The 283,043-nt window shown below is 42.2% G+C and overlaps 16 protein-coding genes and 3 long non-coding RNA genes across 62 annotated transcripts in view; 10 read left to right on the forward strand and 9 right to left on the reverse strand.

The window, feature by feature from the left end:
• Positions 1–9,673: 9,673 nt before the first annotated feature.
• On the forward strand, positions 9,674–24,678 carry ppp2r3b (protein phosphatase 2, regulatory subunit B'', beta). Of its 2 annotated transcripts, XM_061287176.1 has the most exons (14): positions 9,674–9,873; positions 10,533–10,927; positions 18,512–18,697; positions 18,868–18,971; positions 19,840–19,942; positions 21,368–21,442; positions 21,511–21,597; positions 21,664–21,820; positions 21,900–21,948; positions 22,419–22,508; positions 22,585–22,760; positions 22,907–23,025; positions 23,088–23,194; positions 24,157–24,678. In XM_061287176.1, the coding sequence occupies exons 2-14, from the start codon at positions 10,568–10,570 to the stop codon at positions 24,293–24,295; spliced, it is 1,752 nt and encodes a 583-aa protein (XP_061143160.1). In that variant the 5' UTR covers positions 9,674–9,873; positions 10,533–10,567; the 3' UTR covers positions 24,296–24,678. The 2 variants fall into 2 exon arrangements, with proteins under 2 accessions (XP_061143160.1, XP_061143159.1); XM_061287175.1 differs by lacking the exons at positions 9,674–9,873; positions 10,533–10,927 and adding an exon at positions 16,079–16,514.
• A 1,258-nt stretch (positions 24,679–25,936) lies between these two features.
• On the reverse strand, positions 25,937–36,624 carry si:ch211-269e2.1 (cohesin subunit SA-2). The gene is made up of 32 exons (XM_061287336.1): positions 36,469–36,624; positions 36,122–36,223; positions 35,931–36,021; positions 35,361–35,525; positions 35,205–35,301; positions 35,036–35,124; positions 34,892–34,963; positions 34,303–34,507; positions 33,899–34,038; positions 33,754–33,827; positions 33,563–33,686; positions 33,369–33,467; positions 33,131–33,210; positions 32,944–33,051; positions 32,763–32,883; positions 32,569–32,680; positions 32,397–32,500; positions 32,178–32,270; positions 32,014–32,100; positions 31,326–31,526; positions 31,025–31,101; positions 30,874–30,961; positions 30,697–30,777; positions 30,392–30,484; positions 30,137–30,311; positions 28,681–28,817; positions 28,309–28,410; positions 28,077–28,234; positions 27,894–28,010; positions 27,237–27,397; positions 26,740–26,809; positions 25,937–26,652 (listed from the first exon to the last, which is right to left on the reverse strand). The coding sequence occupies exons 2-32, from the start codon at positions 36,169–36,171 to the stop codon at positions 26,523–26,525; spliced, it is 3,501 nt and encodes a 1,166-aa protein (XP_061143320.1). The 5' UTR covers positions 36,172–36,223; positions 36,469–36,624; the 3' UTR covers positions 25,937–26,522.
• Positions 36,625–37,212: 588 nt separating this feature from the next.
• Positions 37,213–39,791, reverse strand: si:ch211-218d20.15 (uncharacterized). The gene is made up of 8 exons (XM_061287174.1): positions 39,445–39,791; positions 39,221–39,339; positions 38,757–38,817; positions 38,614–38,681; positions 38,426–38,528; positions 37,973–38,091; positions 37,756–37,904; positions 37,213–37,500 (listed from the first exon to the last, which is right to left on the reverse strand). The coding sequence occupies exons 1-8, from the start codon at positions 39,503–39,505 to the stop codon at positions 37,392–37,394; spliced, it is 789 nt and encodes a 262-aa protein (XP_061143158.1). The 5' UTR covers positions 39,506–39,791; the 3' UTR covers positions 37,213–37,391.
• On the forward strand, positions 39,214–41,646 carry LOC133159804 (uncharacterized). Its single transcript, XR_009715750.1, has 2 exons — positions 39,214–39,301; positions 41,432–41,646. It is a non-coding gene; the product is annotated as an uncharacterized LOC133159804 (long non-coding RNA).
• med14 (mediator complex subunit 14) lies at positions 40,032–52,681 on the reverse strand. 3 transcript variants are annotated; one of them, XM_061287172.1, is made up of 29 exons: positions 52,264–52,681; positions 51,488–51,514; positions 51,296–51,401; positions 51,041–51,214; positions 50,610–50,739; positions 50,407–50,535; positions 50,230–50,337; positions 49,622–49,754; positions 48,836–48,986; positions 48,654–48,765; positions 48,320–48,445; positions 48,171–48,249; positions 47,852–48,011; positions 47,566–47,760; positions 47,275–47,409; positions 47,082–47,158; positions 46,629–46,789; positions 46,395–46,541; positions 45,997–46,241; positions 45,240–45,509; positions 44,901–45,144; positions 44,439–44,561; positions 44,074–44,250; positions 43,117–43,355; positions 42,862–43,041; positions 42,131–42,238; positions 41,721–41,846; positions 41,457–41,646; positions 40,032–41,048 (listed from the first exon to the last, which is right to left on the reverse strand). In XM_061287172.1, exons 1-29 carry the CDS (start codon positions 52,437–52,439, stop codon positions 40,975–40,977), a joined length of 4,302 nt encoding a protein of 1,433 aa, XP_061143156.1. In that variant the 5' UTR covers positions 52,440–52,681; the 3' UTR covers positions 40,032–40,974. The 3 variants fall into 3 exon arrangements, with proteins under 3 accessions (XP_061143156.1, XP_061143155.1, XP_061143157.1); XM_061287171.1 differs by having other exon boundaries at positions 44,047–44,250; XM_061287173.1 differs by lacking the exon at positions 44,439–44,561 and having other exon boundaries at positions 44,047–44,250.
• Positions 52,682–54,806: 2,125 nt separating this feature from the next.
• Positions 54,807–81,018, forward strand: usp9 (ubiquitin specific peptidase 9). 4 transcript variants are annotated; one of them, XM_061286232.1, is made up of 47 exons: positions 54,807–54,825; positions 58,349–58,612; positions 60,017–60,165; positions 60,883–60,962; positions 61,210–61,322; positions 61,636–61,854; positions 61,962–62,077; positions 62,156–62,407; positions 62,488–62,623; positions 62,694–62,846; positions 63,384–63,488; positions 63,728–63,934; positions 64,225–64,361; positions 66,992–67,125; positions 67,204–67,294; positions 67,395–67,508; positions 67,589–67,817; positions 68,127–68,222; positions 68,318–68,529; positions 68,601–68,841; positions 69,054–69,203; positions 69,304–69,424; positions 69,529–69,659; positions 69,918–70,196; positions 70,293–70,418; positions 71,185–71,322; positions 71,398–71,564; positions 71,663–71,771; positions 71,842–71,988; positions 72,091–72,237; positions 72,411–72,618; positions 72,843–73,063; positions 73,135–73,322; positions 73,393–73,566; positions 73,725–73,866; positions 73,984–74,740; positions 74,845–74,968; positions 75,044–75,269; positions 75,353–75,482; positions 75,613–75,798; positions 76,032–76,252; positions 76,337–76,425; positions 76,905–77,061; positions 77,219–77,431; positions 78,391–78,420; positions 78,697–78,795; positions 79,171–81,018. In XM_061286232.1, the coding sequence occupies exons 2-47, from the start codon at positions 58,517–58,519 to the stop codon at positions 79,420–79,422; spliced, it is 7,812 nt and encodes a 2,603-aa protein (XP_061142216.1). In that variant the 5' UTR covers positions 54,807–54,825; positions 58,349–58,516; the 3' UTR covers positions 79,423–81,018. The 4 variants fall into 4 exon arrangements, with proteins under 4 accessions (XP_061142216.1, XP_061142214.1, XP_061142217.1 ...); XM_061286230.1 differs by lacking the exon at positions 54,807–54,825 and adding an exon at positions 55,147–55,643; XM_061286231.1 differs by lacking the exon at positions 54,807–54,825 and adding an exon at positions 55,724–55,743.
• A 331-nt stretch (positions 81,019–81,349) lies between these two features.
• On the reverse strand, positions 81,350–83,047 carry rpl8 (ribosomal protein L8). 2 transcript variants are annotated; one of them, XM_061286235.1, is made up of 6 exons: positions 82,980–83,047; positions 82,391–82,534; positions 82,184–82,325; positions 81,818–82,036; positions 81,621–81,736; positions 81,350–81,545 (listed from the first exon to the last, which is right to left on the reverse strand). In XM_061286235.1, exons 2-6 carry the CDS (start codon positions 82,526–82,528, stop codon positions 81,387–81,389), a joined length of 774 nt encoding a protein of 257 aa, XP_061142219.1. In that variant the 5' UTR covers positions 82,529–82,534; positions 82,980–83,047; the 3' UTR covers positions 81,350–81,386. The 2 variants fall into 2 exon arrangements, with proteins under 2 accessions (XP_061142219.1, XP_061142218.1); XM_061286234.1 differs by lacking the exon at positions 82,980–83,047 and adding an exon at positions 82,813–82,837.
• Positions 83,048–84,424: 1,377 nt separating this feature from the next.
• ddx3xa (DEAD-box helicase 3 X-linked a) lies at positions 84,425–98,332 on the forward strand. Of its 9 annotated transcripts, none has more exons than XM_061286434.1 (20): positions 84,425–84,768; positions 85,457–85,508; positions 85,723–85,770; positions 86,169–86,228; positions 89,752–89,862; positions 90,063–90,198; positions 90,518–90,625; positions 90,711–90,810; positions 90,883–91,018; positions 91,114–91,211; positions 91,279–91,377; positions 91,492–91,652; positions 91,737–91,881; positions 92,229–92,373; positions 92,575–92,625; positions 93,312–93,493; positions 93,566–93,683; positions 94,176–94,332; positions 94,733–94,854; positions 95,430–98,332. In XM_061286434.1, the coding sequence occupies exons 1-20, from the start codon at positions 84,724–84,726 to the stop codon at positions 95,513–95,515; spliced, it is 2,160 nt and encodes a 719-aa protein (XP_061142418.1). In that variant the 5' UTR covers positions 84,425–84,723; the 3' UTR covers positions 95,516–98,332. The 9 variants fall into 9 exon arrangements, with proteins under 9 accessions (XP_061142418.1, XP_061142420.1, XP_061142417.1 ...); XM_061286433.1 differs by having other exon boundaries at positions 84,427–84,768; positions 94,730–94,854; XM_061286436.1 differs by lacking the exon at positions 92,575–92,625 and having other exon boundaries at positions 84,426–84,768.
• Positions 98,333–98,454: 122 nt separating this feature from the next.
• Positions 98,455–102,942, forward strand: nyx (nyctalopin). 2 transcript variants are annotated; one of them, XM_061286444.1, is made up of 6 exons: positions 98,455–99,946; positions 100,058–100,122; positions 100,553–100,839; positions 100,995–101,084; positions 101,178–101,299; positions 101,483–102,942. In XM_061286444.1, the coding sequence occupies exons 2-6, from the start codon at positions 100,101–100,103 to the stop codon at positions 102,300–102,302; spliced, it is 1,341 nt and encodes a 446-aa protein (XP_061142428.1). In that variant the 5' UTR covers positions 98,455–99,946; positions 100,058–100,100; the 3' UTR covers positions 102,303–102,942. The 2 variants fall into 2 exon arrangements, with proteins under 2 accessions (XP_061142428.1, XP_061142427.1); XM_061286443.1 differs by having other exon boundaries at positions 100,995–101,299.
• Positions 102,943–106,627: 3,685 nt separating this feature from the next.
• caska (calcium/calmodulin-dependent serine protein kinase a) lies at positions 106,628–174,713 on the reverse strand. Of its 25 annotated transcripts, none has more exons than XM_061287094.1 (29): positions 174,004–174,713; positions 135,083–135,195; positions 132,203–132,308; positions 130,359–130,436; positions 130,214–130,286; positions 122,825–122,927; positions 122,516–122,691; positions 122,160–122,282; positions 121,907–121,990; positions 121,126–121,225; positions 120,210–120,331; positions 118,202–118,279; positions 116,021–116,071; positions 115,546–115,626; positions 114,344–114,532; positions 113,908–113,986; positions 113,715–113,800; positions 113,563–113,631; positions 112,823–112,891; positions 112,356–112,391; positions 111,212–111,253; positions 110,744–110,940; positions 110,306–110,421; positions 108,867–108,947; positions 108,698–108,778; positions 108,417–108,619; positions 107,708–107,791; positions 107,523–107,549; positions 106,628–107,228 (listed from the first exon to the last, which is right to left on the reverse strand). In XM_061287094.1, the coding sequence occupies exons 1-29, from the start codon at positions 174,060–174,062 to the stop codon at positions 107,052–107,054; spliced, it is 2,883 nt and encodes a 960-aa protein (XP_061143078.1). In that variant the 5' UTR covers positions 174,063–174,713; the 3' UTR covers positions 106,628–107,051. The 25 variants fall into 25 exon arrangements, with proteins under 25 accessions (XP_061143078.1, XP_061143071.1, XP_061143068.1 ...); XM_061287087.1 differs by having other exon boundaries at positions 115,994–116,071; XM_061287084.1 differs by having other exon boundaries at positions 115,994–116,071; positions 122,160–122,303.
• On the forward strand, positions 124,253–128,245 carry LOC133160151 (probable G-protein coupled receptor 34). The gene is made up of 3 exons (XM_061287758.1): positions 124,253–124,611; positions 125,971–126,543; positions 126,887–128,245. Exons 1-3 carry the CDS (start codon positions 124,604–124,606, stop codon positions 127,428–127,430), a joined length of 1,125 nt encoding a protein of 374 aa, XP_061143742.1. The 5' UTR covers positions 124,253–124,603; the 3' UTR covers positions 127,431–128,245.
• A 6,022-nt stretch (positions 174,714–180,735) lies between the features above and the next one.
• Positions 180,736–191,257, forward strand: LOC133159391 (secretory phospholipase A2 receptor-like). Its single transcript, XM_061286346.1, has 33 exons — positions 180,736–180,934; positions 181,010–181,057; positions 181,123–181,290; positions 182,998–183,152; positions 183,430–183,433; positions 183,503–183,610; positions 183,677–183,703; positions 184,376–184,581; positions 184,642–184,745; positions 184,875–184,984; positions 185,049–185,111; positions 185,179–185,334; positions 185,416–185,495; positions 185,672–185,783; positions 185,865–185,912; positions 185,988–186,152; positions 186,487–186,612; positions 186,685–186,789; positions 186,856–186,894; positions 186,991–187,026; positions 187,339–187,541; positions 187,608–187,714; positions 187,870–187,982; positions 188,052–188,114; positions 188,182–188,337; positions 188,430–188,515; positions 188,740–188,851; positions 188,925–188,972; positions 189,043–189,210; positions 189,578–189,691; positions 189,755–189,871; positions 189,938–189,970; positions 190,291–191,257. The coding sequence occupies exons 1-33, from the start codon at positions 180,778–180,780 to the stop codon at positions 190,296–190,298; spliced, it is 3,345 nt and encodes a 1,114-aa protein (XP_061142330.1). The 5' UTR covers positions 180,736–180,777; the 3' UTR covers positions 190,299–191,257.
• A 6,523-nt stretch (positions 191,258–197,780) lies between these two features.
• On the reverse strand, positions 197,781–213,371 carry mao (monoamine oxidase). Its single transcript, XM_061287350.1, has 15 exons — positions 213,248–213,371; positions 208,205–208,299; positions 207,809–207,946; positions 204,212–204,316; positions 204,038–204,129; positions 203,753–203,894; positions 203,525–203,674; positions 202,793–202,952; positions 202,611–202,707; positions 202,367–202,420; positions 202,246–202,303; positions 201,999–202,096; positions 201,811–201,922; positions 200,865–200,927; positions 197,781–200,782 (listed from the first exon to the last, which is right to left on the reverse strand). Exons 1-15 carry the CDS (start codon positions 213,354–213,356, stop codon positions 200,627–200,629), a joined length of 1,629 nt encoding a protein of 542 aa, XP_061143334.1. The 5' UTR covers positions 213,357–213,371; the 3' UTR covers positions 197,781–200,626.
• Positions 213,372–215,233: 1,862 nt separating this feature from the next.
• On the reverse strand, positions 215,234–230,497 carry ndp (norrin cystine knot growth factor NDP). Its single transcript, XM_061287053.1, has 3 exons — positions 230,281–230,497; positions 219,732–220,191; positions 215,234–216,101 (listed from the first exon to the last, which is right to left on the reverse strand). Exons 2-3 carry the CDS (start codon positions 219,939–219,941, stop codon positions 215,877–215,879), a joined length of 435 nt encoding a protein of 144 aa, XP_061143037.1. The 5' UTR covers positions 219,942–220,191; positions 230,281–230,497; the 3' UTR covers positions 215,234–215,876.
• Positions 230,498–233,010: 2,513 nt separating this feature from the next.
• efhc2 (EF-hand domain (C-terminal) containing 2) lies at positions 233,011–243,637 on the reverse strand. Its single transcript, XM_061286322.1, has 15 exons — positions 243,516–243,637; positions 242,398–242,586; positions 242,170–242,320; positions 241,769–241,992; positions 241,414–241,665; positions 240,050–240,166; positions 239,819–239,957; positions 238,567–238,732; positions 237,967–238,109; positions 237,685–237,881; positions 237,473–237,606; positions 236,708–236,902; positions 234,468–234,560; positions 234,286–234,385; positions 233,011–233,863 (listed from the first exon to the last, which is right to left on the reverse strand). The coding sequence occupies exons 1-15, from the start codon at positions 243,555–243,557 to the stop codon at positions 233,741–233,743; spliced, it is 2,265 nt and encodes a 754-aa protein (XP_061142306.1). The 5' UTR covers positions 243,558–243,637; the 3' UTR covers positions 233,011–233,740.
• On the forward strand, positions 234,297–236,820 carry LOC133159374 (uncharacterized). Its single transcript, XR_009715688.1, has 4 exons — positions 234,297–234,938; positions 235,857–236,177; positions 236,529–236,599; positions 236,697–236,820. It is a non-coding gene; the product is annotated as an uncharacterized LOC133159374 (long non-coding RNA).
• A 195-nt stretch (positions 243,638–243,832) lies between the features above and the next one.
• fundc1 (FUN14 domain containing 1) lies at positions 243,833–248,408 on the reverse strand. 2 transcript variants are annotated; one of them, XM_061286323.1, is made up of 6 exons: positions 248,342–248,391; positions 246,817–246,878; positions 246,259–246,412; positions 245,444–245,519; positions 245,186–245,314; positions 243,833–244,529 (listed from the first exon to the last, which is right to left on the reverse strand). In XM_061286323.1, the coding sequence occupies exons 2-6, from the start codon at positions 246,833–246,835 to the stop codon at positions 244,452–244,454; spliced, it is 456 nt and encodes a 151-aa protein (XP_061142307.1). In that variant the 5' UTR covers positions 246,836–246,878; positions 248,342–248,391; the 3' UTR covers positions 243,833–244,451. The 2 variants fall into 2 exon arrangements, with proteins under 2 accessions (XP_061142307.1, XP_061142308.1); XM_061286324.1 differs by lacking the exon at positions 243,833–244,529 and adding an exon at positions 244,550–244,941 and having other exon boundaries at positions 248,342–248,408.
• kdm6a (lysine (K)-specific demethylase 6A) lies at positions 247,631–270,118 on the forward strand. 3 transcript variants are annotated; one of them, XM_061286321.1, is made up of 30 exons: positions 247,632–248,124; positions 248,286–248,349; positions 249,907–250,015; positions 250,121–250,170; positions 250,381–250,439; positions 252,818–252,938; positions 256,865–256,919; positions 257,343–257,377; positions 258,828–258,921; positions 260,525–260,651; positions 260,756–260,854; positions 261,027–261,246; positions 261,482–261,622; positions 262,276–262,368; positions 262,474–262,551; positions 262,966–263,073; positions 263,146–263,529; positions 263,810–264,639; positions 264,926–265,055; positions 265,166–265,271; positions 265,946–266,151; positions 266,272–266,324; positions 266,400–266,468; positions 266,830–266,978; positions 267,063–267,177; positions 267,258–267,445; positions 267,527–267,668; positions 268,321–268,447; positions 268,528–268,698; positions 269,302–270,118. In XM_061286321.1, the coding sequence occupies exons 1-30, from the start codon at positions 247,937–247,939 to the stop codon at positions 269,326–269,328; spliced, it is 4,338 nt and encodes a 1,445-aa protein (XP_061142305.1). In that variant the 5' UTR covers positions 247,632–247,936; the 3' UTR covers positions 269,329–270,118. The 3 variants fall into 3 exon arrangements, with proteins under 3 accessions (XP_061142303.1, XP_061142304.1, XP_061142305.1); XM_061286319.1 differs by having other exon boundaries at positions 247,631–248,124; positions 268,528–270,118; XM_061286320.1 differs by having other exon boundaries at positions 247,631–248,124; positions 263,005–263,073; positions 268,528–270,118.
• A 1,585-nt stretch (positions 270,119–271,703) lies between these two features.
• Positions 271,704–283,043, forward strand: part of LOC133159373 (uncharacterized) — a 12,612-nt gene continuing 1,272 nt past the window's right edge. Inside the window, exons 1-4 of the long non-coding RNA XR_009715687.1 lie at positions 271,704–271,857; positions 274,487–274,536; positions 278,639–278,780; positions 280,779–283,043. The exon at positions 280,779–283,043 is cut by the window's right edge and continues 1,272 nt beyond it. This is a non-coding gene — a long non-coding RNA (uncharacterized LOC133159373). The remainder of the gene's footprint in view (positions 271,858–274,486; positions 274,537–278,638; positions 278,781–280,778) is intronic.

The following is a 283,043-nucleotide window of genomic DNA, read 5'->3' on the forward strand; positions in this document are numbered from 1 at the left end:
ACCTTAAGTGGAAGTTCACTTGTTAGGCTTGGCCAAATTGAGAATATTCCAGACCTTTGCCTTCAAAAGGTTTCGAGATCTTTTTTGAATAGATGTTTTGGAGTCAATATCAAGTCTTTGCCTGTCTTCCATTGCAGAAATTATATGACCTCAAAAAGTCTTGAATTGCTTTCACAGTTTAGACTGATCATCCATCCATTGATTTGATAGCATTTGGCCGAATCTGAGAGTATCACATATTCGTTGTCAGGCCATCACTTGCTGCTTGTTCTTGCTCTTGCTCCCTTTACTTTGTCGGTTTTCAAAATTGTGCAATCCTTTGCCTTTACAAAGTCAAAGATTGCATTTCTTTTCCTCCAGAAAGTCTTGATTTGCTTTCAAAATATGTTTAAAGTCACACAAACTTTGCCAAGCCTCCAATGCAAACCACTTTACTCGCTCCTTGTGCCTGGATTATCCTGCCGCACCTTTGTCTTCAGTAGGTGAAGATAAATATCCTCAACTGCGTAGAAATGAGGCCACTGAGCAGGTCAATAAATAATATTCATTTGACCAAATATGAGCAATTGCTTTGCAAGGCCTTCACTTGCCGCTTGTTTGAAAGTCTTGCTGCCTACATGTTCCTTTCTTATTGTCATAGCAGCCAAGTGTGTTAATCTCATGTGTCCACGTGCAAACTAAAGTGCGTGGGTATTTGTGTGTTGTCTGCCAATGACGAGATCTCCAACTTCTCGCCGTGTTTGATCTGCGCGTACATAATCTCCCGCTCTTTGAATTTCATTTCCGCCGTCATGTAAACCCTTTTCATCCCAGCCGACTGTTGCTGCTCTAATAATAATATTAAGCTTTCAGGTCACCGCCAAATGCTAATTAGGTTGCTATTTTAATTAATACGTCCCTGCAGGTTTCCAAATCAAATCAGCTTTAACGCTGCAGCGTGCACAATAAATTACAGTCAAGCCCAAAATATAAGGAGGGTTTTTCAGTGAAACAGGATCAGCTCTCATTTGAACTGTGTTTACATAAATGGCTCATTGTTTCATAAAATTACCTTGCATACTGGGAAATGTTTGAAGGCACTGTTTATGTTTCACTTTATTACTCATAGAGGCGCAGATGAACCTGATTGTAAGTTTAAAGAATCAGTTTAACCCTCCTTTAAAATGTGCCTGAGTAGAAGATTTGTGTTTGATGTGTGAATGTGATATTTGGTGCACAAAGTTTAATATGTATAAATAGAAATAAGAAATTGTGTTAAATATGCAAGGATTACAGGAAGGGGGTTTTTATTCATAAAAAAAAGAGGTAGAGGTTCCCAACAGCTTAACTAAATTTTAAAACTATACATAAAACGGCGCCATTATTGCTCTCATATTGAGTGACAATTGACAACCATGTGTCAAGAAATATAAATGAACAAAAATATTAGACAGTTCATTTCCCGCCGCCGCATAGTTTGTGTTACGTATATGATGTAATGTGAAAATATTACTTTTAACGGTTTCAACTGGTAAATGTGCCAAAGTAAAACCTGCGCATTAAGCCAACCACAAACCAAGTGATACCGCTGAATGCCCCGAAAAATTTCAGCCAGCTTAACAGTTCTGAGGGTGAACGTTCGAACCCGGGTTACGGGTGGGAGTTTGTATATTCTACTTTTGCTTTTGCATCTATGTTGTGTGTGTGTGTGCATGCATACTGTATGTGTAGTGTACTCCAAAATGAAAAGATGGGTTAGTTAATGTTGTAGGGGGAATGTTGAATTAAAGATGTAAATCCTGACACTTTGGCATGAGGGACAGTGGTCTCCAAGGTCTGGATTATTCTTAGCATCTACCAATTAACACCATGTCTCTTCTTTTATGTTCACTTCAATTAGGAGCCTTTACCATTTTTAAATTCTTTTCTTCTCACTAGTTGGATAGTGTCAGTGAGACTGATCAAAGGCGGCCGCGCACCATAGGTAACGCTGCTTTGCATAAAGACATCTGCATATTTCCTTTTCGCATGAATTACACAGAGGAAGTGCGGGGGAAAGCAGCTGCACCAGGACACTCACGTCAAGAGGGAAACACTTAGAAGTGCACATGGAGTAGTGCCAGGATCCGGTTACAACCCAATGCTGACCCTGTTCAAGTGTTCAAGAATACGTGGGATGCATTAAAGGGGAAGTCAAGTCAAAGATTGTCTTTAATTTGTTCTCTGCGTCCCTACTATTCGAAATAGTGATTCAAATTGCATTTGTGGAAAATGAATTAAGCAGCAAAAGCCATCTGCTTTTATCCATCTCCAGCGGCTGCCATTTTACCACTTGCTGTCGACTGAAAATGACATCGCAGTGCTTATTTTACAGTTGCTCGATTATTTTTGCTCCAAGTATTGGAATGGATTTACAAATGAAGCTTGCCCCTCCGATGAACACAAGCTTTGTTTGTGCATCATCATTGCATTCCAATCTTTGCTCCTCCGATAAATCAATGGGTAAATGAAGTGAGTGGCGCTGAGCGTTAAGCAAGCGCTCTATTGATGTTCGCTCTTCCTGCACATATTGAACGCTCTTAAGGCCAAGTGCTGACATCGGAATAAAAAGGACGGTCGTGCGGTTCAGCAGCCTCGGGCAAAAAGGAGCCATGAAGAAGAAGAGGAAGAAAGCCCATCATCTGAGTCTGAAGTGCATCCAAAGTGCTCTTTGTGGTCACATTTACTGCTTAAAAAGACTCTTTAATGAGACATATGGCGGGTAATATAAGGAGGAACTCCACTCTAGTCATAATTACCACATAACTGTGATAAATGATGAATTATGTGTAACGGTTGGCACTCGTACAGCAGCTCGGGCTTGTTTTGAAATGTGTCACTTTAACTGAAGACTCTAAACAAAGCCAGATGTTGTATATATATCACGTTTGACATTGCATAGATTTAGAAAGGAGTATTTTTAAATGTGCTGCACTTTCACCCCCCGTGACGAACTGACAGTATATTTGATCCATTGTTCTTGACTTTGCGATAATAATAATGATAATAATAAAATGGAATTAAAGGTTGCCACATTCAGACATCAAAACTTGACGTCTGTGTGTTTTCATAACCTGAGTGTCACAAGGCATTAGGAGGAAATGATGCTGGGAGAACACAGCACAGACTGCCATCTAGCGGTCAAACAGATCACTGCTTGGACCAGCAAATATGAGACATACTCAAATCCTACATGCACATAATTTGTTTTTTGATCATGTTATAGGTTTAGAGAGTAAAAATGTATGTTTTCAAGAAAAACTGAAATTTAAGTCATAATTGTATATGTTATGTACTTATCAAGTCCCATTATAGTAATAATATGAGAACAAATTTACACATACAAGTGTATTTTTAGGTCAAAGTCACAATATGATATTAATTTTAATATATATTCACACTCACAATCACACTTACGGACAGTTTGATCGGAGTTTGAATCTTGCTTCCGGCTTGTTCACATGTTCTGCCTCCCACATTCCAAGAAACATCCTCGTTAGGTTTATTGAAGGCTCAAACTTGCTCATAGGTGTCAATATCAATATATTTCCCTGTGATTGACTGCTGGCCAGTCCAGGTTTCACCGAAGGTTGGCTGGGCTAGGCTCCAGCTCACCCACGGGGTCAAGTTATAGAAAATGGGATGGCTCCCTCGGCTGGACCTATTTTCCCATTGTCCCTGTTGGCCCTGATGCAAGTGAACTGTAATGTTAAAAAAATTCATCTTGGATCAAATCCTCACCCAAATTTTTCCACAAGTTTTATGGTAGTTCATTTTGATCCTACTAACAAACAACACTGCTATGTACACATCAGGACGACAATCATCACACAATGATACACAAAAGCGCAGTCTCACATTAGGTGCAAAATTATCCTGTCAGTCTCTGTGCATTAAAGCTCATGAGTGTGGGGATGTCCCACCCACTTTGCCGTCCTTCAATTGTTTTTTATTGATTCTGTCCTGTCAGGTAGTGGATGCTCATCCTTTTCTGCGACAGTACAGCAAACAACACATAAAATAGGTTATTCTGTTACTACTGTGCTTTTTCACATTTATTTATGTTTTAATATCAAATAACAGCCGAGCAGACCAAAAATAGGTTACAGGTTTTATCACAAAGCTTAACAAATTAGATCTTATTTTAATGAGATAAAGTACAATAGATTACCAAATGACTTGTTTCGTCTTTTGTTTTCATGCTGATTTGTGCGTCTGCCTGTCGCTATTGAGAGATTTTCTGGGTTGTTTTGTTTTAGTGATTAAATACATTTAATTAATTTATTAAAACAAACACTTATTTTTTTTCATGCTTCGTGTTGAGAGCCAACATTTGAGTTACGAGCAAGGAATTGAAAACCAAACAATTTAGCCAATATAAATGCCCTCGCATTTCCTGTGTGGCTAATGTTGCTAAATATTACTGAAGTCAAATTATTGATCTACTTTATTTTGGTGCATGTACATACAGTAACAATAAACAACTGGAAGATGGAAGATTTCATTGCAGTTATCTATGGCCTTGAATTTTGAATGACTATTTAGAAGTTTCCGCATCTATGTTGACGATGTTGCTCCTCTGCCCTCCTTTTTTAAAGAGAGGCGCTCGTCAGGGGAGGGATTGCAGCAGAGCTTTTTTGATATTGCGGTAAGGGGGCCGACATTAATGCTCATAATTCATAACACCAATCAAGCGGGCTATGACAGTAATTAGCTGCTGTTTATTGTTTGCTTATTGTTGTAGTCTCTTCCTATTTAGAGGTTGGCAAGCAGAGAGGCTCCTTTGAAGCATATTAGATGACGCTTTCAAGATGAAAAGGAGCATTGCAGGCGCTCATTGGTGAACTGTGCACAAATTGATCACCTTTGTGTACAAAAATGGGTTTCAAACACTGAGATCAAGATAAAGATTGCTAACGGAATAGCATTAACATGCCAAGTGAGGCTTTGATTGTCAATCTAAGATAGGTGTTCACTTCTTTCTCCTTGCTGCGATACACAATCACAACGTCGACGGCAGAGTTCAAATTTGTTATCACGGGGCCAGCGTAGTAGCTCTTGATGTCGGTATTTTCACATTCTCTGTTTGGTTGGTCAGATGGCATTATTTTAGTACCGTAATTTTCGGACTATAAGTCGCACCGGAGTATAAGTCGCACCAGCCATAAAATGCCCAAAAAAGTGAAAAAAAACATATATATGTATATAAGTCGCTCCTGAGTATAAGTCGCCCCCCCCCCACCCAAACTATGAAAAAAACCGCGACTTATAGTCCGAAAATTACGGTATATAATGTGTACATACTGCAACGTGATTACTGTAAAATGTTCGCCCAATAAAGGTAGATAAAGGACGCCGAATGAATACGTATAGAGGTCGTCGTGTACGTCGATTCTTGATTCTACTAACAATAGAGTATAAAAAAATGTTTCATGAATCTTAACATCCTGGCCGAGATTCACTGTAGTTGTCTATGACGTCGTGTGGACTAACGCTAATGGTCGTCCAGACCAACCTGCCTAGTTCTCCTTCTTCACAGCATGAAAGTAAGAAAAAGATGGAAATAAGCGAGGCCTTGGTGCTAGCAAGGTCATTAGTGCTTGCTTTTATCCTCCTCTGCACTTATTGAAGGTTAGGGAAGCCTTGTTCTCCATCACCCAAGGCCTCACCTTTGAACGTGCACCACACACACACACACACACACACACACATAGGCAGGTAACTCTTTCATTTGGCCTGCTTGAATTTCATCATTCGCTTTTACATCACATTAGCGGGATGGGGGCGTGTCGGCGCGTCACGGGGCCGCTGTTACTCCAGGAGAAGACGTGAATAATGTACGGGCCGAGACAGCGGCAACATGGCACACCGCAGAAACACAGCAGACGAGGGAGGGAAAAAAAAAATTTCAAGGACTTATCTGCATAAATGTGTGTCTAGATTTTATTTTATTACAACGTGGATTGGTTTCATGAAAGGGATGCGAGTCAGTCAGTGGATATCAAAGTATTACAACGAACTGCTTTAATGTGATTGACAAGCTAGCGTCTGGCTATTTTTTGACAACATGAGGACATATTTGATTTAAAAGAACATATTTTTTCCTTCAAATGACTTAAAGGCAATCAGTGCTTCCCTGTTATTATCACGTATAATTATTGCCACGGATAATTATTAGCGGTGGGCGGTGTAAATTGACTGAAATGTAATATTGATATAACTGCAGTGCTCAGTGACCAAGGCAGCATAAACATTTTGTTAAACCTCTGATGGGCAATAACGTCTTTGTAAAGGAAGAGTTTTTGTATTGAATCTCAGGCTAATTTTGCAGCAATTGTGCATAAATATGGCTCTCCATTGGCATTTTCAACACTAGTCATAGCCTTTCATGAATATGGGATTAGAGAAGGAAATCTCCAAAGGCCTCAATAGACAGAGGCAGTTTCTAGTCACATCGAAATGAAAGGAGCGCCCTCCATTTTTTTTTCTTTCACATGAAATCTAAATGTTGACTCAAGACAGTTTGATTGTGCGTCATGTGATCCTCTCAAGGAGTGGTTTTTTTTTTGAGAAAAAAAAAGCAGTGTAAGCCATGAAAGAGTCTCTGACTATCCATCGCCAGTTTTGGAGGTTCATAACCACCGCGGTTCATTTGAACAGCTTATCAAACAGGGGAAATGTTTGGGATCAAAGTCATTCCCGGTCCAAAATATCGCAAGAGCGGCAGCGGCGGCGTTTTTGTTAAATACTCACAAGCGCTTATTTCAACAGTGTGTGGCTATTATTGGAAAGCAGATCCATCCACTAATCTATCACATTGACTTTGAAGTGGTGCACACTTGAAGGCATTTCAAGAGCACAGTGAAGGCTCACATTACTGAAGGAGTACATGTTCAAATCAGACTGCATACCACCTGGAAAATCTTACCATTTTATTCGACTACTGTTTTTTTTAGGCAGTGAAGCGCAATATAAAAACTTTTACGTTGTAAAGCAGCCACAAAAATTATAATTTTGAGTGTAGTGTTAAATACTAATCGATCAAGATTTTTTTGGCTTCCGATTCAATCGAATTTCTTTTAAGGCGTGCTTTGTTTGTTACTGAAAATACGATGCTGGATGGATAGATACTAGATGACAGGTGTCAAACTCAAGGCCCGGGGGCCAGATACGGCCCGCCACATCATTTCATGTGGCCCGCGAAGACAAATTGTGCATCAAATTCGTGTGTCATTACTAGAATTGCAAATTGTCTTCACTTTTAATAATACCTTTTATGTTTTTAAATATTTGACGAGTTTTTACTTTTCTGATTTGAAAACGAGTGATTTGTCAGTTTGTTTTGTAGCGTTTACTGTATATAATATGAGGTGCTCATACATTTATTTGGGTTGACAGTCATAATGGCCCTCCGAAAGAAGCTATGACTACAATGTGGCCCGCAAAAAAAATGAGTTTGACACCCCTGTACTAGATGGACAAGTGGATGGGTAGATGATAAATAGACAGATAAATAGATGTGATCACATTATCCGACACAATCAGATATCAAGCTTTGTGAGCCTAACTCGCAGCAAATAAAACAAAGTTGTGGAAGAAAGTTAAATCCTAAGTGTTTAGATCTCTGCTTTATGCTGTGGCAATAAACAACAGCAAACAGCACAAATCCCTGGCCACTGCACAATACTTTCAAGTGTGTTTGCGGCGCTTATTAGAGCAGATTGCTGTTGGCCCACTTCACAGAGCAGCCCGTGCAGCATGGCTGACAGCAGCACTGCACACGTGAACTCCTCGCTTAGCACGGTGCTAGACTAAGCAGCAGTACCCCTGTGGTTTCAGCCTCGGCCAAATACTTTGAAATGTCCTTCAAGGCATGAAGAAAATAACATGCGCTGCAGTGCTTTTGGCTAAAACATCTTATTTGTACGCTGTAATTGCACTTTGAAAACTTGCAAAGTTTCAACTTTAAAAGACTTTTCACTTTTCATCCCTCCATTGGTGATATTGATTAGATTCTCGCAAACACATGAAGACAAGAAAAAGCTGAATTTTGTGAAGGAGAACAAAGTGTTCTTTTGCGCCCGCCGTCAACTTTGAATGTTTCACTTGATTTAATGGTTTTATCAAGGGAAGCAAAAGAATACAAAAAAAACCCAATAATCTTCACCACTCTTTGTTTCTTCTTGGCATTACAGGGACTGAGGCAAAAAAAAAAAATTAGAATAAACTCTATATAATTGGCCTTAATGTACTTATACATGAGCAGCGTGTCATCACATGCAGACTAATCATTTTTTTCCGGACCATTTTTCCTGTTTTCTTTGAGATGACTTTTAAGCCACTATCTTTGGATCCCTTTATTGTTTTCATCCTGATAAAGCACGTGAGGAAACATACAGCACTATTTATGACATTTGAGCTAAAGGTACATTTTTTGTCAGTTCAGTCTCTTCTATCGACAGTTTGAAGAACAACTTATCTACTTCAGTTTACAGTATTGACTGACGCTAACCAATGTATGAGGTTGGTGATTTGTTGCAAATCAAACGATTAAAACTGTGATGGGAAAAAAAAATACTACTCGGGTAGTATGACCCCAACTTCCAGTTTTAAGACATTTGGCGATTCCAGGGTAATTATTGTAAGTTAATTACACATTTAATGTTTGTGGCTGTTTAAACTGTTTGCGAATGTCTGGTCTTTTGCAACCTTGAATGACCCCTGCCGAAAAAAACAAACTTCTCGGCTCTGCGCAAACACTCAGCAATTTTGCCGTTCTGTGAGATAAGGGGTTAAGGATTATGTATGAGGGCTCCGAATTTGGTGCTATGCACGTTGCCAACAAAAGCCTTTGTGTCATCGCTTAAACAAACAGGCTATTTGTTAATACTTGTAAATGTTATTTTGTATTGTTGGTTTTGCTGGGGTTAAGATTGAGGGAGCCATGATGTCTGCGGCCCTCTACAGTAATCATTTTAAGGATGTGCATCTTGACACACCCCTACAACACACACAGGCGTGCACACACGCACCCACACACACGCACACACATTGCCTCTTACTTCGGAAAGTGAAATCAGGGACAGATGGAGAATTGTCATTCATACAATTGGTCCAAAATAATTTCAATTCCTGGAAATGGCCTGCTGATATGTCAGATTTGATATTATTAAGTTTTTACAATGAGTCTCTTACAAATGTGACTTCTACGTGTAACTGCATTTCCTTTGTTCCTTCTCATGATACATTACCAATATTTTTGTAATAGTTTCTTACTATATTCTAAATTTGTTGTAGAAGTGTTTAAGTCTTTAGTTTGCGGTTAGAATTTGTTGTTGTGTTTACATGAATGAGAAAATACATACTTTTTTTATTACCTCTCCTTTTCAGGCATAAATTGGAAACTAATAAATTATTGAACTTTTAAAATAATTGAAAAATCTGTAGCAATACAATCGTCCATCACTATTTTTTTTATTTTATTAGTTTATTTATTTCACATTGCATGAAGGTATATAAATACAGAAGTGACAGGATGCAAAGAAAAAACTCTGACAGAATTACGAGCCATTTCATTTGAGGGGTTCTAGTTGTGTAGAGTACGAACTCCCCTTCAGACATTGAAGGCATCAGACCAGATCTCGCGATGATATTGCGTGGTTACCAGGGGAACGCGATTTTGAAAAAGTTGGAGCCGAGTGTCATGCAGTGTGCGTTTAGGAGAAAATCAACGCCGGTTGCAAGTCTATATTCCCTTTTAAAATTTAATAAACGCTCAGCAACATTTCCAAATGAAGGGAAAAAGGTAACGTGGTGGTACCACCGTACTGGGACTTTACTTACTTCAAATACAAGGTTGGTCTTTTTCCTTAGCTTGCTAGAGCTAACTGTAATGCTAGCCCAGACTGTATTTTAAACTCTTTAGTTCCTTGTGTTATTGTTCTTGCATATTGTACTGCTTTTTATTGTTTTGACATTTGCCAGAGCCGTCCAGGGACTACAGATGAAAAATACCCTTTTGGCTCATTCTTGTGCATCTACAGAGATGTTCATTGATGTACACTGTCCCTGTCAAATAAACAAATATTAAAAAAGAAATAACTCTGCTAAACCGATCTATTCTTTTATTAACGTCTTCATGCATTATCATCGGTGTGCAGATAGTTTGCGTTATTTCCTACTGCGGTGTTTAAAATGGGTAATATTTGTGGTGTGCGAGCCTGAGGGCTCAAAGCATCGACGTGCTAAAATTCAATAATGTTTGTGTATTTGTGATCGTGTAACATTAGAAAACAAGGTCGACTGCTCGCCAACAAATGGTCCGCATGCGCTGTAGAACTACACTACATTGTCGTGGTAATGTTTGTCGTGTGTAACCACTACAATTAATCATTTAATTTGATAATAACTTAATAAGCAGTCAGGATATGATGTAGTAGAATGCAGTCCGGTTTTACAGCGTAATAGCGCTAACCACAATGAACATGAGTCATGCTGTTATTATTTCTGTGCAGGTACTAGAGCTGTGGAATCTTGGACTTCCTTCAAAATGCCATCCAGTCAGATTCTTCAGCCAGTCCTCAAGATGAAGGTGGATGAGCTCTTCCTCACTTGGTTGAGCGAGCCCAAAACCCAGGCGATGCTCAAGAACTACCTTGACCTCATGAAAAGCGGGCATCACGCTGATTTAAGCAATATGGGCATCAAGGAGAAGTGCACTTTGACCTTCAAGCAAAACAACAATGTGGCATTCGAAAAGAACTTGACAGAGAAGAAACCAGCCACTTTAACTTTCAACCTGTCCTTGAGTCCACCTTGTGCTTCTCCTCTACCCTCAGGATGCAGCTCCAGCACCAGAGTGACGGGACCGCACGGCAGGATCTTAAGGAGGTCCGTCAGCTCCAAAAAGGTTAGTAATTGAATAGTGTTTCTATACCTTTAATGGGCAAACACGTACACTACCGTTCAAAAGTTTGGGGTCACAAAATTGTTTGGGTCACCCCAAACTTTTGAACGGTAGTGTAAATATTATTATAATAAAATATTATGAATTAAATATTATAAACTGTATCTTATATTTGTATAAGATTATATATAATCTATGAATATAAGTATACATATATATTATAAGATTTTTTACACAGAAGATTATATATATAATCTATAAATAATTATCTAAATAAATATATACACTACCGTTCAAAGGTTTGGGGACACCCCAACAATTTTGTGACCCCAAACTTTTGAACGGTAGTGTATATTTAAATAAGACAAATTGCATGGCACACCGACCCACAGCCTAGACAATTAAGTCTAATGGCCGCTAGCAAGTTAACCTGGAAGTAAAAATGATGGCTCACCTCAAGTGCAACTAAGCAGGTACGCTAACATTAGCATAATGTACTTTATACCAAGCGAGCGTTTCTCAAAGCGACACAGAAAATGCTCGATTTGATGAGTAGTGTTCAAAGAGCTTGTGTAAATAAGAGGCTCATTTTTCGTCCGTGATCTTGGCAGTGTGGCCACAAGAGGAGGCTGAGTAGCGTCCGAATGGGTATGTGCGTCCACGCTACTATGTCCTAGACCTGCCTCCCCATAGTCATAATTATGCAGATGCTTTCCAAACGTTCCAGCCTTGCCTATGGCTTACTGTGTATGATGGTGGTAGTGATACTGACTTGGCGTGTTGACATTTTTTCTTTTTTCCTGGTTCAAGTTTACTTTCTGGAGGCGTGCAACAATTTCTGTTTGTCTTCTGTCAAAGTTTGTTTGACCTTGAAATGCTTGCTGTACTAACAAGACGAGGTGCAACTATGTCCAAGTGCTGGCTAGCGTTGCATACTGTGCATATGGTGCAGTGACAGTGAAGGAGGAAGACAGCTGGAGAAGGGCTGGGGGGTGCTCTCGCTCCTCCAGGCTTCACCTTCTGCATGTTGTTGGCACGCACAACACCTGAGAACATGTTTTTCCACATTAATGATCATATTACCGACATAACTAGCGTACATGCTCTATTAGTTGCTGTTGTGCGTAAACGCTTTACATACTAGACATGTTGAGAATCCATTTCCTGCAACAATATGGCTCTTTTAAATCTTGATGTTGCAACACTTGTCTAAAGCAAAAAACATGTGCTCCTGTTTCCGGTTGACTTCTTTTTACATCTTTATGTAAACTTATTTTTACACATGCACAACAGTGTTGGTAAAATGTTGTGTGCAGTTGAAGGATTTACGAAGGCGCTAGAACGTTTGTTTGTTTTTTCCTATGGGAAAAATCTTAGCTCTACCAGTTGCCTTTGGAATTTTGTGAATACGATCTAAAGCAACAGTTGGACAGTACGTAATGGGGCATTTCATGTGGCAGCCATGTGTCACTCAATATTGAAGTAGCTGTGTGGTTATGGGGGGCCCGGGGGCTTCTATTTTAAGACAACAAAATGGATTCCTACGCACTGATGCACATTCTTGGGCAGATTAGTGGAAAAAATTTGATTTATGCCCCTGTGATGCGGCCCGCAACAGCTGGTGTGACTTTGACACTGGACACCGCGTGGAGTCCCCTGTCGCCATTGAATACCCGGAATTCCCCTGCTGAGCAGAGGCGTGGCACTAGATCAGGTTCTCGTTGCTTTATGTTGTTTTTTTGACATTTTGGTCACGTTGTAAAGGTCTTCGCTCGTACTTGGACACTGCAGCTCATGTCTTCTTCAATCGCAGCTTATTTCTTCAAAATGTGCCTGGCTGGCTCAGTTATATCGCAGCTATTTTAAGCGGGGGTCGCTAATCTGTGCCCCGCAAGTGTCTTTATTTAAAGTGGCTTGTAAGTTAATGGAGGTTGTTATTTACATGATGTCGATGTAAGAAATATGAGCTTCACTTGGAAGATGACTTTAAGGTTTCCAAGTTGTTCTTGTGCCAAAGAGAAAGGAATGACAATTAGAGCAAATGAATCATTAGCATGCATATCCAGCCAATTTGGCATGACTCTTGTGTGGAAAGTCTGTGAATATAGTAAGACTTATTATTTATTACGCTGTATTCCAAGCTATTAGCTGAATGACACACTAATTGATAATGCACCAGAGTGAAGTTGAGTGCTGAAACAATGAGTCAGATGGTGAGACTCCAAAGGTATTAAAATAACCTTTACAAAATGTGTGACGTTTTTAACGGACCATTTACTGCCAGTGTCATTGAAAACATTATTTTTGACTTTGGATGTCTTACCATCCAGTCATTGCAATCTTGACAATGAAAAGTTTCCGTCGCTGTTGTCTCTAAGGATTAAATGCGGCGTAACTACGCTGTGTATTGTTCGTGCCACTGAGTGCAGCTGACATGACAGTTGCCGTAGGAACACCTATCCAAGGCAGCTGACAGCTCACATCCTTTTCTTGCTGTCGGCCTTCCCTGAAAGCCTCATTCTGACCGGGTGTCACACCTCATTTTGGCCCACTCACGTGTCTCAGCCCCTCCGCTGTGTATACTTGTATTGACAGATTCTTCAGCCTCCTTTGGTAATGGTGCCTGCAAGTTTTGTCTTGCATGTATTTTATAAGGAAAACCTGCTTGCACCGAACCTTTGGTAACCTCTAATTCCAGACTTTCTGGCTTTCATACGCTGTTATGCAATGTGCAGAGCATGACTGAAATCGGGTTTCTGTTCAAACTGCATTTAGCCGCGCCGTAACGGTCAGCTTGACTCGTGTGTCACAACAATTCTTTGGAGTATACGCATAACACTCCAGTGGACACAGTAGCTAGCCACTACCCATGTGTTTTACTGTTCGACTGTCGTTCAATAAACTGCTGAAATGAGCAACTCTAACTGTGGTTGACCTCAATATGTGTACCATGGAAACTCTGAAGTAGCACACTTTGGAAGCTTTTTGTTTAGAAAAAAAATGTGCTCCTAAAATGTCATGATTTGAATCACAGTTATCATTATGTTTGGGTTTCTGGATACATTTAAGCTATCATCAAAGTACTAAATCAGGCAGTAGATTTATTTTGATTGTTTTTTTTTTTAAAAATATTTTCTTTTAAATCCAGATGATTGTGGCAAAATACAGGTAAAGTCAAGTGGAGTTTCAATCCCTTTGAAACTTATGAACAGCTTTGAACTATAGCTATTGAATTTATTTGATTTTTAATTTCCATTGCTTCCTATGTAAAAAAAGAAAAATGTTTTCAATATGGACAAATCAACATTTAAGAGTTCTATAATGCTTAACTGATCCCCGCTTCCATTGGAGTTCATTATACGTACTGCGGATGTGTACATGATCAAGTATGTAGCGTTTATATCGCTTCATTCATTTTGTCTGCTCCATAGAGCAAAAAAACAGTTCAACGCGACATCATTATGTGCACTCGCAAACTGCATTCATGCTGCAGTCTTCACATTTGGTTGCTTCCAAGCAGACCGAGCCAAACCACATGCGAGATGACAGTTCCATGTGATCTTCTGGTTGTTTTGTTTCCACGTATGGCTTGAATTGATTAGCATTAAAAGAAGACATTATAACAAGGCGCCTACGAGTGGGAAAAAGCTATCATACAAACAGCTTATCAAGCTTGCGCAGTGTCCTGCGTGGGGGGAAAACTGTGGAAAAACTTTAGTCTTTGTCATCCTGTCATCTAAAAATAATGCGTGCGCGGGTGCAGGCGAGTTCGTAACGTAACGTTAACAAATATTGGTTTGTTTACGTGGCTGTGGTGAGCGTGTAGAAATCAAACAGGCTTTTTGGGGGACGTGTGGAAGGCGACGCCGTTAGATCAGCAACTTTGTGAGGAATTGATGTAATTGCCGTCACTTTTGGGACATTAGCGGGCTGAAGTGGACCGCGGCGCCGTCGCAAACTGTGTTCGCCCGGTGCTTTTAATAGGCACAGACTACTTCGGACATCATTCTTTGAATTTGACGTGTCCCGTCCCTCCGCTATCCCCCTCCTTCCCCCGCCGTCGCCCATCAACTATAATAAGATGTGGAATGGCTGGCAGCCCGAGCTCGCAGAGGGAAGGCAAAACAAAGAGCAGCATAATATACAGGAGAAGGCAGAGTAGTTAGATGTATGCCTGATGTGCGTCGAGGAAATGTGTCACACGCTAATTTGGAGGATTCTCTTAGGAAACTAAGTTTTGATACCTTCGCTGTCATACCGAGTCCATTTTCTGTCATTCGTGCCATTTACTGTACTTACACAAAGCAGATACTGGTTAGAATAATAATCCTCCTTAAAATTCAGTCACTGAAAGGATTTTTTTTTTCCTAGTCACAGAAGATACATGAAGAGATTTGGTGTTAAGGATACTTGGAATTCATTAAAAGGCAGGAACATATTTTTACAAGTCAAATAATTAGGATATTTTAGTGAAACAGAAGTTGACAATTTTTTCAAAGGTGTAGTCTCATATGAAAATGTTATAAATTTACAAAAGTTGTCATATTGTAAAAACTTTCTAAAAACTCACAGTCCTACAAAACATGGTAATGATGTCACGGAATAAAGTCCTACGTATTAAATTAAAAGCAAAAATCATCATCCATTTTTTTGTACTGGTTTTTCGGTACAATATGCATGTACATATTGAGATGCAGCTGGAGTGCTGATCAAACTTGAAACGGATTTAAATTTTGCGTGACATTGCTTGACATTGTCACATTTTAAATGCATTTAATCACTCTAAAACTTTAATGCAGCTTCACAAAGTAGAAAAACAGATTAATGCAATTAGGTTGCCTGAGCGGATCTTAACTGCGGATGCATTTGTGGAACTACTTAATTCACTTTTGCTGGACAAGCTAGTCATTGGAGAGATGTGATGTCCGCTGGCTATTTCTATCATTGTTGTTGCTGGATAGTTCAACTCGTGAACCCTTGTACCGTGTCACCATGCCGCTCAGGTGTGTCCCCCGATTTCCCGTAGTGGCCGAGCCGCAACAACAGGTCTTCATCTCTTTGCGTAACCTATCACGAGCGCACAGGAATGCAAACTGGAAAGGGCAGATCCAATGCGCAACACCCCTCCCATCCCCATCCGCAAAGAGAGCGAGTCCCACACACAGACGTCCTGTCACTCCTTATCTTCCCGGCAGTATTGAGGAGAGCGCTCCCTTTGCCCCCCGTGCACTGTACGTGCGTGTGTGTGTGTGTTGCGTGGCGGCAGGCAGAGTTGAGATTGTGCGACCCGATCTGGAATGGGAGAGGGAGTCGCAGTTGCAGCTGCTGCCTTGCATTAAGCTGCTCTCACTCTGACAGAGGACAAACGCAGGGATACGCACAACTTGTAGATAGAGTTGTCCGGAGCCCGGCTGGATTTGTTTATGTGTTCCCCGCGGTGTGCGTGGCGAGGATGAGGATGAAGGAGCTGTCTCTGCGTCAGGACCCTGACCTGAGGAAGGAACTAGCCCTGTTGGCGCGAGGCTGTGACTTTGTCTTGCCCTCTCGCTTCAAGAAGAGGCTTAAAGCCTTCCAGCAAGGACAGGCCGAGGTTCGTATGGGTGCGCTGGACTCGTGCCGAAGGACTTGAATTCTATGTTGTTATGCTACTACAACCAGTCATCCACTGACAAATGAAAGTTCCTATAACTATGGCGTTCTTTGTTAACCAATGGGAAAAGTGTTCCTTTTGGTTCAGTGACATCAAGTGTGTGGCATTCGTCTTGCACTGTTTGTCACCATGTCGATATGTGTTAGCCAACGCCACAGGTGTTGGCTTTGGCCCTGTTCCATCGCCTGATGGCCACATTTATTGTTCATCTTACTCAGTGTACCACAACTTACCTGCGCCACCACCCAGAGCCAATTCCCGTCACCACTATCATTCTTTTTTAGCCAGTGGCAAATGGTGTTCTAAAGGCCCTGTAAGTGTGTGCCACATTTAGTCGTGTGGGTACTACAGTAGTCCTGATTTCCAGCAAGTCCCACTAAACCACTGATTCCCGGATACCCAGAAAATTGAAGTTCCTTCAGTTCCAAACAACTTGCTATTCATTGTTAGCCGATGCCACAGGTGTTCCTTGGGAGATCCGATGTACGCCACATCAACTGCGCGTTAGTTTTCTCGCGCAGTGTGCCGCGTGTGGCCCCGCTCCTCTGCCCTTGCTTCAGGCCACATCAGTAGGAATGTGTAAAATGTTCTGAGGCTTAGCGAGTTGAGCTTCAGGCACTCAGCTAGTGGTTTGCATGGGAGAGGGGGGGGGGGTCCAAGTGGTGGCAGCAGAAGAAGTTTGAATGACCTTTTATAGCCATGGCGTACGGTGAAGCGCCGCAAGTAGCAGAGGATCAGGCGCATTTATCATCTACGGCGTCCATCAGTAGTGTTTGGAGTTTCGACCTCGTTGTTAGGTGTTACATGAGTTTATAGGCCAGAAACAGAAATATGCTGGAGCGGCACTCATAGACTCGCTTAATAGTTAATTAATAGTCGTGGTTTGTTGTCATATTGTAATAAAGTAATTTTTGTATGTTGAAGTTGTTTAATAAACTTTAGCATTTATTAACACTTCAGCAAAACTACATATTAGATTTTATTTCCTAACGGGAAACTAATGAGGGAGCGTTATCTACTGGTGCCACCTTAACGACAAAAAATTCGATGAGGCCCTTGGATTAATTTCAATGCCGAGTCAACAGTAGATGAAAGTTAACCGCGTTTTGAACAATATAACTATGGTGTTGAATTTAGTGGTCGGTTAAAGCTGCTTAATTATTGGTTAAAAGGAACAACCTGGCATCGGTGCGGATACTGTCCTCTGTGGTTACAAAAATTCCGATTCAGGAGGCCTTATGGAACGTAGCAGAGGGAAAATTGTACTCATGTAACTAAACAGACCAATCACGAGAGATGATATGCGGGGCTTCTACGCACAGTAACAATTTCTGACGTGTGTTGCAGACCGGTCGCAGAGATGCTGCGCGTCCCAATGCGTCGGTCACGTGATGCAACGCGGCAGTTGTCGCCCGTACGAGTATAAATAGGCCTTTTCGACGTATCAACATAACTCAGCCATGTGTTTATTTCCAAAACTGTACAAAAAATGCGCCTGTTCCATTTCAACTGTGGCTTCACAATCGTGTCGAGCTCCACTACATTATACTAAGGGAGGTTATCTTATTGAAATGATTAAACCTGAGATGGTACATGATATGAAATATTATTTCAGTCCCACAGATGATGTTAGTTTCCAAGTCGGGCCGATTGACTAATGCGGAGACATAGAGACATCAAAACAGCGAACCAGTTGGCTGTTTATTATCTCTAAATAGAGAACGTTAAGTGTGAGCGGATGAAAGTTATTGCAGAGTCGTTGAGCCAAATCAGCTGATGTTCTTGTTTGAATGTTTTTCAATCGTTCAGTCCATCACGCAGAACGGCACCGCATTTCCTCAAATAGTGGCCTACCTTCTTATAGTGCTTCGATTAATAGCATCAGGTGGTTAACAGTTCTTGTGTGTTCTTTTATTTTTTTTTATTTTTTGCATCAGGCGCAGGTGAGGACAGAGGAGCCCGTCAGCCGTGCCCTGAGCGAAAGCATTCCAAAGTTTCACTTCCCGCAAGGTCGGCCCCAAGCCAACGTTAACATCGACAGCCTCATTTCCAAAATTGAGGCGACGTTCTGCCAATTCCCCAATGAAAGGGCTACCATTGAGGACATGGGGCAGGTTGCCAAGGTAAGAAAATGATTTGCAGCGTGCCACCCAGTCAAATGATTTACCAAAAATACGAGCCCATCCTCCCTTGTGGTTTGAGGGCGACCAAAGTGTTTCCTCTGGGAAATGATCAAATAATGCAACTATGTAATTGCTCCTCAATGATAACAATCATCAATATTTTGCTCAAGGCCTGCGAGTGTCCCCTCTACTGGAAGGTCCCATTGTTCTGCGCGGCCGGGGGCGACAGGACGGGCTTCGTGTCCGTGCACAAGTTTGTGGCCATGTGGCGCAAGTAAGACAATGACCTCTTTTGTTGATGATTTCAGCTGGGCCACGCATGCACACAACGCGCGTACAACGCCGTCTGTTTGAACTGTTATTTCCTTGGCATCGGTAAACACAAATGAGGGGTGGCAGCGGCCTTACAAACATTTGCACTGTGAACAAAAACAGGAGAAGAAAAACAAGACTTTTATGAATGTATGGATGCACAGTTGTTAGCTTGTTGTTTTTTTGCAATTCTGTAACGACTCTATGTTTAGAATGACTCACAGCACAAAACACCCTGGAATTGCTCAACTGTTGGTTAAAGCTACAACATAACCAAATGTTTGTTATTGTTCATTCAATCCCAAGATAATCCATCCATGGAGAATAACTGTTGACAAGCTGAAATTCTGAGCAATTGGACAATTTTACATTTATTCGATCTTCAGGAATCATCATCGATTAATAATTAGTTCCCTTTATCCACATCCTCGCCAATGTGCATCCATGTACGAAATATAAATATGCAATACACATTTCAGCAAAGGTCATATAAAACGACGCTGTGTGTGATAGTGTTGTACACTCCAAGCATACCCTTGTGTTAAGAATTTGGAAAGCTGGACAGGCCGACCTTTGACTTAAGCTCATAATCAAGCTGTTCTTAGATGAAAGGCCACAACAGATGCCCCCCCCCCCCCCCCGCACACACGCACACACAAACTAGCACCGCTCTTAACAGTAATAATTACCCAGAAGCCATCCAGAATCCTAATTTCAGAATGTATTAGTGCTGTTATCCTTTCATAATAGGACACAACAAAAGAAGCAAAAAGTGGGAGTAACCTCACCGCCATCTGTTCTCTCTTTCTCAACCCCCCCCGACCGTGTAGAACGCTGCAGACCTGTCACGATGAGGCCGCCAAATTTGTCCACCTCCTGGCCAAGCCTGGCTGCAATTACCTGGAACAAGACGACTTTATTCCCTTTCTGCAGGTACTGGCAAGGCCGCACGCACGCTCACCACTTTGGCTCGCCTCGTCGCTCCTGTTGGACTAATTCATATGCACTCGCCGGCCACTTCTTTAGGAACACCTGCACGGTCTTACATTTTGATTGACAGTGTCAGCGATCTTTCTTAAACCAGAAGTGAAAGAGAAGAGAACTACAATTATCTACACAAGTAAATTATTCATGGTACCCAGAGTATAGGTGGCCCTTGCATCAAAATCTAAGCATGATTTATAAGAATTTCTTAGTTAGCTAACATAACAGATGGCCAGTGGCACTTTGCTCAAAATTACAATCATAGTCGCATGCCTATTTATCCCTGCACGTCAAACACTTTATTCTTGAACACTCTGTTGTGGTTATCGTGTCCAAAATGACCTTGTAAATATCATGGGAAATTTAACCCTCTGGCATTTTCATTCTACTAAATTCACTTTTGTCCTTCGTTTTATCTTTGCACCCATTCAAATACAGAATAAGTATTTCCCTTTAGCTCTTTCTCATATTTTTTTCTCTTATTTGTGTACATGTCTATATAATTCAAATTGTAAGGAGTGTCTAATTTTCATTGGCTATTTTCATTTACTTCTTTATTTTTCGCAAAATGTGGAGGCCCCTATTTTTGAAGAATATTCCATCGGGGGGGTAGGCGGTCTTCACGCTTGCGATTGATTCCAGTAACCCGCTCGCTTTAATTTGTGTGCTTGCACGAGGCGGGAATGCCTTTTGACTGTTGTGATGAATGAGAGGGCGATTGCAGCGGAGTAGATGCGACTGTCCCTGCCTGTTTCCCCCAGTTTGTGATTTATGTGTTTCGCTATGATTTAATTTCTCACAGTAGGAGTCAAAGAGGCAGAGAAATAAGGCCTTTTAATTCCTGCGCAGCGCGAACATTTATGTCAACACATGGGAGTGAGGGTATTGGAAAAGAAATGCTTATGATGTATTAAAAAAAAAAAAAAGCAGCACTTAGTGGTAGTGTGTGGAAGAAGGAGTACCTGCATTTTTCCTTTGCCTTGTCGCCACTGTCCAATTACAAGGTTCACTACTGTTCAAATTAATTAAATTAAATAAATAAATTGAATAAAAAAACATCACTACTTTAGCATGAAAGCGTACAAGCATAACATAATAAATAAAAAACATAATGTCATGTGCATTGGGTTTTTGTAAAAATACAAATTTAATAAATTATTATTAAAGAAACATACTGAACTTTAATGATAATGAAAAAAATGAAAATGTTTTTGGTTCAGATATAAATGATGGAAATTATTATTTTTTGGTGTATTAGGACTTTTGTCATATTTAGACCGAATAATATAATATTGAAAAAAAAAATTCAGACTTTCACTTTCATTACCTCACTTTCCTGAAAAGTCCAAAGTGAGCCGACTTGTCGTTTTTCAGGATGTGGTGAACTCTCACGCGGGCCTGGCTTTCCTGAAGGAGGCAGCGGACTTTCACTCCCGATACATCACCACGGTGCGGTGCCGATAATTATGACTTGCACGTTGCCTTCATGTCATAGTTGAGCGTTTCCATGCTTGCAGGTGATCCAAAGGATATTTTACACTGTCAACCGCTCGTGGAATGGAAAAATAACACGCCACGAACTCCGGAAAAGTAACTTCCTTCAGGTAGGTCGACATGAGGCTGTACAAATGCGCCGATTAAATACTAATTCCATTTTTTTTTCTTGACAGAACGTGGCGTTGCTGGAGCAAGAAGAAGACGTGAACCAGCTTACTGAGTTCTTCTCCTACGAGCACTTCTACGTCATCTACTGCAAGTTCTGGGAGCTGGACACTGACCACGACTTGTACATCGACCCCAAGGACCTAGCGCAGCATAACGACCAAGGTGATGATGCCACATACAAGATGGATGCTCTGCAATCATGTAGCAGGACTGACGCCTGCTAATTGTTTTTTCCCCCCAGCCATCTCCCAAAAGATGATTGAGAGGATATTCTCAGGAACAGTCACAAGGTAAGGAAAGAAAAATACATTATGGATTTCATTTATGTCCTTTAGACAATTATTGTTTGTTTTTTTGGTGTAACAATAATGCCATGTTATTCTTGTAATGTTTGTACTTTATTCTCATAAAAATATGCATTCTTTTGCTTACAAAGAAATCCTGAATCTTTGTCAAATGACATTTTCCCCCTTGTAATATTGCAACTCAACAAATATGAAATGAAAAGACCCCGATAGCATTTTGTTTTCAAGTTCATTCATGTCAAATGACTACATTTTCCTTTTATTATCATTGTCCTTTATTATTATCTTTATTTTTTTCTCATGAAAATATTTATATTGCCTTTATTTTTTATTTATACTTTTTTATTTTAGTTTTGTGAGAGTCAGACTATTTCTTGAAAGAAAATAGTTCTTGTTTTTTTAAGAAAATATATATATATTTTTTACTTGAGTTCTCTTGCTCTTTTGGTTTTGAGGGACCGGCGTGTCTTCAAGGAAGGCCGCTTGAGTTACGCGGACTTCGTGTGGTTCCTCATCTCCGAAGAGGACAAGAAGACGGACACCAGGTATGCGCGTCCCACACATCCTTTGTTGGTCTTCCAAACAGGCGTGATTGCCTTACCCGCATGTGCTCGCTCCCAGTATAGAGTACTGGTTCCGTTGCATGGACCTGGACGGCGACGGTGTGCTGAGCATGCATGAGATGGAGTACTTCTATGAGGAGCAGTGTCAGAAGCTGGAGAGCATGGCCATCGAACCGCTTCCCTTTGAGGACTGCCTCTGCCAGATGCTTGACCTCGTCAAGCCTCGCCTCGAAGGTCAGTCATCCCTTACTCTGCCCCGGGAAGTTCCACATTTTCGCCAGGCTTGACTGATAAATGGTCCACAGCTGCGTGTCTTGAATTGAGCTTTTTTGAACCCTGTTCTCCTCTGACTTTTCCGCTGATGTGGATGATGACTGCAGGCAAGATAACGCTGAGGGACCTGAAGAGGTGCAAGATGTCCCACATCTTCTTTGATACTTTCTTCAACATTGAGAAGTACTTGGACCACGAGCAGCGGGACCCCTTCTCCGTCATCAGGGTGAGTGTGCAGCACGCTGGTCACGCCACTCCCGAGTTTTGTTAACTCGCCGTGTCTGACAGGAAGTGGAGCCAGAGGGACAGGAAGTCTCCGACTGGGAGCGATACGCCGCGGAGGAGTACGACATTCTGGTGGCCGAAGAGGCTGCCGGGAATAACTGCGACGACGTGTAAGATCACCTTTATGCTCGCAGGTCACAAACACACAAGCTGGATCCAAATTAGTTAGACATGATTGAAATAGAATAGAATAAAAGTCACTTTATTATTACCACTAAATTGTTGCAAAATTGAAAAAAATATCCAGTTTAACTTTTTTTCTTTCAGTCATCGTATTTCACAGCACTGTAAAAATTGTATAATATACACTTTAGAACATTTTTAATGCAGTTCTTGCATTTGAGCATATCCATATTTATCATAAACTCAAAACATTTGAGTAGTCTTCAGTTTATTAAACGGAGCCTCGTCACACTCTGAGTCAGCGAATAGTTCATAAGTTTGTTGTGTGGAACTTTAGGACCACCACTAACCTCTGAAGGTGGACCACCTCCAGACAGGTAAGACCACCACGGTACCAGAAAAAAAACAAATGTTCTCCTTCCTTCTCTCTGGACCAGTCTGGTCCAAAAATTACCCTGACCTTGATGATGGGACCTGGATTTTATTTTTGAATATTCTCCTGCACATCCACACCTCTGTGTTCTTCTCCTTTTGTCTTCTCCAGTCACACACTCGTCTTCTTTTTAAAAAATAGTCAAGATTTTGCATGGCACAAGTGTGCTTCCTGAAAGGATGATGCCGATTTCTACTTTATATCTTCACGGGAACAGTCAACAATTTTGTTGAGGGTGATTGTAATTTTAGAAGAATGTTTTGAAATGGTATGATTAAAAAGTCATGACATTAATGTTGACATTTATGAGAATAAATTTTGTTTAAAGTAATGTAAAAGTAATATGTAATTTTACAAGATTAAATTCATAATAGAATAACATCATTTACCACCCAAAAACAAAAATAACGAAGGACAAAATATTTACAAAAATCTATGTGGACAAAGACTTGACTCCTGTGGCAGCAGAAGCATGAAATGTTTCCCTTAGGACATCTGTGGTCATTATGTGCTCAGGTACGAAACCCCGCTGAGTCCCGTGGAAGCGCACATCTCGGCCGACCTGGGTCTGACGAAAAGACACTTCTTCCAGATACCTTCACCCCACTGCAACCTGAACCTAGATGACTACGAGTATGAGGATGACTTTGAATGAGCGAGTGCCGTACCCCCAATACCCGAGTCTTTATGTTCACACAAAGCAAAATACTGACAGCCAACTGCAGCTTCTTCTTGGCACATTTGACTTTTTACACTTTAGACTCAATGAACAAGTTGCAATGTCATCACAAACTCCACCTCTGTCCCGTCCATTGGTTCACTATACATTCCAGTGATCATGCCGGAAGCTTCTGTACAACAAAATGTCGAGTCATCATATTGGACACGTGTGTATCAAAGTGTGTGTGAGATGGGCCTTGTAATTTATTAGATGAATTTATAAATATATTCAGGTGTAAATATTGTTTGCTGTGATGTAAATGATTTGGACAAGTTGAAAGACAGTGTTTTCTATGTAATAAAGTTAATAAAGCCTCAGTCATAGACTACACATGCTTGTTTTTTTTTTTTCATTTGAAATAAGATACAGGTATCATTAAATCAGTGCTTCTCAAATAGTGGAGGTCGACACCCCTGGTTTAAGTGAAAAGTGCCACACCCACCCTCACCCCCACTTCTTGATTGGCTATTTGGTCTGTGATGTCACTTGGACACCCCATTAGGTACACTGCCATTTTCAAGTGTACCTAATAACAGGTCACTTTATTAGGGAAATATCATGGTCAAAGGTGTCAAGCTCTAGTCCTCGGAGGGCCGCGTTCCAATATGTTTTCCAAGTGACCCTCGTTAAGTGCACCTGCGTGAAAAGTTTTAGCTTCTTTCACGTTCTCCGGGAGCTAAAACTTTTCACGCAGGTGCACTTAAGTGACTGATTCACAATTTGGTTTTGTCTGATATCAGAGATTAAATAAAGAAAACCAACTGGCTGATTGATTTGTTTTAATTGAGAGGAAAAAAAAACAGCAAAAGCATTTCACTAGCTGACCAGGAGATGGCGACAGCGCGGCATCTGAAGACCATGGATCGTTCTGCTATGCCGGTTTAAAAAAAAAAAAAAAAAACGTAATTAGCTAGGGGTCAAAGGTCAAAGTTTACGGTTCAAAGTTCACCCAGGGGTCAAAGGTCGGTTCAAAGTTCACGGGGTCATGTGCACATTTTTGATTTTTAACTAGAGTTGAAAGTTCAGGGTTCAAAGGTCACCCAGGGGTCACCACGGGGTCACCACGGGGTCACTGCGGGGTCACCGCGGGTCACCGCGGGTTCAAAGTTCAGGGTTCCCTTTTTTTTTTTTTTTTTTTTTTTTTTTTAGGTTAACCTTTATTTAACGGTCTTAACGAGAGAATCACACAGACACTCCATTAGGTACACTGCCATTTTCAGGTGTACCTAATTACAGGCCACTTCATTAGGGAAAAATCATGGTCAAAGTTTAAATGAAAGTGAAAAGTGCCCCACCCGCCCTCACCCCCACCTCGTGATTGGCTGGTTGATCTGTGACGTCACATTGGCACTCTATTAGGTACACCACCATTTTCAAGTGTACCTAATAACTTTGTGCATTTATTGTACGTGCCAAGAATGTGTATTTGACTAGTTGCTCTTTAATTTGGGGGACACCAACACATATTACACAACGTAAAACACATACATATTGTCATATGAAGCAGTCAATCAAATGTCAGATTTTTGTTTTCATGCTCAAAAAATAAAAACAAGAAATAAAACACCAGACAAGTTTTAACAGGTTTTAATGTTTATTAAAATAATAATAATAATAATAATTCACGACACGTTCGAGAAGGGGAAGTTACGTCATTTTCTTCGTTTGTTTTACGGCGAGGAGGCACCAGTTCACTCTCGTACCATGGAAAAATATTGAAGAGATATCATAATAATATAATATTATAATGTTGATAATATTATTTTTTTGTTTGTTTGTTTGTTTGTTTTCTCTAATGTTAATAACATGGGGGGGGGGGCGCAAAATGTTTTCTACTCCCTGGGGGGGGGGGCATGACAGAAAATAATTGAGAAGCACTGCATGAAATACATAAGCACAAAGAGAAATCGTGTAAGGGAAGGGCAATACAGTGGATCCCTGCAAATAGTGAGTGAGACTTGACTGGCCCACTAATAGTGAAAATCTCCACATACGTGCATTCGTAACGGACACCAGAAATTATTGAATACGTGTGGATACATTGGCCATATCCTGGCAAGTTTGCAGCTATAAATAAATACGAGAGAGTATGTGTACATGGTAAAACACAATACACAGTACATTAGAGAAAGAGAAAAGGAGTGAGAGCACCAAAACCTCGTTAGAGTTCAACTTCGACACCATCTAAATCATCATCGTCGTCGTCGTCATCATCACATGCCTCAGCGTTGAGTGTTCTTTGAGGTGGGGGTCTTTTCACGAGAGGTTCCAAGCTACGCGTCATCTTGTTACTGAGTATCATACAAGATGACAGATGAAGCTTCAATTGGTGAACAGGTAAGGACACAATAATCAACAGAAAAGTTTACGATCTGCACCTAGGACCCAATCTGTGAACTTTTCCAAAATGGGGCTCGGTGGGACTCTGTGGTCCTAAAGACTTGGTACCTGGGGGGGGAAACAAAAGAAACATGAAGGTTGGCTCCAGATAATAGGCTTTATGTTCTTTCTTTCACAGCTTGAGCTTTCATTGCAACTGTCACAGTCCCAAAAATCTTTATGTATACACACCGTCTGGTTAGCACTTGGATGTGTTAGACAAGGCTTTTTTAAGCAAAATAATTACCATGTAAAGGTTTTTATGCAGAAAAGATGGCCATCTAAAAAAATAGAAAAATTAACATGTAGGGTAAGTTTTTTTTTTTAGCAAAAAAATTATCCTTTTTAGTAAGGCTTTTTTTTTATATATAAAAGAGACCATGTAGGAAATTAAAAGCCCACGTATAGTAAGACTATAAGTATATAGTAAGGCTTTTATCGAGTAAAAAAAAATGACCATGTATCGTAATGATTATATTTCTTAATGAAAACTGACCATGCATAGAACGGCCAAGCTGCTTCAAGTCCAAGCTACCGTGAGAGATGGCGTCATCTCCTTCGGCCAATAGCGAGCTCCGGTAGTAGAGGAGCGGCTGCCAGCACTCCTCCCTGAGGTCCGCCACGTGATCAGAGGTGTGCTTCTGCAAGTAGGCTAGCCTGCATTGGCGCACATATTTCAGCACTGACAACCACTTGTATCCTTACAGAAGAGTCAACCCACGTTGGGAACACATTTGGGATAGGTTAGCAACTCTGGCTATTCTTTCCCACGTGCATCACAGTAAGGATTCCTGCTGCGAAAAGCAAATATTCGCGAGTGATTAATGGCCCACTCAAAAAGGTAAAGAATTGCCTATAGCTGTGACGACATGGTACCCTCATGTCATAATGACACTCATCAACTCCTTAATAATTGTTCCTTGGCACAAGATGACAGCAATGAGACAAGAAATCACTGCTTCTTTTGTAAATGAAAACTCCTCAACCTACTTCAACATACGTTCTTGGCACAAAATTGCGGCAAAGCGCTACTTATATCTTCATGAAACTCTTCAACTTACTTCAAAATAGTATCTTGCTATGTCATGGTGGCAAAGCACTGCTTGTGTCTAATACACCCAGATCTTTGAGGATATGGTGCGGGAACACTCACACTGTCCTCTTGTCGGGTTTGAGCAACTTGCAAGAAAATTCGGCAAGGATGCTCAAGTAAGACAGGTAAGTCGGTGTGGAACCTTCAAAATCCCGGAAGACAAAGTCGATGCCGCTCCTGAAAAACATAACGTGGACACTTCAGGCACAGAACATAACAGAGCAGACACGTCCACCGGCCGACCTGTGGATGAGGACCAGGCATTCGCGAAACTTGACGAGGTCACCGAAGGTGAGGGCGAAGCGTCTGGCCAGCTCTTTGATGCTGCTGAAGGTCTGGACTCCCTGCTGGATGTGCAGCGATCCTCCAGCCTCCTGCTCGTGTTTCAGACGCACAAACAGCTAGCCGGGACACAACAGAAATCAAGAAATGCCTCTACAGTTATTCATAGAAGAGTTTATGAACGTTCACTTACCTGCTGTAAGGAGAGCACCAACGTATGAGCGCTCTCGAGCTTATCAACGAGTCGACTCCTATGAATGGTCTCCTTGATGATGTCACCAAAGTTGCTCTGATACTGAAGGACAACAACAAAGTCACAACACTCCAACATAACGGGCAAAAATGAAGAAGAGTGAGAGCGAAAATGCTGTGACATGGGCGAGTGCTCAAGTGAGCAACATGCTTTAATTTGAACTTTGACTTGAGCTACCTCAGCCGTGTGAATGTTTTTCAACATCGATACTTGCTCTTGATGTGTTCATCTATGTTCTTGGCACTTCCATGTCTAAGGTCAAAGGGCTACTATAACTTTTCCACATGCAATTTAGATTTACTGACAACATACCTTCACATAGAAGCTAAAGATGTCAGCCGCCATGCTCATCTCCAACACGCCATGTAGGATGAGCTTGCAGTAGGCAGCCAGCGTGCGTCTTTCTGTATCAAGCGCCTCCATCTTGTCCTCCTCGGAATGCCGGCAGGCTGAGTGGAAATACGTAGAAGAGAAGAGACGTTATCAGTGGCCAGAGATGGCAAAACTTGACAGATATTTGTGTAAAAAAAAAAAAAGACTGCTAGAAATTGAAGCATTGATCCAAATCCTGACTTTGTAAGTACAAAAGAAAAACATATTCCAAAATCTTATGTTTGTTTAAACATCAAACATGCAACTATCATACCACCCAGCATGTGGATTACTTTACTTGAATGTTTAAAGTCAAGCACATCTGAGGGAGAAAGACACCATATGACGTTTCATGGCTGACGGCCGAATACGAAATTTATACTTCCATCTAACTGCGAGTGGTAGGCTGCAACAGCGGGCCTCAGTACAATGATTTTAGCAGGTGTAACGTTAAAGCTTACACGTGAAGGTCTTTGCGGTGACAGCATGTGGCTTCAATTGGCGGCGAGGTCAATAAAACAAGCGAGGTGGTGAGCCAGAGTTGCGTGAATTTTTCTCACGGAAAAAGAGATTGAAGCCAATTGATGCTTTCGCCTCGCCGTGATCTTTCACACAAGAACAAGTGTCCATAAAAGCCAAAGTGTTAGCAGGCTAATCCCATAAAACAGCAGCAATAATCCACTAGTCTAGTGTGTTGCTTTGAACATTGAAAAGCTTTCCACCAGACCACTCGCTGCTCTCTTAACCATATTTGGATGCAATAGTCCATTCAGAGTAGTACAGTTATTAAAAACCGCTGAAAGAATTTATCACCTCCTATTTTAATTTACAAAGATATTTTTGCCATCTTAAAATACACACCAAAACAAAATGCATCCTTTAGGTGCTTGGCCATATTGTTCTCACAAATGTAACATGAGACAAATTATTTTTTTTTGCAATTGCAGGTGAAAATGCCATGACAAGACAAACGCAGAGCGAGGGTGCCACCTGGTGTCCAAGTTGGGTTCTACAGCATTTAAAAGCAGATTGACTATTTTGCAGTCTGCAACAATTTTTATGATACGAATGTCACAAACTTGTTACACATGACAATGTTTTTAAAGGTTAGTAATTGTTTACTTTGAATATTTTATTATAGGAGTTGAATTAATTTATCTTTGTTTGGTCTCATTATAAAGTATATTATGAGCAAATAGAAGTTGCACAGATAAAATGATCTGTGTACTGTACTATGTATTATTCTCTTGTAACAGTTCATGTTCATATCACTTTAATTGTTTTTTACATTATTGTTATCAAACAAAAAAAAATGGCATGGGATCTTTAACGATTAACAAAATCAACACAAAAGTGTAGTCAGTATCTCTAAACGACTCAACAGCTAACCTCTCACCTTTGCGTTCGTGCTCACCCTCTGGCCCGACAAAGACGTTTTTACAGACAAAGTTCAACAGCGCCACCTGCAGTTTGGGTGTGGGAGTGTAGGGCAGGGGGCCCAAGGAGGTGGGCCGCCAAATTTGTTGCTGGTACGAGTGAGCGCTCAAGACGTCACAAACACCCAGGAATGCCTGAAATAAAAAAAATAAAAATAAAAAAACAAGTTGGGTGAGGGATGAGTGGATTATGCTAAATAACTGACACTTTATACCTGATGCCTGACGCTGTGGTCGGGGTGGGAGAGACAACGATGGCTTGCCTCACTGAACAAACGTACCTGGAGTCTCTGGGACACAGCTTTGTCCTAATAAAACACACAAGTATTATATCAACAATATTTAATAGCAACACATACCACAAATTCTACCTTTACTAAAACAACAAGGCTGTAATGTAACAGAATGTTCATTGTTGTGTATGCAATGGTGTAGATTGGCACTGTGAGTCGTTTTTGATAGCCAGATCACAATTGAGAATTAGTAATCATGTTGTGTGTGACATTTTGCAGTAACTCACCCTGGAGTTCAGAATTTCACTACTTGTGCTCAGTGACCAGAAAACACAGTAACACAAACATTGTAACACTTCCTTTAACACCTGTCAGAAAAAAAAAACATTGTTCTTTTTTGCAAAGGCATCAAAAGTCACATTCAATATTTTAAATCTTAAAATGTCAAAGGTAGCTTTAATCACCAGAGGTGGCGCCCCCTCCTGGCTACCCTCTACCGGCAAGAGAGGCAAGAGCAGGTCGAAGAGATTCCAACTGGACAGATCGTGACAGCTGTCGGAACACGTAAGCAATGTGAGCGGACGATCTTGACAAAAATTCAATTTGTTCACTTACTTGTGAAAAGTGCTGACTTTCTTCAGTGTGACTAAAAGGTCTCCGGTTTGCTTTTCACCCGTGGAGAAGATGCCTCCCTGAAGAAAAGAATTTTGCTGTTTGCATGGAAACTCTTCTTGTAGATCAAACATCTTGAATTGAGTATCATAAATAAATCAATAGGGTTCCCTTTCAATGAGACAAGATGGAGATAACTGAAGTTTGAGTGCTGCAAGGATGTTGAATAAATTTTATTTCTTGATCTGACATTGAAAAGCAATGTTCTAATTCATGAGTTTACTAGTCCTGGTGGAAGACTCACCATGAGAGAGTCGGTGAGCAGGTCTTTCAGGTGATCCACCCATCCCTGGACTATGGAATCTCTGACAGGCAAGGCCATGGAGCCCCAGGTGGTCTCTTCTGCACACAGACTAAGGAACGTGCGGGACGCCACCTCCAGAACGGCTGCGTCTGAGTGGACCTCCAGAACAGCTCGAATTTCCTCTAACAGCCTGGACACCAACTGAGAAGAATTTGGCATCCACAATTAATGAACAGTAGGGCTTTATGTTTTATTTTTGCACTATCTTCCACTCACACGCAATGACAAAAACTAACATTCTTTCAAATTTGCTCTCATCCTTCTGTCTGGTAGCAATTTGACAACGTGTAAAGGACCCCCAGGAATGGCCAGCATGCTCCAAAAACAACCACTTTAAATCAAAATGAACATTTTGGGTATGGGAACTTGTTTGTGACTCTCCTCATGATGGACACAGTTATCAAATTTCACCTTTGGGGGCTGAATTGACAAGAAAGCCTTGGCACTGCTTGAGTAAATATTAATTTAAATTTATTATTTAACCAATTTATTATTAATTAAAAAAAAAAAAAAATAGACATGCTCGATCTTGTTGACTGGCATACAAACTAACACAGGCGTAAACATCATTAAAAAAGTCCCATTTTAACTCCATGAGTTGAAGTGTAAAAGTTGCTGGAATGCTGACCTGTGTGTTTTGGGCCTCGGGGCTATCTGGCAAAAAGTACTGAGGAATCCTCATCAAGGAGGCAACAATATCCCAGCGACCTGAAAACTGAAGGTAGCGATAGGTGTCATTCAAACATAATGATGTGGTAAATTGATGACTGGCAGGGAGGCAAGTAGGCATACCTTGGCAAGTAAGCGTGGAAGCACTGTGAGGAAATGCTGCGTGAGCTTTGTGCAGTCGTCAACCTGAACTTTCTTCTCTTTGGAACTCATCATCTGGTAACAAAAACACACACAAATCAACATCCACTCATCAACTTTTCCTCATCTTTAATACCTTCATCCTAACAAAAAAAAAGATCTGAGTGTGCGTAATGAGTGTGACCATACAAAATAAGCAACCTTCTTTGCACCATTTCTCCCAGGCAGCACTGGTCCTTCTGATGCTTGACGAACGGAGGCGAGCATGATCTCCACGAGCACAGCTTCTTCCTCCCCAGTGAAGCCTACAAACAAGCAACATCAATTGTTTAAAAATAAAACGCGACAACAAGAACAAGTACGTTCTCCCAACCTGGATCTTGAGGGTCTTGCAGAAGTAAAGACGTAATGGTGGGCCAGTCCTTAAGCAGGGCTCCACTGCAGTCCCACAGGCTGTCCACAAGATAGACTACATGGTTGTGCAACTGTAAACATCCACTGACGTATTAGTAATGTCACATACATGTACATTATTTGCAAGCATTTGAATTAAATGAGCATTTCAACCTTAGCATTCTGGTGGAATTCCAGCAGTGCCTTGAGTTGTGTAAACGTTTGTTGTTCATGATCCTCCTCTTGACTTATTTTATGCTGACTCTTAGCAGCAGGGTCATCGGTGCTGATAATCCTGATTAAAATATAATTATAATAAATTGAGAATAAACTAAATATGAATATATTTTTCTACCTGAAGAAGAGCAGCTCCCCAGCTGTGGCTGCAAGGGGGCGCTGTGAGGAATAAACACACTCAAAGAGAGGCTTGTAGTCATCTGCAGTGAGCACATCATCATGTGTTCTGAAGGGTTAGTGACAGAGAGCACGATTACTATTATGAAAGAAGAAATATCATTATTGACACAGGAGTGGTGGCTAACTTGGAGATGAGCAGCAGCAATTTCATTGTCTGCAAAGCCACCTCGTTGTCTTTGTCCAGCGTCATAGAGATCATACGGTCCTGGAAAAGTTTTGGAAAAGTAAAAAGAAATGTCATGAACTGGTAAGCAAATTACACATAAGATGGACATTGATTAAATAGAAACCAAAAATATGTTCTCTAAAAACATTTTTTTCACATTTATGGTGTTTGAGGAGTTCATCTCATAGTATGGTAACCTTGAAGCGGCTGGTGAATAGGGTCAGTTGAGGCAGAACAACGGGATCGCCGTATAAATGCTGCAGGCCCAAGACACACTTGAGACGCACATCTGGAACCTACAACACAATACCCAAATCAATGCAAATGGAAAACAGGAGTCTTTAGAAATAGACAATTAACATTAGTCACGCGTGTTATATAACTTGTTCACCTTGTCATACGACATCCAGTCCATGTATTTGAGGTAAGTGTCATTGAGGAACACAGACCCATAGAGCCTCATCCACAGGCCCAACTCCTCCACGCAGATGGAACGGATTTCTGGAAGTACATCACTGTACCACCCACACACAAACATATGAGCTCTAAACAATGTGTTCCGAGCACCACGGAGTAGTTTACCGATATCTCTTGAGAAAAACGGTCTTGAAGAGGACGTCCATCATGCTTTCAATCTCGGCCCTCTTCTCCTGCAGCTTGAAGAGAAAAGACCAGATGTTTCGAATGTTATTTGTATGCTGGCAAAGGGGAAAGCACGGTCTCTTACCTCCTTCAATTTCTGTTGTGCTTGCTCCACTTGTGCCTTCTGTCGGCTTGGCCTCTGCGCCTGCTGCAGCTTTTGACTCTTTTCAGCAGCTTTGCTCAGATTGACAGCCACATCAATCAGAGAGCTAAGCAGTTTTATCGCTAAACAAAGCGATGGAAAACATATCAAAGGATCAATTCATCTACTGAATAATATAAATATATATATATTCATATAACAAAACGGACAGGGGATGATTTTATATTTAATCCATTTAAATTTAGCATAAAACTTACTTAAAAATACCTCATGGTACTTCACTAACCACTAGGTCTCATTATTTATATTTGGAGACAAGATGTTTAATTCAATACAAGGAAATTTTGGAAATTACTTTGTGTGTGTGTGTTGTGGGGGGGCATTACCTGCTAGCGTGCAGGTGTGTCGGAATGCTCGTATGTGGGAGTCGGACAGCTCGGAGAGCAGTGAGATCAGTGTGTTTATCAAATAGTTGTCGAAGAGGAGGCTGTGTTGACACTGGCACACGAAAACAGACACAAAATCGCACAGCTCCGAGTAGAACCAACGGCCGTATGGTGCAGGCTGGATTAGAGGGTACTCCATGCTGTCCTACAGAGGGCAAGAGAAGCATTAGTCATGTTTAAACATTTTTAGCATGAACAAATTTGCACTACTTTTCTTATGTTTCTTAGGTTATGTTTCACCGTGGAAATCGAACAAAATGAGAACGTTTGGCGATTGTCATCAATTGCAGATTAATAATTAGAGGAAATATTTTCGAGCTCTGGAAAAACATTCTTGGAGTCATTCAAAATAAATTAAAAATATATAGTTTTACACAGAGCAGTCTACCAAAATAGGGCCCAATATGCTCTTCCTCTCTCTTTAAAAAAAAAAAAAAAAAAAAAAAAAAGGAATATTTTTCTGATGCTGAAGTCATTGTTATTATTACTGATTGAGTGACTGACTGTGATCTGAGGAGAAAACACTTACAGTATCTGTGGGCCAAGTGACTGTGAGAATCCATGGAAAAACCATAAACCTTTTATACTGCAGACCGGCAACCTAAAACACAGGATTTTGCGCAATCTTATCCCAAGGTTGCGTTACAGATACAACAAATTGACATCTTCCGACCTCATCCAAGTCGTCCACCAGCTCATCCACCATCTTGTCCATGGCCTCACTGTCGCTTTTGATGTGACACATTTCAGCTGTGACCACCCCTGCAAAACAAAACCAAAACACATTCGGGAATTGTGCATGCTTGCTGAGCTAATATCACTATTGTATGATGGTTGCTTGCCTTTGCAACCACAGCACTGGATGAAGAAGCTAATGAGGTCGAGGAGGGATGCATCCCTGTTGGCCGCGTAGGCCTCCGCCCAGCCGTCGATCACCATCTGCTCAGATGTCAGTCAGACTCACCAAAGCACCCAAGTGTTTAAACGGTGGAGCTTACCCGTATGGCGTCCGGACCCATTGTGATGACGTCAAACAGAGTGACAGCCTCCGCGTGCGCGATTTTGCGATGGCAGACATTGTCCTTTCGAACGCTGCAACTGAGACTCTTGGTCTTTTTTCTTGTGACGTTCTCCGCTTCCTTGTGAGTTCTTTTCCTACGCTTCTGTGATTCATACAACGGACAAACACAGTTGGAAGATAAATGAATGAAGATCACTTACAAGTCTAATTTGTTTTGTGACCAAGCTCGTAATGCACTTTCCCTTTACTTTTAATTAATGCTCCCCATTGAAATGACTTTTTGAAATTACAGTATTATGTTTGGAAAACTACATCTTAAAGTTTTATCATTAGTGCAATGTGATTTAAAAAAAAAAATCTATACAAGTAAATTAGGATGCATGCTTTGTAACACAATCATTCTATAATCAATTAAGATGGATCAAATGTTAAGCAACTTTAGTACTTTGTGAATCAGACTTTCAGTGCATTCTAAGGCACTTTTCCTCACTGAGGCACTGAAATCTCAGATTTAACAGTTTTCTACAATGCACCATGAATACCTTACCCCTTTCTTGTGTCTGTTTTCATTGCCGGACTCATCCTCGGAATTGTTGACAACTCCTGAGGAGTTTGCTTCGTCCTGACGTGAGCATTTACTAACAAAAACAATGAGACATTATTGTCCATTGATATAAAATAAACGAGGTAGAAGAAAACATCCTATTTTATTATGTAAAAAAAAAAAAAAAAAGATACTTCAGCTCAGAGGGTCTGGATGTGCCTGCAGACGCGGGGTCTGGTATCATCTTCTTTCCACAGCACTCACGTGACTTGCTTCACTGGGAATGTTTCTCTGATCTAAAAGTCAGAGGACCATCATTTAAGTACGCCTACACTACCTCAAGACTACCATAATGCACTTTGCTCCATCTCCATGTGTTTACATTAACATTTAAACGTGCTGCTAACTTGTTGCAAGGGAATTCTAGTTCAAAATTCCCTTGCTAAAATGATACTTGATACTTGAAGAAGCTTGATAACGATCCTCATCATTTGAATCGGGTTTGTAGCAATTTGCCGTCAGGGACACATGGAAACCTTACCTTCATTGTCGTAGGTAATCCTTTGGCGAGCATTATTTTTATTATTTTAAAATGAAAACGTGTCAGAAACAAATTACTCATTGGATTGTTGCATGTTTTTCCTCATATTTTTACAGTGCCTCTCACAGTCAAGTTTACAGGAAGCCAGAAGGCTTTTCATTGGCTGAAATGCTGAACCGGAATTATGTGATTGGGTTTTCCCCATACGACAATCTATCTAGAGTTCCTCCCCCTTAACCGATTGGTCTATGCTGTGCTGCATTCAGGTACCGCTGGAAAGGGTGGTTTATCACTTCTCCCTTTCTTTACTTGAAGTCCGTGGGAATCTCCGATAGGAAAATTATTTTATTAAGTTGTTTAAAAAAACAAAACTAAAAAAACTTCCATTAATAGTATAGCAGATAGATAGATAGATAGATAGATAGATAGATAGATAGATAGATAGATAGATAGATAGATAGATAGATAGATAGATAGATAGATAGATAGATAGATAGATAGATAGATAGATAGATAGATAGATAGATAGATAGATAGATAGATAGATAGATAGATAGATAGATAGATAGATAGATAGATAGATAGATAGATAGATAGATAGATAGATAGATAGATAGATAGATAGATAGATAGATAGATAGATAGATAGATAGATAGATAGATAGATAGATAGATAGATAGATAGATAGATAGATAGATAGATAGATAGATAGATAGAATCCAATCCCACGCATGACAAGCTAATGAGTTCATTTAAATTTATTGTCACAGGTATAAAAAACATTCTTAACAAGGAGACAATTGGTGCAAGATTCAGACAAGTTTTATAATGGATTTCACAAACCCACCATCGAGTCTAATGGCGTAGCACCGTGTGAGTCTTTAAAAAAACTAAGTCCACTTGGGGTAGTGGTAACGCAACATCAAGACACAAACTGGGACATGAAGGTCATGGCCTGGTCAAGGTCATCAGTGAGCTCCTCCGGTAGCAACAACACTGCTGATGTCAGTTTGTGAGTAATGTCTAATACCCTAAACGGGGGGGAAAGGTCAATTGTATAATATCTTCATGTTATTTCATACAAATACTTTACTATAAGAAATACATAATAACATATAATGAAAATAAAAGTACCCCTACCAAAAAAAAAAACCCAACACATTATTAATGAAAATAATTAGTGGGGTAAAAAAATGTTGGATCCTATATTCTCATATACAGTATGACCCTCAGGGGACCTGTGTGACATTTTGCTCCTTTGTTTTACATGATACGCTTGAACTCACCAGTGGATAAAATGAGCAGCCAGCTGAGGCTCCTGCCTGGAGCCTTCTTTATCCACCACCAGAGACGCTTTCATCTCCTTAAAATTGGCCTCAATGTTCTTCTTTGTCTCGGAGAAGATGTCGATGCCGTGGAAGGAACTGACTACTTGCTGTGGGAAAAAAAAGTCGCTTTTTATAACCAAGCCACTCAGAAATAAAAGGAAGCACGTGATCTTACGTATATAACAGAGAGCTGGTGGGCGATATATTTGTGACTTCCCAGGTGCCTGATGTCCTCCTCCAGCTGCTGACTCAGCACAAGCAGCTGATTCAGTTTGACAATGTGGGGGAAATAATCTGCAAAGGAAGAATCTTCTTGCAGTGACTTTGTCCATTTTGATGGTGCTTTGAAGCATGCATACACGCTTGGAAAGCAGAGCAATTTGGTGATTTGCCACTGTATAACTTATTTAAGACAACTTGTGTTATTTTTGTATTTATAGTTTCCACAGTGTTTACATGCAACTGATCTACCGATGCAAATGAAAACTTGTCTTCAGTAAAGAATGAATGCACGTGTCGAAGCTCTCCGTCTTCATTTCGTTCATTCTGTGGGACTGCAATAATACAATTGCTAGTGGAAACCTTCATATATCTCACGCAATATGTATGTTAGAAAGCAAATCCTTACCGTCCATTGGTGGCCTCTCCAGCATGTCCACCGGGCTGCCTTGAATGAGGAACACCTCCACACGTGGAAACATTGCAGATAAACCCACCATGTCCAGGTAGTCCTATGAAGGGAATACATAGACTTTATTAAACACTTTTTTTATGTTTGCCCACCCCTGTTCTGCAGCCATGCGCAAGACATGATACCTCCAGTTGTGGCATAGGCTTTGGTAGATGTTCAAGGCACTGCAGCATCTGGTCGAGAATCTCCGATCCTGGAGGTTGTCACCAGAAATACATTGAAATACAACACAGTATTCACATACTGCACAATAGGGTGGCACATTGACCTTGGGTTTGGAAGGTGTCTGACTCCTCTGGGCTACAGCCTTGTCTCAACTGCTCCTGAAACTGTCACGGGAAAGGAAAAATAGCCTGTGTTCTTTAAACATGAATCCAACATGTGACTTGGACACTTAAGGTACACTTGGAGAAGAACATAAAAACTGTAGAAAATAATAATCCGTTACTTTTTCATTGACATAGTCAGATTAGTTTTGAATAAAAATACAGCCACACATGGAAAAAAATATGCTTAGAAATTTACATTAATAAAATCATTAATTCGGTGTGAATATGAATGGCTGCTCATATTTATGTTCGCCTGAGAAACAATTTCTAAATTTATTTTAGAAGGACTATGCCGATTTCTGATGTGTCTATTGCCCCCCCTAGACCCGGCGTAGCGCCGTCCCTGCCTCTGCTAACTACTACCAACAATGATGCGTTCATGAAAGCTCGGTTGCGCCTCTACCTCTTGCATCTGCGCCCTGATGAGGAGGTCCAGCTGCCCGCAGAGACACAGCATCTCCACAGCCACCTGCTCTGGACTCAGGTGGAACGGCATCAGGGGTCTCTTTACCTGGAGCTCCACTAAGCGCACACACACACACGAGCAACGCATAGTTAACTCACACGGGACAACATGATACAATAAAGTAAATGGAGGGCTTATTTTAAAAGCTAGCATTGACTCACCTTTAAACGTCTCATGGTAGACACTCGGTTGACAAAGAGGCTCAGATAAGCATCCTGCCATCTTAAAAATCACTTTGGTGACGGTAAATAAATACGCATAGAGTACAGGTGGAAGGAACTAAGAAGGAGCGACTAGTTTAAGCATGTTTGAAGCAGCGATAGCCCGTTCGTGTGGGTGTCGGTCAAAAGAGAGTCGCGATAACTATTTGGGCGAAATGTCTTAATTGTTGGGTTCACCGGTGATGTTTGGGGGTGCTATTTAAGCAATTGGTCGGATGGATGCATCGCAGCGACCACCCCCCCACAACACACGCCCTGCATCCAGTGCCAGCCGTGCAGCCGCAGTCAGTGGGGGCCGTGAACGCCCCTTCTCGCTTACAATGACGTAATCTTTAGCGAAAAGGCGTTGATTTGTATTTTATTCTCAGTATTTTATAGTATTACTTATTTAATTAATCTAGCTAGGTTATTTTTTCTTTCTTGAAGATGGTTAACACTTAATTTATCATTTTGATTCTATTTACTATATTCTCATAAGTTTGTCAGCGTTATTGTACATAGGAAAAGAATGCTAGTAAAATGGTCAATTTAAATATGTATAAAATTGCTTTATTTAAAATACTTAGCCTTCATAAAACATGAATTGTACAATTCAAAATGAAAAGTACTTAATGAAAATAAACCCACGGTTCCCACTCCTGTTGATTTATATACACTTGAGCTATAAATATATACATGTCTATATGTAGAAAAAAAGGATGGCATCGTGTTGTTCAACTCAGATTGTTATTAAGGCTCTTCTATGGAAGGCCCGCCCTAGTTTGGTTTATTAAATAGCAGAACGTCCATGAAAGGGAAAAATCCTTCAATCATTAGAAACAGATTCAAAAAAACAAAGCACGTTATTTAAGGACAGCTGCAGCAAAGTGGAAACCGAGGAGTCACAAGTTTCAATCCATACTTTGTACAATAGTACTAAAATAAAGGTGTTATTTTGGCTCTAGCAGTGGAAGACCCTCCTTGATTTGCTTTATTAAATAGCAAAATTATACAGAATGTATCAAATCCTTCCATCTTCATCAACTACAGCGGGCTTATAAAGCGTGTCACAATTGAAGGTGAAATGAAATGCAGACAGCCAGCGCTTTAAACAAAAGACTAAGAAATCTCATGATACTACATCAGAATGGAATAATACAAAACAACAAATGAGACTCACACTCAAATATACAGCAATATACATTTTTTTGTAAACAAACTTAGTTTCAATAGATAATACTCTGTTTACAAGTTCCCCCGCGAAGGCAAAAATATTAGTGATATTAAAAATATACCTCATCTGGTCATTTAAACCAGTAACAACCACCAGCACTTTGTGGCTCACTGTGGTTTAAACTGGGCTCCATGACAGCAACTGGACATCATGAGACACCACAGCCGTTCAATGCGGGCATTGTCTTTGAGAGGGTAGCAATTAATTTACTGTCAGGGTATCTCAAAACTGACGTCCTATTGTCTTTTTGTGGTTTTTCACTGTCGCGTGCCGGGCGGCAAGGTGAGGTTGGCCATCAGCTCATGGACAGACGCAAATATGGTGCACTCCCCTGGACAGGAAAGAAACATGTAAAAAAAAAAACATAAATAATAATAATTCATTATATTTGTATAGCGCTTTTCAAGAACCCAAAGACGCTTGAGTCTGATTTACCATGCAGGTCAAAATCAGGACCTACACTAGATACTGTATTAAAAAAACAGTATGAATTATATTGATTTCAGTATAAAATATCAATGTATCCTTTTGATCCTATTCAGAAATACCGTTTTACCTTATTACGCACAGCTCAGTCGTATCAGCTGTTCAAGACAGTTATATTCAAAAGTGCACATACGACAACATCCTTTGTTTATTGTGGTTTTAAAAAAAATGCATAAAATTCATTGTTATGGTGGGTTTTATGAAATAATTTGCTGTGAAATGCTACAGTTTTAGGACTGAGAGACGGTCTCACCCTGTCTGGCAGGGTGCATCTCATTGAACCGCTTCAGGATGTTTGAAACCATGAGAGCCGCCGCCCCGGACGAGCTGTGCTGCCTAGGGATGTCAGCCTGCTGGGTGAGCCCCGACGCCATGTCGTACACGATAGGGACAATGATGCTGACGGGCTCCTGCGGCACGGGCACACGCTGTGTCAGCTGCAACTGTGGAGGGTGCCAAAAAACAGCGTTAGAGTGTGAATGATGCATACTGAACGCTTGCAATGACTTGAACTTACAAAAAACAGCATCTTGGATTTGAGTACCACGGCGATGGTTCCAGGTGGAGCAATGGGGGGAGCGCTGGGAGGTATGGTCAGGCAGAATTGGACATTCCACTTCAGCTGGCCAGCTTGGTCTGGGAACTGCAAGAGAATTATCACGTTTACAAGATGCCGATTAATTGTCAAAAAGTAGTACATATACTAATATTGGTATACGGGCTTCCCTGGTCCATGGAAGAGTCACTAAATGAAATGTTCTGTTGCTGATCCACCTGTTGTCATCCATCTTAAAGAAGGGGCTGCTATTTTGCCACCTGCTCAGTTAACCTTCACGACTCACTTGTTTTCTGGGTTTGGTCATGTGATCTTCACAAGCTTTACACACTTCATGTTTACAATATCTTCAAATTGCAGGAACAACCAACCAGTTCGAGCTTCATGATGCGGACACAGTCTCTGAGGATGTGCGTGGGTGCCCCTAAAAGCTTCGTGAAGGCATTCAAAGTGTTGTACTTGAAAGGGGGGCCGGCAACCTTGAAAAGAGGACATGACATGAGGCATCATTAAAACGGCCTTTGCAGCACGCACTTTGGCCAGACACATTGTAGTCAGGACCACACATCTCCTTTGTTTGCATGCAACTTCATGACTGCGTTTTTTGTTAGCGCAACCAGGATTTCTTTGTAATGACTGGTATACATTATTCCAGGAGTGTTCCCTATTAAAATTCTGTCATAATTAAGGATGAAAGAATAAGGGGGAATCAGAACTTAACATATCGGTCACATAGCATAATTGCTGATAATATAATAACAATTTTATAATTATGGAAAACAAGAAAAAACATTTTTAGAACACGATATTTTTTTATTGGCGTTAAAGTTGCTGCTTCAATGTCAATTAAAAAATACTAATGTGTGTTCTAAATTATTTTTTCTTGTTTTTCGAAAGTTTTGAAAGATTAGAGGCAATTATGCAATGTGGTTGGTGATGGGACATCAGTCAAATCCTATAAGCACAGAGTGAAATTTTCTTTGTGCCTGTGTTTTTTAACAATTAATTAAATCATAGCTGGCAAGTGGTACCATTATCAGCTACAAATTTGCCTTTCCGCATTTGCAATTACATCGATAGAAGAACCACGAACAGTGCGTACCCGTGTCTCAAAGAACTTCTCCAGCACTTGAAGTTCCTCCTGGGACCAGGGACCTGCATTCTCCGGAGTGACCTTGAGTTGCAAGGTCTGGTAGTTCTTTGGATTAAGAGCCACACGACACTTGAGCACATCCGTTTTGAACATGATCACGCCAGGCTCGTTGGAGTTCACGATGGATAGCTGCGTAGGGCGCAAACAGTAAGTGCAGGCACAGAAAAAATATACTCCCAATTTGCTGATTTGTCAGTGACTCACATTGGCTTCCTGATGAATGATCCGCTGTAGGTGTCGTCTCATGATGACCGAACCTAGGAAGCGCTCTAGCGGTGAGCAGAGGTAGCTGCCCGCCAGGCCCGGCACTAGGCACGGGGTGGGCGAGGGGAGCAGAAGCACGTGCAGGGCATTGTGGGTGAGGATAGTTGGGATAGAGGCGGCCCAGGGACGCTGAGGTAGCTTGCGAGGCGGAAGCATACTGGTTGGCATGATTTGGGAGCCTACATGAGAGAATCCAAAGGTTTACACACAAGCTGGCAATATTGGCAACATTTTCACCTTTGAAATGATTATCAGTGAAACTACAGTGAAACTCCAAAGCTGAACACAAATCATAATATTTTCACATAATTATTATTATCATCATCATCATTATAAGACAGGTCACATTCCGTGGTGGCTTCACAAAAAAATGGCCAAAAAAGCTTTTAGATGCTCATGATTTGAAGTCTTGCGAAATTTACTGATGTTGCAAGTGTGTTTGACTTTTGAGTCATTATGTGTATTTTGGTGGAACTCTTAATTGTTTAACTTTTTGGCATTCCATTTTAAAAGCCTGCTGTACGAAAGAAAGATTTAACACATCTGTAAGCTGTCAAGCATGGACCAAAGTGGTCTTATAAAAAGCCCATTCGAGCTACTGAAACGCCTTTATTTCCATTTTTGAGGAATTTCCAAAAACCCCTCACTAAATAAGGAAATTAAAGGACAGGTTATTGAGACGTAAAGAGGGAACGAGAAATTGAGTAAATATTAATGTTGATAAAACAATTGTCCAACAAATGTTTCTGAGCTAAAACCCCATAGCATGACACAAAAATATTTAAAGCCCCCGCCCCCTTGTTTTCTGACACGATTTGGGGAAACAGTTTACTTTTTAGAAAAGCACAAATATATAGCAAGTTCATGTACATGTGGTGATTGGAGAGAGGTATTTACTAGTTCCAGCACGCGGAGAGTGAGGGTCAGGAATTGGCGAGTGTAGTGACGGGTTCCCAGGGGACATGCCATGGATCCTCGCCCCAGGTGATGGACCTGAGACCTGTGGAGAGCCTGGCCACTGGCCCCTGTGGCTTGGAGACACCATGGCGTAGGGAGAGCTGGGGTCCAGAGCACCTGGTGTGAGGGAGAGTGACAATTTTAATGCACACAGAAATAAACCAAGACAAAAGAGTAAATACACAACCCTGTGTGCCTGCTCTTTTGAAGTCATGTGTTATTGTCCCGCACGCAACCTAAACAGCTCGGCAAGGGAAGTTGGTGTTCAGGCAGCTTCGAGGCCCCTAGAGCCGTGCCCGTCTTACCGTGCGGGCTGGCAAAGCTTGTCTGACCCATGGCTATGCCCAGAGAAGATGGAGACGGGGTGGGGCCGAAAGGAGAGGGGGCCCTCAACGCTCCACTAGGGGAGCCAGAGGCATGGATGTTCCCTGCACATACATACACCACATCTCGTCAAGACTGAGCAGCTCGGTCACTCACTCATTCACACACACAGAGTCTCTTTCAACCTCAAGTGCACATGCTAAACCTGGGCAGCACGGTTGGCGGGCAGAGATGGCGCAACATGGAAGGGGCAGGACTTCAGGTGTGTGCGTATTTGAAAAATGTAGTTTAAAAAAAAGAGAGATGTAAATAAAATAACTGCTCCTTCTCCATGAAATGGACTTGCTCAAGGAAGTCAGCATGGCGAGGACACTACAAGGCAGGCCGAAGAAGCTGGCATGAAGCAAACAATATCCACTAGCGTATTTTTTCCCATATATTACCTGGTGATTGCGTGGGCATCATGGATGGGGAAGGAGTGACGTTGGCGTGGTAGTTTGGTGGCGGTGACGTCAGCGGCGGGTATACGCTGCCGCCAGCACCCCTCATAGTTTGCGGTTGAGTCTGCAGCTGGCTCACGAGCGTGTCCATCATGTCTACGCCCACTGGCGACGGCGGGTTGTCATCTTCATTAACCGAACGCCTGCGGGCGTCCTGGTTGCTGTCTACGAACATGCTCAAAAATGTCTGGAAAGAGAATATTTAGGAACACTGTGAGTGAGTTCTTAAAAGGGGTCAAAGTGGATAATGCAAATCAATCAGCGTAACTCCACGAGACTTACTTTGAGTCCAGGAGCCGGGGAAAAGCCCTCCACAATCTTGGTATTGTCAAAGAGACTGTATGCTCCGTCCCTGATGGCCACCACACCGCGACTCCGGCAGTAGATGTCGATGCAGTAAATGTTGCGAAAGGCCAGGCGGATATGCGTAGGCGACTGGGGCAATATAGAAAAGCACTGGTAGGCAGTGTTGGTGCGCTGGGTCAGACCCAGCATTGGCACGGTCGGTAGTTTGTTGATGGCATTCAGAGGGGCCTGCGTGTCGTAAAGCACCTGCAAGAGGAAAACAAGCACATCTACACTCTCGAAAGAAAATAAATGATCGGAATGGACCAATTTAATTTATTTATATCGGTATTTAAACCATTTTAACCGGTGTGTCTGGTATTTTCTTTTCATGGTGATGCAATCTCTTTGAGAATTTTGCTTGGCACAAGCCTTTGTCACAAAAATCTGCGACATCAGAGCCATAGCCGAAGATTGACCTAGATTTAAATGTTATACAGAAACATACAAAGCTGGATACACCTGTAATCAGGAGCTCATGCAGCCACACTGCAAAAATCAGATAATTTGCACATGACATTGATGTGACATAAAAATAAAATACTTGGGCGCACCATCACAGGGGAAGAGAAATGACTGCGGTTTTAGGATTAAAACAATGATTTTTGTCCCTCACCAAAGTTTATACAGAACAAACACGGAAAAGAACGAAGAAATGTCAGCTGGAGACTGCACATGCTGCCTGCGTGTTTACCTGTAACAGCTGAATGACATTGGGGTTCTTGTTGAACATCTCCTGCAGCTGGTGAAGGATGATGTTGTGGCAGTTTGAGCAGCCTGAGTTGGGCCCCACGGTGCCGAGGGCCAGGTGGAAGCGATGGCTGTTGGAATTCCACTGGATGGTGACGGAGCTCCCTTTGGTGGTTCCGTAGCACAGCACCAGCTTGCGGAAGTTGTACAGCCGCACTTCGGAAAACAGGCCGAGGTACGACGGCAACTCTGGAACATCACAACAAGGACATATTTGTTCGACAGTAGTCTAAAGAATTGCAGATGTGAACTAACACTTTATGAAACATACTGATTACAGATTGTGTAGGCCCTGTATAATCCAATTCAAAATGGTGGTCTGATCATAAAGGCCACTGGTACCTGGCAGTGCCCGAGAGAAGTGAAGCACACACTGGTACAGCTGACTGATGGCGCTCCAGTCATTGAGAAACATTTCAACCACTTTGCGACCACCCACAGGCTCTGACAAGGGGTTCTCATAGGTGAGGTACACGTGCCGTGTGGAGGCTGCCAAAGACAAAATTTGAGGTCAGTGTAAAGTGTTCAAATAACACAGTGGAGGGGGAAAAAAAAAAACCAGACTGTGCTGCGTACATTGCTCTTTGCTGTTAGTGCTGTTGAGGGGGCAGTTGGCCAGCACTAGCTCGGCCACCCATGTCCGGTTGTTCCTGCCTTGCAGACGGAAAGTGCAGTCCAGGAGGGAACGCTCCAAAGCTCTTCTGGTCTCCTCACCCACACCTTTGCAAGGAGGGATCCTACAAGAACATGGCATTTATGTTTGTGTGTGAGAACTCAAATCTACAGTATCCTAGATATGAGCTTAGACTCCATACAATACAACATAATTTATAGAGCCCATTTCAAAACAGCTGCAGCCGTGACAAAGCACATTACGTATTCTGTAACATAAAATATAGAATAATAATATAAGACATTCCTTTTACTTCATCTATGTGGAGTTTTTGGAGCCCAAAAATCAAATCTGTGAGTTTTCAAATATGCGTGGGATTATTCGATACATGCGTGCTTATAATGTGGGAGTATTACTTAAGTAGCCGGATGGCGTGACTGCTGCCGTCTCCTTCCACTTGCACACCCTGGTTAGGAATTTCCATGTTGGACAGCTACAACACAACGGACAAAATGGGCGGCGGCGGCGAGGACAAAAGTGAGTTTAATTGAGCAAGGCGCATAAATTGAATGGAGGAATAATTTGAGCTGTCAAGTTACTGTGACTCACTTCTGTTCTCAGGCCAACAAAAGGCATGTTGGTGTCACACATGGCCACTAGGTGTGCCAACTCCTTGTTGAAGGCACTCATCTCTCCTGACCGCTTGGGCTTCTTTGGCTCTGTTTCTGCCTGCTCTCCAGTCATCTACAGATACATTGAGAGGAAATCTAGTTTCAATTATCTGGAAATTATTTTTCAATTTCCATAATTTACTCACAATGGAAAATAGAGTACCTATTGGGATACAGCAAAACAAATAGGAAGTGGCTGAGCAGTGTGGAACAAAATGCCAATGCTGACCTTTCTCTTGGAGACAGCCCGGTGTGTTCGCGTCAATGTGGTGTCTTGGACGAGGTGCTCAAGGTTGGGCTTGAAATTCTGCAGGAGTTGTGCACACATGGGCCCGTCGTCACCTTCCAGCTGAGTCACGAACAGGAAGGAGTACTTGTACTGCAGCGCTGTCGGGTTGCTCGGTAAATCAACCATTTCCACCACCTAAGCACCAAGGCAGAAAGAATGAACCATGTAGAAAATGGGGTGAGATGTCCGACGCTTATTGCGACCGTGTGATAGAGGATTGACTAACAATGTAGTACTGCGGGAGACGTGTGAGCTTGATGAAGAGCTTGTTCTTGCTCAATTTTCCCACAGGGTGTGTAGCAGCGTTGGAAAGGTGAAGGACGTCAGTACACACGGTGGGAAGGTGCTTCACTGACTGCCTACAGCGTTGTTCACCCAGCCAGAATCTGTCCACAATGGCAGGGGGAAAAAAAAAAGGCTTCATCACATCCCTAACTATTCTGGCCATTTTAACAAGCCGGAATTATCAAAAAACATCAATGAAGTTTTGCTGTTCTCTTTCAGTTGCAGATATTCACTGCCTGCTCTTTGACAGGCAGACTTACCTGAGTTGTTGGAGCCACGAGAGAATGCGCTTTGTGTCGTCATTAATAGTCTTCTCAATGTCGTCCAGCATTGATTGATCTAAGGGAAGAAAGCACCGTCGTTTCAGAACCACAGATAAATGTGACGGATCCGAACGGCTTCCACTCACCTAATCCATACAGCATGGGTTGCAACATGCCAGAATGTAAATCGACAAAGATATGGAGGCACTCTGAGCGACCGCACGGCTCCAGTATGGGAATGACCAGAGTTGGTAGAGCGGTTTCAATGAATGCTGAGGTTGAGAGACAGAAGCACACAGGAATTCTTTACTGACAATAAGGGTATGAATTTAATAAATGTTGCAACAAACGAGCAATAGATGTGCAGCCATTTTGTTACATTTAATTTTAGATGGCTGCACTGTTAGAGGACACGCTTTTCACGAGAGGATGAGAAGTTTGCATGGTTGTCTTTATGAGAAATGGGAGTTAAATACATACAGCTGTCACAAGGATTGTTGCCTTTCAGAATGGCTTTCAGCTCAAGCAACTTCTGGTGGGAGCGTGCGTGAACACTGTCGATCAAAAGTTTCTCCACGGACAAATGGTCAATCTATAAAGTTGGAGGAAGGCAAAAGTTATTCATTTCTGACACGCACAAACTTTCAACTGGTGTAACTTACTTTCATTGCTCTCTCCATCAATTTGGAGTCACACGCAGGTAGAGGGGGCTCGTGGGAGATCTGCAGCGGCTTCGATCCATCTGATTCGTCAATCTTGATGGTGACTTTATGTACAGAGGCCGTACCTGTTTTCCTACCAAGCACCTGTTGGCTGCGGATAACCAAAGAACCCATGGTTAAGTTTGGGTTTGAGACGCTTTGTTGGTGCGACGCATATACAAACAGCGAGAATTCAGGGTGTTGAAATCAAGCCTATGATAGATAACAAAAATTAACAAAATAACCAAACTAACCCTGAAAAAAATGCTCACCCAGGAAACAAAATGACGGTTATAAAAAGGCATAAACATGTTTTGGAGGTGTGACTTTCGACTTAATCACATTTCCGGTTTCTTTTGATATATTCTCTATCATGGCATATTTTGATTTATATTTGACATGACTGTCATTTTTCCTTCACAAAAAAGTAACAAAAAACTGGCAGGTTTTGGAGGGAGCTTGAAGGTATTAGTGGTATTTCTTCAAAAGGGAAAGTTTATTTGTATGATTTGAGTTACTAGTGTGGTTCGTATGACAAATACAACTTAGCCAACTCACCGCTGCATTGTTCAGCCACTTATTCGTTGTTTATCTATTTGTTTGCGTGTTTATTTTCGGCTTTTTTTTTTTTTGGCAGTGGCAAGGTCCCGAGTAAAATACATGGAAGGCTGAGGTATTCAATCAAAGACTCTTTTAAGGTGCCAAGGTCACCCGAGTGTTCATGGCAAGGCTATTTAAAAGGCTTACTTCCAGACAGAGAGGGTGAGGTATTTTGCTGGCATGTATCTCTCCTCCTGCACCAGGTCCCCCCAGCGCTCCCTGATTAGCATTAAGGTCTGCGAGTGGAGAACCTCCAGCTGCAGCGAAAGACAGAAGGAGTCTGGAGGCAGAGCAGTTAAAGAAGACACGTGTGGGAAAGAACCAAGTATCACACTCATTCGCCCATCAGCATTCAACGTGCACTCGGCCACGTATCCTTCGTCACAGCGCCAGTAAAAAGAGGCGTTTGTCCGCCACACAGGCTGCTCTTTGAAGTGGTGGGATGCACTGCTCGCGCTGGTGCAGGAAAGCCAGAGCGGAGATGCACTGATTAGCATTATTTAGCACAGGCATGCAGTACACTAAAAGCAAAATAAAGGACCTCTATTTCTTCTACCGCATGTCACCCTCTTAAAACATGTTTGGCTAATTAATGCTGGCTGTATGTGACCAACAAACAAGCTGGCTCGGTTCTACTTTCCCTATCCTTGAGTAGAATTGGATGGAGACTGACGCCGAACATTTCCGCTGCAAAGCTAGCAAGTAGTGACGCACAAACACATGCAAGCACACGCACGCAAACAACAAAAGGATACGCAAACAGTTGTACATGTCCTGTAGGGGTTTCTCATCTGCACACAGGCGTGCTTGCACCAGCTCGTGAATATAGTTCACCTGCAGGCTGTGCACCAAGGCTCGGCCATCTGTTTTAAGAAGATGAAAAAAATATATGAACTTGCAAAAGCCAACACCTTTCATCACTTCACCCTTACCCCCGGTTTCCTTGTCCTCCACCAGAATCTCCAACTTTAGCAGCCTCCAGGGAATGTCTGGGTCATCGCCCATCACCGTCAACGTGGCCTCAAATTCTCCCTCCACTCGAAACTTCACACGGCCATTAGCTGCATGTGCAAACGTGCGTGTAAAAGAATAATCAAAAGGAGCTAAACACACTGACATGATTAAGGATGCTTACCAACTGTAAGGTTGGCTAACTGGGGGGGCAAGTCTGTGGTAACGAGGCGGTGTCGCAGGATCTGATTCAGCTGGTTCAGGGTGGTCACTTTCTCAACTTTAGTGATAGGGTCAGGCGGAATGATTTTATCCTATGCAAAAAAGACCAGAGTAGATGGTTAATGTCTTACCTTGTTGGAAGTTATACTATTGAATGCATGACTATAGCTGGACACTAGAAGACGGGATCAGACCTGGTCAAAGTCTGGCCTATGGGTAACATATGGCCCATCCGATTTCTGACTGGTCCTCACAAAGACCATAAAGTAAAATGTGGAGGATGCGGTGCTTTTATTTTCAAAGTTGTGCTTTTATTTTATGTGATTAGCAAAACACTCGTCGGAGGAAAAAAACTTACTTTGAGCCATGCTGAAAGCAGAATTGCTGACTTACTCGTATGCAGGTGGGCAAGCGTGGGTAGGAGCCCGTTGTGAGGACGTCAATGGCGAAGGGGATGGCGAAGCTGGGCAGGCGTGCATGCACCAGGGCATCTCGGGCGAGTGATGCTAGCCGGTCCGCTGTGTCGACAAACAAGATGGTCTGCTGATCCAAGAAGCTGGAGATCATCTGTCGCCATGGATATCGCAAGTTTTAAAGTGAAAATTGTGCAATATCAGGAATAGATTTTTATTCTTCACGTAAACTTACAGCACATTTCTCCACCTTGCCCGCGTTGCTTGCCCACTTTACCAGGGCCAAGAGGCGCACAAATAGCTGCCGGGTACGACTCGCAAATTGGACAATCTCGATTTTCCTTCAATTAAAGTGTCAATTATATGATTATATTAACATGAACACATGTGACACACTGAGTAAGTGAAATAAAAACACTTAACATACCTCTCCATGTCTGTTTTCCTTGGAAGCCTAAAGAACATTAGAACTGTATTAGATCCAATGTATATTATTTTGATAAGTATTCAATTTGCTTATTATCGAGAGAAACCTATGGAGAACAGAGTCATCTTCAGACACAACATTAGGTACACTTGTTTAATCTAAAGAAATCCAATGTAAGATTCTAAAATGTAAAATCAAATTACTGGCGCACAAAATGAGCCATGCATGAACATCACCAACACAATGCATGAACTTTACACAATAAATCAGGTGTGTTCGGACCGCCGCAGTGGAGGCTCTGCCGAACCCCTGAGACCGACTCACCGAACCCCTAGGGTTCGAACCCAGATTATGAACCACTGATTTAGAGAGATGGCAAAATTATTTTTGCAGACATAAAAGTCCCCACAGAGCCAGCGAGATGACAGGCATTGTGTTGGTGTGTGTTTTTTTAATTTGTGTATATTATATCGTATTTGTATGAATAAATGTTATGTATTTAGTTGTTGTTTTTTGCAGGTTCTACTTCAATTGAATATTATTCTTTCGAACCACATAAAGTGATCGATGAGTGTCCACCTCTCGTAATCATGACAGATGATGTTTGCAGGTTACCCCAGCCCCTTACCTTATTAAGTTAATTATTTTGGGGTTATAATTTACGATGAACACTTTTTTAGATGAAATCAATTGTGTGTATATGTGTGTGTGCGCAGGGCAAACATCCCGGCTATCCTAGCCTAGCTTTTGAGGCCTCCATTGCTTCATCTACTTACAGCTCCGCCAGCAGGGTGATTTCATGGTAGGTCCTCTGCAGAAGGAAGTCAATAAGCAGACTCAGCCGTATCCCATGTGTAGCCATGGCTCCCGGTGCTGGTGGCTGGGGCCCCGAGACGACCGGGCCCCCAAGTGGCACCAGCTGCCCGTCTGCGCCGATCTGCACTGGAGCCATTTTACAATGACGATAGCGACGAGTTAGCTAGCGACGAGGTTCGACCGGCGCTAAAACGCAGTACTGTCGGCTTGTGGTGGCCAATATCCAGCAGGAAAGTGTTAAGCCGCGGGCTAACTACATCTCTCTCGTTGGACGAGTTGAGTTATTTCAACGGAAGTGTCTCTAACAGGCACTTTAACCTGGGAACGCGGTTGAGGAATATATTCAATGCTGCTCGGCCGCCATCTTTGCTAAGGGAGCTCATTAGTAAGTAGGCTGGTGAAGTAGAAAACCCAAACAAGAGCCTCGGGGAATAGGAGTTCGAGTCCAGTGACAGTATTATTCTATGCTAGTTTGCGACCAATTTCGATGGTTGATTTTTATTTTGGGCACAATAATTTTTTGTAACGTGTGTTTTAATTTGATAAAATTCTGTAGCTTTTTGAATGAAAACAAAATGGTTAATTATTACACAGTTGACACAGACAAAAAGGATAAACTGGAGTAAAATTTCTTGTTTGGCATGCACAAACTTGGCCAATGAAGCTGATTCTAATTTTGGACACAATTTTTTTTTTTTTTTTAATTGATGTCTTGTTTTTTCAAAATTCGGTTATGTTTTCGATGAAAACAAAATGGTAAACTATTACACAACTGACACAAACAATCATAACCATTCACATCTGAGGACACTTCTTTAAGTAACCACATAATTTCAGAATGTGAGAGGAAACCAGAGTAGCCAGAGAAAAGCAATCCAAGCATGGGAGAACATCAATTATACATTTATTTGAACTGTGTGCTTCTAATTTTTTAGATGTCTTCTTACACATATTGTAAGTCAGCATTGTGAAACCCCTTTTTGCCATGGGCCACATAGTAGTTTTGGTGGCCCTCAGAGGGCCGTTATGACCAAACAATAGAAATGTATAATCTCCTCATATTATTACTAATATGCAACATATTGGTACAGTTTAAGAATCAAACTGACGAAAAGTGTTCAGATATTTTTGTTGCATTTCAAAGGGTAACTGGTAACAAAACACTTGCATTTCTCACTGTTATTAGAGGTGAAGGAAGACAAGCGGCAAATTTGGTATTTTAACAAAAAAGAAAAAACATGAAGCTGCAGCACGTGATTTGTTTTCACAGGCCAAATGATGTGGTGGGCAGGATCTGGCCCCCAGTTCTTGAGTTTGACACCTGGGTTGGAAGTGAAAGAACACAAAGCAACTATGTTACGGAGCAGCTTGTTTTAAATAAGAGCCTTGAAAATTGAGCAAGAAGACCAAAGCCACATTATGTATAGAATACCAACGATGTCACGCAGACAGAACATAGAACTTAAGCAAGAGGGGTCGGGACAAAATATTGGCTTTGCAATGTACTATATCATTGTTTCTTAAGACAGTAGCAATCACTGCCATCGATTTAGCTTCTGTTTGGTGAGAAACAATACGTACAATTGTGAAGCTCCATTTAGTCTCCATATGCCACCCATTTCACATGTGTTTACACGATTTTTTCCATTCCTTCCATCACATATTGACGTATTGTTGTATTCCAATGTTTCAATTACCACACAATGTTGTGATGCGACACAATAACATCACAATCCTACTGAAATTTCTCTGCTACTGCTCATATATGTACAATATCCGCGGATTGTTTTTGCTAAATTTGTATTTGTTAGCATACACAAACTATTTCTAAACAATACTTTTGTGTTTTTACTTTTTAGTACATAATATGGATATTTAAAATTGGCCTCGAGTTAGTTGACAATATGTAAATCTTTAAAATACTAACCGTACCAACACATACATTTATTTGACAGGAGGACATATTTATATAAAAGAGAAGGGTCAATAAAATATTTGGATTTTACCCTAATATTTTGTCTGCCTGTAGTTTGATTGCCTTGCAATGTTTTGGTTTGGCGACGTTCCTCTACCCTCGGATGACGGAAAGCCAAAACGGCTGCCCCCGTTAAAATATTATTTAGATTTAATTAAAAGTCACCGTTTATTATGAGTTAAAAAAAAGAAAAAAAAAACATACGGGGAAAGGCCACAACCACGTCCGTGTTCTCGCGCGAATGTATAAAGATGATACGCACATGAATATCACAGACTTGTAAGAAATTTGCAAGGCCCCTTTATAAATCGTTGTTGTATTAGTCTCTGAACCATACGTGATGAGTATGCCAACAAACGACATGTTCCTTAAGAGTTAACCGACATCAACACTAGCAGTTGGACAATAGTGCGATTACAGTAGTTTATTCGGGTTCTACACTTGAAGTTGAAGCATTAATAGCGCAGTAGTTTAATCAGGATCGGGAAGTTTGACTTTATAGTATTTTTTCCCAACGAGTACAACGCTGAATAGCGGCGACTAACGGGTAAGCAACGGCAATTAATAATTTCGCATTGACAGTACTTTACACAGAAATATGGCATGCAGGACTTAATTTAATGTGACTAAAAGCAACAATGCCAACAACAATCTGGCTAGTTTCACTTGCTCTTGACAGGCTACGTGGCCATTTTGAAAGTGGAGTTCACGGTTCCACCATTTTTCGAGTGCCATAATAGGTGCACCTGTTAAAAACACAAAATAGTCGACTTTTCGTGTTTCACTGGAACGCAACATTAGTAAATGGTGGGCGGCGATGGTCTTTCGGGCTGAGCTCATTGTCCAGTTTTAGCCAAACCCCGGAGCTGGATTTGAACGGATCCGGACTCTCTCAGGCGATCAGACTGGACCAGTTAAATGCACTTTCCGTTCAGCTGATGTGTTGACTGGGCTGCTCCACGGCTGCAGAGCAATCTCTCCTTACAGACGAGGGCCGACGCTTTTGGAGTTGGACTCCGCTGCTCTGGCCTATTTTAAAACGGAGCGCCGCTCGCACCCGACTGCGCTTCCGCCATGTTGTACTGATTCAAGTTGTGCGTGAGTGACTGCTGCTGGGACCGAAGTGACAAGCCCCAGAAATTGGTCGAGAGTCGGGGGGCTGTGACTGCGCCGGTGACGCAGGGAAAAACACCCAGAAGCAAGAGAGGGGAAACGTCGGAATTAGAGATCTTTCTAGCAGTGGGTCGGTGTCTCCTGCGAAAAGCCGTCACCAGTACCAGGCCACGCTTATATAATATACGACGACGCCGCCGCTCAAGGCTGGATGTAGCCGGTGAATAGAGGGGAAGTCATATCAAATTCCTGGTGAGTTGTTAGCTAACTAGCTCCGTAGGCTAACGCTTGAGGGGATTGTTAGCCGCACGGCTAGCAAGTTACTAGCGTCAGCTGCTGTGGTGCACGGCAGGTAACCAACTATTGCATTGGTGTCATTTGTGCTTCTCATGTGCTGAGATGCAGTCCATTCACGGCTATCGCTTTTTCATTGTGTAATCGTGTGACAAGATGGTTAAACTGCGATTCATTGTCCTAACATCACGTACGTTCCCACGAACTCACCCGGTTTTACTGGCTACTGCTAGCTACCCGTCAATTGTCGACACTGTCTACTAACTGAACACTTTCTATACATGTTTTGTCTAGCGGTGTTAACATGTATGATTTAGATAATAGGCATTCACAACCGTAATGAACATCATATGCGCTAAATGCTCTATTGTATTGAATGTTTATATTCCCATTTGGTATTACAGAAAGTGCATCGTTGTTATGAGTTAAAAACTTGGATGATAGAAGTCTAAACTCAGGAAATAGACGACCCCTGTGTTCAGTTATAGCTCTTGTTACTCACGAGCAGATCACCTTTTATCTTTTCACTAAACAATGGCCTTATGCTTGCTCTCAAAAGTTGATTTACATACAGGTTGGACAAAATGCTTAAATGTTGAGTCATATGAGCTCGGCGCTTGTCAAAATAGAACGGGGTTAGCTAACTGCACCGACTTGGGACGTTAGCACCAATGGCTACCATCGTTAGCGCGTCCCAAGCTAACTGCAAATGGCGTTTCGGAAACACAACTTGGTCTACGGGGAACGCCTCACAAGCCGACCCAGACTTTGTTGCTGGTAGTGTGGGACGCTAACAGAATTCACCCTCTTGTCATTCGCTTATTAATGCGTTTTCTACGGGAGCGGTTAACGTAATGCCAGGCCGGGCCGAGTGATGATGAGGCCTGCACGATTCAACGCAATTCGCTTTTGACGACAAGGCCTCCACGGAGGCTCGACTGTTTGGGTGGATCGCCTTGCACGTTCGCTAAGCTCTACCTCGAAAAGCAGACGTCAAATAATGCCAGCCATTCACCGCGAATAATTAAAAGGACTTGTTTTCCCCCCCTCTCCACAATTGTCATCCACTACTTCTTTCTACAATGGACGCCACATTCTTTCGTTATCGGTTCGTACTTGACGCTGTGTGAATGCTGCGCGAATGTTGTAAAGCCGGTTCTGTCCAAAAGGCCGGTCGACATGAAGTTTGTTCTAGAATGAGCTTTTAGTGTGTTAATTGTATTGTCAGGTGGGTTAGCAACACCGGTGGGATGGTTGGCTTGGGGGGGCTGGGGTTCGACCATCTTTTGGTTCGGTTCTTAAATGGCATTTAGTATTTGCAGAGCTAGGATAAAAACCTGGGTAAATAAATGATCGATAAATTACTGTTAGTTTCAAACGCCATCAAGTGAAAACCATCGGAGCACACTTTAATTGACTTTAATAAATGTAAATAAGGAGCCACCAACTATTGGTCAGAAGGGCAGGATTTTACCGGATAGTCATCTTGCTGGACAGACCCTCAAATAAAAAAAGATTTTGGCATAACATTGATAGTTGATGTTTATTGTTTGTGCATGGCATTCAATTTCATTACAAAACTTAATGCATTTTCAGCCTTTACAGTCTTAGTTTTTGCAGTTTCTGTTGCTTTATTGTGGGTCACATGATCTTTTCTCTCTGATCTTCGAAATGATGGAATACAGCCGCGAGCCTGATTGGACGGTTCGGCGAGCCGCCAGTTGATGATCACTGATGTCACAGCAATCATGACGAAAGGTCTATGCTCGTCTCGCTCAGTGTGCGTTTACAAAAATAAAAAAAACGAATAGGTACTTTTACCACTCTTGTTGATATTTTAGTTACCTTATTATTGAAATCGATGTGAAATGTAATAGCTATTTATAATACACATGATCACTATTGCAACTGGTACTCTTCAAATGCGTTCAGTCAAGCCAGTTTTAAGGCTGACTGAATCAGGCTTAAAAACTGGCTTCATTACACCAAGTATGCCTAAGAGTGTAACGAAAGTTTCTCCCTTGCAGGAAATTATGGCGGGTGCCACAGGTTTGACACTGATTGGATACCTCAGACAAATTTCTGACAAAAGATGTTGACGACCCACTCTTTAATGATGTGTTCCTTGACAGCGATGTTTAAAGAAATGCAAGTCTAAAAATCATCATTGATTACCACTTTGTGAAACGGTTGTTTCATTTTGCCCGTGGACACATTTGTTTACTTTGCCTCTTATGTTTGCTCATCATAGACTGAAATGTTGACGCTTAAATTAATTGTTAAGGGAATGAGCCTTTTTTAGAATGTTTGTCGACTTCAAAGTATGACAAATCCCACAAACTATCCGCATAAGGGCCATAACTTATTTGGGGTTTTACACAAAAGCTAATAAAGGTAGAAACACTGATGGCTCAGAACTCCGTCCGAAGTAGGGATAGTCATTTTTATGAACACATTTGTTGTTTATACATAGATTTTTCTGTGTTGGTCTACAATTTGATGTCATTGAAGTCATAATGTTTTTGTTTTATAAGATTGACGCAGTGAAAGTCCCTTATGCATATTTATTGCAAGTCGCTTCCCTTGGCCTACTGATTAATCCCAACCTTTAACCCTTTTCTCTTTCTGTCTCCCTCCCCTCTCACTGTCCTTCATCACTCTAGGTTATGCAATGGTCTCAGCAGCTCATCCAGATCTCCAGGTGCTTGTGTCCCTCTCTCGCGTGTTCGGCCTCTCTTCCCTCTCCTCCACGGCTGAGGCGGCTCTGATTTCCCTCCTGGTCAGCGCTGCATAAAGAGGCCAAGATTGCCAAGATCTGCCCCGTGGCGAGCATGACGGCCACCACGCGTGGCTCTCCGGTGGGGGGCAATGACAGCCAGGGCCAGGCGCCTGATGCTCAGAGCCAACCTCCGTTGCCACAGAATCAGGTAAGCAACAGATAAAATATGTAACTGTATGAGCTCCGGGTTCCAACTTTGGTCATTATAAAGACAGACGGCAATCAAATTGTTTTTATATCACTACACTGTGTCCGTGTCTGTTTTTCCTTCTTCTTTTTTTTTTTTTTATTTATTATGCCGCGTGTCTGCTTGTGCGGCGCGATTTTGTCGGTTCGACCATTGTTTTGTCTGCAAGGTCAAACGCTGTCTCTTAGACAACTTATTCAAATTGGACAATCTTGGGTTGCGTTTGTATTCTCTGACTCAGACGTCCTCTTTGAACATGATATCGTTTCATCTTACTCCCAAAAGGTAATGTGCGCTTTCAACGCGATGCCTTTGCCGTTAGTGCACGCTGATTCGCCGAATGAGGATTTCATCACTTCCTCCTACTTTGCAGCCATCAATGGACTTATTCGCCTCTCCTTTTTGAGGCAGTATTAATGCTCGATAATGTGAAAGCAATGTTGATGAATATCGCCCACCCCTAATGTCAATTAATGAGGGCTAGAATATAATATTTAGTTGGATAGTTTATTGGTCCTTGGGTCATGTTGCCATTTTTCCTCGTAATAATTCAGCAATGATACTATTGATAGTTTACGTTCTATACAATTCAGGATAATTTCAAATGCCCTTCCACAATTCCAGACATTGCAGTGCAGGTTTTAACAAATACATCTTGCACCCTGCTACACGCATGCACAGATGCCCAAGGGGATGAAAAGAGAGTGGTGCAGCGGGGAAGCGGAAAGAGGGGCAAAGTGAAGATGGGGCATCAATGAACAGAGCCTCCTGAGTGATGGATGTGAGGGTCTGTCTGTGTGTCTGTCTGTGCACGCGTGTGTGTGTGCATGCGCACAGCAAGAGTGTGTTGATGAGCTGTGGTGATACGTGAGAGGCAAACTGTATATGTAGGTCAGCCAAGCAGGAGGAGCCTTTGCCGCACACATCGCATTTCACATTTCTCACTTTTGCATTTGTCCGTCCGTCATGTTGACTCTCAATGTCGTGTCTGAGACCTGGTCTCGCACCTGCCTACCGCAACATTGATCATATAAAATCATGGGGAATGTAGACTTCATATAGTCTACAGTACACAGCCTATATTCAAATGAGAGCCAGGTCTCATAAACTTGCTGAATAGACATTAAAGCCAAGTATTTTTATTTGTCATTGTCGAGCTCAGACCCAGCAGCCAAAATCAGCATTTGCCAAGCATGTTTACATCCGCGAATGACATTCGGATCTTTCCTCTCCTCCAAAAAACGTGTTATAGTCACACAGATGAAAAATCAATTTGATTAAAAACGGTAAATGGCCTTCACTTTACAAAGCCTCAAATTCATGTATGACTGCATTTGTTTAAATGTATTTTGATTTATATTTCAGACTTCATCTCCTAACTCATCTAATGAGAATTCTCCAGTGAGCCCACCCAGCGAGCATGGACAAGGGGATGGACCTCCCCAGCTGGAGGAGGAGGAGGAGCCCGCCTTCCCCCACACTGACCTAGCCAAGCTAGATGACATGATCAACAGGTACACAAGAAGCCTGCACTCGCTATCACGTCACACCTTCTATGTGGTCCTAATATCTTAAGTCAATTTTGTGTCAAGTCAACTGATAATGCACTCAAGTATTAATATAAACCTTCTAAACATACACACAATATGTATACAAAGTGCATCTTAATGGCATGTGAGCGTATTGATGAAAGAATACGAAACAGAAAATTGCTCTGCCATACCGAAATTGAGTTGGTAAATAAATGTTGGTAGCACTAACACTAATGATCATGTAACACTAAGAATTCAGTATCCCTATTAATGTAGACCCTATAAACATACACCCCATTCCAAATCATGCAAGTTAATAATTGTCTATGCAAATGGGGTCTTTCAAGTACAATCATTTGTTTTTGGAATTACTTTCATAGTAATTCGGAACGCGGTGTGAAGTTTAGACAAATCTCAAGTGTGCAAATGAAAAAAGTAAAACATTCTATTAGCGCCATTTGGTTCCTGATAGTACAACGGCCACAAGAGGGCAACTTGGTACAGATGACGGGCATAGGCAGCCATCACGGATACCGATACATTGGGCCGGATAGTGATACTTCCCTATCCCAACTTCTCATGACTGTGAACTAGAATTGTATGACCTCACACAACACAGGAATGGTTTGATCAATTTTTGCACCGTTAAGTCGGCACCTGCTGGAGTTTCTTGACAATTGTTGCTCTCCTTCTTCCCAGGCCTCGTTGGGTGGTTCCAGTTTTGCCAAAAGGAGAGTTAGAAGTCCTTTTGGAGGCTGCAATAGACCTCAGTAAAAAAGGTAAGCGAGACTTTGACAGGGCCACTCCCAAAACCTTGAATATTTGTATTTTATTTTTTCTTCTGTAATAAAGCTATTCAGTAGTTTCTGCTGTGCTTTACATCATTGTCTTGCTGCAGAACACAAGTGCACTTGAGCTTAAATTGACAAACTGCCGGCCAACATTCTCCCTCAGGATTTGAAAGAGCAGAATTCATGGTTAACATTTTATGTGTGATACTTGAGAAATTGTGTTTTCTTTCTGCAGGACTGGATGTGAAGTGTGAGGCGTGTCAGAGGTTTTTCCGAGATGGTCTGACTATCTCGTTTACAAAGATTCTAACAGACGAGGCAGTCAGTGGCTGGAAGTTTGAGATTCACGTGAGTACTTTTGCAATGCTAAAGCGCTGAGCCGCGAGTGACTGCACACGTAGAAAATAATGGTATTTCATTAGGGCTCCTAAAAGGTCGCTAATTGTTGAAAATAGTTGATAACTGTTGGCGAATGTCTGGCAAACGTCTTTGCGACCGTTTGCTTATGACGCGGTTGTAACTGCTGTACACTACCATGTGGAGGGCATTGGAAATTGACTGAATCTATTCATAATATTGTTAACGCGTGAGGTTAGAATTTTTTTCATTTTTTAATGTGTTTTTCTGTCTTTTTTTATGTTATCCCAATCCATGTTTCCAGCGGTGTATCATCACTAACACACACCGCTTGGTGGAGCTGTGTGTGGCAAAGCTCTCTCAGGACTGGTTCCCACTACTAGAGCTTCTGGCTATGGCCACCAACCCTCATTGCAAATTCCACATCTATAATGGCACGCGGCCCTCTGAGACCGTCCCTGCCGTAGCGCAGTTGGCCGATGATGACCTTTTCGCCAGACCACCCGACCCACGTTCGCCTAAGGTACATCCACGCTAATCCTGAGTATCGCCTTAGTTGTGGAATCAAAGTGTCTTATTTTGGTTTCCACAGCACATTGCACAGTCTTGACTCTCTTTTGTCAATTGCAGGGCTGGTTGGTGGACTTAATAAATAAATTTGGCACATTAAACGGGTTTCAAATGTTGCACGATCGCTTCATGAGCGGCGAAGCACTGAACGTCCAGATCATCGCTGCACTTATCAAGTAAACTTGTTGACGCGCCCGTGTTTCTCTCCATGTTCTGTCTTGACTATTCATGGTTCTTCCTCATTTTCTTTGCAGGCCTTTTGGCCAGTGTTACGAGTTCCTCACCTTGCACACAGTGAAGAAATACTTCCTCCCTGTCATTGAAATGGTCCCCCAGTTCCTGGAGAACCTCACTGACGAGGAGCTTAAGAAAGAGGCCAAGAATGAAGCCAAAAACGACGCACTGTCCATGATCATCAAGTCTCTAAAGAGTCTTGCATCGCGCGTACCAGGGCAAGAGGAGACTGTGAAGAATTTAGAGATTTTTAGGTTAAAAATGATTCTTAGGTAAGGACCAATGCATCAGAATGGAAAAGCAACGCAATGTTGGAATTATCTGGTATAAACATTTGATTTTCTTTCACCAGGTTATTGCAAATTTCTTCTTTTAATGGCAAAATGAATGCACTAAATGAAGTCAACAAAGTGATCTCCAGTGTGTCCTACTACACTCATCGGCACAACCCTGAGGAGGATGAATGGCTCACTGCAGAGCGCATGGCGGTGAGCCCACTCGCCCGATACGTACTCCGTTTTCGTGTCTGTACTTGAGTTATTTATTGTGCTGCTTTAGGAGTGGATCCAGCAGAACCACATCCTTTCCATCGTCTTGAGGGACAGTTTGCACCAGCCTCAGTACGTCGAGAAACTGGAGAAGATCCTTCGCTTTGTTATCAAAGAGAAAGCTCTTACCATGCAGGATCTCGACAACATCTGGGCAGCACAGGTGGGCATCCCATTATTGTCCTGATGAGGTCTTCTATGGGAAAACTACTGCTTTAATATCCTGGAACCTCCAAGGTTCTGTTGTTCACAAAGTGGCTCCATCTTTGGTTGTGAACAAATGAGCCTTTTGGGAATATTCCTTTTCATACCCAGTCATGACAATCGCATTTTTCCAATTAATCTTTTCCACCTTTATGATATTCCAAACAGAAGTTTTTCTTTTCTTTCTTTTAAGGATTCATCAACTTTCCCCGTCTTTTGCGTTCAAGATTTTGTTGTTAGTTGTAGGTATCAAATTCAAAATGAGAGAATATTAAAAAATCAAATTAAGATTATTCAAATCAAGTAAAAAAATGCATCGTTAAGAAAAAAACCAAGTCACTCAGAAGTGTAACGGAAATTTGTTATAAAAGCCTAGACAAAGAACAGCAGAGAATTACCCACAAAATCCCTGCTTTCTAATCAAAACTCGCTACATCATTGATAAATCCTTCTATATTTAAGGGTAATTCTTCCCCCCCTCTCCTTCTGTGTGCAGGCTGGGAAACATGAGGCTATTGTGAAAAATGTCCATGACCTCCTGGCCAAGCTAGCATGGGATTTTTCCCCTGAGCAGCTTGATCATCTATTTGACTGTTTCAAGGTGAGTCAAAGTCTTCATTATTTGATGTGCAGAAGCCTGATGTAATTATTTACCTTTTTTAAATGTGTGAGCACATCTATTTTCAGCCAAGAATGTTTGGGGTTTTGTTTAGTAAATGTCCTGATGTAATTATTTACCTTTTTAAATGTGTGAGTGTTTGGGATTTTGTTTTCTAAATGTCCTGGTGGCAAAATTCACTGGATGCCATCAACCGACATCACTAACCGTTTGATGTGCAGGCAAGCTGGACGAACGCCAGCAAGAAACAGCGTGAGAAACTGCTGGAGCTCATCCGCCGCCTGGCCGAGGATGACAAGGACGGCGTGATGGCCCACAAGGTCCTTAATCTGCTGTGGAACCTGGCCCACAGCGATGATGTGCCTGTAGATATAATGGACCAAGCTCTGAGCGCTCACATCAAAATATTAGATTACAGCTGCTCACAGGCAAGTTTTTACGTTCTTTATCGGTGTGAAATGTTGTATAAAGAGATACAATTTTACAGCATTATTATCAACAGGAATGGTTCTGTATTTTTATGTTTTTATTAACAAGAGTCAAATTTGTACCAGAAACTAAATGGAAAAATTGGTTAAATACAGAAGTACGATGTGTCATTTTTGCCGACTCAAATTTATGGTACAATACTATTTTATAATGCATGGCGTTCTCATGACATTTACAGTGATAAGATTTGGAGACATACCCACTGACTGTGCTCTTTTTGTATTCATAGGACCGAGACACCCAGAAGATCCAGTGGATCGATCGCTTCATTGAGGAGCTGCGAACCAATGACAAATGGGTGATTCCCGCCTTGAAACAAATCAGAGAAATCTGTAGCCTTTTTGGAGAAGCGCCACAGAATTTAAGGTGAGCTCATGGTTGACATCCACTGCAGTTAACACACAACCGCAAACAAGCAAACTCCGCTTCCAATCGGTCGGACTTTTTGTAGCTGTAATGCTTGTGGTCTTTTTCCTTCCAAAAAATATGTAGTCTGCATGCCTGTTGTTTTTTCAGAAAGAAAATGCGAATTAACTTGCAAATGAATTTAGTGGGGTAAGTTGAATTGCAGCACTAGGGTTCCACCTGCTTCTCCACTGGCCAGCTTTTCTCTTTGACATGTTAATGACATCGATTTCTCTTGGGCTCCATCTCAAGTGATCATATTAACAATTCGATTTTTGAACCCCCAATTGCATCTTGAATGCTACAGGTACAGCGTAACCTCAAGTTACAGATGAGCCTTTTTATGAACTTTTCAACGTATGCACAAAACTTTTGCCGCGTACGTACGTTTCGTTATGAAAAATGTCTCAGCATGGATGAGCGGACAGCTCAGTGCCGCTTAAACCAGCATTGCCTCTGTGCATAACTCACTGCGAAGTTTTTTTTTTTTTTTTTTTACCATTATTCTTAATCAGACCTCAGGATGAATTAAAGGTTACTGTTGACTGTAAATCCCCAAACGCCACATAAAACTTGATGTCTCAGTAGAAGCAAATAGAAAGCCGTGTGTGTGTGCGTGTGTGTGAAGCCAGAATTTAAGCTTGCACACGCACGTGCTGCTTTCAATCAAGTTTAACAGCAACCGCCTAGATTTTGGATTAACATGGCAAAAAAGATTTGATATGTTGGCTAGAGTAATAGTTATTGTGTTGTATTCAAGCATCTCTGAAAATTTGGGTGGGTGGGGTGATAGTTTTAACATTAAAACTGTTTCTGTTCACTCTAGCAAGCTTGTATGCATAGCTGGACTGGACGTTCTGCCTACGCACACACAATCACAATTCAAACAGTGGCCATCTAGATTTCTGGTTCATGTGGCTAGACATACTTCCCTGAACCATTTACAAAATGTAGACTAAAGGGCGGGGGGAGTCTAAATCTGAATAAGATTTTTTTTTTCCAGTTCATGCAGGAGCTGTTGTCTTTCTCCCCTCATCACTTAGACTTAAAGCGCAATAAGCATTAACACTTCACTGTGTCTTCTTCATGAAGTATATTTTTATATTGTACTTTATATTTCAACCACATACTGATTCAAATTACAAAATATATTTCTCAGAACATTAAGTATAACATATTTCGGGGCTGGAACAGCTTTATTGCCTTTTCATTCATTTCAATGGGAAAAAAGTTACCACGATTTACGAGAGTTACCAATGAGGTCACGGTATGAATTAAGGTCGGAACCAGAGGCATCACTGTACTTGTGCTCCAATCGTCAAAGGTTTGTCCCCCCCCCAAAAAAATTAATAACATGAAAGGTGAACCTGTGACTTCAGTAATGTAATTAGTGACCCACCTTCACCGTTTGTACAGTATTGATCACATGCATCATACCAAACACCTGAAATCTAAAAATCAGACCGAATGACGCAAGATGATTTGAGATGGAGCTCCACAATCCTTGCAGCCAGCATTCATTTCTTCTTGCCTTGCCACCCATTTAATTTATTTGATGTCACGGACGTATAAAGATGACAGCAGAACACAGGTTGCAGTTTAATATGAAAAATTTTGAAACACTTTTTGTTTGTGACCTTGTTTAGGATCTCAACATCAGCTGTCTCTTTATTGAGTTCATTTTTTTCTTTGAGACAAGTGTAGACTGGCAGAACAAATGGCCTTTTTTGGTCACCCAGTGATTAAAAAAAAAAAAAAAGAAAGAAACGCTTTCCTTCCATAAGCAAGCGATCTAGCATATCACTTACAGTGGGGCCTTGCATTAAACGGAAGCTAGACACAAAAAGAGAAGAACATCAGCTATTTATCAATCTTCACAATATTGCTCCCTTTCGCTATCAAGACCTCCAAGTTGGATCTCCGGAGGGACAAGACAGTGTAGGGAACCTGTTTGCCACACTCCAGAGTTCAGTTAATCTGAGGGAGAACACCTTTTCCTCCATAGATGCTGCTGTTTTAATTAGCAACAGAATTCAAGTTGGTTGAAGGAGTTTGCATCTGAAACGTAGCATTTATGAACAGAGATTGCACTCAAGTCACCCTTTTTTCTAATGGGAAAATGGTCACTTTCAGGAGGTGTTTTTGTTTTAAGTGGTTGAAGCACACGGCCCCAGGTTGGACTGCAGTGTTTATTGGGGGTTCACACTGGTATTTGGGGCAATTGAGTATTTCCTGCATTTCGTAGTTCCGCTTGAGCCTAGCCAGTTCCGGTTAGGCGATAGTGAGCTAATAATGACGACAGATTGCTGTATTGTTCTCACATGGTTCTTGTTATTTCAAGGTTGCAAGTCTTGTTGTGACCTCTTTGACAGATTTGCTGTGTTGTTACACAGATATTCCAAAATCTTCCTGTTTTGAACATCTTATCTTTTGCGCTGCAGATTAAAACCAATACAAAATGAGCTGATTGCCGGCATTTTCCTTGCCCCTGTATTGCCAGTCCTTTTTGTTTCACTGCTCAATATTTTTGTCCTGCTTGTGCCGTCTTCTATATCCATTACTTTTTTTTTTTTTTTTCCTTGACTTTGTAGTCAAACCCAGAGGAATCCACATGTGTTTTACCGGCATGACCTTATCAACCAGCTGCAAAACAACCACGCTCTAGTTACGCTCGTGGCTGAGAACCTGTCGGCCTACATGGAGACAATGCGACAATTCTCCAAAGGTAGACATTGGAAAGATAAGATCGAAAAGTTTAATAATCAGATGGACCGATCATTTGTATGTTTTTAAATGATTGCAGAAGAACAGGCAGAGTTTGACCCTCAGATAGTCCGACCAGGAAGCCGCTACAGCCATGTCCAGGAAGTGCAAGAACGACTTAACTTCCTGAGGTACTGAATGATACTGAAATACAAAGGTAGTCAAAGGATTGCAAAGTTTGATGTTACTTCCAATCGCCACTGACTATCTTTTTTTTGTTTTTGGTGCCAGGTTCCTTCTTAAAGATGGCCAGCTGTGGCTCTGTGCCCCTCAGGCCAAGCAGATTTGGAAGTGTCTGGCTGAGACTGCAGTCTTCCTCTGTGACCGCGAGGCCTGCTTCAAATGGTACCGTTGACTTTGATCCTGCAGTTTTGTGTATTCCACACACAAATGTGTTGAGCACCATTCCAAATGGCACATTGCAGGTACTCCAAACTTATGGGCGATGAACCCGACCTGGACCCAGACATCAACAAGGACTTCTTTGAGAATAATGTCCTGCAACTTGACCCGTCCCTGTTGACGGAGAATGGCATGAAGTGCTTCGAGAGGTTCTTTAAGGCCGTCAACTGCAGGGAGGGCAAACTGGTAGCCAAACGTAGGGCCTACATGATGGACGACCTGGAACTCATTGGGCTAGACTACCTTTGGAGGGTGAGAATTGCACGTTCTTTTTCCTCCGAAATCTTTACTTGTGATAGTTTCAATGCATGCCTGTCCTTATTAGACCACTACTACCTCATATCTCTGAATCAGCTTGGGCTAATTGCATTTGATTTTGCTATGGTGCACAGCGGCGCACGCGTTTTTTTCCCCCACCTCTGCAATAATACTCGCGGAATATACAGTTGTCATACATTATGACGGTTCAATACAGTAGCGCTTGAATCGTGTTTGGGGACAGTATTGATCCCTCCTTTGAAGAAATGCAATATACTTATGATTTTATTTTTTTTGTTTTAGGTGGTAATTCAAGGAAGCGATGACATTGCGAGCAGAGCCATCGACTTGTTGAAGGAGATCTATACCAATCTTGGACCAAAATTACAAGTCAATCAGGTACACAATAGAACTCTGTCCAAACTTGTGATTTTCAGGTTACAGGTCATCTCGTCTTCTCTAATGACAAGGTACTTGACATGATGTCATCGCAGGTGGAAATTCATGAGGATTTTATCCAGTCATGTTTTGACCGTCTGAAGGCCTCTTACGACACCCTGTGTGTGTTGGATGGAGATAAAGATAGCATAAACTGTGCCCGCCAGGAGGCAATCCGCATGGTGCGTGTTCTTACTGTGCTCAAGGAGTACATCAATGAATGTGACAGTGATTACCATGAAGAGAGGACCATCCTGCCCATGTCCAGGTAGAATCACAAACCTCAGCTCTTGAACCATTTGGAGAGTCCATTCTTAAGTGTTTCCATTTCTCTTTCAGAGCGTTCCGGGGAAAACATATCACGTTGATCGTGCGCTTCCCTAACCAGGGGCGCCAAGTGGATGACCTGGATATCTGGTCACACACCAATGACACAATTGGCTCCGTGCGCCGCGGCATCTTAAATCGCATCAAAGCGAACGCCGCACATACCAAGATAGAGCTCTTCATTGGAGGGGAGGTGGTTGACCCTGCTGATGACAGGAAGCTTATTGGACAACTGAACTTGAAAGACAAAACGGTAACTTTCCACATTGTGATTTCGTTTTGTCTTCGGATGCCTTTCTTGGATGGACTGTGATGTAATCGACATTGCTTAGGACAGAGTTTCAAAGATTCAATTCACGGGAATTATAAAAGGGAGTTGTCGATGGGAAGGGCAGCTGCAATATGAGGAGATTCAGTGTTTTGTAATAAAACAGTGTTGTTAGTGATTTTGTCATCTTTCTTTAGCTGATCACAGCCAAGCTAACTCAGGTGAGCACCAACATGCCCTCCAGCCCGGAGAGCTCGTCCGACTCTTCCACCGGCTCACCAGGGAACCACGGCAACCACTATGGCGATGGGCCCAATCCTGAAGTGGAGAGCTGTCTTCCCGGCGTGGTGAGTTTGAACATGGTCACTTTTTAGAGTTGCATCACAGATTGAAGTTTGAATGTCGTATTTTAAGAGCATCTCTCGCAGTGACTTTTCTGTTTTGCAGATCATGTCGCTGCACACGCGGTACATCTCCTTCCTGTGGCAGGTGGCTGACCTGGGCTGCCAACTCAACATGCCCCTACTTAGAGATGGAGCCAGAATTCTCATGAAACTCATGCCTCCAGGTGCTTGTTCTCCTGTGCTTTCATTGTGGGGCTGCCTTTTCAGTTGAGGGAAGCTTAACTGCTGCACTGCTTGTGTGTGCTTTTTTTTTTTTTTCTAACTACAGATAACAAAACTGTGGAGAACCTGCGTGCTGTGTGTTTAGACCATGCCAAGCTCGGAGAGAACAGCCTCAGCCCTTCACTGGACTCCCGTTTCTTTGGCCCCTCACCCTCACAAGTGCTCTACCTCATTGAGGTACAACCAGGGCTACTCATTGACCTCAAGGATAACTAGCAAATAACCACAACAGATGCTCAACTCATTTTTTGAAATTGACAAACCAATCAGAAAATATTGAAATGTGACTCAATGCAATTATGTTACGTGGTTGACAATATATTATGAGCGTTTGGGTTTTAAATGTTTTTATGGCTTTTTAAAGTAGTTTGCCATTTTTGGATTTGCACTACACACCAGATCAACTTTTGTAATAGATTTCTGCCTGTCCTCCAGGTTGTGTATGCTTTGCTGATGCCAGCCAGCGCCGCTTTGGGCGAGGATGCTAGTGACTTTCAGTACAACTTCCTGAAGAGCGGTGGCTTGCCACTGGTGTTGAGCATGCTCACCCGGAATAATTTCCTGCCGTCAGCCGACATGGAGACACGGCGCGGGGCTTACCTCAATGCACTGAAAATCGCCAAGCTCCTCCTCACCGCTGTAGGATTTGGTCATGTGAAAGCTGTGGCAGAGGCCTGCCAGCCCACCGCTGAGGGAAATATCCCCGTTTCCCCGGTTAGCCTACAGATGGAAAAATCTGAAAAATGTTTCCCCACATGTTCTGATTGAAAGTTTACTGATAATCTTACTTCACTCTCCAATTCCTAACAGATTAATCAGGCCACTCACGATCAGGCTCTGGTGCTGCAGAGTGCCCTGCAAAACATTCCAAATCCCGCCTCAGAATGTATGCTGCGCAACGTAGCCATCCGCCTGGCACAGCAGATTTCCGATGAGGTAACTACAAATGTATTTTGTCTCAGGTTTGAAGATTGCTTTCTCCAGATGGTATGTTTCAGCTCCTTCCACAGATGTTCAATAAGATTTTCGATCAGGGCTCGCAGAAGGACACTTCGGACTGTCCAATTCTTTGCTCTTTGCAATTCTTGGGTGTTTTAGATGTGTTATGGGTCATTATCCTGTTGCAAAACCCCATCCCCTGCGACTGAGACCAAGCTGACACAGGGCAGCCATTTTCTCTCTAGCTGATTATCCGAGAAGCTTTGTGGGTTTTTATTCCGCTCCCTTAAATGTTGTGTTGCCTCCCATGAAGTCCACTTTGACTCAACTGGGACAATCTGATGTACCTTGACCTTGGAGATCACTTTTAATTTGTGTGGAGGTTTTCCTGGGCTCTATTTTTACCATTTGTTTTATGAGCTTGTGATCAGTTTTCCCCTTGCGGCCCACATGAAGGTTGGCAATAGTCCCGTAGATGAAATTTCTGAACAGGCGTATTTGAGATGGTCTTACAACCTTTAACTTCAGTGTGCGGTCTATGTGTGTCTTACTTCCTGAGCCAACACTTTCACAGTCTGTACTCTGTGTGTGGGTGTGGTACAAACCAACATTGCCTCAAAGTGATAACTTCTCATCCTTAAAAGGTTGACTGACTGTCAAGACAAATGGAATGCTAATTAGATGACGCTACATTTGGATTTATTTCTACTGTCGTGAATTGTCTTCCTGTGTATATTAATGGATGTTGTCATGTCACTTCCAGAATTTCTTTCAGACATCAAAGTCTATTCCAGACATTTGTGTCATCAGAGAGGTACAGAAAATAGTGTGGGCCTCAGGCTGTGGCACGGTGCAGCTTGTCTTTAGTTCTAATGAAGATATCAGCAAGATATATGAGAAGGTAAATATCTATGAATGGCTGAGAACTTATGATGGCAGTTGTTTTGTTTTTTTAAATTTTGTTTTTCCTTATCAGACGAACGCAGCTAAGGAGCCAGATGAAGAAGACGAGCAGGTGTGTTGCGAGGCCTTGGAAGTGATGACATTATGTTTTGCCTTGATGCCCACAGCCCTTGACACCCTCAGTAAGGAGAGGGCATGGCAAACCTTCATTATTGACTTGCTGCTACACTGCCACAGCAAGTAAGTGCGCTGCGCTACCGTGTTGGATATGTTAAGCGGCAGCAGCATAGGTTGACATTTGCAGATTTTTATAGCATGGTTTTCTCTACCTTTGACAGATCAGTGCGTCAGATGGCCCAGGAGCAGTTTTTCCTCATGGCAACCAGGTGTTGCATGGGCCACAGACCCCTCCTTTTCTTTATTACCCTCCTTTTCACTGTTCTGGGGGTGAGTAACACAAAACGACGTGCTCTTTTTTTCCAGCCGATTACATCTAACTTTCCTCGCCTGCGTACAGACTACCGCTAAGGAGCGAGCTAAACACGCCGGGGACTACTTCACTTTGCTCCGGCATCTCTTGAACTATGCCTACAACAGCAACATCAACCTGCCAAATGCCGAGGTGCTGCTCAACAATGAGATTGACTGGCTCAAAAGGATAAGGGTAAGCAATCCTTAGTTTTTTTTCCCCGCTTAGCATGGGATTCATTTTTGTAGTGTAGCCATTGTCAATGTGAGGTGATGTTACTGGTCTTGCATCTTCTAGGATGAAGTCAAGAGAACAGGCGAGACCGGTGTGGAAGAGACCATCTTGGAAGGCCACATTGGTGTCACCAAGGAGCTTCTTGCCTTCCAGACTCCCGAGAAGAAGTATTACATTGGCTGTGAGAAAGGAGGCGCTAACCTCATCAAGGTACACTTGATGCATGTCGTTCCATTTGCATTTTATGCCTGTGAGCTTAAGGGAAGGATTTTTACATCTGTCGATGTAAAACGCCACTGTTCTTCCATCCTGATGTGATAAAACAACGATTGCTGTCCAAGAATTATTATATAGTTGCTAAAATTCATTTTGTTCATCATCAGGAGCTGATTGACGACTTCATCTTCCCGGCGTCAAACGTTTACCTGCAGTACATGAAGAGTGGCGAGTTCCCCACGGAGCAGGCCATTCCAGTGTGCAGCGCCCCAGCCTCCATCAACGCTGGCTTTGAGCTCCTGGTCGCGCTTGCTGTCGGCTGTTTCCGCAACCTCAAGCAGATCGTCGACACCCTCACCGACATGTACTATTTGGGTAGGTCATTGGTTTAAAAGAGGCTTTTCCCTGCTTCTTTCTCCCCAAGATCTAAACCCTAATTACAGATATTGCAATATCTACAAACTAACGCAAAGGGCAGAACCCACAAGTATGTGCCTGCTTTTCAAACGACAATCAGTGACCTAATATAAACTGCTGTGACAACCAACCTTCAGTTTGGGATCCCTTGTCTTTTTGAGCTCTTCCACATCTCTCTCCAGGCAGTGAAACGTTAACAGAGTGGGAATACCTGCCTCCTGTGGGCCCACGGCCAAATAAAGGCTTTGTGGGTCTGAAGAACGCTGGGGCCACGTGTTACATGAACTCTGTAATTCAGCAGCTGTACATGATTCCTCCCATTCGCCACGGCATCCTGGCCATCGAGGGCACGGGAACCGACGTGGACGATGACATGTCAGGCGATGAGAAGCAGGAGAATGAGGTACTGACAGTACATTATAGTTTAATGGCCCAAAATGGCATTGTAGAATTGCTTAACTTTTGTTCCATCAGACGAACGTGGATCCTCGCGATGAAGTGTTTAGCTATCACCACCAGTTTGACGATAAGCCTGCCAGTAAAGCAGAAGACCGGAAGGAGTACAACATTGGAGTTTTGCGTCACCTGCAGGTCATTTTTGGCCACCTGGCTGCTTCCAGACTGCAGTACTATGTCCCAAGAGGCTTTTGGAAGCAATTCAGGTATGTCATTTGGTCATTTCCACTGGTTTGATTTGGAAAGGTGACGTACGTTCTATTTGTGCTCCTGCAGGTTATGGGGTGAACCTGTGAATCTAAGGGAACAGCATGACGCTTTAGAGTTTTTCAATTCTTTGGTGGATAGTTTGGATGAAGCACTGAAGGCCTTGGGTCATCCCGCTATGCTTAGCAAAGTGCTAGGAGGCTCTTTTGCCGATCAGAAGATCTGTCAGGGATGCCCTCACAGGTGAGGATTGTTTTTGTATCTCGAAGAATGACTTGTTGGCAAGGCATTAGGCAGAAACTGTTGCACTCTTGTTACATGTTGAATCATACAGTGTCATTCTATGGGATTGTGATGCAAACTAAAAAAAAACAAAAGAAATCTATTTGCTCTGTTTTCAGATATGAGTGTGAGGAGTCATTCACAACACTTAATGTAGACATCAGAAATCACCAGAACCTTTTGGACTCAATGGAGCAGTACGTCAAAGGAGATCTCCTTGAGGGAGCCAACGCATACCACTGTGAAAAGTGTAATAAGAAGGTAAGATAAGAAGGAGAGCACCTGTTTGTTTTTAATGTGTAAAATGGTTGTGATGTAATGGGCAGATTTGTAATGCATCAATTTGTTTTTTATTTTGGTGGGGGTCTTCTTGTTAAGGTGGACACAGTCAAGCGACTTCTGATCAAGAAGCTGCCGCCGGTCCTTGCGATCCAACTGAAGCGCTTTGACTACGATTGGGAGCGGGAATGTGCCATCAAGTTCAATGACTACTTTGAATTTCCGAGGGAGTTGGACATGGAGCCATACACGGTAGCGGGCGTGGCCAAGATTGAGGGCGATGACGTCAACCCGGAGAGCCAAGTGATCCAGCAGAACGAGCCCTCTGAACCCACTCCTGTGGGCAGCTCCAAGTACCGTTTGGTGGGGGTGCTGGTCCACTCGGGCCAGGCCAGCGGCGGACATTACTACTCGTACATCATCCAAAGGAATGGAGGCGATGGCGAAAAGAACCGCTGGTACAAGTTCGATGACGGCGACGTGACGGAATGCAAGATGGATGACGAGGAGGAGATGAAGAACCAGTGCTTTGGCGGCGAATACATGGGCGAGGTGTTTGATCACATGATCAAAAGGATGTCCTACCGAAGACAGAAACGATGGTGGAACGCCTACATCCTTTTCTATGAGCGTATGGACTCCCTAGACAAGGACAGTGAGCTTGTCAAGTACATCTCCGAGTTGACCATCTCCACTGCGAAGCCGCATCAGGTCAAGATGCCTGGTGTGATCGAGTGCAGCGTCCGCAAGCAGAACGTCCAATTTATGCACAACCGAATGCAATACAGCCTGGAATATTTCCAGTTCATTAAGAAACTTCTGACCTGTAACAGTGTCTATTTAAACCCTCCTCCAGGTATGTGTTTTGTCTGAGCACTGCTAAATCATCATCACAACACCAATGTGGCTTCATAAGGTTAACCACCATGTTAGCTCAAAAAGCGGCTTTCTTTCTGTCAGGGCAAGACCACCTTCTGCCAGAGGCTGAGGAGATTGCTATGATCAGTGCTCAGCTGGCTGCTCGGTTCCTCTTTAGCACAGGCTTCCACACCAAGAAAGTAGTCAGGGGTCCTGCCAGTGATTGGTAAGCAGCCTTTTCGGGGGGTTTTTTCTCCCTCCATTTTATCCTCCTTTAAACGTGCCTTCTCCATTATAAAAGGTATGACGCCCTTTGCATCCTGCTGAGACATAGTAAGAATGTACGCTACTGGTTTGCACACAACGTCTTGTTTGCCTACCCCAACCGCTTCTCCGAGTACCTCCTGGAGTGCCCGAGCGCTGAGGTGCGTGGCGCCTTTGCCAAGCTCGTGGTTTTCATCGCTCACTTCTCGCTGCAAGACGGCCCCTGCCCCTCCCCCACTGCCTCGCCCGGAACATCTGCTCAGGTTTAGCTTTTTGTTCACGGCTTTTAAGACGATTCCCCCACTTGATGCGCTTGAAGTAATTTGTTGGATTTTATGTTGATCAGGGCTGTGATAACCTCAGTCTAAGTGACCACCTGTTAAGAGCGGTCCTCAACTTGCTCAGACGAGAGGTTTCCGAACACGGCCGTCACCTGCAACAGTACTTCAACCTCTTTGTCATGTATGCCAATCTGGGTAAGGAGTGTACAGCCCACCGGTCATGCACATCTGCAGGAATTTACTGTATTAATTCCTGTTAATGCATTTCTTAATTTTTCCTCCCCCCCCCCCTCCCTTATCTGCTCTTTTCCTCCTCCGCACAAAGGCTTGGCAGAAAAGACCCAGCTGCTAAAGCTGAATGTGCCTGCCACGTTCATGCTCGTAGCGCTGGACGAAGGCCCCGGGCCCCCCATCAAGTACCAGTACGCTGAACTGGGCAAGCTCTACACGGTGGTCTCTCAACTGGTCCGCTGCTGTGACGTCTCATTGCGCATGCAGTCGTCAATCAATGGTGCGTTGTCCTCCACTTTCAGCTGCCTGAATTCAGATGCATACAAGTTGAACACTATGGTAGAGCTTCCCAATGAGGATCATCATCCTTGCTCAGGATCTAGTGACTGACAAACCAGGCACTCTGAGCTTCTGTGCTGTGTTGCCAGAGCTTTGAGCTGAGGGGCTACTTCCACGCACACAAACGCACACGTTCACAGACCCATTCTAATAATTGCACACCTTTCTATGCAGGTAACCCCCCTCTGCCTAACCCCTATGGGGACACCAACCTGACAGCCCCGGTAATGCTGGTGCAGCAGCTTGTGGCTGAGATCTTGTTTGTGAGGACCAGCTATGTGAAGAAGATCATTGAGGACTGCAGCAACTCTGAGGAGACGGTGAAGCTTCTCCGCTTCAGCTGTTGGGAAAACCCCCAGTTTTCCTCCACTGTACTCAGTGAGCTACTGTGGCAGGTAAAACTTAACAATCCTCACCACCACCAGAATTTCGCTATTGGTTGCATGTGGGCTTAAATGAAGTGTTTGATTTGTGCACAGGTGGCATATTCCTATAACTATGAGTTGAGGCCTCACTTGGACTTGCTACTACAAATCCTTCTCATTGAGGACTCCTGGCAGACTCACAGGTCAGACTTGATTGCTAAAATTGGAAACGGAAATGAATTATTTTTCATGTACAATTTTTACCTTTGACCAATTTGACTACTTACTGAAAATGAGATCACGTGCTCAGCAAGTCAAATGCATTTTAAAGATCTTATTTGTGCATAAAAAGTTATCAAATTATAGATGTAACTTTTTATCGCTGATAATGGCTAAATTAAGTAAATTGTCCCATGACGTTTCCAGTGTGTCCTGCGCTGGATTCCAGCGCCCTAACACTACAACTGTCTGGTGTTGACAATCAATCATCTGGCAAATAATTCATTGGTCAAATGCTGGAGCCGCGTACTGTGCTTATGTTACAATAACAATCTAAGAAAAGTGGTTGCTCCTCATGGCAAACAGTGCTCCTCTTCCACTGATTGGTCGAAAAATGGTTGGAGAAGCAACCAAAATAACAATGTTTGATACTAATGCTCTTCTCCGTGTTTTTGTGGTGTAGGATCCATAATGTTCTGAAGGGAATTCCCGACGACAGGGATGGTCTCTTTGACACCATCCAGCGTTCCAAAAACCACTATCAGAAACGGGCGTACCAGTGCATCAAGTGTATGGTGGCCCTCTTCAGTAATTGCTCTGTGGCTTACCAGATCCTCCAGGTATACCTGATCACATCATTCCTAAATGATGTAAATGAACTTGGGCAGCATGTTCAGAGTAGTGCTTGGCGCATTTGCCTCACATTGGGCTCACATTTTATTTGCATGTTTTCGTCTTGCTTTGCATTTTTTATTCACGTCTGCCGTGTTCATGCAGAGTAACGGTGATCTGAAACGAAAGTGGACGTGGGCTGTAGAGTGGCTCGGCGACGAGCTCGAGAGGCGGCCATACTCCGGCAACCCGCAGTACACGTACAACAACTGGTCCCCTCCGGTCCAGAGCAATGAAACGTCCAACGGTTACTTCCTGGAGCGCTCGCACAGCGCCCGCATGACTCTTGCCAAGGCCTGCGAACTTTGTCCTGAGGAGGTAATGACTCGGCACACCTAACACTTGTTCCAATATGCAGCGCGTTCATGCGTGTATGTCACGCGCTTTTAGCATTTTGTAGGTTGGGTACTACCGAAGCAGCAGATGCTGTTAGAATTGTATCCGGTCAGAAATCAATTAAAACAGCTCACCCTTTGAAGTCTTTTGATAGAGGCCTCAGGAGGTCCATGATAGATATTTTTGAGAAATCTATATTAAAATGTCAACACAAGCATGGACAATGTGAAAAGCATTTTGTCAACAATTGTAATGAATATTTATGGTTTACGTTTTTTTCAAAGGACTTTATTGCTCCAGCTTTTATTGGGGGTCAGGAGTTAGGGTTAGGGAGGGGTTAGGGTATTTAAATGTCCCAAAGCTAAGGTAGGGACTAGAAATTAATTTAGTATGTGAAATTTTTTTTTGTGGATTTGTCTGCACTTTTGAAAATAAGACATAATACAACAACAAAAAATCTTGTGGACCTTAGGAGATTTGAAGACCCACTGTAGTTGTTCACATTATAGTCAGCAGCTATATGCTGTTTTCGAGTGGAAGTACGGTTATTGTCAAACTTTCTCTCTTAATCCTCTGTGGTGAAAATACACTTCTGGATTCACAGCCACACCGGCTAAAATTAGAGGAAAATCACCACTCTTCTCCACAGTGATTGTGTGTCTGGTCAGATATCCCGCCGCCCAGCAAAGCGGTCCCGCACAACAGCGGTCCACAACCATTTTACTAACAAGTGTATTAGACATCACAGAAATCACGAAAAATCCATAGATACACCAGTTTTGACCAGTTTTGAGTAGCCATGCAAATGACCCCCCCCCCCCCCCATCTCAAACCCCCAACCCCTCATTACACTGAGCGTTGTGTGTGTGATTAGTTGTATTTGATAATGTTTAAAAGAATTTCAGTGGAGTGACATGCTTCTTGTAATATTTCATACACAGCTCAAGTGTACTCAGGGAAGCCCAGGGAAGGTCAGTATTCCAGGCACCACGGGATATGGAAAAGGTCAAATTACTGGTGTTAAGGGTTACTGTGGTTCTAAACTGACCTCCCACCCATCTTATTTTCTTTTCTTATAACTTGATTAGTCATCTGTGCCTTAAGAATGATGTGTCTGAATGAAAGAGGTATTTGTGTATGTCAGTGTTGAAATTGATTGACCAATCCCATAGTTTTAAATTAATCTCAAATATCATACGGGTGCATGCAGTCAATATATGCGTGTTGTTTTCCTGTCCTGTTTGCAGGAGCCGGATGAACAGGAAGCCCCTGACGATCAAGACTCTTCGCCGCCTGAGGACACTTCTTTGTACCCACACTCTCCTGGAACTACACAGTTTCAGCAGGTAGTCAGATGTACAATTTAGTTCATGATGCTGGTAACAATTTGAGGTCTGAAAATCCAATACACAAACAACACAACTTTAAGCGACTTTGGGTATCTAGAAAAGCGCTATATAAATCCCAGTTATTATTATTTGTCTGGATACCAATTACTGAGAACCACTTAACAGAATCCTGAGTTCTTTTCATAGCATGATTTTGTGGTTGTGGTTTTAGGTTCAGTTCAGTATACTGTACATTGTTAAAAAAAAAAAAAAAGTTGTCCTCTGTGTAGTCAGATTAAAAAATTTAAAAAAAAAAATGCAAATCTGAATAGGTCATCAATCCTTGAACATCTTCCTCTATATTATTATATTTTTGTATACGCTCTCCTCCAGAACAACCACCCACATGGGCAGCCATACACTGGCCCCGCCGCGCAGCACATGAACAACCCTCAGCGCCCCGGCCCTGCCTCAGCTCCACCCCCGGGCCCCACGCAGGCTCCGACTCCAGTTCCAGCCCCAGGCCCCGGCGGCCCCAGCCCAGGCCCGAGAGCACAAGAGAATTCGGAGAGCACGGAAGAGATAGCCCCTGGCCCGACCCCAGCCCCCGCCTCCACCCCGGCTCCCGCCCTGCCTAAGGAATAACGCCACCTTTCCTCGAAGCCTCCTTTACCGCCTCGTCCCTCCTCTGCTGTGCCTGGATCCTCTGTCCACCCGCTCTCCTTACTCCTCTGCTCTTGTCGGTTCTCAGAGCGTGGCCAGCGGGGGGGGGGGCGCAGGAGTGGAGAAAGTGAATTTGAAGAGTTCTAAATCAATAAATGAAAAAAAAGATGAGAAAAAAAACCCCGAACTGGCCATGATGGAAGGTGTACATAATGTTAATGTTTGGTGACTGTTGGGATTGCCCAATAGCATCACTCGCTGTGCTTCGCTGTTGGGATAGAGGTTGCAGATCATACTGATGACAACAATGGATACTATACAGAAAAACATCCCTGCCCAAAAACGAAACACTTTGTTTTCGTCACCCATGTTCCGCAGTCAAAGTTTGCTCCAGCCATGGGATGGTTTAACGGCCATTCAACTGTAGAAGATGCCGAAGAAGGATGCGTTTGTTTTTTCTCAACCAGTATGTTGTTGTTGTTCATTAGCTCCCCCTGGCGTCAAGTTTGTTTGACGGCTGGGTGGGCTTTTACGCTGTTGGACGTGAAAAAGCAGTTAATGCAACATTTGGTCGACGAATCATTGCCTTTTTTTGGGGTTTTTTTTTTGTTAATATTTTTTATGCTCAGTCAATATGCTGTAACATTTAGCATGGCTTCTCACCAGAATAGTGTAGCCCGAGCAAGGACGTTCATAACAACCTAAAGCTGTTCTTATTCCACATCTTCACAGGGGGTGCGTAACTCTGAGGATTTTTTTTGTTGTTGTTTTCTACTCATCTACAATGAGGGCAATATTTTTGAACCAATGTACGACTAAGTGGCTTTTCAATTGCACATTTAATCCTACACATTTGGCAGTGGAGTTTGGCCGGTGGGATAGACAGACGGCTTAGGGAGGAAAAAGATCCCCCATGTCCCAACCCCAGAAAAAAAAAAAAAAGAATGCAACAGAATTGCAGAACCGGCGACCATCTTTGTGGTGTATCATAGACAGCGTGGTTTAGCTTCCGTCACCTCTGTTGAGCCGGCACCACCCATGCCATGTTGAGATGAGACCTGCTTGGGGTTCACCCACCAGACACAACACAGGAGGTGGTGCTTAGGAATAGCAGCTGGTTAGTCACATTGCAACTAACTTGTGATTCTGTAGTAAAAAGGTAAACATAAGTAAATACTGTATTTAATTGGTAACTTGAATACGTGGGTTTTTTTTTCCTCTTTTTTTTGTCTAAAACATACCAAATACTCCTGCAAATGAAAATATTCTGCCCACCGTATTATATTTAAATATTTTGCTCTTATTTTATAGAATTTATTTTGTTGTATTTCACTAAAAAATAGAATTTGATTTAAAAGGAACATTTTTGTCCTTTGGTTATTTTTAAAGACAATATTGACTGTACAGAGTTCTAATCTGCGCCCTGTTTTTTGCCGACTTTTGTTTTGGCCATGGTGTGACATTGAATTCTGGAGCTACAGTCGCGATGTGGACTTTCACTTTGTGAGGTTTTTTTTGTGCACAGAAATATAACAAAAAAAGCATTGCGCCCTTAGCAAATAAAGAACATGGAATCTTTGTCTGTGTCATGATTGTGTCTCTACAAACCTAAAGTGGTGGTGCATTTTAAGACTAACATTGTCAGCGTCAATTTATTCAGCAATTGTAGCAGTCATTGAACGTTTTGACATTTTGTCCAAAAGCATTAGGCATTTTCTTCAAATGATTAGAACTTTGAACTGTTGCTTGGTTTTTTTAACCATTAATGAACAATTTCAATCTTCAAAAGCATCATTCAATCAGACTTTCACTTGCCCCAAGCATTTTATAGGACTTTTATAGGACTCTATTTGGCAACTACGTGTTTGAACACAAACTGGCAAAAAAAAAGAAAAACAAGAATCAACGATACTTTGGAACATTTTTTTGTTTTATTTTGAATAAACTCAGTTCTCCTTCTCCTGGACGGTCTTTGTTCCACGCAGCCTGCCAGTACGACGGGCAGCAATGAGACCGACCTTGCGACCGGCAGGGGCGTCTCTCCTGATGGTGGAGGGCTTGCCGATATGCTGATGGTTACCACCTCCGAAGGGATGCTCGACAGGCTGAGTGTAGAAGTGAAAAATGAGCGCATGTATGAAAGGAAGCATCACCGCGGGCGCCAGTGCGAGGACACTTACGTTCATGGCCACACCACGGACACGAGGCCAGCAATTCCTCTTGGCCTTGTACTTGTGGTAGGCGCGACCCGCCTTCAGGATGGGCTTGTCAATACGACCGCCACCAGCAACCACACCTGGACACATGAAAAATTTTAAATATAATTTCCTAACAAGTACAAAGATGGTCACGACGAGCCACGTCAGCCAATACTCACCGACGACGGCTCTGTTGGCCGAGGCGATGACCTTCTTTGAACCAGATGGCAGTTTAACTCTGGATTTCTTAGTCTCCGGGTTGTGCGAGATGACGGTGGCGTAGTTTCCGGAAGCACGCGCCAGCTTCCCTCTGTCGCCGGGCTTCTCCTCCACGCAGCAGATGATGGTGCCTTCGGGCATGGTGCCCACAGGAAGGACGTTGCCAATGTTCAGCTGGGCTGAAAGGCGGAACACAAAATAGTTTCAATGTAGACACTAGATTGCGTAACAATAAACATAGCTTCAAGTGTTGCTGTGTGGGTCACCTCAACAACTTCACCTGCCATATTTCTTTTTCAAATGTCAATGTGAAAAGTTCCTCTTACCCTTCTTCCCACAGTAGATGAACTGTCCCGTGTGAATGCCCTCAGCAGCGATGAAGAGCTCTGTCCTCTTCTTGAAGCGGTAAGGGTCACGGAATGCCACTTTGGCCAGGGGGGCACCACGGCCGGGATCGTGGATGATATCCTGGGAGGGACCGGCATCGTCAATTCAGAAATCGCCCACCCAAAAAAAAAGATTGACGGACGTACCTTGACGATTCCCTTAATGTAGCCATGACGTTCAGCGAAGTCAATGTGGCGGAGTTTGGCAGCGCCTTTCCTGTGCTTGACGTGGGCTTTAAATACGGAACCCGCTCCTTTTCTCTGTCCCCTGATCACACGTCCCATTGTGAACTGGAAAGAAAGTTAAGAAAAACATAAGAACACCACAAATTGGATCGTATTGATTTAATGCTAACGCGTTAGCAAGCTAGCTGCCGGTCTTTTCGTATACACCATGCCTTCGACTCATTACACTACTGAAGATCAATAGCTGGACAATTAATGTGCGACATGACAAGAAATGTGACATTTTCTAAATTATTATTAGGTAAATGCATCTGTTGACGCGGTGTCAAGCAACTTAGCTTGCTCATACTAAAATTACGCCATTGCGCCGCTTGGCCACTCACATCTCTTGAAAGTAACAATTTTCAGGGTTATATTTACAAAATAATCACTATATTCCGTACGCTAACGTATTTGGCATCTTCCTAAATGTCCATTTATAGTGGATGACTGAGTTAAATCGTGATTTGCAGCAGATTCGAGGATCACAATGGTGTAAAAGTTGTCCTACCTAAACTCCGTTGACGGAAAGAGGAAGCGGTAGGTACAAGTCAAGATTTTCTTCCGGAGAACTCGCCCATGAGGCTTGTGGGAAATGTAGTCATGTTGAGCAAAATTTTAGGGACGTTTAGAAACGAAATACTTATCTATTAAAATCAGTAATATGTTTAATAGGTGTGGAATAATCACGTGAATGCCTGTGCTGTGCGAATTTTAAATGTATTATGAAACGATCGATGGACAGCTTTACGGACGGATGGATGGACAACAAAAGTAACTTGCCAAAATCACTACAAGAATGCATATTGGCAAGTTAACCAAAATTTCTTCAAATCCCCCTGGAAGTCATTTTCCATGGCCTTACCAAACTCCTCCAATGCCTAACTTTTTACCTCATCAACCACCAGTTTTATTCTATTTGGGCTGCCGGTACCTGTCAGCTCCGTCCAGAAGTCAAATGGCTAAAAAGGCCCGCACTCCTTCTTCAGCTTGATGGTAACTTCTGTAATGATCAGTACTAACTCGTCAATATGGAAGCCCAATACCTCTATAATATCCTTGTGGTTTTATTTGTTTACAGAATTGAAATAACGGGCATTCTCTGTCTAGAATTGACCTTTGGCATAATAACCACTGCCTTATTGCATGAACTAATGGCCCTCCCCCTGCCATCGACGTGGCTAAACAAAGACACTGGATGCAAAAAGCTCCAGAGGAGAATGACGAGGAGAAGAATGAGGTGTCGGCGGGGTTCTTTTGGTTGTGCTAATGCACCACTCTTGCGCGAACCTTATTCAAAGGACATTTAAAAGGAAATAATTAAGAGTCAGTCAGTCACAGATGTCACATGATCGCCCTCGGAACAGATTTGGTGGACAGCTAATATTTGACTAATACTATATTAGTTACTAATACTATATTTGATGAGTGGATATTGCAAAAAAAAAAAGAGAAAAGCAACAACATTCATTAGTATGTCACGAGAGATATTTATTATTAAATGTATCATGGATATGTACTATATGTGTACCATACCACATGTGTTTGTAAAGGTTATTTGTATTTATAAGTTATTCTAAAAACATGAGCAACTTAATTTAATGTTTTATGTTGAATTGAAAACTGCTTACATATTCGTTGTTGATAAGGGCTACAGAAGAAATATTTTTTTTTCCTAACGTGATGAAAAGTTGTGACAAACAATTGTCTGTAAACTAATTTTAAAAATGTGATTGTAATTTTGGCCCAAACTATGCAGGCCTAGATTGTCATTAATAAAATAAGCGATCTGTTTTTAAATAACATGATTAATATTTTGCACACCTATTTTCCCCATGACACATAATGACACCGAAACGCCGATGATTCATTTTGATCCAATTACACAACCGTGCACTTCCACCCACGAGACGTCAAGAGAGTCTCACGATATTTCCGGTCCTCTCCAGGCAGTCAATAGTGGTGATATCTCGCGTTACCTGACCGACTAGCGTCTCATTCCACCACGGTCAATCCCGCCGGCAGCAGCAACAGCGACCGCTTATTTTCGAAACTTTAGAATAAACATAAGTGTCGGCGTTTTATTGATTTTTAAGTGAACGTCTTTTTTTTTTGTTTCGTCAGCCCTTTAAACTATCTCTGCTTTAACTTTGTCCAAACAGACGAGGAAACAAAGTTGCAGTGTAGCCCGGTCGCGCTAACAAAGAAAAAAAATCCTTTCTCCTCAGAAAAGAATCCCCTACTACTCTCTAGTTATGAGTCATGTGGTCGTTGATAATCCACACGGTCTAGATCAGCAGGTAAGTCTTTTTTCTGGTACCTACTTCCGACCCTCTTGTTAAAATGTCGCGGTTTGCCGTTAAGCGCGTTTGATGTCGAGCCTCGTTGATAGCTAAAGCTAACATGGCGACTAGCAAAATGGAGGCGATGATTTCGCTTGTTAGGAAAGGTTGTGATGGCGGATGCCTCGTAACAACCCGCCGAGGCCAATATTTCCCGTGACCACTATTTTTTTTAACCAACCACGTTGGCTTTTTAAACATGAACAGCATACGCTAACTGTCAAGCGTCTGCCTGCCGTTTCGGGTTATATAAAAACAATTTACCGGCCGGTACAGCAGGTTAGCTAACATTGGGCCTTCTCAATCTGAAACGTGGCGCAGAAGAAAAAAAAAAATAGAACCGTTCGCTACGGGTTTTAAAAGCACACACCGGCCAGACTTAAGACACTAACATTCACGCATCCTGGGTTGAATGGTCGCCGATACACTTTTTCGGATGAACGTAACGTTATTTTTAAAAGTTGATCGCGTTTCCTGATATCGATAGACGTCCTCGGATAACACTAGACGCACATGATATTGCAGCGTCTCAAGCGGAACGTAAAATTAAATAAATGCAAATTGTGTCTGCTATTCCATAAACAGTTTTACGTTCAGTAGTGTTAACGTAAAGTATTATGTAATCTCATACTTTTTTTTTTTGTAGCTTGCTGCCCTAGACTTGAACTCTGTTGAGGGACAAGGTGGAGGAACAGGCAGTAAGTATTTGATTAAATTGTAAGGTTTTAAGTGCAGCCGTAATGGTGATTCACATTTGAAGGAAGTGACTGGTGGGGTACACTGTGACCCCCTTTGTCTGAATTTGTACCCCTATTTACTTGATGCATCAGTCTAGTGGCATGGTGTCCTTTCTGTTAAATGCTAGTTACTTTTGAAATTCTGAAATAGGCTCTCTTACTCCTCTTTTTTCAGGACGTTACATTCCACCTCACTTGAGGAACAAAGAAGGTCCCAAAAATGGTGAGTTTTTTTTAATGTACCCGGGAAACCCCATCACCACCCCCCCATTTGGGTCCTTTTGTTTTAAGGACTGAGATCATGGTGGAGGGAGGCCAAATAACAGTCAAAACAATGAGGCTACATATTGCCCAGACAATCTGTTATTCTGCTATGGTAGTATATTTGGTTAACAAGTAACCACTCGATCATTTGATGTTGTTTATAGTTGGGCTAATGAGGCATCCAACTAATTGGCACCAGATTATTTTCGGGGCATAGATGCGCATTTGCACAAACGTCCCCAGTTGCAATGATAGCTTTAATGACAGATAATGTGCCAGGCAGTTTACACTTTAATACATCCTTGAAATGTCACACGCTTGGTTTTTATTTTTTTTTACTGTGCTTTTATTCCACAGCAGGAAATGCGTATTCCGCTGCTAGACAGTGTGGTTATTCAGTGGCACCATTAAATCTCTGTAAGTCCCTTCTGTCTGCTTTTGCTGAGGGCAAATCTGCATATCCACATGCATGAAGTAGTCGTAGCAAAGTCGGTGTGAAGAGGGGTGGGCCAAGGTTAGATTAAGATGGGTGCTCTTTACTTCATTATTTAACCATAGGTTCAAATGATGTCTTATGCTGCTGGCATGCTTGCAGGCAAATATGAAACACTTCAATCTTGACCAGGCAATCATGTAATCTGTGATGCTCAAAAAAAAAATGTAAATCATTACTTCTTATTACATTTCATGGTATTAAAGTAAAACCACTCCCCATTTTGAACTCTACAATAGTCAACTAGTCTTAATGGAATTTTATACCACCCCTGAACATTTTCATGCAAGTCTCTAGCCATTATGCTTTCAGAAATATGCAATGTGCATTAGCATCAACTTTGTAAAAGTGTGAATGCAGTTGCAATTGAATTGTAATGCTTATGTCAATCCAGTTAAAAATATAGCCAAAGATAACATCACCACTTAGTATGTTTAGAAAATTGTTCTACCATTGTTTACATTTGAGGCTGCGTTTTGTATGAATTGATACTGACGGCTCATCAGCTCAAACGTGTAGGTTGTCAAAATCTTCCCTCTTGAATTCCAAATTGTTGCTCACCATTGTAGCGAATGTACATTGTAACTTCCGGTAAGCCAAAGTAACGACACCCACAACACCTCAAGCTCTCTCGGCAGGTTCCAAAACAGTCGAAAATGCGGGTTTAAAAACCAAATTTTTAATCGGACTTTGGTTGAAAATCTACACAAAGTGAATTGCATGTATTACAAAACATTAATAATGAATTTAAAAAAAAAATTCAATTTGACCGATGTCACATGCAATGTTTCTGAGTTCCCCCGAAGCCACGGCAGGCAGAGAGTCAGGGGACCTAAAGAACTAACTCCTCAACATGAGAATGGAATGACCCCGAGGTTGGTAACTATTAGTGCTGAGTCGTGTCCTCACTCTCTCGTATCGCATGAGTCGGTTACTCCATGCAAGTCTTTTTATAGCCTGGTTCCCTACCTTTGCTCACGTTACCCAAGACTGGCCTTGGCCTCTCAAGGGGTTGCCCTTTACCATGCCTACAGCTGAGACTGGCGAAACGCTTGTGGTACACCCTGGCATGCCTTACTGACTCGAGTCAGTGTGTCTTGGCTTTTGGAGCTAAAATCACAAAAATGTGTTGATGATGCTTTTTAATACATGATTGCATTGCCACATCACTTGTGGCTGTTTTTTTTTTTTTTTTTACATTTATTTAACTCAGTGCTTCTCAAATAGTGGGGCGCGCCCCCCTTGGGGGGCGCGGTGCTATTCCTGGGGGGGCGCGTGTGACCCTGGGGAACAGGCTTTTTTTTTGGCAGTACTAGAATAAAGTGTAATTGCGCGTTTACTACAGCAGGGGGCAGTGGCGCTCTCATTGTTACTTCTGTCACGTTTGCGACAGTGCAACATTTTACGACTTACAAGACAAGTTAGGATAGTCACGGTGGGGAGGGGGGGCGCGAATAGTTTTCTTCTTGCTAAGGGGGGGCGTAACAGAAAATAATTGAGAAGCACTGATTTAACTAATACATCTAAAGCCTTATTTTTGTCCCTCCTTTGCCGCGATCAAGACTTGAACATAAAATGACTATTTTCACAAATGGTAGCCTTTGATATAAAATATTATGATAGTATATATTATACTATGTATTAATATTACTGTAGCCACTTGGTGAGGAGTTACGTCTTTATATGGTGACTAAACCGACTTGTCAAGTGAGGTTCCACTGAATACAATTTACTAGAGTACATAGGGCGTGGGGCGAAAGATGGTCTGGTTGGAAAAAAAATTGTAAAGCAAACACAGGTGACGTGACATTGTTAGGAATGGGCTGATATTACATGCTCACCCTATGATAACTGAGCAAAATATCATGGTGTCACAGTATTACCTACTCAAGTACACTTTAAAAATATAGAGTACTGTAATATGTTTTTTAAGGACAATGCAAAAGCACCTGTGTCTCTATCACATCTGACAGATTCTAGTAGCAACAACGATGGGTGTCCAGCATTTGGCGTTATATAATTGCGACAGCAGCAACACGAATTTTCTGCATCTGTCCAGGCTAAAGCTGCTGCTTTCTATTTATTTTTTACCACTTCAGACTTCGATTGTGTGCTGCTTAGGAATCCTCTCAAAAAAAAGAAAAGAACAGCCCGTAACCCCTAACAAACTGTTATAGTGGTAATGGAATCTTTCAAAACTGCTGTAAATTGTCAAACTGGTTATCGGCCTGTGCCCAGGCATAGTATGACTAAATACTGTAATTACATGTACTGCACTCATGAAAAGCAATTAGCGTCATTTGTTTTGTCTTGTGGAAATTTCCATGTTCTCTAGTTTGCATTTTGAAAATTCTGACTTACCATACCTGTATAAAGTATCATGATACGGGTACCGGAACGGTAAAAATCTAAAAAAGAAAAACTGCAAAAGCTGCAAAAATGAAACTGACAAAAGAATTTCAATTCTTACTTAGTCCTCCTTGATGGTTATCTATATGAAGACGTTCCTTAATATGGCGGCGTGAAAACATCTTCTGGGTCGCCTTCAATTTTTTGAGGAGCAAAGATTGTTGCAATTAAGAGACATGGCATGAACACTAGGGGTGGGATGATTAACGTAACACGTTAGGACTATATTTGGATCACAGTACAATAGCACTATACACCATATATACGGCATTCCCGATATAATGTCTGAAATAGTTTAACAATATATCCCGATAATGACTTAAAAAAAACTTAAAAGGAATGCCTAATTGTATATTGATTTAATGCCAAAATTGTACCAAGAAACATCTGCATTGTCACTCGATCTGAGCCCTGTAAATGTAAATACTGAAAAAATTGCTGACGTATGAAATATTCTGCATGGCTCTAAGCATCTGGGGGAAAAAAAACCTCTCCATGTGGTACCAGACTAACAAAGATTTCACTTCTCATAGCATTTGTATTGGTTGGATTATTTGTTGAGCAATTCAACACTTTTACGGGCTTTGTCCTTTAACCAGCACAACAAAACCTCCATCCTGGCTTTGCGGGAAATACTGTGCAGAGTTGAAATATTCCGTCTCAGTTACTGCTCTGACCGTGCCTCTAAAGAGGGAACAATGCCAAGTTGACTGTCCCTTCACACCACATCTGTGCTCTGTACACAAAACCAAGGAAGGGAGGGGGGTCTTAGTGTTTTCAGCTGGAATCAAAGGGGTGTCTGAAACACTCCATATTCAAGATTTGTCAGCACCTCAAGACACTGCTTGGCTCTTTGCTCTGCTCAAATCTAACTTCTGTGAAATTCTGCCAGCGTTTTGAGTACTTGCTGGTATCCTTCAGTCTTTGAATGTTAAAGGTATAAATAGCCTGAATGTTCTTTGCAACCTAAAAGCAATATGCAACATTCTAGTAGGTTCTTTGCGAGACCAATCCTTTTTAAAATTTGTTCTACCCGAGATTCCTCTGGATGGGATGGTGGGCGCAGCAATGGATTTGTGAACGGATACCACGACAACCGCTCAAACGGTGGTGGATTTGGAGGGCGTGGACCCCCTCGCCATGATCGAGGTGAATGACACTTGGCTTAACAAATGTCTCACTGTCATGCTGCTTATCGACTTGCGCAAAATCCGGTCTACATTGACCCTTTCACCCCCCCAAAATTTATGCAAAACTATTGAGATACATGAGTGAATGCCACCTACTGGTCGAAATCCGAATACTCAGGAAATGTTTTTGTTGATGGATTCTTTTCTGCTCCCTTCTAGGATTCGGTGGTTATGAGAACAAGGATGGCAACTGGAGTGGACAAGGCAGAGACAACTCCTTCAACAGCTTTGGGGGACGTAATGACAGGTCAAAGTCTGCCTTCTTTAATGACCGTGGAGCAGGCTCAAGGGGAAGGTGAGACTCTTACTTGCTTCTTACTCTTACTGTCCGTTGGGTCTTTTTATAGGGTAATTTATTCTTGAAACTAATTTTGCCCACTATGCAATTTTGGGGAACAGACAACTCAAATACACCTAATTTACCACTGAAACGGTAAAAATATTTTAAAATGCAATTTTTCTAAATGGAAGTGTTAGTTATCCAAGTAATCCTTAATGTGCCCTTCTAAGGGTAAGGGTGTAAGTGCCATATTTAAACAACCTTGCTCTATTTTCTTTGTATTTGATTGCAAAGTTGTTTGTGGCGTAGTATTGACGTGTTTGTGTGTGTTAAGGTATGAACGTGGCGGCTTTTCTGGCGGAGGAAACAGCCGTTGGGCAGAGGAATCTGGCAGAGAGGAGGATTGGTCCAAGCCGACTGCTCCGAATGAGCGCCTAGAACTGTAAGCCACTCATTTATTGAAATATCCAATGGCCTGCTGTCAGGTTTTTGTGCTTTTCTAAACACAACCTTCTGTCATTTTCTAGTGAGCTCTTCTCTAGCAGCAACACGGGGATTAACTTTGAGAAGTATGACGATATTCCCGTGGAGGCCACTGGAAGCGACTGCCCACCTCACATTGAAAGCGTGAGTTTTTCGCCAGCAGTTGTGTGGCTCTGCTAATGTTTTTGCCCAACTGACTTGATTGAATTGTTGTAGTTCCATGATGTGGACATGGGGGAGATCATCATGGGCAACGTCGCCCTGACTCGCTACGACCGTCCCACTCCAGTCCAGAAGTATGCCATTCCTATTATAAAGTCCAAGAGAGACCTCATGGCCTGTGCCCAGACTGGTAAGATTTGTTTAACTCACAAAGACAGAGAAGACTTGAGTCATTCAATTGTTTTTTTTTTTTTTTAATATATTTTGCTTTATGGTTTATTTTAGGATCTGGAAAGACTGCTGCTTTCCTCCTGCCCGTGTTAAGTCAGATCTACACACTAGGACCAGGAGATGCCCTGCAGGCTGCCAAGAATAATGGACAGGTAACCTGTGTAGAAAATGCTTTAAACAATGCATTCACCCTCATGACGTACGTATGACTCTTAATAGGAAAATGGAAGATATGGGCGTCGTAAGCAGTACCCGCTCTCCCTCGTCCTTGCTCCTACCAGAGAGCTGGCACTGCAAATCTATGATGAGGCCAGAAAGGTGAGCTTGTATGCACAGCCTTGTGTGTCTGCTGCCATCGTCAGCAATATAATACATTGTGCACAGTGCAGCTTTAAATAGTATTAATAATAATATGTTTGTGTCCCGCTCCAGTTTGCTTATCGCTCACGCGTGCGCCCATGTGTGGTATACGGTGGCGCCGACATTGGCCAGCAGATCAGAGAGTTGGAGAGAGGCTGCCACTTGCTGGTTGCCACACCGGGCCGCCTAGTGGACATGATGGAGAGGGGCAAGATCGGTCTTGACTACTGCAAGTCAGTATAACCCCATGGTGAACCTAAAGCTCGGAGAACTCCTGGGATAAGATTTGTTTAATGTTTATTTTTTTAAATGTATAGCTACTTGGTGCTGGATGAGGCTGACCGCATGTTGGACATGGGCTTTGAGCCACAGATAAGACGCATTGTGGAGCAAGACACCATGCCACCTAAAGGCGTCCGGCAGACCATGATGTTTAGCGCCACCTTCCCCAAGGAAATCCAGGTCTCTGTCTAAAGATACTATCTCATAGTGCCAGATGATTATTGGGAAAATCAGCGTTTACTTCCACATCATATTGAGCCATATTAGCTCTCCAGCTAACAATCGGTGTTGCTGCAAAACAAAATACTGATGAGCTGTAAGAACGCTCAAGGGAAGCAGAATATTATTTCATCTGTTTGCTGCGAACACGGGTGTGTTCAGGGGTCTTTGACAAACAGGAACTTTGTTCACACTGCAGTGTTGTGCAAAAATCGTTTTTCTTGGATGATGTTATAATTGTGAGACGCCAAAATCAAAACTCAAATATGATTGCCAGTCTTACTAATTGGGGGGTATGTTTTGTGTAGATCCTGGCGCGTGATTTCCTTGAAGACTACATTTTCCTTGCGGTGGGCCGCGTTGGGTCCACCTCAGAAAACATCACCCAGAAGGTGGTCTGGGTGGAGGACACCGACAAGAGGTCCTTCCTCTTGGACCTTCTCAATGCCACAGGTGAGGACCCATTCCCCCTTTTTTTTTTTTTTTTCTTTTTTTAACCCCCCACCCTCATGTAGCATTTTCCTTGTGGTGCCCCCATGCCAAGCTAAACAGCTTAAGTAGAATGCATTCTGTGTCTAGTAGGCAGTCTGCATAAAATGTGAATGCTATGTACCACACAGGCTTACACTCTGGCCTGGTTTATTTTTATCTTAGTTATTCCCAATGAGATTCAGGAAAATGGGACAGATGCCCCAGAAAAGCCAGGTGAGTGTGAAAACAAAAAAGAAACATCACATCCCACAGTCACCCCTTTGCCCCCGCCCCCCCTTTTTTTAAATTTGATTTGCCCCTTCACTCCCCAGTCAACATGCCGCTCAGTTTTCATCTCCACAGTGTGGATGTCAACCGTTTAAAATGGCTCGGTGTTTCCTGCCATTCGTTGTGGGTGACATGGTCCTGTTAATTAAAATGTGCTCATGTTTGAGGAATGACAAGGTTGAGCTCAGGTTTTTTGTCCTCGCATCTGGAGCAGTTGGGTGTAAATGTGATGTGGAATGGCCTTTCCTATCCATTAAAGACTCTCCATTATACTGGTATTTCAAGATTATGCCCATCTGCAGTACCTGTTTTTAACTCAATTAAATGAAAATTAAAGATAGTCCTGCGTGAAGCTACTTTAATCCCTTTTATAATTTTTAATTTATTTTGGTTACCTTTTGTCACGACCTAGAACAGTGGTGGGCAACACCGGTTCTCTGGCTGCTTTTCTGCATGTCTTTCCCGATACATCTGATTGAAATGATCAACTTTAGAAGCCTGATAATGATGCTGATGTGACTTTTGGACAGCAGTTGCTCACCCGTGATCAAGAACTAGTTCTACGTCCATTCTAGGCAGAAATGCACCAATTATGAATGCCCTACATCATTTTCTTTTTTCTGTTTTTACAGGCAAAGACTCACTGACTCTTGTGTTTGTGGAGACCAAGAAAGGTGCAGATGCTTTGGAGGACTTCCTGTATCATGAAGGCTATGCCTGCACCAGCATCCACGGTGACCGGTCTCAGAGAGACCGTGAGGAAGCTCTTCACCAATTCCGCTCAGGGCGCTGCCCAATCTTGGTGGCAACGGCTGTAAGTAATAAAAAAGAAAAGAGTTATGCTCAATGTGAGGTAGATTACATAATGTTGGTTTTGGTGTGCTAGGTGGCTGCGAGAGGTCTGGACATCTCTAACGTGAAGCACGTCATTAACTTTGACCTGCCCAGTGACATTGAAGAATACGTTCACCGCATTGGCCGTACGGGACGTGTGGGCAACCTTGGTATGAATTTTTTCCAATGATGTTTTATTTTTTTTAAAAAACCAAGAATAACAAAACAGGTTCTACCTATAGCTGTGGTATGGCAAGTGATCCTAGTTAAAGTAAGCCATTATAAATTAAACAGAACCACTTTTCTAGTGGTAAAAGTGGCAGTCACGTGCTAGCGTGTTCGCTGGTTCAACAGGTAACTTTCAAGTGATTCTGAATCTTAAAGTGCTGTATGACCATTTACCATTTTGATCGAATTGGATTATAAAATGTCTTTGCTTTGGAAAAAGTTGGCGTAGCCCTTTGATTCCATTTGAAAGCATGTTGATAACTCATTTCGACTCATTTCATCATGACGCATCAAATTGATAATGAAATTTCCATGTAACCATTTTTAATGAATGTTTTTTAGTTGTAACCATAGTATCCACGCACATTTGTCTCTTTATTTGCTAACTAATGTTGCAAGTTCCTTAATATTTGTGTTGGGTTGTTCACGCACAGGTCTGGCCACGTCGTTCTTTAACGACAAAAACAGCAACATAACCAAAGACTTGCTGGACATTTTAGTGGAGGCCAAACAGGAGGTCCCCACCTGGCTTGAAAGCCTGGCCTATGAGCACCAGCACAAGAGCAGCAGTCGTGGTGGTCGCTCCAAGAGGTAACTTGCACACATCTGACAGTAGCGCAATGGCAATCCCCACAAAGGCGATCACGTACTGTTATAAGCTGGAAATTATGTCCATTCGTGTGTGTTAGGGCTGGTCAATAAAATGTGTCCAAGCTGCATATTTGGCCATGAAAATGGTCATCACCTACTGCATGACAGTAAACAGGCATATTTTTGGTCTTCAGTAGTGTTTAACAGTGGTTGTTTGCTAATGTTATCAAGTGTAAGTTGTAAAATGTTAATTTTCTGATGGAGCATATTTTTGTTCAGTTTTGTTTTACTGATTTATTAGATTATGTTGTTCTGGGTCCAATATCGAGGTTCTTTACAAATATAGTATATAATCAAAGTCAAAATTTTGGTGTCGTGACAACCTCCCAATGTTTAGCAGGTTTTCCGGCGGCTTTGGTGCTCGGGACTATCGACAGACACCAGGGGGATCTGGAGGCTTTGGTGGCAATCGCACTGGCCGACCCTCTGGCGGACACGGAGGGAACCGCGGCTTCGGCGGAGGTTAGTCATGTGCCTGATCTGTACATTTTTTTTAGATGAGGCATTTTTGTTATATTCACGTTATGCACAGCAGAAAACCATATTTTGTTGCCCGAAAACATTTCTCCAGTGAGGAAATCTCCAAATAACAATAACGAAACAAATGAAATATATTTCAGTTTAAACTTAGTATCAATTCAAAAACTTGAGACATTAATTTACAAAAAGCAATCAACAATTCTACGGTAGTTTCACAGCTGTGCGTTTACAAATTTAAAACTTATGAGAAGCTGTGGAAGTGTTACAACAAAGACATTGTGGAAAGCCTGTCATTATACAAAAGCAGAATAAGAATAGAACTTATGAATATCCCATTGCAGTTTGTGAAAAACATGCACTAAATTTGCTGACACAGACAACGTTGTTAGTGTTAAAGGTCTCAAACCCGCAAATTAGCATCCTATTCTTGCAACAGTTGGGTACCATTTATACCAAAATGTACTACTTTAACAAAAAAACAAAATGGAGGCTACCTGATGGTCACCACCTGAGCTATACCAGCTGAAGCTGACCCAAATTTTGTGTTGCGTCCTCAGGTGGCTTCGGAGGCAACTTCTACGGCAACGACGGCTACGGAGGAAACTACAGCCACTCAGGAAGTGTGGACTGGTGGGGCAACTAGTCGCTAGAGGAGTAGGTTGCCATGCCACCCTGATGGAAAACCACATGTTTAAAAAGAAAAAACGCCAGACCCTAACCACCCTCCCTGTGTAGCTTCACTGACACACAGTACATTAGCCAGCCTGGTTCTCGGCCAGGCGCTCTTCTCAAAACGATCGCACGAGCGCAGCGTGACGCTAAGGAAAGTCGGCAGCAGCACGTGTACGCGTGCATGTGTACTGCAGTGGCGAGCGCACCTCTGAGTGTGAGCATGGACTCTGACTTAATGCACAGTCACTATTTGAAGAAGCATTTTGGGGGACAAGAAATCCCTCAACCCCCAAAATTGCCAAACCAACAACCGGAGGATCACTTGTGTATTCATGTTCTCTGCCTTTTGGAATTGAAACAGGATAAATCTGTTCATATTTCACCAGATGGAAAAAATGGCCAAGAGCCCAAATTTTAGTTTTGACTGTTTAGTTTGATGTTACATAGAAAGGTTAGAAATAAGAGAAAATAAGCTCATAAGAAATCAAACCTTGGCAAAAGTAGGGTTTTGTGGCTCTTTGAGTCACGATTCCATTTGAACCTCAAATTTTCTACCAAACAGCTGACGGGCCCACTGTGCCGCTCTGAATTATCTGCGTTTTAATATCTTTTTTTTGCTCACTCTATCCTGAACTGGCTCCTTTTGATGATAACGTCAAGGTGATGGTTGTTCTTGGAAACGAACCATGCCCCTGAAAATGCGCGTCATCCAGTTCAGTGCCAGCAATGGCTGATGTTTCAAAAAACTTATTACTCCATTTTGTTTTCCTTCTTATTTCAATTGACTTGACAGTGTTACGGCAGCTACCATGTTACCGAGCGCTAGCTACACAAAGTGGGCGGTGTTTTTGTTGTTCACTTTTTTTTTTTTTTTGATGTACAAAAATGTAGAGAGAAAAAAATCGGACTTGGTTATTTTATTTGCTTGCATCGAAACAAAAAACGCCTGCATAAATGATGAAAGTAGGCTGCATTAAAAGGACCACCGCATCGGGAGGGCATATATTGCAGCGTCGACCATCTCGCACTGCGACTGTCTGCATTTGCAAGTGTTATGTTTTTTGGTCAAGGTTAAAGGTCACATGAGTGGCAGGCTTAAAGATTTTCTCATTTTCAAGCTGCGATTTGCAAGGGCGGGTACCGCGTTAAAGCAGGGGTTGGCCATGCGATCAGGGCAACAGTGTAGAACTAGATTTTTCCTGCGTTCAGTGAGTACCCGATAGGAAAAAAGGTTCCCCACCCCTGTTATAAAAGATTATTTATCAATTCAACCAGGAAGTGAGGAGGTGAGGCTAAGAGTCCGAGGGTGCAGTTGTCATTGGTGTAACCACTGGATGAGGGAGGGTTTCATGTTCCTTTTGGGGGGGAGGGGGGTCCTTTAAAGTACTGTCTGCACGGTCACACATCAGCCAGTGTCCCGATGCTCGGATTCTCTCATCAGGTGTGTTGTGCCTTGAAAACGTTTTTTTTTTTTTTTTTTGATAAAACTAATGCGAATTGAAGCAGATGACCTGATCGCGTTGAGAAGCCGGCGTCGAATGGTGCTACTTGATTTCGCCACGTCGATAACCCTCGTGCGTGCGTGCGTGCATGCTTGTGCCCATAGTTTTACTAACATTCTTTTATTGCACATCCAGAGTTTTATAAAAATGTCTGGCTTATGTGTCCTTAGGCTTCCAAATACAGTGTGTGTGAAGATTGGTAATGTTTGGGGGAGTTTGAGAGGGGAAAAAAAAAAAAAAAACGCAGCTTGTTTACAAATGGGGCTGGGTTCAAAATGTTAAGAAACAGGATTTATTTGGGACCAGGGGGGATTAGCAGTTGGTGGGTTGGGAATTTAGCAATTTGCACAGATTTCTAGATTCTACTTTTGCTGCTAGTTTTTGTGTAATTTATTAAGCATTTTTGACAAATATTTATTTTTGTAAGCCTCAAAAGTGATTCTTTGAAAGTTTCAGAAAACTTGACCAAAAGACAGTACAAAAAAAACAAACGAAAAAAACACTGGCACTTGAATGTTGAATGTCACCTGTATGCGTGAAATTTCTATATTCCGGGTAGTGTGAGCTTTTTAATGTTCAAGATACATCGTACTCAATACCTACTTGATGATAAAATCCACATCTGTGTTCAGGGCCTCTGCGGGGCCAGTCATCTGATTTATTCAAATTCTCCCTATTGATCTGAGGTAAACAAAAATAATTGCAAATGGAATTGAAGAAAAAAAAAACATGCCAAGGTTTGGACTCAAGCTGTCAAAGAGCAAAATCTGTTTCCTAAGCGTAGCGTTGAAGTGTTCTGATTCTCCTACTGTGTGCGTAATAACTCTTGATTTGGTCCGACTTTTTCTCCAGTAAATGTCTGGCACATGGCAATCCTAAAAGAAACGAACATGTGGTTTATTGTCATTGTTGTATTTGCATATATATATTACTGCTCTCCAGTTCTTGTGGAGGTGGAACATGTCGAGCCCGGACGCTTCCGGTCCCGTATCTGCCGTCAAATTTAGAACTTCAGAGCTGTTTAGATGTAGACTTTGCTTTCTGTAGTAGCTTCCAGGCTAAAGTGCAGCTTGGGAAATAACTGCTGCACATTTGTATGATTTTAATCAGAATAAATATGTTTGAATGCAAAAGTTTCTGGAAAGCAAACTCCAGCATGTTTACTGTAGTAGTAAGAGGGTGGGAGAGTTGCCTGTAGCAATACTGCCCTCCCTCCCTTTCTAATTGGTATTGATTGGATGGGCTTTGTTTCTTTTGAGGAAATTCTATAAAGATCTCATTTGTAATTGCGTCTGTGTCTGTGGTCTTATTTCCGTAAAAGTTCATTTCACTTGGACCACTGATTTTTTAAACTCGTTTAAAATTTTAATTCCACAATTTGTTTTAAGACTCATTCATTCCCTATAGTGTTGGGCAATTAATTGACATTTAGTAATGATTCTAATTTTAACACATTTTCACAGTTTGTCTGTTTTTGATCAGGAAAGTAAAGATTTTTTCTATTCATTAATAAAACCATTCACCTTTCCATGGCTGATTAGAAAAAAAAAAAGCAAGAAATTAGCAGCCACCTTATAGTCAAAGTGCAGTTTCTGTCACATTTGTCTTGTTTTCCTTTCCCCAAGATACGGAAAGCTTCAGCAGGTCCAGAGAACAAATTGCTGATGACCACCTCACCGGCGTCATGGAGGGAGCTCTTTGGCGACTAATTGACGGCTGGTGAGAAACTGAAATAGTTAAGCTAATCTTGTCTTTAAGAATTTCACAGGTGGATGCAAATAAGCGTAGAAATATGCATCTGAATTTTGGTGGCAATCACAAATTTCAGACACAAGGTGACAACAGAATGTGACAAACCAAGCCAGGATTATCAGGAAAAAAAAGTCAACTAAATGGCTACTGCTCTGCCCTTGTCCCATTTACTGTCTTGTTTATTCCTGTAGGAAAGCACTCGAGCAAAGTGGGGCGCAAAGCTCCCCCCCCCCCCCTCCTCCGATGACCTCCATTTGCCTTGGCAATGTTGGACCTGCTCGAGCTTTTTAGGCAGCAAACGCATGCCACGTTAGACAGAGTACATCCACTTCTGTTACACCCTGCCTGCCCCAGTTTTGGCAGTTTTCATTGGTGTCACGGGGAGGGCGGAGTGGGAGGATAGAGGTCACATGGCATGTAATGCTCATCAGATATGCATTCATACCTGCATTGCCAGTAACACCCATTAAAATTGGGTTGGATAATATTTGGTGTCGTCAAACAAAAAATGGTTTCACACTTGGACCGAGCGTAACCGTCCCGCCAAGAGTCCTCACGAGAAAATTTGGCCCACAGATATCAAAGGATAAGTATACACACACACACAATCGTCATTTTGAACGATTGTCATCAGATCTCATAACTGCTACGCTTGGCTCATCCTTTAATCCACTTTTAACAGCTGCACTTTTTAGCTCTTCAACTTCAAGCCCCTTGTCTGTATGTGTTGGTGTCTTTTTAGCTTTGTGGGCACCATCCTTTCCATCCCATAATACGTTTTTGGGATATTTAGTTTGCTTGGTGCGTGTGTGTGTGTGTTTGCGCGCATGGGTTCCCAAGTTAACGCTCTGCCTCGCTCGCTTTACTTCGTTAATCCTGCTGCTCTATGGATCAGAACATCCACGGGGATTTGCCTGCCATTAAGCGATGGCTTTTTGCTCCGTGCGTGTGTGTGTGTTTGTGTGTGTGCAGACACACATTCCAGGAGTAGGAGGCTCAAGTGTTTTACTGGAAAACGGACATTGAGCAAGCTGAAGGCACACATGGGATGCACAGCACGGATGCAAGGACGAGTGCTTGGATGGCGACATTTTATTATTTTTGTTCTCATTCCGCACATGGATGCGACCATCACGAAAGATCTACAGGTAGCACTTCCTTTATGTCCTGATATCCCCCCTGATGTCAGACATTTTCTAGGAATTTATTTTTTGGGTGATCATTTCAGTTGTCTCTTCTTTTCTTCCATGTCATTTCAGAGCTGCGTTAATCCCGGCATCTCCCAGATGACAGTCGACAGTAATGACGTTCATCGCTTTCACTGGTCAGTTAAAAGAAAATGACCACATAATCATTGGTTGTAGATTTCCCAATTGTGTTGGAGTGTCAAGAGGACGATTAAGCTAAGAGGTGAAATTCCCGCAATGACAGTAGCGATTGTGGTGTGGCGAGGAAGTGCAGTGTAGACAATGTATGTTTCTCAAATTCTCATCTCGGACTACTAATTTCCCTCCAATACTTTCACAAATGTCCTTAAACTTTCTCATGTAGGTAATTACTGAAGATACTATTGATTCCAAACAGAAGATCTAGCTACTAGTTCCCTTGAAACACAAATTTCACAATTTCCCAATTTGACTAGTTTTGCTAAAACTCATTGTAATTTCCATTTACTGGTGCTAATTGTGGTGACCACAGTGTTGGGAATTGATTAATGCACTTAGTTAATATTTTGGATTTGGTATCACCCTCAGTCTCTGTGCTGTGCCTGCTGCCGCCGCCGGCGCTGGCCCGCTGGGCATGCGCTCGAGCTTGTCCGCAGTACTGTACCTGCACGCAGGAGAAGAGCTGCAGCGTGCTGTGTGACCGCTCCAGCCTGGCTGAGCTGCCCAGAGAGTTTCCCTGCGAAGCCTCGGCCATCAACCTGGACAAGAACAGACTCAAGTTCCTGTCAGAACGGGCCTTTGGTACCTTACCATCGCTCAAGTCTCTCTCGCTGGACCATAACAACATCTCCTTCATCACACCTGGAGCCTTCAAGGTCAGAAGGACCACTATTACTACCACTCTCGCTCTCACAAATACATACTTCTCCAGAACCTTTTGACTGTTCATTGCTCTTTGGGTCCTCCCCCAATTAAATGTTGTCTTCGGCCTACTTTCAATCAGCATAATACACTGTTGTTTGTTGCTCAGGGCCTCTCCAACTTGGTGGAATTGAAAATGGCGCACAACGATTACATCAGCTACCTTCACACCCGGACCTTCACAGGCCTCAAGAAGCTGGTGCGCCTCGACCTGTCCGACTGCAACCTTTTCAACATCCCGGACCGGATCTTCATCGAGCAGACGGCGCTCAAAGAGCTGCTCTGCTTCCAGAACAAATTCCGCAGGATCCCCGGCGCCATCCGGGGTATGGAAAACTTGACCCACATCTACCTGGAGAAGAGCAAGATTGAGGCGGTGGCTTACAACTCACTGCTGGGCCTTGGCAGCCTTAAGTAAGTTGCTGGGCCGTAATACGCCTGCGGTATGGTTGGGATCACTGCTTGTGGAACCACTTGACCAACTCTGTAGAGCTACGAGCTATAGTACAATTCGGAAATGCTACACCCATTCAAGCCCGTTTTGGTACTTGAAGTCTTTGACTGACATTCCCTTCAATTGTTCCCTTATCATTCCAGGTACCTGAACCTCCAAGAGAACCGCATCAATGTCATCCACGACGGGGCCTTCCAAGACCTCGTGCGACTGGAAAACTTCTACCTCAACGACAACCTGTTGTCTGACCTACCGCGACTTGCCTTTAAGGGCCTCAGTCGCCTCAAGATGCTCAACCTCGGTGGGAACCGGCTGACCAACATCTCTAAGACATGGTTCAGTGACCTGTTGGAGCTGGAGATCTTGTATCTGGACAGAAACCAGTTGGTGTACATTGAGGAAGGAACCTTTGAGAACCTAACCAGCCTAATCACCCTCCACCTGAACAGCAACAACCTCACCACTCTCCCCTTCCCGGTGTTCCAGCCGATCTTCTTCCTGGGTCGTCTCTACCTCTTTAAGAACCCCTGGGAGTGTGACTGCTCCTTGGAATGGCTGAAGGAGTGGATGGAGAACTATAATCTGGTGCGAGACATCCCGTGCTCGTCACCGACGTCGGTAGCAGGACTCGATCTGGGCGAGGTGGTCTTTGCCAAATTTAACGGTACATGCATTGACCCCGCCGAACTGAACCTGACCACGGTGTCCTCAGAGGTGGCCTCCACTACAGAGAACCGCTTCAACAGCCTAATTTCCAGGCTGCTGCAACAGGAACACCGGGAAGAGGCGCTCAATGGAACAGACGGCGCTCGCAACGGCACGCTGCCGGAATCTGAGGACAGACTGCTCGCTGCAGGGGTCAGAGGGCAACATAGTCAAACGCAGTTGCTGGCCGGCTCTTTCCTTGTGGCTTGGCTCGTCTTTGCCTTCTCCTGGATAAACAGTGGCTTTTCTTGCACATGAATGAATGGAATATTTTCTAACCGCAGATGCACTGATATACATGATGGACAATATTCAAGATGAACTCATAAGAGAAGTGATCTTAAAGATATGAGGTGTTGATTTTATTAATAGGATTAGGCGTTAGGGTTAGTTTTCTCCCACATGATTCACCAACATATGAAGGCTTTTCTAATGGCAGACATGCAGATTGAGACGATGACTTCATGTATCGCTACCAATATTGATAGTTGAACTCATTACATACGAGAAGCAAGCGTTCCAGTCTGGTGTTGAATCAAATGTACACATTTAGTTTGGTATTTTAATCAAGATGACCAATATTCATAGCACACGTGCTCTTTTTGTATGTTTCAAAGTTAAAGGTTGATGTAGTGAAACAGATGTCCTGTTCTAGCATTTTTTTTTTTCTCGCTGCATAAAAGCATTAATCTTCTTATCGCTTGTGAGTTGTTGACGTGCCTGTGCCTCCTATGGATGGACCCTCCCCCTTTCCCCATGCATGGTTGGGATCCTACTACACACAACCCGGCAGTGTCATTGACATATGTGTATGAATGAGGATGTGGGGTAATCGTGTGTAAAGATTAATGAACATTCCTTTGATGCTCTATGAATAAACTCAAATATGACCATTGTGTGAGCTGCTTTTGTTTATTCTCAGATATTCTTGTAAAAATTTCAATTCATATCACAAGTGGACATTTTAGAACAAACTACGAGTATGAATATTTCCCTTAATAACAGGGCTACTATTGTAGACACGATGCGGTACTGTCGTTGTGTGTGTTTTTTTTTAAGACTGTTATGCAAGGTGTTATAAAACACGCTTTTGATTTCATTTGAATTGAGCTTCCTCGGTTCTGCATTTCAATGAGCAGCTCTTCCAGTCACTATCATCTGTGTTTTGAGTGAGTCATGTAAACATTTTCAAAAGCTATATTTGCTGTGTATATTTAAATTAATGTATGTATACAATTTAGAAGCATAATTAAAACACATGCTCCTTGAGTATTCATGTTGTTACATCACTGAAAGCTTGCTTATACACGCGTGCCATTAGAAGTAAGTGACTGCATACCTGAGCACTGGGACAGCCGGGACACATGGAATATTTATATAAATTTCCAACAATGATGTAATCAAGGAAAAAAACATTTAACACTGAAGCTCAGAAAGCAAGTTATAACATCACTCAAAAGTCCTTTTGTCATATTTATCAGATGTCATGAATCTGGCCGACAAGATGACGAATAAATATAACCAACCTCCTTTGTGTCAGTGTTGTCTGAATGGTCCAGTGGTTAAAAGATTTGCCTTAAATTCAGAAGATCTGAGTTTGAGTCTCACTCTGTTAATTTTCTAAATAGAGCATAGAGCTGGATTTGAACCACAGTTGCTTGTCCTATATATACTGTTTGGTCACCTTGGTCTGGAGATGTCAGTTTTGTTGTGTATTTTAAGTATATGTCAACAGTGTTGTTAATAAATGTTTGTTGAGAACTTTGAGTCTTACATCATGCTAATCTTTAAAACCAATTCTCTCAAAAGATTCGTTCAAACGAATCGTTGAATGAATCAAAGGTCACAGATGTCAAGCTCTAGTCCTTGGGGCCGCATTCCAACATGTTTTCCAAGATTCCCTCGTTAAGTGCACCTGCGTGAAAAGTTTGAGCTTAGCAGAACGTGAAAATGAACAAAATCTTTTCACGCAGGTGTGTTTAACGAGGGTAACTTGAAAAACATATTGGAACGCGGCCCCGAAGACTAGAGCTTGATACCTGTGACCTTTGACCATGATATTTCCCTAATAAAGTGGCCTGTTATTAGGTACACTTGAAAATGGCGGTGTACCTAATGGAATGTCTGTGTGATTCCCTCGTTAAGTGCACCTGCGTGAAAAGTTTTAGCTCCTGCAGAACGTGAAAGTGGCTAAAACTTTTCACGCAGGTGCGCTTAACGAGGGTCACTTGGAAAACATGTTGGAACGCGGCCCTTCGAGGACTGGAGGTCGGCACCCCTGGTTTAAGTGAAAAGTGCCACACCCGCCCTCACCCCCACTTTCTGATTGGCTGTTTGATCTGTGACGTCATTCGGACACTCCATTAGGTACACCGCCATTTTCAAGTGTACCTAATAACAGGCCAGTTCATTAGGGAAAAATCATGGCCAATGCTTAACTGAAAGTGAAAAGTGCCACACCCGCCCTCACCCCCACTTTCTGATTGGCTGTTTGAGCTGTGACGTCATTTGGACACTCCATTAGGTACACCGCCATTTTCAGGTGTACCTAATAACAGGCCAGTTCATTAGGGAAAAATCATGGCCAAAGCTTAACTGAAAGTGAAAAGTGCCACACCCGCCCTCACCCCCACTTTCTGATTGGCTGTTTGATCTGTGACGTCATTCGGACACTCCATTAGGTACACCGCCATTTTCAAGTGTACCTAATAACAGGCCAGTTCATTAGGGAAAATTCATGGCCAAAGCTTAACTGAAAGTGAAAAGTGCCACACCCGCCCTCACCCCCACTTTCTGATTGGCTGTTTGATCTGTGACGTCATTTGGACACTCCATTAGGTACACCGCCATTTTCAGGTGTACCTAATAACAGGCCAGTTCATTAGGGAAAAATCATGGCCAAAGCTTAACTGAAAGTGAAAAGTGCCACACCCGCCCTCACCCCCACTTTCTGATTGGCTGTTTGATCTGTGACGTCATTCGGACACTCCATTAGGTACACCGCCATTTTCAAGTGTACCTAATAACAGGCCAGTTCATTAGGGAAATTTCATGGCCAAAGCTTAACTGAAAGTGAAAAGTGACACACCCGCCCTCACCCCCACTTTCTGATTGGCTGTTTGATCTGTGACGTCATTTTGACACTCCATTAGGTACACCGCCATTTTCAAGTGTACCTAATAACAGGCCAGTTCATTAGGGAAAAATCATGGCCAAAGCTAACTGAAAGTGAAAAGTGCCACACCCGCCCTCACCCCCACTTTCTGATTGGCTGTTTGATCTGTGACGTCACACAGACACTCTTTTAGGTACGCTGCCATTTTCATGTGTACCTAATAACAGGCCACTTTATTAGGGAAAGATCATGGCCAAAGCTGAACTGAAAAGTGCCACCCTCACCTCCTAATTAGCTGGTTGATCTGTGACGTCACACGGACACTCTATTAGGTACACCACCATTTTCAGGTGTACCTAATAACTTCATGCATTTTTTGTACGTGTCAAGAATGTGTATTTGACTACTGGCTCTTTATTTTGGGGGTCACCAACACATTACACAACGTAAAACACATTTACATAATGTCACATAAAGCAGTTAACCAAATGTCATATTTTTGTTTTCATGCCCCAAAAAATAAAAACAAGGAATAAAACACCAGACAAGTTTTAACAGGTTTTAATGTTTATTTAAAAAAAAATAAAAGTAAATTTCAAACCAGCAATCTAATGTGAAATTACAGTAGATATGTTGGAATAAATTTAGGCGTATATATGCATACACGTTATTTTAAGTGTTGAAAAATAAAGATGACCCAAAGAGAAGCATAATCTCCCCGTTGTTGCATAACGGCGCATCCCTTCATGCAATAAAGTTAGCCGTTAGCTTGGAGAAAACGCGCATAAAAGAAGTGGCGTTGAGTGGTTCTTTCTTTCCTTGGCAAATCGTAAATCTACATTCTGGTTTACGTAGTTCACGCCAGGAGACGCAACACGTTCACTGTGTGATCGCCTGATGCACGGGAAGGAAGCCAGTGGACCCATTGACTCGTTCGCGAACGGGAAAGTCAGGATTCGTTCCCTCACTGATCCGTTCTCGCGATGAACTGGAAATGCAAATCAATCACTAACTCGTTTACTCACAGATCCATTCGGTTATAAACAGGAAATGCAATTCACAACTAGTTTGTGAAGGGAAGTGACGTCATTTTCTTCTTCGTTTTGTTCTACGGCGAGGTGGCATCAGCTTCAATGTGCATTACCGACACCTACTGGTTGAAGTCATATGAACTGAAAAAAGAACGAATCTCTATATTCGTTCACTGAAAAGATTCGGTCTTTTGAACGAATCGTTTACTCACGAGCCAACACTAGCACACACAGCACAGACAGAGCAGGCGATAAAAAGTGCAGTGGGACACCATGGAAAAATATTGAACAGATATTATAATATATTATAATATTGATGGCGCAAAATGTTTTCTTCTCCCTAGGGGGGGCATCACAGAAAATAATTGAGAAGCACTGGCATAGGAGGACATCCAGCCAATCACCTTTCAGGATCTCAAACAGCTGGAATGCTACTATCATCTTTGACATTTTCTTTATTTTTTTAATCTCTTTACAGAGGGACACAAGGAACACTGACCAAAATTGTCCACATGCATGATTCGTCTTTTCTTTTCCCTAATAATAACAACACATGTAGGGATTTATTTAGAAAGTTCAAGACAGCGTCAGTGGAGTGAGAAGATTAAAAAAAAAAAAAGTAGGAGGAGGGATGAATAAATAACAAGGGCCGAAGCATGTTTGTGTGCTTTTTCTTTTTTCCAGTCAGATGGGTCCACCCACTTTGGCAATCGCTTGTCTCTTGAAAAGAAACACCTAGTAAAAAAGGTCCTAGCCGGCCAGTACAGACAGACAATATTCATTTTGTAGTACAACACCACGATGACGATGGTGAGGTGGTCGGGGCGACGATGGTGATGGCGTTGGGCGGGCGACTTGGCTTTAGTAGACCCAGGAGACGGGCACCCACTGGCTGCTGTTGCACACCAGCTCCACGGCCTCCTCCAGGTGGCCGATGGTGTCGTCGATCTCGTTGTTAATGATGGTCTGGTCAAAATAGTGCATGTACGTCTTCTGCAGGATCTCAGACTCCTTCTGAAGACGCTGCAAAGACTCGTCCTGAGAGGAGGGAGGGTCCAAAGGAAGTCAGACGACACCATGTTTGCTCAGGTCCTTAAGATGTACTGGTTTATGTATTCCTCCAAATGCAAAACTATGAGATCATTCTTGTGAACATTACAAATGTATTCTTTCTTCAAAAACTACATTTTTGTTTGATTAATTTAAAGGTTTTGTGTTGTTTTCTAAGCCGCTTGGTCAGACTTGGTAGCAGGCAAGGGTAAAAACATGCGTACGTGACTAGACAACACACGACAACAGTAATATAGCTAGCAGGTGTTAGGCGGTACTTACTGGAAGCGTGCGACACCACCTGGGCGTCTGCAGGGGGCGCCATAGAAACATGCATGCATTGTTTGCAAAGACAAAGCAGCAATCAGACACATGCAGACGCCAGCATGCATGCATGCAAACGGTAAGACATGCTCATACTTGCGCATGCAAATTCAAATAAGCGTGTGTGCATGCGTGTGACTTACCTCGTCGATGCCCGGCGTTATGGTTGGTGCTGCGATGAAGACCACGTATGGGGCAAATTCGGCTGTGCGTAGCACTTTCAGTGCCTATCAGAAAGCACACGTGATGTTTTTCTTGCAAAATGACTCATATTTACAGTTTTTACTGTATGACATTTTCCTTTTTATAAAAAGTCATTCTTGTAAAATTGGATATTTTCTTAAATTTGTGTCAAATTCAGTATTGTTCTCTTGGAATTACACTTCCACCCATAATCTTATGACCTATTTATTATAAAACCAATTCATATTTGAATTATAAACATTTTTTTTTGAGGTGATGGATAATGTAGCATTATTATAATAAAACTGAAATGCTTCATAAACATGGATTCTTGTTTGATACATTGTCGTAATATTAAATTTTATATATATATATATATTTAATCTAAAATTTGTAATTATATATTTTTTTCCCATGACTTAAAATACCCAATATTAAACCAGTTAAAATAAAGTATTTTTCTAATCAAATATATTTGGTCACTTTTGTCAATTCCCTAGTTTTCCATACTATATTTTCCTTGTAAAATGTCATCTTATTTCTCATAACTTAATACAAATTATTCTCATGGACAGGTTTTTGTAACATTCTCACATTTTTTGGGTCATATCACAATGACACTTAACCTTTGATTCTTTTTTTTGGGTCATATAACTTAGTTATACAGACCTGTGGCTCGACGTCCAGGATGGCGACCAGTCCCTGCTGGTGGATCTTGCGAATGGTCTCAAGGCGCGTGCCGTACATGGCGTCCTCGTGGCTGCCGTACTCCAAGTACTCGTTGTTGCTGATGTCCTGCATCATCTGGTCGTGCGACACAAAGTAGTAGTTCTTGCCGTTCTCCTCCTCCTTCTTGGGAGGTCTTGTCGTGTCTGTGGGAAGCATAGAGGGAGAGTTTAACATACCTGTCGCTTCCACCAAAGGATACAGTGTTTGTGTTTGTGTCTCACGTGGGATGGGATAAGCAAATCTGTCGGGGTGTTTGGTGATGAGTGTGTTCTTGATGTGTCTCCTGCCAACGCCGTGAGCACCTGGAAAACATGTCCGTTAACAATGGATAAAACGCACCAACATCTTCATCGTAGCCTTGATTGAAACGATAAGGTGAAAAGGTCTCACCTAACAAAACGAGTGTTTTCCTCTTGAAGGCGGGCAGTTTGACCACTTCCTCATAGGTGACTAGATCTAATTGGTCAAACACTGAAGAGGTGGGGCAAGAGAGAGCGACAGAAAAAGCGTTAGTGTGTGTAAGGGAAGAGGAAAAAAAACAGTGGGACAGTTTTCCCATAACAAATCGACTTACTACATCAAGGTCAAACAAACATCACATATTTATTTTATTTCAGTGGGAAATATTTTTAAATGCATTTGATGACGTCATGCAATGCTGGATTTTCCAAACCTGGCCAATGGAAAAGATCCGAATTCAAAAAAACTATCATTTCAAGCTCCAACTTTTACATGCAAAATATGATTAATATAATATGTAGAAATTCAAAATAAACTTTACATAGTATTTTAGTTCCATTGCAATGGTTGAAAGTGAAGTTTATAACTCCCCAGTTTACTGGAGAACACGTCTGCTGTTTTTAACATACTATGTGACTCGAGCGCTCCTTTATGAGTCAACGAGTGAAACAAAATACCCACAAGTCAATGCGGCCGACACAACACTTGTTTATTATCGAAGCCACGTCTGCCTCGTCTTAAAACTTGTTCCCATCAGTAAATACTTGGGGCACACAAACACACACACACACACACGTACAAAAGGCACACAAAGCGGCTTCAGTCTTCTGTTGTTTGGACGAAAACAACAACGCCGAAGTGAAAGGCCGCCAGCGACAGACAGGAAGTAACCCGCAGGGGGTGCTTTCAAAGTAAAAGCATGAAGGAGGAGGAGAGTGACGTCAGCGCGGTTACTTACATGCACAGAGGTCGTTCAGAAGGAGCAAGCAAGAGAGATGGACAGGAGGGTTACAAGAGTAGTTTAATACGCACACAAACGCAAGCACGCACAATGGTGATATGAGTGTGAATCAGCTACTTGGCAGACATGTTAAGGCAATCAGAACAAGCAAACCTCAAAAACACCACATTTGATGTGATGTCGTGAAAATAGCACCTAAATCTTCACAAGTTCATTGAATTCAACTTCTAAGTGCAATACTTAGTTTCAGTTCCAAGTACTTGTGATTTAAACTTTTCTACTTTTTTTATTTTTATTTTTACTAACAGCCCAATTAAGAGTGTTCCTATTAAGAATGCTTTGTCTTGTTGGATTTGTGAGAATTTAGTGGCTCATTGTTTCCCATGTCTCTTTAAAAATGTACTTAAAAACCTGCATTCATCTTTTTGGTTACACTATTATTCTGTACACCACTTTAACACACTCACTACTGTCGAAACACTTTCTACATGTACGTGCTTAAATATACTTTACATGTACTATCCAATACCATGCACATGTAGTCACAAAAAATCGTCAAAAATACTGACTATGTGCACAAACAGTAGGCTGCATGTTTGTAGACACGCATGTGATTTTTTTTGCATACCTGCGTTGTGCTTGGCCAAATACTTGTCTTTGTACTGCTTCTTCTTCTTGCCAAACCAAGTGCAACTGGCCTGTTGCTCCTGCTTGGTCTTCTCCATGGCCATGCATGCCACACGCCTGCCGCACACACATGCAACAGGTTTGCCTTTCAAAGTGAAATGCTTCAAATCCTAAAATTACTGCTAAAATTATTGTGAAGGTTAAATATAAAGACTGTAGATGCCTAAAAAAATAATAAGGGGAAAACCACAGCAAAAAAAGTTTAAATAAAATGACCACAACCTCCCAATCCCACAGGTAATAAATAATAATAATTAAAATAATAATAATAATAATAATAGTGTATCTTAAAACTGCAGTAAATCCTGAAAAAAAACTAATAAACAAAAATAAAGTACATCAGTTTGCATGACTTAGTGGCACGAGTGGTTAGTCTCACCACTCCTGCAGCTCGGGCGATGGGATGAGGCCGGCCGTGCCGTTCTTGGTGTTCTCCAGCTTGCCTTGCCACCAATTGTGGTCATCCTTGGAGATGATCTGGATGATGTCGCCCACGCGGAAGCGAATGCCGGCCTCCTTGCAGGGGATCAGCTCGTCCTTGGAGGGGTCGTACTCGAACTGAGCCCGCACGTAGATCTGTGGGAAGGAGGGTTGAGGGGTGTTGAAGCGAACAGTGTGCCGGTCGGGTGAGCTAAAAGGACGGGCAGGGTGGGAATTTGCTGTTGCTGGAAATTGGCGGACACGGAGAGAGGAGTGGGTAGGCGAGGCGAGGCTAGACTAGACTAGACTAAACTAGATGTCTGTGGTAATCACGGCACAGGCCTTGTTTGTTTGGTTTAAACCACTTTGTGCGGCGAGAGGGGCCTGGGTTGGGGTTCCAGAGGGGGAACGGAGGCCGATATCTTACCTTGACAGACATTATGTCCTTGATTGGAGGTCTGGGTACAATCTATGGATTTGAAAGCATCACAAACATCATGCAAACACACCTTTGAACACAACACGTGTGTCTGTGTGTGTGCCTTTGTTTGTGTTTCCTGAAGATTGATTTATTTAGCAATAATTGATTCAGTCGTTTTAAACCTAATTGTATTGTGTAATGATTATTACACATTAAAACAAGGTATACAATTCTACCGAAAGCTATTTACATAAAAAGTTAGTAGGGTGTTTTGTAAAATAAACAACTATGACAGGGATGATGAGATGACGTTTAGTGAAGGTTGCTTTGCTGATTTTAGGGAAAGGTCGAATTTTGCGGTGGGTGCTGTTAACAACGCCTGTGCCATAAATACCACAGAGTTCAAGCTGATGTAGTTGTCAGTGAAAAATGTTATTTTATTAGGCCAATGACTGGATGTCCGGAGTAGGGAAGAGGGGGCTGGTCTGGGTTGGGTTATGACCAATTAATCGTCACTTTTGTTATATTTTCAACATAAAAGCAGCAAGGACATCACACTGATGGCTGAAACTTGACTTTGGATTGTTGGATGAGCTTTGAAACACAGCAGTCCAAAGGGGGGGGGGGGGGGGCTCTCGCTTATGACAGAGAAATTGTATGGGCATGTTTCCACCAAGCAATAAACTTCAGTTCAGTTCATCACAATGGCATTTGGAGTAGCAAATGTTCTTATGTCACATCCAGTCCATTTTCTTTATCACGTGTCCTTAATAAGGTGGCGGGTGAGCTGAATCTTATCCCAGCTGACTTTTGGGGGGAGGAAGGGAAACACCCTGGACCGGTTGCCAGTCTCTGTCATAAAGGATCATATTAAACCAGCCATTTTTCGTTTTCCGGTAACATATAGATGCACCAACAGGGGGTTGCTGATTGGTCGTGCTGACATACTGCTTTTTTTTTTTTTACTGCTCCACTTTGCCGCAATCGCAAAAGGTGTCATCATTCTATCGTTTGGATTTTTGCAATTTTCCCGCAGTACTTTGCCCTAAAGCAATGACAGCCGAGCTTCGCAAACGGAAACCGGACCATACGGCTTGGTGGAAAACGAGGCCCTCGAGAAGCAAGCGGGAGTCAGCGAGTTTATATTCACCTGTCGACCTTTGGGCTGGATGGTGGACGGCAGGTCCTGAGGAGAATGGCGAAGTATTGAGGAGCAGAGAGAACACATGGCAGGTCAGTGAGCTTGGATACAAACATTAGCAAGGCATCGTGGCAGCCTATTGAGTAATATTAGAAGAACCGTCCTCCAGAAGAACAAAACACCTGTTGCAAGCGAAACGCGTGACCAAGCCGATGTGCGGTGTCAGCTAAGATGCACAGCACACAGCGGGCGTTAAAGAGGCACACCAATTTGTGAACTGAGATATCGGACACAATGAAAGGGGGACCCATTGGAGAACAACACAGGATCGATGTGGAATATCTGCCTTGCGAAGGGTTTCTCCATACAATTAAAACAAACATACATCTTGGCGGAAGGTTGAAAAATTTGTAAATAAGTGGGAAGGGCTGTTTTTATCTTGTTGTTTTTTTTTTCTCAGGTTCGGGCATCCTTACCAAGATAGAACTGTTAATGCTGGAGTGGCCATTGGCAGGGGATTGCCTGGACGTGGTAGGGGACTCTTTCTGAAATAAGACACACATGTCAAGAGAGCACACGCGCACACACACGCACACACACACACACTGGGGCTGAGATGCACCGCAGCATTGACGTGATTCACACTGTCGTGCCAAGGGAGTGATCCTGTGCTTGTTACAGGGATGGTTGCAAAAATGTACTTGAGGCGCGAAAGAAATCACATGGAATGTCTTCCTTGCTATATTGTGGTTCATAGTTCAGGCCGCTACAATATCAATGAATTCTAAAGCGATTTCTTAATTATTATTTTTTAACCAGTATGCAGGTACGGCCTGCAGCAGTCCCTAAACAGTGCCACTGACCTCTGCGTTTTTAATGACTTTTGGGGGGTTGTAACAAAATAAAAATAAAAATAATAAACGTTTGATCATCTAAAAGGAAGGCGTGCATATGATGGGACGGGGACAGGTGTTTGTGATTCCTGGAGGATAACAAAGGAGGACAGCAGGGTTATCGAACATGAAGTGGGGAAGTTCCGGTATCTTGGTTGTGAAATTGGTGTGCTGGATATCCAAGTCACCCAGCGGCAGCAGAACACACGCAGAAACGCACACAATCCACCTCACACAAACTTGGCATCCTCGCAAGCGGTTAGTGAGGAGATGGGCAAAGAAGAAGAAAAAGAACAGGAGGAGGAGGAAAAGGAAGACGTTACCTCACAGGAGGAGCCCTGTGTCCGGTAGCTTGGCACTATTTTAAATGTGATGCTGCCTCGCATCTCCTTCTGCAAACACACACATGATGTTAAAACACAACAGGTGCTGATCGCTTAGCATTTCTAGCACCCACACACACACACACGCTCACCAGCATCTTCTGCAGCTGCTCGACTGTCTGGTTGGCCACGCTGATGCCATTGATCTCCCTGATCTCATCTCCAACGTGCAACGTGCCTGATAAGACAAAATGGTTTGGATTCTTTAGACGCCATCACATGACTCCCTATGTCCAACAATGGGTTGTTGCTTGGTGATTTCATCCACGTTTTGGGTTGGGCTACCTTGTCTGTGGATCATGCCTCCATGCATGATGCGAGCCACGATGCAGTTGTTGGAGTCGTTCATTTTCAGTGTGATGCCCTACAGCCATCAAGAACATAGATGAGCTAAAGAAATTAAACCTGACGTGTATATGGCGCCCCCCTCCACATATTGCAAATTATTAAGTGATTATTTATTTTTTATAGTGTACTGTACAGGTAAGCCTGAATTTAGCTGTGCACCTTCAGTATAGCAAGCAACATGTGCTGAAACACGTCGGTGAGCTATGGAGCATTATTAACAGCAAGAAGAAGAGGAGAAACCTTCAGTGTCGTACAGTATCTTATTTAGACGTCATGATAAATATAAGTATATATCGGTGAGAGTTTGCGAATATAAAATATGTGCCTCAGTTCAATAAAGGTTATGAATCTCATCGGTCGAGTAGAGGCGCACCATGGGCTCGTCCGTGTTCTTCTGGAATTGCACCAGGCGCACCCTGGTGACGTTCTCCAAGTCCACGTCTCCGTTGGTGCTTTCGGGTGAGTCGCCATTCAGGTAAGGCGAGGTGGGCGGTGGCGTCACCCTCAGCGCCTCATCGCTGTAGACCTCATGCGCCACCACATCGTGGGCCTGCAGCAACGCCTTTGGCGAGAACAAAGCAGATACAGCTTTGAGAAGTTTTCTGCAACATTTCCTTGTGACAATACAAAGTATGGCAATAACAGCAAAAGTACCAAATCTACAGCCAGATATGCATGTCAAACATGATGTTGAATACTTCATCTTGGTAAGGAGCGTTGCCTTGTGGCAGGGCATTAATCAGTGACATGAAGGTGATGGGATTAGCAGCGGGGACATTGATGACAGCTTGAGTGGCTTTTCCACTGAACAGATTAATTTAGGCTGCTCACATGCTTGAAACCTTGCTGAAAGTTAGGTCTCACTGAGGCCTTTGAAACTAGAGCCATGCGAACGTAGACAAATTGTTGCTTCCCTTCAAAAACTAAATCGCATCTACAAACTCTTGTGGGTCAACGGCTGAGCCTTGTTTATTTGTTTTAATAGAACAAGTGAAAAATGAAAATCGAAATGCTTGTATCCGAACAAGCTTTTAAAAGTTGATTTTGTGTTCATTTTGGATTCACACAAAATATTTTTAATTCCAGTTTGGAAAAATGCGTTATTCAGTATTCATTTAATTATTTTTAGATTTTAATTTAGGGTTCGTTACATATTTGATATTTCTAGTGCGCAGTTGTAATACAGAATTTTTTAGTTACTGTAAAATCCCTTCACTTCCCCAAAATATCGCCAATTTTGCTGTAATATTTGTGTTTATTTTGAATTGAAATGACTTCATGATCCCTTCTTCCTTTCTGTAGATAGAGTAACTCTTTTTCTTCTAATATATCACGACGGCAATTGTCCAACTGTAGTATTATTGTCTCAAACAAAATCTCATGCTATCATATGGCAAGATTTTCACAGCTATTCGCCAAGCCCCTGGAGCAGATTGGATATAAATGTCTTGAGTCCACTGTCGTGGTTCTTGTACCTGTCAAGGATCTTTTACCACAACAAACATAACACCACCTCGAGAGAGAGAGAGAGACTTTCTATTAAGGAGGTAACGGCGCATGCGCTCTTGAACTCACCATGAAATGCGGCTGCGTCAGTATCCGTCTGAGTTCTTTCACGTCGTGGTTCTCTGGGTAGCAGGCGATCTCTTCCAGCACCTGAGCAGGGCGAGGACAAGACCCTTTTCAATGGCCGTACTCTGTTTTAGGTACTATCCCGTTCACCTCGTTGACCCTCACAAAAATGCCCGACCCCGCCCCCCGGAATGGCCATCGCCAAGTTTGGTGGACAAAACTCCCCCTCCTCCTGCCTGCTTAGTTGGCAGCGCCTGGCTGGAAGTCAGCTCCAGTTATGTTGCGCCTGACTGGTGAATGTGGCGTTGCAGAGGTGCGGCGAGGGGGGGGGAGAGGAGGGGCGTTGCGGGGGCACTTTGAATACAAGCCATTGTGAAGCAATCATGTGCTCATGTAGCTTGTCAAACAACAACCCATCTCGGTTGTCCGCCTCCGACAGATCTAAACGCACCGGCAGCACGTGTGATGTAGCGCTTACATATTCCAGATGTTTCAAAGCTTCACCGTCTTCCTGGTGTGAGGAGGATGTCTTGAGTGGAGGAAGACACAGGGAGACCAGGTTACTCAGGCGGTACTCACAATGTTGAAAAAGGTCTTCTTCACGCAAGGTTTTGGATTAGTGTGGCGAGCAAAAGCAGCCAATTTGAGTCATTAGTTGGAGAGCGACACCCATGTCTTTGGATTGGAATTAGTAGTTTTGAAGCACCTTATCGGTGAGAAATAAGAGCAAAGACGGAAAGTTGCAGAGCCTGGTTGGTTCGAAACACTTTGCCTCATTCAGAGTGAGCGGCAGGAAACGAAAGCTGAGTGGACTGGAGCTCTGTTAGGAAAGTATGACACCAGGGGTAACGGACATTTACCAGAGCAGGCTGTGACAAAGTTCCAGAGTGGGCTTGATATTTTCTGCTTTTGTAACCATGAAGAAAAAAGGCACAAGTGTGACGATAACGACAAAAAAATGGAGCTTTTTCGAGCAATGTAGTAATAAATGTTTCTCTGTCCAGGCTGCTCAGCACAATGCAAGGTGACTTATGTTTAGTCGTGCGAAAGATGTCACCCCCCCCACCCCCCCCCCCAATCAGAAACGCTAAGTCTCTTACTTTCTTAGCAACCAAAAGCGAACTTGACATTCTTTAGTGAGGAATACAATGTTACCTAGCCAGGTTTCCCTGGAATCCTTTTTCCTGTGTGTGGAATTCGGGATTGGACGCAAGTCACTTGCTCAAGTCTCAAAACTTTAGACTTCCTCTTTCAATAAAGCACAAAATAAACAATTACTGTTTGTGTGTCTGCTTGCACACAACACACAAAATTGACCCCTGCCCCCATGCTACTCACCCTCGTTAAGCAATGTAAACAAACGTCAATCAAATGAAATTTTACACAAGCGGGGTGCGACTGTGCCAACCATAATGCAACTCTGGGTAAGCGTGCTACAAGTGTGAGTCTCGCCGGTGGTGTGTGTGTGTGTGTGTGTGTGTGCATCAAGCAGCTAATGAGGGAAGTCAAAAGAGCTTTATGAGAAGAAGGCAGTGCAAACAGGCCAAAGGGCTGTGGTGTGCAGCTGCTCAGACAATGAGCGCGTCAGTGGCAGCGCACACAAAAGAGCATTCGGGAGGTCATTTCAGTTCATCACCGGGCAAAAATAATTAATTAAATACCGCGTGTATATGATTGAATGTATGAAAATGTATATACGAGCTGTGTTGGTGGCAAAGACCTCTTTGCAGCTGCAGTCAGAGGGACAACATCAAGAGCCTCTCGCAATTTTTTTTTTTTCTTCATAAAGAGGACAAACCCTGACAGTGTCACAACACGGGTGCTGAGGATTGAAGGTGTTAGTTAGTAAGGAAAAAGCCAGAAAGAGTAACAAAGCCTGGGCACTAGGAAGAAACACTTTAAGATCGATTTTCCACTGCACAGTGTCAGCTGGGCTGGTTGGTTAGCCACAACCTCGGGAAACGATGCACACCATGCGGCATGAATAGTATGGCTCAAACTGTGAGCACACAACAACCACGGAGAAAAAGAATGAGGAGCTTCTGGATGTTTGAAAAGTTTCCTCTAGGAGGAAACTGAAGGCAACAAAGAAAATGCACATTGCAGAAAAACGCACGTGCTGCTGCACTGAACGCTTAACAAAAAGATAAATGAAATTTTTTTAGGACAAATTTGAGCCGAAAGGAATCTAAGCATAGTAAGAAAATAGGACACTGCAGCAAAGTGAAGACTGTACTTCACACGTTATTCGGAAAAAGAAACCTAACAAAAGAAGAAAAGGGGAGTACATAACTGCTTCTATAAGTACGAGGGGTTTGAGTTGCAGAGTAACTCCAACAATAAAAAATATTTCCCCATAAAGCGTTTTTTTTTTTTTTCAAAAGCGTCATGAATTCATCATAACTTGTTGCATTCAGCAGATTAAACAAAAATTGTGGAATTTCCAGTGACAATTTTCTTTCAAATTCAGACACGTCCGCTATGAGGTAGAAAAAAAAAACGATTTGCTAATAGGAAAGTTTGATATTAACAAGTAACGGCCAAGTAGGCACAGTGCAGTGGAAAAGAAAGATTGTCAACAGGTTAGCCATTTCCATCACAAAAAAAAAAAGAAAAAAAAAAGCAATGTGAACAAAAAAACGATTGTATGTCGTCTTACCTCTTTGGCTCTCTGCACGCCGTCACTGGACGGGTTCCTGATCTGCGGGGACGACCTGGTGTTGATCTTATCGTAGAGCTGCAAAAGACAAAACACTCATCCGTTAATCAGGTCACGGAACAATACAATCACTACTTTTCTTTTGCCACTTCATCAACACCTTCTGTGACAAGGGCATCTGGGAATTTCCACTCGTGTGAAGAGCTCGCAATCAAACCGGCGACAGTTGATTCATCAATCCAGCTCAAAATAAAATGAAGGGTCATTTAAGCAAATTTCTTTCAGAAATGTATATCCAACCCTGCTTTAATATTACACAACACCTATTAAGCAACAATTTCCATAAAATGCCACCAGGTGACAGCATATCTCTGAGAAGACTGCTCCGTTCAGCTTTTTCGGGTCAATCCAGGCCAGCTGACAGATTTCACTCTGTCCAGCATGTCCTGGGTCTTCCCCAGAGATTCCTCCTACTCATATTCTTTTCATAGGATTTTTTTTCCCCCACATAGGATCAACACATAAGCCAGAACGGATGTGCTCAAATGTGCAAATCAGTACAATACTTCCTTGAAGGCACCATTTACCCTTCTCGAACTAACCAACCAGAAAGTTTAAGATTAAAAAAGCAACCTCAAGTCAGACATCAAAAGCACCAAAGACTAAGATTTTTTTTTTTTAACTTTCAATTACCTGGAGGCCAACACATGAAAGTCATCAAACACTCACCAGGTAGGTGCAGGAAAGCGGTTTCAACAAAGCTTTCTAAGGGCGGTAGACTCCATCTACGGCCGTCTTCAGCGTGTTGCATTGCATGTTACTTTCAGCTGTCCTTGCAACACAGCTGTGTTTCTTACTCATGTTCTCATAATGGATGCCATTGTTCTGACTCTCTCTGCTCCGAGCACGAACCAAGTGAAGACGTGCAAGGCGTTCATATTGATACTACATTACAATCTACTTCAGCCTACTAGATCAATAAATATGCCTGACTTTTTCTACTACACTAATGGATGTCCGAGTATCATCGTGAGTTTCTTTGAATTACACTTCCTACAGCAGAAGAGAAAGGCTTTATCAACAAATACCGTGACAGGAGCATAGACCATCATTATGCCCGGGGTGTCACTGCGATTGTTTATGTATCATAGACGTTGCTACGCAGGTAAATAGACTTAAACAATATTGTGAGTAAAATTAAAGGAGACTTATAGATCAGTGATTCTCAAAGTGTAGTACGAGTACCACTGTTGGTACTCTGTCTCCCTCTAGTGGTACTTAAAAGAACAACAATTGCACCGATTTTCCAATTTTTTTATGAACTAGTTGAATAACAATGAATGTATTCACGATTTATTTATTTTAATTCATGTAACTCATTAAATTGGGTCACCAGTTTATCTAAATAAACTAGTACATTTAAATCAAATGAATATGGAGCGACGATAAGTCCCTTAGGAGTTGTTTGTCGACTGTTCTTGCTGTTCCAATAATAAAATCATTTTAAATGAAAAGATTAAAGGCAGCAAACATGTGCGGATTATATGCCATCATCCACATAAGATGAAAGAAGAAAGCATAAATTCAATTTAAGAAAGAGCGAAGAGCCTCAATCAAATTAAATTATAGGGAAAGCTGCAGTCAAGATGACCTCATACAAAATACTACTGATGCAGTCTGTCTGGTTTTGCGACCCAATATGGTGCCAAAATGTTGATATGTGTGCAAATACGTTAACCTCCAGGTATTAGTGACACACGAAAACAATAAAAATCCTCGGCCTGAACTTCATTGCCAAAGGCAATTTCCTTAATAGTGAAACAATCGTGCATGACGGTGCGACGTTCGAGCCATATTTGACATAATTTGTCGGTGCGAAACTTCAAATTATACAACTTCATGGACATATTTTGCTGTGGTCTGTTGCAACTACTTCATTTTGGTATATATTGCAGCAAGTTAGTCACGTACACTCCGAAAGGCAGGGGATCACAAGTGACTGACTTACGTCGAGCAGTGTGTGTAAATGTTGGTCCTGGAAAACACTGTGCAGGAAGTCGAGATCCTTCTCACTGCAGTCAGTCAAGGCGTGGATCTCCTCTAAACTATCCAACACCTGAGAAACAGCTCCTGCAAAGCATAACAACACATATTGAAAGAAATAGCAACATACTGCCAAGTAGCTGGAAGGAGTCACCCACACGGCATAAAAATATAAAGATACATACTTTCTGCCGCGAGCAGCCCTGCAGGCGGGAAGCATTAACAGAAGCAGAAAAACAAAGGATTGTAAAAATAAAGAAATAATGAAGAAACCAAAGAAAGGTTTGATGAGGTCCCTTCAAATTGAGGTGTTTGTGATTTTGCTGTGGTATTCTTCATAGTCTTGCATTGACAGATCTTTGCAGGTTATATGGAGAGCAGAGAGGAGGAAGGCCAACTCTGTTGGCTCTTCTCGGCCACTGCTGTGGTTTAGGTTGAACCTTAGGTTTTTTGCCCTTTTTTAAATTTACCATCATTGTGTGTGGTTATGCATGTTTCTTCGAGTTCATTACAGGATAGCGCACACTACCAGTGGAGTATATGTAGACCACATTCGACATACTTGGAGTACTGCAGTTTGGATTGGGAATATTTATGTATGTATTGAGCATTGGTGGGCTATTTAAGTGTGCATATGTTATCCATCTGTGTTCTGCGTTGATTACGTAAATTTTTTTTTTTTTGAGAGGTGGAGTGAGCCAACTCTGGTAGGGCGTTGCAGGGGATACATGCCTTTGTAAGTGTGACATATACGTAGACCTATCGCTGAACACTTCACGTACTATACTTATTTGTCTTGCTTCAGTTGTAGTTTCGCTTTGTCATGGGTGATGTCTCTTAAATTGACTGCAAGTATGGTGCTCAAATCCCCAAACATTCACCTGAGGAGGTGGGGTCGTCCGAGAAGTCGTGGAGTTCCTCAGGGGGGTCTCCATAGTAGGAATTAAACTTGTGACTGGACACTGCTGCTAGTACCGCCCCCTAAAACCACACCAGTGGGTGAACATTCTCCATGGTGATGATCATATCATCACACAAACACATACAATTGAGGTCAACTTGAGCTTCTCTATAATAGGGTCCAATGTTTACACTATTCATCATACCAAAAAGCAAAAAGGTCAGTCTGGATCTTAAGCAGAAAATAAACGAGAAGGATACAAGTGACATACAAGTAGGTAAATTAATTTGTTCTGTGATGAAAATCATAGCACAATTTACTGATATTGCATATCAAATGAATGATAGTATTATAGTTCATCTATTACTGGCAGACGTAGAGCGCCTGAAAATATAACAAACTATTGACTAACTGTCAGACGATGAATCATTTGCATTTTGTCTGTGTTTTGTTTGCCTTATCAAATCAGTAAAATGCAAAACACGGTGACACTTTACGTCGTCTTTGTTCTCGTGAACGCAAACAAACTCGAAAGGGTTATGATCGGCTCGTGCAAGATCTCTGCAGAATTCTGATAAGGACCCTGACCATTTGAATCAGGTATGTTGGGGGAGGCAAACATCCAAAACATGCAGGCTTGGGGTCCTCGAGGACATGACTTGGTGAGCCTTGCTCTCGAGTGGCTCATGGGTATGTCATTTGACCAAATGGGCTTTATATGATTTGATGATCTTGATTCTAATTGTATCCATGGTGTATACCTTCAACTTTCTCCTGGCGTTGAACTTCCTCAGCTGCTCCACCGTCTCTGGCAGGTGGATCTTGTAGGCATAGCGGTCTCTCTCCTGCAAGACATCACCACACATTGCCCACTACTGCCTGCCGCATATAAGGCAAAAAAATGTACCACACTTTCTTGAATGAGTCCATCTGGAAAATCGGTTTCACGATGAAACGCAACAATGACGATCTCTGTTAAAAAGCCAAGCATCCTCATGACAAGGGGCAGGCTACCTTGAGCCAAGGATGGTTAAGGGCCTCATAAACTGTGATCCTCTCGGCGGGGTCCAGCATCAGCATGCGCCTCACCAGATCTTTAGCGCTCTCCGAGATTTGACTCCACTGCCGCGGGTTCATCTGTGTTGAAATGTTGTAGGACTGCACAATTTAATGACCTTACAGTACAGTACAGTACAGTACATACAGTATGAGTTACAGTAAACCCTTGTCAATCATATTGATTCAGAGCCATCCAAGATGTCTTAAGATGCAAGAATAATGAAGTTTAATTGCGCTTGTAATGAAAGGTAAACGCGTAAAAGACCCCGACGATGTCTTTTGTAGCCTACAAGACCGTGTCATGTCCTCACCTTGTATTTCCCTTTGCAGATTGCTTCAAAGAGACGCTCTTTGGTGCCGTAGAAGGGCAGACACCCTGACAGGAGGATGAAGAGAATGACGCCGCAGCCCCACACGTCCACAGGTTTTCCGTAAGGCTCCCTCTTCACCACCTCGGGTGCCATGAAGTGGGGTGTTCCTACCCGACCTGCACACACAACAATGTGGTCCTACATACAGCTTGTGTATTGTTTTATTGAAACACTCTAGATGGGCTTATTTCCCATAACACCCCCCCAGACGCTATTGAAGTGTCTGAGACAGGCAGGATAAAAATGTACCTCCGGCCACCAGCCCTGACTCTCCCAGCTGGATTGCCACTCCAAAGCCTCCTAACTTGACGGGAGCAGAATTCTCCTTAGATGCCAGCAGCACACAGTGAGGCTGGGTAAGAGGAGAGAAAGAGAGAGAGAGCATTTTGTGGTCAGTCTTCGCTAGCTACAAAGTGACACCCTCCTATGAATAACGTTAATGGCACGTCAGGAAATCTGCATCGGTGTACGCACAAAGTTGACGACGAAGGAAGATTTGACTGCAAAGAGGAACAAACATTTAGCTTTTTTACTTCTACTTCATAAATTAATAAATACCATACGGTAGACTGGTAACTATGGTCAAGACTGGATTTACGTTGCATGTGTACTCAAGTGATGCAATTCCTGTTTTTTTTTTGTTTTGTTGCCTGATATGTGAAATGACAGTGTTGAGGGGGGCGGAAATTGAATTGATAGGACTCAAGGCAAATTCGATAAGCATCTAATATCCACCAAAGTGAATCAAATACTTCAATATAAAAGTTGGATATAACCTATTAATGGGATTGACTTAGTCAAAACAAAGCAACTGGTCTGCCCAAACAACGCATACAAACAATATTAGAAAACCCCCACTGGAAATCGAATTCACAGTGACAGCATAAATAGACAATTAAAGTGTTACATTTGAATTAATTACGTCGATTGAACTCAAATTGGGATGAGTCATTCCATCTGCCATACAGTGTTTCATTTGTATCTTATTGTTTCTGTTTATGTGAACAGATGCTTATTTACATGCAATTTGTCATCTGTGCAGTGTCTCGTGTATTCCGTGATTGTAAATACAAATTGGACATACTAGAAACAGACAGACGAACAAAAACAATAAAAAAAAAAACAAGGAAGGATGTGCCTCGTGAATCCAGTTCAAAAGGAAGTCACCAAACAATGATGAGATATTTTTAAAAGGTTAAAGGTTTATGTGAATTGCACATAGGCCATTGATATAAAATACATCACGTTGTCTATACAATTTTACTCAAACCAGCAGAGTGTCAAAATTGTTTCACAGAAAACCCCAACATTCTCAAAAGGTGGCTTTTTTTTCATTCAACAATGAAATTACATACCAGAAAATCTAAAAACATGTATGGATGGATAAGATAAAAATAAATCAAAAGAAAAAACAGAAATATGTATGGTTGCCTTGGCCAGTGGCTATTGTTGAGGTATTGTATTTTCGGAACCTTATTATCCTCTTCTCAGAATGTCTACACTCAGCGCACACTAGCGGTTTTATAATAAGATGCAGAAATGGAAAGTATATTGTATTGTACAAGTTGTGCATGCTGCACGCTGACACCACTTGCACTCATGTGTGTAACCAGAACTTGTGAATCGAGTCCAGCCGTCCCGCTCCCTCTCTCCCTCTCCCTCCCTCCTTCGCTCTTGCTCTTGCATTGTGTATTGGGACTTGCAAGAGGCAAGAAAAAAAGTTAACCACAGCCCCACATTTTCTCTGTGCGACATCACCACACTTTACATGTCAGCATTTCTCTGTTTACTTTCAACGGCGCGTATGGGCAGGGTAACGTGGATATGAGCGGCAGCCTTGGGAATGGACAAGGAGAGACAAAAGATTTTCCTTCACTTCATTGGAACTGCTCTACTCTGAAGCTGACGGACTGAGTACAGGAAGCCCCATGGGATGCTGAGAAACGCATTTTTATAACCAGCTGTTCTGACAGAGGAAGTACAGTGAGCATAAATGAGCGGCTGACAGACCTTTGTGCATGGAATTCAATGACTGGGTGAGTACATCCTATTTGACGTGTGGATCCTGCTTTATTTAATTACTATATTAGAGGCTAATTAATTAAACATTGGGATTGGATGGCGACCAGTCCATGATGTACCCCCACCTCTTGCCGAAAGTCTATTGGGATCGGTTTCAGCTACCTGTGACTTCAATGAGGACAATGGACAGATGATAAAATAGGAGTATTACCATAGCATTGAAAGCTATTACTCCACTCCACCCAAAAATGGTGCAACCTTCAAATGATCACCAAAAAACATTTTAGTCCAACTCATAACAACTGACAAGTGGCCCATTTTGGGAACCCTTATTCAAATTCCTCAACTTATCAAGACATTTTGGACATTAATGTTATAACACAGTGGGATGAGTATTGTGCAAGAAACCGAGAGCGTTGTCAAACAGCCTTTGGAATGAACTGCAAAATATGTATAAAAAAAGAAAAGAAATCCCAAATACACAATGCTTTCCTACATTTTCACTTTGTGTGTGTGGAATGGCTCCAAATAGTTTCAATCATATAGTGCAGGGGTCACCAACAAGCTATTATTGGATACTCATAAATGCAAAGGACTACTGGTTTGATCGATGTAAACAACAAGCTTCACAAATCTTTGTGACGCTACTGATTATATTCATGATTTCTCACTATTATTAACAATGACACAACAAGGAAACAGGAAAATACCAATATGGGACATGTAGACATCTCCGGAGACATTTTCAAATGGTTTCTTTGAACAACCCTCCTAGGAGTCACAATGTCCCATCACTGGTCAAATATTTTTCGAAAAGGCCCGTGGGTGTAAATATCATTCCCAAATTTGCACCAGTAAAAGTTTAAAAAAAAAAGCAACAAAAATTATATTACGCAGCTTACTGATAAGTGAAGTCATTTTTATTTAGAACAATAAACTATTTTCAGAAGAGGCTCACAGGCTACTCAAGCGGCAATACTTTGGTGACCCTTGGTATACAGAAACAAACAGAATCTTGTAAACATTTACATTTTTAGTAGTACCTTACAGTTCCATGTCATTTTCTACCATCTGTGTTCGTATAAAAACAGAACAATGCATGGCTTCTGCTTTACGAAACATCGCACATGTACTGTACATGGGTGGTTCTCCAAAAGTGTGGTCAAATAGCATAGTCACAAGCTGATTCTTGCATGACGTCCCATTTTTCGGCTCTCCGGTCATACTACTTGAGAAAAAGGCTCACAGCGCTAGCAATGCCAAACTCCCGTCAGCACTGTAAACAAGCTAACATTAGGTAGCCACGGCTGCCACATTGGTAGCATGACATATTCGTGAAGATGCTAAACTGTTTGTGTCGTTTTCTTGGACAGGCTGGAAGATCGTCACTATCCCTACATCATGTCATCTGACCTCCAGACATCCACTTCCCCTTTTGCCAACGGGACGAACTTGACAATGGCGCCCGATTCTCAGCAGCCTTGTGTCGATTACAAGGCGCTGCACTGCCCGCTTGCGTTGCTTTACTCCGTCATTTTTGTTCTGGGTCTGCTTGGGAATGTGATGGCTCTGTGGGCTTTGTTCCACGTGCGCTCCAAACGGAACTCGGTGCGAGTTTTCCTCATCAATGTGGCATTCGCCGACCTTCTCCTGGTGGTCTGTCTGCCATTCAGGATTCTCTACCATGGCCGGGGGAACGTCTGGACCTTAGGCCCCACGCTGTGCAACGTGGTGGGCAACTTGTTCTACATGAACATGTACATCAGCATTACGCTGCTGGGGCTGATCAGCGTGGATCGCTACTTGAAGATCCACCGAGGAACCAAGGCACAGAGCAGGCTGCAGTCCACAAAGTGGAGCACTGCCATCTGTGCGGCTATCTGGATCATGGCCTTTGGTTTGGCTTCAGCCTTCTTCATGCGAAAGACTTCATCGCAGGTGAACAGGTTGGTGACATTTTTGGTGGTTAGTTGCTCGGCAGGTTTTAAGTTTTTAAGGGTTTTAGAAGAGCCATATTATATTCAAGGTTTAGACCATAGGTAGCCAACTCCGGCCCTCCTGCATGTTTCCTATGTTGCATCACACTTGAGTCAGATGGTCAGACGATTAGCAAGGCTTGCAGAAGCTGGATAACAATCCTGACCATGTGTTGCAACAGGGAGACATTGAAAACATGCAGGACCTCGAGTACCGGAGTGGCCTAACCATGGTTTAGACCGACACACACAAAAAACGTTCATCGTCTGCTGTGCGAGTGACACAAATTCTCCTTTTTTTGGAAACGTCTAGGTGTTTCCACTACAAACAGCTCAAAGATGCAAAGTGGAAAGCATACATCAACATTTGCATGGTGGTAGTCTTCTGGCTGGTGTTCATCTCCCTGGCAGTGTCCTATATGAAGATTGCCCTCAAGCTTCTGAAGATATCACAGAATAAACCTAACCTGCCCAATGCTCACCACTATTCAAGAACCGCGAGGAAATCCTTCTTCATCCTGTTCCTCTTCACCATTTGTTTCGTCCCATATCATGTGATCAGGGTGTTCTACATCAAAACCCAAATTACAGACACTTCCTGCTATTGGAGGGGTGTGGCCGACCAAGCCAATGAATTGGCCCTGCTTTTTTCGGCTCTTAATACCTGCCTGGATCCTATTCTTTTATTCCTCTTGTTGTCCTCTGTGAGGAAGGAGGTGCGGCGCTTGATGGGCAACGTGTTTCGTGTACGAGATACTTCGGTGGGAGTTAGCGGGAGCAGCTCCACGGTGGAAATGGAAGGGAGAAGTGGGAGGCCTGACAGAGGGCAAGCGAATGTCCCAGCTTCTTTGAAATGAAGCATTTGATTGGCTTGTTCGGAGTTCAACTGTAGGGTCTACCGAAAGGACTGCACAATAACATTTCAGGTGATATGCTAGATGAACCACTAAACTGCCACAGGCACAACTTTCAGATTTCGTATAAATTAAAACAATATGCAAAAATCAGCAGTGCAATACGAATCCCTTAACTTTGCCAGGTCCTTTTTCGGTTATTTTGGTAATTATGCCGTCAAAGACATTATTTCACGCTTCGTGCGGCCGACTTGAATCACTTTTTGTTCCAAGGGAGATATTTCCTTCTTCCCAGCAGTGATGAATGTAGCAGTAAAGTCAGACAAAAATGGTGTTAACTCCCTGTGAGGTGGCCATGGAAAGAACAACAATGGCGATCCAAAAGCAGACAGTGTTCTTCCATTAGTCACTGCAATGCAATCAGCGAGACGTCTCGTTGAAACGAAACCAAAGTCAAGACGCAGACATCAAAGCCCACGTTTGATGATCATAAGCTCCAGAACAACTTTTATAGACATGAAAGCGTGAGGTTCAACTCTTAAAACATAATGTCCGTGCATTTGTAGCTATAAAGTACATGCTTTTTTTTTCTCGCCTCTTGGCTTTACACAGTCTTGTTAGTTTCTCAGTATAAATTCCATGTATTGGGTGGAGTGACGCAAAACACTAAGTTAGAACAACTGTGCCATCTAGAGGCTCATCAACCTGTAGCACTTAACTAGAAGCTGAGCAGAAAGTCCTACACCCATGACTGCCTAACATTTTTTTTGTATGTTTTACTTGTGTGATGAAAGAAATAAAGATTTTTATACAGTGAACTCCTGCTATATGACTGCTTAGCCTTCTCTGTCAAGATTTTTTAAGCAAATGTTTTTATAGGCCATTTAGAGTTGTGCATCTTTTCTAACGTTGTGCCGCAACATGCCGGACAGCACTTTAGTCTACTGGAAGAGATTCAGGTGTTCAGCAATCCTTTAAAGTTCTGAGTGCGTAAAACGAAATGATAGATTTGCACCTCTGTTGTTCTCTTGTCTTTTGTTCCTGTGCCTCACAAAAACAAAACAAAAAGCCAACAAACACTGCATTCATCGGTCACGGACCCAGTCGGGGAAAAAAAGAACATTTAATGCGCATCCGATGGTCTTTTATTTTGAAAATCCTACGAGTTTGAAAGGAAGCAGTAGACATGCACACTCCAGGTCTGCAGGCTCACTGAGGTGAAATCTTGCAAGATTTGCCGAGATCTCACGAGGTTTAAGCAAGATTCGACACGGTCTCGAGCGTTGTCTCCATAAAAACTCTGGTGTTTCATGCGACTTTCTAGATGTATTCTCCCTGACAAGTGTAGAGGCATTCCTAATCGTACAACCTCAGGGCGTTTAAATTTCATGTTACCTGTGGCTAAACTGAAGCCGCCGGCGAACCAATTCAAACACTAAATGGGGTTGCTGTTGGCATCATTTTAACATCAGCTGCATCCGTCTGTGTGCTTCTATTTTGTTTTGTGATGCCAGATAAAAGTCTCCATAGAGGGGGCATTAGTTCCGCCTGTTTTGCCCGGCTGTCAAAAGAAGGTGAGCCGTTATTACTTTTCAAATTTTCCTCACATTCTGGCAAAACCTGGCAGGTTGCTATTACGTTCAGGAAACAAGAGTTTTGTGTGTTTTGTCCGTGTTGTTTTTCTCGACACTAAATGCTGCTGGTTATTGCTCTATCCGGATAAATAAATGTCTGGTCAGGCATGTGACGTACAATCATTCGATTTTTGAAACGTTTTGAAGTCTTATTTCACAAATTCATGCTGCTGGGAGATGTTTCCATGTCGTTGATGTATAGGCCCAGGATGATGTAATTTTGTCCTTCCTAAGAGCGTACACTAGCTGAGAGTGACTCAATAGTGCCTCTGATGGTTACAACCGGGTAGTGCGCACTATGTTAGCTTCAATGGCTTCAAGACGCAATTAATCAACCTTAATCGATGATAATGATCAAATAAACGAATGAATGAATAAATAAATAATGTTGTGCACGCGCGCACGCACACACACACAGACACAGCCACAAAAGAGGTGCTGGCAGCGATCACGAATGGAGGGAGATAAATACTGGGGCTTTAAATCAATTCAGTGACTTTCATGCATGGGAAGTTGCAACGCGCTTGAGCAGCTTTCTCGTAAATTTAAGCGTGCGTGCATGAGAGAGAGAGAGAGAGAGGGAGAGAGAGAGAGAGAGAGAGAGAGAGAGCGCGAGCGAGAGAGAGAGCGAGAGAAGGAAAGAAGGAAAGAAGGAAAGAAGGAAAGAAGGAAAGAAGGAAAGAAGGAAAGAAGGAAAGAAGGAAAGAAAGAAAGAAAGAAAGACAGAGACATAAATTGGGGGACGCAAATCTGATAAAGACAAGGCAGCAGCTTCTGTTATAGGGTGATAGTAGGAGCCTGCTGTATTTATAACCTGATTAAACACCCTCTATCCACACAAAGTAGGTGGTGGTGAGTAGGGATGGTGGAGCACTGATACCAGGTAATGTTATCAGATACTGACTGGCCTTATTTCAATGTATTGTGTTCCCACAAGGGCGGCCGATACCAGTTACTGATACCACGGCGGGCGATACAAGTCAAGTCATTGATATCAAGGCAGCAGTGTAATTTTATCATTCTAAGATTATGAAATTCTAAAAGTATTTGTTTATTTTGCAGTCTGGCCCTTATTCTCATTAGTAATTATTCGAGAGCTATAACACTACCACCCTGCCTCTTAAACGGCATATTTTTAAAAGGCAGAAATACCTTGACATCTCTGTGAATGACGTTGTTGTCATGGCAGTAACGTAGCGCCTCCAGGATCTGTCTCATGTAGTGACTAAGAAGAGCGACACAAGGGCTTGTCAAAATCCAGTTCCGAGCTGTGAAATAGAAGTCGAATTGACCTCACCTGGCCACCGCTTCGCTGTAGACAAAGCCGGCGTCTGCCCTCTTGACGATCTCAAAGCACAGGTCTGCTCCATCCATGCTGTGATACACACAAATGCAGACACATGCAAAGCGAAGATCAGCGTGATCAAGAAATATACTCTCCAAAAATTGTGATAATGCGCTAGTTCGTCGAAAAAGATCAATGTCTTCCATTTGAGAAAAAGTGTGAATTGTGAATAAGATATTGTGATGAAATGTTTTTTTGGGACATTTGCTTTCAGAATCACAATTCTGAAAACACGATGCAGACAAATGACAGCGTAGCGCTCGGAAATATACCTTACAAAATAAGATTCATAAACACATTCTTACTGATGGAAATGTGCGCATTGAGAGCTTCTCCCAGCCTTATTGGTACAACTGTATGCCACACACCGCACTGCAGCATTATCAACACAGAGACTGAAAATGATATGAAAATGCCACAAAGAAAATTCATTTATTCAAGTTCTGTGCACTTAATGAGGGGCAACGTAAGATATCCGTCGGTAGCTTCATTTGTCGCTATGCAGAGAGAGAAGTAACCGAGGAAAGCTGCATGTGACAAAACGATACAATCACGAGAAAGAATGCATGATGAATTCTACAATTCTGCTGCACGCGTGGCATGTGTTGCCGACGTGTCACACAGTACATGTCGATCAAGAACGCGGGAATATAAGGAGACCTCATTGTTTTTTTTTTCCCCCTCTAGGCAGTACGGAAATTCATGGTATGTTCAATGAGGATGTTAATTGTTCATAGATGTGAATGTAAACAGTTATTGTGCCTGTGACTGGCTGACGACTGACTACTCCAGGGTGTAGCCTGCCTTTCTCTCCAAAGTCAGTTGGAACAGGCTCGAGCATATCAGCGAGCCTGGTGAGCATAACCAGTTTCGAAAATACAGGTCCAACTTGTGCTGTTATTATGAAAGCCACTAGAGGTCGCCACTGGTAACGTAACTGCACATCAATAGGTCAAACTGGACTGCTTTGTTCAAATTGAAATTGCTGTTTCAATTTAAATGTAAAATTGTGATCAGTCTACCAAAAAAACACAATCACTGGACACAAATCCGAGTACACCTGAGATTCTCCTCCAGTCACAACCAGTTTCCTGTTGGTCCAACATCCCAATGGGAACAGACTTGATTATGGGATTCCTTTTTTCTCAACTGGCTCTTTAGTCTTTACTTACACAAACAGACTCATACTGCCGTGTTAAATGACATTCATAGTTGACCTAGTCAAGTTACAACTAATGCCTTCCCTCCTAATTGCTTGGCTTTATTTCTTCCCCAATTATTAAAACCCAATCTTAGCGTCCTTTCCAATTAGGCCAGGCTGCAGTGAGGCTCTTGTTCTCAGCACATCCACATTAGACAGTATTACGCAGTTTTCATATTTGAGCCTGCTTCAGGGAAAGATATATTAAGATGTCTGCAGTTATCTGATAATGCCTACTCTGTTATCTGCTCTCTGAGGGATGACGTGCTTAAATATCTCTTCCATCTACCTGTAGCCTCTTTTACACGGAAGTCCAACAAAGAAAAGCTGCGTCCATCACAGCCATAATGGAATCTCCAGAATGGATCTGTATGTACCCAGTGAGACATCATATTGGCACAATTGTCGGCATGCATAACTGACACAATTACGACATCATGTTCACGGAACAAATTGAACAAGAGTGTTTAAATTCACACCATTTTCCCAGCGTTGTGAAATACCCTTTATCACCAGCGTCATCTCACACGCCTGCCAGAAAACTGCTGAGGTGATTCACAATTGCGCTTCTTCTGTATCCAGATGTGTGACTTACAATTCGAAGACCATGAAGAGCATCCCGTCGGAGCTGTAGGTCTCCAGCAGCTCCACGATGTGTGGGTGTTTGAGCATGTGGCAGATGCTGGCCTCCCTCTTCAAGTCTAAGAAAAATATAGGCAATATATTATGAGCACAGTTTTCAGATATTTTCTATTGACAATCCCCGAATTAGTCATTGCTAGCAAAGAAATTCAGCGCTAACACATTCCGGACGCCCAGGCTTGTACATCAAAATGAAAAAAACCTCCAATAACACAGATGCTGTCCCCCGTAGGTGCAACGTATGTATAATCATGGTGCCATCAAATTAGCAATAACGTTCTTTGACATGCTGAAAGACACTTTAGTGCTCTGAAGACTCCCCCTGGAAGTAAGCCTCTACTCTAATTAGCTCCTAATGATGAGGAAGGTTAATGCAGGAATGAAAAGACAACTTGGCCACATTAGCAACAATCAAACGTTTAAAGTAAGTCTCACGCATGAAATGAATGAAGCGAGTTATGCCGTCCTCCCCGTTTGTCTTCATACACTAAAGCTGTGATGAAGACGGGGGTGAGAGTGTTGCACTCGGGGAGACAAATGCATGCGGACAAGAGGGATTCGAGCTTCTGAAACAAATCAATATGCCAACAATGGGCGCATTGCAAATGGAAAGCTGTAAAAGGAGATAAATGGCTGAGGTTACGATGTACGGTGCAGTAAATGAAGCGAGAGGAAGGATTTCCATGTCTGATTGAAGATAAAATGCCGCTGATTGATTAGATACTGTCGAATATGTTACAGTGTGAAAAATATTGGACTATCACTTGAATTGTTGTCTAAAATTTTTTTATTTTTTTTGCAGTTGCCAATTTCTATGAAGCATGACATAGGACAGAGCAAACATGTTGCCAAACTTTGTTGCAGGGAGTGAAATTTATTGTGAGACATTTGCACAGTATTGGCAAAAAAAAGAGTCAGGACAAACAGTTAACAAGGTTAAACAAAAAAAAATCAATGCCAGAAAAATATTTTTGTAAGGATCCAGGCAAAAGTGCAGGGATTTTATTTGCTTTAAGTAAGGACGTTCGATTAAATTTACAAATGAATATGCCAATCAATGCCGACACCATCCGTAGTTAGGCAAAAACAAAAAAGGTTTGGTGGGGTAGGTTCAAACAGATGCAAGACAAAAGTTCCCAGCCTGGCAATCCAGTTGAGTAAATACAATATTTCCGCTCCCTTTTTTCTGCTCTTTGGAGCATCCCAACAAACTACGCAAGCATACGTATGATCGTGCATCTTCACAACTTGAACAGACGGTGTTGACGAGATGTCACAATAAGAGCAGACACACTAACACACACAGTGTTGCATCTTCCGTGACTCTGGAGAATGAGGTGACAGGCGAGGGAGGTGAAGAGGACACAATGTGAGGGAAAATAAAAAAAAAAAGGTAAAAGAAAGACCTGGGGGAAGGCGGGTGGGGGGTGAGTAAAGGAGAGGAAGCGAGCGGGAAGCAACACATGATGGATTTGGCCCATTTGCTGGCTAGCTTTGCGCTCTCATCCCCTTGGAGAGTTGACCTATTCGTCAGTCAGACCTCTGGACACACTTGAGAGACACTGACTGGTGTGTACGTGTGTGAGCGTGTGTGTCTGTGTTGTCAATCCATTGCCAAGGCACAAACTATTTGACCCACTTCCCTCACTGGAAGGTCTGAACAGAGAGTGTGCTTGCAATGCAAAAGAAGTATCCCACATCATCGCAATATTTTGTCAGTGACAATGATCGTGTCATGATAATCTTGTCTATTTGGTGCGGCTTTTCCCCAAAGGAAACGTCGCTGGTCATGACACCAATCCAGCATTCAGTGAGAGACCTTAGATTACCTCCTTTGTACAGTGAGTATCAGAGGATTTAACTCGGCATGTGTTTTGCTTTTTTTACAGAATATTTTGCGCAACTCACAAGGATTAGAACCAATACATATTTATTAGGATGACAATTTATAAAAAACTGTATTGTACGTACATTAAATACATGAATGAGCACAAATGTCCACAGATTTTGCTTGCTAATCAAACTTGACTGCACAATATTGGAAAAACATGCAAAATGTGATATGGTTGTTGAATAACAATGATTAGGGGTGTAACGGTTCATCGATACACATCGATTAATCGATATAATGCTCTACGATTGATTGGCATCGATGCTAAACGTAAACATCGATTTATATCGCCGTGTTTGACCTCGGACATTAGACGCGACTTTATTTTGAAATCCAGTTCATTGTTGCTTGCTTCCTCTTTCCAGGAGCAGTGCGCGCAAATTTTACCAAGGGAACTTGAAAGGCTTTTTCTATTCCACAACCTACGAGGAAAGATTTTTTATTTTTTTTTACGGAGCGACGGAAGTCGCATTCATTGATGTATTCCCAAGATTGCTGTGCACCCTCCTCACTCAGTTTAGCTCAAGTCTTATCAGTCTTCACCATACCTTTCAACTATCTTTAATGCCATCGCTCCTCCTCTAGAATCATCACAGACCTAATCAGAGTGCTGGCAGATTGCTACAGAAGATTAACAATAGCCTCCAACACGACCCTAGAGAATATGTGGCTCGTTAGATCTTGTGAGACTTCAGCTCAGTGAGCATCTCAAGGGCTGACTCCACAAGTGTGTTTCTCTGTTTGCCGTTTTATGTTTTTTGTACAGTTAAAGGTTTTATGCTGGCACTTTTTTGTTATGCGTTCAGAACGCATAATAATAAATTCCTCGGTGAAGTGTAATTTAAATGGAAAGCAGCTCAATGTTTGGTTGATCAAACAAACAAACAAACAAACAAACAAACAAACAAACAAACAAACAAACAAACAAACAAACAAACTTACCCTCTGTGCTGAGTCCAGGACTGGAGGTGAACTGAGCAACATCCACAATTTTGACAGCAAACTGCTGCCCCGTCTCTCTGTTGATGCATCTTCTCACCACACTGAAGGGACCCCTGAAGAAGACATTGAGGAAACGCTTTACTTACTTTAAAAGGGGGGTGAGCCTGGGGGACATCTGTACATGTCAATAATGCAGCCAAATATCAGAATCCTGCTAATATGACAGACTTACTTTCATTTCTACTTTGCGTGTGAAAATAAAAGATGCACGGATAATTATTTTCTATTAAGAATATAATGTGGTTATTTTGCAGGATGTCTACTGACTACCACCGGGTTGTGAACGCCAGTTTACTCACTACACCAAGAGTCACAGTTTTACAATGTCATTCCTCTAAATGAGACCACGGTGTTTGTGCAGTGGAGCCGGCGTGGGGATATTTGTCCCGTTCGACAACGCCGTTGTTTCACGGCTCGTTAATGTGAGGTCGCTGACATTTTAGAAAGCTGAATGTCCACTCTGCTAGTTTGTGGCACAGCGACATCGAGACGATGACTCGTCCTCACTGAGGCTGCAACGGTCAATAGCATTTCCAATGGAGTAACATCCCATTCAGTCAATGAGGATAAACACTCAAGGACTGAAGAAGGTCCAAGACAGTGGATCGGGGTTACGGAACGATGAAGTTAATAAAAAAAAAAAAAAAGGGATTCAAATGGCTGGATGGTCCGATGGACAGTCCGTCAACTTCTAAATGACAAATAAGTGAAACAATGGCCCGGTGGACAAAAGAGCTGACAAGAACTGATAGCAAAAACTCACACATAATGCCATCCATCTCTTCCAGCTGTTAATTACCAGAGTTGGTCCCAACATGCATTGGGAGACAACACTGCAATGTGGGTACAACATATTTACATCTGCCGGAATTCTGCCATTAAGGTATTTGTGTAAGGATAAGGATGGGCTTTAAATTCTCGAATCTTCCGGTGTGGTCATATCAGCCTTGGGGAGCAAACTGGTCCACATTACGGAGTTTAAAAATTCAGTGTTGGATTCATCCAACAGAAGAAGTGGGTCGGAAATGTGCACGCCTTTTAATTGCCTGATCATCAATGTTAATGTACAATAAATGGGAATTTACCTGAGCCAGGCAACTACATGTGATTAGAAAGTAATTGGTGAAGCAGCATTGAGACTCATTACCCAAGGTTATTTCCGTACGACCCCGTTTCAAGTTCCTAAGTTTGTCTTTGTAAAACGCTCCATGTAAAGTATAAAACATCCTTAGAAACCAGCAATCGGTCAGACACAATTTTGAGTGGAGTTCTCCAGGGAAACATTTTAGACTCACTCATTTTCCAAAATGATTCATCAAATATCCGATCAATAGTTTTGAGTTGAACTCTAACATTTGTGAGATTAAGCAGAAAAAAAGCAGACTCAAAATGTCCTGTCAGTTCCAACGCCAGTGATTTCTCAACTCATATTTTGAGTGGAGTTCCCCAGGGAAATATTTTGGTCCATTAATTTTAAAAAGAGGCTGAACCCCAAAGTCCAACAAACAATTCTGTGATGAAATATAAGGGAGCTTGCTGGGCCTCTTACAGGTCCAATATTGGTTCCCCACAGACATGATGCATAATCTTTTGAAAAGCCATGCCGGGACAAACCATTATAGCTGCAAAGGGTCAAGAACATCTCATTTACCTTCATTTTTCTTTTCTTTTTTGAGCTCAGGAATAATGATGTCCACATATTCACATTTCTGACTAAGCCGTTTTTTGTACAAGCAGCGCACCGGTGTTTGTGTGTGATTTCGTGGCTGAGGAAAATAGGGGTTGTCGCACAAAAATACAGACTGGTGGAACAGATGGCAATCAAGCTAAAGCTGCTTAGCATCAGAAGGGTGAGGTGGGACGGCACGATGCCCAACCGAGACACATGCACACACACACAAACAGCAGACATACACTCACCGGCCAATAACTACGCCTGCACAAACAAGTGGGATCCAATAAAAACAACAAAAATCAATGGGTAGATGGCACAGCCATTAATTGCTCAGCCAATCAGGTCATCAATCCTTCAGCAACATAAAGCAAAGAACATGACTATTCATTCTTGTTATATTTATAACTTCAAATGCTGTAAAAGCTGAACATGTGGTGGAACTGATTGGTAATCGATCTGATTAACAAACTATTGGTGGTATTAAAGGGCACAATTGACATGTCTATGATATTATCTCGCCAGTCCAGTCTGATCGGCTTTGCAAAATGTCACACCTCCGTTTGCTTGCGGTTAAACCCAACACAACAACCACCTACACCACCTCTGGGATGAAGTGAGAAAATGAATAGCAAAACATGCAAGGGTGTTGAAATTTGGAGTCAACTATGCACTTTTTCTGACTTATGCACACAGTGATGGGAGAATATTGCCCTAGCTGGATGGGACAAAAGTCTGTCGTGGGTTAAATCCATTTCATAAAAATCTGTTTATTTATTTTGCTGTTATATTATAGTTACATTTATATCGGTGCTATTTTCTCTAAACAAAAAAAACCTGCCATTTTTATAATTTCTATAGATAATTTGATTTAATAAGAGTACAATTGAGTGAAGTTTACACTACGTAGTACCACATTATGTGGTAAAGGTCAGACGAAGGGTTTTATATTAAATAAAGGTTACATCCAGATTCTGTTTTCATTTTGTCCCTATTTCTGTGCATCCCCTGGACATTTATGGATAAGAACCAGACAGTGCCACGGCAAACTTATGTACACATGCAGTGTGACATTGAGAGAGAGAATGATTGTGGGTACCGATGATAAAAAAGAAAAGAAAAAAGTAGAGCTAAGATGCATTACATACGTAATATACGAACCCACATTTATGCCGATGAGAGGTTTTCAAAAGGGGTAGAAGCGGATGGTGTCCGTGTAGAGTGTGTCTTTATAAAGGCAAATTGTCCGCTAGTGGTCTGGCTGTAAGACTTTACAACACAAAGACATTTTAGGGTTTGTTTTTACTAGGTTGTTGCTATGTAAACCTTCCCTCAGACCTTATTTCTTCAGCTTAATAACAGGCTTCACAAGGCCCAGAGAGGCTGACTTCTCAATATCCCTTCCGCAGTATGGAATGAGGCAGCTGGAGAGTATGATGGGGGCGGGGGGCCTTGAGGGGGGCAGTGTCAGTGAAACGCAGTCGACTCAAGAGGCGGAAATGGGTGTCTTGGAAAAAAAAAAAAGTGGTTGTGCAGAGGAGCCTCTCTGGCTTTGACGAGGGCTCAGCTGCACACAGCATTAAGCCGTTGGAGCGCTGAATGGAAGTCAGCTGCACGGGGGCCCGTTCAGATGACGCTTGCATTTTTGTAGCTCCCCACACTAAAAGTGCAGGAAGTGAGCGTGAGAGCAAAAGGGAAAAGTGAGAGCAGAATGAAAGCAAGCAGAGGTCTTCTTCCAGTCTTATCCAACATTAACAGAAGCTTTATGGCAATATTAGTCAAGAGATGCAATATGTCTGCTGCTATTTCAAGGTTGACGGGTTAATAGCAAATCATAGAATGAAATACGCAGCAATGTCAAAGATTTGTCAATATTAATCACAATAATAATAATAAATCCAACTGTTGCCTCAAGCGAGGTTGTTGTTTATTTCTTTGCTCTTCATGGGACTTAAGAAGATAAACATTCCATTTTTGTGCCAATTTATATTTCCCCCACATTCGATTAAAAAAATGAATCATTTTTCATGGAACTTTGATTAAATAATGCATGAATCTTAATGACAAAATGTCCTCAACTTAATTAATCAAAACTGCGGTGGGGGAATTGGAATGGAGAAAAAAAAGGCCATCATTCATACATTTAATTTACCATTTTTATAGGCACACGTTCAACCCGTCCAAATTGAAATCAGTTCGGTAGCGTTTTCAGAATCTTGATATAATTATGGAATTCACGATCATTAAAAACCTTTTTAGAAAAATGTGGACGCAAGAATCTCAGACACGCAAACTGATTTTATTTCAAAAATATTTTTAAAGTGTTTGGGACATTTATCTCATTTGGTGTCTCTATATTGTGGGTGGGTTTGGAATTTATCCCACGCACTAAATGGGGTTTCACTGTACAGGCGAAAAATTGAAGACCACAGAGAGCGGACCACACCCGCAAGTGTGGGCTAGTGTAAATCAAAAGTGTGCAACGCATCACATTTAAGTTTTAAGTGAATGCATAGGCTAGCAGAGCATAAAATATCGACGACCTTTACTTGCTCACTTCATGATCATAAGCGCTTGAGGACCACCACTACTCCATGAACTGCAGCTGACCTGACAAGCGGGAGGAGTCGCTGCGGCCTACGACCTAGCAGTCAATCATGTGACAAGAGAATGTGGCCCAACACTCACTAAAGATTGCTTGCATTCCGTGCACGGTGCAAGTGTAACGTCGGGGAATTTACTAGCGTATCAAAAAGACGTGGTGCCCGGTACCGCGTCGTCGTGTGTATTGGTGTAGTAAAAGGCGATTTGCAGCTAAGCGCCTGTATTCCCCTTTCGCGTCGCATCAATCACGCTGCATCTCATTCGGTAAATGTCAGCGGTGTTTACGACACAGGCGCACACACATACATACATACAAGGGACAGCATGCCTCAGCACGCAAGGGACGAGGAAAAGAGGATGTTCCACCAAGCTGCTTCCTGTCAGCTTGTGTGCCCAATCAGAATAAACACAACTATTTAATACACATTGGCCACATCATTACGTGCAGCAGATGTTTACTCAATTGTTTTTAATGGTCTTTTACCAAACACAGGAAAGTTACACACTGCCAGTGTAGTCCTCATGTCCTGTGCAATAAACTCGACAATTGCATTCGTAATGTCATGTTTCTGTTTTTTTTTTTGTGATAGCATGCTCTGAGTGTAACTCGCTGAAGGATCCTGTCGTCAGTGGACCTACAATTAAGCATGATAATATCGTCACTGTACCAGGAATGAATATTTAATTCATAAAAAAAGAAATTGAGCAGCAAGGGGAGAACATGGTGGCAAAAAACAGATGACTCCAGGTACAGACAAGGAGAGAAAGACAGAGTCAGGGTGGTTGACGATGAACAGTTGCGACAGCAATTCCCACTGTGGTTTGTGAACACAGATTCATCCTTAACCTCATTTTCAACCTCCCTCTGCAACCTTTGCTCCATTAGCAAGTCTCAGACAATGCCTGAAGCGTGGGGGACCACCTACAGAGGAACTCCAACTTGCTTCATGTGCTCAGCACATACTGTAGTTTATCATGTGCGGTAGAGACAACAAACCATGATTTGCTCAAGTGCATTGAGCACCAAGGGTGTATGCTCTACTTGTAGGATTAATTGTAAAATAATAATCTTAATAATAATAATAATAATGTTTTTCAGGTTCTTCTATTGTCAATGTAAATATTCGTAGGAATTAGGCAAAGGAACTACTACAGTGTAGTAGTTAGTGGTGGTGTAGTGACTACGCCATGAATGACTTCAAGGAAACATAATGGCCTAAAAAGCTTGTTCTATTCTGGGTAAAGTGCTGCGGAGTGTGCATGCGTCCCATGCCAGGGACGTTTACTTGCTCGTCTGTTGACAGAGAGGGAGGGCATCAGGAGTGCATTTCCTGCCGCCGCCCACGGTGTGGTGCGGAGTGAGCGGCCCGGTGGCTGAGAGGACGGGACTTCATCTCCCATCTCTGCACTCATTCCCCTGACTCTGATGCTCAGTGGCACGTTTAAAAAGAAGCAATATTGTGAAGGATGCGTCAATTAACCCGGATTCAGTCACTCTGAATCATCCAAGAGAAAAGAGCTCATTGATCGATGTGGCCCCGAGTTTGTGTACAAGTCAATGTGTAAAGTGTTTCACTCTGGATTTCCAATGTATTGTGTGTGTCCTAACAAATCAATGAAAACACAATGTTTTATAACATTAAGGTTTTAAAATGTGATCAAACTGTACACCAGAAGTGTCCTTCAAATCAAACCTTTTCATAAGTGCAGACTAAAAAAGTCTATCATCAATACCTTATTATTATAAACAAGCACAAAAATAACTTGCCATAAACTTTAGATATTAAATGGAATGTTTTCAGATGATTATTGACAATAGTCACTGGCTGATAACTATTTCATGTGTCAGATTAGATGCTGGTGCTGACGTCATTGAATCCAGTGATTTACACATAATACAAATAATAACTCAAACTCATTTATTGTATGTGAGGTGTGATAGGAGCACCAATGGTGAAGTAAAAAGTGAGATGATGATAAGGCAGAAAAGAGCAATCAGGCAATGGCTGCTGCCAAAGCGGGAGGAGTGGTAGGAAGCAGGGGGGGAAAAAACCAGAGGAAGAAAAGAAAATCCTCTAGTCCAATCCCCTGAGTGTTTTTGGGTTTTGAGCCAAGCGTGAGATTTGCTGTCGGATGTTTTTTCAAGACAGTCTGCAGGCAGCAAGGAGGTCTACTCTGGATTAACTGGCTGATTTGTTGCCTTTAGACTAAGTACCCGATCAGGCTTCTGCTTAAATGTACACAGACTAATTAAAGAAAGATTCCTTCAGTTAATACTTTTGCAGTCCCAATACTTTATACATCATTTTGCACAACAATTCATTAGCTATCAGTCAACCAACAATTTGATGAGTGGAGTACCTCATGGAACTGTTTCAGGTCCATTCCATTTTAATAAAGTTTACATTGACGCCCCATTTTGGAATGTGCTTTGTGCCACCTTAATGTTAAAGGGAAATGTGCTTTTGGGAGTTTGCAAACATATTTTAAGGTTGTGTTAAACTTATAATCATATTAATATCTAGTATTGGAGTGCTCGTGTGGATTGGTGGGGCCGAGGAATGTGCAGGCAAACTGTATGAACTTGTTTTCTCGGAAGTGTTGTGTATAGTTCTAGACAGGGAGTACCGGACGAGATAATCTCAAGGTCGGTGAGCTACGAGAACAACGAGCAACTATATGAAACCAGACTTCGAGGGGAAAACCAAACCGTCTGACCTCAGCGACACCTGGACGGGGAGGAGATGGCCATCCACCAATCATCTCACAATATTTTGCATGCTTTAATATTCATATTGTGTTTCTTTAAAACTGGGCAACCCGGAAGAATGTGTCGTCTTTGGTGGTCACAAAAACGCACGAGTTTTAGTGTGAGGGACCCGGGACCCAGGCCTGTATTAGTGCGCTTTGTCAGGAATAAATAATTGGTAAATTTGGTCTAATTGATCTACTGGTCTTCTCTTTGACAGAACGAACTCGCAAAATTGTTAGGTGCGCCAGTGTGTGGATTAGGACATTGCAATTTATGTGTTAAGTGTTGATCCCAATTTGGAGTCAGATCAATAACTAGAATCCGTAACCTAACAATTTCTTGGTGACCCTGACGTGATGTCAAGAGAAGGGTAATTGACAACTCGTGGTCTTCATCCAGGACACCGGACAGTGTCTGGGACATTGTCTCCCGGTCGGCGAACCGTTGGAAATAAGCGCACAACGTTGAGCTGGTACGACGTCTCCTCAACCCTGAGCTCACCACCGATAAGGTAAGCAGAATACCTGTTACTATAAGTCGAAATTCTGCAAATTGAAAGAGGAAATTTAAGAGGAGACTGTCGTTCAGATCAAATAAGGTGTGCATGAAGTGAATATACATACGGTGAATAAGTTTGGAACTTACGTGTGTAACGTGTACGGTAAAGTCAGGGACTTACGCGTACTACGGATAGGTCAGGGACCTAGTGCTTCGTCGTGGCGGACAAGGGTACGGTGACGATCGTATTCAGATAGCTGGGGTTAATAAAGAGATCCCCGAGGGGAAGTGAGGCCTCCTCAAAAAATATCCGGTGGTAACAGTTCCTCCTGTGAGAGATCAGACCACTAAAATATCCAAAATGAACAACCAAATTGGGGGGAGTTTGTGTGATGAGGGGAGTTTGTGTGATGAGAGCAGTGTGTGTGCTGAGAGGAATGAGTGGAGTGAGATTGAAAGAATGTATGCTGATGTGGAAGCGCAAATTGTGAGTGGCATTGACCGAAAGAGAGTGGCGAAGGAGCGGATGAGACACCGAAAAGTCTTCGCGAAATTGGAAGGTGATAAATTGTTTAGGGGCTTCCCAACAGCTTGGGACATGGAACGCCTGGCACGGCAGTTGCAGCAAAAAGAGACTGGGGCGCTGAAAAGAAAGCTCGCCTTAGAGGACGAGAAAAAAGGTGCCGGCTGGCGTAAGCGAAAGGTGCTTGAGAAGCACATTAGGGAGAATGAGGAAGAGCGACGCTCTTTACACAATTTTGCGACAGCTGCAACAGCCATTTTTGCCACTCAGAAGAAACTGCCCGTAGAAAGTGTTGTTAATGTGAGAAAAGCAGAGGAGGTAGAGAAAGCGGTGAAAATAGACGAGGAAAGAAATGAATACAAGGGCATTTATCCATCTTTGCATGATGTGACACACCCGAGTGCCCCCACCCTCGGAGTGAGCTCTGTTGGACCGCCGCCGTACGGCGACCCCAGAGTAATGGCTCCGGTGGTGACGCTGGGTGGCAGGATGGTAGTGGATGTCGAGGGCGAAGGCGAAAGGGCGGATCAGAGTATTGTACAGTTGATTGAACAAGCAGTAAATAAAGAGAGGCGACGTGCCCGGGAGGGGGACACATCCCGCGTGGACACCTCCACCCCCGGTCCTAGCCCTCAACCGTCCAATGCGACGAAAGGAGAAAGCTGGCATAGACTTACGGCCGAGAATGAGGCGCTAAAAAAGAAAATTGATCAAGCCGATGAGCAGCGCAGACAGGAAACGCAGATGTTAAAATGGGCAACGGAGAAAGGGAGACGAGAAGACACGAAGAGCGCGCGAAGACAGCAAGAGCGTCCACAGTGGGAAAGCAGCGAGGGGGAGGAAGAAGATGATGTTGTGATGCAACAGAGAAAAATGTTGGAGTGCGCGAATCAGGACAGTAGAAAGAAGTGCAGCCAGGGAGAGAGAGAGACACGGAGAAAATATAATTTGCGGAGTGGTCAGGGACAGATGACACAGGCCGAGGTGCAGAAAAATGAATTGATGTGTCCGCTGGTGACCACATCGGGCGGTCAGCACTACGAGCCCATGGTGCTCCGTGATGTGACCGCGATGATGGAAAAGATGCCCCCACTTCACAGAGGAGGCAAGGTGTGGCTGAACAAATTTTTAGCTCTGATGAGTGGGCAGAGCTGTACACTCGGTGACATGCGCCAGATGTTGGCAGGAGCATGCTCTCTAGTGCAATTGCAGGCAATTGAGGAAGCAGCAGGCACAGCGAGGCTGGGGAGGGAGGTGCCCTTGCCACAAGTAGCAGCGCCCCTGTTTGAAAACATTAAATTGACTTTCCCACAACCCACCGATCTGGCCCCCACTATGTTTCCTTATGATGTGAAAATGTCACCTGCACAACATTATGTAACATGTGTGGAAAGTTGGATTGAAACCACAGGTCGACATCCAGCTCTCACGCACGAGGCAGAGGTGCTCTTCCGAACGGCGCTGCTGGATGGACTTCCGCCAGATGTGAAGAAGCAGCTAATGTCAGATCCTGACATTCTGGTTTGTGCCGAAGAACGATTTAAACGTCATCTTTTGCATCACTGCAGAATGTTCACTGAGTCACAAGCTAAAGTTGAAAACGAGACAGATGCATTATCTAAACAGTTGTTGAAATTACAGTTGGCAAAAATGCATGGTGAAGCTAAACAGTCTAAATCACAAAAAAAGGAAATGCAAATGTCACAGGCTCCTCAGGTGGTGGGGCGCGGAAGGGGCCAGTTCCGGGGCGGATACAGAGGCCGGGGAGGGAGTGCACCTGCTTACCCGGGGAGGGCAACATACAAGCCCCATTCAACAAATGCATGTTTCATCTGCGGCGAAACCGATCACTGGGCAAGAGGATGTCCACAGGATCGACCACGCGGAGCCACCCACCCAGCCGAAGGCCCGCCATACCAACCCGGAGCGCCGATGCAACAGGCAGGAACAGCTCCACCCGGTGGACGGCCCTGGCAACAGCCACAAACGCACGGAGGTCAGTACTACCAACATGATGATCTCTGGTGTGGACAATTTGAATAGGGCTGCCCGGGGAGCCAGGAAAGCAGTGGCCCGGCGGAGCCAATGCTTCATGTGACAGTGGAAGGAAAACCTGTGAAGATGCTGGTGGACACGGGAGCAACTTATTCATCAATAAACACTGCCCTTCCTGTATCCTCACTGTCAAAGAAAACAACGACTTTAGTCGGCTTCTCGGGACAACCACGTACTCTGCCTTTCACCAAACCACTTGAAACTGTGATCACCCGAACAGGGTGTAGACTGTGGCACAAATACATCCATTCCACAGACACTCCGATCAATTTGATGGGAAGGGACTTGCTGTCAGCCGTTCAAGCCAGAATTCTGTGTGGGCCAGAGGGAGTGATTATTCAATTTCCAGATGGCATCAGCATCCAGTGCTCACAGCAGCTACAACAACATGGTCAGTGGCTGATGGCGCCCCTACCGGCAGAAGCAGAAACTGCAACCATCTACTGGGCCAGGCTGGAGCCAGAGACCCCTGCTGGTGGCGGTGTGTTCTCGACCTACCTACTGTGGAAGCCCTGGATCTGCTCACTGGCGCCATACCACCCACCTGTTGATCCTTTGCATTGCACGCTATATTATGACCGAAAAAGTGATGATGTTTATCGGGATTTGTTTGAAGAAATTGAAGGGCACATGTGGGATTTAACTTCATCATGCATTTTGATTGGTAAAGAGGGAGTTGCAGCAGCTACTGAATTAACACCAGAACAAATGCAGTGGTTCAAAATGACAGAAAAAGGGGTACCACACATTTCACTAGCTCTTGCCCCAGGTCATGAAGCCAGAGAATTGGGCTCAATGGTCAAACATTTGTTGCTGCAAACCGACTGGCGGAAGACACACATCCCTAATTTGTACTGGTCAGAGTCTCAGAAAGCTTACCAAATTAAACAACCCATGGTAGACTCAGGGCTGCTGGAGATGATGTTGGTATCTCGCACACATGGCAGGGAATTAACTGATCATGAGGACGCTGAAGTAATGCTCGCGGCCTTGCCCGACACCTTGTGGTCCCAAGGTCCATTTGATGTCGGGTTTTGTCACTCGATGGCCCCTATTGATCTCCAAATGGATGAGACGCAGCCTATCAAACGACCCCAATATCGTTGGCCGAGTGAGGCGAACCAAGGCATGGAAGACACTCTCTGCGGCCTCTGGGACGCAGGGGTGTTGGAAGTGTCATGCTCCGAATGGAACACCCCGTTAAGGCCAGTCCAAAAAGCAGATGGGAAAACATGGCGCATGGCGCATGATTTGAGAGCAGTAAATGATGTCACTATAACTCCTGTTCTTCCTGTGCCAGACCCGCACCGAATCCTTGCATCATTGAACCCTGCCTATCAGTGGTTCACCGTGATTGATTTGGCTAACGCCTTCTTCTGCCTCCCGCTTTCCCCCTCAGTGCGGCACGTGTTCGCATTCACTTACAAAGGGATGAAATTACAATACACTCGCATGCCGCAGGGATTCAAAAATTCGCCAGGATTGTTCAATCAGGTCCTCAAAGAACTCCTCGAACCATGCCAAATGCCGGATGGCACATTGTTGTTGCAATATGTCGATGATTTGTTGATTGCAGCAAAGGACGAGCAGGCGTGTCTTGCAGGAACAAAGAAAGTGTTGTTGTGGTTAGGGGAGAAAGGGTTCAAGGTGTCAAGGAAGAAACTGCAATGCTGTCGCCAACAGGTCACTTTTCTAGGTCGAGTGTTGACCCCTAGTGGCCTCGCCATGTCGCCTGAACATAGAAACTCCATCCTCCGGCACCCACGGCCCGCCACCGTCCAGGAGATGCTATCATTCCTGGGGTTGTGTGGCTACAGCAGACATTACATACCCTGTTTTGCCGACAAAACTGGTGTCCTCCGAGCCCTGATCCGCGAACAGGGGGCCAGGAATCTCAAGGCTTGCCTGGTCTGGACACCGGAGGCTACCGAGGTCTTTGTGTCACTGGTGCAGGAGCTGGCCTCTGCTGCGACCTTGGCCACTCCTGACTACACTCTGCCCTTCCATCTAGATGTCTCTATTTCAGGGAAAGTTGTGAATGGAGCTCTGTACCAGAAAATGCAGCATGGACGTGCAGTGTTGATGTATTGCAGCGTCCCCTTGGACAACATTGAGCAACGACAACCCGATTGTTCCAGGTATGCGGCTGGCCTGGCGAAGGTCTTACTCAAAACAGCCCACACGGTCATGGGGCATCCAGTCTATGTGTTAACTGATCATGCGGTCTCCTCGTTTGTCGCATCGGCGGCATTCACGTTGACTCCGCTGCGACAAACACGATTGTTGAAAATATTGACTGCCCCAAATGTCAACTATGTCCATTCCGGTGTGAACATGGCCGATCAATTGTTGGTGGGACCCCATGAGTGTGCATCAAAGGTCCAGACGGTGACGAAAGTCCGACCTGACCTCTATTCCACTCCGCTCGGGCACGGTCGGGTGGCGTTTACAGATGGCTGCTGTTGGAGAGACAGGATGGGCTCCCTCCATGCGGCCGCGGCGGCGGTCGAGTGGAGGGATGGCTCCTTCCAGCCTCTTAAAGTGATGAAGCTCAACACCCACCCATCAGCCCAGGCGGCGGAAGTCTTTGCTCTGGTGTTAGCTTTGCGACAATGCAAGGGGGAGGCCGTGACCATCTATTCTGACTCCGCTTATGCGGTGTCGGCGGCTTTGATCGATCTGGTAGGGTGGCTACAGAATGGGTTCACGACGGCCAGAGGCTCGGAGATTGCGCACAAGGATTTGATGTTGCAGTTGTTTGAGGCGTTGAAGTACCCGAGCGAGGTGGCCATTGTCAAAGTGCCTGGTCACTCCAAAGCTGACACTTTAGTGGCTAGGGGGAATCGAGCGGCTGATGAATTGGCCAAGCAGACGGCCGGGTACGGCGGGGCAGAGGACATGATGGTGTCCCGCGGTCCACTAATTGTGGACGGGGAGCACCCCGACTCCTGTTTGCCTCTGTCACTCTCGCATGCCGATCTGTGTGCCGCCCAGGGTGCCACCTCCCCGGAACAAAAATCGGTTTGGCTGGCAGCAAAGGCTGTCAAACGATCAGATGGCTTGTGGGTAGGACCCAAAGGACAGCCAGCTCTTCCGGAGGGAAGGCTGATGTCGGAGATCCTGACACAGGCTCACACACCTTCCCATGTGGGTCCCCATGCCATGATGATCCATCTTCGAAGTTGGTGGCATCCCAAACTCTCGGATGTGGTCTGGAAATTCGTTGCAGATTGTGAGTCTTGCCAGACGTTCAATGCACGCCCCACGTTGAAACCAAAGCCCGGCCTGTTTCAGCCGGCCCCGTGGCCGGGGGCAGAGGTGATCATTGATTTTACCGACATGAGTACAAGAGTGAATGGGAAACGCTTTTTGCTTGTGATGGTTGACGCTTACTCAGGCTGGCCTGAGGCATATCCGTGCTCGAAAGAAGATTCTACTGCTGTGATCAAGGCTTTGATCACCCATTACATCCCCACGCATGGTTTCCCGGCCCTGATCCGCTCTGACAATGGTACACACTTTAACAACAAAGCCTTGGCCAAGGTAGAATCAATTTTGGGGTTGAAGCATCGATTCGGCTGTGTCTACCATCCTCAGAGTCAGGGCGGAGTTGAACGTATGAATCGAACACTGAAGGAGAAATTAGCCAAAATTATGGCTCAAACGACAATGAATTGGCTCCAAGCGCTCCCGCTTGCCTTGTTGTCTGTGCGGCAATCCGTTAACAGGCGCACTGGATTCGCACCATTTGAATTGATGACGGGTCGTCTAATGCCGGGACCAGCAACGACGCTCGTCCCACCAGAGGATGTTACGGTACCAAATTTGTCTCATGCAGCATACTGGTCCTATTTGTCTGCTTTGGTGTCCAGTGTTTCTGCACAGATTGGAGAGAAATCCGCTGCGGCTGCGGCGGAGGAAGGCGTGTCAGCGGAGAAACAGCTCACGCCGTACGTGTACGTCCGAGTCATCTCTAGAAAGTGGACGGACCCCCGGTGGAAGGGCCCCTTTCGTGTCTTGGCCAGGACGTCTCACGCGGCCCAGCTCGGCTTCAAAGGACGCCGGTGGTATCACTACTCACAACTCCGTCCGGCCCCAGAGTTTGTTCCGTCAGGATGAAGGTATTCCTGTTTGGCCGTGTCCCGGACCCGGCCAAAAGGGGGGGAACAGAAGGAACAATACGGAAAAGGAAAGGTTTTTGGGAATTTTCAGAATTATTTTTAGTAGGAGTGCTATGTGTGAGTTGTCTTTTTGTGTGGGCATTGATGACAATTGATGAGACCATCCAGCAGAAAACGTCCCAAATTCAAAATTCACCCACCAACAAACAATACCGATGCAGAGGAAAAGTAGTCTATGAAGCTGAGGTGAACACAACAGAAGAGCTCTCACGAGAGGAACAGGAAGGTTTGAGACAGAGATGTGACAGCAAAAATTGGCAAACGTATGTCACGTTGTCTAATTGGACAGAGACCAACCAAACCTTACACGACAAATTGGAAAAGTACCAGAGAAGGGTGTGGAGGAACCAAATTCAACAAGTAAAGAGAGTATTGGATTTAGCCCCACCCGATAGAGAAGGGACATGTATTTACCAATGTAAAGAAGATGGACAGTTTGTTGTTGCTTCGTGTCATGGACAAAAGAAGTTAACATATGGAGAAATGTGGTTGTTTTATTCTCAATGCTCAGAGAATGAGTTTGGTTTGTTCTCGGTTGAGAGGGCATTGGAGAGTCACGGCATACAATTATCCACTCAGATGACGCAGATGGCGGTGAAGGTAAGTAAAGGGAGGTTGAACGATAAATTGAAAAACCCCGCCCCAATCAAGGAACCATTGTGGTACTGTAATGGAACAGGGTGCCCCACAGCATATTACAATGTGTCTGAGTACCATTTAAACATCCGGTCCAAAAGACAAGTGGTGACTGGAGTCACTCAGACACACCGCGGGCTCTGCGAACCGGTTCAATCATTCAAATGGGGGATCCAGGTTTGCATCCCTAAAAATGTGACAGTACAAATTACCATACCGTTTGATAGTTTGGTCAACGGGCAGATTAGAGGACAAGATTATCGGGATTATGATTGGTATTTGACCAATGAGTTGGTAAACAGGGGTTGGAAAATTTGGTATGGGACACCAAAGATTGGTATAAATCATGGGGGACTAGTGTCCAAGCGAAACAGCATCAGCAAATGATAAGAGGGGACAAAACACAGACAGGCATCACCTTGTGGGTTAATACTTCGCACGATTTACATTTGGGAAGCCGCACAATTGGATGCTGGGGTTTCCAGTTAAACATATATATGTATGGATACCCGTATTGGCAGGTGTTCCTATGTCAAGGTGAGGATGCCGAACAAGAAATATCCTTGAGTCCCTCGACAAACCCTCGAATCCTCGCAAAAGCAGTCAGGAGCGTAGATGATTGGTTTAGGATCACCACGGGAGTCACTGCTATAAATAATAATTGGCTTTTGATGGCAGAACAAGCTGCTAATACTACTGGTGAAGATTGTGTGGTCTGTCTTAAGGCAAGAGTAGTGTTGAAAATTGTACCAGCGGCAGTAGAATCATCTTGCATCTTACAGGTGTTGACCCAGCCCAGTACTAGTGGTAATTGTTTTATTTATGAGGATATTTTCCCAGTCGTAGGCTCGGAAAAAAGAAAGCCCATTTTTGACAACCATGTGACTCAACAAAATATGACATGTTTAAAGTTAAACGGAACCGGCATAAGTATTGGGACAATAGATCCCACATGGTGCAAAGTCAATTTGTCACTGAATGTAACCTCTCCTCTCTCTCGTGCAGACATCTGGTTGTGGTGTGGTGATGACAAATTATATGATCGCTTGCCGAAGAACGCATCAGGTATCTGTGCCCTCGTGTCTTTGATAATGCCTGTGGTGGTTGTCCCCATTGAAATACAGAATCTCAATTGGGACCTGGAGTTCCCACTGGCGGAGCTCCTGAAGCGAGCCAAAAGAGACGTTTTGCCCCGTGGTTGAACGACGACGATCCAACATATATTGACGCTATAGGAGTGCCCCGGGGTGTACCAGATGAGTATAAACTCGCTAATCAAGTGGCTTCGGGATTCGAAAGTATCTTCCTATGGATCACCCCCAATAAAAATGTAGACCGCATTAATTACGTTCATTACAATGTCCAACGACTGGGTAATTATACAGCTGAATCATTCGCCGCAGTTCATGAACAATTGGCTGCAACGTCGTTAATGGCGTTCCAAAATAGAATTGCGTTGGACATGCTATTGGCTAAGGAACATGGTGTATGTGGAATGTTTGGTGACGCATGTTGTACTTTTATCCCAAACAACACGGCACCAGGGGGCCGACTGACCAGGGCGTTGGAAGGACTAAGGACACTGAACAAAAAGATGAAAGATCATTCAGGTGTACACACCGATATTTGGTATGATTGGATGAAAGCGTTTGGAAACTGGAAAGGGCTCATCATGTCTGTGCTTGTTGCTGTGGCTATTTTCACTACAATCATGATATTATGCGGTTGTTGTTGTATTCCATGTATTAGATCACTCACTGTCCGGTTGATCGAGAAAACCGTTGGCCCGTTGCCACCGATGGGGCAATATATCCTGTTGACTCAACATGAGCCGCAGGGGGAAGGAAGGATCGACACCACGCTGGTGGCTGTTTGCTAGGGTAACGGGTGATGACCTCATAAATGAGGTCATGAGAGGGAATAAAGGGAAATGTGCTTTTGGGAGTTTGCAAACATATTTTAAGGTTGTGTTAAACTTATAATCATATTAATATCTAGTATTGGAGTGCTCGTGTGGATTGGTGGGGCCGAGGAATGTGCAGGCAAACTGTATGAACTTGTTTTCTCGGAAGTGTTGTGTATAGTTCTAGACAGGGAGTACCGGACGAGATAATCTCAAGGTCGGTGAGCTACGAGAACAACGAGCAACTATATGAAACCAGACTTCGAGGGGAAAACCAAACCGTCTGACCTCAGCGACACCTGGACGGGGAGGAGATGGCCATCCACCAATCATCTCACAATATTTTGCATGCTTTAATATTCATATTGTGTTTCTTTAAAACTGGGCAACCCGGAAGAATGTGTCGTCTTTGGTGGTCACAAAAACGCACGAGTTTTAGTGTGAGGGACCCGGGACCCAGGCCTGTATTAGTGCGCTTTGTCAGGAATAAATAATTGGTAAATTTGGTCTAATTGATCTACTGGTCTTCTCTTTGACAGAACGAACTCGCAAAATTGTTAGGTGCGCCAGTGTGTGGATTAGGACATTGCAATTTATGTGTTAAGTGTTGATCCCAATTTGGAGTCAGATCAATAACTAGAATCCGTAACCTAACAATGTATACGATCAACAAACTAGAAGGGTTAGAAGGCAATGAGATAAATTCCAGCTCACTCACGACTCTAAAGAAGAAAAGTAGCTTAGAAGTATAAATATGAAGGTATGAATGAATCTTTAGGGCCATTAGGTGTGTGTAGAATTTGAACGCTCAGGTTATTTTCTTATTTAAATTCAAGAGTCCGGGTGCTAAATCCATCACAATAATAAACAAGTATATGTGGAGGGAAATGTTTAGGTTCCTTCCCTTTCAGGCCGTTGAACCTTCGAGAGGCAGCACACTGTATTATTTAATAGTGGTTTCGACATCTGCCTCCCAGTCAGGAGGTCAGAGTTCAGAACAGCTCTCTGCTTTCAAGTTCACTCGTTCAATTGAAGCCTCTAAATTGCCAGTTAGTGTGAATTTGAGTGCGGAAGGTTATTTGTCTATTAGTCTGTATGCAGAGATATACTGGCAACTAGTCCAGGTGGTACACTCTACCTCTCACCAGAAGTCATCTGGGATATGCTCTAATTACCTATTGCCTTAATGAGGACTAGCGCTACAGAAAACGGATGGATGAAACATCCAGCCCATCAAACGTTCTATCCCATATTAATTGCCTGCAGGTGGATTGGCCCGGTGCCTTCATACGTCGGTTCATATAATACATGCAGATTTGAATAGAACTTGCTGTTGAAATTGCACTGCTACACTCATATTAACAAATAATTTTGAATATGATGAAGGTCCCCAGAGACTCGGCATCTGCCTAATGTCAGCGTCTTCCATGATCCACTTCTAATGGCGCTGCAGCCCCATTAGTGCCATGGCATCATCCCACTGCTAAATCATTCATAAACTGTGGGGGCATTGCTGGATCAAAGTTTGCCTATTAAGAAAGCATTGAAATACAAGTGGAAACAAGGCCTTTATGGGCGTACAGCCTGAAGCTCCACTGTGATCCGGCAATCAGAAGAGGCGCTGAGGGCCTGCCAGCGAGCGAGTAACCACGTAGCGTATTCCACAGAGGGTGCTAAACAATTTGAGCTCTGTAATAATGTGACGAGATTACAAGTTGATAATTGTGGCGGATGGATTGTATATTAGCTGTGCAAGGTTGAGTGGAGCTGGAGCCTGTCCAAGGCTTTATGGATAACCGATGGATAGAGCACGTGCTATATTTACTGATTTATTATTATTCAGCTGGCATTAGCCAAGACTGGCTGTAGGAACAAAGATGCGTCAGACTGCCGTAGCGGTTCGTGGCGCAGCTTGATCAGCTATACATACATTAACGGCCAACTCAACTCAGCAGAGTTGGGCAGCGGGGAAATGAGGTCAAAATTTCCCGGACAAGGCAGCCAGTGGCCCAGGGCGAGAAGCCTGCCTTAGCCGCCAAGGAGTGGCTCTCCAGCTTTTGCGAAAGCGCACGCATCCAGAACCAGAGAGCTGATACTTAACAAAATGGCAAAGTGCAGAAGTTGATCCAGCTGAGGGTTTCTTTTAAAGGTTTTGATGGTCATGTTTATTTCTTCTGATGTTTCGGGTTTTCTGCATTAGTTTCTTCATTTTTGGCTTTCATTAAGAAGTTTCATCTGGGTGCATCCCTAATTCACAGTTTAATAAAGGTCACTTGAATGTTAAATTTTAGCAAAGTATATATTAGGTGTAATAATGATATTAATTATAAAAATTACATTTATATTTAATAGTTGGTTCATTATTTGCAAGATCTTGGGTTGTTTTACGGCAGTCAGTACACAATGCACTTCAGCAGATGAAACAACAAGGTCAAACTCCAGATCAGAAGGTCCGCAAGCAGGAATACGGAAGGGAAGAAAAGGGAGGGGAAAAGAAAGAAAAACATAATCCTCGTAAGGCAGACATTCGTTCTGTTATCACCTGAACGTCTTGTTATCTACTGGATGTTTTGTATCTATCTGTCGTGACGTTAATGAGCTGTGCCTTATGCGTGATGGAAAAGTTACCAAGCTGTGTGTGCTGTCCGTTTGTATAAACTATGTTTGTATAAATTAAGAAGAGTATTTAGAATTTCCTGTTGCTCCCTCTTCAACAATTAGGATGCTGTGAAAATATTTAAGGTTTTATTTGCACAGTTGTTTATGTGGCTGTGGCACAGGATTTTTTTTTTTCTAATTGGTGAAGTGATGTAATATGAAAAAAAAAAACCAGAGGCCTGATTATCAGCTCTGCATTCTTTACTCGCTCTAATTTGTTGGCTCTAGGCCTTTCTCATTTCCAGTCCAGCGATGCATCATGGCCCAAGAAGAGGGGAATCATTAAAAATGATGCCAGTAATAAAGAGCCTGAGAGGCCTACAATGCTGTCACTGTGATTCAGATCAAAATGATTCAGAAGAAGGGGGTAAAAAACCCGAAAACTGGTCATCTTATTTGCTTTGTGCAGGGACGTCCTGCTCTAGTGGACAACGCACATGTGGACTATGCATACGCACAGAGGCACAGATCACCCAGATGTACTGAAATGAACATACACCATCACGATGGCTCAAAAAGAGCTAAGAGAACTGAAACAAAGGCCATTCTGTGCTACTGGTGCTGCAGTGTATTTATTAGAGAGAAATCAATGACATACATACATTCAGAGTGTAATTATCACTACATGATGAAAGAGTGAGTGTGGGAATGGCTTTAACATTATGTGTGTAGGGTTTGCGTAATGGATGTGAGTGCGTGGTTGTGTACGGAGTGAATGTGTGTAGTAAGTGTGTAGTGGTGGTCAGCACATCATTTCGGTCATATCCTCCCGCTTCACACTGCAGTCTATAAAAGTTAATGAACACGCTGAGCCTGTAACGCACGCTCGGGCTTCACCTTGCACGCGTCACATCGCAGATGTGTGCACGTCGTCTTCCTCTCACAATCGCACACTCGCTGGGAAGCGTTCAGGTTCACATGAGTCAGAGAGGAAATACAAGTTTGCCCGTTGTCTCCTCATATTTCACACAAACTTCAATGGTTGGCCTTCTTATGTAACACTGCTCCCAAACTTGCGCTAAAAGCGCCAGGGATGTGAGTGTGCGCGTGATTCATTGGGCCACGAGGATCATTTCACTCATCAGTAATCACTGGCCGAGGAGACGTCCCGGCACTTTTAATTCTCAACACTGCCCGTAAAAAGAGGGCAAGGGGACATAAAACGACGTAATGAGAACGAGTGGGAGTGGATGGTCAAACGCTTCAATACTGTGGACACACGGGCTGCTGGTTAAATACACCTTTATGCATAACTAATCTTTATTAGCAACCTCCTTTATGGCAAGGGCTGCTGTTGATAACCAATACCATCCATAGAGAGATCATACGGAAAGTATTTTTAGATTGACTTTACCCCATCACACCTTTGAAACAGATTTCAACTCATTAAAACAGGAAACTATTTAGAAACATCTTTTAAAGTATGCCTTTCCGCCCGCTTATTTGGACAGTTGTCAAAATACTCACTCCGAGATAAAGCTTATTATAAAACTGACCCATCAATCGAAACATAAAAAAAACTGTATACATAATAGGGACCACCATTATAACTCAGAAGCAACTCGGGGACCACTGCTTTGGCAAAATATTATTTTATTTTGCACCGAAGGAGGATAGACCTATAAAGGCTATGTTTTTGCACCTGTGTGTCTATCTTGGGACTCTCAGCTACTCATTTGGATGAGTAAACGATTCACAAAATTAGCTGGGAAATAAATCAAGTCTAAATAACAAATCAATTTTATTTTTAAAAATGTTACAATTATTTTCTATTTCCTATTTCGTGGACCATCTGCAATACCGACAATCCCTATCACACTCTTGCTCCACCCATTTGAAAAACGGTGCTCAAAGGGGGCGTTGCCTTGAAGGACCACTGGGCTTAGGGGGGGGGGGGGGGGGGTTGCTGTGATTGACAGCAGCAGACAAGCTAAATAATATCTATACTATGACAAGCTTTGCTAAATAAACTAAACTGCTATGCTTATAAATCATTCATCTGAAAATCACTAAAGATGTTCGCAAACGCTGCCATTAAATTAAAATTTAATTTCATTTAATTCTCAACTCCAAAGAGTTCCGGCGGTGTGTACAAGACTGACCCGCTTGCATACACCACCATACAGACTAGATGGCTAATGCGCGCTGTGAGCTAATGTGAAGTGATGTCGTCGCATGGCGCGCATCTTGGGACAGGGCTGCCAGATTACTCATAACATTACAGTCAACATGGAATTTGAAATACCACGCAACTTGGCTCATGGTGGCCCGAAAGGTCAACCACCCTTTAAGGTTGCCAGGCCTTTCATACCCAGCTAAAAAGCAGATCAACTGAATTAATTTTTCTCTTTGTTCGAAAGTACTGATTGAGACCAAGGAACTGGAAGAGAATCTACAGATTGACTTTGAACAGCAGCCTTGACGCTGAGGCAGACAGGCAGACAGGTTAAATTGGAGAGAGTGGATCTAGTTATTCTAAGAAGTGTGCTTGGAGATGTTCCTCTGGAAATGCAGCAGCACTAACAGATGTCACATTACTGATGTGAAAAAAAGAAAAGCAAAACACTTTTTCTTAGTGCTCTATGCATGAATAAAAACACATTAAAAGACTTTCTTGAATGTTTCCTAATTAGACGCCTACTGTGTTGTATTTCCCCTTTTACGTTCCCTTTCGATCTATAGTCACTTTGTTTTGCAGTTATTCTGTTTGAAGGCTTCGGCAAATGTGAGATACATTGAGAGGGTATAAAAATGCTACAACTAAGAGAAGAAATTACATAAAAATGGGGGCCTGCCAGATAGCCTGTGGATTAGCAGTGAACATCTATGCACTTCCAAGATAATCCTGGGTGAAGCGCCCGGAAATGTTCACACAGCCAATGCACACCGTTGTCGCCAAATACAATTATAAGAATTTGTTACGATTGCTTGAAGCGAGTGTAGCTGAACATGAATAATAATATACTTTTTTCTCAGACTATAAATCACTTTTTTTTGATAGTTTGGCTTGTCCTGCTACTTATACTCTGATGTAAATTGGATACTGTCACTGTCTGGCGGAACACCCCCTGTCAAAATATGGTCAAATTCATATGGTCTATCACCACTGCTATTTTTACACAATTTTAACCCATCTAAAGTGGAAATCACTTGAAAAGAAATAAATTGACGCTGCTGAGTGTAACTTGGTCTGATCAATCAATCAATCTGAAAGTGATCTTTATTATTATTACTGATCATTATTATTACCACTAATACTCAGCATCATCTAGAGAAGTTGGTCCTGGAGATTCCCACTATCATGCGTGTCTGACAGATTGGGCAAAATGTAACAGCACTTCAAGCAGCCTCAGTGCCATTTGCTGCACATCAAGTACTTCAATGGCCTGCGGTCCAAACAGGGAAAGCACACCGTGGTACTCAGGAGGCAATGGATGGAAAAGAGCGGCTATATTTTGAGCATACGTGACATTGACATAAAAGGTAAATATCACTTGTATCTGCCTGCAGCAGTTCACAAAAAGTGCAAAAGTATTTCTTACATATCAATGATTATTGAGTTTGGTCGTGCAAACTTGGGTCAGAGAGCCAAGTGGGTATGCAATAATCAAATCATCAAGTTACTTTTTCTGAATTCTGTCGTTGGTGTGAAACTTATTGTTGCCGTATCTTGCAGCGACTGAGGCACAATGGAGATTCAGTTTTCTGTCTAAAGAAGGACACCCTGCTCCTACGCTAGCTCGGAGAAGTCGAGCAACAGCAACAAAGCCTTCCACTGCCGAGCAGCTCCTCAGGGCAGCATTGTCCTGCTCGATACGCAAAGCAATAAAGAATTGATTCAGTGATTCATGATTTTCCCTCGAGTCAATTCACCTAGTTTAGTAGCTAATGTAATGAACGGAGCAGGGGAAGGTTGAAGATGGCCGAATCGTTTGTTATACCGTCGAAAAGAAAGAACGAACAAAAATGTATTCAGTAGTGTTCTATTCCTTCAGGTGACGGTAATGGACGCCAGAGGGTGATTAACAACTGGAGAATAACTACGAAGAAGAAAACAGTTTGCAGAGTGTGAGCAAAAAAACATCCAGCATGTTTATAAGGCCATGAAACCTTGCCTTCTGCTTGGCGCAGGTCATAAAATCTACTCGCAATACCGAATGAGCTCCTGATCTTTGCCCGACAAATACCACTGCACAAAATAACCTTACAAGAGCCTTTACAGGAGGAGTCCATTTCTCCGCTTCCACTCTTGTATATGGGATTTCCTGTGCAAGTTGGCATTGATCCACGTGTCAGTGAAAATGTCTCGCCAGCCAATCAACTCAGCACATTGAATACACCAAATCTATGCCCCGCAGTCAACTGTCTGCCAGAGAAGCCTGACAATAACTCAATACTCAGCGGGTGACTCTGAGCGAAGCCGCCCTCCGCTTCACGATAAGCTGCTGCACTCGCAGAGCCGTACGATCCTAAAGTGCGATTGCAGAAGCCGTATTCCAGCCGTCATATGCATTGAAAAGTCAACTTGCGAGCCTTGGAGCCAAATGAGAGCGCTGACCTTTTTACCTGGCTATTATCCCGCTGATGTCCATCTGAGAACCGCATGTCTGCCCGACAACCCAATCAGCCAGGGTGAGGTTCAAGTTCAAGGAGGTAATGATGAGATGACTCTCTTGACGCCGACACTCACCCAAGAGGGACTTTGAATGTAATCCACACCACGCTACAAAGTCGGAGAGGCCCACAGCTACGTCTGTTACGGTCATCTGCTAACCAGACGGCCCAATGGGGTTGTTTAAGGAATGATTTGTCTTCCATTTGTCTGTTATGTCTAGCTTTGTCATGGTTACAAAGTCACATCACATGTGGTGGGCCAACATAAAAAGTGGAGATTTCAACATTTTCACATATTACCATTGCCCACATTGTCCTTTGTGTTGCGCAAACATGGTCACTAAATGATAAATGGAAAGTGAAAAAGTGCCAATGACAGAGCTGCCAACCGATTGAAATTTACTTTCAGAACAATTTGTCTGAATTTTTGGCAAGAAGGTTATTGCGGGACCCATTTATCGTACTATATTTCGTAATAGAATGTGGAGAAAACTGTTCAATTACACAACAATCATTATTCTATAATTACATTTTTTTATTTTGATGAATTTATTGCAGCAACCATTTAAAGATGAAAATGTAGTCTTAGAAAATTTGATTTTTTATTTTTAACTTCACATGGAATCTGTTTGCTCCAACAGCAATACATCTACTGGTTTTCTGAAACACTTCCTCCCTCTTCATTATATAGATTTTTTTTCCCCACATTCTTAACACTTCTTGTTTACCAGAGAAGGTGCAAAATATGGAAATGCATTCTATCGGTTATTCATTATTAGTAGTACATTAATAGCTATGACTGTGGACCAGGCTCTCTAAACTCAAGGCGTTGTATTGAACAAATTTAGATGAATGCTTCCAAGAATAAATCAATGAAAAGTTATTAGCATTAAAGTAAGCATTAAGGCTACACAGAATGTATAATTGTGGTTTTCTTTTATCAAACCACAAAAATGAAACAAGAAAGGGTGTAATCATTGTTTTCTCACAATCTCTTTGTTGGAACGCCTTTAAAAAAAAAAAAAGATTCGCTTTGTGAGAGAGAAGCCACCATCTGTCGTGTTTCTTTGCTTTGTCTCCTGAAACGTCGCTCACGTGGAACAAAAGATTAGCGGCTTTTTGTTGTCTGCATTGTCATTTGACGTTTGCATGTCAACTGTCGGATTCATATGGTTTTATCTTTTGTAGCGGAACAACAGTTGGCCAATAAGTATCCCAATTAGGGCCGGTCATGTGACTTTCTCACAACTTTTCTGTCTATCTCAGGGTGTCGTGTGTTGCGCCTCACGGCCAGAGTGCTTATATATCTTAATCCTCATTGTTGGCTGGGGCCAGTGCAAAAGCTAAGATTAGCCCACATACACACACATGCACACACACACACACACACACACACACACAGCCACGCCTGCTACAAACTCAGAGATCACGCACGCAGACACACACGGGCCTTAGACAAACGGGCGACTCGCAGCATCTTGGACACGCTGCGCTACACAAGCACGAGGAGAGCATTCATTCCACGTCCCGTAACAAGTGCTTATTACGTTTGAACTCCGCCAGGCCCGCTATTTCTCACCGTCACACTTGAGCTAAAAAAAGACTTAATCTTTTTTCCGCTTTTGGCCCTTTTTGTCACTCCTTTTAAAGCCAATAAATGGAGCCCCTTGCAAACTCCATGCAAAGTGTGAAAAAAAATGGTGCTTCAGGGAGACAAATATGTAGGGCAGCATGGTATAACATGACATTCATTATAGAATACTAGAAATAAAAAAATATTTTCTCATACATGGGCCAGAGCAGTTTATTTTTACAAAATACGGTGGGTTGTGGGCTCAAGTAGGCCAAAGTCCATTAATTGCATGCATAATTAGAATAATACTAATGGTAATTTCCTCCATGACTTAGCTCTTAACTCAATTTACTTGCACAGTACGTATATCAAATCAATACTCCCTTGTTTAAATGAATTGAAATGACATTACTCCAATCCAGCACACCCGCAAAATCTAGAATTATTTATGCAGACTTTATGAATAGATTGTTAAATAATATAGTTTCATAATATAAGTGACAAGTCACAACGTCAGTGTCTATGTGTGCCTGTAAGGGACACGGCATCGGTGACATTCGGAACAGCTTTTTTTTTTTCACTTCACATGAGCGGCCTATTTGATGCTTGCTCATAATTTTATTTTATTTTTTAAATATATATATGAGAAAATGGCCTGCAAGAAAAATTATGTGGTACTTTAAATTGCCATTATTTTAAGGATTGTTTTGGGGCAAAAGTAGTGCACTCTGGACAAAATAAATAAGTAAATAATAAATGTATGAATAAATAAATAAATTTACTCGATCGACACAAAATTCATTGATTATCATAAAATGACTCAAAAAAAAAAAGTCTCTAAGGCCCACACATAAAATTTAACCAGGAGTCTGCCATTTTAGTTTTGATGCAGCCATTTAGGTGAATTACAGGGCTTGGACTTTGAAAGAGTCAGACTGGAAAATTTGCTTAAATGAGTCCCACATGAAACTAGGTATACCATTCAAGTCCAATATTTATTTTTTGTGTGCACCATCTAATGTGAGTAGAATATGGTATCAGAATTTATGATCATTCTGGACATTCCTTATTACAAAATGGGTGCAAGGGCTGTTTGCTGCTACTTGCTATTTATATTGACAGGAAAAGTACTTTTTTGCAACCCTTACTTACAGTAAATGCTTTAGCCGTAATTAGTACACAGTCAGAGTCAGGAGGAACTGTTACTTATTTTGAATCAATATTTGTGTTCTCCCATAATCTTTATTAGTGGCTTCAGGCACAGTCCGAGACCAAAAAGACAGCTTTGCATAAAAATTAATGTTGGATGGCATCATATTGCTAGGGGCGCTGAAACATTAACATCTCATCCAGGCGAAGCAACAGATCCTTTCATTTCAAGGCCTATCGCACACACGCGCAGATTGAGAAACTCTGGGAAAAAAACGTTGTTAATTCTGTAATCATAAATATCTCATCCCAGGCTTGATTGCGGCCAAGTGACCACTGCAGTTCTCGGCCGATGATGTCATGCCGCAGTGCAAAAAGTTGAGCTTGGGCTTTCGCAACGCCACATCCGCTGCAAATTAATGAGGCTGCACTCGTGTAGCAAGGCTTCAATCAATTTGAACCCTGCCTGATATTGCCTGTAGGGATATGAATTATACATAGTGGCAGAAGGCGGGAAAGGAATCTCGGCCGAGCAACGGGCGATGGTGTGGCTTGGACATGTCCAATTTGACTAGCCTTTTACGTAGTAGCTTTGCTTATAATTCTGGCAATAGTTGCTTTCCAAAGTAAAAGCAAATGTTTTATTTTGCTTCAACGCAAACATAATCAGTGTTTCATAAAGGTTGACGGAGAATGAAGAATATTTCCTGATGGAAAGGATTTGGACAATTCTAAAATGAAAAAGGTATCCAAACAATGAATTATCAACAATTCATTTAATAATCGATTTGTTGTCGATTGATCGTTGCGACCCAAACAAACCCACTATTTCTTTATTCATTTAACACACACACAGATGGCAGCGAGGTCAGCTTTTTGGGCAGCCATGTGTTGTGTGTGTATATTGTGCGTTAGTGTCGCAGTGAGTTTGCAGCGTGCCGTTTGTTGGCCAAGCATGTTTAAATAGATCGTGTTTCTTGAAATTCAAGAACCAAACAATAAAAGCAAGGCGTGCTGGCTTAATGAGTCAGAGGAGTGTTACCGTGGTAATAAGATCTGGAGAGTTTTATCATTGCACGGCTCTGATTCTCATTTTCAAAAGGAAAAAAAAGTAGTTGACTTCACCCATCATTAGAATCTTTCCAAATTGGTGTCATTTACGCAGAACAGAGAAGTCGGAAAAAATACAAGCGGTTGTTAATTCTGAGCAGTCCTGATCAGCATCTTTTGAACAGATTCCAGAAAATGAGTCTAATCCAATAGTCACCCCTGTGTAGCTATATGAGAGAACTCGGCAAAATAGAATATAACCACAACTGTGCGTGCTGTTACACAGAGAGATGGCACTTCACAATCAGTGCCAGCCTCAGGCATTATATAAGATACTAGTACTAATATAAAATAGTATAAAATACTTTGATTTCCACACAACAGGTGGGGAGGAATGAGTAGTGCTGCAACTGACGATTCCTTTAATAATGGAGTCAATTGTTGATTATTCAAGGAATGGGATTTCTAAAAAGTTTCCATTTCTTTCTCTTTTCAAAAACAGGACCTGATTTCAAATTGACAGTGCTGAAAAAGCACAAAGAAATTATTTAAAAAGTTACTCGTTAGATCCGTAACACGTCAGGATGTTTTTATTTTTATTCAACACAAAGCTAATCTGCATTCATGAAGGAACACAGAAATCTGAGAAGACTTTCCATTGAGTGCTTGAAATTCTCCTCATCGCCATCCTCCCGACTACACAGCCCACAGTGGAACCACAATTCAGAGCAGCCTTTACCTTTCTGAAATGGACCGTGGTGATCTGAATTTAGTCACTTGCTGGAGATTACACATTTATGATTGCTACCAATGAGTCAACAGCCTTGACAACAACAGCCTAACAAATGTATGTACTATGTGAGACAGTTCTGTATGAGGACTAACGCACACAGCAGACTCTCTGACTCTTTTGTGTCACTCCCACTCGTGTCCTTGTACAGCGTATCTGCTCATTTGTTCCTCTCGCTGAGATGTCAGCAGCGCGTGCAGCTGCTGATTCTCTGACGTTTGCTCTGACAAAAGGGGAAGGAAGGAAGGAAGGAAGGAAGGAAGGAAGGAAGGAAGGAAGGAAGGAAGGAAGGAAGGAAGGAAGGAAGGATGGAAGCTAGGAAGGATGGAAGCTAGGAAGGAAGGAAGGAAGGAAGGAAGGAAGGAAGGAAGGAAGGAAGGAAGGAAGGAAGGAAGGAAGGAAGGAAGGAAGGAAGGAAGGAAGGAAGGAAGGAAGGAAGGAAGGAAGGAAGGAAGGAAGGAAGGAAGGAAGGAAGGAAGGAAGGAAGGAAGGAAGGAAGGAAAGTGTGTGTGTGTCTGTGTGTGTGTGTGTGTGCGCGTGTGTGTGCGTGTGTGTGTGTGTGCGTGCGTGTGCGTGTGTGTGTGTGTGTGTGTGTGTGTGTCTGTGAGTGTGTGCATGTGTGTGAAGCATAAATTGTGGGGAAAAAAATGGCCAACAAATAAGTCATTGTAACACATTGTTGTTGATAAGAAGTCTTTTGCTTATCTTACACTACGTGTGTGCATGAGCGTCTGTGCAACTTGCCAATTGCATGTTTTTGTGTGACATTTGAGGATCTTGATTTAGGACGCTTTTTTTTTTTTTTTTCTTCCCCCACACTGCTCACCTCCACAAGCCTTGTGGCCAGCCTTGTGCGCTTACCATGTGGGACATGTGTCAGCCATCTGTCTGACACTATGTCAACACAGCCATGATGCTGCCATGCTAAATGTGGCCGTGGTCCCAGCCATCTCCCTCATACACGCCCATCGACGCCTTCTTATCTTTCACCTGCTTTGTATTCATTCACATAACACACCTCTGCTGCTGCACATCACCAAACATCTTTTCGACAGACACACACAACTTGCACACACACGCACATACACACACGTACATATTGTTAAAATTAATGATTTACCGGCGATATTCTGTCGCTGTCCTTGTCACAGAGGCAACAACACAGCTGTAGCCTACTATAGCGCTGCTCGTTCCCCTTTCTCCTATGGTAAATTCAATAATATTGATTTTTTTTTTTTTATTATTCCTCTTCTCCTAAGGGTAAAATTAGTTTTAGTAGAATTTTCCTTTGTGGGCGTCAGCATTCAATTGAATGCAATTGTAATTTACAAATGTAAAAAAAAAAAAAAAATGTACCAAGATATTTCCATGCCTTGATTTACCACAGTAGGCTTTTGACTCCTTTCCCTCCAATACTAACATATAATTTTGCCGCAGTGATATCAATCCATAACCCGGCATTCTTGTCAATATGACAAGAGGTGAGTCTCAAATAAAGTTATCCAACACACAAATCAATAAGTTTGTTTTGCCGAGCGATCTGAAGATTATGTGATTAGTCATCATCATTGCGATGTGATCTGGTACATTATCCGTTTCCAATTATAGCACTGTTACGCAGCAATGTTCTTTACAATATAACAATTGTGATCATAGCGCACATGCTGCCGATACATTGCAGGCGTCGCCTCAAGATGACCAGGATTTAAATAGACGCCTCTTGCCATTCATGTCTAAATTGGTGTGAAAACCAGAAAAAGATCTTGAACATTTCTGAAAATCAGCTCGCTTCTGAGCTCGTTAGTATTCAAATAGCACAAGTCTTTGGGTTTTGATGTTGTCACAGGCATAAACAATACGACCAAAGTCATCTATCAGTGTTTTGGGGTCTGGGGAGGGGCAATAAAGCAATAATCTGCCCACATGATCACGTGGCGTGGAAAGGTTTACAAGCATAATCTCAAATCGGCCCAATTGGATTGGAGGCCTTTCGAACAATTCAATCGCAAGTGTTTTCCTCTCTCTTTACTCTGTCATGACACATATTTGAATTGTGCCACTTGAGAATTAAAAGGAAAAAAATGAATAGTGGGACTTGAACCATGCAGTGTTAATCCAGCATTAGATGGGTGTGTAAGCAACCGTGCAAAAATTCTGCCATTAACAAAAGGCGGGATTATGAAATAGAAGAAGAGTCGACAATGCGACATCTTAAATGGCTGCTGAGATCTCACGGCTAAATAAAAGTAGCTCTGCAGGAAGCGAGTTGAACAGAGCGAAAAAGTGTAATCTATTACAGCAATTTAGCAGCGGGCCTTCAAGCCAGCTGCCACTGGCGACTGTTGTGAAAATGCTTTCCACTCCCTTTAATCTCACACGAGGCTGCTTTTTATGCATTTGGGTGGGACTTACTTTACTTTTTAGCTTCACGCACCCTTTGCATGCATAGCACCAAATGTTAAACAGTAGTAAATCTTAAGGGTAGCAACATAATAAGATGCTTCTTTTACAGGGGTAACCTGGAGAAGAAAAAAAATGCATTATCAGCAATATAGCAGAGGACGTCGCATTTATCTGCCCTACCTTTTTAATAGCAAAATGAACAAAGAAGGATATCTCTGAAACTGTGCACACTTTCACCCAGCATGCCTTGGTCGGACAAATGCAGATTGTGTGATAATTACTTTTAGCACAAGGTATGAGAAGAGACCCTGTCCCACAATTCAGGCAATTGGCATCAGCTCTTGCGATCTCTGCAAAGGCGACTTGGACCCTCGAAGCCCTTATGTGATGAATAAAATACAAGATTAATTTGATTATCGGTTTGTTGTCAATTAATTGTGACACCTCTAGTCAAGACAGAGCATGCAACAAACAGAATCACATTCAAAGACTCCTTGCTTGTTATCAAAGATGGGTACAGTTATTTTCATATTTTATGAACCTTAAGAAATAACAAATGATGGTTTATTTTTTTGCACAAAAATAACAGTTTGAAAATAAACAGCATCTTCAAATGGATTGTTTGATCACCGCGATTCCTTTGTATCCTACGCTCTCAGACTCTCTCTCTCTTGTGGTTTTCAAGCCACTGACCTCACAAAACGATTTTTATGTCAAACCATCAACAGGCCACTAGGCTGTCAGGCCAGAAAGAAAGAGTGCTGACTTGCCCACACAGTACAGCTCATTGTGTGTGTGGGCTATGACCCAATAAAGCCTTCAGTGCATTATGCCACAATCACCCGCACGCACTCCAGGATCTCATGCTGCTGGTTACATTCCCCAGAATAATAACGTGCCCCATTCTTTTCTGACATTACAACTAGCGAGAGAGACATCAACCAATCGATCGGGGACTGAGGGAGTCTTTAGGGGTCTCTGAAAAATTAAAAACATTAAAAAAATGTTCCGTTTCAGAAACATGATCAGTAATAATCCGAGCAGTCAATTGGAAATCTTTTTGACGAGTTAACAGAAAATTTGCATTGAATGATATTTCTTCAAATAACCAGTATTCACGCAAAAGCCCAACACATACAGAAAGACAATACTAAAAGGCTAAGCTCGAGCTCAATCACATCCATCCATCCATCCATCCATCCATCCATCCATCCATCCATCCATCCATCCATCCATCCATCCATCCATCCATCCATCCATCTTCTATACCGCTTGTCCCCACGGGGGGGTCGCGGGCGTCCTGGAGCCTATCCCAGCAGTCATCGCAACTTTCTTTCCATCTTTTTTTTTTCTCAATATTTGTATTTATCTCCATTAGTGTATCACACTAACAGGACAAGGTGAGCACAGCAGGAAGAGCAGGTATTTAGATATTTGTATTTAGAAGAAAAGCGTGTCAAGTAACATTCAGAAATAGCCATAGCCTCCCCTTCAATATAAAAAAGTACTGTGAGTCTTCCAGAATGTGGAGCAGACACGAACGAGTAAGTCACTTCAGTCTCCCTGTGTGGCTTTCACTGTTTGCACACTGTTTCCAGAAGCCAGCTGGCATTTAAGAGTGCCACAAAGGAAATATCTTTTCCCTGTGTCCTATACTGGGTGTTCTTTTCCAGGCAGGGTGTGAGCTGTATCCCAGGTTATGGTGTGTGTTACTAGGCAGTTGGCAGGCAACTGCTTCGAACCCAAAAGGCCTCAATTGAATGATGGCGGCGGGAGGACAAATAAGGAGGAAAGCAACAGTGAGACACAAAACGGAAAAACTCCAGAGGCTTAATTCTTTCCACTCCAAATGCACCGCCGACGAAAAACAAAATTTTTCCACAAGGCATGTCTGTAGCCGTGCATATAAACAGTCAGATAAGAAACTGGAGGTTATTTACTACCAATACTTAAATGAAGGCATATCCTTGTCAATTAACACAGAAGTTGCTGTCACACACTCCCATTTGCAACACTAAATAAGCGTCTGTCAAAAAGCTATGTGAGGATATATAGCTCTCAGGCACTTGGGGAGAAAGATCTAGTGTCGAGATCGAAAGCATCCGGTTCTCGTAAATTCTTATGCTTACAAGTACATAACATAGTGACTGCAGACTCCTCACTACAAAGTCACTCGTCACACCGCTGTGCTTCCGTCACTCTCTCAGCTTTTAGGCCGTTTATATCTGAAAGAATCTCAGACAACGTGGAAATCCTCAGTTATGCAAGAGGAGCGCACTTTTGAGCTCACAAGCGAAAAAAGATTAAACTGGCCAATCTAACAAGAAACGGCGGCACTACCGGTTTAAATTTGTGGCAGAGCTCTTTCGATGAGTAATTTAAACAGTCAAATAATAGCTGTAGTTGACTTTCCAACACGCATGCATGACAGTAAATCACCATTCGTACAGCGTTTGAACCATGAATTACACTTACATTTTTTTCTACAAAAAAAAAAAAAAAAAAAAACTAGTTCAGGAAACAGATTGTGTCCAACTCTAGGGCTTCGACTGTAACATTGTGTGCCCGGACTGTGTATCTGTTTGTTTTACCGCTGAGAACAGCAAAGTTCTAGCAGGGGTTGTTTGTTCTGGCTTGATGGGAAAGCATAAATATTTTAAGGGGCTAAGTGTGAGATCTCGCTGCTATATCATCTATGTGTAATTGTGCGTGCCGGCAGCAGCCTTTCAGCACATTTTCTCCCACCCTGCAAACCCCAACAGAGTGGCTTAGATTCTATTACACAAGATGCTAGCGCATACACAGGTGCACACACATAAGCCCCCCTGCAGGCAACAACACAACATACATGTCCCCCCACAAGGCTCGGGACCCCATTCAGTCACAACGCACTAGCCCATTATTTTCTTTCCTTTTTTTTTTTTAGCATGCGTGTGTGTGTGTGTGTGTGTTTGGGGGGGGATTACAAAGTACTTCACTTTTCCAATCTATACATTTTAATAACTCACATCAGGGTTGTTCTCAAAATATATAAATAATGCTCATACTGTCGTTAGTCCTGGTGTCATCTGCATATTTTTTTTATTGTTGTTTTTTTACGGAGAGTACACAATCAAAATGAGATGACGAGGCCAGACCGCCTCAGCACTCGTCTACAGTCATCATGCAAATTTCCAGTCAGGCGTAGTAGCATTCAAAGCTGCACCAACATTTTGAGTGAATCATCCAAATTGCGCAAGCTTTGTTTACCTAATGGGGCCTAATGGGCCAAAAGCATTATGAGAAAAACTTGAATTTTCACAATTATATTTCAGCTCATTTGTTATTCCCACTTAATGTGGATCCATGATGACGAGGGCAACATCATTTACTCTGTCTTGAGATTTTATTTTAACGAATCTGCTCGTTTTGTTATTTTGTCAGTCCTACACAAAATACTTGTGCGGCAACTAATGATTATTTCAATAATTAACAGATGACTCGAATAAAAACAACTTTGGTTAAAAATGGAATATTACCTCAAACTGTCAGCGCAGAAAAGTGCACAAACGGGATGCTGCAGGAACATCCCGGAGCTCTTACATAAATTATGAGATGTACAGTTTATACTGTATCGTTTTTTTACACTGAATGGTGGTTCCCAAAACAGAAACGCACAACTCTGAAGAGCTTTACATTAAAACATGCAACAACTTTTCATGCTTGGCGTATTTGATAAGTGTATTTACTTGATTACCGCTGTTGAACAACAAAGACAGCAATGACATTTTGCATTAGCCAAACATTTAGCACGGCCACAGTTCACTTGATTGACTAGATGATAGATGAGAAGGAGGAGCCGCTGCCCTTCTCTGTTGTGGTGCAGCGGAAATGAAGCGACAATGTTTGTAGTACCCCCGATCAAATTCATGTGAGGTGCAGTGTCTAAAAACACATACGCTACAGAAAGTGGCTGGATCGTGATATGTTTACTACTCCTATGCCAGGAAGTATGCAAACGAAGGCAAATTCCTTGTCCTCTTTCTAAAGTAAATCATTTCTGCAGTAATACAGCGCATTAGAAGACAGCGTCTACTGCTAAATCTTCAGTGTGTCCATTGCGATGGCATTCTTGGCTTCATTAGTAGCATGCAGGGACATATGTCAGCTTCATAATCATTTGATGGATTTCTGACGAGTGACGTCAACGTTATGGCAACGGCATGCTAATTGAAGTTGGCTGGCTTGCGCGAGAATTAGTGTCACAATTTATCAATGTAAAAAGCCATCATTTGATAAGTGGAGATTTTAGAATCAAGGTGAAGCTTTCTCCCCTACACAATGCTTTTATTTGGGAGAAGGAGCCAGGAGACAGCATGGCCCAAAGGTATGGCCCGTTGCATCGTCCATAACGTCAATAAGGTGATATGTCAGAGCTGTAAGAACACGACAAACTTCAAAATCCATTTTTAAAGACAATCACCTCGCCCAGTTTCTTTAACTGGTAACAAGACACACTGTGGGACATGGAGTGTCATCCATTTCCAATTATAACGCCTCACAGATCGTGTTACTCTTGTTATAGTGAAAGAGATACAGCTAATCAACACTGTAGGGAAACCAGTGTTTAAAGAAATGTCTCAGATTTTTGATAGGCGGTACGAATTGCCTAAATTCAAACGTAAAAAAAAAATCCAAAACAATATAATAATAGCACTATCGTCTATTAATAGTTTACCATGTGAAAATACAATTGTAAAAAAAATATCAGCATGACAGTGCTACTATCCAACGATTTTTCAACACACACTGAAATGATTTGTGAAACAAAAAAATATGTCACATGAAATAAGAACTGCTCAGTTATCGGAACTGCTTCTCTTTGGACTGTTCATACTACTAGTGTTTTCTTTCCACATACAAATGTTCTGCAATTATGAGTTCACTACTTCATTAGCGTACAGTAGTGATGTCCAATGGTGCGGATATACAAAGCCAGGTAACCTTGCTGAAGTAGGAATGGAACATAATGGTAGCTAAGGCCCATCCTTATGCAAACGTACATCTGAACTGGTGCAGACCAAATACATTACCGATACATTTGATCCTTGGTGGAGGTAAGTAAATGTGGAATTTCCCCACTGGCCCCTAATATAAATATACTATATATGGTTAAAAAAAAAAATGGTGTTCACATTGACTGTGAAGTCTCACTGCTTCTCAAGGATAAATACAAGGTGGGGGAGCTGTGGCAGGAAATTGAGTGGTTGACTTGTATGGGAAGGGTACAGGCTATAATTCACTTAAATTAGCCAGAGAACTCTGACGTGTGTTTGTACAACTGGCTTGTATTTGAGTGTTTCTGCTGGCCCGTGTGTTCTGTGGCGGACACATCCAAAAGGATCTACACAATTGGCGCTGCTAAGATCCCTTTGGTTCATCACAGGTGTGTGTTTAGGACATTATCTTCAGACTTGCCTAAACATGCAGCGCGGGTCTCATCGGCCTGTCAAACATCTCCAGAAGACCCGCGTTGACTGACTGACTGACTGACTGACTGACTGTCAGGTTTGTGCACCCGAAGCAGGGCATCGTTCACATGACGCTCGTTTATCCATGTGTCGCTCAAAGCAGGAGCAGACTCAATTCCTGCGCTCATTCAAGCGCCTCTGTTGTGTACAAAAACAAAGCGAGCGTCTCCCTCGACAGTCTTTCATTCCTCGGCTGGTTTGTAAAACGCTGTGATATCAGCTGCTACTTCCCCCGGGTGTCGCGCAGGTACTGTACTGAAGCTTATTTTGCAAAACACAAAGGGTGAGCTCAACGGCTGTGAAAGGGAATGAATGCCTGGAGACGACGGACCGTCAAAAAATAAACACAGCCGTTTATAACCAGTTTGGATTATTAGTCATCCCGGTGGCATCAGCGCAGCAGCGAGGGAACGTTTCGAGTTAATTGCACACACAAGTCTAAAAACATGGCAGCGATGTAATTGGGAGCGATGGCTTAAGTATTAAAAGCAGGCCTGCTTTACTAACGCATGTACGATTTAAGAAGTGGTATTTTTACATTCGGACTGCAAAAGCTGCCAACCAAGTTACCTAACAGTAGGTGTCTACAACGTGGACAGTATACAGTACACAAACAATGGACAGTAGGGACATGGACATAGAAAATGCATGTAGAATTGAAGTAAGGATGCCTGCAACTAATGATAATTTTTGCTAATTGGTTTGTTGATATTTTGTCGATGAAAATCGATGAATCGTATTCAGAGGAAACATTTAATTTCTATGCTGTTATTGAAAAACATGTTTCAAATTGACATTCACTGGCATGGTCTGTGTTTTCCAAAGTAAAATGATTTTTTTACTTAACAGTATGTAACATCTTGTTTTATTATTTATTGATTATTGTTAACTGCGACGGAGTTACGGACGGTGTAGTGGTATACAGTAATCCCTAATTTATCGCGGATAATTGGTTCCAAAAACCACCCGCGATAAGTGAAATCCACGAAGTACGGTCACCAACAAGAAGTAATTGGCAGGCTAACGAGTTAGCGGAAAGACGCTTATTCGCGATCGTGCTAACACTGACTCCTACAGAAATGTAAACGAACATTTGGTGCAATACTACATTGTCCTAAAGATTAGACACGTTTCCTCAATTTACAAGTTTTATTTTGACTTTTAAATGTTATTTTTTTTTATTTTGAAAAAAAAAAAATCCGCGATGTAGTGAAGCCGCGATAAACGCAACGCGAAGTAGCGAGGGATCACTGTACTCGTCTGAATTGGTACAGGCAGCGTGGGTTCGGTTCCCACTCAGTTATAAGTGAGTGTAAATTAAGTGATAAGTGAGTGACGAGTGAAAATTGCGGTCTAGCTCTCTACGTGTGCCTTGCACTACACTCCTGATCACACTTCAGTGCAGTAAATCAGTGGGGAGATGCTCCAGCTCATCATGACCCGGAACATTTATATTTATTGATCTATGCCTGCGATATACAGGGATAGGCTGAACACCTTCTGGCTTAAGTCACATTTCTCAACTGTTTTGTGGTTTGTCGTGGAATCTCTTCCGATGGGAAATGATTTTGCTCAATAATGATTGGATTGGGTAACACTGCTGCGGGCATTCAATTGGAATTTGACCTACAGAGCAAATCAAGTCTCCAGATAGCGAACGTTGCCTTCAACACAACGGGGCGGCAGAAGTGAAACTTCATACTTGTGTCCCGCCTTTCCAGTATTCCCTTACATACATCCAAGCGCCATCCCGCCTCCGTACAGCTGTGACACCACCTCGGAAAGCTGAGAAAATGCCATTTTCTCGACTGTCGCTTGCACCGATCTCGAGCACTTGGGTCGGTTGCAGTGCTCGTGGAAGAGACGTGCAGGAGAATGAGTGTTGGTTGCGATGAACATGAAACGTCACCCCATAAGCATGACCAGATGTGTGCGGCGTGCATGACTCACGGTGGTGCCTGAGTGCAGAAAGTTACCAACTGCAATCACGTTGTGCACTGGAGCAAACGTAATGGATCCCTACGTTGGCAATAAAAGTGGGAATGCAACAACTGTTTCCCGTGAGATTTCTTATTGGCGTGTCTCACACATGTACTGCACTCTTACAAGCGAGTTCAGGGGTCGACACGGGAGGGATTAAGGGATCAAACACACCAGCGAGGCTTCAACCACAATGACGCCCATGCATGCACAATAATGTCGTGCATATTACAATATGAGCGTTGTATCGGCGCTCCCGCTAATCGGAAAAGCGAAATGCGGGGATATGAGCAGCGATGCAAGCACTTACTTCCCGATCACCTCGCAGAGCTCGTACACATCTTCGAAGAGAATGTCGTCGTCCGCCATAGTCCCAGTTCCACCGGGAAGGTGCAAATCCCAATGCTGGTTAAGACTCCAAACAGTCGGGGGGGAAAGGGCCACGACCACCAGGTGACCGTTGACAGGAATGACTGACAAACGTCGCCCGCGCCCAGATGCGGTGTAGTTGTTGGATAATTCCCGGTTAACGTCCGTGGAGGCTCCCCAGACCACCCCCGGCTCCCCCTCTAGAATTCCGCTGCGTCGTTGGGTACGAAGCGGCGCAGGGGGAGCTCGGTAATCCCGGTGTGGGAGACCACTAGTCCGGCCCCGCCTTTCCCAGTTTTCCCGATATGCACACTCCGAAGTGAGAAAGCAAACGACTCAAGCCTCAGCCTTAGAATAAGTCCAGCCGGCAGTTCGCGTCCACTTTAATTTGTGTCCAGGTGGGTTTACGCTGATCTTCACATCCCGAGAAGCCGCCGAATGACAACCTTCGTAACCACCGGGATATGTCTGCACACCGCCGATCACCTCTCCTGCAAAGCCTAAATTGTCCGGGAACAATCTCAAAGCGTCCGGTTGTCTCACATCGCCCTTTCCCTCACTCGACTTCACCGGGTTTGTGTTTTCTTCCCCACGTCAATGTCTTCCGTTCAGCTCTACGGAGCGTGAACCCAGAAAGCCAAGCCCCGCCCACCGCACCAATGCTTCTGAAACTGCTCCCCGTCGTCTTCCATGTTGGCTCAAAAAGGATTCCCAGAGTTCCTTGAGGCCGTGTGAAACAGTTAGAAGCTGAGCCAACATGGCGACGCGACGAACCGGCGTCGGCTAACGATCTGCAGTTTCCTCACGATTTTTTTCATTGGTTGGGGAGTCCTAGCGTCGTAGACTTGCAAATAACCTCGCCATTCAAATCAATAATAAATCCTTGTTTTGAGTCTTAGCCATGAGTTACTCTGAATGACAGTTTAATAGTTGCCTCTATATGTCACTGGCATATATAAATAAACAAATACATATTTGAAAAATATGCCATTTATAGATGAATTAAGTGAAATTGGACAACTTCATGCAGCACCCTGATGATCTTTCATGGCACTCTATATGTCATGACACCCTCAGTTGTTAAGGTGACAGTTGAGCAAGTGGTAAAACTGGTTTTCTGAATGAACCATTTATTTGGACCTTAACCAAGAAAGTTGCACAGCAACATTTAACTTCAAAGTCAGTCTATAGTCAGTCTGTCTTAAGTATGTTTCAATGCGAAGCTAAACAAGTTAATTCAAGAGATACGATTTTTGTAACAAAAGTAAGCCAGTTTAATTGACTGAGTTGCTAACACAGGCATATTTTATACGTGGCAGTTTCATATTTTATGGTCTTCAGTGGGTTCAATACATTGCCAGATGATTGCCTAATTAACGTGGGGTGAAGAATTGAACAGTTTGTAAACACAAGATGATGAATTTCTTATTTTATTCATGGAGTAAAACCGATTATTCTATATCGTATATTTATACAAGCCTCGTAGGAGCTATGGTTGGTGTTAATATATTGTAAAACACATTTTTGGATGATGGATGTCAAACTGTTTATATCACCCTCAGAATAAATGTCTCTCTAGGTAGCACTACGATGAGCAACACTAAAGTACATATAGTAGGCCCATATGTTCATGAAAAACAAGGAAGTTGTATTTAAAGTAAAAGGTACAATTCATATTTTTGTTAGCCACTGTAAACTGTGCACAATAACAATTTAAATTAATTGTGTTGCATGTAACACATACATAAAAAATTACATTAAAAAATGTCTAAATGACTAATTTTCTATTCCTAAACATTTAACATAACTGAAGTGTAACAACAGTACATCAGATTTACTAGAATGACTCCATGACTAAAGAGCAAGCCTCCATCATTTGTTTTGTGGAAGGCATTTTTTCCACAGGTATGTATAAAATATTAGTGTTGGGTTGTCTTTGAGTAATTGAGCAAAACATAATGGATAGTCTGCTGGTAAGACTGCAGCCCACTATTTGATGATCAAATGAGCTCGTCTGCCCGCCATTAATCTCTGCAGCAGAAGAGTCAAGCTGAAGCAATCATCATTGCCTTCTTAGTTAGATAACAGGGAAATTTGCCATCTATCATAGCCTAACAGGTTATAAGGCAAACAGCATCAGTCATTGGAATAACACCCATTGCTTGGCTGGGCTCATTTACAAATTATGCTAGTATGATAGCCAATAAATTAGCCGAACCCTTAATGATTATTTTAGCTCTGTCTGAAATTCCACCACTTTATAAAAAAACAAAACAAAAAACGTGTTGAAATTATGGTTGGCACTTCCTTTGAAATAATTCACTAATAGTGCCATTAGAGAAACATCAGACTTTTTCCTCCTGGAAGCACAGTCATGGTGAAATGTCCTATAGTGGAAGACTCTACTCGATAAAGTGTGTTTTTAGGATGCCAACCCCCTCTTGAGCTTTCCACAGAATCATACATGTCCAAACACCCCCTTTCGACGCACTCCCCAATAGAAGCCCATTTGGCTTAGGAATCACAACAATCAGGGCATCAGAGAAAATCTTATCTCTATCCGGCACACCATTTTCAACTCAGCCAGTGGGCCAATCTGCCCTGGGCGTGTGTGAGTGTGTGTGCAAGTGTGCAAGTGTGTGTGTGTGTGTGTGTGTGTGTGTGCGCGGCATCTTGATGTTAGCGAGGCCATTTTCTCGCAGGAAGTAACATAACCAACCCAACAACTGACCGATGAAATCAAACAAACTGAACCATATTCATTAACTAAAAAAACAACTCGCCACCCAAGCAACTGGCGAAAGAACAAAGTGACAGAGTGAGCAAAAAAAGCGAGACAATGCATAGATTCAACCAACACAACCCAGCTGATGAACATGCAAGCAAGATGATTCAGTGTGATTTTGTGTTGCACTGCTGTAATTTTGCAGCTTTTGAGGACGGTGTGAGTCAGTGGTGACAATGAATTACTCCTCATTTAATTCCCACTTTCACACTCTGATTTACTTTTTTTTTTTATTATTTACTGGAAAATGTGTTTATTGACTTTTGTTATTGACTATACAAAACAAGAACATTTACAAAGAAACAAAGAATGCTTTGTGACAACCCCCTTGAATAAGAACATTTACGAAAAAAAACCAAAACCTTTGTATCGATTGTGACGTGGGTGATGCAGGTAGCTGGCGCGCGCAGCCTGCCTCGGGCTTGTCGCAGGCGTACTGACCCGTCCTTCATCTTGTTTTCTCCTGCTGCAATTGCTGCGACCCTCAATGAGGCGATTTTGGTCAAACATGTGGATAGGACTCAATTGGTCTCTGCTCATGATTGGCTTATATGGGACATGCGGTTCAGGTAAGCATGTTACCCATCACAAAAAATACATACACAGCTAAACACGTTTTTGTCTATTTGCATCATCAATATTTGTTGGCAAAGACGTTAGCACAGAATTGCCTCTTTTAATTTCTTTCCAAAATTCAGGACTATTAAGAGACTGTGCGTTTTCATTTCTCCTAATGAATTGCAGGGCGTATTTGATTTTTTTTTGTCCAATAGGGGGCCGGGCTTCGGCTTACCTGATAGAGCCTATACAGTTTAAAAGCCCTTCACCATGAAACTCGTTTCAGTCCAGCCAGGCTTGGCTTTGTTCTTTTTCATTTTATATAAGGACAGCTGGCTTCTTGAGATAAGGGTGTAGTGGTCTAATTGTTACAATGTTAGAATTGAATCCAGTTGCATTTTGCTTGAGCCTCGAGTGGTGAAGTGTGTGATGAACATCAATTAGATTTGAGTTTACTGTCAATGAAATGCATGAAGAGATACAGAATTATACCAAGTTATTGAAGGTTAGAAAGTAAAGTTACATGTTTCAGTTTACATGCGTGCAGTGACGCTTCTAAATTGAATTACTACTAAATACTGAGTGCCCCCCCCCCCCCCCCCCCCAATACAAAAAATTGCACAGATGGTATACTAATCCCTCGTTTATCGCGGATAATTGGTTCCAAAATCACCCCGTGAAAAGTGAAATCCGCAACGTCGGGTCACCCTCTCATCTGTACATTTTTTGTGTCAATAAATGTATATGAAACCATTTGAGTGCATATGTTGTTATAAGAACATCATATAATAGTTTCAAACGTAAGTAATACATTAATATTATAACATACAGAAAATATTGTATAAATATTGAACATAGAAATATACGTGTTGGTGCGTGTGTAACATGTAGATGTGACGTTCTGTTGTTAACCTTGTTTAAATAGGGACCTCTAGTGGTCACGAGTTACCATAGCAGCGCTATGCGTATTTTGTAAATGAATATGTAGCTGTAGCTAAATTATACATAGTCTAAATATTATTTTAGGACCCTTTTATAGTTATTAAAACTTTTTATAACATGGTACAATAGTGTAAATGTTTTCACAAGTGTTTTATTATAACTACTTATTTAACAAAGTACAACACATCTAATATGTTTTTAGAACTCTTATTATAACAACTTTTTTTGGGCTGGAAAAAATCCACGATGCATTGAAGCCGCGAGGGATCACTGCTCAAAGTATTTATTCCAATTGAGCTTGAATACCACAATATAACTGTAAATATGTTTTCAAAAGTCTTTTATTATAACCACTTATTATTTAACAAAGTACAACACTGCAAATGTGTTTTTGGAACTCTTATTATAACAACTTTTTTTGGGGGCTGGAAAAAATCTGCGATACAGTGAAGCCGCGATAAACGAACCGCGAAGTGGCGAGGGATCACTATGCTCAAAATATTTATTGCAATTGAACTTGATATACCACAATATGTATAACTATTATACAGAAATCTCTCAATGCATACATTTAAATAAATATACCTTTAGACGCTGAATGTCGATGTATCATATTAATGTAAGAAATAATTTCATAAATATTAATCATAATAAGAATGAAGGGGCAGAAGGGGCCAAAGAAACAATGGTCGTCGTCTCCCCTGACAGAATTGTGCAGTTGGTTGCAATGCCCCCAATGAAGCGCATAAAGCGCAAAAACATGCATCAGTGTGCTCTGATCTGTTCTTCTAATCCCCAAATTGTTCCTTCAGCAGACAACTGTGGTCCAGACTGGGTCGAGTATGACACCAGCTGCTACAAGAAAGGGGACAGCCCCAACGGTTGGCTGGGGGCCCGGCACCACTGCATTTGGGAGGGCGGTGACCTGGTCTCCGTCCACTCCTTAGAAGAGGCGCATTTTGTAAAGACCACCATGGGCAAGGATACCCCGTTCTGGCTGGGCATCTCCAACCAGGTGAGACACAAGCGCAAACAGCCGTGGACTCTGTTGCGACAACTAGCATTTTTTTTTTTCCCCCAGGAATGCAACGTCGTCACGTGTAGCTTGCAAGGCGGATACATGGCGATGAGATGGTCCGATCAACACAGTCTAACATACACCAACTGGGAAATAAGGCCAAACGGATGGTAAGAAGTCCCACCTTTGCATGCTTTGTCAGATGGGCACATGTCCATTTTGAAGACAGCCATTCCAGGAAAAAAAACAAAAAAGCACAGTCTTCCAGTTTGGCGCGTCTTTTGTTGTTTGTCTCGCTTTACACATCTTCTCCCGACAGGTACTCTTATGAGTTATGTGGCTACGTCGTCCAAGGGGCTAGGAACCAGTATGACAAGTGGCGCTCTGGATCCTGCGGTTCCTCCTTGCCCTACCTGTGCAAACGTCCGCTGAGTAAGCCTGCATGTCCGTCGTTGAGAGGAGGAAAAAATGCATCTTTTTGTGTAGGATGCCCAGCTGGACAGGGGTGTTCCCCCAAAATCGATGGTTACGTTTTCGAAGCAGTGTTAAGTGAGTTGGCAGCAGGTTTTTTTTCCGCCTTGATCATCTGTCATAGTTTCCTACTCAATGTTTTGCTTTGTGTCCTCAGCTTCCCAGTGTGACGATGACAGCTTCTTGTATAATGATTATTGTTATCATTATGAAAAGGTGAAGAAAAGTTGGGAGGATGCCGAAACGTTCTGTCAAGCCCGCGGAGGCCACCTGGCCAGCATACACTCGAATATAGAAGGCCAATTCTTGTATGGTGAGCACCAAGAGGAACCACAGCAATCATCAGTCACACAAAGATGGCATCATTTGCCTGAAGCTCTTCTTGCCCTGAAGCTCTTGTTCGCTTTTCCTCAAGATCACAGCACTTCGGTTCATTGGTTGGGACACAAGAAAATGAAGAACAACAATGACTGGAGTTCCGGCATAAACAGTGACGGAACAATTTCTGTAAGTGATATGCTTAATGCCATTGAAAAAGTCATTTTGCATGAGCTGAGTTGGCAGGTTGCTGGATAAGTTCCAGGGCAGACTGCAGGCATCCGGCACACAATGTTTTAAGGCATCAAGCAGCCATTTACCAAGTATTGTCGCCCTGACCTCTCATCTTAGACAGTTTTTATCGTCAGGTGAGGTGGCAATTAGGACGTCCAGGAATATATCATGGATGGTGGCTCTGGTCTTTACGTCTTCAGGGTTAGTTGCATTGTGCAGGTTTTTTCCTAGTAGACACAATTGGGTTGAGAAAATGCCAGGAAGGACACAACATGCTTCATGTTTTTTGGAATGTACTTTGACAACATGAAACTGATACCAATATGAAACAAAAACGCCATCAATTGAGTGATGGCGGAGGAACCGCGGCGGGAACCCTAGCAGACCAAATGCAGTTCGATAATTCTCGTTCAAAATGCCACCCGCAGTATTACAACAATGAAATTGAGGACTACAAATTGGGTGAATGTACAGTTGTGCTACATAATGGAGCAACGGGTGTCAACCAGGACTGCTCCATTCAGCTGCCATTTTTCTGCAAGCAAGGTGCAAAAATCCCGAACTCTCCCTTCGGATGTGTCACACATTTGCTCATATTTGCTTCACTCCCTTTCCCTGCAGCCAAGTGCGGAGGGCCTCGACAGCTACCGTCATTAGTTGGCCTACCAAGTAGGTGGGCAGGCGTCTTCCACTGCCGCCGTTGACACACCTCTCAAGCACCGTCTCACTTGCAGGCTGGACTCACAAATGCGGCTGGTGGTTGGACAACCCCTACAGTGACTTCTGCTACCTGATAAGGCACCAGCCCATGAAGACCTGGAAGGAGGCGGAAAAGGCCTGCCAAAGCTTCGGAGGGAACCTGCTCAGTATCGCGGACTCGCACGAACAATCCTTTATACACGGTAGGCGGCCATGAATTTAACTATCGGCCACAACATGAGCGACATCAAATCAAACGACAAGCTAAAGTAAAATGAAAAGGCGTATGTAGTAGATATGGTAAGTACTCACAAAGGTGAAGAGGTCAGGGGTCAGGACAAAGACCTGATTGTAGCAGAAACAGCACACATCAAGGTCACACAGGCGGCAGCGGTGGTGAAGACACAAATGAGGCAAAAGGTTTGACGACTTCAACATAGCTTGGCAAAAGTATCTGGACGCATTGTTCAGTTTCGAACAGGATTAAAACGCGCCAGCTTGAGACAAAGGAGAGAGCATCACAACCCCTCTTAGCTGTGCAGGAATTGTCTCTGCTTATTCTTAACCAATTTTTATTGAACATGTCTTGTTCCATTTATAGAATAAAGGGTATATAAAGAAGCTAAAGGGAATTTTTAATGAAAATTTCAAAACAAGAACTTAAAGCAAATTGCCTGCAGAATTTGAGTCATGAGTCGGCCAACAGTCTAGATTGCTGTCCAAAATCATTAAAATCTATTTCCCTATTACAAAACCAGAAATTGGAAAATGAATTGCGAGATGTAAGATATGCTTTTGTTTTAACAATTTGAATAATACCCATAAACGTAGATAATTATGAGTAAGAGACACTGGCCTGATACAGAATATCAAACACTATAGTGGTTCAGATGATCGGGTTTGTAAGTAGAAACGTTTGAAAATAGAGAGGAATCACTAAGAGCAAAACATGCATGCCAGACCATCCCAAAAGGCACACTTTTTTGCCCAATTATTCTACAATTGGACAAGATGTATGCTTTATCCATAGATTATAGTTTAGGCTTGATCCATGGGCTGTGATATAATTAAAAGATGAAGCGGTTTGAACATAAACCGACTCCCATTTGGTACATTTCTGAATCAAATTGTCTTTTTGGTGACACTCCTACTAAAGATACAAAAGCACCTGCCGTATAGCGTATGTTTCTGTGAACAGCTGTACTTTCTTGTTTAGCGATGTTAGGATTCATGGGAAAAAGATTTTAACTGCTTAAAATAAACATGCCAAAGGGTTTTCTACTCAACCGGCAGGTAAGGCACACATGCTCGAGTGTTTCCTTGCTTGAGTTGGGCAAACAATTGTGGCAGGCTGCTGAAGGTACCGTATTTTCCGCACTATAAGGCGCACCTAAAAACCTCCAATTTTCTCAAAAGCCGACAGTGCGGCTTATAATCAGGTGCGCCTTATATGTGGACCAGTATTGAGCCACTACAGCAGGCGTTTCCAAAGTCCGGCCTGTGGGCCAAATGTATATATCTTATATATGGACAAAGTTTTAAAATGGACCATTCATTGAATGTGCGCCTTATAATCCGGGGCGCCTTATATATGGACAAAGTTTTAAAACGGGCTATTCATTGAATGTGCGCCTTATAATCCGATGCGCCTTATGTGTGCGGAAAATACGGTGCGTTTTGTTGGTCGTAAGTAGAGCAGACAAGAAAAGGAATACTTTGTCATCAATTTTATGTGATAACATTACATGACGGCTTAGCTTCTTGTTCCGAAGAACATTCAAATGTTAAAAGAAACTGGGCGTCACGGTTTTAAGAAATTGAATTGAATAACAATCTGGAACTGAAATTGAACATTAAATGGAATATTGGTCAACATCCCTCTTTATCCATGTTCTTCTTTGATCCAAAAGGTATCATCAAGACCCTGGCGGGCATTGACTACATGTGGTTGGGCGCTAAAACCCCAGTGCATGTACTCTCCAAATGGACTGATGGATCTCGGATCACTTACGTCCAGTTGAAGAGGAGAGGTTGGTCTGAAAGCATTTCTGACGTTTTGTTGGTCGTAAGTAGAGCAGACAAGAAAAGGAATACTTTGTCATCAATTTTATGTGATAACATTACATGACGGCTTAGCCTCTTCTTCCGAAGAACATTCAAATGTTAAAAGAAACTGGGCATCACGGTTTTAGGAAATTGAATCAAATAAAAATCTAAAACTAAAATTGAACACTAACTGGAATCTTGGTCAACACTTTGATCCAAAAGTTATCATCAAGATCCCATGGAAGAAATTACGGTGGGTTGATGGATCACCATTTACTTATTTCCATTTACCCAAGAAAGGTAAGTCTGAAATGTCTCATGTTTGTCGGCTGCTGTTTAGAGGACCGTTGAGGTCTTATCTCCCTCCAGAAACCATAGACAGCTGTGTTAGGTTTTCCACTCGCGGCGACTACTGGGGACTTGCCCATTGCGACAACAAGCTAGGCTACATCTGCAAGAGAATAGGACAAGGAAAAGGTAAGATGAGACACTCCAGCAACGGTAATCAAGCATTGACATCCATCTTTGCCTTTCCTCTTGCAGGAGTGAAACATTTGGCTTCTGACAGCGGTAAGTCGCCTGGAAATGAAATTTTGTGAGACAGAAATTATGACATGCGTCTCACAATACACCGTTTTGGCCCGAATATAAGATGATGATGTTTGCATTGAAATAAGACTGAAGTCGTCTTATATTCGGAGTCAAGCCATTATACCGATTTTCACTTGTGCGCAGCGGTAAATTAAATATTGCTGGTATCGGCTGAGTATGTTGCTGTGATCGTGTGTGTCCTTGACACAAAGTGAGTATACACATTTCATTGTTACTACTGTCCAATGTTGTGCCGTTTGTTCGATCGCGGTTTGCTTCGTGTGCGCGCCGTTGATTGAAGCTCCGGCGCCCTCCTTTGAATTTGCCTTGCATCGTACGAGTAGCCGTTACGCAGCAGCACGGCCAGCAAATGTATTTTGTGGTCTCGATCGATGACTTATGTTTGGTGTGTTGCCAAGAGTATTTCATTTATGGTTATTTATTGATATATTTTTATTGCCAATAATTCAGTAAAGCAATCAAAACTCAACCACGTTTTCCCTCCTGTGTTCTGACCGACACCCGGGGGTGAAAAGAGCATAACCACCCGAGCCAACCCTCTATACCAGTTGCTCGCCAAGCTACTACTGATTGATCGCATGAACCGTGTGTGCTCGGATCTATCCACCTGATCTCCAAATTGTCTTTCAGCCAACCAGTGTGCTCCTGGGTGGCTTATGTACCGCACCAGCTGCTACAAAAAGGTGGAGGCCCCCAATGGTTGGCTGGGGGCCCGGCATCACTGTTTGTGGGAGGGCGGCGACCTGATCGCCATCAACTCCTCAGACGAGGCGCAATTTGTGATAAAAACCATGGGCGAGGAGACCCCGTTCTTCTGGCTTGGACTCTCCAACCTGGTGAGGCGGAAGCGCAAGCGACTGTGGATAGCGACAACTGCCATTGTTTTTCTCCCCCAGAAATGCGATGTCTGGTGTCGCTTTGAAGGCGGCAAACGGCTCATAAGATGGTCCAATGGCCTGGGAGTAGATTACGAGAACATTGGAGAACCTCATGATTGGACGTAAGAAGTCCCAACTTTGCATACTTTGTCATGTGGGCACACATTAAGGTTCTGGAACCAATTCTGAAGACGGCCACTCAAGGAAAAACGACTGCAAAATCTTCAGTTTGGCCCGTTTTCTCCTGACAGATCCGATGTTCCATCCTGCGCCTACGTCAACAAAGGAATGGGTAATCCTGGCATGTGGAGGTTTGGTTCCTGCGGTTCCTCATTCCCCTACATGTGCAAACGGCCGCTGAGTAAGCCTGAACGTGTCTTCATGTTGCCGTTGAAAGGAGAAAAGAAACGCATCTTTTTGTGCAGAATGCCCGGCTGGACAGGCGTGTTCCCCCAAAAGCGATGGTTACATATTCAAAGCAGTGGCAAGTGAGTTTGCGGCATGCTTTTTTCCGCCGTCATGGTTTCCTCCTAAATGCATTTTTTATGGTTTCAGCTTCTGACTGCAACGATGGCAACTTCCTGTATGGCGATCATTGCTATAATTCCCAGAAGATGTACAAAAGTTGGGAGGAAGCCGAGAGGTTCTGTGTCGCGCGGGGAGGCCACCTGGTCAGTGTCCATTCCAAGGAAGAGACCAAATATGTGTTTGGTGAGCACCAAGAGGAACAGCCGTAGTCGTCAGTCCCACAAAGCTGCCCTCTCTTCAGAATCTCTTGTTCTTTTCCTCAAGATCACGCAAGGGGTTGGTATCCTTGGCTTGGACTAACAAAGAAAAACAATACATACGAGTGGAGTGACGGAACAGATTATGTAAGTGAACATTTCTCAAGAGCTGGCGCGGTAATCAATAGCAACTCGGAAAAAATGCCGCTTGAGGCTTCAACTTTTGGATTGTTTTAGGGGGTAAAGTAAAACATTTTGCGAGTGATTGCGGAAGAAGGGCGGTGGTAAGCAAAGCAAGCATAACATGTTCATGTCGTCCGCAGGACTACAAAGAGTGGCAACGCAAACAACCTGGGAAGTGCGCATGCCCAAATTCTTGGGGGGAGTTAGCTGCCTGCCCCTGCACGGGAGAGCGGCCATTTGTCTGCAAAACAGGTGTGAACATCCCAAGCGCTCCCTTTGGACGGACGTGTCACCCATTTGCTCATATTTGCTTCCATCTCCCCTTCCCTGCAGCCAAGCTCCTAAGCTCTCCACAGCTCCCACCATTAATTGGTCAAGCAGGTGGGTGGGTGGGCGTCCCACACTGCCGCCGCAGACATGCCGTCTGCACCGTTTCCAAGCGCTCTCTGCTCGCAGGCTGGACTGACAAATGCGGCTGGTGGCTGGACGGCCTCTCCGGCGATTTTTGCCACCTGGTTATCCGCTGGCCCAAGACCTGGCAGGAGGCGGAAGACAACTGCAATCGCCTCGGAGGGCACCTGCTCAGCATCACAGACTTGCCCAAGCAGAACTTCCTACACGGTAGGCCAGTCATTCATTCACTGTATGGCACTGTAGGAAGATAAGAAAATAGATGATGATAATAAAGTACAAGTAAAGCTGAGATATGAAATGCTAACTCTATAGACACCCTTTTTTTGTCGTGCCCACCATTAAAGCAAAACGAAGGCCGGCATGTGTAATGTGAATGGCAAGATTTTCTTGGTTGTTTTTTTGTGCGGCATCATTTTCATTATTTTTGTTGCAGTATTGTATCCAATGCGAAGCGTTTTGTCACAGCTGTGCCAAACCCATAAAGTTGTATTGCATTCTGTGAGACGTTTTGGAATCTTCCATGTTCTCCTTTGATCCAAAGGTTACACCAAGGCTCTGGCCATGGAGGGTAATGCCTCTCTGTGGTTGGGTGCCAGAACCCCATTGAACCAAGATGATAGCGTGTGGACTGACAAATCACCGTGGAAGGAAATCAAAACGGTTGGAGGTCAGTCTGAAAGCATGTCTGATGTAATTTGCAGAAAGGCTGGAGCGCTCAGGATCTCCTGTCTCCTTGCAGGTGACCTGAACTCAACTCAAAGATGTCTTTCCATGGTCACTGGCAGCGGCGACTGGAAGGTCGACAAGTGCGACAATAAGAAAGACTATATCTGCGAGAAAAAAGGTAAGACGTGACACTCCACCGACTGTCTTCACGTTTTGACGACAACCTTTGCCTTTCCTCTTGTAGGAGTGGCGAATATAATACCTTCATCGTCTCCTAAAGGTGGTAAGTCACCTGCAACTGAAAAGATGCGAGACAAAAAATCATGACGCATGTGTCTCTCTATGGACACTGTCATCACGTGTTTCTTTCCTCTTGCAGGAGTGGGGAAGAAAAAACCTTCGTCATCTAACCCTGGTAAGTCACCTGCGACTTGAAAAGATGCGAGACAAAAATCATGACACGTGTCTCATAATGTACAAGTGTGCCTTATAAGGTACGTTTTCGAGAATCATTCAAATATGAAAACCAAGTCAAGGCCTGGACCTTCCAATTTGGCTGAGACAAGACAAAATGTGCAAAACACGTTCTGACCGACACCCGGGGGTGAAAAGAGCATAACCACCCGAGCCAACCCTCTATACCAGTCGCTCGCCAAGCTACTACTGATTGATCGCATGAACCGTGTGTGCTCGGATCTATCCACCTGATCTCCAAATTGTCTTTCAGCCAACCAGTGCGCTCCTGGGTGGCTTATGTACCGCACCAGCTGCTACAAGAAGGTGGAGGCCCCCAATGGTTGGCTGGGGGCCCGGCATCACTGTGTCTGGGAGGGCGGCGACCTGGTCTCCATTACCTCCTCAGCCGAGGAACAATTTGTGAAGGACATCATGGGCGAGAAGACACCGTTCTGGCTGGGACTCTCCAACCAGGTGAGACGGAAGCGCAAGCGGCTGTAGACTCTTTTGTGAAAACTGGCAATGCCCCCCTCCCTCCAGATATGCGACAACGTTTGGTGTCGCTTCGAAGGCGGAAACCAGAATTTGAGCTGGTCCGATGGCCAGAGGAAGTCCCACACCAACTGGATTTTAAATCATACTGAAATGTAAGAAGTCTTTGCATGTTTTAATTGTCAGGAGGACACGCTTTAACGTCCTGGAACCGACTTCCAAAGAGGTTTCTGCTGCCGTTTTATTGGAAAGGAGGGAAAACCCTCCTGTTCGTCCCTTTTTTGACTGTGTGTCTCACTTTTCTCGACAGAACCAACATTACTTCCTGCGCCTATGTCAACCAAGGGGCTTGGAGTCAGCCTGGCAAGTGGCGCTCTGGATCCTGCGGTTCCTCCTTGGCCTACGTGTGCAAACGTCCGCTGAGTAGGCCTGCACGTCCGTTGTCACGTTGACCTTGAAAGAATAAAAGTGCAACCGCATATTTTTGTGCAGGGTGCCCGGGTAGAAAGACGTGTTCCCCCAAAGGCGACGGTTACATGTTCAAAGCAGTGGCAAGTGAGTTTGCAGCATGCTTTTTTCCGCAGTCATGGTTTCCTCCTAAATGCATTTTTTGTGGTTTCAGCTTCTGACTGCAACGATGGCAACTTCCTGTATGGCGATCATTGCTATAATTACCAGAAGATTTACAAAAGTTGGGAGGAAGCCGAGAGGTTCTGTGTCGCGCGGGGAGGCCACCTGGCCAGCCTCCACTCCAAAGAAGAGGCCCAATTTGTGTATGGTGAGCACGAAGAGGAACCGCCGCAGTCGTCAGTCCCACACAGCTGAAGCTCTTCTTGCCCTGAAGCTCTTGTTCTCCTTACTTTACTGAAGATCACTCGCAAAGTCAACATTCGTCTTTTGTGGGACTCAAGAATAAGACGAAGAATGAGTACAAATGGAGTGACGGAACAGCTTTCGTAAGTAAAATGCTTAACTGAACTAGAAAAGTCCAAATTTGGGCAGAACAACATTTTATTGAATTACCAGGAAAAAAAATCGTGCTGAATTGTCATAATATGGCAAGAACGGCAAGAACGCAAACATTTCATTGGAAGGTGGAGGGTAAACAACCTAGAACCTCGTTGCGAGCGATTACGGAGGAAGGGCGGTGGCAAGCATAACAAGTTCATGTCGTTCGCAGGACTACAAAGAGTGGGAAAAGAACACCACTGGGGACTGTGCATTCCCAAATTCTGTTGGGCAGATCAGTGCCTGCCCCTGCACAAAAGAGCGGCCATTCGTCTGCAAAACAGGTGCAACATCACGAGCGCCCCTTTTGGATTCTCAAGTACTTGCTTATATTCGCTACCCTCTCCTTCTCTGTAGCTAAACGCAGAGGGCCTCAACAGCTGCCACCATTAGTTGGCCAACTGGGTAGGTGGGCTGGTGTCTTCCACTGGCGCCGCCGTTGACACACCTCTCAAGCACCGTCTCTCTCACTCAGACTGGACTGACAAATGCGGCTGGTGGTTGGACAACCCCTACAGTGACTTCTGCTACCTGATCGACCACCAGGCCAGGAGGACCTGGGAGCAGGCTCGAACCAACTGCAAAGACTTTGGAGGGGACCTGCTCAGCATTGCCAACGCTTACGAGCAGGCCATTGTACATGGTAGGCAGCCTTCCGATGACTTTCCAATAAGTTTGTCGTATAAGTGTCCCATGGTTCATGTCACACGGTCCTTAGCGCTACTCAGTACCAACACAAGGGGCTGCTTTTTGCTTGCTTGCCTTAATTCTTTGTGATCAAAACCTCCAAGTTATGTGGTCAAAGAGTGCAGCTGCCATTTTTTTGGTTGGAACGAGAAACCTGCGTTCAATCGAGAGCTTTCCGTCTTGCCTCAGCTCCTTCTGCACCACGACAGACCTTTAGAGAATTTAGCTCCAGCACAAGGCTCATGGCGCAATGAGTGGTTTAGTAAAGTGTGCCTCTGGAGGATATTTCCAACTGTTGTTCCATGTTTGCCTCGGGTCCAAAGTTTACATCAAGGCTGTGGCAAGTGAGCCATCGCTGTGGTTGGGCGCCACTCCCACTAAAAATGACATCAAATGGATTGACGGAACCACGATCAATTACTCCAGATGGAGTGCAGGTCGGTCTGAACGCATGCTCGTTGGCCGCTGTAGAGGAGCGCTTAGATCTTGTCTCCCTCCAGGTAACGCCAAAGAGGGGAAATGTTTTTCCTTTCTCACTGGCAGCGGCCACTGGAAAGCTGAGACTTGCGACAACCAGCGAGGCTACATCTGCAAGAAAACAGGACGAAAATTTCAAGGTAAGATGAGACACTCCAGCGACGGTCATCACATGTTGACGTCCGTCTTTGCCTTTCCTTTTGCAGGAGGGCAACAACCTTTGACGTCTTCTAATGGCAGTAAGTCACCTGCAACTGAATTGTTTGGTTCAGACCAAATGCGTACTTAATTTTTTTCGTTTGATACGGTTCCCATTCATACATTTTGCAAGTGAAGTATATTTTGTTAACTAGGGTGACCAGACGTCTTTTCCCCGGACATGTCCTACTTTTGAGCCCTACAAGAAATGTCGGAGGGAAACTTGAAAATCGTCCGGCATTTTGTTGGGACTGCCTCAAACATAATACATGTTACATTGTCAATAGAATTGCCACTCCGTTCCATTTCACTCAATTCCAGATTTTTCTGTGTCACGTTCAAATTCCTGTGCTTTCGCTAGGGTCGTGATCCTTAGGAAGCTGAGTGCTTGACATGCAAGGCAAATAAAGGTGCCAATGCACCCTGCTAGAGGAGGACTGAAGAGGAGCCCTTTTTTTTTTTCTTCAAATGCAGCACCGATGGCCGTATTTCTTTTCTTTATTTTACCGAGTGTACCACTTAAAAAGTAAATGTCAGCGTACACATGTTTTTGTTAGTGGAAATATGTTTAGGTTATTGTATATTTGTTTTGTGTTGTTCGGGCCAATAAATAACGTGGGCCTTGAATCATAGTGATAGGTAAGAAGTCCCAACTTTCCATGCTTTAATTGTCAGAGGAAGTTCTGGAACTAACTTCCAAAAAGGCTTCTGCTGACGTTTTATTGGAAAGGAGTTTATATAGTCTAGTATTCATATTATTCCAATTTACCATGCATTATCATTCTGTTTGATTTACCATGCATTATTATCATTGATTGATTTACCATGCATTATGATTGTTTGATTTACCATGCATTATTATTGTTATTGTTTGATTTACCATGCGTTATTCTTTGATTTACTATGTATTATTATTATGTTGGATTTACCATGCATCATTATTCTGTTTGATTTACCATGCGATATTATCCTGTTATTTTCCATGCATTATTATTGTTCTTAATTACCATGTGTTATTATTATTCCGTTTAATATACCATGCATTATTATTTTGTTTGATTTACAATGCGTTATTATTATTCAGTTTATTTACCATGCATTATTCTGTTTTGATTTACCATGCGTGATTATTAGTCTAATTTACCATACCACCTTCCACCTGTTATTTTACCTTGTATATTCGTCCAAAAATATGCAAATAAAATAAAAGACATTTGATGTTACAGTTAACTCGTTGAGTAGTTTACTGATTATAACAAACAATTCTAAAGAGTCACATGTAGTTGTGGTAGCAAGAAGAAGAAAAAAAAAAAGGCAAAAACCATTGTAGTAACTCCTTAAGTCATCCTTTGTCGCACTAAGTGGGCATGGGTTAGAATTGCCTGGGCGACCCATTCCTAATCAGCTATTTGAGGGCAGTTTCAGCAATGTGCTGGTGCCAAATGTTTGCATCGCTTGTTTCCATGCTGTTCGGTCAGAAATGTTTGACGCTCTGTCGGGAAACAGACTGCCGCGTTCCTGGAATAATTGAGCTCACGCAAATGACTACGATTTCCTCCCATGCTGTCAAAAGAGGCCGGACGCATGCGTGTGTGTACGTGTGCTGTTCTGTCTACTCATAGAAATCCCAATAGTGCATTCGATGTTACATTGAGTCATGGGTCTCATCTGTAAAATACAATAACATGCAAGGTGCTTTTTTTTTCTTAACCGGTGCAGATCATAGAGGCGCATGCATCTTGATGATGCTTAATGATATCCTTGGCCCATTTTAGGTTTTGGAGTACTACATACAATTAGCCCGGTGGCAGAGTTTAGAGCAGAAGTTGTTCTATTTTTCATGTGGAGTCAACTTTCCCACCCCAAGAGGCTGTATGATAAGTATTGCGTGTGGAATTCGTCATCTCTTTTGCAGCAAAAACCAAGTGAGGGGGACCTGTTATTCTTCACCCCGCAGTCATTTCAAATAGAAGTCTTGCACGCACACTCAGGTTCTCACGTTTTGTTAACATGTGCACCCCCCCCCCCCCCAAATCATTTACTTGATTGATGTCAGCATGTTTAATAAAATAAAGCCGACTAGCTTCAAACTGGCCCTCGAGTCCTTCCATTTTCTTGCCTCCTGTATTTGCTACTGGACTGCATTCCCCCCCCCCTCCCCTCAATATTGCAATTGTGATTTAATATTGTGATTATTATTTCAAAGTCGTCTTCCTAACAAACACAAGCAATGAAGTAATTTGCACAATCAGCTTTTACGACTTGAAAATATATCACTACACTGCGATGTGGATTTGAATTTGATTAATTGGTAATACTAATCATTTGGAATCGGATAACAGTTTACAGTAAATCGTTTAGAATCCGACGGAATCCACGTTTTGTTTCGTCAGCAACGTGAACCGATGACTTTACAGTATATTTGAGCAAGAGCACATGGTGATTAACACGTAGGAGGATTCTCACTGGCGCCACATTTCTATAAACCCAACAGTAGTCGGCCGGCACGAGATGGAATATTTTAATCCGGCGAGAGCTCAACTGCCTTAGCTGCGCTCTCGTCAGAATGTTCCCTCTGGAGAGGGAGCTGCTTAAGATGAGCTCATCGCATCGCTCATCACCTTCATCTGCCATGAGCTAAGCCTCAGGGCCACAGGCGCACGTCTCCTGCGCCCAGCACCCCTGAGAAACATCATATCAAACTCCCCTCAATGACTTCATCCATCTTCTAATATGTCTCAAGGTTGGTTATTTGTTGACAATGAGCACGTTCTGTCATATATTTTATAGTCCTGACATCACCTGATGGGATCTAAGGGTGCATAAAATCTATCTTTTATATATATATATATCACTACATTTGTCTAGTAGTAGTTTTATTCCTCTAATTACTATTATTGACTAAAGATAAGATCAGAAACTCCCAAACTCTGTACAGTGTAGGGGTCTGCACTACTGAATGCATTGAGCCTTGTTTGAATGTGCATCTGTACCTAATAAAGTGTCCAGTGAGTGGCTACTTGCATAATCAAGTGAGGTCCTGCAAAATGAAATGTCAATAAAGGACTCTATAATAGCACATTTAAAGTGATCCGATATTATCTGATGGGATTTCTTGAAGAGAGCTGTTATTTAAACAACACCGCAAGATAATTTTTTTTTCAGCCTGGCCAGTCAGAGGACTGAAAAATAAACTGGTGGGGAGGTGTGTGTGTGTGTGGGGGGGGGGGGGGCATGATTCAGGCCACTGATGGAAACAGAGCAGCTCAGGCGATTCACCACACTTGAATATTCCAAGTTGGAATTTCAAAAGGCAGTAAGCACGGATTGGATTTCAGTGATGTGTGTGCATCTCAGTGGGCTTTATCTCTTAGGACCGCCTGGAAAAAAGTGCCTCCTAAAAAAATCATGCAAGCAAACGTAAACACACACCATATTGGACTCAGCGCCAGTTCACACATGGAGCAGGCTTTCTTGCATTTTAGGCGACCATATTCCCCAGAGGAAAGTCGTTGGTGTGAATGGCCACAATGCTAGAGGTTCAATTTAGGCGCCAACTCACCAGGTGATGTCCACTGATACCATAACCGAAGTCAAAGCCAACAGAAACAAAAATGTCTCAAAAGCGACTTTTTGAAACCACTGTTTGTTATTTGGGCCATTTCTAGGTGTCCGCCAAAAGTTACAAATTACATTACTACCACGGTCTTCATGTACGCAGAAAAACATTCTCGAGGCATCATTGTGGATATTTTCTGGGAAAGCCATAAGGAATATATGAAATTAGTTACAGCATCAGGTTGAAGGAAAATAATTAGACCCCTGTGAGGGCTGTTGTACTTAGCATCGAACACGTCTTTCATCAGTCAACACAAAAACAACATATTGACAAGTGAGCAACGATACGGACCGAGTACCCCTTTCTCCCTGGATCCTTGTTAAGAATTCGTAGTCCCCGTGGGAGATTAGACTGGAGTCTGGTGGTGTTAAACCCAAACACAACTCTCCCTTTATCTTTCTTATCTCCAACCCTTAGTCACTCCCTCTCGTCATCCTTTGTTGTTCTCCACCTTTCTCCTTCGTCGTGACCTCTCTGACAGGCCTCTCTGATTTTTCCTCTCAGAAAGAAGATTAGAATCTTTGACAATCAAGCCATCTCCCATGCAGTTGTGGCTGGCTAATTTCCAATTAAATAATGTTCCAACAGTCCACTTGACAGAGAACAAGTGGACAGAATGAATTTTTTGCCTTAGAGCACAAAATGCTTGGACCGTCCTAGTGGACATAACGTGATTCACGGTTGCCCCCTTAGGAACAGACGAGGCACTGGACTATTCATCCATGCATTCATTTTCCATTGCGCTTGTCTTCATGAGGGTCATGGGTGCGCTGGAACCGATCCCAGACATTGGAGGAGAGGCGGAGTGAACCCCCCAGACTGGTCACCTGCCAATCGTAGGTTCCAGAAAAGTACTTTGAAATCATGGCATGGAACGAGAAAAAGTTGAGCTTGTCTCTTTCAATTCTGAAAATCCCTTATGTCCTCTATGTGGAATCACCTGAGCAGCATTGAGGTCCCATTCCCAAAAAAGCATCAACTCCCGGGCTCTGCTGGCCACCGAAGCGTACAAATGGGGTCAGAGCTGAGATACAAGCGTGGGACTGCCATCCGTGAATGGGTAAGAGGGGGATGACAAGTCCTGAGGCTGCCCCCTTTGCATCAGCAATGTCCAGAAGCCTCCAGTGCAATTTACCAGCCGATTGGTCGTCTTTTTGAAAGCAGATGCTCAGAAAACCGTACAACATCCATGACATACATTTCCAGAACAAACTCCAAAATTGCTCCAAACTTTGAGGTACTATATTTTCCGAACTATAAGTCGCTCCTGAGTACAAGTCGCACCAGCCATAAACTGCATAACAAAGAAGGGAAAAGACATATTGCATTTTTGGGGGGAAATTTATTTGATAAAATCCAACACCAAGAACAGACATTTCATCTTGAAAGGGAATTTAAAATAAAAATAGAATAGAGGCAACACAAGGCTGAATAATTGTACGGTATGCTAACGTTATATGTCACGTAAATAATGAACTGAGAACATGCCTAGTATGTCAACATAACATTAAGAGTTATTCGGATAACTATAGTAGAAATAACATGCTAACAAGTTACCAAACCATCCGTGTCATGCCAAATCACTAAACCCAATGAAATCTTCATCCTCTGTGTTAAACAACTCCACTAACACTGGAGGTAGAAGATGCGTCCTCTTACTCTTCTACATCGCTTACGTCAGACTCATCAACACAATTATCAACACAGGCCTGAGATTTATAGTCCAGAAAATACGGTATTTGATTTTGGAGATTCCACTTCACGGGACACTCCTGCATATCTTCTCATCATGACATCAAGTAGACCAACACAATCAAATGACATCCAATATAAGAATGGTATCAACTATATTGCCTTTACATAGATAATGATAAGATCAGGCTTACGACTCTCAAATGGAGCACATTTTGGCCCAGCGGGATTGAACAAGACAGAGACTGCTGGTTATCTTACTTACCTGCACTCATTTCCTGCTTCCCTGCACAGAACCATTTACCTGGCGAGATGGGCAGCGGACTATTTTGAGTTCTCGGGCTTGACTTTCTGACGTATTGCGCTCACTCTGGGGATTAAAGACTTGCAAAGCCGTTTCTCCCGCCTGCATTACTTCCCACTGCAGACTTGGCTGGCTTTCCTATATATTTACTTCAGTTATTTATCACTCCACAACAGCGATGGAGAAGTCTGCAGCGGGAGACAGTCTCTTTACTTTCTCTTTTTATTATTGTGTCATTGTCAACTTTAGGTGCAAATGTGAATAGTTTATATACTGCATGTGTCCTGTGACTGACTGGTTACCAGTCCAGTGTTGTACTGCACCTCTCACCCAAAGTCAGCTGGGTTAGGACCCGGAACCCTCACAAAGACAATCACTACAGAAAATGGATTAATGAAGAGTTATATTTCTTATGCTCATTGGGATCAAGCCTATTCCTTGAAAAGAAACGAGCAATTGGCCATTTATAGTAGCCATGAGGAAATGCTGCATTTTTGGATAGCGTACCTCAATTGCTATCATAAATTGGCCTGATTTGGGGTTTCTTTGCTTTTTCTCGCCTCACAGGAGAGATGAAATTGCAGTAGTTGTTCATGTGTCATTTCAGGGCCACTAAAGGTGCCGGGTCATCGACGCTATAATCGAAGTGTTTTACCTCCAACGGGTGGCCGGGCTTATTGCTGCAAGAGATGTTGAGCGAACGGCCTCTCTGGTTACGCCTTGATGCTTTCAAGCTATTTTAACCTCTCAACATCTTACTTCTGTCTGACCTCACTTTCTTATGCAGTGGAAAGTGTAAGACAACTGGTTCGTGCATGCTGGACAAGCTTGCATTTGTTTATATTTCACAATAAGTAGTCCCCATATAAGTGAGTCCATCTATTCCAGAGTTAATTTGCTATCATCAAGCCATTTTAAGTGGGATTTTAAAAATTATTAGCAGTCAAGCGAGTGTGAAAAACAAGTTAACCACAATGTGTAGGGGAGACCTGGGACAATTGCAACATTTTTGGCATGTGATGAATTCATGTCTTATGAATTAGGGGAGATGTGTCCAGCTGTATTTCTCAAAGGCTGGATGGATGGATGGATGGATGGATGGATGGATGGATGGATGGATGGATGGATGGATGGATGGATGGAGTTGTGGTTGGGTGGTAGCGGCTGACTTTTCTCAGTCCACCTCCCACACTCCACCAACTATGTTGCCATCTCTGAATCCAATTCCCATTGTGATGGATTGGGAGGCAAATTGACAGTGTCACATTTCATATCACAGCAAAGTGTACCGAGGCCAGAAGCTGGGTTGCAGTCTAATAACGAGAGGCCAGTGTGTGTCTAAAGGTACATTTTGTGTACGTGTACATGAAAGCAGGCAAGTCTGACGTGTCACAACGCATTAGAAAACGGTAGCGCTGACTAAGTGCGTCATGTCAATCTGTGATTGGACGAGCCGGCGGCGTTGTGCGTTAAGATGGCAGTGATCAGTGCAATTAAGGTGCCAGATGTCAAGTAGCAAAGCTTATGCACATACAACACCATTTAACATGGCTCCGCATTTAAAAAGCTGCATTAACAGGAATGTGTATTAAGAAGAATATACGTATTGTAATGTACCTCTGGGTTAATATTAATAAAAGCTGTAGTTGGTGGGAGGTTCCTATTTTTGAAGAATAATCCATCCAGCCACCTTTCTGTCAGGTTTGACCTTATTAGGGCAATGGGCCTATTTTCAGGATAATATGAATACTGCTATCAGTATTCTACAAATGCCACGCAATCAAATGTAACATCATAATGTGAATATTCATAATAAACGTCGTAGTGGGTGTGAATGATTTGCAATACTGGAGAGAGTAAGTTTAATTTTTCTTCTCAAATTTAGAGCATTAGCAAGGTTCTGTTGTAAAAAAAAAAAAAAAAAAAAAGGTTCAAGTTACTACTTGATGAGCAAGTATTCTGGGACTTGGAGTTTTACTGTCTATTGGGCGCATGCTATTTTTAAGTGGACATCAACTGCGCTCTAGTGGGCAAAGTGATGACAGCACCTATAAATTAACAAGAATAATTAAATTAAATTAGCAAATGACTTAATAATGGATGATATGCTTTTTAGAAATATGTGCTGCAGTACGTACATGATTATATTAATGTTATTTTAATTTATTCCAATTGTGAAAAATACATGAATGTTGACGTTAAAGTGAGTCACTCTTAAATTTCAATAACAAATGCATTGGACAGAAAAGGAGTAAAAGATTTATTTCCCTTTTTTTCTTCATGTAAATATCACCACTTCCTTTCCAGCAATCAAATACATACATCTAAAAGGGAATTTTTAGGGGATTAATGGAGAAAATGTGACAGACGGGAAAAAAAAAAAAGGCCAAGATTAAAGTATGCAGTAGAGCGTCCAACATTTGTTTAGCGGACTTTGTGAGATTGCAAAAACACAGTGAGATGCATTTGTGAGCACTCACAAGTCCATCAGCTCACACTGTTGCGATTAAACATTCACGACACCAACACTTAACTCTTTCAAATAATTCAAAGAAATAAATTATTCACAGGTTTTGATTTTTCGAATAAGGCTACTGAGGATGAACAGTCTGATCATTAGGTCAGGAGAGATTTTCAGCTATTAAACTTGAGGTAATACAAGATTGACATTGCAAAAACAGATTTCACATTGCTTTTTTGTTACATTTCACACAATGGCATGGTGTAAAGTTATTTGCAGAGATGCACTTTACAAGATAGCAAAAGAAAAAGTACCAGTAGATATATACTATCTTTTCTAAGCAGTGCGAAAGATGCTAAAATTTCATTTTTCTAAAGCTTCCACTGAATTCTATGTTGGAATGCGTTTTCATGGTATTAGTGCTTTAAACGTTGGAAACAAAATAATCTTCCTTACAACGGCCCCTTTAAGGGAGTGTTACATAATTAAAGCAGCTCCTGCCTTTTATTTGACTTCATCACAGACCTCTGACCTCCAGTATGGGAAAGGGAATATGAAATTTACAGTCACACAGGCACTTAAGAGAATCCAAACATTAACATGAATAAAACACCAGAATTTTTCAATGAAAGGCACAACAACTTCACTGACGATACACAAACAATTGGTCTTGAAGACAAGAACATCACAAATTTTTTCCACACTCACTCTTCCATACATGTGCACACAAACACATTAATTGTTTAATATAACAATTTGTGGATTTGTTTCCAACGATTACTGTTTATTAAAGTGACTACCACCCTTTTTTTCAACCATTACTGTTTATTAAAGTGACTACTGCCCTCTGTTCATAATTTGGATTTATGATGATTAAAAGAATTATATTGATACATAAACTACATACATTTGTGATTAAAAAGTCGATTAATTTCTTTAACATTAAAGCGACAATAATATGCGCCTTATGCAGAGCATAAAAAATATATCACTTAAGCTAGAGAAATAGTAAGTGATGAGTTACAATTTGCGCAATTCGTGTTAAGGAAATATTGTACATTCAAACGCTTGCATTACATCGATTAAAACACAACCTTAAGCACTTACTGCATTTGACTAGAATACAATTAGGCTATATTTATCTTATGTCAATAAATCCCTGCAAGAAATTCATATTCACATCATTTTTATCTTCTATATCGCCATTGATTATTATTCCATGTTGAAGATCCAAGTATGGGACATACTGTGTTTTATTTTTGCATGCTAATCCTGTTTTTTGATTGGCCAGTCATTAGGGGTGGGAGTAAAAAGTAGTTTTTGTTGTAGAGGTTGTTTTGGGCTGGGTAACAAAGTGCAATAGTGGTATGTTCGAATATCGTTTTTGTGGCTCCATCACACATTCCAAACACGTATTTGAGGTTAATTGGGGACTCTAAATTGTCTAAGTCTGAATGATTGCTTGTCTATATATACGATTGACCGCCGACCAAAGTTCACGCTGTCACCCAACTCGGCTGGGATAACTCATTTGTGACCCTAAAGATAAGAATCCCTATTGGAAATGAATGAATAAAAGTGCATTGTTTTCATTAGTATGTTTTGTCAATTAGAATAAAATGACAACTGCTTACCTGGGGGGTATTCCATGCAGATAGTTCAGCAAACTGAGTCTAATGGTGAGCTCGAGGTTGACACCCTGAGATGGGAGAAACTCCAGAACAGCTGATATGAATTAGGTAGCTCAACTCTAAATAGGTTAACTTTGAGGTAAGCATGTACACGGCTAGAAAGAAAATGCCATCAATAGAGTATTGATACCTAGATTCATCATGGTAACTATGGAGAAGAAAAATCTATCTATGCACTTAAAATCCTTTAAATTATGGTGCTCTTTTGTTTTCAATTTCCTTTCTAGGATTTTCAATAGAAAGTGTGATGGGCACATGTGACAACATTCGGTTTTCAAAATAAAATAAAAAATTTTCAAAGCAAGAACGTGTTAGTGATGTCCCAGTAGAATATGTGGTTTGCTTGGGTAAGCGTTGCAATACCACAGGAGTAAAACAAACTTGACAGCAGCTAAAAACAAAATATAATAATATAATTCTGATAGGTGTGGCACATTTTACTTGGGAATAATTGTGCATATGCCCCGAACTAGAAACCTGGAGATTTCCTGTTTTCAGGCTTAACATACTCAGTTTTCACTAAACCTACTTTCTGGAACACCCCATGTACCCCTATGACCATCTGCAATGGCCTAGGTGCTCTTTCGTCACAATAAAAATGAGTATCTACAGATGTAATTAGACACTTGGGACGGACACACATGCACACACTCACTCACACACGATACAAACGCTCACAGGGAGCACCAAAAGCTCAGACTCACAGGTTTGAGCAGGATTTGTGAAAAGAAAAAAAGTCACATAATTTACAATGGCATGGAGGAATAAAGAAGTGATGTGTGTAGCAGGATCGAGGTTAACATTATTAATTCAGGTTGGCATATGAATAGTTTTAAAAAAAAGGTAGCTACGAATCAACAGTCAGCACCCATCTTTCCACGTGGAAAGTCATGCTCAGTGATTAAGTACATAAGTGGGCAGCACTGGTATTTAACACCGAGGGATGAGGCCCTTCTTGTAGGCAACCACGCCAGCCACCGTGGCCACAGAAAAAAAGGCCGAGAGGCCCATGAACTTGACCAGGCCGTCGACAGAAGGCAAATTCCTTTCCCAGAAGGTGGTGACGAATGGGAGTGATGGCACATCCTGTTGGGATGGAGAAGAGGCGGGGCTTCAGTCACATGCGTCACTTAAGTAACTGTAGTCAAAGTTCCAGAAGACTCCTCACCTCTGACTCAGGCTCTGTCTGCCAGATCTGACTGCGATGGATTTTTCCCATTGTGCACAAAATCTGCAACACATTAAATTGGGGTCATTGTGCATTTACGTTATATTTGTATTGGTGTGATAAATCTGCAATCTAGTGTTCATTCAAAATGCGTTTATGGAAAACACACTTTAGATACTCTCTTCCAGCAGCGTCCGAGAATTCTGCAAATATTGTAACATCAAAAGACATAGTAGATGTATGAAGTTTGTATAGATAGAAGACGAAAGAGGCAAAAGGACCATTTAAAAAGAGAATTGTAGAGTATTTCAACAAAGCCTGTTAAGTATGCACGGAATTAAAATTAAAATGGGGTCTTTTACAGGATGTGTAAGGGACACATGAGGCATGGATGCATTCACAAGTGACTTTTAGGCTCCAATATTCCAGCATCAAAGTGAATTAAAGTAGGGCGGAAGTTTTCCAATCTGTAAAACAAAGCCAAGCTGATCCCCGGTGACCGTGAGGGAGTGCCAGCCAATCTTGTTATATAGAGGGTATCTCATGATGCTAATGATGTTAGCACGGTACCAGGTGCTCAGCGTAAAAGAGAAAAAAGGAGATTCTTTCAAGCCATACACTAATTTAATTTTAGGATATCATGTGCAAAGACATTATTTGGAAAAACAATATGGGCCCTAGAAAAGAGCCCTGTGGTTTTGACGAGTCACTTTTTAAGCAAAACCAAATTGTAGATTAAATATTAGTAGGCATAGGCATAAAGTTGACCCTACTTTAAGCCACTAAATTGTCAGCTACTCTGGGTGGGAGGTGTCAAAGGAAAGCTGCTTGCTAAATTTTCCAAACGCCCAAATCAAGATGCACCAGTTTTTACACTTAGGAGCGCGTGCGTTGTCAATGAATATGTGTATATTTTAATTCCCCAACACATCGAGTATGTTCTGACCTCCCTGGCTGCTCTCTCTCCAGCCTGGACAGCACCCTCCATGTAGCCACTCCACTCAGTGGCAGTCTCAGTGCCTGCAAAGTACAACCTGCCCACCGGCTCTCTAAGCACCCTGCAAGGAAGACACGGACGGGGAAGCTTTAACGGCAGTTCAGCACAGACACAGCTGGTTTATTCTCTCTATTTACCTTCCAAACTGGGTGAGGATGCCTGGAGGGAAATAGGCTGTGTAGCACCCTCCCGAATACTCCTCTTCACACCAGTTCTTCTCCTCGTAGTGGATCGCCTGGGGCACACATTGATGGGCGGATTTATTTCGATTCCAAATAGTGGGCGGTGAAGAGGGAAACATCTCCGTGCAGGATGGTGGCCCTCAAGGACCAGGGTTTGAAACTTGAGCTTTAAATGTTCTTCCATGTGTTTGTCTGAACTTACATGCAAAGCTTCCTCAGTGCCCAGAACTTTGGAGAAGCTCTCACAGATCATTTTGAACCTAAACACAAGACATCATTTTCAGCAGGGAAATAAGTGAAAGTGGTTTGTGTTGATCTTTTACCTCTCTTCTTTGGTGAGCCCACAGAATCTTCTGCATTTGCGGGCCAAGATGAATCTGTCAAAGGAAACAAAATACATTATCTTAAAACTAAGAACAATAATATAATATTCAAGCTTTTATTTCATTCAAGCTTTTATGGGTAACACCTAAAAACACAGAAATGTAGACATTTTTTAAATCAGCATCTAAAATACATTTAGGGACAGAGAATACTATCTTGGGTTCAATTTGACAGTTGATTCACCCCATAATGGCCGGCACGCTGCCATCAGGTTTCGTGTCATCCAACGTCAGTCCGATGGGCGCTCCCTCCTCCTCGATCACCATGCTGCCACAAAAACCTGAAGAAGACAACCCCAACCAAAATTGCTGAAAAGCAAACCACACAAAGCAAATAAAGAGCTGTCTCTCCCATATTTTAATCACCCTTTTTTCTCCAGAAGTTCTCTTTGTAGTACACCATGCACTTGATGACCGAGCCCATGGGGACACGACTGATGAGTTGATTCCTCAGTGGGGGTAGCTCGGGGTTGAAGTGCATCTTCAGGTTGAGGACAGGAGGGGTGGCCACAATCACATACTTGGCCTGAGGAGATTGGGAAAAACAGCCAGTGGATTACTCGATTGTGCAACAGAAAGTTATTGTATTTGTAATTCAGATTTTTCCAAGATATTTGTTGACATAGAGACCTTTTTATAAAGTCCGTTAACAATAGGCAGCAGGACTGGACACAGGACTCAATTTTGAATTTTAAGTCCAACTTTTTCGGCTGTCTGGATTTTTCTTTTTTTCGGGAAATTGTGAAAATTGTGGTTTTGGAATGCTTTGCAATGTCTTTTTTTTTTTTTTCCAAGAAGGTTTATGCCCAGACTAACAAGACACTGTCTCGATTGTAAAAAAATACAGTTTGTTTAATTTAGTTTGAGAGAACTTCCAGCTGAGTGTTCAACGGCACAATATTGATTTTACCATTAAAAGAGCAATGAGGGCCAGTCCTTCAGTGATGATAACTATATGTCGGGATCTCCACCATGTTTATTTTTCACACAGCTTACCCGTTGAATCGTAAATTACGACTCACCTGCTTTGGTCAAATAAGCGTTATGCCGACCGGAATTGCAGTAGGCGTGACATGATGATGGAAAAAAGTTTGTTACCATGTAAGTCTGTTTGTCTGTCGTCTCCACTAGCACCATGTCGCCACTCTGGTCAATCCTGTAGACCGGAGATTGCAGCTTGACCCGATCCCCCAGTTCTCTGGCCATGCACTCGCTGATCTGACCTGACCCGCCCAAAAACTTTCTCTCCTGCAGGGGATGAAGACCAATTATAGTGTGGTATTCTTATAAAGCTATAAATAGATATATATTGGTTATGTTTCATACCTGTCCTCCGTTGGTAGTGGAGAAGATCCTCATGGTTCCGCCCGCCTGCTTGATGTACCACAGGAACCAGAGCGCCGACACCTCGTGGGGTTCGGAGGTGACGTTCACGTTAACAAACAGCGTGGCGAAGCGACGGGTGGCACTTCAAACACAAAGCAAGGGCCATTTCATGTTAACTGTTTTCCTTTGAACTTTAACCTTGCCAAAACATTCCATCAAGTGTCAATAAAGTGTGCCTGGAATTATATTTCGACTTGAATTCCAAATGTAACCAACAGATGTTACCTGGTCCAACAGATTTTCTCTATGAGCTGCTGCATGCTCATGTGATCCCACTCCTCAGCATGGGGGGCTTTCCAAGGGGCTTCTCGAGGAATCTGGAAGCAGACAGAGAAATTGACGGGAATTTAATGTGGAATAGAAGAGTATCGAGGTGATGCAAGTGGGTCCAGCGTTTACCTCCTTGCCCATTGCGTCAAAAGTCCGGAACAGATTGTTGAAGTCCAAGTGGATGAGAGGGTTCCATGTGGGTGGGAAGAAGCCTTTGTAGGTGTAAGTCTTTCCCTAATAGATAAAACGAAGAGTTTAGTTTTGGATTCATTCTAACACCATTTCATGTAACCTTTCCACATTCGAAGTCTTAAACTAAGAAAAGGAGCAAGAACACTTTCTTTAACTCGGTAAAGACCCACTGAGATTGAAATCTCTTTTACAAACCGGGACCTGGCCAAAAGGTGGTCAGCACACGTCAACTGTAGTTATATATTGGTTATCAACATAATTAGCAAACAGGCTTATCGTGCCATTCTGACGTTTGAAGTGAACATGAACTAAGATGATTATTTATGACTGCTACCCAGGAATCTATTTGAGTAAGGTGTACATAATGTACTTAAGGTTGAGGCTATTCAGCTTGAACTTGATTGAACTTTACTTATAAACAAATTGCTAATCACTGTACTGAAACACAACAGACTGGTTTTGTTATTGACTGTCTGGGTTGCATGTACGCACACACATACACACACAAGCACACAGACACACACTGTGTGCATACAATGACACTGAAAGTTTGAAGGGCATGACTGCCATAAACACTTATCTTTGCAAGAGAGGCGGTGAAAGAATAAAAAAATTATACACATTTCTATTTTAAATATCAAATAAAATGTTACCCTCTGCCTTCACACAATAACCTTTTCATCTCCACGTAAACTGCAAAGTCTGATATTGTCTTTCCTCTGTAAGTAAATCGATGTGGGTTTTTGGTGGGTGGATATTGTGAGATATCCTGTCGCTATTTCGTGGTGGGAGTCTAAAGCACACTCGTAAATCAAGGTACAAGTGTAATAGTAATTATGCTCTGAATTATACGACGTACATTTAACACAAAAACGTGCCGTTAAAACCTTTTGAGTCAGCGAGAGGAAGAAGAAAAACTGGGTCACGTTCAACCTTGTTTTTTGGAGTAATATTTATGATGTAGTATTCCAATAAACATATACATGCATTTATTTAGCAATATATGTATCGCGTCGTATTTTATGACTTTTATGACAATTGGGCTATTGTCAAGGTTGGACTTTTGACCTGTTTCTCAACACTCATGTAGTCACTTAGATTAGAAGGTTAAGCGGCAAATGTTCAATGAAGGAAAGGTTAATACACTCAATGTGTTAATGTTTAACTTTTTGTTCCCAGTGAAAATGGAAAACCTTTTTTCTTATGCCACCTCAGGATACTAAATTTACGCCACAGAAATATGTCGCATATGAAAACATTGATTCGGTACAGTGTTCAGAAATGTCTGTTTCCATAAACAGTTCATGCGCGTTTCCATGGCAATGGCGGTGAAGCGTTCACACAGGAAAGGCGAGCGTGTGAGGAGGAGGGGGAGAGTATGCACACAAGCATCTGCTTCTACATCAGAGGGCAGCCAATCGCGTTTCGCTTGGCCGGAAAGACAACACAGATCCGACGGCTGCATCCCCTGTAGGTGGTGCTGCATTAACCAAAATATTAGGAACAGCTCAAGCGCGCTTTTTTACAAAAAAAACAATCATAATCACACACTTAGCCCTTAAATACTGTAAACGTCTTGCTTTTCGGTCAAACAAAACGGTATAAAGTATAATAATATGATCTTTTTTTTCAGCGTGATCAACTGATCTCAATTTACGTTGATAACCAAAATAGCAGCACCTACCAACATTTCCGCCCCAATATTAAAGAGCACTCTATTACAGTCAGATATATAATCGGATTTTATGTGCGCCCATTTTAATAGATGATATAGTGATGTCATTTAATAGTTTAAAGTAGACATACTTTATGAAGAAGAAATTAAGGCGCATAATTGACATGGCAATACAGAGCAGACTACCACCTAATTATCAGATGTTTGTAACGACAGTGGAATGGAGACTGAGTGATAAACCCCACTGTACAAATATAATAAGATGATAAAATGCTTAATAAAAAGTCTGCTAGCCAATGAGTGACATGAAAGATTGCAGTGCTGACAGCTGCAAGGCTCAGAAGCCTGCTGATAAGGAAAGCAAGCGCTGGCCTTTTGGATTACAATCTGCCAAGGAAAAGCAGATTAGCAATGCGGCCACGCTAGCAAAGCTAGCCCCTGATTATACAATAGCTGTGCACACGTGCTGAATCGCTCTTTGTCCACTGACTTCACACTGCACCTCTGAGGGCAGCGGTTGTCTCCCAGGTCACTAAAAGTATGCTACTGTCTCTTTAAGAACAGCCTTAAAAAGATATGGTAATGTCTGAAGGGCCGCAGGCCAAAGTCTACTTGTTAAAACACTAACAAAACAAGACTATTTATTATTCTAATTATTATTTAACATGTTAATTTTTTTCCTTATTGAAAAACAGCACACAGCAATTAAACAAATATGTGCAAATATGATCACCCAGCTACTTTCAGTAGGAAGCCTTGCCTGTCACTATATATTCACAAATCCTATAAAATTAAGAATGCAACTATTACGTCTTTAACCAACACAAGTAATCACTTTCCTGGTTCTTTTATCTCAAACAAATTATTTTAGGTTGCATTACCTGACATGTTTCGGCTTGTACTTCCGCCCAAAATGAACTTAGTAATATTTATACTATGCAGAACAACCAAAATTCTATTCTTGCACACATGCACAACACTATACTGTGTGAAATAGCGCTGAGCATCTGATGGGGCCCACTGTCATGGAAACCAGCCAGGCAGCTACAAATGGATCCAACTCCGATAGTTGTTAGGGGAGACGCACCCGCACAGCGGATGGTGTCAATAGCATATTGATGCTAATAATAATGTTTATTTCCGTTTGGTGGTGGACATGGCCAGAGCTTCAAAGTCTTTCTTTGACATTATGATTCACTGACCTGAACAACATAGCCTATAACCAGCCGAGACACACACACACACACACTTGGAGTCAGTCATGTGATTTAGAGCTGGGGTAGAAACATGGCAGCAGCATGAAATCGAATCATGTGGAGGAAGAAAACAGCGTTAAGACGGCGCAGCGCCCAATGCTAACAAGATATGGAGGAGAAGCAGAGAAAGATGGCATCTCTCTTATTTGAGTGCTTTCAGCAATCCTTTCAGACACAATTTAAAAAAAAAACCTGCATTATAGCCTACAGGCAAAAATCAGCATCACTAGTATACTGGAGAATAGCACACATGGGATGGAGTGTTTGTTTTGTGCTTGAGTAAGATCTTTTAGAAAGTTCTTCTAGGTGACTGGAAGTTGTTACCTTTACCTCCTCAAGGTTCTACGGCAACAGATCAGATGTCCATATCGTGTGGATCCATCCATCCATCCATCCATCCATCCATCCATCCATCCATCCATCCATCCATCCATCCATCCATCCATCCATCCATCCATCCATCCATCCATCCATCCATCCATCCATCCATCCATCCATCCATCCATCCATCCATCCATCCATCCATCCATCCATCCATCGTGAACCACTACCAATGCACTGTGTTGTCCCCCAAAACCAAGTAATGAATATTTGAACACTCACTTCAACATAATGCGCCAGCTTCTCCTGCTCGTTGACTTTGTATGTCTTGACACCGTACTGCTTAGCCAATCGGAGGATACGATTCTGCGTCGGACCGATATAAGCCCCGCCCAGGTCCACCCATTTGGTCTCCTTGTTCTAAAATAAAACATAATATGAATACATTTATGACAGTGAATGACAGCGACTTAAAGAGGGCCATCTTTTGGGCTAACTAGCCCTTTCATAGTCAGCATATACTTGGGAAATGTCATCCTGAAATGCCAAATAAGAAGATTCTAAATTGATTTATTAAGTTTCGTTAACAACATTGTGGTTTTTGGTAGCAGTAACCCGTGTTTCATGTTAGCAGCAAAGTCCTTAGGCTGATATAATCTCAGGAGCTGTGGTTCTTACCCGTGCAGTGAACGTTCGACCACCAACTCTGTCACGGGCCTCCAGGACCACGGGGCTCAGTCCGCTCTCCAGCAACAGCTTGGCTGCACTCAACCCTGGGAAAGGGACAAGACGTAATCAGCAACAACAAGGCCCAACCAAGAGCAAAGCGTGAAGGAGGAGATTATCTCGACAAATTGTGTTCATTTGACTCACAATGAAGTTGTCAGTCCTCCCCCGTAATAAAAAAATGCAACGGTCCCATTTTCTTCGTTTGAATGAGCGTATACAAACTCGATCCCTGTTCAATCTTGAGTCGCTACATAATGTACCTATTCTAACTTTGTTAAAACTTGTCATTTCATTATAATACTTTGTGTTCTTTTAGACTCTTCTTTCCACTTACAAGCTTCTCCAGTCTTGTTGTCTTCACCCTTTTGCCCTTATGTCCAACCAGTCGGCTCATTTCCTGTACTTTTGCCCTTCCGGTCCTTTCTTGTTCTGACCATTCATCTCAATCTCTCTCGTTGCTCTCACAATATGATTAAAAGGAGTAGGATTAACTGACTCATATTCCAACTTCAAATTTGTGGACCTGTGGTAACCATAGCGATGACTACTTGGAAAACACATCACAAGTCAGACAGCAAGGCATCATGTGATGGGAGAAAAGGTTTTCACACTCTGTGGCAGCCTTTCTCACTCTGACCTCAGTCCTAAAGAACTTTGGCGTGGGAAAACACGCACACACAGTGTCTGGTTGGGTGGTACTGGAGAATGTCAGATGAGGACATACTTTAAGTTGCATTAAAGCAACTAGTGGCTCCTTCTTAGACAAACACTCAAGACTGTCTGTGCTTTAGTCACGGCCACAGTAGCCCTCGCAAATTCACAACGCTATTAAAGTATTACCTGTGCCAGACTGGGAAAGGTCATTGTCTGTCTTGGGTAACAAAGAGCATCTGTGCATCACTTGTTTATGCCCGCAGCCATCAGGCAGACAAAGAAAAAGTAGCCTCTTATTTGGATTTTCCTTTGATAAGAAAGCTTGTTTGATTCGATTACAAACCTCGTATTATCCTTTTCTGATACAAAAGAAAACACTGAGAGCAACTAGGACGCCAAGCCTCAAACGTGCATCAAGACGAAAGGCAGAAATGATAGTAAGAGCTTTCATCTTTCGGATTGGCTGGGTAGTTTGAGTACACTCGTGTACGAGGCACACAAAGGTGGCAGTTATGAAAGATGAAATAATCAGAAAGTGAGTTTGGGTTCGAAACTGAGGCGGTTCAAATTTGATTGTCAGGAAATGGTTATCAATCATCAGAATTCACATGCACATATCATCAAATGCTTTCAAAGTATCAAACTGACAGCCTCAATATTTTGGACTTTATGGATGTAATAATTGTCCTTATTTAGACATATTAAGCTTTAGTGAGCGCCCTACAACATTGTATTGATTTATTTATTTATTCAAGGTCCATAAAATCACAAATATCCGTGGGATCATTTTGATAATTGATCCCAACATTTATGCTTCCTGTTTATCTATTTAACTATAATCCATTTGCCAAACGGCATTTACACCTCCCATCTCACCCGCAAGGCGACCACGATTGTGAGTGATGCGAGTCACCCCGCTCACTCTTTGTTCGAGCTTCTGCCCTCTGGGAAGAGGTACAGAAGCCTGCGCTCCCGCACCTCCAGACTCTCAAACAGCTTCATGCTCCAGGCTGTTAGGATCCTGAACTCGCTCCCCCGTTCTGCGTAGCGTCCTGTACTTTTACTGTCTGGACTGTCTGAATGCACACTGGCTCTTATTATTTATTATTTGTTATTACTCTTATTTATTGTTTGTGCCTTTTTGTTTATGATGTTTTTTACTTTTGCGCTATGCTTGCTGGCTCCGTTATTTATTGTGTTATCTGTTTATTTATTATTTATTCATCACTCTTACTATTGATTGGTAGAATTTTTGCCTTCTTGTTTTTATATTGTGTCGCGTACATGCATGTCTATCGTGTTATGTGTCTCGTCACCGTGGGATAGAGAAAAACGTAATTTCGGTCTCTTTGTGTGTTGTGACATGTGGAGAGATTGACAATAAAGCTGACTTTGACTTTGACTTTCTTCCCATTTTTCATTCTTCAGACCAATAAAAGATGAGAACAATGACCTGCATTATTGTGATTCTTTGTGGTTCAGTTGGATTTGGAATAATTTTCCATCCTTTCATCTATAAGGCTATCCTTGTTTAACTCCCCACTTGAATCTGTTTTTTTTTATTGTGAGATCTGTTTGCAATTATTGTCCAAGATCTTAAGAGCTGGTGCTGTCATCTGTTCTGAGATTTAGGATTGAATTTGGAAAAAGGATTGATGGTACTTTGCTCCACTTTCCTGGATTAGTCTTCTGAGAAAGAAATGTGTCGTTGATTTGTTGACATTGTTTGTCATTATTTAATGCTCATTTAATTATTGCTGGGATATCATGTTGCTACTTTGGCTATGTTCTCTGATTTCACTGAAACCAACTGGCTAAATAGTTCTTAAATATATATCCAAGAAGTAGAATTAGCTGCGTAAAGCCAATAATTTGAAATGCATCAAACTGTGGCTTGTCTATCAAATAAAATGTTGTGTGTGCTTTTTCTTCGAAGAAAGACAACATAAACAATTTCCTAGAAGCTTAGTAACAAGTGGGCCTCTTCAATCATAATACTGAAAGGCTCCGTATTAATCCACATGGGCCAATTGGAATTCTTCTCAGGTCTCACGTCCTTGTTTGAGGATCCTGACCGTCCTCTCACAGGCTGGTACAAATGAGGATTTTAATGATAAAAAAAACAATTACATTTTTTTCTTTATTTGGTTGTGTTTTGACCATTTTAAATACTATAGGTTTAGTTTGTAGAGTTATGTAGGTGAAATTTGCTTCCAGTGTTGTTAGCTTAGGTTATTTGTTATTCAAATTGTATTAGTTTATTCATCTTCCTGCCCGGGGCCACAGAAAGGCCCCTGCCTACACCCTCTTTGCACTCCAGACACTCTGCTTCCAGCCCACATTCTTAGCTTTGATTTCCTTCTGACACAAAGCAGGAACATGAAGTTCCTTCCCTCTGCTTCTTCCTTCCCCTCCTTCTGACTGTGATAAATGGCTGTCACAGGTCTTTAACGTGGCCTCGTAAAAGTCATCCCAACCCCCGAGGGACCTCTGTCCATCGGGCGCACAGGGGCAAAAGGACAATTGCATTTCAAGTGTGAAGGGAAATGGTCATTGAGCTGACAATGATGGTTTTATACGTGTAAACAAATGATGTTGTTACCAGGGCCTAATCTGGCACACAAGGAGGTTGACGCTCGCCTTATTGAATTGCCTTGTTTCTCCTCCGTTTGTCGCGTACACTTGACTGGAATTTGAAGCGACACTGACCTAAATGTCTCCGTCTGACTCCCAAAGAGGGCGTCGGCCAAGAGGAGCTGACAACACAAAGAATGCATCTTCCATAATCGCAAACTGAAGGCACAAATCATCTGCGAAAGTCTCTCCAAACGCTGTGCTCAAAAAAGACAAGATTTAATTTATGTTTGGATGGTGGATCGGTAATATGCTTTCAAACTGCTGCCCATCGTCAAAAGAAGTTCTGCAGAACACATTTCCGGCATCTGTGCATTCGGAATGCCAATGTTGAAAACAACCCATAAAACAAAGCAATGTGCTAGTGATGGGCGGACCAAATAAAATATCAATAATATCGATACCAGTGTTGGTATTGATACTGATCAATAGCAATTGGTTGTCATTATCAAATATATATTATATGGGAAAGATTTTGCTACCGTTCATTATGATGAAGTATTTTGTGTTTGTACCACTTTGTACGATAAATAATGCTAACCAATTCATAAAAATCTAAAGTAACCATTCATGGAAATTCATTCAGATGTTGCAATTCCATAATTTGCCATCATAACGATTAAAAATAATCAGTATTGAAAATACAGGTTCTGTCTTTACTTCATATCGGAAGGAATGAGGCACAGGTGTCAATTGGCATACAGGGGACAATAGAAGTATGGATCAATAGTCTTCTGCTGCACCGAGCAATGTCTAGCCCCGTTTAATAAATTGAGCAGACTGCTGTTTTGTCATCCTGTCATTATGAAGAATCATCTGGAGAATCACTAAATAGCCTGCATGACACCAAGAGCAGGCTGCATTTGTTTCACCGTTTACAGTTCATCAAACTATAATGCATAATATCTACCAATAAAAAGGCTAAAATTACAACCTTTAGATTTTATCATCGCCTTCCCGTATTTATTATACTGGTCTTGGCTTATAAAGTTGGGTTTTGGGTTCTCCTTACTTTTTGTGCTGTCCAGTTATATAAAATACTAAAAGCAAAATAATAAAAGAATAATAATAATTATAATAATAATAATAATACAATAATAATAATTTAATACAAATAAAAGCAAGATATACTTTTTAAAAATACTTAAAATAGAACAGTGGTATGAAATAATAAAAAAATATCATAATATCATAAATAAGTGTAAATACAAATAAAAAGAGCTGTTTCATATTATCTTGTCACATGAACTAGTCAGCACTTCTCACTGATGTCACGAATGAAAGACTTGTTATTTTGCACACTGCTGCCATTTTTTTCCCTGCAAAATGTCCTCCAGCAAAACAATGACAAGTCTGTCTAATTGAGCATGCAAGCAGGCAGCCAGGCAGGCAGGCAAGCAAACCAAAGGATAGAGACCCCCAACACACCATCCACCCCTTTTCCTCTTGCTCTTATGTAATGCAAAGTCTACTGTGTGTGGATGATTAGCTCTTACTCAACAAGCGCCGTTCTTCTGCAACTACTGCGGCTCATCAAACACAGAATAGAACCTTAGGGTGCATAAAACGTCATTTGCATGCATTTTGGTAGAGGCACAGTAGTAGTATGCAAAAAGCATCGGTGCAACAGTTGTCCCCTCCACCCCACAAGCCAATTTACTTTGTTGCAACGGAAAACAACTGTCAAAGTCCCGCGTTCCTCACCAGATATTCCTCCGCCGATCACGACCACGTCGTAGGTGTTGCCGGGAGCCGTCATTCTGCTCGATGCGTCGTCCTGCCTTCTGCTACCTCGCTGATGGCAGGGGCGCATCTGTATTATAAACTGACACGGTGGGCGGGAGCTGGAAGGAGGGCGTGCACCCCCCCCAGCAAGACTCCGCCCAGCATGGTTGTAAAATGCTTTTGACCCCTCACCCCAAATAAATCAATACAAAATATTCCCTGTAATTAAGCAGTAAATAATACCAAACATTGAAAAATGCCAGTCCAGTTGATCGTCAACAGCCAACAAATAATAATAATAATAATAATAATAATAATAATAATAATAATAATAATAATAATAATAATAATAATAATAATAATAATAATAATAATATAACCTTACTTTGTACTACTATTATTATTATTTAGCCTCTAAACTTTACATTTCTGCCAAATCATTTGATATAAAAGAATATTTTATTTAGAACAAAATAATTGACAATTGACAAAAGACATAACTCTTTTGGTCTGGTTCGCAATCGAGCTCAAGGTGTGGCTGTTTCCATACACTTCAATGTGCAAAGTCACACATTAAAGTGACATGAAATGATTAAACCACAATCCTACAGTTTAAAGATGATTATAACTTCCAACTGACGTCAGCGTTTGAAGGCTAAAGGGATTTACATGTAAATTAGTAGTTTACGGATTAATGTTAATGCCGTCACATGCTTTCATATGTGAGTATAACACACATACCAAACAACCAAAACTGTGTAGTCTTACAATTGTTAAACTATCAAGAAAAAAAACAAAACGAAATGTGCACATAAACTGTCATAACATTAAATGAATGTTCATAAGTGCTAACTTGCATTGATGTCTGTGAATTCAGTTAGTTAGTTAGCTACCTTGCCAAGTTAGGTTTCCCAAGCTTGTAAAGAAGCATGCACCCATCCATGCATCCATGCATCCATGCATCCATGCATCCATGCATCCATGCATCCATGCATCCATCCATCCATGCATCCATCCATCCATCCATCCATCCATCCATCCATCCATCCATCCATCCATCCATCCATCCATCCATCCATCCATCCATCCATCCATCCATCCATCCATCCATCCATCCATCCATCCATCCATCCATCCATCCACCCACCCACCCATCCATCCATCCATCCATCCATCCATCCGTCCATCCATCCATCCATCCATCCATCCATCCATCCATCCATCCGTCCATCCATCCATCCATCCAATCTAGAACATGCTGCTAAGGGTACTGCAAAAAATAAACCTTTTACAATCGGTTGAGAAATGGTGACGGCCTCGAGGATGCTGCAGTTTATATCCTGTCAGAATACTGCCCCATAAGGCCTCTCCAGCATTGTCATTTTTATTTCTTTTTAATTCATTTAATGAAGTTTTAAACCATTGAGAAGTTCACAAATTGTTCCAATCCAAGCCCTGTTTCTGCGTGTATATGTGTGTGTGTATGTCTGCAATATACATCCAGCAGAGGGCAGCAAGAAGCCTGAAATGACCTCACAAAAGAAATATGTAACTACTATTTAATTTTATAAAACATTGTGCCATAATTGATAGACAATTAAATAGCAAATTAAAATATAAAATATTCAGTTATAGTACAAAATATTTCACTGGTCCAACGGTTTAATAGCATCCCAAACATATTCAATAATCATTTATTTATTTATTTATTTATTATTTTATGTATTTTTTATTTTTATTTTAGATCTGAATATTTTGATGAGAACTATTCATTTAGAAATAACAGAAGTTAACGTCACTTTTCGAAAAACCCTATCGCATCACAACGTAGTCTTACTTAAATTGATACCTCCTTGTATTACTCAATGTATTACTTTTGAATTTGAACCTCTAATTTGTTTTAAAACAACTTTAGTGGGTTGAAGAAATTAAAGTTTGCATAAAATAATAATGACCACAATTCCGTCATTGCCGAAATGTTGTTTTAATGTTTTATGGAAGGAGAAAAGCACAAATGGGACAAGGATAGATATTCCATATTCTTCTAAACAGATTAGCAGGAACTCCACGAGGAAAGTGTCAAGTTTCTACCAAGCGACAGAATACAGGACGCTTGCATAAATCCAGCATGATATTATGGGAAGAATTAGATTCAAATAGACGACATTTAACAAGCACCTCAAACAGTCCTTGAAGAGTCCAAAACTGCCACCGTGATACAGGCATGACCTTCTTTTTTTCTTTCGCACTTTTTATTACTTCTTTTTATAGTTCACCTGACGTCTTTGCCTGCCAGTGCCTGTCATGGTTTACACCATAAGATGAAACCCTGTGAGGGGAATGGGTAAAAATTTATGGGAGTAAGGGTTGGTGGAACAATTGCGGTGCATATGTGCACCATGAAGCCTTGAGCCTCGAATGGTGCTATGATCTATTTTTGTTTAGTTTCTTTAACAAGCAAAGTTGTTTTGTTGTCATGCAGAGTAATAGAGAACATTGGATTCAGTTCAAGTTCTAGGTGGCCTCAAAAAGTCGGTTGATACGGGAGTCTTTTAGAGTTCGGGAGAGAGAGGGTACAACCCTTCCCCTTCAACCAGCTTAGCTCAGCTCAGCTGCACTCCTCACAGTTGCAGGCCAGAATGTACCGGTACGTGGCGGTGATGCGAGTTCCACCGGCGCAGCGCAGGCGCACAGCCTTGAGTTTGGATGTATGTGGGCGGCAGCAGGAGCAAGTACTCTTGAAGGGCTGCTTGAGCACCGAGCTGAAGGAGATGAGCGGGTCCGAGCGGGTCGTTGGGCCGCAGTGGCCCTCGCAGCGTGCCAGGAGCACCATCTGGGAGCAGAGCAGAAAAGCTGTTAATTGTGCTGTTCAGAAAAATAGAAAGTGGAAAGTCAAATTTCCTTAATCAATAATGGGAAATATAAATGGCAGGGTTTAATAGCGATAAAATATTCCACAATATTTAGAACAATGTTTGAATTTCAAATGCTTAGTATATCACAGCACTGGATTATTTATTTATTTTTTTATTAAATGGAAAATTCACAGCATGCTGTAATTCATTTTATTTTTTTAAATATAGTACGCAACCAATCTGGTGTACTGTTACTATCATTATCAATATTAACATTTGGGTTTTGCTTTATTTTAGGTTCTGTAAAATTTGCCTTCTTTCAAGTTAAGGAGCTTCTTTACGCTGCTCAATCCTTAGAAAGAACATATTTTGACTGTACTTTTTTCAAGGTTGCTAAAAGTCAAAACAAATACTTTCTTATCATGCTTGTCAGCCATGTTTTTTGTTTTGCTGTCATTTTGAGCCGATTTCAACATTTCCCAGCCAATTCGAATGCAGCTCATGAGCATGAGAAAAAGAAAAAGAAGAGGCTTCTTGGAATAACAAATAGGAATCTCCCAGCTGTGGCTTTGCACCTCCAAACTCAAATAGTGACAAGTTGACCCGGGGAGCTCGGGGTCACACTCGGACACGTGTGCGAGGCTAATTTACGATTGCGTCGTCTCTTTGTCGCGTGCGACTTCAGCCGACTCTGTCAAGTCATGCGATGCAAAGCAGCGCACACGGACGATTACTGAAAGCGCCTTGTCCATCAGACCGACATTCTGCTTTGTGGCTTGCTGCATTCCTGTCGCCTCTCTAAACAGACTCCTGTGTCATGTTTGTCTGTCAGCTGCTGTGTCGCCACCCGTGTCCCCACTTTGCCACAAGCCTGTCTGGGACACACACACATGGACACACAGACACGGTGCAGGCGTGTTGTCGCCACTTTAAGACCGTTTGTCTGAGGCTCGGGCTTTCAAATGGCAACAATATTTTTCTTGTGTGACACTGCCGCGTGCGCCACATGCACTGTCATTCCACAACTAGAACAGCAGGAAAACTCAACTTTATTCAGGAAAAAGTTAATCAATTGTCTTTGGGATTCATTCTTGATAGTAATGAATTCTAACTTTTGTTTGGATCCTGAATATATGAAAGAAGTGGTAATGGAGTGACTCTAAACCTTATCGGGTTCTGAGGTCTGCACTCAATTAGTTCAAGGGATGTAAATGGAATAAACTGCCAGCGGAAGTGAAGTCAGTCCGTAGTGTAAATGCGTTCAAAGCCAGATTAAAAAAAAAAAAAATCCCTTCAGCATGAAGCATTAAAACAAAAATTTCCAAAATCTTGTTTGTGTACTGCACATTCTTTTAGTTATTTTCACAAGCTACTTGATTTCTTTCCTTTGCATTTACATTTCCTTTTGTTTGTGAATCCTTTTAAATGTTTGACTTTTAATTATGTGAAACACATTGAGTTACTGCGCTACAAAAGTAAAGCTGCCTGGGCTTAATTAACCTGCTATACCGTATATGGAAAACAGTTAAAAAAAAAAAAGGTGACTTTGGTATTTGTCGGTCATACAACTTTGTAAATGATGCTAGGTCGAAATCATAGCACGTTTTTCACAACCCCGATACTCCGTTATTCATACCCATTAAAATTTGACCATTCTTTGTCTATCTCTACCTCGGATGCTTTGAAGGGATTTAGTGTAGCAGTTAGCTTCTTACAGAATATATTTTCTTGATCACATCTGGCCTTGGAATGTGTGTGCGTGTGTACCTATTGGGTTGCAATGTTTATTTGTATGCATTCATTTATGTTAATGACTAATTAACAAATAATGCCATTGCACAATGGATGTATTGATTTGAATTGACCTTTCATCTCAAGATAATTATGCTGACGGCAAACATTTATTTATGGTGATTATTCGATCTACTTTCTACAACAAAACTAGCCACAGATGACACATACATGGCCAAATACACACATGGACAAACAAAGAAAATGAGTAGTGAGCGTGCAGGTGGATTGTGTAAAAGATTCGCCTCCTAGCCAATTACCAGACTTGCATTATAGAAAATAGGCGACTCCTGCTGTGAGTGTGCTGCCGGGCCTCAACTGAGCTGTGCTTCGGGCCACCTGCTCGACACACTCGGAGACAACAATCTTAAAAAAAGACCCGACGCCTGATCGCTCACGCACGACCAACGACTGCGCTGGCATTTAAATAAAAGAGAAGAAAAATCCCGACAAAAGGTCCTCGGTCCGATTCTTTTATTGGGCCTCAATTGTTTTTGCTGCACCCAATTTTTCACCAGATGTGGTGCTGCATGTATTCAAATGAAGGTGATCTCCACATTACTACACTGGTCATCGTCATCAGTTATTTGATTTACCGTATTTTCCGGCCTATAAGGCGCACCGGACTATAAGGCGCACCTTCAATGAATGGCCCATTTTAAAATTTATCCTTATATAAGGCGCACCGGACTATAAGGCGCACCATTAATGCATCATGTCAGATTTTTAATCCAAATCAAATCATTCTCCATTTTATCTTTTTTATTTCAACTTCAGACGGAACAAATTACTTTATAATCATAAAATAATGATCCATAGTCTTTTTGAGACATGATTCATAGTCTTCAGCGGGCCACTTATGACTGATTTCATGACACAATACTTCGGGCCAGTTTGAATTTAGGAATTTGGTCCATATATAAGGCGCACCGGACTATAAGGCGCACTGTTGGTTTTTGAGAAAATCTTAGGTTTTTAGGTGCGCCTTATAGGGCGGAAAATACGGTAATCAATTATGAGCATATTTAACAAAGTATTTATGCCGTGTGTACTTGGTTGGAAATCTAGTTACAGAAATAATACTGTATATAATTCGCATTTACAAGAAATCTACATTTAATCAAGGGTATTCTGTTGCATGTGATACCAACACATGTTGTCTGCTTTAGAAAAGTCCAAATGTTGAACAGTTAGTAACATTGGTGTTTTCAAGAGCTTTGAAACTCATTTATAAATACAAAATATGACACCGTTTGTGTTTCAATTCAAAGGCGATGAGCTTTAGAGTCTTCAATGTGTCTCCCTGGACTGTGGGAGGAAGCCAGAGTACCCCAAAAAAGAACTTACGCAAGCATGGGATCAAACTTGAGACCTTTGTGCTGTGAGGTGAGTAAGTAACCGCTTATTATACCCTTGGTTGTCAGCTGCAATCTACTTTCCAGACTGTCTAGGTGTTGCTCTGTCTACGTGAAGCTTGTGTTTCAGCTTTTTTATTGCACGGGGAGTTGTATGTGGGAAGGCTGAAGACAAATCCTTGCCAATGAGTTTTGATCGGATCTGCCTTGTGTTCAACCCCTGATTAAGCATAAAAACAAAACCCTCGAAAACATGATCTTACTTTTTAGACCAATGCAAAACAAATTCACTGCCTCTTAGTTGTGTTGGCAGGAGCCGCTGTTGGCTGTTTGTACATATCAGATGCTCGGAAGCAAACGTTTTTCAGACGGGCCTGATTGTGTTATCGTAAACAACTCTGGTAAAAGTGACCACCGTGAAGAATCTCAACTTACAAGTGGAGTTCTTAACTTCATTCTTACCTTTGAGTTGCACTTATAAATGGGGTGGCTGATTGTCTCAACAAAGTGATGCCTCATGCAGCGCTGCGGGTCCGAATCGCTCAAGTGAGTGGGGCGTCCATTGTCGCTGACCTTGTTGCTGCTGGCGGACTGCACTAAGCCCAGCAGGGGGCAGCACATAAGGACCAGCAGAAGGCCGGAGGGCGGGACCACAGTGATTGAAGGTTTCATGGTCAGACCACCCTCAGGCTCGAGGTCCGTACAAGGTGTTCCGACACTCTTCTGTTTGTCCAAGGTTCCCCCGGCAAGTTTTCTGCGCAAGTAGGACTTCAGGGTGTCATAAATGATGATGTCTTGATCCAACCCGCTGCTGACTACTTGAACAATAGATCTTCGAATCCAGTGCACCGTAGAGCCAAACTTGGAAGAGGGTTGGCTTTGTTGGGTCTATCCATCCTCAATCGTGCCGATCCAACACAGTCTGGTTGGGAAAAAAGACATCATTTAGTTAAAGTACACCATTAATAACCTACAAATTAAAGTATGGTTCAATGAAAACATAGCCAGATGGGATGACAACTGAAAGGTATCATTGTCAGTTTTTTTCTCAATCTTCTTTTCTGGATCACTATTCTCTAACTGCACAGATTTGGATGGCGTGAACTAAGTCATTGTAATAATATGCCAATCTTGCTTTTGCTGGACCCCCTTCTCTATAAATGGTGAATACCAGAATAGTGCAATTGCATTCACTTCTACTACCCTCTTCATTTTTTTCCTGACAACTACTTTATACTTGATCAAACCAGGCACACTGTCATCCTCTATTCATCTGATTGCAGGAAGCTGTGTTGCCGTGTGAAAGCGCCCGATCAATTTTGTGGGATGTTAAAGAGGACAAAAAAAGGAACTAGTAACCAAAAAGAACAACGAACAATCAATCATGGCTATCTACCTGACCTATTTACACAGAACCCAGTGAACTGTTATAGTAACACAGCGAGAGAGCAGCCCACACATAAGTCGATGACGCCAACGTCAGTGTCTTGTGTGACATAAAACTACTTGGTGCTTTGAGCAGTCATGTTCAATGACAACATTGACTTTGTACACGACAGCCAAGATTGCCAAACAGCTACTCAACAATACGTTTTTAGTCTCTTCGGTGACCACTGCACTATGCATGAACTTTGCGCCGCATGGTGAAACCTGTTGTCTCCATTGGCGGCGGACGCCCCCCTTGACGTTCACGTCCGTGCTTTTTTTATTATGGCGGAGAAACCTAAGCCATGCGCAAACAGCCTACAGCCAGGCCTTTTCCTCTCCGCGGGAAAGATTTTTTCATTAAAACAAATGGCTCTCCCAACAAGACCTCTCACGACCGCAACAAACCTCCACCAAGTCAGGCAACATATTTTCACATGTATTTATGTAGGGTCTTTTTCCAGAATCACAGTTTTAGTGTCCTCTAGACAATAGCGTTAAGAGCTGCAGTTAGTTCAGCTGAGGCCGCTGTGCTAATAGGCAATGTGTTGTGAATTAAGACGTGGGCTTCATGGATGTCTCGGGTCACGGGTCTTAAAGGGGAGCACATAATGGTTTAAGGTTTAGGTTTGTAAGCTATATGTTGATACATCGGATTAGTTTGAATTTATGTTTTGCATAGGAGAGAAATAGAAATGGAATTAATCTGTTGTAAGGTCAATCTGAATCCCGCAGTTTACAGTTTTCGTCAAATACGTATTTTAATGAGGAGGTGTGTGTCTGACACGGCTCTTCTGTAAATTTCCAAAAAGCACTTTCTAAATGGTGTTTTGCTTTTTTCTAAAAGGAATCCACTTTGCAGGTCTTATAGGTGTCAATTTCCAGGAAAAATAAACAAAGCCTACGAGAACGCTTTTTAAAAAAGAATGAACTGATATACAGATAGGAGACTGTCCTTGATTAAAAATGCACCTCCCCAATATGATGTTCTTCTCCTTTAAAAATCTAGTTCGTTTTTCTTGCCCCCCCTCGCCTCCCCTTTTTTCACCCTAACAATCCTTGGAATGATCGGATGATCCTACATCGTAATAATTTCCATTTCAGGGCACTTGTCATCATGTTGTTCTCCACGGTCCAACTCACAGAGGTTGTTGCTCTTAAGGGACCTTTAAAAAAAACGCGAGTGGTAAATAATCAAGTTTATGTGTGCTTCGTTTGCCTGTGCAAATGTACTTAACGTATCATGTTATCCGGAGTGGAAGAATTTTAGTGTTTGGCACTTGAATGGCAAAGCATATCATTTTTTTTTAATGAACACTCCCTGCTGTTAATTCATTGATTTTCCCCTTCGAGCGGGTTCTCATGAAACCACAATAACGCCTCGTTGCCCAAATCGTTCAATTCAAACGGCATCCGCTTGAGGGGAAAACAGAATAGGTGTGCGGTCTGTTCATATGAGCGCTTGCTGAGATGTTTGAACATGAGCTGCACGATAGATTACAGCCAACACTAATCAGCACCTTCGGCGCTGTCACCTCTGCAAGAAAGCTTACATGAAAGCTCTGCTCTCGTCGTTAGCCTCGAGAGCGTTTTTTTGGTATCGAACTCAAGGGTCATTCAGGTCATTCATTTATTGTCCGGAATCATTGCTTTTTCCATGTACTAGTTACGGCCATATAGAAACATAGGACGTTAGCTAATGAATAAAAATAATAATGAAATATATAAATAGAAATATATAAAAAAAAAAAATAATGAAGCGTCTGTTGTTTTAAGAAAAATATTTTGTTAACTATTTCTATTGTCGAACAAAGGCCAAAGTCTCATTTATGCTCCATGTTAGACACACAGAGCCTTGTCGAACCAGCCACCAAAGAAGATGAAAAAAAGCATTTTATCAAAGCTGAAATTGAGCTTTGCTTTTGTGACTTTGTTCAAAACAACAATATTTAAAACATATGCTTCTATTTTTGAAGCGTATATGAGCCTTTAGCCACAGGAGGGAAGGGATGGAAAGTTCCTACTGAGCTTCAATTAACCCCTACTGCCGACCCTGTGTACATAACGTATGTGCCCTATGGCCTTTAAGTTCTCATTAAGATGACAGCTTCATTACGAGCAGAGAGAACTGGAAACCAAATGGTACTCTGGTGCTGGACAAACACCCGCTGACCTCTTCTTGTTTGTTGACTGTTGTATTTAATCTGTTGTGTTTGATCAATTAAAAAAATAAAACCAAATAATGTGAAATTTGCATATTGTAGTTGCTAATAAAAGTGTTTTATCATGGCTGCAATGCCTGCTCATGTCTAATCAAATACTGTACATTCAAACCGTCTCAATAATCGTCTCAATCATGCATTTCTCAATAATTGCCACTTTACTCTGCCTGTAAAATCTGACATTTTTGTTTCATCAATACAGGGTAAGGGTTAGTTCCTACCACAGTACTTATGGAGTAAATATTAGTATGAAAAACATTACTCAGCCATAAAAGCAAAAGAATGAATTAAAAAATGTTGTGCCCATTTGTAATGTCCACATTTTTCAAAGTGTACCAGGCTGATTTTTATTTCCCAGCTCTCCAAGCATTCTGCATTTTTTGCGACTTTTCTTTGAAACAAAATACAACATGAATGATTCGGTGAAACGAGCCGACCGTCAAAGACATTCTCTGTTTGCTTTTTAAAGTTACTTGCGTGAAATTCCTGGTACCCCAGAACTAATTTGCAAGCAAAACCCAGAAGGCCTCAGGCGAATGGCCTCGTTAGACAACATGAAACATATGTAACTGTCACATCCTGATCGTAAGTCAAACAGAAAATTAGCATTTTCCAATCCTGCTTCATTTTCTTTTCAATAAAACTTGGCCAAAGGGTGCTCTCCTGTCTCTGCAATATAGAAGAAGCAGGAGAGCCAGACCACAAAGCCGCAAGACGATCCGTTCTTGTATCCCTGCGCTTGGGAAGCTTTAGGGCTTACCCAGTTATGAGAAGTTGTTTCAAACCAAAAGCAAGCAGATACGATGACGTCTCTACGGGAAGGCTGCGGTGGGAAAGACGCCACACACCGACACAGACGGGTGCTAATAACAACTACTGGAATGTAACTTGATTTGCTTTTGCCTTTATGCATTAGCCTTTCTGTTTTTATTTCTATACACAAGCTTTTCTTTCAACTCAACTCAATTTACAATATTCATGTAAATTAAATCAAAATATAACTTTGATGTAAAAACCGTATCGCCAGATACTTCCAGTACTATTTTTATTCTACATACGCAATGAACAATTGAAGTAGTAACCTTGTATCGTATACACAGTGCTTAAAAGGGGAGTCAACCCCAAGATTTGTTTAACGATACTATGTTGTATGTGCCCCCATTAGTCTAAACGAGGCTTCTGATTAATATTGTGTTTGTGGAACGTGAGTTAAGCAGCAAAATTTACTTACTAACCATCTCGAGGGCCGGCCGGCCGGCTGGCCATTTTGCCGCTTGCTCTCAACTGAAAATGACATCACAGTTGCCAGGTCTCAGGTAACAACTCAGCTTCAAAAAAACTGGTGATCTGCGATTGGAGGTGACCTGAGACATGGCAACAGTCATTTTCAGTTGGCCAGCCGTCTTCTACCAGTTTGCAAGTGCGACATCTTTGAGGTCAGCAGTGTTTTTGTTTCTCGGACTGACACTACTGTGATCATTCCCAAAAGCCTAATATCAATCATTTTGTACGTATATTTTTAGGGCCAGAGCACCAGGCGATGCAAAGAGAGTAGCCCCTACCCAAGTTGCACCATTTGGCGGGAGTGTCGATCATAACAGGATGCATGGCCCAAAGTGAAAAGTACGTTTTGGCAAACACCACACCTTGTCATTTTAAAAATGCAAGCCAGGGAGTTTGAGTTGGAACGTGGCATACTAGACCGATGGATGGATAGTCGCTTTGATGATTCTCCATGTACCATGAAAGTCTAATATCTAATATAATAATAAAAGTCTGAGCGTGAATACGAGGACTCAGTGTCCTCAGCTGCCGTCCGGTCGACACACGCGATAAACTGCGGATCCCCTCGAAGGTCCGACTCCCCATGCCCACCCCGCATGCCATCCAGTCAGCATCCCAGCAATGTGGAGGCCCCCGGAGCAAACACAACTTACTTTTTGACATGTGCAGCTTTGCAAACGTGACAACACAAAAGCCATAAGTTAAGTGGGCTGTGGATATTTATACGTGCACCCTGCTGTGTGGAACGAATCCATGCGCTCACTGCAAACTTCCTTTGCACACGACATATGGCCTCAACAGTGTGGTGCATGTGTGTGTGTGTAGAGGGGGACGTCATGGTGTCCCATTTAGACACATAATGTCAGTGTTTCACTTGCGCCTCTTTATTAAGACTTTTTTTAGCCTTTGGACAGAGCAGAGACAACTAATTCATCTTGTGTCCTATCAATCATCTACACTATTATTAGTCTCGTCTGTCGCAACATCACACAGATGAAGAACTGAGACTCCAAATTGACCGCCCAGTCAGTGTGAAACAAATGTATTAGACCACCTGTCATAAAGAAGAAATGCACGTATTATGAAGTACTTAAAGGCGGATTCTTTTCATTTTATTTTTGACAATTGTTGCATTTAACGACTAGCATTTAACGACTAAAACTTTAATGTTCAGGAATGCAAGTAAAAAAAAAATCAGACCAATATAATAAATCACTTTTTTTTCCAGTAATGTGACCTACAACCCATACGAATAAATTTTGGGGGGGGGTTAGGGTGTCATCCTTTTCGACTGATAATTGGTACTATGACAAAAAGTGGGGGCAAAATATTATAGTTTGATGAAACCAAGGTATACATACCTACAGCGAAGCATCGTAATGATCTGGAGCTCTTTTTCTCGGTGAAAGCATGAATGAACGGTTCCAAATAGCAGTGAGCGTTAATATGCAATTTCAGATTTGACATACTGCTTTATCAACCTTACAGACACACAGAAATGATGCTTTTACCTTTACTACATCAGATTTCGATCCAATACATTTGCACTGCACTGTTCTTAAATAGTTCAGTCAAGGATTCAGTTCTTCCTAACACTTTTTGCACAGGATTTAAAAAAAAAAATCATCTCACAATACTAAAACATAAAACACTATAGCTTCTTTAACGTAAAGGTCCTTTTCAAATTATTGTCAAAGCCATGACTGATGCAGTAAAGCAGTGCAGGCAGAATTTTTTTCAAAAATACAACACGGCATCCATCCCTCCATCATCTTAATTAGATGTCGGTAAGTGACTGGTGCCTCTTATTAATACTTGTCGAACAGCAACAATTGCACAAAATGACACACATGACACATTTCTGTATCCCTTTAAAGGCAAAAAGTCAACAGCTAATCCTTCCCATTTTATCCACCTTTCTCTCTCTCCTCGTCTTCCCCAAGGACACCATCACCCGACCATATGATTCGTTCCCCTGTGGCAACATGCCTCCATTTACGTCATGATGTTCTTGTTCGCCTCCCTCCTCCTCCCGACCTCACCTCCCTCTATTGTTTCACCAGCTTTTAATAAACTAAAGGGCAGATTCCTGACTGGAATGAGGCAAGGGGGATGGAGGGAGAAGGGGGTTGTCCAAACCCATAGACCTGTCCTACACACACACACACACACACACACACAAACGCGCACATGGTTTGGCATGTGGAGTGCCAAGCTCTTCAACTGTCCGCTGACGCCAGCTCCCAACATGCACACACACACATGCACACACACACACTTCCACACAGTGGCCCTCCCCACATGCTAACCTCCTAAAAGCTAAGCTCCGCACTAAATATAACCCCCCCCCCCCCAAGTCCTGTTAAGACAAACAACAGGCATCCCTGCGAGCAGAGCGTCTGTTAGCATTACACTTTTTTCCCCCCTGAATCGATGCCAGCTCCAAACCTGATACATATCCACTGTATGTCATTATTTGTCGATGAACTGCTTTCGTTATATACAGGCCAAAAGAAGTCGGCATTTTGAGGGTTTGCCCATATCGAAAAACCTCGAAAGGCAATCAAATAAAAATTCACAGAGGACCGTGAAATTTGGGCATAGGAAATTTCCACCATAAGCAGACCCACAAAAATGTTCCAAGAACCCAAACCAATGAATACACAGTGAGGCTATTCAGGTGAAAGTGCCCATTTTAGGGTCATTTGTCTGTTTTTTTTCAAAGAGAATCTTGTCCAGCAGATTCTAATTATCATCTCAAATTTGAAGTACAGCGTTGAACATTAAAAACAACCAATTCAATTCAAAGAAGTCAATTTTTGTACAACAAAACAGTTTTAAAACAAAAACAAAAACAAATCAGTTTTATCTTATTTATTTATTTATTTATTTATTTATTTATTTATTTATTTATTTATTTATTTATTTATTTATTTATTTATTTATTTATTTATTTATTTACTTACCTACTTACTTATTACTTACTTACTTACTTACTTACTTACTTACTTACTTACTTACTTACTTACTTACTTACTTACTTACTTACTTACTTACTTACTTACTTACTAAAGTTGCCCAACCCAAACTTCCAATTTTTAACCCAGCAGTTTCAAAGGTGTCATTTGTCAAAAATTCAAAACAAGGTGCCGCCTTGAGAATTGTATTTCTAGGTTCCTACCATTAAAAATGAATAGATTCTCTTCAGGTGTCCATCAAATGGTACCACTATCCAAGTGTGCCTAATGACACATCGTCTCTTAATCTTGAATTCTAAAGACACCCCAGTTTTTCTCATCCGCGTCACAGAGAATTATTTAGAAAAAGACAACCAATAGCACATACCAAGCTGCAGGCTAAAGTCAGGGCAAGAAACCAGATCAGGGCTCACTTCATCGTCCACGGACAAAAATGGTGCACGGACAAAAAATACAAGTTTTGATTGTCCCGTCTTCTTTTGTGGGTGATTTTATTTCTAGTAGCTCAACTTTACAATTGATTGCTTGTTGCTATTGTGCCTTTTCCAACAATTCCTTATTTTCTCACTCTGATTAGCTAGGCTAGGGAGGGTGGAGGTTTTAAAAATATTTGCAGTATATTATTTAGTCTTAAAAAATGCCGGATTTGTTTTCCTAACCCACTCAATGGGTAGCTATGTTTTTTTTTAAACAGATTGGGTTACTTTAATCAAAGGTTGAGTTTATTATTTTTGATTGATTGGATTAGGGGTTGAAAGGCTGGAGCCGGTTTTCATTTTTGATACTTTTGTTGTGTCCTGATGAATGTTGAAGTAAATTTTTTCTAACATTCTTGTTGGCGGTGGCTGGATCGCTCAGTGGCCAACGTTGCCGATTCTGGACACAGAGTTCAAATGTGTGGGCTGCTTCAGGAAGGGCATCTATTAACTGTGCCAAACAGTTGGTAGTAAAATGAGTATTATTATTAACCACAGATGTACTGTTAACCTGGTAACCCGTTTCTGGGTAGTTTTAATTCATCAGTATAGGTAGCTTTTACCCTTTGTTGGAAAATTGACACCCAAAAAATGGTTAAAATACTCAACCCATAGCGCTGGGTGTAAATAATCCAGCATTTGACTTGGCAATAAAAATGGAAAATTAAACAGAAGACAATTGAACATAATTCAAAAGCAATATGGTAGAAATATTAACAAAAGTCAAAAACAGTTCAAACAAATAACTCTAAACTAAGGGATCAAGTCAGATACCATGTTGAATGCCAAAGAATAAAAATTGCTTTTGAGGCAAGTTTTAAAAATGGGCAATGAATGGGCTTGTCTCATGTGTAGTGTGAGTGAGGTCATTCCATCGTTTGGGACCAGCGGCAGAAAAAGCCCTTTCATCTCTGAGCTTCTATTAACACTTTGGTACCTCCAGAAGCAGCTGCTCAGCTGACCTGAGGCACCGGGCAGGAGTGGAGGTTTAAAGCAGCTCAGAGAGGTAAAGCAAGGCGAAACCATCTCGAGATTTGATCTACAATCATTTTTCAAGCTTGCCAATTCACTTTTTCATCTCCTTCTGCATTGTCGGTGGTCCGTTAGCAGAAGTCAATCACGACGTGAGGCACGTAAACGCACACACCTGCAAGACGTGCACCCCCCCCAAGGTCATTCCCGCTGCTCTTAACTTCACATTCCAAGCCAACTCCGCAACCTGCACTTTTCCTTACACATCTTCTTAACGCCTGATTAGGACGGTTCAGCTTGGCCAAGGTAAACACATTCATCATGACATAAACACGTCACTTCCACCAAATTGCAACCACTCGCACTTTGCTACCACCACATGCTTATCTGTATCTCCAAAGTTCTTGTCAAAGGGTCAGAGGAGGGAATAAGTCTCATTTATGTGCCAGCGATAAGCAAATCTCAAGTTATTGCTCGGCACGATACTTCCTGTATAAATGCTGCATCCTAGTATGCTGGTGGGCTGCCAGGTTTGCACACACGACACAAAACTTTCATAAACATGTAACTCAATATTTTTAAACATTACAAATGATGTTTTCTTCATGTTACTGATTTTGATGATCCAAAAAAACAAATGTGGGAATAAATACTTTTCCTTGAGCGATGGTTTAGGCAATACGTGCCAGTGTTGTTTAATGAAAACCATGTATCTCCGCTTTTTGTTTTTTTTATGAAGAAAAAAATTGTTTACACTTGCAAGTTAAAACCAAGGCACTCCCCCCCCCCCAAAAAAAACAGAACATGATGTTCATGTTGTGGTTTTCATATCGACCCAAAAGAAAACTTGTCAGATACATACTTTAATAGCGACAATAGCTATTGAAGTTTGTATTTTTTAATCTTATTGGTTAAAATATTCATCCATCCACTATCTGAGCACACGAGGCTCTATCTCCAAAATTTAGTTCTCACTTTTATTAGATTGGTTCAGGCAAACCATCTACGTATTCGACGTCATTGCCAGACAGTGACACTGGTCAAGTGCAAATCAGTGCATATTTATGATCCATATTTCAAAACAAATTTCTTTTCTAGCATATCCGATTTTTTATATACCATTTTTTTTTGTTTGACCTATTAAAGCTTGTGGAATATGGATTTTATAGCCATAATTTATAGCTATGGTTTTAGAGAAACTCTGTATTCCACTGGTTGCTGAACCTAACCTTAATTCATGAATATTAGTAAATATATTACTACATTACATATATAATTGTTTTGAGATAAAAACTAAATTAAAACATGATTAGAAATCATAAGATTTGTTGATCTGTGTAATAAAAAGCAAGATCTGAATACTTGAAAATTTGATATTAAAACAATTCATGCTTTTGGCGAAAAAATGCCTTTATACAAGGCTCTCTAAGGTTCGAGAAAATCTGCCAACAAAACCAATTTTTATTTGAGCCACAGTTGTTTAAACTATGGAAAAACATCCCACCACCCCAAATAACCCATATTATTATTATTTTCTTACCATTTCAGATAAAAAAACAACAACAACACAAACTCTGGAGAAATACATGCTTGTCATGCAAACCATCTATTGCATTCCATCCGATAAAAAAAAAAAAAAGGATGACGGTCTTACCTTCACAGGAATCCGAGTATCCCGACCATGCAAGACCGGAATTGTCGAACTCTGTTCCCCCTCTCAGCTCCTCTCGACTCGTGTGCCTCTGCTTGTCTCCCTCTCCCACACTCTCTCACCTCCTCGTTCCCTCTCTCCGCCTCTCACGGGTCATTCCCGAAAGAAGGCAACAGCGTCAGTCGAGGAGGATGCTGCTCCTGCTTGACAGCCTGGCTCGCCACATGTTCATCATGACACTGCCAATCATGTCTCTCTCCATCTCTCTCATTCTCTTTCAATCTCACTTTCTCTCCTCTAACACAGCAGCTGATGCTTTGCGACAAACGTCCTGTGGTGGCAAATGGTAATCCCAAACCATCAGGAGAAAGATTGCCCAAAAGTCACCTTTTGCTTGGTCAGCGTTATAAAAATGTTGTTTTTATTTAGAAACAACTGCTCAACTTCACCAGCTGGGATGGGTGAAGCGTTGCAGGAGAAGCGGGAATTTCAATGCCTCATTGACGGGATCTCCTGGACTTGTAACTCCAGTTAGTATTTCTAAGATCTCCACCTGGGGGTTTATATGAAAACTTGAAAAGTAGTCGTAAAACTACACCCTGGGGGGTGTTCAACTTCTCTTGGTGGGTATTTCATTTTAGGAGCATGTGTGAACAATTATGCTCACCAGACAAAACACTGAGTACACCTGCAAAGTCTAATGAGATCAGTATCTGTATTCCAAAATTTGATTTTCATATAAAATGTTGTATCTCTCCGGGCATTCTCCGCATGTACTTTCCGCATCGACATATATCTATTATAAAATTCGACTATGAATGTTAATGAACTAAAACTCATTTGCTATTTACGTACTGCAGATTTATCTACAAAACCTCTCACAATTTAAAATGAATTGATTCATTTAAATATAAATACGATACAATACGACTTTATTTATATGGCACATTGTACCACAACTACAGCAGTCTTGCTATAGTTATAGGGTATTGTGTTTTTCCCATCCTTTTATTAAAAACAAATAATTTGTATTTATTTATATTTACGTTGAATTATTTCTTATTTACTACTACTACAACAACTATAATTTGTTTTCGACCTAGAATTTGACCTCTTTGGTTGGTGCAGGTAGTCTCCAGTCTTTTGAGTTGGGTAATATCTGCAGTATGAAGGAAAAACCGTACATCCGGCAGATGAACCTACCCCGCATGTCCCCCCAAAATGCGTTCTTCTATTCCCAAAATTACACTCCCACACGCTTTAAACGCGTTCTACACACAAACACCTGCGTAAATAGAAGGACTGTAACTCATTTCATCGTCAGTTTACTTGTGCACCAATACAGATACAAAACCCGAGTGAAGAGAATTCTATTACCCTGTGCGGTAAATAACAAAAATACCGCACTTTGGAAGAACACATTTCGATCGAGACAGTGGAGGTAATTCACAAATCAAAAAATATGTATTCAAATTAGCAAGTAACCTTAACCGCAAAGCCTAAACCGCGAAATAGCAAGGGGTTATTGTCTACTACCTAATGAGGTGTACGCTGAGTGTATATGAAATTGTGCATAACGGAATGATGCCCCCAGATGTAATGACCTCATCAGTTATCCTCACAAGGCTCCATGTGATGAGAGACGCCCTCAAGAAGAAGAATTAAAAACGAGACAAAAGATGATAAATGTTCGTAATGAATGACACTTAACTGCGCTGTAGGCCAACTCAACTATTATATCTTCTGTCTGCATTTTGCTTCCCAAAATTAGACTTGTGCTGACAATGTTTGGCACCCTGTCGGTGCGTCGGAGGGAATCCAGAAGATGAGAGAAGGCGGAAGAAGGCACAGCCAGACTCCTAAGTCACATCATCATGAAACAAATGTTGTGAAGGTGAATTTTTCACACACACTGAAAATTGTGATAGCGTCCATATGTTAGCTTGTGACAAATGCAAATCGATGGGACTGTACCATTATTGAATGTGGTGACTTAAATGATATAAAAGGAATGTTTTCAAGAATCCTGAAAACAAAAGTGAATCCGCACACACACACTCAGACAAAAGAAATAGATCTGCGCAGGTCATTAAAATAATCTACAAAATTGTTTGTTGAGATGGAAGTGCACACACGTGAGCATCTTCTGGTATGCAAGCTTCAAATTCTCAGGGCCAAATAAGTGCGGCTTAGCAGGTCAAAAGTTTAAGATGCACAATTACCTGAATGACCTCGAGTGACCCTCAAATTTCTCACCTTCTCATGCCTTCCACATAAGCTGGATGGTAGTGGGAGGCAATTGACAGCTATGAGAAGATAGCCCCAGAGCCCCCACCACCAAAAGCAGCAATAGCCTCCTGTAGAGTTTGGGTTCTAATGACACTTCCAGGCGTCATCAGACCTAGCTGCTGCTGACATTATCACATGAAAACATCATAACTCACCGACACACAAGCAAACACACGGTCGGCAAGTAAATAGATCAAGACAATGCATCATAATATCACCTTAACGGAACGCTCAAGTCAGCCAAATGGGAATCCCATATGTGGCGGGAAGAAGGCGGGCCCGCAGGAAGAAGCCTGCAGCCAGAAGTCAAACCACCTTCAAGGACACACTTACTCTCCAAATTTCCCAAACTGCGATGCGTGCGAGAGTGCCCTCTTAGGGGTGCGCGGGATTAAAAACATATCGCTGATCTGGTGTAATAATTGTAAAAAGGGTCTGAAATGATTCAGTAGAACGCAATGCACATTTATATATACATATATTATATATAAATACATTGCAATGTTGCATTTTGTCATGACTTGCTATTTTTACATTTGTCCAAAGAGGTTTTCAAATTGTGATCCACCTGCAATCAAAATGTCCTTAAAGATGATTTACTGAAATGACACAACATTTTTTAGGGTGGTGATTTACTTGCAAGGTTTTGCTATCGGCATGGTCGCATCAAGATCTTGGTTCCCCTCTGTTTTTGCTATAAGAACACGCTTGGTTAACAGCTAACAGTTTGTTGAACAGCTAAACAAATCATAACACTTATGAGTCGCCTTGGTAATCATTTGAAATGTATTAATGATGATTTCTATTCCCGTTTAGAATTTTCAGACAGATTTGCAAAAAGGAGCTATGCAGGGATTAACAATTCAAGCAAAAGACTAGGCTACTACTAATGTGATTGTTCACAGAGTTTGAGAACCACTAGAGACAAAAATCACATCGAATTGTCTCATGACAATTGGACTAAATGTTAGCATCTCATGATGTACCTGTTGATTCCATAGCTGTGATCCGACAGTTGGGATCCTCCAACTTTCTTGACTTAAAATGTGGTTCTGTCTTAAAGTCGACACACTTTTCAAAAGCTTAAGTGTGATGTCAAAAGCGCACAGATGGGAGGTTAATTCCGCACGGTCCCATGTCACGTTTGGGTGCCTTTGTTATTTAGTGCACTCGTCTACGCTGATGCCGCACTTTCCGGGTCGACCGTGTTGAAGACGCCGGGGAACACTTTTTGCACCAGAGAGGAGTAATTGATGTTGCTCACTCCGCTGGCATCACGCCGCAGATTCATGTCAAACTGGGGAAGACAGGAAAAAAAACGTGTCGTAAAAGAAGAAAAGTTACACAAAAAAACACCTGTTTGTATTTTTTTTTATCGTCCATTGAGCTGTTTCTTCTTTGGACAGGTAGACATGACGCGTAAAAGACAATTTTCTCATTCCCCACCAAGGAAGGACACAAAATGCCTGATTATTTCATGTTTTATGAGATTATTCTTTTGTCTGAGGTGGTTGGATTTGAACAATGGATTTGTTTCAATAATAGTAGGATCCAAAACAAGTTAAACCCAACTAGCTTAAAACCTGTTCAATATTTACGACCAAAAATCTTCACCCATGTGGAGCATCGAAACAAATACAAATAAACGAATGAGAACAAATCTCATCACGACACTGAATGTATTAGATTGAGAATGTCTCATACTAAGCTTTGTCTTACTTTCAGGATGTCGTCAGGCATCACCGGGGCGGCAGGATGCTCCAGCCAGTTGATGCCAGCCAGGAAGGCGTGGTAGTCTATCTGGTCCCCGTCTGCAAACCTTGAACATGCACACACACACGTGCATCCGGATCATTACAAAGGAGATTCGAGAACTGTATTAAATCATAGACAGGTCATACTTGTGGAGTAGACATGTAAGCAGGTTGTCAGAGACGGGGAGCTGGAAGGTTCTGCAGATGGTTGTCGCCTCTTTGATGGACGTGCGTCCTGTTCTGAAGACAGAATTGACAGAGGAATCAATATCTATATCATTTTATGTTTAGTAACAACTCCAAGTAACTCAAAGGAGACATTTTTCTTGAAATTCAAAACAGTTCTAACAATATGACTGTGACCTTTTCTTTTGTCAGAATACCCAAAGGATTAAGATGAGGGCAAGACTATTTTCACCTGGTCGAGATTCAGATATTTTGAGCAGAGTGCACGGTTCTGTCTCATGAAGACACTGCTCTGCCCACTCCGCCCCCCTCTACTGTTAGCCCACTGCTGAGCACGGTCTTTGTTACCATGACGACCGGGGGCAAATCCAAAGTGCTTCAATGAGACTTGAACCTACTTGTTCTCAAGCGGCCGAGAGTCTCAAGTGAAAAGTAAGTTCCCATGAAGATGAAGTCAAATTCAGAATGGGTGGCTTTCAGACATATATAAGAATTAGGCAATAAATAAAAGATGAACTTTCACAGTGGGTGGGGGCACTCAGAGGATCTCACAATAGTGACCTTTGAAAAAATGCCTACAGTAACTTGTATAACATGGTGGAGGGGTGTTTGTCCTGGATTGCCAGTTGTTTCACACTCTGTGATGCCACAAAATCTGGATTCCCATTCCTGCCATGCCATTTCATTAGAGCCATGAAGAACAATCAACACCCGCCATGGTCTCAACACACATACAGTATGAACAAACACGCCCGCTTGACCTTGGCATTGTTCTCGTTCCTTTTGTTTTGGTTGTAGTTAAACATTTTCTTTGTAAATTGTGATTTTTTATAATCGAAAATGTATTTTCATAACTTAATAATGTATTTGAAAGAATTTTATAGTTTGGAAAATTTCCTAGAAAAGTAACATTAAAAATAGTTCTTGGATAATAAATCTATTCTAAATATCAAGATTTCCCGACAACTTTTTGTCTTGTATTTTACAATGTTTATTAAAAACATTTTAAATTTTATTTTTTAAGTTTACAGTTTTTGTAATTTCAAATTTCCCCCTTTTTTTGTGACATCTAGTGATTTAGTGCGCTAAACAGGAAAGGAAAGGAAAGGAAAGGAAAGGAAAGGAAAGGAAAGGAAAGGAAAGGAAAGGAAAGGAAAGGAAAGGAAAGGAAAGGAAAGGAAAGGAAAGGAAAGGAAAGGAAAGGAAAGGAAAGGAAAGGAAAGGAAAGGAAAGGAAAGGAAAGGAAAGGAAAGGAAAGGAAAGGAAAGGAAAGGAAACGAGGAAGGTGACATAGAGATTGCATGTGTGTGCGTGTGTTCTTCCACACTACATGCCATTTCTTGTCTTTAGGGTCCATCTGGTTCCAATGCTCCACTCCCAAAGCTGGAACTAATGCTTGCTCGGAGATCTGGGGGCCACTGCACAATGGATGCCTGGTGTGACGCCTACATGTGTGTGTGTGTGTGTGTGTGTGTGTGTACGCTTGTGTTCGTTTTTGCTCGTTAATCCATTATCTGTGTATTTTATGCCTCGTTCACACTAGGTGATTTCAGACTGAGAGGCTTGGGTGCTCACCGAGGACTCGCAAATCAGCGCCTGCGTGCTCTGTTCTCAGACGGGAGCCAAGAAGCTGACGCGTTACCGACGCATCCCAGGCTTTTAAATACCTGGGTGAGTCTGCGATGAGCTACAGCCATGAGAATCGAGGGGAGTGTACGACTTGGCGTGTGTGACAGCATGAAAACATCTTAACGATGATGCAGTAGTTGAAAGGAGAGCTCGACGTCAATTAATGGTTACGAATTTCGCCGAATGGATTGTTGCTTCATCGTGTCTTGAAGGAATTGAGGCAAAATGGCATGTTTTGCTTATCTTCAACATACCAGCGATGGACGGTCAACACCATTAGAAACATTGACCTACATTCAGGCCTGTGTTGCCATGTCAATTTAATCAATCGGATTGAACAGCCAGGGACCAACTGACATCTTCATTTTCCTGTCTTCTGATTGGTTGGTTTAGGCAAAACTTATCCTGGCCAACTTTGAGGAGCAAGACGTATGTGAAATTATTTGAATACATCAGCATCTTTGGTGAGTATGATGTATTTTATGTAAATGTAATTCGTTCAAATATTTCTGCTGTGCTATTAGATTAATATGATATTGTTTAATATTTTCAAAATATGAGTATCACCCTACTTGCTGAGGTCCTGGAGTTCAAACGCTTGGGTCATGTCAGGGATTTGATCAAAGTCCTTCTTCTTGAGGACATCCTGGGCCACAGCCAGCATCAGGCCAATGTCAACTTCAGGCTGCTGGTGCTCAGAGAAAGATCGAGCAAGAACTAAAATCTCATGGTCGCTCAGCTCGCACTCCGTTGCCATCAGCAGGTCCCTGTGATTGAGTCAAACAGGGAAAAATAGCGAAAGTCAACTTCTAATTATTCCAGAGATTCACTGTACGACCCTTTTGTGTTTAAACTTTTACTGTTTAAACGTGACAATGAAATATACTACAGACCAAATGTTTGAGGTGTGTCCGAATTTTGTTTTGAATCTAAAAAAAAAGATCATTTCTTCTTGGGATCTTACAACCGATTTGTTTTCACTGGCCTTGATGAATTACTTTTTTAAAAATATTATTTTTCCATTTATTCTCCTAAAATAATGTGATATTCTCTTTTTTTTCATGTATATTGCTTTTATTTACAATTAGCCACTTTTTAGCAACTAATGCTACTTAACATGGACGTTGTTCTTTTTACTTGTTCATGTAGATTTATTTATCATTTTTGTTTTTTGAAAGGGGCATCAAACGTTTTTTTTTTTTTTGCAATTAACTACATATAATAATCGCTGATTCACCCTTTCAAAACATCATTTAGCCCACTTGATGCAGTATCCAGACAAAAGGGAGAAAAATGGCAGCTTTTGCATACAGCGTAAAAGAAACCTAAGATAATACCTGAACGACTCAAAGTTGACAAATCCACTGTTGGTAGGATCGTTAAGGGTCAGAAAGTTCTTGATTTCACGCTGCTTCTCCTCCGGAATTGTCCGTAGTTTAGCCAGGATGTTGCCAATATTGGCTTTGGGAAACTTAACAAAATTACACACAATATGGCATTAATAGATTGACCGTGCTTCCATTATTCAATACGATACTTTCTTCGAAACCTGCTCAGCATGTTGTTCCAAGTAGTTGAGGGTGTACTCGTCGGCATCCAGGAGCTGGAATAGCCTGTTGTTAAGGCAGAGGCTTGCCCCTACGTACAAATCTTGGGCGGTGAAGTATTCAGAGGGCTCGCTTTTAAACACCTCCTGGCCTGGCTTTTTGACGCGACCCCGTCCCAGAAACATGCCGCCCAGCAGACCTGAAGATCCAGAAAAGAGAGCGTTCTGAAGCTACAGTCTCAAACCCTAATTGTTGACTGTCAGTTTGTAGTTCATGATTCGAACCTGAGTTCTTCTGCGAGCGCTCAAACACGCTGATTGAGTCGTTACTCAGGTAGAAGGAGATGATGAACTCCCTGTTAATATCCACCTGACTGGTGGTTACCATCTTGGCGTAGTACTTGAGCACATTACTTTCAAGGCCACATCTGGAAACAAATAAGAAGACCCATCATTGCACTCATATTCAACAACCCGGACAATTTAGAGTTTGCAATTAAGCTAACATGCACATGTTTTTTTTTTTTTAATGTTTTCAATAGTGCCCATCTTGTTCAGGATTGTAGATCTATTCCAGCTGACCTTGGGCAAAAACCAGTGAAGGAGACAAATAAATACACTCAGACTGCGAGTGAGCAGGAACCGCTTCAACGGAACCAACCATCTGCCCAAACATTAATTGGCTATCAATACATATCTTTGTGTCAAAACAACAACAATGCCATAATATGTGAACGAAAGGGACTCTTGTCTGTGTCAACACTGGCAAAATATGTGTCCAGAGAGGTCCACCAAATGACAGACAGCTCAAAATGGCTGATATATGTTTGTCAAAATGTGCTGTGTTGGAAACAACAAATAATACGGTGTGTAATGTGACCCAACCTGTCATATTCCAGGAATTTTCTGAGATCTTTCTGTGGGGGTTTGGGCAGCAGGCGCTGGCAGGAGCTTAGTGAGTCCTCTTCGGAGCCAAAGCCATTATAAGGAGGTACAAGCCTGGGGGCCTTGGGGGCTACAGGAGCTTTGTACAGCACCGGGTTGAAGTCCTCTGGGAGGTGGGATGGGGAGGGGGTGGAGAAGGAGAAAACACTTAAAAGAAGACAAACCCTGGGAGGAGCGCCAAATGATCAGAGGGTCCGAGGTAATCCATCCGTGAGGGAGCACGGCATCCCGGGCGGACGTTAACCCCGCAACGACCTTTGACTGCTAAGAGTCAGACAGCAACTTCCATCACCATGCATCACTCTGCCTGCTTTATGACTGTGACTAATGCAGCAGAGCCCCAACATTCTGCCCAGGGTAGCAGACTCATCCTAACCCGGCTTGGGTTACTCATGCTGGAGGGCAACTTGCCTGTTGTGCCCCTCCCAATGCCCTCAATGATAGCAGCCGACAAAAACACAGGAAAGGAGGTACTAGCTAGTGTCTCTGTCTGACAGTGGCCATTTTTTTATCCCTTTTCTTGCTACACCATCCTTCCAATATTCCATGTTTGTCATTTGGCATTTGTCTCTTTTACACAGAACACAGTGAAGCAGGAATTTGCTACAACTGCATAACACGCCTTAATAATCCATTTACTTTATAGAGATACACACCACAAAAAATCTCATACAGTAAAAAAATCATTTCAAAAATCAATTCAATTATTTTTTTGAAAAATACATCATTAAAACCTTGCACGTCACCAACATTAACAACAACATAGATGCAAAAACACAAGCAAAGAAATCTTTGGTTGAAAAGTTGCAGCCGCCAAGAAATTGCTCAAAACTAGTAAATGTCGTTAATTAGTTAAATTACTCCTTAAAGAAAAAAAACATTTAAAAAAATAAGTGGAAAAACAAAACATAATTATACATAATGTTTTTTTAAATACCCATGGGGTAAAAATATAGAACATAACATTTCTGCCTTAAGTTTGCCATTGATGAGTATGGAGAAATAGTATCATAATAACTCAAGGTAGCCACAAAATAACACTTTTATAACAACATGGGTTGAGTGGAGAACGAGTGACATGCATGTGTTAACGCTTACTGACCCCGAGTGGTTAAACATGGACGTTACAAATAGGAAGGAGCAAGAAAATGAGTCAAGAATGAAAAAAAGAAAGAGTGCTGCTTTCAGTTACCTATAGCATACTTGCTGCGGTAGTAGTGTTTAGTGAAGTCATCACAGTCGGCGATAATCACTTTCCTGCCCCACACGATCAACTCGCCACCCACTGTCAAATCACATTCTTTATAAAACTCCTCCTGGATGGCTCCTGTCTGCAGGAGAATGTAAACATTAGCTGAGCATAGATTATTATTGCTCAAGTGATTTACTTTGGCTATAAGCAATCGGAATGATGATGATGTACTTTGAGGCTGTCCAGTATGAAGCGGTCTCCTTCTCTGGTGGAGCCCAACACATTCAGCACAGTACGATTGGTCACCTCTCCAGGTAGATTCAACTGATTCGAAGCACGCTGCGGAGACTGGAGATGATAATAATCAAAACTGCAAGCATAAAATAATCAAACGTTTGACACCGTGACACCTCCGCCCAGATCTACGCCAGCGACATATACCGTATTTCCCGGACTATAAGGCGCACCTAAAAACCCAAAATTTTCTCAAAAGCCGACAGTGCGCCTTATAGTCCGGTGCGCCTTATATATGGACCAAATTCCTAAATTGAAACTGGCCCGAAGCATTGTGTCATGAAATCAATCATAAGTGGCCCGCTGAAGACTATGAATCATGAATCAAAAAGACTATGGATCATTATTTTGTGATTATGAAGTAATTTGTTACGTCTGAAGTTGAAATAAAAAAGATCAAATGGAGAATGATTTGATTTGGATTAAAAATCTGACATGATGCATTAATAGTTCGCCTTATAGTCCGGTGTGCCTTATATAAGGACAAAGTTTTAAAATGGGCCATTCATTGAAGGTGCGCCTTATAGTCCGGTGTGCCTTATAGTCCTTAAAATACGGTACAGTACAGTAGTGAAAGGCAGAAGAATGAAACGTTTTTTTTCCACTAGATGGCAATTATGATGAGCCGTGAATTTTTTTTTCCCAATGTAAAATAAGTGTATTGGCTGGTTTAACATACTTTCTTCCAATTAGAGGTGATTTGGGTGAATTTCTTTTCATCGGATGGCAGATTCTAGTCAACCTTTGGATTGTTGACGTTTAATAACTGGCAAATAAAGTTAGCAGAGTGAACGCGCACACGCATGATGGAGGCCTGGCTGTCTTTCAAGTTGAATTAGGCACTCGGCTGGTGGAAACAAAAAATGCCGGAAGGGAGTGGGGCTGTCAGAGCAAATGAGGTCGAGAATGATGGGATGAGGTCAGCCAACCACAAGGATGAATGTTGTTATTGCTCTTCTATGAATGCTTATTTTGTTACTGTTATCCAATTATGTGATTTCAAGCCTAGTGGTGGCTGCATCCATGGAGCGATTTCAATAGTGGTGGTAAACTACACTAAACCAGCTCCAGCTCAATGTTTATGAAATAGGGAAGGAGCACATGCATCTATGGCCTTGCTGCTGAATATACTAAATAATATAATGATTAAAAAGAATAAAAGAGGAACAGAATTTACACCAGACATAATCGAACCCCCCATGAAAATTGTGATGACCATAGAAAATGAAATGGAACATTTGATATACATACACGTACGTGCGTGCGTGCCTGTGTGTTAATCGTTTTATCAAGCACCTCACCTTTGGAAGTTTGCTGCGACGGAGGAATTTCGATGCCGTGACCCTACCGGAATTCGGCGGGATGACTTCCCTAATCTCTATTGTGTCATCGGCCAGGAAGTAGTGCAACACAAGCTCTCGGAGATCCCCGTACATGGCACGGGTGTCGTCCCAGAAGCAGAAGAAGCGCAGGACTTTGCGGTCGTGGTCCAAGAACTGTTTAAGAGTGTCTCGCCTCTCGTACGGCCGCAACGGACTCATGCTTTTCTCCATCTGGGAAAACAGTTTCAACTTTTACATACATCCTGCATGTACTGAATCAACCACAATTGCCCCCAAAAATAACAATAACAATAATAATTGTAAAGGGTGTAACCTTTTCCCGGTGGCTACGGTATGGGTCTTCGGGCACAGCGACGGGGTCATTGAGTATCACCCCACATTTAGTGAGAAAGTTCCTTGTGAATTGGTCACAGTTGGTGACGGTGAACGTGTGGGCAAACAGCACCACCTGCTGGTTGAGGTTAAAGTGGAAAACGTTGTAGAACCGCTCCTGCCTGGGTGGTGGCAGTGGGATGCGTTGGCGACGAATCAGAGTCCCTTCCAAAATGAAAGCACTCATGAGTCAAATATTATCACACACTGTAAATAAAAATAAGAACTTGTACAGCTTTTTTTTTTTTTTGGCAGTGTGGAAGTAAAACAAATAACTGAAGCTCAAACTATGATGCTGCCACCAGCATGCTCCAATGTTCCATGGAAGCAAAATGTGTTCACCTTGAGGAATTCCGCTGTTTTTGTACTCTGGCTCAACCACTTGTATTGTATCATCTTCCAGGTAGAAGAAGATTTTACACCTCCGGATTCGTTCCCCCTCATCGGGAGCCTCTGGCACCGCTTCCTGGAAGTACGCCTCAAAACACAGCACCTGCACAGTAGGAATGATTGGAATTTTATCAATAGGTACTTCACATTGAATTTGTGATGTAAATTAAGGTGCCATACCTGTTTGTCAAAGGCAACCCATGTTGGCAAACCACCGGTCGCCGCTGTGGGATAGACAGAAGATTTTGGTTTGATCCGCTGTCCTGGTAACAGCTCCCCTCCTATGCCTGGCTTCTCTATTCCGGCCAGCAAAGGCTCCCCACTGGAGTAGTCAAAATGTTGGGATTTGTGGAATTTCTCCTTCAGCAACTGGAATGCAACGAAAAGAATGCAAGGTATGACAACAGATGAATTATACCATAGCTATCAAGCAGAAAGATTTGTGAACAGTGTTATTTTATTGATCAATATATTTCCAAGGACATCACATTCCACGCCTTTCTGTAACTCCCCCAGTCACTCCGTACCTCTGTTGCAATCTCCTGATGATATTCTGCGATACTCTAAACTCGGTGCCCACTCACCGTTGAGAACATGAGAACATCATGTTTAAAGCCTCGAAATGAAGTTGATCAAGTAATATAATCAGTTTTGAACTTTTTCTTTTTTTTTTTTTCAAGAGAAACATTTTGTTGCAAATGAAAGGGAAAGTTTGTCATAAGCAACATGAGGTACCGTACTAATTCATTGTACTGCATATCGGTTAGAAAAGTCAGTAAGTGTGGCACTGGCTCCCTCTAGTGGTACATGAAAGAATCACTGAATTAAATATTCAAACTGCATTACAAACTTTTTTTTTTTAATTCAGAACAGTACATTTACAATTTTTATTAGTTTTCCAACGTTCATTTAGGAATGTAGGAATCCTAAAATTGTTTCAAAGTTGTGTTAATATTCAAACTTTGGTTTATAATGTTAATTGACTTTTTTACTTTAGGAATAAAAAGCCAATCTACCCCGGCCTGTTGGTATACGTGGGGAGGTAAATTATTTTCTTTTTAGTTGAACATTGTTTATAAAGATTGAGAATCATTCAGGCAGTAGGAGTTAAGATTCTTTAGACATAGGAAAGTTAATTTATAACAATCCTGCTTTCAGTCTTTCCCCCCCTCCAAGTTTGGCAGGATTGGACGTAGTTTTTTTTTTTACCGCATTTCTCACCCCCGAACGCATGTAAATTACGTACACAAATTTGACAACATAAAATATACGTAGTACATAAGCGTCACGGTACTTACGTGTATATTTGGAGAATTTCCGGGTAGGAAAGGTAACGCCATTGCGGAAAAATGCGTAATGTATTTCACTAACAAAACGTGCTTCCAGCAGTCCGCAGCCAAATTAGCCAGTGTTGACGGTAACCATGGTTACCCGCAGAGGTTTCCAATAGCAAGCACAGACATGGAGGACTTGTCTACGTTTGTAAATTTTAATCAAAATTACAATAATCCATAGGGCATCAAAGGAAACATTAGCTCAAAACATGTCTAAATATACTTACGCTTGTATCCAAAGTTTCATCTGAACTACAATAAATCACAAACATACCATAAACTAATGTCCAAATGTATTTATTTGTTTAAACATACATTTATGAGAACTCTGAGATACATTTAGCATTAACTTATTGCTCATTTAAAAAGCATTTTGAAAAGAAACGGCACAATATTTCCAAACCAAAACAGAAAATGCAGGGCCAAAATAACTCCAAACCAATCAGCATGAAAATTCTCTTCAAATATGACTTTTGATTGACACAATGCACTATGAACAATGTGAACTTTTCGCTGGTGGTAACAATAAATAAAATGTGGCAACATTATTATAGGTTTCCCCCTTTAATATATGGATTACAGGAGTGTCCAAAGTGAGGCCACAGGGATTTTTTTTTAATTATTATTGGCTCAACATGAAGTTTGGACAACCCTGCTATAATACAAGTGCAAACATTTGGCCTGGTAAAAGATCAGAGTGTATTCACCCCTAACGATAATGCTTCTTGAAGTGGAGGTACACTGTCTTTACATAGAGAGGAAAAGGCGTGCACTCTACACAGAAAAGACAGCTACAGGATTACAGGAAGCATGGCGTCGTGGCATTGACCATCTACCGAGCAACAACTTATCCCTTTTCCGAATGATTCGAAACCTTTCGGAGTCATTCGTCCGGTGAGCCTAGGACGCCAGACCGAGCAGGAAGCCTCCGACGAAGCCGCTTGTGACCACAATGTTCTTCTTCACAAATTCTGTGGACTGAGAGACAGCCGTCTTGATTTTTGAGTATTGTCTATTGAATACGAGCCTAGGCGCCACACTAACCCATCATCGATTATATTGACCGAGCTTGATTGTCAATCTCAAACAACATCTAGATTAACCATATAACTGCATTTGCAGTTTCCTCATATAGCAGAGGAGGGAAATGACCAGGCACAGAGGATGCCTTTATTTGTCCATTTTCATACAAGGCATACCTGTACTTTTGCCCAAATTGTTTCAGATAAATTTCCATAAATAACGATCCCCCCCAAAACAATACATATTAAAATGAACATTTGTAATTACATTTCATTGAAGGCCTGGTGGTATACGTGGAGAGGTAACTGAAGTGAGACTTTGTTCCCCCTTAAGCAATGAGATCCTAACAGTGACAACCATTTTCTCCCTGAATAGGAAATGTAGACAGTAATTTGAGGTGTGTTGAAAAAAAATACTGTTGACGTGTCCTGTTGTAACACTGTTATGTAATACAAACCTCAAACTGATCTTGAGTATGATTGGTTGAAAGATTGCTCCATCAGTTTAGTAAGTGAACCACATTAATGAGTAAGATGTGATAAAAAAAATAAAAAATAAAAAAGCTGATGTTTTTCTGCACGCGTGCGCGCGCGTGTGTGTTAAGAGCTCACCTTCTCAACTAACGTGTTCAGCTCTGGACCTGCTGTGTCAGTGTTCTTCTTGATCTGCTTCTTTGCTTTATTGACATCCTTTTCAACTCTCTTCCAATCCACTTGGATGTAGCCACTATTGTTAGCTATCTAGAGGGCAGACAAGGAAGAAAAGGCGTGTGGGTGGTTCTCAGAAAGAATGCTCCACATAGTGTGAATAACGTGGTCTTCATATTGGCGCGGTTGGTATATGGACAAAAATAATGAATGAATGAATACCTGTAACAACAAAAGTCCTCCGCCCACAGCGGTGGCAGCAACCTTGCCAACCTTCTGGAAGAGAAAGCCTGCACACCTGACAGGAAGCACAGGGGATTTGTTAAGGTTGAGTGGGGTACCGTGCATACCAATCGGGGCTAGTTTGAGTCTGATCAATGTCAGTGAAGGCCAGATTATCTGATAAAACATTATCCTGAGCAATTACCCTCTGAGGTGTGGTGAAGAGTGATTTTTTAAACACCAATTTCCTCATGAATCAAGATTTAAGATCAAAACTAAATCTATCTATGGTCAACCCAAGGACTTTGTGACTGATGTGAAATTAAATGCAAGCCAATTAGGAAGTGACCTGGGCACAAATAGAACTGGCAACTGGTTGTGGGGAGTACGATGTATCTCCCAAAACAATTCACCTCATTTTGAGGTCAGTGTGGTATATTAACTACAGGGACCAAAACATTAAACAATGTAAAGTACAATATAGTATAGTATAGAACTTATTGTTTCATAATTCTTTGTCTGGACCGTTAGTGTTGAATAAAAGTGAGTGCTTATCTCGAAGGCAAAATGTGTGCTTGACCTCTTTGACTTAATCTTTTTTGTCCACGATAATCATCTTGGATTGTGAGATAAAGTCCAAGCAATTAGACTAGGGTGTGCCTCACCCAAAAGTCAGACCGATGGGAGAGGCGGTATAGAAAATGGATGGATCCCTTTGAATGAGTACATATACAGTCTATCAAATATGCAGGGTTGATCTACTAAAGCACGTGTAGCAATAATACATATAAAAAAAAAAGAAATATAATAATTACCATCCACTGACTCCTCCTATAGCTATCTGTGTGGCCACTGAGTATTTCGCTGCTACCGGTCCGGACGTCTTGCCAAATAGACGGTTCCACCATCGCTGACGTTTGGCGTACTCGGTCAGATCGACGACCTTGTCGGCGATCTGTTCTTCCAGATCTACAAACATGAAGAAGGTGTACAACACATGAGTCAGCACCACAGAAACTGGCGTTCACTCTCACGACACAATAGTTTCAACTTGAATCTTTGTGGCGTGACTTAACAGCACGCACTGACGTTTCCACTTAATTTCAAACATTATTCAAAATAACCTAATATGCTGTTTTCCCCACACAACATTAATCGAAAAGTCCTGGAGTAAAAACCATTGGATAGCATCCTCATAATATACGGCTAAAAAGTTAGCCAACATTCGGTAATCGTACTCCAAAAACTGTTGCTTTTTACAGGATACAAGATTCTCAGAACCACCACTCACAGTTATAAACTTTGCACCCGAAGCAATTTATGTGCATGTACATGTGTCAAAAGATGAGAAAATAGCTTAACGACTTGCTTACCCTTGTTGTAGTTCGCCATTTTGGATCCTCAGTTGCCTTCACGTCCGTTGTCACTTGGAGTACTTTTGACATTCAAAGGGAGGAAGGGGGTTGCTTATGTCCAAACTATATTAACTTTGAACACAATATCACTAAGCTTCCAAAAATAGAATTACAACTGTGAGTTAAGTGCACCTCTGCTGTTGGTTTAACCATTACTTACAACTGCCATATTACAAAAGAAAAATAGCTAAAATTCCAAAAAGCCACAGCCACAAGTCCCAGTTTAAGTGAAGCAGTCACATTTGACGTCACATCACATCCAGGTGAATTGTGGTTAATGTAGGACTTGGGGTTATTTTGTGACACGTTTGAGTGATTCAGTTCATGCAACTACTATTGCATTTATAATGCGATATTTAACTGATCATAAAATATAACTTTCACATAAAATAGCGTTTGGCGAATGGCGTTTCAGACTATTCTAATAACGCTGTTAATTACGTCACCGCTTATCTGTCCGCCAATCACAAAAACTACAAAATGGTTGCTACGTCGGAACCCAACTTCCCCCTTTTTTTTCGCCCCTTTTGAACGGCAGCTATTCTGACCAATTAGACACTCGAATGTAGGATTACGTAATCACAATATAATGGGTGGAACCAATCGCAAGAATTTGAGGGGCCCGAGGGCCGAACCTTTTCTTGCCAGCACGCGCGTGTTCGTACGCGTGCTCGCCAAACGTCAAGCGGGGACAGTCACGTGTTGGTAAAGGCCCGCAGCTGATTGGACCAGGAGCGCGGAAGGCGTGTCGACAGCGGCGGCGTGCGTTTGCCAGTGTGACACAATTACAACAACTTTGAGCCGATGGTTGGGGAAGTTTATGATATTATCAAATTACACCCAGTCGTAAAAAAGCCAACGTTGCATCCACACCATGCACACATCGGCGCCGGGAATCACGCTGTTATAATGAAGCGGGTGGAAGCTAACTTGAAGGGCTCGTTTCCTTGAGGATTTGGAAAGAAAAATACGCTACGCCCCGCGCGAGTTGCAGCGAACAAGGTGTGCAACTCCTCCGTTGCTCGTGTCGTCTCGCCAGCCGGGCTCGGCTCCCCGTTGCTTATTCAACTTGTCCACCATGAAATCGTGCGGAGTGTCGCTCGTCCCTGCCGCCGCCACCACCGCCTCCTCTTCGGCTGCTGCGCGGAGCTTGAGCGCCACTGCTAATGACGAGGAGAAAATGGCGTCGGCAAAAGCGAGTGAAACCGAGGAGGACTTTCCGACGCTTACGACGCAAGAGAAAGAGCGCCTACTCGGAATGGACAGGTTAGATAGACCAAGTGTGGTGTTAACGTCTTTTTTTTTTTTGTTGGGGGAAATATCCGCTTCGTTCCATATGCGTGTGCTTTACGCAGTTTGTAACAACACAACACGAATGCCCCCCACTAGTAACACGGAACCGCCTGTGTTGTGTCCTCTACTTGCAGTTCACTGTTTGGATTTCATAGGCTTCAAGAAGATGGCGCCAGAACGAAGGCCTTACTGTTAAAGGTATGCCACCTCAGTGTAACATCACAGTCGCCTCTTTCCATTATTTCCTCTCGTTACTAGTGCACATCCCCTCCCGAGATAAAGTGGCAGCGACCTCTCAACGCCACTCGTTGCTAATGCGGCTAATGTTGTTAGCAGCGACGTCCACAGACGTGAATCTGCTCGATTTGACCTATAAGTCACCATTTAGATCACCATAATCACGTTTTCGTAATTAGGAGTGGCCCTACACAACTTTAACACAACGCAATCACCATAAAAAGCCGTGTGCTTCATTAACGCCACGTTTAATCGCGCCACAGTCCCAAGCTAGCAAACGATGCACGATATCAACCTTCACAAATGTTTAACTTCCATTCAACGTGGTATCCAAAGCAATACGTGTTTATTTCACAATACATATTTAAATAAAAAGAGATAAACAGTTAAACGCAAAATCCACAGCCTAAATGTTGCTTATTGTCGATTAGAAGTCAACCAACGCTTACTACTTGACTGCAAAGCACAGAAAGTGTGCAAGGAAAAGCCATCAAATGTAAATAAGTGTGCGTGGAAATTCAAATAATAAATCGTATAATAGCTACGCGACAAGTTGACAGTTCTAAGTTCATACAATAACGCTCGTCTAGGTGCGTCAGCCCACTAATGCTAGCGTGTAGCCGCTACCGGTCCGCTGTGTACATTGTAGCGCATTTATGCCTCCTTAACAGCAATTTAGAAACATAACTAATGCAATATTCAGTATATTACAAAAATAACGATGGTAAGATTGAACGCAAAATGGCGGCGATGGGATGAAAATACTTGGCGAACGTTCCAGGCTAACTAGCTTCGCTAGCCGGGCTAATCCCGTTAGCTTGAAAATGAGATCATGATTATACTTTTGTAATAAAAATGTTAGATGGCTGCACAAAATATCAGCATACAGTTTGAACGACCCGTGGGCAATTGAATGTAGACATAAAACCAAAATATGCATGCAGGGTGAGCTGCCTTTTGCCTTGTGTATGGCTTTCAACATGTGGTTTGTGGGCTTCTCGTTGGGAAGTGAAGAGTGGTATTGCGTGCTGATATTGCCTCACGTTTGTTATGTCTGTGCTTTGCTCGAATTATTTCACCCAATGAAATGTATGCAAATGCCATTAATCTGTTCCACCACGATACATTTTTTTGTATTTGTGTGTGTTTAACAAGGAAATAGTTTTTAATTGTATTATTTAGACTCAGCAACCTATTTAATGATCATGTTAAGACAAGAACTGTATTTACAAAGTCCGTACTCCCATGCCTAAAATGAAATGCAGTCGGAAAAGAGCCAAAATAAGAGCTTTGTTATACAGTAGACCTTTCATAAAAGTCTGGTTAGAACTGCGTTAGGAAGGAAAGACGGGAGCTATGAACATAAATAAATTTATGTTTCGTGTTCAATGTACGCTAACATTCCTTTTTAAATTTGTTTAATTAGAGTTGTTTTTTTCATTTATTTATCACACTTTGTCAGAGTTATTAATCATAGTTCGGTTCACTACCACAAATATTGCTTTTTCTCCCATCCAGGCTCTTAGCTGCTATAACAACCTCATCCTGAAAGCAGAAGGGAAAGTAGATCCTGACATTTTCTGCCAACTCGGCCATTTCCACCTCTTGTTGGAGGACTATCCAAAAGGTTGAAGTTGTTTGTATGATGTTTTCAAATATTGTCTGTATTTTGGACAACCTGCTTGTATTTCCATTGACCATTCTGAATTTGATTCCATCTCCTTATTCTCAGCATTATCTGCATACCAGCGGTACTTCACTTTACAGCCGGACTACTGGAAGGTGAGTTTACAGAACAACTAAGTAGTTGAAGACAATGTGTGAGTTATTTTTTTTCTCTCCTGAAGGCCATTTTAGTTCAACTACAGAGCTTGGTGTAGCAGTGCAACCAGTGCAAGTTAGTCTAGAGCAGCACTGTATCTATTGGCTGAGGAGGTTAATAATGAACAATACTGCAGATGTGAAATAACATTTTTCTTGCATTTCCCCCAGAATGCTGCCTTTTTATACGGGCTCGGCTTGGTCTACTTCCATTACAATGCATTTCAGTGGTGAGTATTATTTATTTTCTTTTTGTCTATGAGCATGTGAACTAACCTTGGAAACAATTTTTTTATTTATTTTTTTGGCCAATGCGGGACTGTAAACCTGCGAACCAATCTTGCAATATGAATATGTTTGGTTGGATCGATCAGGATCTTTTGAAGCTACCCATGTTAGCTAGTTTTAATGCGACAAGGTAAACCGCTTGACTCAAAGAAAGTAGCGTACATGCTATCAAGGCAGCGTGAAAGTTGTGGGCAGCACACGTTGGCAGGGTCTGACATTAACGGTGGCCTGATGGACCTGAAAATCCTTGGCTGAGAATTATTAAGTGCATTTTTCTTTTCCCCCCGAAAGACTTTTATAATTGAAAGCCCTGAAAGACTAGCACAAAAATACTGCAATGCATTTTTTTTTTTTTTTTTTTTAATTAACAATCTCCTTTTTAAATGTGAAATCTGTGCGTGTACAATTGCGCACAAGGTCAATGTACTGTGTTTGCATGGAACCATCACTTATTCTCTTGGATGAATGGCTACAGTTGGATGATTTTACCTTTTGACATCCATTGGAAGAAATTTTTATCTTTCTGCTTGTCACTGTACAAATGGGCTAAAATAAAAGAAGACCTCGTTCTTTCACCAGGAAAAGAAAAAAAAGATCGTACATATTCAAGGAAACCTAGGAAAGTATTATTAGATTCATATGCCCATCGCAAAAAAAAAACCAAAGAAAATATTTTTTAGGTGAAATGTTTCAAATTTTCATTTTTATTTAGAATAAATATTTAATGGATTTAAGTAAAAACACCAGGTAAAGAATAACTGCACATTTAAAATATCGCAGAGGGTTTTGATATATTGGGTTTAGTTGAATAGAAGAGGGATAACGAATAGGGATTCTGTATTGGCAGATACTCTTAAACCAAGCGACTTGGACTCGAGCTCGTATGCAAAAAACAACAGCAAAAAAGGATCAGGACATCTGTACTCATCATGTGGTGGGAGCAAGGAATGAATGTTTATGAATCTTCACAGCCCTTTTCCGCCATTCACTACATTCAACATTTAAACCGGCACCATCCCAGCTCTTTTATGGTTCTTGGCACTTTACCCCATGGTGGAATATTGCCCCCTCCATCCCATGGGTCATTCATTGTGTGTTCTTGGATGGGCTTTGTCAAAGGTGTTATTGTTGCATCTTACTGTTCTGTAAAGTTGAGGCAACAGCATGTTAACGCAATAATTGCTGAGACGGTAAAAGCGGCAACGTTGCTATTTGCATGCTTGCTTTGTGTGAATGTGAGTGGGTTAGGTCACAGTTTTAGAGGCAAACTGTCTCATTTTGTAATTAGGAAATGCAATGACTGTCCAATCTCAGAAAGCTGTATAGGAATTTAACAGCTTCCAATGTGATCGTAGCCCGGGTTCTTCTTTTAGCTACAGTCTTGTCTCACACTTGGTGACACCACTGAGCTTTCCCAGCATTCTCTTCAGGCTCTGCCAGCGTGGGAGGAGAGGGCGATAGCGAAGCATAGCGATGGAGGAGTGGGAGGGGTCGGGTGCAGGGAATGGGAGCAATGAGTTCGAAGTGTGTGTGTGTTCGCGTATGTATGTGTGTATGAGAGCTCACCGAGAGGGGTTTCAAGCTAACGTGCCGTTGTTATTCCAACCACAAAATTATTTGGAAGCTCCAGTGACATGGTTGTGTGTTGTTTTGTTATTGTCATGATAATAAATGAAACACGACTGGTTGGTTTGTTGTCATCCACAAATGGAGAACTTTCTTTTCTACATAATGACGCTTGATATGACAACTTGCATTGGATCATTTTGAGGAAGTCCTTGATTGGGCTAAACATTGGCTCTTATGTAATAGGCCTGCTTGCAAAAAATTACATCAGCTCTAAAATTCACCCCCACTGAAAAACTCAGAAGTGATTTGGCTTGAGTTGGGCCAGCATAGTTGGCTTTCTGCCGCAAATTTTCTGCTTGATAATGGCCCAAAGGCTTTCAATGACATTGAAATCAGTCAAGTTGGCCGGCCATGCCAAAACCTCAAGCTGTTTTTCGGCGGACCTGTCTTGGCTCAACTTTTCCGCATGAGTCTTATCTAGTCTTTCATCAAAATAGGACATTTGCAAATTTTTACTTTTGAAAAAAAAGACCATCAATACTTCTTGTGTGATATTGCGTAGCTGTTGTTTTTTTTAATCACAAAGTAACACCAAATAAACAAAATTGGGGATTTTTTCTAAAATACATTTTATTGCAAATAAAAAATAATAATAATTGTGAAATTCTAAATATATTCAATGGTGACAGCCCTAAATGTGATCATGAAACATTTTTAAGTGTTCATAATCAACGTGCATCATCTTTTGCAGGGCAATCAAGGCGTTTCAGGAGGTGCTCTACATTGATCCCGGTTTCTCTCGAGCTAAAGAGATTCACCTGCGACTTGGACTCATGTTTAAAGTCAACACAGACCACGAGTCCAGCTTAAAGGTACGGCCGCGCTCTTAAATGTATACATGCTTTCTGCTATCCTTGCTTCAAATAACTTGCAATAATTGAGAATATTTGCACATGAATGTTTTCGTTGTCTTTGAACAATCTAGATATCTGGTTATATGATGAAAACATGGAGGCCTTTGTTCAATCTTGTTAATGCCTTCCTAAAGTCACCCACATATGGAGAAGAAAAGTTAGTCATTCGCAATGTAGTCTTTACGGAACTAAATGTGAAAATGAGGCAAGGATTTTCAGTCTCATTTCATGGAGATGTCAATAAAGAGGATGTCACATCATTAAATGAACCGTCTACGTGGGCTATTACTATCACCGCAAATGGACGTTTATGCTTCATGTTTCACATGACATTAAGTGAATGTCAAAAATAAAGTCGACGCCGTTCGTTAAAACAAGATTCACGGCCAATCAAACAGTCAATCTCTTTCCCAAACAGCCCGCGGAGCGCATGGTGACATCTCGGTCTGATATATGCATATGACCTGTTTCTGTAAATGAAAATTAGAGGGAACACACACGGACTTTTTTTCTTTTTTTTTTTATTGCTGTGAAGCTTTGCCTTTTTGCTATCTAAGCCTAATCAATATATTAAGATGGTGAAATGGTGCATAACGATGTGTCTGTGCAAACGCCTTGGCAGCACTTTATCGAACGAAGCATGTTTGCACGTGCTATGTATCGTCGCTCAGTCTTGGATGCAGCCCTCCTGCTTAAATGCTGGCTCATTGCCATCACACAGCTTCACATCACACACACGCACACACACTGTGCGACTGGTCCACTTCCCCAGAACGTCCAAAGTTGGGATAAAACAAAACAAAAAAACGTTAACGCTTTCAATAGTGAACTCGGGGCACATCACTAGATCTAATTTCCACTGCAGCTCGCTATCTAACGGAGGCAGCTTGCTGTTCCAAAATGTTGCAGAGGTCCCAGCGAGCAGGAGTTAACCAAACCAAAACCGATAAAAGCTTTCACGGGTTCTGCCTTGGGTCGCAGTACTGGGATGGATTCTGCCAATAATGAACCATTGAAAACTAAAAGGAACATTTCGAATGGAGCAGCTACCTCCAAATTGTGCAATTTTATTCTTCTTTTGGAAGGCTAATGTAATTCAGGTTTTGATCGCACCGCTTTGTCTTTTGTACAGCGTGTTGGGTTTACATTTGTAGTTATTGTTGTGACAGCTAATGTAAAGATTGGGATGCATGAGTTGCTTCCTTTCTTCTTTGAAAACCAATGCTGTTTAAAGAGTAATTTATTTGAAACTAAAAAAATGAGGAAACCATTGGAGCTGGTGTAGCTCCTTTGAGGTAATATTGTGCCATCTCTTTCTCTTGCTGCATGGACCACTGCAGCCATCTGCTGAATAGTAATCGCTGACACCAGAGTAGACGAGAAGAGGAGGAGCCGGAGGGGGCAGAGGGAAGTAAGGCAGGAGTGAGCAAACCAGAGAGTGAGAGAGAGGAAGGCAACAGATATGAGGAGGGAGGTGGAATGTCAAGCTAACAGTCAGTGCCGCATTATCAGCCTAAGTGTGAAGAAGGGGGAAGGTGAGGACGGGAGGGAGCCGCAGGAGGATGCGTGAGGGCTTCCAGGAAGAGGCTGACGAGCCGCCGTAACATAGGTAACACTTTTGTGCATGTCTGATTTGCGGCAAATAATATTCCGCGTCTCTCAATTTATTTAAAGCTGGCGTGTGCATGCATGTGCGTGCGCATGTGCTTGGCGCCGCTGGCCCTCATTCATTCCGACAGTTGATTTGTCTATGTGGCTGTCACTGCCTCTTGAAACATTGTAGGGCCTTACTGTGAATATACTGCTTGGTATTTCAACGACTGCGATTCCAAGTGTAAATGTGAATCTTGAATGTCGACACCAAGCCACTGTGAGCTATTCTCATGTCTCCAGCTGACCCAGATACAGCACCATGCTTGAACGTAGGTGGGCAGCCTACGGCATGTGGGTCATATATGGCCCCTGAGAGCATTTCACACAGGCCATCATGCAATTCTAAAAATGATGAAAGCTGTGACCAATGATGAAGGGGTTCTTGTACCCTGTGGTCGGGTGGGTTTTTCATGGCTACGTACATCTGCACCATTTTCCACCTACCCGCCTTATGGGCAAAATTCGCCCATCTCTCCTGTATACTTGATTTTAATGGGTTTACGGAGGGGTGGACACTCAAGGAGGTGTTTGAGAACAGCCACTGGAACCAAACTCACTGACTTTCTGTTAGTTTTAAACAGGTGCCTGGTCAGAAAAAATATCATTTGATTTGTTGCATTATCTTTTTCATACATTTTGACATTAAATAAGAAGTCTGTTTTATGCCCCCTCACTAGTCTAAAATGTTGCTGCTTAATTCATGTTCCACAAACACACTCTTAATGAGACTACTGTGTTTAGACTAGTGGAGGTGCATAGAACATACAAGGGAAGGGTTTGACTTCCCCCTTCCACCTCTACTTTGATTGCATTCATGCATCCCCATGGCCACGTGAGACATGAGTGAAATTATAAGATATCACACACCCAGTGTGCAGTTGATTGCTCCTGGCTGCTGGTGCGCAGCGAGATACAATGAAGAAGAGATCCATATGTAAAGAGACTAGCAAGTGTACATTCTAAAAGAATTGGATGTTCGTTGATGTTCATGGTTTGAGACGTTAGGTCCATTCAATCAGAATGACATTTGTTGATCTCACCCGGAAGGGGGCCGAGTAGTTATGTACTGCATCATTGTAGCAGAATCTTTTAGTTACCGTAATTTTCGGACTATAAGCCGCACCGGAGTATAAGGCGCACCAGAGTAGACGTGACTGGGAAATAAATAAAGAAAAAGGTGACACGATGTCATCAGCAATGTGCCAAATCGACTGCCTTTAACTTAAAAGCGGTATAATATGCATTTCTTTTGTCCCCCCCATAGTGACGGTTTGTGTATAAAAGCTTCCTGTCAGTAATGTCCGTCTTGATCTCGTTCTCTCTTCTTTGTGTGAATTATACGGACGGTACTATTTTCCTGGCGGATGGACATGCGACCAACACACCACTTTTCTCCCCAGTGACCGTGTCACATATCCCTCCGCCCAGCAAAGCGGTGCCGCACAACAGCGGTCCACAGCCTATTTACGAGGTCATCACAAAAATCACGGGAAAAATCCATAGATAAGCCGCACCGGACTATAAGCAGCAGGGTTCAAAATTGGAGAAACAAATCGCGGCTTATAGTCCGAAATTTACGGTAAATCCAAAACTGAAAAATGGTGGATTTTGTTTCGCAGTATTTCAGTATGGCATCACTGGAGTTTTAATTTTGGTTACTTAAAAATGTCAAGTAGTAGTCGGTACCCTAAAAGGACAGTTCCAAATGTTGGGGTCATTTGTCCACTTGTCCAGATAATATTGTCTATCAGTATCAACCAATCGGAAAACGTCTGTGGTTGGTAACCCAGAAGTATTCTGCCAAAAGCTTGGTTCAGCTTAGGTCAGTTGTTTTGGTACCCTTAAACTGTCTATATGGAAATGCAGATATGCAATTATCGAGTCACCAAGCAACACATTTCAGTGGTTTTAGAACTGCCGTTAAGATATCCTACTGCTGCAGCTGATACGCCAATTAAAGGTCGGCGTGGTTAACGTGTGCTATTGTGGTTTCTTCAAAACATACTGTCAGTGCGTTCCAATTTTAGCAGTGAGCCCACCACCTTGCCACCCAATATGTCGTTCTGCCATGGCTGGTAACCTAGCTTCATGATGCCTAAAGGTGGTGGTGGATTCAATTCATTATTTTGATACTTGTCCAGTTTTAACATGGTATTGTCACACTGCAGTTTGTATCCTTACAAGAGGTCAACAGAAATTGAAATGTTCTCTCCCCCTCCCCCCTTCTGCAGCATTTTCAGCTGGCTTTGATCGACTCAAACCTCTGCACTTTGTCCAAGGCTGAAAGTAAGTCGCCGACTGCTCACCGCTATTTATTGAAATGTCTTGTCCCCCTACCTACATGGCATGTAGAAAACATGAGGAAGCAGGGAAATTATTCTGTATTCGTCTGCCGTTTCCTCCCTAAAAATGGCGTTACCTAGGAGACGAGCAGAAGAGAGCTGCGAGATCTCAGATGCACACTGCACATGCTGACTGGCTTTTCACATCACATACACACACACACACACACACACACACACACACACACACACACACACACACACACACTACTGTCCCGCTCCACTCCTCCCATCTGTCCTCCATGCTGGATGCAATTTGTACCCACTGCGAGGACTATGGGGTGAACATGTAATATTGATTTTTAACAAGAAAATATTAATCACTTTTTTCTGCTTCTTCCCCCCCCCCCCCCCCCCCCCCCCACAGTTCAGTTCCACATTGCTCATTTGTATGAGATTCAGGTAAATGGCACAAACTCTTCATTTTTTTTCAATATACGTAAATATTCCCTGCATGCTATACACTCTCGTGTGAGGTCACTGGGTAATGAACGTTTTTAAATTAGCCTACGTCCTCTAATGAAGGCATTCCTGTGTCAGAAATGTCAGAAAATGTTTGGTTTTGCATTTGCAATACAACTACATACTCGGACTGTCCCACACAACATATGAATACATATTTTATAAGACTCAGGCTCCCTCCTCCCCCAAAAGCATTCCTCACTGCTCCTAGAGTCAGCTGGTAGCTTCTGCTGGCGTTCTAGTGATGGTGAGGGTTGACTCTACCAACATTTTTTGAGTCTTTATTGTACAGTATATCACTAGTTAATTCAATAGTTAATTGACTATAATTAATTATATTCTGATTCAGAAAATCGCAATTGAAATTAAGATGGGTTCTTAGCTTTATTCTGCCCTGCTCTTCTTGGCTCAGAACTGTTGTTGCTGCTTTCCATTGAGATCATGTGGAATGGGTAATTGGCAATAGATTAGCATCGTATTTGCTATTATACTGTGCACGAGATCGCTCAATCACCTTTTAAATCCCGATTAGCTATTTGTGAATTCCTTGTCCTTCTGTCTTTGGGAGTGAAAGTTACAAAATAGACTGCTGTAATGGGGTCCAGCAATAATGTTCTTGACAAAAGGTTACAAATTGTTCTGAAAGTGATTATTGATAGGTTGACCGGTTTATACTTGTATAGCTCATGACACAGACCACAACAATTAGGGGTACCGTCAGTTTTGTCCTGGCCGGTTTTATGAGTTTTTGAACCACAATTCAAACGCATTGCATGATTTTCATAGGTTAGTATTCCTTACATTTTTATTTATTATCAGTACGGAGGATTCTTGGAGTTCGAACGACTCCCACTTTGTTCAAGAAAGAAAGGGAGGAGAAAGACCTCTGCCAAAACTCATTTCTTCTGATGTGGTTTGCTGGATGTGGCCAGTAGGCCTTGAGTTTTGACACCTGTGCTCATATAAGATGACCTTTGCTCACTTCAGAGGGGTGAAATCGGTCCGGATATCAGACGGATCATCTTTGTCTTTAGCCTACTTGGGTTAATAAGGCGATGCGCCATCTCCGTGGTATTTTTCTTTTGGTTTATTTCAGAGGCCAGGTTAGTCAGGTCACAGAGTCAAAACAAACAGCTTCTCACATTTCATATGGACACACAACTGCAGTGGTGATTTAGTGGCCACCCGACAGAATCGCACACTTTAATGGTCCAGGCGTGTTGAGTCTGCCCTTTCCTCTTACTCTATGACCCTCCCCCTCCCAAGTTTGTGTTTGTCCAGACAGTCATTACAAGTGTGAGGAGCTCTTTTGTCTGCATGCCTCGTGTCATAAAACACACCATCCTGTCTTGACTGGATCGACGTCCGTCTCTTGTCTGTTTTCCTGCAGAAGAAATATCGAGCAGCGAAAGAAGCTTATGAAAGTCTATTGCAGACGGACAATCTTCCTGCTCAGGTGAAGGCGACCACACTGCAACAGCTTGGTGAGTGCCACTGGATCTTCGGAACTACTTCATTCATGTGGATGGCGCTCGTTTTATCTGTGTTTCATTTTGATGAATATTGGTCCAAAACAAAACACAAACATTTCTAACATGGCTTAAATCTCCGACACTTATGTGACTTGCAACATTTTACTTTTCTTTTAAATGTACAGTTTTAAATATTTTCAAAAAAACAGAATCATATATTTTGAAATTGTCTGATTGAACTAACAGGAGAATATTATTAAAATTATTATTATTATTTTTTTTTTTTTTAAACAACAAACTGGCTAATCAGAGACCGAAAAGACAGAATATATGACTGAAACTGAATATGTCAAATATTTTTCCATGCATGTCAAGAACACACACACACTCTCGTTGCCTTACCTGCCGGTCCCTGCTGCATCTCACTGCCCCTTTGCGCCAATAGTGTTCTCCATGTGTATTCTTGCACAACAAAAAGTTAAGAAGAATAAATGAGAAAGCTTTGGAGACAGATCAAGTGTAAACATATGTAATAGTAATATTCTATGTGGACAGTTGCATCATTGAGCTGCAAAACCACCGCCAAAATTATATAATTCTCACGGTGGTATCAGGTAAATTGATCGCCGCTTCTCTCATTAGTTGATTGTACATTCCCCAAAAATGAATTGTCCTCTCTTAATCCCATTCATAGATTAATTGACAAATTAATCGACTATTCAAATAATACATCAAAATACAAGCACTAATTCCAATTGCAGAAGTATCACAGAGAAGCAATGTTTGTGTTATGGAATTCCTCAATGCCATTTGTGTCTTTCACACTTCCAGTCCTGTCTTGTTGTTGAGCGCATTTAAGTATTTTGTTAGACACATCAGACGCTGGCACTGCTATCATTTAATTATGTGATTCAGTGATGCCTTGTTGACATTTGAAAGAACACAGTCACGGCAGTCCTTTTTTGCTCGGTTCTGTTAAGACGCTCGGATAAATCGTTTGTCTCTGTTATTTCACCAAACATTGTAAATTAAAATAACAATGTATTTTAATCAAACCTTTCCAAAAGGCTTCTTAGCGATGTTTCCATCATTTTGTGATGTATAATTTCTATTTTCCTCCATGGAACAGTAACAGTAATTTGACAGCATTAAAGCCGAGTACACCCTCAGGAAATAATAAGGAATGTCATAGCAAGCTTTATGTAGCCGTTAAAGCCTGGCCCTAGTCTTTCATATTGATGACCATACGTAGCATGCTAAGATCTTCTCCCAGTTGCGCCATAGACGTGGGCAACAGACTCTCCACCCCCAGTAGTAAAACACATTAACCAGTCTAGCCAGCTTGGGTTGTCATGACGATCAGTGTAGCGCGCCATAGGTGTGTCAACAAGCAATTATGAGGGGGCAATGGTCTGTTTACAATAAGACTGGTACCTGTAGTGTAGTTAAAACATGAAAGGCTCACTTTTTTTTTTTTGTTAATGCCGTTTTGTTTTATAGCACTGTAAGGAATACGCTGCATTTTTAATAACCGATGCACCCTGCTTGGGATTTGCTGGTGCTCAACCTGAACAATGTTTGTTAAAAAAGAGTTTTGTTGTCTTATCCCCCGTAGGCTGGATGCATCACACGGTGGAGCAGCTTGGGGATAAAGGCACCAAGGACAGCTATGCCATCCAGTGTCTGCAGAAGTCTTTAGAAGCAGACCCAAACTCTGGCCAGTCCTGGTACTATCTTGGCAGGTGAGGATAAGAAGAAAGCTTAAAAATGACTCAAGTATTCATGTGAGCTTTCATTTTATTCAGCTTATTCAACATCATCTTTCTTCCGCCATTTCATCTCTCAGGTGCTACTCTAGTATTGGCAAAGTGCAGGATGCATTCATCTCCTATCGTCAATCCATCGATAAGTCAGAGGCCAGCGCTGACACCTGGTGCTCCATAGGGTAAGGATAGAAAACGAAACGCTCAATCCTTGATGCAGAATTATCGCATGGGTGTCAGAAAATCAAGAGTTTCCCTTCCCTTCTTTTGAAACCTTGCACAATTATTTATGGGGTGAATCAAACCTGAATAAAAACATGGCAAAGGAGTCACCATTTTGGGTGTTTGCTTCAGGGTGCTCTACCAGCAGCAAAACCAGCCTATGGACGCGCTGCAGGCCTACATCTGCGCCGTACAACTGGACCACAACCACGCTGCTGCCTGGATGGACTTGGGCACACTTTATGAGAGCTGCGGACAGCCGCACGACGCCATCAAGTGCTACGTCAATGCCACGCGCAGCAAGGCCTGTGTCAACACTGCCGCGCTTGCTCAACGCATCAAGCTGCTGCAGGTAGACTGTATTCCTTTGGTAAATGGACGCTGTAAATCCTGTTAGATGTTGTTGACTCATTGCCTGTTGAAATCATTTTCATATCTGATCACTGAGATATGAATTATTTCATAATTTGGTGCTATGGTAATGATCAAACACCTTCATCACATGAAGCATTTGTGATGCGTTCTCCCCAATTTGTGTTGTCTTGTTGGTTCCGTACTAAAACGTGTCTTGGCACCATTTCTCCTAGGCTCAATTGTGTAACCTACAGCCAGGTAGTCTGCAGAATAAGAGTAAAATGCTCCCTAGTATTGAGGAGGCGTGGAGCCTGCCCATCCCTGCTGAGCTCACGTCCAGGCAGGGGGCCTTGAACGCTGCACAGGCACAGCAGGTGAGAGAACCAGCTCCTACTAGAGACTTCAGCCACAGAGAGAATCAAAATGGGTGGCTCTAATAGGCTACTTTGAATCTTGGCATGGACATAAAAACCGAAAACCGCAGAGGTGCAGATGCAGAGGGGACAGTGAGGTGTTGATCTTTAATGGGGTTTCTCAGGTGCAAAATGATACGGAGCGTGACAAGCGTCATATTATGGCCCACTGCACTTCATGTAAAGATGTACCTACGTACCAATCTTGCATTGAAAGTACTATGCAAGGCATGATATCGCTCATGGAATCTCATCATATTATTAAGAAACAAACATATTTTTGCGTAATTTGCCTTGCAACCCAGCCTGCATGCTTGCACATTGATGCAATCTGATTGTTGCATTATTCCACAAGCACACCATGAAGACTCTGATTAAGATTTAAGGTGTGAAACCAAGCGGTATTTTAATCAGAGTGTTGTCATACATTCTTTATTTGGAAGCATGTAAATGTAGTGGGTGTATGCAGAGGGACCCATGTCTATTTTCTCTCCCATTCTCTTTCGAAAATGACTTCAGTGGTCTTTTTTTTGCATCGTTTTGTTTTGTCTGTTTTTGCCTGCCAAAACGCAGATGGTTGTCATCACAAGCTGTTTCTCTGCTGGATTTTGTAGGCTTGTAAGGGGGAGCTAGCCCAAAGCACCAGCAATCACAGCGACCTACAGGCCAGTCCTGCCAAAAAGAAACGCACTGCCAGCCCAGCCAAAGTAATGCCAAGAGCTGCACATTTGTGCCCAGCTTGCACACATTGCAATTTGAGTGAAAATACTGATCAACCAATTTTTTTTTTCTTCTTCCTTGGTTGTGTGCAGAGTGTTGCGGACTTGTGTCCAAACAGCGCCAATCAACAGCCGGTTCACAGCTGGTACCTTACGCCGCAGAAGCTTCAGGTGGGAAATATGAAATCATTGTACGATGACTTGAAATGGTCTCCAGTAGCCTGTCTATTCTCTTGAGCTTAATTTTTGTACAACTTTGGTGGCATTAGGCTTTTCCGGTCGTTACCTTTGTAGTACTGTGAAAATGCATGGATGGATTGAGTGCTATGCTGTAAATGTTGTTTTGTTGAACCATTTGTGATGGCAAACTATTTAAGACTGGAAGATAATGCATACTATACATTTTGCAAGAGAATTTCCTGCCCTGGACCTCAATTCTCTCCTTGAATGTTGATGAAGGGCCCCCTAGTGGCAGACTAAGCACATTGCACGTTTACAACAAATACTATTTTATTTCATCTTCCGGTGTGATGCCTGCCTGGGTACATTTTTAAGTGGGAATGTATAAGAATGTTTTCTTTGCAGCTTCTGGAACACTTGCGAACTAACAGAGCCATCCTCAAGCCCCTCCAGGTGCAGATGCTGGATCAGCTGGAGAACCAGTTTTCACTCATGCAGCAGCATCAACAGCAGGTACGCATTTTTACCTTTATAATAGTCCTTAAAAAAGTAGACAGAATTTCTCAGTCTTTCTTGCCATGTCAGGTGAGGCAGCAGGCAATGGCGGGTGCCCAACTGCAGCCCAGCCTTTCCAACGGTCCTCAGGCCAAGTCTCCCAACTGCCGCGAAGGCCCCCCCTGCTCCTCCCCCCTGAATCAGGCAGCCATCAGACCACCGTGTGCCGTCCAGCCTAGGGCCAACGGGTCATGCTCAAGTCCATCATCTGGGCCACTCGACACCCAGTCTCCTGGCGGGGACCACGCGATGGTGTCGGGAGGTGGCAGCACAAGCAACGGAAACGTGCCTTACGCGCAGCAGAACTCTCTACCTCACAACTGCACAGCCGTCAGTCACCCCAGCACCAGCAGCGCTAGTCCCGCTCATTCAGACGAGACATGGAGGAGCCCAAATCGCAGCGCTAACACTCAGGTACTGGCAAACCACCAATATGTTCTCATTACAGTGCCAAATCAGGGCTAAAGTTGTCTGAAGGCACTTGAGACACAACAAAACATCCACAAATAAAAACACAAGGGTGATCATTTATGGACTGATCTAATGTTAAATATTCTGAGGTCTAATATGTCAGTTTGAACATGTCAAATTCTCAAAACCTCAATGGCAGTTCAGAAATTCAAAAAGGTAAACTTCATGAAATGTCATGCAAAGCGCTTCATGTTTTGAGTCGTTGTTTTTCTTCTTTGTCTAGGGGCTTCACAAAGGTCCAGGTTCACATTCGGCAGGTCCCAATGGAGAACCCCCTTTCTCTTCCTCCTCCTCCTCCCCGCAGACCTCATTCTCTTCCTCGGCTATTCTCAATCAGGTGGGACATTCTTCTGGGCCCTGCACTGCCTCATCCTCTGCCTCCTCCTTATCCCCCACCTCTCCCAGGTCCACCCCCAACCACTTGTCCTCGCCTCCCCACTCCATCACTACCTCAGGGCTCCACACCAAAGACAATGCGCCTTCTGGGGGTAACACGGGAGCAGCCGCCTCTCTGACGTTGGGTCCAGAAACCGTCACTGCTGCAGGGATCACCCCAAATCCCGGCGCCACTCCTACGCAGGGATTGACTAATCACATCCAGCTGCGGGTGACAGACAGACCTGGCTCTCCAGCCCCCAGTGCGTCCATTATAGACAATCCTCCACTCTCAGGCTTGCAAAAGGGAAAAGCCACCACCACCACCACCACGAATGACGATAATAATAACTGTAATAACCACGGAGGGCCTTTCTCAGCAAAAATCAACAATGTCCACGCGGATGCTGCCAATGCTGTGTCGGAGAACTTCTTAGCATCCTCGCCAATGTCCACCACCACTACTACCGCTGTGCAATCTCCCAATAGCCTCTCCTGCCTTAACAACCAGACCGACAGTCAGGGGCCCACAGTGAATGGGAAAGAGGACTCTCACAGCCCACAAAAGGTGGAGACTCCAGAAAGGGTTCCGCACAGACACTTGGCCCCTGCTGGCCTGGCTCCCTGGTCTTCTGTGTCCATCTACCCCAGCTCCAGTGAGGTGCTCAAAGCGTGCAGGTACGAAGCTTCCTATTTTCTCTCACTGTGGTTACAAAATTAGACATGAGCGGCGATAGTTTAAGCGTTAATAAGTGGTCAGCCTATATTTCTGCTCATCACTTCTTGACTGCCAAAATGACTTCAATAAATGCATCATCAATTCATTCATTGCCAGCCAAGGTTAAAATGGAGCTTGGATGTCTAGAGCAGTGGCTTTTCCAAGCTGACCAAATAGTATCTCTTACATTCGGGCTGTTTGTATTTGCTTTTATTTGAGCTAATCACTTGACTTACCATGCCTCAGAAACCTGGGCAAGAACGGTCTGTCGACAAGCAGCATCATCCTGGACAAGTGCCCGCCGCCACGCCCCCCGAGCACCCCCTCCCCTACCCTGCCAAAGGACAAGCTCAACCCGCCGACGCCCAGTATTTATGTGAGTCGAGGTCCCTCACATACAGTATGCATGATGCAAAATGGTTCCTCATTAACCTCCCTGGAAGCGGTCTTCAGTGGTGGCTAATCCTTGTGCTTCTTTCCTGACAGTTGGAAAACAAAAGGGATGCTTTTTACCCTCCTCTCCATCAGTTCTGCACCAACGCGTCTAACTCTGTGACAGTCATCAGGGGTTTGGCAGGAGCCCTTAAACTAGGTAAGAAACCACTTAATGCCCCTTTTTAATTGATTTAAATTCTCAAAAGTGTTTGTTTGCTCTCGTTTATCATATTCCATGGACACTGCTGCCTCAAATGGTGTTGTGGTTATTTGATACAACTGGCAACAGTGCCGCCTGCAGGGAACAAATGTTACTGCACGGTAGATAATCCAGAGGGAAAAATGTTATCGTGCTGCTCTTGATGTATTTTTTAAATGAAATTCTTACAAACTCCTCCACAGGACCCAAACTTGGAAATATATAATACACACAAGTTATATACTGTTTTAACTTTGAAATAATACTTTACGCAATCTAATGATGATGAATACGGAAGCTGTGATGGAAACCTTTTGCCCGAAAAATTGTCTAAACTCAATGATCAGGAAACAGCTTATATTTTACTCACCCTATTAAAAATGAACAGCAGAATTCTAAAACTATAAGATTTAGGCTCGTTGTTGTCTTTGTTGGATTGACAACCCAGGTTATGCACCCCTCTTTCAATTCATCAGACTGTCAGTATGATTGACACGTCCCACCTCTTAATTAATATGCTCAAATCAGTGTATGGCACGCACAAAAAAATAGTACAATGTACAAAAGCAGCATTAGTCGTATGATGCAGATGTCCATGCTTGATTGCATCGCCACGCTCCTGCTCTGCGCAGACTTGGGCCTTTTCTCCACCAAGACGCTAGTGGAGGCCAATCCCGACCATCTGGTGGAAGTGCGTACCCAACTGGCTCAGCCTACCGACGAGAACTGGGACCCCAGCGGCAGCCGCAAGATGTGGCGCTGTGAGAGCAGCCGCTCACACACCACGATCATCAAGTACGCCCAGTACCAGGCCTCGTCTTTCCAGGAGTCGCTACGGGTCAGTAGTAACTGCGACATCCAAATTGTCTTCCATTTTCACTTCCTGAAGTTGGAATGGCCATTTGTTGAGATACACATCATCATGTTTTAGTTGATATTCACAGTATTTCTGAAATAGGAGGAGAATGAGAAGAAAAAGGAGATGGAAGTAGAGGCAGCCTCATCTGACAGGTGGCTTTTCTTTGTGTGGATTAATGGATTTACCTATTTTCACGTTCCTCTTCCTAACTGATGCTCTTGTTTCAGTCGGCGAAGGAAATGTCCTTTCAAGCACATCAAGTTTGGCACCAACATAGACCTCTCGGATGAAAAAAAGTGCGTACCATTGCATATATTACATCAAGGAAATGAAGATGTTAAATACCATTTGATAGAATATATTTTAATCCATGTAAGAACAGCTAAGAATTTTGTTTGCCGCTCTATAAATACATTTGAGTTGAGGATCACATTCAGATCGTGGGAATCAGTAACTCCGGTACATGATTAAAGACCTAAGTTGCCCATAAACACAACAACAAAATCTGCTGACTTCTATTCAACATTAATAGTGGGCTTTCTTTCACTTGCGTGTTGAAGTGTTCATCAGTGCGAAGATCCCAAAGATGTCCAATGTGATACATTGTGGTTATTTCTAGATGTTTCATGTTCTCTGTAATGTTCCCCTCCCTTCCAGATGGAAGCAGCAACTTCAGGAGCTGACAAAGCTGCCAGCCTTCGCACGGGTGGTATCAGCGGGCAACCTGCTCAGCCACGTGGGACACACCATCCTGGGCATGAACACGGTGCAGCTCTACATGAAGGTTCCTGGGAGCAGGACACCAGGTACACACAGCCCTAGGATAGTAAATCATCACTTGTAATCTCTGGTCACATTCACGAGTAATAACCATTTGTGTTATTATTTAGGTCACCAAGAGAACAATAACTTCTGTTCGGTAAACATCAACATCGGCCCTGGTGACTGCGAATGGTTTGCTGTGCCCGAACCATATTGGGGCGTCATCAATAGCTTCTGTGAAAAGTGCGTCAGAAGCTATGTAACATGCATTAAGTTTGATTTACAGTCTTGATGCTGACTTTTGGGGGGGGATTCTATGACAGGAACAACATCAACTTTCTGATGGGCTCCTGGTGGCCAAACCTGGAAGACCTGTATGCCACCAACGTGCCCGTGTACCGCTTCATCCAGCGCCCCGGGGACCTGGTGTGGCTCAACACAGGCACCATCCACTGGGTTCAGGCTATTGGCTGGTGCAACAACATTGCGTGGAACGTGGGACCCCTCACAGGTGGGAACATGCTCAGAAGACTGCATGCTCATTGCCAATTATGATTTTATCATGAGGTGTTTGATCTGTTGACATCCCCAGCCCATCAGTACAAGCTGGCCGTAGAGCGCTACGAGTGGAATAAGCTGCAGAGTGTCAAGTCCATTGTTCCCATGATCCACCTCTCCTGGAACCTGGCCCGCAACATCAAAGTGTCCGACCACAAGCTCTTTGAGATGATCAAGTGAGCTCTTGCCTCTCTTTTCAAAAACCTTTCCGTTGCCTTATAGCCCAAGGTGATATTTACATGACTGCCTGCGGTCGGTCTCCGATGGCGCTTGGAAATCATTCAGTCGTTACAAGGTTTGAATAGTGCTTAAATTCTCAGGCGCTTAAACTTTGTTGTTTGAACGATTGTGCTGTCTTGTATCAGCACAATCATGCAAGGAAGGTTTACCTGCAGACAGGTGGAAAACTTTGAATCATCAAACCTTTGTTTGCCATCAATGTATCCGTGCCAGACGTATTTATAGAAAAAATAACCCTCTTTTGGCTCTTTATTGAACAAAAGAAAAATCGGGACATATATAATGACCCTCTGTGGGTTCTTCACAGAAATGAAATCTGCAGGTGGTTGGAACAGACTGACGTGTTCTATGTTTGTAATAGTCTCATAATTCACTGGTATTGTTCAGGAGGCTGGACCAAATCTGAAGGTGGTAGTTTTTGGAACCCTGCCTGATTATGATGATTAGACTATGTATGACCAATTTTGCAGAAATGTAGGAGATCTTGATAGGTTCACAATCTTTCCCCCTACTATGCACGTGCATGGATGCACACACTATACACAATCATTTCGATTTTTGTAATCTGAGCCAATGTGTCTTTTGTAGGTATTGCTTGCTGCGGACTCTAAAGCAGTGTCAGATGCAGCGAGAGCTTTTGTTGGCCGGTGGGAAGGAGTTAGTGTGGCACGGCCGCACCCAGAATGAGCCTGCGCACTACTGCAGTATTTGTGAGGTAAGCCACATGGGCCATGTTTGTATGTCATCCTCCACCTGTGGGGTCTGCTTGGCTCATACCGGTGTATCCTCCTCCAGGTGGAGGTGTACGACCTGCTCTTTGTGACCAGTGAGAGCAACAGCAGGAAGACCTACGTGGTGCACTGTCAGGACTGTGCCCGCAGGGGGAGCCCCAACCTGGACAATTTTGTGGTGCTGGAGCAGTACAAGGTTGACGAGCTCATGCAGGTCTATGACAGCTTCACTCTGGTAAGTGCGTCTGACAGAGCAATACGTAAGCCGCTTTCCCGTGACACTTTTTGGGGATCGTACAGTCACAGTTCCTCAGGACCTCCAACCTAGTTCTAGAACACAAGCCCAGGAAGGTCATGACATCACTGTCATCTAATTGGCCAGCAGATTTAGGCGTTTTCCATGAAGTGATGCAGCAAGGAACCTGACCGCAACACACCCATGTATTTATTTATTTGGGGCTGGAATTGTATTTTCAATCTGAAATCATTTTATTGATTGCATACCAGTTGATGGTCGGCAAAGTATTACCACACGCTTCCATGTGTTCTTGAATGTAGCAGGGTGTCGCATAACGCGTGTTCTTCTCCCACGTGTACTCATTTGGCGTTTGGTTTTAGCAGCCAATTCACTAGTCAAATTGAGTCACTGCCGATTTCGTACTCGTGTTTGATTTGTGTTGAGATTTTGACGGAAGGAACATTTAATAGATTCTCTCCAAAGGTTTGAAAGACCCTGAACGACATCATTTTACAAAGCCACCATTTTGTTTTGTTCTTTTTTTCCTCCGTACACGGTGTCAGCGCATTTAACTGATAATTAGTCGTTTTCTCCTCATAGGCGAGTCCATTGCCTTCCTCGTCTTGACGCTGATGTTCTTCTGGACATTTTTTTCTATCCACGCATCTTTTCATTGTCGTCGTCAATCTCATTTAGGAAGTAAGCCGTCAGTCCTCTTAAAGCTCGCTCTGTAGCGTTTTCCCAAGGCAGCTAGCTGTGCGTAAGCTGCGCGTCTATGCAACTCGCCTCCCCCCCCAGTGGACTGGAGGGGGGGAAGGCAGCTCCTCCTAAAGACTGTTCCACTGCTGGACTCCCAACATGAAATCTAAGAGTTGTACATATTATATGGTTTCAAACCACCCGACTACTGACTCTTTGGTTCTCAGTTCTTTTTTTGTTCCGTTTGCCATCACCTAGCTGGTCTTTTTTATATGTTAGTATAAATAAATGAACATGTTTGTAATGTGAACAGTTGAGTGATGAAGTCTTGGCGACATTTCCCCTTTTTTTTTTTTATATATATAATTTTGCTGGAACGATGTTGATAAATCATTTGTAGACACAAGGCCACGTCACAGAGAAAAAGGGTTGCACATAGGTTTTTTGTTTTTTTTTGTAAATGTACACTATTTATAAATGCATATTTATTGCTTGGAAATATTTGTTGATGGAATGCTGTTTTATTTTTTCCCTTTTTCAATTTGCTCTCCAGAATACCTGCCATTACATTTAAAGGAGCTTTGTGATTTTTGAGCAGAGCTCCTGTGTTTTGTATAGAAATAAAAATGCTTACAAAGCATCGTGCAGAGACCTGATCTTCAATTGGGTTTGTTGTTTGAAGGATGTTTTATGCGTCAATAAATGAATTGTCTATTAAGTAGTTGATGTTCTGGGTTTGAATGAGTTTGAGAGATGTGCTTGCAATTTTCTATATTGGTTTGAATGTGACTGTGAACAGTGGTGTATTTATTTCCTATAGAATTGACTTCCAGAATCCACTGACAAAGCCGCTTACCATAGCAAGAAGTGAAGCCACTTTGGCCATTTACACTGCAACTCTCTTAAGCGTGCCCGACTTCAATAGATTAAATTTCTCTTTAGTGTTTTCATGCTATTATTTGGTCTCCTCTGCAAAAATACCACAACGTGTTTCATCACTAAGAATGCAATTATAAATTTTCTATTATAAGGTATAGCTGAGTGCTACTCAAAAGATTGGTCTGTATCATGTTATCAGAACCAACAATGAAATGAAAGCAATGTAACCTTAAGTCACAATTACTCTGGTTGATGCAAACAGTGAAATTTGATCTTTAAGAGCATCTCATTGAGCACCGGATAGTTCGTCATTCTTGAAATTCTACAGATTTAGCTCAAAATTTGGCACAGTCATACCCTCCATATGAAAGGATGCAGAAATACATCTGGAGGTGGATGTAGTTGCCCTGATTCCATCGGGAGCCCACAAGCATGCTGTGAAAATAATGAAAAGGGAGGGAAAAAATTGCAATTTTCTCATGTCTTGTTTGATTTTAATTTTATTTTGTTTGTATTAATCTTGGCCTTGTGAAAGGTGACTTTCCGGGCAGTGTGTTTTCATTGCTCCAAAGGGCAATATAACATTTATAACGTCCTAATTTCCAGGAGATGAAATGGGGAAGTCATACAAGTGACGGTTTGGAAAAGAGGAACATAGAGAATATTTTCTACCTATGTATCATGCAATATAGATTACATGAATTGGACAAAAGAAAACTAAAACATTAAGGAACTTGGAATTACAATTTTAATTCTTCTTTGACACTGAACCACCTACGATAGACACCAGCTTCGTGACCCTGGAAAATGGGATGGGTTATTTTAACATATGTAGCAAAGGAGGAACATAATTCACAAAATTTCCAGTGCTGCATTGTCAAAGGACAGAAAAAGAAAAACCAAAAAGGGATCAAGAACCAAGCCTAGACCACAACAACTCAGTCACACTGTCGCAAACTTGGAAGTGAACTCTCAAGTCAGGTAAATGAATATCTGATTCCTTGTACGTAAATGTTTTGGCCCCATAGTTTAGATTTGCGCTAAAGCAAATGAACAATGACTTCATATGTAAGACAGTTTTACATTGTTTTAATCACGCCACAAAGAAAAGTGCAAATGAGGCCTCACGTGTTTTATGTTCGACAAGCCATTCAAGCACCTAAGTGCAAATATGCATGCATAATTTCTTTGATTGATTGACTGATTTATTATAATTTCTTCACAGGAGCATTGAGTGCTACATCCCACACTTCCTTTCCTTTCTCTCGAAACTTGAGGTGTGATTTTGTGGACGTGCATTGTTCCCGCGTTCATTATGCTGCGGCGTAGAAAGCGTGGGTTGCCAGGCAGCCGTCTACCCCCCACTTGACAGTTAATTTATTAGCAGGCCTGCTAACAGGTGAGCTGACAGACTGACATTAATGTATGACCCCTTTTGAATGTTCCCAATTTTACTTTTAAGCACTTTCCCCTCATTAACATGAGACTAGAGAGAAGAATGGGATCAAGTCTAGAAGCTTGAGGATTTAGACCAAGGATGAGGAGCCAGCAGCTGGTGGTCCGTATGCAGCCTATAAGGTAATTGTAAATAATATGTAACTCATATATGCTTACAAATATATCGATGAACATATCTGGAATCATATGTTGAAGGGGCGAGTTTTTCTTCATTTCTGAAGAAAACAAATTAAAATGCAGGCCGTGAAAATCTTATAAGGTAAATATTGTGAACTCAAACCCCGAAAAAAAAAAGTTGCAACATGCGAAACTGTAAAATACGTCTTTTGGGGAAAGATGCTTGCCCACTCATATGGGACATGATTCCAACAACAATAAGCATTCAGTCAAACGTTTTCTAACAGGAAACGGAACAGATTAGAAAGCTATGCCAGGACAGGTGATGGCCATGTGTGTACCACAGGAAGCACAAAGTATTGACCACCAATATAAACATGCCACAATTGATAAAAGAGGCCACATGGTGAACCAGTAGATGTCACTGTAGTTATAAAGGAGATGCACACGCATCCATCCAAAGATGTGAGTATTCCACTCGTCTTAGTCACTCATTTGACTCATGTGCTGTTTCTTCAGTTTGTTTTCACTCTCCACGTGTATGAGTCAGGCAGGATCTGACCCTCACCAAAAAAAAACATAGGCAATTTGATTTTGGAAAAGGAAATACAAAGCTTTTTTCAGTCACACGCCGCCAAGCGCTTCTCATTTTATTATTTTTTTCAGTCAAATAAACCGCAGTGGTAGTAGTGGAAGTGATGGATTGCAGAGGAATGTGCATCTGGATCCACCACTTGTTACATTTACTGACTCATTCTTTGAAAGTGCATACTTGTGATCATTATTAGGACTGCGTGGTCACTCCACAATTTAATTGAATTTTTGAACTCAGCCCTCGGTTTTTTTTTTTTAATCATATAGCACCTATTCAATATTTTAGTTTTTGCCATCTTACTGATACTGTAATTGTCCAACTCATTACAAGTTCAACTTTAACACACAGAATCATTTTTGTCCTTGAAAGGCAAACATAATCGGGCGCAGATTGGGACCTTCAGAAGTGGCGATTAACCGCGATATAGAAAAATGATGGATGCAGAACACAAATAAATATGCCAATGCCGCATGTGTTCTAAATCGGAACCAAATCGGGAGTAGCTTTGTAACATTGTACCAAATGTATGCCCCACGATTAACAACTGTATTGGTCATGTTGTAACGAGCAACTATGAATATTAGCACACTTTTCTTGTTTTCACCTAACGTTGGTACCACAGAATACCAAAAAAAGACATGTCTGGAGTCTTTTAGTTGTTCACTGAGCTGTCTGAGGGGATTTGATGAAGCTGAGCAGCAGCATGTGTCACTGTCCTGACTGCCAACATGTCTTCAAAGTGTCCCTCTCTGTCACCCCCGTTGTGTGTGCGTGCGTGCGTGCGTGCGTGCGTGCCAATGAAGCACGGACATTGGTAAAAGTCCCCCAAATTCCTTACGGATGAGTCCAAGAGCTGTTGGAGCTGTGAGTCACAGGAAGCATGGAGTTAACTTGATGAATATCTTGTGATCTTCTTGCATGCACACACGTATGGCAGGACACGCACAAACACACCCTCAAGTTTGTCAGCATCAATATGTCAAGAAAATAATTGCTCAAATTGTTACAAATATGACAAAAATTTCAAAAGAAATTTAGTTTTTACTATTGTTTGGCTAATTTGCATGTGTAAGAATTGATTAGCACGTCATTGACCGAACCCATCCCTTGGATTTCTGGCATATTTTTTTATAAGCCTTCAAAAGCACATGTAGGGAAAACATTTTTATATCTATCTTAATGAAAGTTAAATTGATGCATTCTTTAGTTGAGTCAACGTGAGTCATGTGATGAAAATGTGCAGAAGGAAACGTTTTCATAGAGTGTGGGATTTGTGGGCGTCTGCTTGCAATCAAACTGCCTTGTTGTTTTTTAATTCTATTGCTTTATGTTCTTTCACCTGTGTGTCTGCTCACCCTGCAGGCAAAGCCAATCAGGTGTCTACCTTGAGATGCATTTAGTTTTTTGTAATGTTTATCATTGATCTTTTTTCCCCCAGCTCTTCGCACTGTTTTTAATTTGATTTGGTATTTTGACTGATTTTGCATCTTCCACCTCCACAGCACCTTTAAAAACATAACACTGCATAGCAATTACATCCGCGTCCTTTGCATAAGAGCAACCTGCTTTTATAAGGCAACACAAATCTGTAAACAGTCTCAATAATAAACCTCTCTAACTTTCCCCCTAAAGATTGCTCACACTTATTATTGTTGCTTAATACTTTTGCATTTTAGCCCACAGTGCCCGAGCAGTTCTTGTTGATACCAGCCAAGGTTTTATGAAATAAACAGCACACATACATTAACCTTGTGCAACACACTCTGAATACAAGCGAGAACAAATCAACATAAAAAGCAACCTTTATCTCAGTGCATGAGATAGAAATGCAAAGAAAATGTCTGGTCAATTGAATTTAGCTGGATTTTACCAGCTTCTTGAGCATTATTTTTTTTGCTGGGATGAATATGAATGTCTGCTTATATTAATACACGGGTGTGTTTTTGTTTGCATTTGGACGATCATACCTGTAAAAATACATTTATATTTCTTCACACATACCTTCTACTCTAACAGATATCATTCGATTGTGTGCAGGTTGCACAGATGGCGTAGCGCTTCTCTTGTCTGACTTCCAACATGTGAATGTAAGTATGAATTGCTGTCTATCACAATATGTGCCATGTCCAGGGGAATAGTCTGCTTTTGGTTCCAAGTCAGCTAGGATGAGATCCAGCTCCCAACAATCCTGAACTGAAAATGAATTGATGAATGGATGGGTGGGTGGATGGATTGTGTGCACAGTGGTTTTGCTGTAGATTAATGTCATACTACAAACACACGATAGCTCGTTGACATGGATGTATGAGGAGTTGACAGCTTCCTGGAGGTGAGCCACATGGTGGCAGTGATATACTGTGCGCTCACACGGCTAACAAATATACGTTTCCATGTGGCCCAAATGGCCACCATGCTGCATGTCCTAAAAGTGACTCATTCACTCATTCATCAGCCTCATGTTGCTCATTTGAACCAGTGGTGAAATGAACCCATTGCGGCTTTTTCTTTTTTTTTTTGTTGCTGCCAACATGTCTATGTAGTTGAGAACACGTGGCACCGGCAGTAGCAGCACAAAAGTAGGGGAAAGGTCATTGTGAGGGATATGAAGATGATGACTAGATTGTGACTCACAAATATATTTAAATTGGGGGAAAAAAACATTGTTGACAAGAGTTAGTAACGGAAACGTGTCGGGCAGGTGCCACAGTGGCTGGACTGCCAGGGAAACTCCACGGCTCCAACGACTCACTGAACATAACCTAATCATGGGGGCGGTGGAGGTCACAATGCAGGATGCTCCTCAACCAACCATAACAGTTTCATTTTCACATTTGTATTTCGCTTTCATGTTTTCATCAATCGCCCCTTTTTAGACATCCAAAGACATCTTTCAATGTGTCTCGTCAACCTTAGTGTCTTGCACTGGAAAAACACTCCATAGATTTAAAACTTGTAATTAACAACTAAGCAAACAAGTCTAAAACTGATTAATAAACTATCTGAACTGGCATTGCTGGAAATGTATATGTACTTAAAATATTGTCTAAGACTTTTCCGATGGTTTTGGCCACTCAAAACTACTGTGCATTTTTGCGAATACAGTATAAGATCATCAAAAATAAGGAGCAAAGTACTGTCTGTAGAGTAATGAAAACAAATACCCCACGGCCCCCCTTCCCTGCCTGCGTGGTCTGTCATCTACCTCTGACAGATGTTGTTTGGTCAATTCAGCCAGACCCTCGCCGCTGACCTGTTGTTGTCCTCTGTGACGCACGTGTTGCACAACATTTTCCTCGCTCATGGTGGCGTGACATCATCAGGAGCTACCCGTGATGCACTCTCTAACAACTACACTGTTTTGTGTAAATATTACACATACACATATACACAGGCATGAATCCTGTATAGGTCATATTTACAAAGGCACCTGTCACATGTGACGTCACATCGGAGTCAGGTGCATGCGTGTATCAAGTGGAAGTCTGTGCGTGCGTGTCCTCTGTTTGCATAATCAGCACACCAGCACACCTTTGTCACAGAGTAAACTTTCCACTGACCTCACACAAAAAAAGCTTGTTCGGAACATGGTCCACTTTTCATTTGAGACAGGGGAGATTTTTTTTTGCTTTTATCAGCATATGTGTTACAGAATAAGTCTTCTGTGACCTAACCGTTTTTTGTGAACTCCAATGAGTCGTCAATGAACCGATCATAAAGGGTCAGCACGCATTTCATAAATGATAAATGATGAAGCATATATGCGTGTTTTTACGAGCATGAAATACAAAGTTTTCAATAACTGTTATGTTTGTGTTTAAAAAAAAAAAAAGACCATTTAGAATTTTCAAGGAAACTAAAGTACATTTTCAGAAAGGCCGTCGTACAATGAAGCTTATTCATTGACCCTGATAGGTTTTTAACATCACAGATAATTTAGTATCTTCAATGAATCTACCATGTTTTTGTCAACCTCAATATATAGCTAGCACAGAGGTGGAGGTCAGTAAATTTTGCCATCATTTGACATGAAGTATATTAGGGTTCATTGAAGACGCTTGAACAATGAAGACAGTTTGTTTACGGAAAAAAAAGAACATTCAGAGTGTTTTGTCAAAATCACAAACCATTTTCAAAGAATGACATCAATATTTTAGTAAGCATAAAAAGACAATTTAATATTTTCCGTGAAGTCACTTTCCGCTGAACCACTTTTCGTGAACATCAACAACGGTTTTAAACGTTTTCTATCAACACGACTTTCCATTTAGAATCCAGCCCATGTTTCCAGGTAAACGAACCTTATGGCATCGCAATTTATGTATCAATGCCTTCATTGTGCATGAACTATTCAAGTGTTCTGTTTGTGTGCTTTCCAATGAAGGCCGCACTCAAGTTCAACCGGTGGACGTCGACGGCGTGTCGGTTGAGCCATCTGTTGCCGCCCTATGAATGATCATCAGGTCAGACGGAAGCTAAATATAGTCGGCACAAATTAAAGTCAAATGACTCAATCGCTCGATGACCGCGACGGGTGACTGATTCCCCCCGTTAACCACGGCGCTCCGCATCGTCGGTGTTCGGCCCGTCAGCAAACAAGCGGGAGTCACTTATTCCACTTTGGGTCGCCTCGTGAACTGTTTGAGGAAGGAAGTCAGGCGGGGGAGTGAAAGGGAGACGGGAGAGAGAGAAGGCAAGGGAGAAGGGCGAGAAAAGAGAGAGAGAGGGCCTGAATCTGTTGGCAGGCGAGAGGAAGCGCTGTCATGTCCAGAAGGAAGTGTGAGTCAGTGCTCGTACATTCTTGGTGGCTGATTCAGCGCAGTGCAGGAAGTGGGAAACGCTTACTCCTGGGCTTTAACAGCGCAGGGGAAAGAAAGAAGCTCGTCTGTAGCGGTAGCGGTGTAACCGTAAAATCACTCTTGGGCAAACGAGAAAAAGCACAACGCTGCATTTGGTATCGATTCCATAATATCGGTACGCTCGCAAGCGTCAATCTGCACCACTGCAACTTTTATAAAATGTGAGAGATGCTTCTGCTTGAATCTCCAAATGCAGCCCAATTAATGCAGTGATCCCTCGCGACAAATAATCAAAGGGTTACTGTAATTGCAAAAAGTGCACGAGTAAATTCACAGTTGTTTGGAGAGTTTAGTACATGCAAGTTTTTGAAAAAAATGCAAATAGGCAATATGAAACAATATAGCAAACTGTGAAATGTCGAAAATTGACTGTTGAGAATAAATATTTTAATTTAATGGCTAGGTTGTAAATGTGCATCCCTCTGATTGAAATCCCTTCTGGACCCGACCGCTCACCAATGATGACGCAACCCTCAGAGTGGGGGCTGGTGTGCTAACAGGATGTGTTTTGCCCGTTTTAACACTTGTGGAACTTTCATGGTCGCTGGCTGTGTACCTGTGACACAACAGCCAACTGCTTATCACCACTTTCCATTCAGCTTCTTCATCTTTTTAGCGCTTATGCAACGTCAGGAAGTGCTGTCCTCTGTGAATGAAGAATTTACACTGTGTGTGCGCGTGTGTGTTTGTGTGTCTTTCTGTGCCGATGTGTATTTGTGCGTATGTGTGACAGGTTTCCCCATGTAAGTAAAGCAAATGTACAACAGTGGAAAAATTGTGCTCAGCTTATTAGTGGACACACGCACGCATGCACACACGTTCTTGTACTTGCTGCATAGTGAGGATCAAGTGACCCCGATTTGGACTGCTACACTAACCCTTGTTTGAAACCCTAGTTTGCGACCCTAATGTATCATTTTATGTCAGCAATAAGCTAAACAGGTGTCACGCCATGCCAGAGTATCACAATATGAGCCCACGGGTCGCCATGTTTGTTATTTCTCGCGTGGACCAATGTGCGGATGGCCATATCAGCCACCGCCCGCATATTCTTACCAAATGTCGGTCAGGGAGTCAACGGCGAGTCGACGTACCTCATCTGAGGAAGCAAACGGGGAAGGGACGTCGTGTTTGTTTTGCGGCGGGCACGGCAAATCCTCCCGGCTGGTGGGCTTCGTTGTCTCAGCCAGGGAAAGAATAAGTAGCCACCTGCCAATCAAGCAAGGGCAGACACCAAGCGTAGTTTTCTTCAGTAGCTCGACTCATTCCTTGAATTTGAGCCGCTGACTGATATTTTGAAATATATAATCAAATATTTTTCTCATTTTCTCAGAAATGCTTTCTTTACACTGCAAAAGTGAGACACCTGACATTCCAAAGATGCAACTTGAGGCCGGCGTTCCTTCTTGTTGATCTCAGTACGATGATGGTATCCTTTCTGAGGAGCATGGGCCACATAGAAGTCAGGATGCCAGGTACTGATGCAGACAAACATACACACACGCACACACACAAACACACACAAAAAAACCACTGTTTTAGTTTTGGTGCACTGGTTTTGGTCTCTGTGTGTGTTGTAACATGCACGCTGTTGCTAAGCAACAAATTCCAAACCAAAGACACACACACACACACACACACACAAAGGCGAGGTCGCACTCCTTGTTTGGAAGCCGAGGAGACACCAAAGAAAAGCATTTGGTTGAATTGAAGCAATGCCGGCATCATGAAAGCTTTGGCCCTCAAAGCGTGAATGACCGAATGACCACAACCAAACATTATGTACAGGAAATGAAAGAGGAAGTCTCACATGTTCTCCAAAACATTCTTGAATTGAAATGTTTTCTTCTTTGTCTTATAGGACATGTTCGATAATTAGCTTTCTAAGAGGCCAGCTTGTAATGGTCCATGCTTTTGCTGACTGATTAATATTTAGTTGCCCGACGCTATGCAATATTTGGGGCACACATAAAAGGAAAAAAGGAGTCAAATTGTAAATGAACTACAGTTTTCTCCATTGGTTTGTGTCATTTCGTGTAACAGAATTCTCAAATAACATGGCCAATCCCCAAACCACTCTGCAATTGTTCCCAACAAAAAGGTATTTCTCATTGATTTCATAAAACGGCAAATCTCTTAGTATATATCTCAAGTGTCTCAGTCCATCTTTGCAAATGGTTATGTAGAAGCAACCTACACTGATGAGCCAACATTTAGCACATTTTCCAAATAAATAGATCTTGCTGATATACGTATATGTAATAGTAAGAGATTCTAAGTCCAGACATTGATCTCTCCAAAGCATTCATTTTGTAAGTCATATGCACAATAGTCAGTTCAATTGCCAAAATTAGTCAAGATATTCATGACAGTAATTGACAGTCTGTCGAAATTGTGGGGGATGTGTTTGATGTGGGCGAAAATCTACAGGCAAACAGAGAGCGGAGCAGCTCGTGAAAGTGCGCTGTTGGGTTGGTATAATATTTATTAGAAATGTTCTAATGTTGACTAAATATTTTACAACTATAATAATATAATATAATATAATATAATATAATATAATATAATATAATATAATATAATATAATATAATATAATATAATATAATATAATATAATATAATATAATATAATATAATATAACTCAATAAATGTCCCTTCACTCCATTAAATGACTTCAATTTTGCTAAATTGAAATTCATTTTTATCATTGTTATCATCCAGTGATGTTTTTTGTCATCACAGGTGTTTATGAAGACAATGTTACATGCAATTGCACAGAACCCTCCCCCACACACACTAAAATATCACGTGCTTTCCATTTCCATTGTGCATTCAATGCAACGCGTCCCCATGACGACCTGGTGGTGTCACATGTCACATGACATGAGGTCATGGCTGTCTGTCCATCTGTCTAACATTGACAGCTGACGTGCAGCCTGATTCTCTTTCTTTCTCTCTCTCTCACTGCGGCATCAGCACTTTCCCGCACGGCTTCAGCCACAACGCAATCCGAGGAGCGCTGCGTCGACCTCAGCGGTCGGGGGTCGCGTTCCCGCTGGGAAACTTTGAGGGGGCTGACATAAAGCAGTGACGCTTAACCTCCGCAGAAATAGCCACAGATCACCTGGCCGGTCTCACACGGTGCTGATGTTTAATCGTAGAACGCATGACGACATGACATTGCTACTTTTAGCATCAGTCGAGAAGAAAATTCAAATCCTATATAATCATGTCAAGCTAGTTTAATTGGCACAGTCAGAGAGGCACAGAGAGAAACATGGATTCAAAACACAACCTCAGAACTGTGAGGCAGATGTACTAACCACTAAATCAGCATGGCACCAATAATGGACACATCCCTGATCAATATAAAGAATTCCTACACACCACCACTGCCAATTGAAGAACGAGGAATGCAACCAACCAAAAGTTTAAAGTGCTAATCAGTCTGAAATATGGCTTCATTTTCAGGCTGCACTTTTGTTGTCTTGGCTCGAAGTCATCGGACGCCTGTAAGGTGAGTCAGCGTGAGATGTGCCGGGATCTGCCTTGCTTGCCACGCATTTGCCCACGCTGGTGAGATTCGGTGGATGGAGAGCAGATAAACGCCCACACGCACGCACGCACAAACGCATTATCTGGAATTTAGCACGCCAAGTGATGTTTATATAGTCACCGCAACGTTTGTGCGTCATCAACGTAGCACACTCACTAAGTGAACGGGTCGATTATTTAGATAGGGATGTGGTCAACCATGTTAGGTATTTTTTATCACACACACACACACACACACACACACCTTTTTTTCTCCCTTTGGATCATTTTAAGAACAGGGGGAGGAAGTGGTTTGACTTCTAAACCATGAATTGACACTCCATAAACAAGGAAGATTTATTCCTAAGAAAATTCTGTAAACATTTTTAATAGTTTATATTTAGAAAATTACACTGATTCCATTTTTAATGCCAGCAGTTTGAACATTTCATTTTTAAATGTTGTTATTCTAATATTGATTAATTGAAGAAATTGTTTTTCTTCATATTAATAATGTCAGGTCTACTTTTGTATCCATTTTATACACAATAATTCAGTCTCGATATATTATTATTTGTTTAGAAATAACCCATCATGCATATAAAATGGTAGATGATAGAAAACAAACTCCACGTAACCATAGCAACAATTTCAATGTAAAAGTGTCCTTTGCTAGAGAACAAACTCTACGTAACCATAGCAACAACTTCAATGCAAAAGTGACCTTTTGTCAAAAGACCTTGAATGTACAAACATCAACGCCAACATGCTTGTGTTGCTTTAGCGCGTGGCCTTGACGGTAGCGTACATCTGAAACAAAATGGCCTCCAAACACACCCACACGTCACAAGCGAGTCACAAAGACAAACGACCCACCTTAAAGCCTTTACCGACCGTTTTAATCATCAGCATCAGCAACAACATAGAGGGGGAAGTCAAAGACGTGGGTAGGTTTTCGTGAACGTTTTGGGGGTTTGTGTGAGAGGTTTTTGTGTGTGTACGAGTTTTTTTCGTGAGTTTTTGATGAGAGGTTTATTGGGTGAAAATTCTTGTTGTGAGAGTAAGACATTTTTGGTGCCTGTGAGTTTTTGAGTAAACCTTGCCTGAAAGGTGCAGCAGTCGGCGTGAAGGTTTTATGTGAATGTGTGTGATTTATTTTCTTGTTTGAGTTTTTTTTGTGAAAATTAGAGATGATTGACACATTTGTGAGAGAGGTTTTTGTTTTAGTTTTTGTTTGGTCAATGTGAGATATTTTTGATATGGTGTATATAGTGGGGTTTGACTGAAAGATAGAACAGTAAGTTTAAAAGTTTTTTATGTCAGTGTGAGAGGTATGTTATTTGTGTGATTATTTGTGTGATTATTTTATATTATAATATATATATATAATATATATTTATATTTTATATTGTGTATGAGAGGATTATTTTTGTGCATATGTCAGAGGCTTTTGATGATTTTATGGGTACTCTGATGAAGGCGGAAGATTCCACCGAAACATGTCAGGTAAATGAACCTAAAACAAATTTGTTTGATATAGAAGAACCAGAGAAGTGATTTTATGGGTATTTATTTCTGGTGAGAGTTTGTGGTGAGTGCAAGGGTTCTAGTGAAAGTGACACGCTTGTTGGAATTTTATGGTGTGAGAGTTTTTTGTTAAATTTTTTCGGGTGCGAGTTTTATTGGTTGTGAGAGTTTTGTGTGTGAGAGTTTATTACCCAATGTGAGAGGTAAATGTTATTTTTGTCACATCATTGCCTGGTTCACTTTTATTTAATGTTGTCGGCGGCACTCCCACAGTGGTCGCGGCTTATTGCAACAATAACAAAATCAGCGCCTCTCAACGCTCCTCTCTCAGGACGTTTGGCAAAAATGTCAACATTTTTGACATTCTTGCGGACGCTTTGAGGGCTCACAAGGTTGACTGGACAAAGGAATCTGCAGCCACACACCCCAACAACACTTTGTGGAGGAATGAATCTCAACCAATGAAGTCACACACAAACATTGTTTCAATCTCAGGGCAGGCAACCCATTTGCTGTTACTGTATCAGTCCTTCTAGCTGTTCATGAGAATTAAGAAATTCTACACAAAGGTCCGCTGAGAAATGATATCATCTCATCATTACAGGCTATCGTAATTTTCTGCATGCAAACTAGTTATAGCAAAATTGGACCAAAGACAGCGTTACCTCATTTGTG

The sequence above is a fragment of the Syngnathus typhle genome, linkage group LG9, assembly GCF_033458585.1.
Source record: "Syngnathus typhle isolate RoL2023-S1 ecotype Sweden linkage group LG9, RoL_Styp_1.0, whole genome shotgun sequence".
NCBI lineage: Eukaryota > Metazoa > Chordata > Actinopteri > Syngnathiformes > Syngnathidae > Syngnathus > Syngnathus typhle.

Bases quoted from the DNA above. Each gene is read 5' to 3' on its own strand.
- ppp2r3b (XM_061287176.1), top strand. From the start codon at position 10,568: ATGCCATCCAGTCAGATTCTTCAGCCAGTCCTCAAGATGAAGGTGGAT. The intron at 22,509-22,584 runs GTATGCGCGTCC...GCTCGCTCCCAG, and splicing joins GACAAGAAGACGGACACCAG to TATAGAGTACTGGTTCCGTT. The intron at 22,761-22,906 runs GTCAGTCATCCC...TGATGACTGCAG, and splicing joins CGTCAAGCCTCGCCTCGAAG to GCAAGATAACGCTGAGGGAC.
- si:ch211-269e2.1 (XM_061287336.1), bottom strand. From the start codon at position 36,171: ATGATACCAGACCCCGCGTCTGCAGGCACATCCAGACCCTCTGAGCTG. The intron at 32,101-32,177 runs GTATGCCTACTT...CGCTACCTTCAG, and splicing joins TTCCACGCTTACTTGCCAAG to TTTTCAGGTCGCTGGGATAT. The intron at 28,411-28,680 runs GTATGTTGTCAG...GTTGTCCTTCAG, and splicing joins TCTTTAGCTTCTATGTGAAG to TATCAGAGCAACTTTGGTGA.
- si:ch211-218d20.15 (XM_061287174.1), bottom strand. From the start codon at position 39,505: ATGGCAGGATGCTTATCTGAGCCTCTTTGTCAACCGAGTGTCTACCAT. The intron at 38,818-39,220 runs GTAGAGGCGCAA...TTCCCGTGACAG, and splicing joins TCAGGGCGCAGATGCAAGAG to TTTCAGGAGCAGTTGAGACA. The intron at 38,682-38,756 runs GTCAATGTGCCA...GACAACCTCCAG, and splicing joins AGACACCTTCCAAACCCAAG to GATCGGAGATTCTCGACCAG.
- med14 (XM_061287171.1), bottom strand. From the start codon at position 52,439: ATGGCTCCAGTGCAGATCGGCGCAGACGGGCAGCTGGTGCCACTTGGG. The intron at 51,515-52,263 runs GTAAGTAGATGA...AATGTTCTTTAG, and splicing joins ATCACCCTGCTGGCGGAGCT to GCTTCCAAGGAAAACAGACA. The intron at 44,562-44,900 runs GTAATATATGGG...ATGTATGTGCAG, and splicing joins GATGCCCACGCAATCACCAG to GGAACATCCATGCCTCTGGC.
- usp9 (XM_061286232.1), top strand. From the start codon at position 58,517: ATGACGGCCACCACGCGTGGCTCTCCGGTGGGGGGCAATGACAGCCAG. The intron at 62,624-62,693 runs GTGAGCCCACTC...GTGCTGCTTTAG, and splicing joins TCACTGCAGAGCGCATGGCG to GAGTGGATCCAGCAGAACCA. The intron at 69,660-69,917 runs GTACAACCAGGG...CCTGTCCTCCAG, and splicing joins AAGTGCTCTACCTCATTGAG to GTTGTGTATGCTTTGCTGAT.
- rpl8 (XM_061286235.1), bottom strand. From the start codon at position 82,528: ATGGGACGTGTGATCAGGGGACAGAGAAAAGGAGCGGGTTCCGTATTT. The intron at 82,326-82,390 runs GTACGTCCGTCA...GGTCCCTCCCAG, and splicing joins ACATTAAGGGAATCGTCAAG to GATATCATCCACGATCCCGG. The intron at 81,546-81,620 runs GTAAGTGTCCTC...TTCTACACTCAG, and splicing joins TCCGTGGTGTGGCCATGAAC to CCTGTCGAGCATCCCTTCGG.
- ddx3xa (XM_061286433.1), top strand. From the start codon at position 84,724: ATGAGTCATGTGGTCGTTGATAATCCACACGGTCTAGATCAGCAG. The intron at 85,509-85,722 runs GTAAGTATTTGA...CTCTTTTTTCAG, and splicing joins ACAAGGTGGAGGAACAGGCA to GACGTTACATTCCACCTCAC. The intron at 94,333-94,729 runs GTAACTTGCACA...CCCAATGTTTAG, and splicing joins CGTGGTGGTCGCTCCAAGAG to CAGGTTTTCCGGCGGCTTTG.
- nyx (XM_061286443.1), top strand. From the start codon at position 100,101: ATGACGTTCATCGCTTTCACTG. The intron at 100,123-100,552 runs GTCAGTTAAAAG...TATCACCCTCAG, and splicing joins GACGTTCATCGCTTTCACTG to TCTCTGTGCTGTGCCTGCTG. The intron at 100,840-100,994 runs GTCAGAAGGACC...TTTGTTGCTCAG, and splicing joins TCACACCTGGAGCCTTCAAG to GGCCTCTCCAACTTGGTGGA.
- LOC133160151 (XM_061287758.1), top strand. The intron at 126,544-126,886 runs GTTGGTGACATT...GGAAACGTCTAG, and splicing joins ACTTCATCGCAGGTGAACAG to GTGTTTCCACTACAAACAGC.
- caska (XM_061287071.1), bottom strand. From the start codon at position 159,390: ATGACCGTAACAGACGTAGCTGTGGGCCTCTCCGACTTTGTAGCGTGG. The intron at 120,332-121,125 runs GTGAATGTTTGG...TATGCTTTGCAG, and splicing joins GGACGACCCCACCTCCTCAG to GAGCTGTTTCTCAGGTGTTG. The intron at 108,948-110,305 runs GTATGCAAAAAA...CCACCTCTTCAG, and splicing joins TTTGGCCAAGCACAACGCAG to TGTTTGACCAATTAGATCTA.
- LOC133159391 (XM_061286346.1), top strand. From the start codon at position 180,778: ATGCAGTTCGATAATTCTCGTTCAAAATGCCACCCGCAGTATTACAAC. The intron at 187,027-187,338 runs GTAAGTCACCTG...ATTGTCTTTCAG, and splicing joins ACCTTCGTCATCTAACCCTG to CCAACCAGTGCGCTCCTGGG. The intron at 189,211-189,577 runs GTAGGCAGCCTT...TCGGGTCCAAAG, and splicing joins CGAGCAGGCCATTGTACATG to TTTACATCAAGGCTGTGGCA.
- mao (XM_061287350.1), bottom strand. From the start codon at position 213,356: ATGCGCCCCTGCCATCAGCGAGGTAGCAGAAGGCAGGACGACGCATCG. The intron at 204,130-204,211 runs GTAAACGCTGGA...GTCTGCTTCCAG, and splicing joins TTGACGCAATGGGCAAGGAG to ATTCCTCGAGAAGCCCCTTG. The intron at 200,928-201,810 runs GTCAGAACATAC...AATGTGTTGCAG, and splicing joins GAGAGAGAGCAGCCAGGGAG to ATTTTGTGCACAATGGGAAA.
- ndp (XM_061287053.1), bottom strand. From the start codon at position 219,941: ATGAAACCTTCAATCACTGTGGTCCCGCCCTCCGGCCTTCTGCTGGTC. The intron at 216,102-219,731 runs GTAAGAATGAAG...CTCTGCTCCCAG, and splicing joins TTTATAAGTGCAACTCAAAG to ATGGTGCTCCTGGCACGCTG.
- efhc2 (XM_061286322.1), bottom strand. From the start codon at position 243,557: ATGGCGTTACCTTTCCTACCCGGAAATTCTCCAAATATACAC. The intron at 238,110-238,566 runs GTTGGGTCACAT...ATTTGTTTCCAG, and splicing joins AAATTCCTGGAATATGACAG to ATGTGGCCTTGAAAGTAATG. The intron at 234,386-234,467 runs GTATGACCTGTC...TGCATGTTCAAG, and splicing joins CTTACATGTCTACTCCACAA to GTTTGCAGACGGGGACCAGA.
- fundc1 (XM_061286323.1), bottom strand. The intron at 245,315-245,443 runs GTATTCATTCAT...TCTGCCCTCTAG, and splicing joins GAGGACTTTTGTTGTTACAG to ATAGCTAACAATAGTGGCTA. The intron at 244,530-245,185 runs GTGAGCTCTTAA...GCTGTCTCTCAG, and splicing joins TGAACACGTTAGTTGAGAAG to TCCACAGAATTTGTGAAGAA.
- kdm6a (XM_061286319.1), top strand. From the start codon at position 247,937: ATGAAATCGTGCGGAGTGTCGCTCGTCCCTGCCGCCGCCACCACCGCC. The intron at 260,652-260,755 runs GTGAGGATAAGA...TTCATCTCTCAG, and splicing joins TCCTGGTACTATCTTGGCAG to GTGCTACTCTAGTATTGGCA. The intron at 262,552-262,965 runs GTGGGAAATATG...TTTTCTTTGCAG, and splicing joins TTACGCCGCAGAAGCTTCAG to CTTCTGGAACACTTGCGAAC.